General features: G+C 41.4%; 2 protein-coding genes and 1 long non-coding RNA gene across 7 annotated transcripts; 2 read left to right on the forward strand and 1 right to left on the reverse strand.

The window, feature by feature from the left end:
• Positions 1-1,735: 1,735 nt before the first annotated feature.
• LOC141739570 (uncharacterized) lies at positions 1,736-7,891 on the reverse strand. Its single transcript, XR_012585741.1, has 3 exons — positions 7,730-7,891; positions 3,603-3,719; positions 1,736-2,320 (listed from the first exon to the last, which is right to left on the reverse strand). It is a non-coding gene; the product is annotated as an uncharacterized LOC141739570 (long non-coding RNA).
• Positions 7,892-40,952: 33,061 nt separating this feature from the next.
• RAB2A (RAB2A, member RAS oncogene family) lies at positions 40,953-89,970 on the forward strand. The gene is made up of 9 exons (XM_074577088.1): positions 40,953-41,139; positions 41,239-41,344; positions 51,265-51,336; positions 55,171-55,238; positions 65,945-66,027; positions 67,395-67,487; positions 71,225-71,336; positions 86,448-86,516; positions 88,768-89,970. The coding sequence occupies exons 2-9, from the start codon at positions 41,299-41,301 to the stop codon at positions 88,861-88,863; spliced, it is 639 nt and encodes a 212-aa protein (XP_074433189.1). The 5' UTR covers positions 40,953-41,139; positions 41,239-41,298; the 3' UTR covers positions 88,864-89,970.
• A 20,298-nt stretch (positions 89,971-110,268) lies between these two features.
• On the forward strand, positions 110,269-243,591 carry CHD7 (chromodomain helicase DNA binding protein 7). Of its 5 annotated transcripts, none has more exons than XM_074577091.1 (39): positions 110,272-110,762; positions 147,484-147,624; positions 152,982-154,839; positions 184,743-185,164; positions 193,173-193,311; positions 196,633-196,770; positions 197,865-197,930; positions 202,942-202,997; positions 204,428-204,542; positions 206,268-206,351; positions 207,090-207,227; positions 207,324-207,445; positions 207,927-208,170; positions 214,124-214,300; positions 215,783-215,926; positions 218,255-218,510; positions 222,986-223,196; positions 223,725-223,920; positions 224,140-224,307; positions 224,966-225,145; positions 225,425-225,535; positions 225,621-225,826; positions 226,789-226,988; positions 227,578-227,737; positions 230,795-230,884; positions 231,471-231,574; positions 232,937-233,066; positions 233,332-233,404; positions 233,622-233,676; positions 234,399-234,627; positions 234,796-235,004; positions 235,152-235,829; positions 236,264-236,424; positions 238,097-238,324; positions 238,560-239,003; positions 239,586-239,807; positions 240,203-240,343; positions 240,801-240,905; positions 241,682-243,591. In XM_074577091.1, the coding sequence occupies exons 3-39, from the start codon at positions 153,157-153,159 to the stop codon at positions 242,636-242,638; spliced, it is 9,042 nt and encodes a 3,013-aa protein (XP_074433192.1). In that variant the 5' UTR covers positions 110,272-110,762; positions 147,484-147,624; positions 152,982-153,156; the 3' UTR covers positions 242,639-243,591. The 5 variants fall into 5 exon arrangements, with proteins under 5 accessions (XP_074433190.1, XP_074433193.1, XP_074433194.1 ...); XM_074577090.1 differs by having other exon boundaries at positions 110,282-110,762; positions 147,484-147,628; XM_074577089.1 differs by lacking the exon at positions 147,484-147,624 and having other exon boundaries at positions 110,269-110,762.
• The last annotated feature ends 34,516 nt before the right edge of the window (positions 243,592-278,107 follow it).

Raw genomic sequence — 278,107 nt, forward strand, 5'->3', positions numbered from 1 at the left:
TTTCAGTTCTTCCACAGATAGGCACTGAGGTACAGTGCTCTGAGTGTTCAGTAAGCAAAAAATGCTTATTTCTTCAGGTCAAATGTTTCTTTAGGAGTGGTGTTTGTTTTGATTGTACAAGTCATCTGAATAATTGGGGTTCTCTGATATTTCTATTCCTCACCAAGCTAAGAAATATGCAAACTGTAAAGGAAAAGGTATTACAGCCTTAATATTACTTACTTGCATTATTTATTTGTACCCTATTGCTGTTTGATTTTTTTTAACTTCAGCTTTATGCAAAAAGTACTTTTCAGATAGTATCCATGCAAGCAAAATCCCTCTGGCTCATCCAGGTTTTGCTTGAATAAAAGTAAAGGAACAAATCTTTCTCCTCTTATCCTGAACTGCTCCATCTTTGCTACATACCTTCAGAACCTGTATGACAAACAGTGCTATTATAAACAGAAAAAAAATACCTACTGATAGTAAAAAGGACACAAGCTTAGAGTATTGGATTTGTCACGCTGGAACTTAGCCCCGGTGTATTTCATCTACTCTCTGACAGAGGCCTCATCGAGATGTCTCTGCAGAAAGCAATATCATCACTCTCAGTGCCTACAAAAATTCTCTAAAGCACATCTGATCGGTGTTTATTCTCACAGAGTGCTTGTGATGAAGACACATGAATGACTCTAACCAGAAGCGTATGAACAACAAGAATATCATCAGCTAATTTTCCTTTCTCTTTATGTTGTTTTGTTTTCCCAAATCTCATAGCTGGAATCTGCTTAGTCAGATACAGTTGTTACAAATATACTGAAATGTCTAAACACTGTATGGCATCACTTAATCTATATCAATTCTCTCGACGTTACTCATAAAAGGGTAGAAGCTTAGCTTTACCTCAGCACTGAGGATGGCCTTCAGCTTTTGCAAGCCCTGTTTGAATGTCTGTGTCATACATGAGTCCCCAGAGAGCACTTTCTCTTCTTTCATCCCCTGATTTCCAGCTGGTATTCACTGCAATTTAGCTTCTAGGAATCCCATCTATAAGAGTAAACTGACTACACTGAGAGTAACTTGTTTTTCTACCTACATAACCCAGCTGACAAACCTCTGTGGTTTATGAAAGCACAAATGCATGAGACAAAGCGTGTTCAACGTTGACTTTGTTTATTTTCTGTGACTATGATTCACATGTAAATTTAGGACCTAAACACTCAGTTTGAATCCAAGCAGAGGCAAGTACTTAAACATTTTTTATTACTACAAAAATAATTTTCTTACACCTTGATCTGCTTACCAATCTTACAAACTTTCTATGAAAATATATATTTATTTTTAAGCTAAATTTTATCCCTTTAACATATAATGATTTATCATATACATTTTTTGATAAGTCTTACATAGTTTAAGATAACTGGCAAACAAAAACATACTGGTCTCCCTCTCAGCAGCATAAAAATAAATCAGCAACGTACGTTGGCCTGCATTAAATACAAGCAGTTCCATCATCCCTCACTGCCTAGTGCCTCTTCCTCAACAGGATCTTTTCCCTACCTCTGCTGCCTTCCAGTGGCTCCATTACCTTTCAGCTGTAACCTACTCTTAACTGCATTCGTTCTTTTCGTTCTTTCTTATAGTATCTTGGGTATTCCTTTAGCTATATTCATAACTCTTGCTTTACCTTCATTTGCCTGATTTAATTTATGGTGAACTTTGAGAGTGGAGGTTACACAAGCTTCTCCCAGCTTTCCCTTTCATTTCTTAATTTGAACTGTTTCTCTATAGAGGAAATGGAAAGGAGCTCAGTTTCTAGGAATACTTCCAAATGGTCAAACATCCCAAAAGTCCAGATATCTCAAATTCTTGATCCATCTGGTCATCCTCACTGCTATTTCTTTGCCATTCTTCTCTCTCAAAAAATAATAATAATAATAATAAAAAAAATCTACTACTTGCTGCAAAAAGCTTCCTCCTTGAGGGTCTCTCCAAGTATGGCATAATTCCTCATCTGATCCAACGGAAACATCACAGTACTATTTATCAAAATGTATATCACGGCTGGGAACTTCTTTCAATACCATTAGCAATCCCACAACTTTGTTCCATACTTCTGTTTCCTGTATCCACTTGGTAACAACCACCTGAACAAGAAAACCCACCTCTATAGATATGTCTCTTCTAGATACTTGTGTGAATGGCTGTCTTCTTTCAGACTGCAGATAAGATAAACTTCTCAGAGAACAAACGGGAAATTTTTTACTAACAGAAGTGTATGAACAGTGTAACTCTCCTGATGAAGCTCAGACAGGGTTCATTATGCAGACAATACAAGCTATTAAAGCAGAAAAACAAAATTAGCTCTTATATCATTCAACTGTGCCCGTGCCAAAACAAGAAGTAAATCACTGAAGCTGTGTATTATGCATGAGGTATACAGCATTGTTGAAAATTTATTTTTTTTTAAATGATGAAAGGGAATTTGCACAGGAGTGAGATGTGATTTTAAATTCTTAGCCTAATATCATTGCTAATTTTAATTGCTATTAGAAGAACCTTGTTTTCCTCTAAGGCATTATGTGAAGAATCGTTCTAGCCCAAATATGCATGGGAAATGTTTAAGGGCCATTACAGAACAAACAATGAATATGAAAGCAACAGCAGTAAACTAGCAAATATCCCTAGCTATGATGCCAGGACTTGGCTGTTTAGCTATCAGGCAGACGTTAACAGATGACAGATAAATAATTATTCAAGAAAGTTGGATGAAAAATGCTTAAATGAGTCCAAACAACAGTGCAAAATAAAATCTAAAATTTGATGAATGGGAAAAATTACATATAACATAACAACATAATTTCCGTGTAATATACTTAATTATGAAATATTAACATTTCCACATGCGAGGTTTTAGCAGCAGTTTGGCATCCCATTTATGAAACTGAATCCCACACATTTACATATAATTGGATCCGTGCAAAAGATTCCAGTCTGTGCTGAGAGCAGACTTTGGTGCGCAGTGCCTCGGCGGGAATACAGCACAAAGGCCATTGCATCCTACATCTTGCCTAGACACTTTTCTGCTCAGAAGCAGAGTTGTCCTGTATAACAATAGCAACAGCCAGAAGCTCTTATCACCTCACAGGAGGTGACCTTCTCAGGAAGGCAGAAAGGGTCTTTAAAGGCACACCCTTTTCCTCCCCTGACCTCAGGAAAGCCCTTCTTGTCGCTGAAGGGAGAGAAGTGACATTGGTGGAGTCCAATGCATGGGATCCCAAAAGTAGTGCCTCCAAGAGATACCGGCACATAGATAAAATGGAGTGCTTTGCAATGGATGGGCATTTTAACACATCCATTTAAAATATATGAAATTACAGAGAAAAAGGAAATGTTATATTTCAAGTAGCATGGGAGTGAGTGTTAATCAATGATGATAAAGCAAAACACAGCAAAACTAGACCTGGGTGAACACTCAACTAAAAACAGTGGAGGGATGCAATCAGAAAGATAGATATTTATTAATGTTGTTGAAGACATAAGCAGATGCTGTGTTCACTGAAACATAAAAAGACAAATAACAAAGAGCAAAAAAATTTTTAGCCAAGTTTTCTACGCACATGTAGCTTCTCATGAGGATGGGGATTGGAATAAACCAGTGCATGTAACCAAATCCAGCATCAAATTCGTGATCATTGTGATGGCATAGACTCAAATGCTTTCTTCATAAGTATCTCCTGTAAAGCATGTTACTAAATGAGGGAATAAGGAAGCAGGAGAAAAAGAATACAACACAGAGCCCAGCACAATAGCCAAAGCATTCTCTAATAAAGGACTACATTTGTGCTATTTTGCAATATAAACTCAGAGAACTATCCAAAGTAGACAGATTTTAGGGTAATTTGTAAATCAATCACTTACTGGTTAACACTGTTGTGAAGAACACTTTGGACATTACACAAACATTTGCCCAAAACAACAACCAATTTGGGTTTAATAGCAGAGAAGTGTCTGTAGCCAAACACACATGCAGGCCATATGTAGAACAATTTCACAAAACTAATAACTATATTGAGTCAATTTATAATCAGTTAATTTGAAGTAAAATGATAGTTTAAAATATCCCATGCGACATGTAGGTGCTAGAATTTTTGCTGTACTCTCTGTGTTCTAACTGGCAGGAACAATTTAGTCATAACAATTACATTTTAATTAGTAACAAAAAAGGAGGTAGTGTAAACGACATAATGGCACATAAGAACAACAAATTATGGCACTGCAGTCTAAAAAAGAACAAATAGAAACATAAAGTATTAGTCATAGTAGCCACAACACTTTATTTTTAAATATTTGGGGGAGTGAAAACAAAACTGAATATTGACATAAAGATTTTTTTCTGACCAAGCAACACAAATCTTTTTACGGATAAAAAATATTTAGACTGAGTTTAGACTAAGTTGGATTCAACACAATATTCTTAGGTCATAAAAGCATCTGATTTACCTTTTTTGTCATAAAATGTCATTTGTGTATAAAAACAGACTGATTGGTAATGGCTGGAAAAAAGTCTGTATGCTAACTCATTAATTGCTTATGAAGTATTAACTTGGAATTGTAGTTAACTATTTCAGATTTTTTCTAATGAAAGGTTACTTATATTGTTTGACATGCCTATGCATATTGCCTGCCATCCTTCCTTGCTCAGTGCCGTGCATATTTCATAGGAATATAAGATTGGAAGTCCCCGCCCTTTAGTCACTAAATACATTCCCTTCTGACAAAGACAACCATGTGAGTAGTTTGCTATCATTCAGTTATTATTAGATACATTAGACAGCTTCCTTTTTCTTTTTTTAATAATATTGTCCAGGGAAGCTCTGTAAGTCTCATTATGTTACGTTCACTGCCAATGCTCATGAACAAAGGGGAAAGACATACAATAAAAACAAAACCAGTTATCTTTTAACCACATGTGAATTCCTGGCACGACTGAAGTCAATGGGTGCCTTGCCATTTGTTTGGGATTTCACCCTGCAATTACAGAAAGGGGGTGTTCTCACTCTTTAGGGCTTTTTTCATTTAGCAATCAGAAGCATGAGAGCGAGAATGGGAATATAAAGCTAGATTCATAAAAAGATGAAGGTGCAGGATTTACATACTGAATCTAAACCTCACCTACCCGAAGCCTTCACTCAGCAGCTCCTTGCTCCAGAAAGGCCTGAAGTTTCCAAATACCTAAATGTTGCCAGTAAAATGTCTGGGGCACACCCAGAATTGCTTATGTCCTCAAAGAGAATTCCCAAATTATAGAAATACCATTGCCTTTCTCCCTTGTGAGGCCATATGTGACGGTGTTCTTAGACCCAAAAAAAAAAGCTGTGTCTTCTACAAAATTAAGAAAAAAAGTACTGCATCTTTTGTCCTTACCTTTTGATGTCCTCATCATTTATTAAAATTTTAGAGGTCAAATCATTTATCCAGGATTTATGACACTCAAAGTTAAATCTCGGGATGACTTGAACAACATCCCCCACTTTCCAAGGAAATATCACCATGTCTCAAATAAACCAGAGTGAAATTCTCTCAATTAGTCCTCTTAAACTGTCTCCACTTTGTACATAGCAATTGGAGAGGAGTTCAAAGGTCGAAAAGGTCTGAACAGTCTAAGTCCATTCAACTACTTCATACAGTATGCAAAAGTTGCATCAGAAGAAACTACAGAACCCACGCTCAACTCTCCCTGCGCTGCCACCTCCAAAGGCAGAAAACCAAGTTTGAATACAGCAGTGAATGTTTCACAGCAGTGAATAAAGTGTGTTGGATCTGCCTTTTGCCTGCTTTGGGGATTTCTGAGAAAGGGCACCTAACTTCAGGAGAGTTACTGAAGATGGAGAGCCTTAGCTTTTTCTGGAGTGAGGCTTATGCTCACTTGGGATTTCTTGTTATTGTTGCACAGTGGCTGCCATAGACCCCACTCGTGCACACCTACCTCTCCATATATATAGTATGATTGCTTAATTGTTGATTTCTCCACATGGAAAATATGATCCCTGAAAATTTTTTAACTGATGGAGGATACAGGCACAGAGAATAAAAGAAAACATAATTTCTTCCTGTCACTCTTTAGGTCTAAATTACTAATCTTACTGATCAAATGGGATAGAATAACGCCAGTGTGAAACTGGACTGTTAAAATATTTTCCTGGGGAAGTAATACTTCTGGGACTTGCATAAATGTTCTTGTATTCATGAAAACATGGAGTTGATGAAGTACTTCTGGACTGAAAATCAATATTTCCCTTACACAGAATAAGTCATGCAGACTCTCTTAACCGGTTGCAAAATAAGCCAAAAATGTCAGCTTGAAAACATGTTTGAACTGACAGATTAAGGTAAAAGATGCTTGCATCTGCTGTCTTCTGAACACAAAGGCTTTCTTTTTCCAGCAGATAGTTATTTTTCTTATACATTTCATTGTGCTGTGCAATGGTATTGTTGAGGTCACTTTTACACAGCTGCTGTGTGGCAAAAGGAAGGAGTTTACAACCTTCCTCCTTGTGAGTTGTCACCTGTTCTATAGATGTTGCACTTTAAAACAAAAATCTCCATCGTTACACCTAGACTTTGTGTCCCACGATTTTATCTCTGACTGTGGACATCTTGGCTCTTGATCTCTTGTTGCTACCTTAATTAAATGGAAAACAATTACTCAGACTGTCCAGCTATCTGGAATGTTTCCATACAGAGATCTGAAAAGAGGATGTTTTTTCCTCAGTCTGGCTCTCACTTCTGTTGCTTTGAAGCACAACAGAGATAAATAATTTTCTGTTCTCCGTCCATCACATGGTATTTGAGAGTACATCAACCTCCTATAGTGTTACCTGTACTGGCACACACAGACTGTTACAACGGTTACCAGAGCTAGCAGAGCAAAACTTACGGTGAAGAATAGTCAAGAATACTCTCACACGTGGAACATAGTGCTAGAAGATGGACCAAAAATTCTCAACATAGCAAAGACATTAATAAACCCTCCTTAACCATATTGAAATTAGAGGACCTTTGCTTTCCTGATCAATTAATCCTTTTTAAAGACCATGCCTTCAAAAATCAGATAATGAGGTGGAGGTGATTTGTAAGATATAAATACGATAGCACTCCTTATGCCTACCTTGTCAATTTGGTACACTGACATGTGCCTCATTTAAACACTTATGAACACTTTTAAGCACTTATGAAAACAAACAGGATATGTTTTCTCAGAAAGCAAGAAGGAAAAACTGAAAGACTGTGTTTCATTATCACCAAACCAGAAGGTGCAAAACTGGTACAATGCATAAGTCAGAAAAGTTTCTGTGATCTAGATTTCTGAGAAGCAGTCTGCATTTACCAGATCTTGGGATGGGTTGAACTAGACCTTTTCCTTGCAGTGATGAACCACCCACCACCCCACCGCTCCCTCCCCCACAAAAAAGACCAAAAAGACTTTTAAATTCAAAGAAGTCATTTTTCCTTAGAAAACTTAATCATTTGTTTTTTATACCCAGGAAACTCAAAGTGATTTAATCAGGCAAAATAGAAATTTTTAAAAGGTTATAAACAACTCTCTGTTTACCTTCTTTCTTTCTGGACACAAGAAGAGGGGCCTTCTTGTGTCCAGGCTTTGTGACAGCCAGCTCAGTGGCCTTCTGGACCAAAGAAAACTGCAGTGTCTCCTGTGGATCCCAAGAAATTTCTCTTTTCTTACCTACTGATGCTCCCTGCCCACCTTGGAAGGCTCTCAGCCTGAGCAGCAGCTCCCAGCTCATGCTGCAAACCTCTCTCTGCTCTTCTCCCACTGGCTTCAGTCACTGGAACATCTCTCCAGCTATGCCCAGGTATTCCCATGGAAGGAACCGTCTTCCTCCTTCTTCAGGAAGCCTCTCTGACTTGGTCACTCTTTTACCTTTTTTGCAATGCACAAGCTGAGAACAAACAAACCAGACAGATTCTGTCCATAATGGTCCATTGCTCTCAATACTTTTCAACTTGTAGAAGAAAATGACAGAAAAGAATTTCTGGAAATAAGATTAAAGACTAAAAAAAAAATCACTAAAGGCTGTTATAAGCTAAGAGTATTAAATGGCCGGAGATATCCATTCATTTGTCTGCCAAAGGACAGAGGTGTCTGCCTTCCTCAGTTTTTACAGTATCTTTTATGCTGTGAGCATTTCAAGTCAAGTGAAGAAAAGGCTGTCATACCATTGTACAGTATATGCATTAAGGTCTATGCTTGCACCCGTCCTGTTGATCTATGGTTTTGTTGGTTTCTACAGAGAAGCCTTTGGTCAGCAGCCTTTGCTGTGTGTGCACCATGACTGTCGATCCACCAGCGGGAGAGCTTTGACCACAAGCACAATTGGAGCAGATGGACTTTTTCTTCACCTTTCCTTATGTTCATTACTCTTTAGCACTGTTTGGCCTGCATCTCCTTTGGACCAAGTGTGCTGTTACTCAACACACGAGCATAATTCATAGAATCACAGAATCACTTCGGTTGGAAGGGACCTTGAAGATCATTGAGTCCAATCGTTAACATAGCACTGCCAAGTCCACCACTACACCATGTCCCTAAGCACCACATCTACACATCTTTTAAATACCTCCAGCAACAGGGACTCAGCCACTTCCCTCGGCAGCCTCTTCCAATGCTTGATGAACCTTTTGGTGAAGAAATTTTTCCTGATATCCAGTCTAAACCTCCCCTGGCATAACTTGAGGCCATTTCCTCTTGTCCTATCGCTTGTTACCTGGGAGAAGAGACGGACCCCCACCTCACTACAACCTCCTCTCAGGTAGTTGTAGAGAGCCGTAAGGACTCTCCTCAGCCTCCTTTTCTCTAGGCTCCTGTATTTGGGTTTTTTTCAGTTTGAAGTGTACTCACTCCCCACCAGTGTAATGCTAGTGCTATGCAGTGTGTCCTAGAGAGCAATACGATGGCATTTTGGGACACGAGCAGATGTTGGATACGTGTCCTGGCAGACAAAGTCAGATGGTGCAGCCCTCTGCTAAACTGTCTGGGAGTTACTCTAAAGCAAATTATCAACTGGGCCTGGGTTTACGTTGGGTGAAATAACTGCCGTCTTCCGAAGGGAGGCAGGCATGATGACTCATCAAGGAAAATGAGGCCCAGAAATGGAAAGAAGGATTAAGGGAGACAGACAGTGTGAGAATACCTTCACATTCCCCAGCCCTAATGCAGGCCTTCATCGTGCCCACGAGGCAAATTCATACGCTACAAGAAAACCTAAGTCTTAACTACCACTGTCACATGTCTTCTGCCTCACATCAGTTCTTACGGCACTCCTACAGGAAGACAAAATCCTGGGGCAGCGGGGCAGGGCCTGGCAGACCGTCCCATCCCATCTCGCCCCATCCAGGAGCAGCCGGGGGGCAGCGGGGCAGCCTCAGCCCTGGGCAGTGGCCACCTCCCTGGGGACAGGCCAAGTCCAGGCCGGGACATGAGCCTGTGGGTGGGCCCAGCTTGTCAGGGCCCATGGCTGGGCTGGGCAGGGCAGGGCCGTGGGGAGCTGGAGACCAGCCCTGCTACAGCATTGCTGGGGCAGGGGCTGGTGGCCCCAGGGGGCTGACATGGCATCCTGGGCCCTGGGCAATGTGAGCAGGGACAGACAGTGCTGGCAGTGCCTTCGGGCAGGGATGGAAAGGAGATTCCAAATCTAAGATTTAGCTTCATATAACCCTTACTTCAACCTCAACCCTGCATTCGTCTGTGGCCAGGGAATAAATTCTTACTGTAAAAGTGAACACAGGTACTATGAATAAAGACAAAGTGTACTCACCAGCACCTCTTTGACTACGTGGCGGCCCTGCAGCCCTCAGCAATCACCAGAGACAGGCAAGCTTCGATGCCCACACCCCAGCCTGAAAACAAGTCCTACCTTTAATGCTGGGTGGCTGACAAATTTGGGAAATGAAAAACACAATCGGCCACTGCTGACACTGGTGCCCTTCCTAAATTCAAAACATTAGAGAAAATCAGCCATAACTTGAGCTCTGGAGGGTTTCAGTTCCCAGACCCTAACCCCAGCCATACCCCTACCACTAATCATAATTATACCAATGAAACTGCCACTTACAATAACAGAGCTTCAATGCTTCTTCTAGTGCTCAGGGCAATATAAAGACCAGAAATAAACAGGGGTCTTAAGGCTGTCAAACCCTCACCCTGACTGTGAATTTAATTCCTGGCAGGGGCTCCCCCTCATCAGTGAAAAGAAAATAATGCGTTACCCCTAATGTTCAATTCCCCTTTATACCCTGGAGGGCCCCACAAAATGTCGTAACAAACTTGACTCTTCAAATATTGGTTTTCCAAATGATAACTCATAAATTCAATCTTAATTATGTTTAATTAGATATGGCCTCTAATTCCAGTAATATCTTTAAGAAATTGCCCTTTCCACACATGGGTAGACCTTACATAAGAGGAGAATATACTGTAGCATTGAAGCTTTAGATTTCTAAGCTCTAAATTTATTCCCAACCCTGAACCTAAACTTAATTATTAGCAGGAGTCCCTTTTAGTGTTCTCTCCTATATTATTTAATGCTTTTTGAAAGCTATTATTTTATAGTAATTATTACTATAAATAAATATTAATAAATTTTGTTTTGTCTTTGTAAACCATACAAAGTGCAAATCCTAATGTAAAATTTAATTATATGAGTGAATTGAAGGAAGACCAGAAGTAAATGAGAACATAAAGCACTGACCCATCCAACTGTTTTCTCTATTTGTAGTTATCTAGATCCTCTAGAATGCAAAAAATAAAGCGGTTCCTCTAAGCATTAAGGCCAAAATTTTAACTGTAACTCCAATCCTAACATTAATATCAACATCAGCAGTGAGCACAGCAATGAAAGCGAACGAAAAGCATATTCCCGTAGAGAAACACATCATCTTTGTATTCCCCTAGTCCCTGGAGAATCCACCCGTAAACTGGGAACAATAAACTTTAGATTCCCAGTTCCTAACACTAACCCTAGTGAGTACAGATGTATAATCTAGCTTCTACAAGATAACACAGAGAGTTGATCTCTTCCAAAACCTGCCTGCTTCCAACTCTTTAGCAATAAGACACAGCAATGATCTGGGCTCTTAGGAAGGAATGTGTCAACAAAAGAGAATGCCTCTTACCTGAAACCTAACCTCAGTCCTAAATTTAAAGCAAGTTAGAGCCATAACCTAACACATAGCCCACCACTAGCCCTAACCTTAGTTATAACTCAGTATGCATCCAAACAATAAAATACACAGCGTTTGTCTTTACTAGCACCTATTACTTTGTCTTCTGAACTCGGCAAGCCACAGAGAATAGATTATAAACTGGAGTCTTGAAAATCCAGTTCCAAACCCTATGTCTGACCTTAATTATTTGCAGGGTCAAGAGCATAATAAAAGAGTACAATCCAGCCTTCTACCCTGTCATCACCTGCCCTCTTCCTAACTCTGTCAGGCCACCAGAATAAAGACATGAATATCTTGAAGACTTGAATTCCGAAACCCCAGCTCTAACACTTGCATTAATTAAACATATGTAAATAGCAAAGAAGAACATACAGCATTTACCCCTTTCTGCTGTCTTCCTGATTCTTCACTCCCATGAGAAAACCAAAAAAATCCAATTCTCTTTTATTCTCCAAAACCCCAACTGAAAATGTACCTTGAAGCTTAACATTAGCTAGCACACCTAAATAAGCAATGGCCCTTTCTGAATTGTCTCCTTCTGGACATGTGGGTCCTAGAAGCTTTACACTCTGACTCTTACACAAACCTTATACAACTTTTTATTTATTTCCAGCAGGCAAATGTGCAGATTGCAAATTCCCAGATTAAGAAAAACTGGCCCCATTAGTCTTTATTCTCCTCCCATCTATATGGGACCTACAGAATACTGCAACGCACATGGCTCCTAAATATGCAGAAACTCCAAAGCTAAACCCAGTACTGATTCTACTTAATGGTTGGGACCTATATCCCACATAAAAAGACACATTGAAATATTCCCTTTTGTCAGCACTTGCCCTTTTCCTAGTTCTGAGGAACTCGATAACTTAACATTGGCCGGGCTGAGAGAACCAGGGAAAATAACAAAATATGACACTTCCTTAGTTTATTATTAACTAGGATTCAGTTAAATAGGATTTTTAAAAAATAAATATCTCTTTTTGGCAAGGATTTTTCACTGTTTCTTCCCCTAGAGAGTCTGCATTGTCAGCACCTCATTAGAATGAGCTGGATAGTAAAGAAAAATGTTTTACATTAATACATTTCACAGAAAAGTTGATAACTACTGAAATCAACTTCAGCTAATATATCAAAAAATATATGCTAATCCTTTCATTAATTTTTAAACATAAATTAATATAGTGCTTTACAATCTCATAGAATTTCTATGCTACAAATTTAAAAGTGCTCTTCACCAGAAATGATAAAAGAAGAGTATGATACAAAAACTATTCACTTATTAGGAGTTTAATTTTTGCAGCAGCAGCTATGATTTTAGTTAGCGGGAACATTTTTAGTTGCATACTTGATGCAAGTTCTCCACCTAGTGGAGTAATTTTTAATGCTCCAAAGGATCACGATTCCTTGCGAGTCATCATTTTTATTTCTGATTCATTTAAGGAGCAATAGCAACAGTTTCTTTATATAATATTTTATAAATACTTAAGCTATACAATAAGTTTTTCCAACATTAAAATTCATTTCGCGCAGTGACTGAAACATTTATAATAGCTTTGGAAAACATAAAGGCCAAGAGAACTATAAAATAAAACCCAGTCACAACAATCAAACTGTATCCACAAAATCATTTGAACAAAACAGATATTTTATTCATCTAGGTTTTGGTAGTTGAGCAAAATTCTGTTTTTAGAAAATCCTATATGCTTCACAAATATTAATGACAATCATATTTTAAAGAAAATTTTAGTGAAGGCAACATACCTGCTCATATAGCATCAACGAAAAAACTCATACAGGTGCCAGAGTAAAAAGGAGCAATTTGAACAACTTATGGGACACAGTAAATCATGGGACACAGTAAATTCCAAATCACTTGAAGTTCTTATTTTGACGCTGGCTGGGACCAGAATATGCATTCTGGTCTGACTGTGTATGTAGGTATGTACGTACATCATGCAGGAATCCCGGGGAAAGGAGGAGCATTGCCATGCAGCAAGTCAAAGCAGATGAACATAATCATCCACCCTGCTTAAAAGTATGAATCATGATAATATTCCTCCCTGTGCTTACGAAGAACAGCCTCTTGGAAAAAAAAAATACAAAGGCAAGAAGTGCTCAGACAAAATACACAGTTCACATCTCATACCTATCAAAACTTAAGGTGGCCCCCAGCTCCAGCACCTGTAATCACAACTGTAGCACACAGCACAGAGAAATAAATGTCCCTTCACGTAGGTTGGTCCAGAGCCACTTCAGGAGACAAAGGTCAAAACAGAGGACATGAATTTCACCTCCCTTCTTGCTGCCGACGAGTGCACTCCCAAAGCAATTGGTGTAATGCACTGTGCTCCTTGCGTGACACATTACTTAATAATTGCATGGCTGCATTTCAAGTCACCTTCAGTTCAGAGTAGTTTTTAGTTGCGACTTGACAGCAAGAGCGGGTTACAGTTTTCCTGCACTTGAGATAATGAAGGTATAGATTGTAGTAGAGAGCCCACATCAGACAAAAGAGGTCACACGTCCTGACTTGATACAGATCAACATTATAAACTTGATCTCATATAACATGAGCATCAGAAAGGTGCCTCGACTCGTTCAGTGCACTTACCAGAACTCAATTTGCCAGTATTGGAGATCGTATTCCCTCGAGCTGATGAAGTTCCAGTTTAATCTTTCTTACTGTACCAGCTGACTCTGCCACAGCACCAAGTCTTGCAGATGCAGGTAGACTTCCTTGGGTAACCTAGCTCTCAGCCAGCGCACCATCCCACGTGCACGCTACGCTGCTTTCACAGCGGCAGCAGGCAGATGTCCCTGCTGCACACAAGGGGAAACTGAGACAGCAGGAGGCTAAGACTTATCTGAACAAATCGCAAACAAGCAGCAGTGGAGGAAAGAGACTTAACTGAAATCTTTTCCTGTATGCTAATAACACATAGCCATCAAAAACACTGCATTATCATTCCAGGCAGGACAATAGTACTTAATCCAGCACAAAAGAGTCCTTAATGCTAGATTAGGCAACCTAAACACAGTATCCTGCAGGGTATGGCACAAAGCAAGAAAAGACAGGAGAGTTTCCTTGTGATCATGGGACATACACATAATACTGCCTTTTACAGTGCCTGAGTTTCAACTGTGGCATAAACCTTAACATGTGAATTTTTTTGTATTTACTCTTCCTTAGAGAAATACTAAAATACAGAGCTATGTAGCTTGTGGAGTTGTGCAGCTGCTTTTTTTTTTTTTTAAAGTTACTGAGATCCCTGAGATCCCACCAAATTTTGGCCACCATAAGCACGGAACATTCACAGCAACCTCAGTCCATTTTTTACTGTGATTCTACTTCATGATACATCACCAAGAGCAAATCATTCTTTCTCATCTCTGGAGATCAGGGTGCAGGCTTTAAAAGCCCAGCAGCTCTTGACTGGAAAGAAATGAGTTAAATTGCAGAACCCACCATCACCTCCCCAGCTGGAGCCTGTAAGTAATACAAGTGTATGCCAAAGGCTAGGAGTGGAGTTAACAGGCTCTAAATGACTGTGCTAAGGTCCTCACCTTCTCAGCAATCTTCACTGTAAACCTTTCACTTGGTTTTCAATGCACAAGGGATAATTTTGGTGGCCCCTCTTATTGCAGAGGGCAGCTCAGGGAGCTGGGGGTGCCCAACTGCACGCTCAGCCAGCGTGTGTACCCTAAGACTGCCTCCTGGCCTTTGGCATGTTCCAGTAGTCATTTGCATGGTTGACGTCAAAGAATATTGCTTAATAAGGGCTGCCAAATACCAGGGTGCAGATACCTCAAACACAATGACAAGACCGGACTTGGTAACTAAATCAGACCATATGAGCAATCTGGTTGAAGCGGGAGGGCAAAATTCATAACTCCTCTTCCCTGTTCTCCTGCCTGGGAACGTGGCTTCTGCTCTTCAGTTGTAGCTACACTGGCCTTTTACCAACATACAGCTTTTCAGTTTTTCTACTTCAGTGTCAGTAGTCTACTGATCTCATCTGATCTACTCCTGCTTATAAGTTCCCTTTATTTCTTCCTGAAAATCAATAAATATTACCGTCCTTCAGAGGGAGAAAGATAGACTGGGTAATGACATTCCCTGCTTGCCAGGTTCCTTCCACTGAGATTGTGGCAACAAGGTTTCTGGTAATGAGCTAGAAAACCTCTGCAATGTTCTTCCATCCTGCTGTCCACAAAGGAGGGATTTCACGTGCTATACATATATATTCAGCTAAGTCCTAAATTTTTGTAGTCTGTCTGAAATTAGGTTGTTATCTGAATGAAAACTGACCTTATATTCCTTTCTAAAATGCAAATAACCAGAAGGATAAAAAGATATCCCCAGACATTTGAAAAAATACCCTTAATCGAGGAGTATGCCTTGATTTTTATACTTGTTCACGCAAGCATTGCTGAGTAATCTCTTGATACTGAGAAGCCAGTCATTTATAAGGATGTAGCTACAAGGCACTGCTTCAAGAGTAGGAACTAATGCAAGTGCACAGCTCTGGGGGTTTTTTAAATTCCTGTATGGTATTGCCTGACATTTTCAATATGCCAGCAATGCAAACTGAAGGAATCAAAACGAAGTTTGGGAGCTCTTACCCTGCCAGATTTCATCTTGCTTACCACTTACTGCTTTGGTGCTAGGATTGCAACAAATTTTAAAATAAATTTCTATAGGAAGAAATATTTTTTATATTTTCTGTGAAATTTTGCAAAAAAAAACCTTTGTGAATCAGAAAATGTAATTGAGTCAAATGGAAGTTTCTAAAAGTGATTAATACATGGAAATATTTCTAACAAAGGATAAATTTAAGTACTGCTAGTCAGACTTGCAACTATTGCACCAGAGTATGCAAGCTTGCTATGTACTTCACTTTGGAATAAGGTCCCAACTATCTATAATTCACACTATTATCAATGCTGGTGCCCTTTTGGGTTTGTCTTTTTTTTTTTTTCCCCCAGTTAAATTAAGCTGGCATCTGGTTTTGACTTTGGGCTACTTGGTACTTTCTTAATCACAGTTCATGAGAGGATCCCTTAAAAAAACCTGTGCTGTTACAAGAACACAGCTCACTGCTAGAAAACATATATTCATATATCTACTGCTGAAGGCAATTTTCCGCAGATTGCTACTGTGCAGCTACAGGAAGAGAGGGAACATTTCTTCATTATATTATGATTATAATTAGGGTCATACTGGACGCAGAATAAGTATCCCTTGAGATTGGACAGTGATTTCAATTTTTTTTTCCTAAAGATGATAAATGTAAAACATCTTAAGTAGTTGTTGTTCCTTTTTTATCTACAGTACATGCACAAAATCTGTCACATTGTTCTTTTATGAATTGACCATTTACTGAGTACTTCAGAAATTCTAAAATGTCTTTCACAGACGGACGTTGTTTGCTGGCAAGGATTATATTCAGAGTTATGATTGTGGATATTGTGGGAGACATGTATTGTATTTATGTGTATATGACTTGTCCTTATCCTCTCATCTGTACCACAATCCCTGACTGGAGATTTACAAGAGAAGTTTTAGAAAATTGAAACTTTCAGCTTTTATTGGGTAGTACCACAGATTCATCACTTGCTTGTTACCTGCTAAAATAAAGCCCAGAACACAAAGAAGTTGATTCCATACCTCCCAAAAGAAAAAATCATGACTCTGTATATGGTTCATGGAGCCAGACAGGTCAAACTACTATCTGAAGGAGCTCTCCGAATTGCTTTCTGAAGGTGTCCGTCTTTCTCCATTGACTAGAGAGGGAACTTGGAAGGGCTGTTGGCTAAACCTAGATGTTTTGGGGAAGATTTTGATGTAAATTAAGATAGCCTCAAGGAAGTAACTATGTTACGCTCTGAGTTTGTTATTGGGGCAACAACAGCTAAATATTTCTATTTGCAAGGCTGAGATCATCTTCCTTATGAAAGCAGCAATGGAAGGCTTAGCTGGGCAAGGAGGTGGTTGCTATTGTCATGACATTAAGATTGGGATATGCAGATTTTTTGAATGTTCCTTCCGTTCACAGTTGCAGTCTTACAGTTAAGCAAAATGAATTGCCATCCTGCCCTTTGAATTGGCCCTTCAAATCCTTGTGTTTTCCTGCCTCCCTAAGATAGGAAGAGATTAAGGGTGACTGACAGCAGCAAAAAATTATGCAGCCACATGTATGTTAATCTTGCCATCTTTTCTGCAGGATTTGGAAGGAGAGGGATATTTATAACTGTTCCTTTGTGCTTCTTTTGGACTAGTCACTGATTTCCCAGCACCCTAGAAAACATTTCTAAAGGTCTGGGACAGAAAAATAATTCTTTCGAGACAACTAATCTCTCCATTCATGTCATTCATATGAAAGTAATTCTACATCCTTAATATTGGCCAGAGTATTTGGTCTTGAGTCCCAGGCCAGGAAAAGGCTGGGAGACTCTGATAAACATTTCCTTTATCAGTCTTAACTAAATGAATTTAATGTAATATTTGAAATGAAAGCAGTGTACTTTTGCACGTTGGAAAACTTGGGACAGCAATCTGTTTCTGGCCATAGGCTGCAAAGGGTTTTTTCGACCTCAAATACAACCAAGGTCTTATCTGGAAGACTTCTTAATTGAGAAGAGCTCCAAATCTTGATTTGTATGATTGGGCTATATAACTGTTATTAATTCGAAGATGTTAAACTGGTTTGTAGGAGCTGAGAACCAAGGTTTTTTTAATAATAAATTAAGACCTATACATTTCTCAAAAAAACCCACCTCCAAATCCCATCTAACATTTGTTCTACTTCATGTATTTTCAGCATTGTTAGGTCTCACTTTTCCAGAGTTCAGCCTCAGAATATTGTTACCTCTGCATCTGAAACAGACCCTTGTCTTTGCCCATTCAACCCCACATTAAATATCAAACTGGAGAAAAAATCTGCCACATATCCCTAACCATCATCATTTTTTATTACTACTTTTTTGAGTTGGCCATATTGGATACCATGACAACATATTCTGGGCAAGAATGACAGGACTTACAGGGAACGTCAATGAATGCACTTTGTTCACTTACAACTAAGTATGATCACTTCAATTTTTCACTTTATTAATATTTTACATACATAAAGATCCTTTTGTCCTAATGGATTCCAAAGCAAACCATTAAAAAAGGAATAGGAGTGATTTAGATATTACTCCCCATAATTGGATTATATGTTCCTTGCTTCTGTGTTGAATTACTGTAGCAGTTCAGCCTACAGATGACCAAAGTCTCTGATTTCTCAGCTGAGAAACAGTCTTTTCTTTGAGCAACAGACTTGTAATTGTAGCACAGAATTTGTCAAAAGATCCATTCTATCCTCTGCTGAATTAAACTCATAAAAGATGCAAGAACACATTTGTGCTGCTGATAGTGACAGTACTAGCTCTGCAGATGTCACTGTTGCTGTCACTTTGCCCCACATAACTCAGGCAATCTTGGGTATCTTTCCAGAAACTAACACAAAGCCTGATTCAGTCCTTCCCTTTTAAACGTGGCCTTTATAGTACATGGAATTATAGCAAGCAGGAAAAGGAGGATGCCATTTGGAGAGCAATTTCTAATTAATTTATACTTTCAATGTCTGAACTACAGTTTCAGCAAGATATTAGTCCTTAATGTGGCCCTTTGGGGTTAAGTCCCTCTAGATCTGTGGCTTTGGAACATGTTTCTAAGGCAGTGGGCTCAGTGTGAAGTGCTGACTGGTGCAGAACAAGGTTTTTTGAAAGACCAATATTCAATTATATTTTAGAAGTTCTATGTTGTAAGCAGCTAGTGAGATAGTCACAGGACTTTTAAGGGGAAGCCAAATTGTACTTATAAACATTCTCTTTCTTTTGGGATTGGAACTCAAAGAAGGAGGTAAAAGGGAGTAATCACAGGATTGTAGAGGTCATGTTTTGTTTGTTTTTCAGGACATTGACAGGCAAGACAGGTACCCATGCAAACTGTGGTATGAGGGTTTTTACATGCCTCAAGTTAATAGATTTCTAGTTTTAAAACTGCCTCTGGTGGCATTTAACTGGCCTGGCAGGAGAAGCTGAACTGTTAAGAGTCTCACTTACCCGATGCAGATTGCTATAGCAGAAGTTCCTGGGAAAGATTTAGTTATTCACAAGTTTAATCCAATGAATAGTTAGAAGATTTTTGCATTGGGATAGGAGGACTCGTACATCAGCTAAAGAAATAATATTTCAGAGAAGTCTTTGAGTATTATTTGGGGGGAAATGGCATGGAATTACAGCAAAAATCCATTCTCACAGAATCAAATATTAAAGTACTTACAGATGAAGAGCTAGAAAAATGGAAATGAACTTCAACAAGGGGAAAAAAAAGAAGGAAAAATTCAGAAACAATATAATGAAAACCTAAATTGACATACTGTTCCAAGAAAGCATAAAGGAAACTATGTGCCAGTGGAAAATCTGTTAACCATCAGCAACCAAAACAAGAACACTTAACACAAAACAGTTTAAAATCGTAACTCCCTGTAAATGGACAGATAAGTCAGCTTTAACCAGTTTGGTTTATCATAATGAAAGTGGGATTTGACCGGGGTATCCTGGATAATTTAAAAAAAAAGAAGTGTTAATTCTGCGAAAGGTAGTATTTGGGACCCGTGGCTGACATACAGGATTACAGAGTAGTATCCAAAATGCCATGCAGAAGAATAACAAGTGAACAGACACAAAGCAGACAACACTGGCACCTAAAATACTGTGAATAGATTAGAATTACTAATTTAGTTGGAAAGACAAGAGTAAAAGATGAGGTTTTGTGGGACATTGGAGCCTATGGGCAGATGATTTCCTATGGATATGCCCTAGAAAGTTTAGAGAGTAAGGAAACAGTATGCTTGACTGTCGGTGAACATAAATATATTAGAAAGTACAGAGGGAAATCTTATTTTAATTAAGCACAAAGGCCACTGAGTTAGTCATTAATTGTCCCCAACTGGACTGGGCACTTGATCAATAGCTACAACATTCATGAAATTATAAACATAGTGCACTACAGTATAGTAAGTACTATGGCTGCAGTTCACTAGTGTGGTATCAAAATTGGCCTTGCTAAGACTGTGGAATATGTTCTTCATCAGGTTGGCACTTGTGGAAATCATCACATTCCTATAATTTAGGCAGACTGAAAAGGAAAGAAAATTAACTGTCTCCCCAGAGAAAGTCCCTAATGTGGCATGTTGGACTTGCAGACCTGGTTATTGAACAGCAGTTCAATAACAGCAGTATTTTGGAGGAATGCTACTACTCAGTGACTCGAGAAAATAAAACATACTAACCTAATTATTTCAAAGAATTATATTGGTGTTATTTTTAAAAAGACAAGACTGTTGGTAAATTTACAGATATGAAATTGCAGTGGACACTCAGCATGTATAGGTGGAATCTATCTGGAAAAAGAAAGAATTTGTGTCTTGGATTAGCCAACACAGAATAGCTGCTTTGAATCAGCAGTAAGCCATTTACTGGAGATGTACAGGAAAATAGCTTACAAAATACTCAAAGAAGAGTGTTCAAACACCTTTGAAAGTTTAGACTGGATCCCTAGTTCGCATGTATATAATAAGAAATATGACCGGTCGCCTGTAGAGAAGACATACTAATGTCTTACCTAACATACCAAATGATAAAGGAAAACAAAAAAGAATGATAAAGTATACCACACTCAGGCTCTGAGAAACTGGAGAAAAACATACTGGTATACAACTGATCTCTCAAGTCCAGGCCGTTCAGCAGGTAAATCTTGCTACTCACTTTTAGAGCAAGAAAAACCCTACTGTTAATGGTTAACAGTTGAGCAAAATATATGCTGTAGGCACAAAAATCTTATTTGGTTGAGCAAATCTACATGAAGCTTGTAACAGTGGATAGAAATATCATGTATAACTTCAAGGTTAGATATGTATCCAAAATGTGGAATAGCCTTATTGTTGTCATATCACCACTGAAGACTATGTGCTGAGTGTAAGAAAAATGTTGCGGCTATCACAAGAAGATCGAATGCAGCTGGAAGCTGGTGAGCCTTCAAAGAAACCTCCTTGCTTGATTAAAATTAGCTGAAATCCATCCTCCTGTAAGGGATTTAAGGTTCATTGGCATAGTATTGATGCAGGTTGTTAAACCTCCTCATCTGCTTTCAGAAGTATATTTGAAATTTTTTCAAGCACCAATACATACAAAAACACTAAAGGAAGGAAGGGAGGGAAAGGATATATACTATCAAAATGGCTTTTAAAATTACCCTCTGCAATCGGTCAGCTCAAGACTTACTTTGCGCAGGTGTTATTTCTAGATAAAAGGCTGGCACAGTGCACTAAATTTCTTGGTGGAAATAAGTTTAATAACTCAAAATATTTAGGAATTACTTCTAAGTTGTTCAGAATTCATTACTTAGTACAAAAGTGATAAAATTTCAGAGAGGATAAACTAATCACTGTTTTAAGTGAAAGACTGAATTCAGTTCTGTTACAAAATTTCTGGTTACATTTGATAATAAATTCAGAAAAAAAGTTGCTAATATAGCTGTATCCCATATCTAGGGAATATTTATATAAACAATCGCAAACTCTGAGGATCTTTATATAAACTATATAAGCAACATAACATCCATCTGTCTCTGGGATAATATTCCACAACAGTACAGGAAGATGTCTTACTGAAGATCTAAATGATCTGGAGGGATCTAAGCATGGTCAAAACATCATTGCAAACCTGGCCCAATTATAAACAGACTTGGTCATTCCAGCTAGGGAATCACAGTAGATGATGGTGGCTTTATCCTTCTGCACACACTATTGGTTACAGAAGTGCACACTTTCTACTGAGTTATCTAGTTCCAGTTGGCTACATATCTAATATGCTTGCATCGCCCCCATTACTGTGATATCTGATCACTTCAGTCTTTCTTGATCCTGGTAATACTTGCGAAATGCAAGAAAGTGATAACCAGAATTTTCACCAAGACAATAGCGCATCTATGGTAGAGCGATAAACTCAAGTCCCTAGCTGATGTCCCAGTTCTTAAGCCATCTTTCCTTGATATGGTCTAAGTAAAATTAAAGTTTACATCCTGAAAATATTCTACTTCCACTTTTAAGTGAAGTTTTGCAGCCAGAGAAGCTGGCAGCAATAAGCTTCTTTGCTGTTTCTGCATTATTTAACCAGGAAGATGTGACTGCGGGGGATGGTAAAAGTGACCCTAAAACTTGTGTATAATAAAAGTAAATTTTGTAATGTAGGCCTCTCAATTAACATAGAATATTGCAAAAGAAACACTGACTTCAATAACCTATGCTAGCCTAAATTGTTTATTTTGACAGTCGCTCAAGAAAATGATGCTTCAGCCATGACTGCTGACCTTCCTCAAGGTTTCTTCCAAATGAGTCAGACTCTCCAAATACCTAGAAGAAACGCAATGTCAAAACAGTGTACTTCAGAATAACTGTCAACATGTATGACTAAATTAAATTAACCTGAACCAAAGATTAAATGTCGTTGTTCCGAAATGCATATCAATCTTTGTAGTTATTGGGGGAACTGCACCAAGATAACCTTGATTTCTGTGGGTTTGGGGAGGAGGACACAAACATACAGCTCCTTAAAATCAGTAGTGAGCAGTCAGTGTTGGCTCATGGAAACAAAGAAAAGCCAATATTCTTTTACATGAAACATCAATAGTTTCAGTTTTAAGATTTAATATCTGAGGTATTGAGGTATTGACAATGTTGGATACAATGGTTAACTGTAAATCATGGTTTGGTGAAAAAAGCTCTATGTTCTTAAGTATGGGATCACCATAGTTATTTAACTGTAGTAGTATTGTGGAGGGTTTTAACGGTTATCTCAGAATTTCTTTCTGCAGTTAGGAAGAGCATCCAAAGACTGAAATGGTAGCCTGTTGGAAACAACTGCAGTGCATTTAGATTTTAAAAGCCAATCATGTTATTCAGATCCCTTTCATTGGTAATAAAATAATTACAGCAAAGCAGGAATAAGCTCCACTGAAGACTAAACTACAGGGGTTGCTATAGCTGCTATTTACAGAAGCAAAGCCTGGAAAGATTTTATGTAGCTATTAGTCATACATACAATCATCTCAAACACTTAGGCTTCCTCAAGGGAGTTGGAGTTGCACTGCTTAGCCCTGAGTTAGTTATATAAATCTAAACCGTCTATTTCGCTTCTCTTTTAATTCAAATTCCTGGCAGTATAACTGTGAGAGTATATGTGCGCTTCCGTACACAAAATTTTTTAAATTATTTAACTGAAAACAGATAGAACTGAAAATAGAACAGGCTGTTAGTTGTGAGACAGATATCACTGTTTCGTATATCCAAAGCCAAGGCTGGGTTTTTTTCCCTTGACGTTCACAGATAGGTTTCTTGCAATTTAAACTCTCAATAATTCCTCTTTTAAAGATCCAGCGTCACTTAACATGCCAGGAAAAGTACAGAGCCAAAATGCATCTTCAGGGAGATGTTATGCTGCTCTGAACAGTTGACTGTTCCAACGTTTAGAATCTATGGTTCTGTCATTAGATTACGGACAATGTTCAAACCTTCAGGATCTGTGAGGTTTTGAGGGTAAATTCAATCCAGTCAAAACAGGAACTATTAGCAAATTTTAAGTGTTTTCTTTCCTTTGTTTCTAGGTGGAGGACACTATCATGTAAACTATTCCACAGCCTATTCTTAACCTTACTGGAGTAACTGCAGCTCTAGGAAATGTTTGTGTGCCACTGCAATCCATGCAGTTAAAGGAGCTAAATTATTCAGTGAAGCATCTTTTCCACACTTCAAATCTTGGCAAAACCTGCTGCTTAGAGGAAGACTCTTCTAGAGTGGACCATCGTACTCTGATTCAAGTAGGTCCTCTTGCCTGTGCTTACTAGCAACTCTCTAGAAAAAGCCTTCTTCTTAGGTTTGCAATTTCTTATGAACCTAAATGATTCTTAAGGTCTCTTTCCTTTCTTATTCTGCACTTTTCAACCATAACAAAGATACTGTGCCAAATTTCCATTGCTCTTCCACAACTCTGTCTTGAGGAAAAAAGGACTGAGAAATTCTGGTTGACCTTGTTCCACCATTGGAAGAGGGTTCTGGAGTGCTCATTTCCCATTCTCTCCAATGCTTCCACAAGGCAGACTGCTCTGATGAGGGATTATGTTTGCCCTTGTACTGCCTTCCTTTCAGCAATGTTCCCTGAGGAGAAATAACTGGACTCCAGATGATCCAATGTGAATCAACAGAAGCCGTTTATTAAGCACAGATCATCATCTTTTATACCCTGTGTTGTAGCCGTACATGCGACTCGCTTATTTCTGATTAGCTAGTTACACTGTCCACGCGCTGTCCATGTAGTTCATTCACACATCAGATTGGTTACAAGAATTCGCATAGTAAATTGCTTAGTCATTAGCACAACATGTTTTCTACCTTCTCAGTTCCCGTTTTTCCCATGTACTAATTCCATCTTCTACCACCTGTTTTGTTCTTAATCTAATCTCTCATAGTAGGGAGGCTGGCTCACGTGGCCATTTTCTCTCAGATACATTCCTACAGTTCCCTACTCATTGTCAGATGTAAAGACCATTACTGTTTGACAAAAAATCTAAACTCAAGTCTAAAATCTGGTATTGTTTCAGTGTCTAGCGAAATTTTTCAGGGGCTTACCTGATTTACCTTAATAGATTCAGGTTCTTAGTCAGTAGTCTAAGCTCAAGACATGCTAAATACACTCTGAGCCAAATTCATCGGCTGTAACTGAAATCTGAAGTCCTCAGGCTGATGCTCCTTGATAACTTTTTAAGGCTTTTCATTCACAATGTGCTTCTTGATTTCTGCAATGTACTCTCCATGATGTTAACTTTATCTTTATTGCATCATCTACTATTTCCTCCTTGAAGAGACAACAGTTTGTAAGAAGTATTAGTGTAATACTGAAAATGCTTGTTCTTAAATGGTACTGAAAATCAGAAATGGGATACAAAGAAATATCAGATACAATTAACTGGGTATTTTCAAACGAGCAGGATAAGGAATGTATATTTTTTCTGACAGAACAGATTTTCTCATAAATAACGAAGACAATGCACATGACAAAATTATGTCAGGGAGCCTTAACTGAAGACAGCTGTATTTATTTCTTGGAAAGCACAGTTGCTGTTTTAACAATAACATCTAGTGCTTCGTGCATATGATTTGAAGTAGGCTTGGGGAACGATGGCTATATCTCTCTTTGTGTCAATTTTAAAAATACTAAAATAATGAAATAATGTCATTATTCCCATCTATTCCCAATACACAACATGTATATTTCCAAAGTGGTTTAATGCCACAGAGTACATAATTTTGTTTCACATTTACCCTAAATATAAACCAGCATATACACTGTGTCACAGCTTTCTTTGGACTTACATAATTTCTGTTTATCAAATATGATACTAATCATATTAATTTGTTATAAATAAACAAATAATATGTAATGTATTTTTCCCCTCACAGAACCACATGAGAGTTAAATTTGTAATTTAATTTTTTCCCTTTCAATAGACAGCATTAACAGAACTCCAATTCTGATCAGGTAATTACTTTAAAATAAGGCTCAGCAAAGTACCATTTCTTACTGGTTGGTTTCTCAGTTCCAGTCTTCTTTTATCCAAAACTCAGCTAGATCACATGCATTACTAAGCATCAGTTAGACTTCTGTAATTCTCTTTGGCGTAAAAGGCAGTCTCTAACTTATATATGCAAAAACGCATGGAATTTACTCACCTTAGAACATAAAGTCAAACATCTGCTTACTGCAACTATGGTATTTAAACCTATTTGATCTTTATCTGAGGTGTAGGATAAAATGTTTGCATGTTTTAAGAGACACTTGTAAACCTAGCGTTTGTAAAGCTGAACTACTGAACTATTCCAAACAATGGGACAATCCCATGTTTCAAACTGACTTCCATAAAACAAAATAAATATGCCTGTTTTGATTACAGCAAAATTTTCATGTAAGAAAGTACAATTAAATCTTCAGTATTTTTTTTCATAATTTAAATGCAAATTACTGGCAGAAAATCTAACTTACTAAGATGAAACCTGAAAGAATGAGCCACAGGGTGCATCGAATGTCCAGCAAACCCATCCAGTTCATGCCCCCAAAAGTCCCAATTACAAATTTTCTTTCCAGTAAAAGTGGAAAGAGAAACAGGCTTAATTCAGACAAATTAGGGATGAATATACTGGGCAATGTTAACAAGCCTACGAATCTCTGTGTGGCCCCTTTGTTTTGGAAACGAGTCAATTCGTATAATTGATCTGTCCTTATCTCTTCCTTTCCTTTCTCTTCTCTTCTTCCCTTCAATGTCTACTGTAATCAACATATTTTTTTTTCCAAAACAGTTGTTTTTATTTTATACATGGCATTGTATTACTTAAACTGGATATTGTATTATTTCCTCTATTTTCATTGGACATAAATATAGTAATTGACATAAGCTTTTCTCTGTGTTTTCTCTTTGCTTCAACTGACATTGTACTAGAGGAACTACACATTTTCATTGCTTTCACTGTTTTAATACCTTGCTTTGAGTCATCAGGATACAAATATTTTGATCTCTACTTAGCCTAAATCACAAGAATTAGATTAGTGCTGCCATACCTTTCTGGGAAGGTTGGTTGTTTTGTTTCTTTCTGTGCCAAGCTGCATTCCCAATACATGGCAGAACTTCATTGCATACCTTCAGCATAGGAAGTCTGATGCACCATGGGAGCACCCCATTTACTGAGTAGGTAAAGACTGTGTATGTCACACAGAGTATATACTATGGAGAGGATGAGAGGATGGCTATGGCTTGACTGCTAATGCGAAAAGAACTTATCTAGTATGCTCCTGGTCACTCTTTTTGTCAGGGACAGCTCTGCTTTTCCCCATCATGTGGCTAGGTTCACGTGTATGGCAAGAACTATGGAAAATTTCCACATTACTGGTTGCTCATGGAAAAATTAATCCAGGCTCTTCCTTGTACACTCCTCCATTGCCTCTGTCAAAGAAAACTACTAGAAGTAGCACTAGGAGTAGGCTCCCAGTCCCTACAGAGCATAAGTTAGCATGCTGACTCTGTTCTTATATGGCCTCAGCCAGTTGTTATACAGCTCATGATTTCCTAAAAGGAGCAAGTTTGTTTTTTATTTCTAAAACACTAAATTACTTTTCATAGTTTGTGGAACACTCTGTGCTCGTACCAGGGAATACTATATCTGTGTATTTTTTTTCCTACAGCACCAAGGAGTTCTGCAAAGAGACTGATCATCTTACCTTTTGAAAACATGGGAAGAAAATACCATGACTGAAATTGTTACCCCCCATTTTGTCAATTTTAATTTATTTTTTGACCACATAAAATAAATGAAGGTCATTCTGAAGAAAATACAAATAGGACCATATTCAGGATACGTATCAGGAAAAAAATATGCTGAATAGGAATAGACCTTGGAGAAGTGGACTGTCAACATACCACAGGGCAAGCTCTATGGTGATGAGGGCTTGGCACTGCTATAAACTGCAAGCATTTTCTATGCTAAGTAATTATGGTGACATGAAGGTTGTGACAACGGAACAAGCTTCACTGTTAAAAAGGATGGGATTACAGTGGCTGGTGATATCATCTGAATTTAAGTCGTAGCAGACAAGAGCTTCCTTAAGTCAAGATGCGATACAAGCCTTCCATTTGTGGGCTAGAAATAAAGAATTGAAAAATCCCTTTTTTAAGCGGTATAGAAGTAAACTATAGAACGATAAAGGAAGAGACTCTCCATTACAGAGAAATCTTATGAAAAATAAACTAGACCTTGGAGCCAGTAGAATTACTTTCCTCTTACAGTTATTGCCGTGAAACATAAGACAGAATCCTTGACATCCAAAATTTTGTACTACTTGACATCTCATGAGCAACAAGATTTTCTGAATAAACATGTAGAAATTGAACACCTGATAATACCCAGTACATAGGGAGGTCTGCTGCCTCCCTGGGGCCCCAATCAAGGACGTGAAGAGGATGCTTCCTTCCCTGCTACGGCCCTCAGATTACTACCCACTTTTGCTCTTTCAGGTAGGCAGTGACGAGGTAACAAGAAGAAGTCCAAGGGCAATGAAGAAAGATTTCAAGACCCTTGGATGCCTGGTCAAGGGATCAGGAGCACAAGTTGTGTTCTCGTCTATCCCCCCCATTGCAGGGAATGATGAGGGGGCAAATAGGAGGAGCCAGCAGATCAATGCCTGGCTTTGAGCCTGGTGCTACCGGCAGAACTTTGGGTGCTTTGATCATGGCCTGATCTACAAAACGCCTGGCCTGCTGGTAACAGGCGGGAATACCTTGACTTCCAGGGGAAAAAGGGTTCTAGGACAAGAGTTATCAGGGCACATTGAGAGGGCTTTAAACTAGATTTGAAGGGGGGTAGGGACAGTACTGGGCTTGCTGGTGAGGTGCCAGGGCATAGTTGCTCAGCGCTCGTGGGCCCGTGTGCCAGTATTTCTGAAAGCCAGAAGGCACACCACATCTCAAGGGTCAAAACTACGCACTCAACTCCCTCTCTGAAATGCTTATACAACAATGCACGCAGCATGGGGAATAAGCAGGAAGAGCTGGAGATCTGTGTGCGGTTGCAGGGCCACGATCTCACTGCAATTACTGAGATGTGGTGGGACAGCTCACATGACTGGAATGCTGTCGTGGATGACTATGTCCTTTTCAGGAAAGACAGACCAGGGAGGTGTGGTTGTGGAATTGCACTCTATGTGAGAGACCATTTGGAATGCGTAGAGCTCTCACTAGGGGCAGATGAAGAGAGGGTCAAGCGCTTATGGGTAAGGATTAAGGGGCAGGCAAATATGAGGGACACTGTTGTGGGTGTTTATTACAGGCCACCTGATCAGGATGGGGAAGCTGATGAGGCTTTCTACAAACAGCTGAAGGTAGCCTCGCAATCACAGGCCTTGATTCTCATGGGGGACTTCAATCACCCATATATCTGCTGGGAAGACCACACAGCCAGGCATGCACAGTCCAGGAGGCTTCTCCAGTGCATTGATGATAACTTTTTGACACAGGTGGTACAGGAGCTAACAAGGAGAGGAGCACTCCTGGACCTGGTACCGACAAACACAGAGGGACTGGTGGAGGACATTAAGGTTGGGGGCACCCTAGGCTGTAGTGAAATCGCGAAATGATAGAGTTCAGGGTCATGGGTACCACGCATAAAACATCAAGAAGTAAAATTACAACCTTGGATTTCAGGAGGGCTAACTTTGACCTCTTCCAAGAAACTGCTTGGAGAGATCCTGTGGGCTAGGGCTCTGGAAGGCAAAGGGGCTCAAGAAAGCTGGTTGATATTCAAACACCACTTCCTCCAAGCTCAGGATCGGTGCATCCCTAAGAGCAAGAAATCAGCCAAGGGATGCAGGAGACCTGCATGGTTGAGCAGGGAGCTTCTGAAAAAGCTCAAGTGGAAGAAGAAAGTCTACAATAAGTGGAAGAAGGGACTGACCCCTTGGGAGGATTACAAGAATGCTGCCAGAGCATGCAGGGATGAAACAAGGAAAGCCAAGGCCACCTTGGAATTAAACCTCGCCAGGGATGTCAAGCTCAACAGGAAAGGCTTCTACAAGTACACTGGAAGCAAAAGGAAGACCAGAGAAGTTGTGGGCCCACTGTCAAATGAGACAGGAGCCATGGTGACGGAGGATGCAAAGAAGGCGGAGCTACTGAATGCCTTCTTTGCTTCAGTCTTTACTGCTTGGCCCAAGCCTCAGGAGTCCCAGGCATTGGGGCAAGTAATGGGGAAAGAAGAAAACTTCCCTTGGGATGAGAAGGATCGAGTGAGGGATCAATTAGATATTCACAAGTCCATGGTCCCCGATGGGATGCACCCGAGACTGCTGAGGGAGCTGGCGGAAGTCATTGCTGGGCCACTCTCCATCATCTTTGAAAGGTCCTGGAGAACAGGCGAGGTGCCTGAGGACTGGAGGAAAGCCAGTGTCACTCCAGTCTTCAAAAAAGGCAAGAAGGAGGATCCAGGGAACTACAGGCCGGTCAGCCTCACCTTCATCCCTGGAAAGATGATGGAACAGCTCATTCTGGGCATCATCTCAAGGCATGTGGCGGAAAAGAAAGCTATCAGAAGTACTCAACATGGCTTCACCAAGGGGAAATCATGTCTGACTAATCTGATAGCCTTCTATGATGGCATGACTGGATGGATAGATGAGGGGAGGGCAGTAGATGTGGTCTATCTTGACTTAAGCAAGGCGTTCGACACCGTCTCCCACAGCATCCTCATAGGGAAACTTAGGAAGAGTGGGCTTGATGAATGGACAGTAAGGTGGATAGATAACTGGTTGAACGACAGAGCTCAGAGGGTAGTGATTAGGGGCACAGAGTCTAGTTGGAGGTCAGTGACGAGTGGTGTTCCCCAGGGGTCAGTACTGGGCCCAGTCCTCTTCAACATATTCATCAATGACCTGGATGAGGGGATAGAGTGCACCCTCAGCAAGTTTGCTGATGACACAAAGCTGGGGGGGTGTGGCTGACACACCAGAAGGCTGTGCTGCCATACAGAGAGACCTGGACAGGTTGGAGAGTTGGGCAGAGAGGAACCTTATGAAATTCAATAAGGGCAAGCGTAGGGTGCTGCACCTGGGGAAGAATAACCCCATGCACCAGTACAGGTTGGGGGCTGACCTGCTGGAGAGCAGCTCTGTGGAAAGAGACCTGGGAGTTCTGGTGGACAACAGGATGACCATGAGCCAGCAATGTGCCCTTGTGGCCAAGAAGGCCAATGGCATCCTGGGCTTCATCAAGAAGAGTGTGGCCAGCAAGTCAAGGGAGGTCATCCTCCCCCTCTACTCTGCCTTGGTGAGGCCGCACCTGGAGTACTGTGTCCAGTTCTGGGCTCCCCAGTTCAAGAAGGACAGGAAACTGCTGGAAAGGGTGCAGCAGAGAGCTACCAAGATGATTAAGGGACTCAACACCTCTCTTATGAAGAAGGACTGAGGGATTTGGGTCTCTTCAGTCTGGAAAAAAGACGACTGAGGGGGGATCTTATCAACACTTACAAATACTTAAAGGGTGGGTGTCAGGAGGATGGGGCCAGGCTCTTTTCAGTGGTGCCCAGTGACAGGACAAGAGGTAACAAGCACGAACTTGAACATAGGAAGTTCCACCTAAACATGAGGAGGAACTTCTTTACCCCGAGGGTGGCAGAGCACTGGAACAGGTTGCCCAGAGAGGTGGTGGAGTCTCCAACTCTGGAGACATTCAAAACCCGCCTGGACACGTTCCTGTGCAACCTGCTGTAGGTGACCCTGCTCTGGCAGGGGGGTTGGACTAGATGATCTCCAGAGGTCCCTTCCAACCCTATGATTCCATGATTCTATAATTTGCCATCTGAAATTAATGCAAGTTGACATGGTGGGGGGGTGTTGCCCCATTATAATTCATTCCCTTGGGGTTTTTGCCTTTCTAGGATGTACTGTTTACCTTTCTGTGCTGTGTATGAATAGCTGACAGATAATGATACAGGAACCTTAACGAAGAGAAAAATATTAACACTTGCCCACCTTCTGATCTGTGGAATTAAAGACACCCTAGCTTACAATGTAAGGCTACAATGACACAGCCCATGTGGGCAATAACAGCTTTGGTGTGACCTTCACAGCCTGAAGACAAGTGAAGGAAACTGTGCTGAAATAACCTTTAAAAGGCTAGAGTTCTGAAAGAGACCCAATCAAATGGAGGAAAATACATGCAGAAGCACGTGCATTAACAATGCACCTCTGCATTAACAATGGCTGAATACAATACATACGTATTTGTTAAGGTGAAACATCTTTTAATTTAAAATACTTAAGATGGAGGCAATTCAATACAATGCACAATGAACAAGGACTTAAAGAGAAATAAACCTCTAGTTTCATGCTGTTTTGGTTTGTTAACATTTAAATAATTTCAATAGCAACTTAAAGCCTTTTAACATCATTTTAGCAACAAGCAAAAGACATCAATGGAGGTGTCTGAAAAAGAAAAATATCATTACTACTGGAAGCGAAAAAGACATTCTTTTTTTAAAAAAGCACCTTTTTTTAACCCTTTCATATCAAAACATTTTCAATTTGAAAAAAATCTGACCCAGCTTGCCTACTCCTATTGTCTTTTAAGCAAATAAATTCCCTTAAAATTGTCTGACTTCTCGCTATGAGTAAACAGGAAGTTTTCATTATTTTCACTTCCTGTGAGCCTGTGCAGTAAGTCTTTATTTACCTTCCACTTTCTCTTTATTAAACCATTGTCAAAAGAATTTTTAAGAGAGATCTAAAGAAAATTAAGAAAAATTCTGCCTCTAAAGTAAAAAAAAAATTGAAAATTTGCCTTTATGCCAGCTTAAGTAGACTTCTGTATTGATGTCTGACATGGTGTAGCACTAATACTCCATGCTCTTGTGATTCTTGTGACACAAACACACATTTTCAAATGCTTCCAAGAATTAAAAAAAAAAAAAAAAAATCAACGTATCTTTTCAGTTGGTTTGTTAGCCATTTCAAGGTTATTTCAAGGATCCTTTTGTTTTCCCAGTTTTTATGGGAAAAATGTATTAAAATTTATCACATGCTGTTTTATCAAACTGTTTATTTTTATATTAGGCCAGCAAAAAACAAGGTTATTTCCAAGGAAAGACAGTGTGCAATGATAACAGTGGCAAAAGGCCATTACGAAATAAACAGGGATAAAACAGAGGTCATGTAAATATTTCCACGGGTGCAAAACCCTAAAATATGAATAACGCTGAGAAACTGAAGAACTGTACTTTTACTTTTTGTTGCAATGCTTGAAAGTGTAGTCTCAAGATTGTACGTTGGAAACAAAAAATGCTATTAAAACTGATTTTTTCATTCCCCCAAAATTATTTGTCAACAGAGTTGATCTGGAATAAAACATTAAGTAACTATAGTGACTGGAGAAATATGGTGTCTTTCAGAATGCATAACTTTTATTTTTAGTGTTCAGCTAAAAGCATTTAACTAAGGCTATTAGTTAAATACTACACTATTCTAAACAAAGGCCTTAAAAAAGAAACCCATTTCCAAACTTTTTTTCACCAGAACAAGGAAACTAAGCTTAGGTCTTCTAAAAACAAAGTAAAATTGCTGTATTTCAGAAAGCAAAACAAAAGCTACAGAAATTGTGGGGAAACAGCTTCTGTGCCTAAGTTCCAGCTGTGATCTGAAATCCTAGCCAAAGCTGCCTGGAGTAGGACACTCAGAGCCCAGGTCACCTGTCCCTCACAGGCACATATTTCAGGTACTCTGCTCACTGGAGCCCAGTCTCCAGTTTCCCACTTCTCCACTCCAAAATTTTAATTTCTCAACTCTTTGCCACTAAACCTCCTGGTCTTCCAGTCCTCTTATCCAACTTTTCACTGGAGATATTTCTTTTCATGTTGACCCAAATCCTGTCTAGTTCCAATCCCCAACTTCTCCCAGCCCAGAGACCCTACTCTTCCTATTCCCTGCCTCACTCTCCTCCTACCTGAGTGGGAACCTCTAAGCATTTTAATTTCTTTGCTCCAGATCACTTGTCTCAGAGTCCAGCAGATACCTGCTGCTCGTCCCCCCCCTTGTCATGTTATTCTCTGTGTATATAGCCTCTGCTGCTTCCCACTCTGGGCCTAAATGGCGTACAAAATAATAGAGATTTTAATATGATTGCTATGTCATGAATTACATACCTAATAAAGTTTTACATCATTCAAACATTAAACCATACCCACTTTCTTGAATGCAAAGATTAAAAAAGCAGTGGAAGACAAGTCTATATTGCAGCTCCACAAGTCAGTATCCTATTATGAAGCCCAAGGGATGGAAGACTGGGAATTAAAAGACTACTCTGCTTCACTCCTCCTGTGCAAGCAAGCAATCTGCATGAAATCACCCATTAATGATGGCCAACAATCTGTCAGATTGACCTGAAGAGGGGAACACAGATTGCTATCTATGGGAGGTAAAGAGACCAAATGCATCTGAGCCCTTCCTGATGCTTCCAAAGCCCCTGTCACAAAATAACACAAACAATAAATTATAACCTTGCACAGACAAAATCAAGTATCCCAAGCCCTGCAACTGGAGGGCGAAAATGGAATTTCATCACTGGACTCAGCTATAAAGTCCAGGGTGTGGGTTGGAGCACTTCATATAAGACCCAGTTAGCAAAGAGAGGGTCAGAAAACAACAGGGAGTTTCCGAATTTCTTTCAGAAAGGTTGCACCAGCAAATTTCAACATTAAGGACAAAAGAATACAACAAGCAACTTCAGCAGCTCTCTGGCTGCAAGTGAGAACTGTTCCCATATCTCAAAGACATACCTAAGTATACAAGATGCTTGCATTAACAGACCTAACAAATGCTGTGCCAATTTTGCAAGAGAATGCTAAAAAAAAATTAAAATGTCATATAACTCATATTAAAGAAAAATAATAATAAAAAAATATCCAGTGTGGGTGGTGGTTGTGATAATCCACTATGAAAGTAAAATACCCATAATTTCACCACAGACATAAAAAGTCAGTAAATACCGCTGCTCGATGCTGCACATCAAAGACATTACATGGGCTTCTACCAGTACTTCAGTTTACAAGTCTGGGACAAGTAAAAGTGTTACGAACCTAAAAATAAAGCACTAAACTCTTAAAATCCTAGATTGGAAGGAGAAGGTACTACACTGGTCAGTTGACAAATCTTTCTTTATGCCATTAACATAATGATCACTTTTTAATTTCAAAGGATTTATCAATAGGCTGGATTGTCCCTATAGTCCATAATTTTAATAACATCTAAAAGAGATTCTGTGATGGAATTTATAAGACTTCAAGGAATCCTAGATCTTCTATAAATAAAGGAAAAAATAGGATGGCTAACAAAGGGCTGTTCACTTTTTATGCTTAACAGGGACCTAGAAATTCTCTTTCTAAAGGCAGACCTTCATTGAGATGTATATACATTTGATTGTCTTCCTGCAAGATCTGTTCTGCGTATTTACATATGAGGTGGGGTCCCATTCTCAACATTTATAATAAATAAAATATGCTATATATTGCCTTGTTACTTACATAAAATGCAAATGTAATCTAAAAATTACTAAATAAAATTCACAAATAAGATAACTTGTAGCATATAAATAAGGTTCAGAAAAAGTACATACAGACAGATTAAATGCCAGGCACTAGAAAATAACGTTTCCTACTCAGCACCTGTATAAATAAACAGCACAAAGGAATGATTTAAACATTGTAGGCTAAACAGAAGAGCGGGTAGAGATTGACTTCTAACAGTTAAATGATAATACAGTGCAAATTATAACTACAGTGTGGTTGTATTCAAATGTTGTGCTAGGTTTCTGCTTTCATGTTTTAGTTTTCATAAAAAATTTCTGTCTAATGCTTTGCTCTGCAGAGTATCTAGAACTTTGGATGTCTCCATGGCTCTTTCGTAAATAGTACTATTAGTGCTAAGGATCCTGCAAAACCTCAGGCTTTGCTATAAACCCCAAGTGAGTTTGCACAGTGATAAATCGCAGAAATTTAGGGAAAAACTGCATGATACAATAAAAAAAGCAAACCCTAGTTTTCTCAAGTGTATGAAATTTGCCAGAATATAATGCTGATACTGTCATCTTAGTGAAATATTTCATCATATTTCTAAAGAGCATGTTATATAAAATCACTAACATATAACACGTATTAAAAATAACATTAACAAAAAAAAACAAAAGCAAAGGAACCCTCTGCAAGCATTATGACTCAATATTGAATAACCACTGCTTCTTTTATATCTCCTGGCTAATAATTTTTTTAATAAGTGAGACTGAGTCTATGGCAGCCTTCTGTTAAAGTATTAATGCTTAAGAAAGGAAGTTATTCATTTGTCTGGAAAACAGAAATTTAGACAGGTGAGAGGTAAAAATAAAAAAAAAAATTACAATACCTATTTTCTTACATGCCTCTTAATAGCATTTAAACAAATGCATGTTAAAAAAAACTTGGAGGAAATCAATTTTGCATGAATCTCTAGTTGGAGGCATCTGAGATTTGCAGAACAGCTGATAACACTCAATAACTCAGGCATAAGGTCAGTCTCTTATCCAGCAGTAAATTAGCTTGCATTTACCATGGGATCGCATAAGCAACAAATTCTTGCCTGTTATCCTTGCAAGCCTCTACCAAACACTGATTCCATAAATATCCCAACAGCAGCACCACAAGTGACTGAAATACTCCACAGATGTGCATGTGTAAAACTTCTCCAGCCCCACCAGCTGCCTGGATGACCAGGAGAGGTCTGGCTCTCTCTTCCCTGTGCAGCTGCTGACCTAAGCCCAGCAGCCGCTGTGCCAGGCCGTGGGGCACAGCCCTGCCGCGTGGGTCACCTGCAAGGTGGTTACCTCTCTGTCTTACCAGGCTGCCAGAGCAGAAACAGGTAGGTCTGCCTTCTCTCTGAGCTCTCGGTCACATCAGCAGGCTGATAGCTGGCTAAGCAGCGATGCTAGAGATACTTCCCATTTCATTGGAGATTCTGTAGCGTCTGTGTTCTCCCCATCAGCAATCTGCACTCTTACAAAATGGAAATTCCCTTTTCTGATCATAGAATGGCTTAGGTTGGAAGGGATCTTAAAGATCATATAGTTCCAATGCCCCTGCCATGGGCAGGGACACTTCCCACACTTCCCACGTTGCTCAAAGCCCCATCCAGCCTGGTCTTGAACACTTCCAGTGATGGGGCATCCACAACCTCCCTGGGCAAACTGTTCCAACGCCTCACCACCCTCATAGTGAAAAATTTCTTCCTGATATCTAATCTAAATGTACCCTCTTCCAGTTTGAAGCCATTACCCTTGGTCCTGTCACTACATGCCTTTGTAAAAAGTCTCTCTCCAGCTTTCTTGTAGGCTCCCCTTCAGATACTGGAAAGCTGCTATAAGGTCTCCCTGGAGCCTTTTCTTCTTCAGGCTGAACAACTCTAACTCTCTAAGCCTGTCCTCATAGAAGTGCTTTAACCCTCTGATGATCTTCATGGCCCTCCTCTGGACCCGCTCCAAGAGATCCATGTCCTTCTTAAGCTGGGGGCTCGAGAGCTGGACGCAGTGCTGCAGGTGGGGTCTCACCACAGCAGAGTAGAGGGGCAGAGTCAGATTTAATTCAATCATGCCTGGCCAATTTTGCTTGTGTCAAACCTTAAGTCTAAACGATCACATAATTTTGAAACTAAGAGACCAAATCTCATCAGTGAGGCAAATACACTTGAGGCTTATTATTCTGGGATGTTGAGGAGAGATTGTCAAGCCTTGACCAGCCCTCAGAGTAGTACCCTTTGTGGTTCAACCATGTAGGAATCCCTGATACTACCAATGGAGACATGGAGCATGTCATGAGCGACTACAGAGCTCTGGAGGAGGCGAAGGACATAGAAGCCCACACAGTTCTCCTTCATATTCCCTAATGCAGTCCAGGGAGAGGCTCCTGCAGGAGAGGAGACTGAGTCAATACCTGTCTGCAGGAGTGCTGTAACAGAAAGGGCTTTAGCCTTCACAACCCCGGGATCCTCTTTGAGAAGCAAGAACTGCTGGGAAGAGGTGGGCTCCATCGGGCAAAATTGTCAAAAGCACACAAACACACAAAAGCATAGTTTGTGTAGCTGCGGGACAAGAATGGATTTGCCTGAAAGCTAATATGGAAAAATTAAAGCTTATCCACTCCAGCTCCCCAATTCAGCAGCTGACTCAGTGCCAGAACAAGGGAGCGTCCAAGAGCGGGTTCATGGGGGCTGGGCTCCCCCATCTCTGTCAGCAGCAACCTTTACTTACGCTGGATGAGATCTCATTTTCTTACCGACCAGTTTCCTGCAGCTTTGTTTCCTGTGGTTGAGGTCACATGAACCCATACCAACAGGGTGAACGCCAGCTGAAGTTCCTACCTGTAGAGAGAGCGCTTAGAAAAACTTGTTTCAGTGTGAATTCTTGATTGGGTTTGACAGCTGACCCCAACTGCACCTTTTCCTTCAGCCAAGGTACTCTACTCCATCCAGATTATAGTTTTCATGATCATTATTAGGATTGGGAACAGAGTGGCGGACCGCTACACACATGGATACATGAAAGCAGAAGCCTAACTTTAATAGGAAAAAAGGCAAAAACTTGTTTTTCTGCAAAAACTCACTCTGGATAGCAATTGTTAATGAATGAAAAAATAACTTAAAAATTAATTAACAAAACTTCATTTCTTGTACATATAATAATGGGAAAGTAGCTTTCTTCTGTGTGGTAAGTAGGGTCCTCCAAAAGAAGCTGAAATTTTACCACTGTGTTTTTGTTTGCTTCGTGTCTCCTGGTGGCGACAAAGCATCTGTATTCCCAAGATAGCCAGTGCTTTAGATTTGCTCAAATACTGGCTGAGGAAGGCTGAGTTACACAATACGATTGGCTTAAAAAATAAAAAAGTTTCAATGAACAAAGTTCATCAGTTTGCAAAAAATAAGTGGTAGACAAGATGGATTTCTCAAGAATAAATAATGGTCAAAAGAACCCTATTTCCTCCTCTGACAAAGCTGCATGGTATGAAAGAAAAAAGTGGGTGTGACATGTCTTGACTACAGGAAGGCATTTGACACTCTTTGCATCACATTCTTAAAAACTAGAAAAATGCAAAAAAAAAAAATCAGCATGGCTGAAAAAGAGCATCATTTTAAAGAGTTTTTAAACTAGGAGAGAATTTTCACATGCTGCTTTCCAATGCTGTGTCCTGTCCAGGCAAGACCTATTTTCATGAACAACTTAGATAACAAAATGGCTGGGACAGAATGAAAAGAAAAAATCAAATACGTTTGACAAATGTTATTTGAGTGGCCCTGATCAAAGTTACTGAAATTTAGCAAAGGGAAAAACAGTGCTTAATAAGGAGATACCAGATGTATGGATACATTTAGGTAGTAACCGTCTAGAAGAGGGATCAAGGATGAAAAAGAAAATTCACATGCTGTTAGAAAAGAAAAAAAAAAAAAACAACAAAAAAAATCACAGAGGAGCAAGATCGGAGATACTCTTACAACTTTATTTTGAGGTGACAAGGCTGGTTATGGACGTGTGAGAACTGCTATTTTGGACTCCACATTTTACAAATAAGGTTGAGAAGCTGGGAGAAGTACAGAGGAGAGAAAAATGAGGAGACAAATGACTGACAAAAGAACAGGGAAAACATTATTTTTTCATGTGGAAAAGGTAGACATAATTTTATAATATATAAAGGAGCTCCTTTCCCTTAGTATCGATCATTTCTTTTGGCTGTCCACAAGGAAGAGGAAAATAAAAAAAGAAAAAAAGCTTATTTTTGGGTTACAAGGAAATCTTTCTGATAGAAAAGTCATGAACTATGGGAACAGAATTTGGTATACTGTACAATCAGCTTTATTGAAGGTTTTTATAAGTTAGATGCACACTTGTTAGAAGCAGTCTAAGTCGATGGTGTTCAAGTTGTTGACCTGACACACCACAAATAAAAAATCTTTATACATTTAAAAGCTACCAGACTGGTACAGCCGGAAAGGTAGACCTGTCAGTTCATCTGAAGAACATGCCAATGGCTCTTCAACATTCCCACCAATTCATAGACAACAAAGACCTGAGCTGAAGGGCACCCCAAAGCATCATCAGCCCTAGCACCTGACTGGAGAGTCCTACCACATTCCCATCTGACGTAATCTCGGTGTGGAACCGACCCGTGAGCCAAGCTACCTTTGACTGCCCCAGGGCCAAAGGTCTGGGTACAGGTGACACTTCGTGAATCAGCTTAGGCTAAGGAAGACCTTGAAGTTTCTTCCAACTCACCAGTCCCATGTGAAGCCTAAGTAGAAAGTCCTAAACAGCAGCCGTGAACTTAGGCTACCATCGGGGCTCATTGCTTCCAGTCTGATGAGGAAAGACAGAAACGGAAAGATAAAAAAACCTTTTCCAAGCCAGAAATCAAGCTTGAGAAGTGACGAAAATAAACGTGTACAGAATTGCTTGCATGTGTTTATGCTTAAAGGCTTCTCTAGCTCAGAACTGGCTTTGCACATCAAGCTTTTTTTCCTGAAAACTCTCAGCCAGAAGCACCATAAATTGCTCCGAACAGCCGCATCGGGTTTTCGCCGCATTCTTGTATTTCAGCCCCCCCTGACCCTGCTGCAGACCCGGCGCCCAGCAGCGCCGAACACAGGCGCGGCTCCCGCCGTACTCCTTTCCCCGGCCTTCCCCCTCCAAGGCAACTTTCTCTTCCCCCCACTCCCCCGCGGAGCCGCTCGGGGGTCACAGCGGGGGAGACGCCAGCGGGCCCGCCGCCACGACGAGGCCCCGGGACGGAGCACCCTGTCGCTTATCCCCCCCCACCAAGGCGAAGCGAAAACAGTGGCCTCAAGGCCCAGCACCCGCCAGAACAGCCGGTGGGGGTGTGTGTACACGTCAGCCCGAACAACCCCCTCAGCGAAGCCCCAGAGGCTCCCGGCCACCGCCTCCTCCCCTCAGCCCCCACGGGCGGGGCGGGGCGGGCGGTGGAGCCCCGCCCCCGCGGGCCAGCCGCTACCTCAGCACTTCCGGGTCGGGGGGAGGAGCGGAACGAGGAGGTGGGTGCGTGACGTTGCCGGAGGGTCCGGGGCCGCTCAGGCGCCTGTTATTGTTCTTCGCCGCCCGCTCTTCCCGCTGCCGCCGTCATCGTCTGCCCTTCCCGGGAGCCTCGGGAGGGGGGGCAGCAGCCACCGAGCCAGCCCGCCGGGGCGGAGGTAGGGAGGGAAGCGAGCGGAGCGGTGGCCGCGGAGGGGCCCGGCGGAGCCGTTAACCGCCGCCCGGTGCAGCCGTTAACCGTTTCCACCTCTCCGCAGCGCGAGCCCTGACAGCGGGGCGCCAGGAAGGAGCGAGCGAGAAGAGGGGAGCGGGCGGCCATGGCCTACGCGTATCTCTTCAAGTACATCATCATCGGGGACACAGGTAAGCGGCGGGGGCGGGGAGGCCTGGCCAGGCCGCCCCGGCGGCGGGCGGGCGGAGCGGAGACAGCAAGGGCCCGGCTGCCCGCTCCCATTTCCGCAGTGCTGGCGTCGTCGACGTGGTGGCTCTTGCGCGAAGAGGCGGCTCCCTCCCCCGCCTCCGCGCTGGGCCCCGCCCGAGGCCTCGGCCTGCCTCTCGCCGGCTCCGCGCCCGGCGGCCTTGGGCCCCGCACAGGCCTAGGAGCCCGACGGCCGCCGCCGGGCCTGGCCGACAGGCCGTGGGGCACGTCGGGCTGTGTCACGCCCCTGGCTGCGGCATTTGAGCCGGAGAGGTGGGGGAAGAAGGCGCTGTCACTGCAAAACTTGTACTTGGGTAGTGCCACTTATTTGCAGCCCCGCAGCAGCGAGACTTGGGAGGTGCCAAATGCCATCCCGTATTTTTATGGCGAGGCAAAGGCTGCTGCTGTGAGGTGCCTTCATCTCAGGCTCCAAGGATGCCCTTTCCAGCCCTGGCTTGAGGTGCTGTAGCAAACTGTTAAAGTGTTGAGGCATGCTGTCAAATGAAAATTAAAAGCCCTTCCTCTTTCCTTCTAGTTTACAGGGACTGTTCTATTTTTTTGACTACTGCTTTCCCAGATGCTTCAAGTTGCTTCTTGACACTTTTTAAAAACTTGCTCCATTCCGTTTGTCGTTGGCTGCTGTGTAACAATTAATAGTGCTTGCAAATGCCGCAGGTATAACCATAAGCTGATAGAAATTGCTATTTGAAGGCCCTTTGCCAATATATTCTATGTTTCCTCAGCATAGTGTGGATGACAGTAGCATACTTTCATCAAATTTTTGTCAGGACAAGGTAACTAATATAGCTAAGTATTGTGCATCTTTCTTGCCGTTTTCCTCATACCTGAATAAATGCCTTCTTTAATAAGTTTGATGACACAGCTGTCATTTTACATGCTTTTGTAGGGATGCCAGCATAATTGTACTTCATACCTATGAACAAAATTATCTGTTGCTTGAGTGTAATTATACACTATAGTTGCATTACATGTAAGGTTGTTAAGTACACTGGATGTAACTACTATGTGATTTTTTTTTAATCTTTTTTAAACCTATATTTAAACTCTAGAAGAATTTTTTTTAGGCTACTGCAATAGCAGCTGAAGTACAAATGAATCTTAAGAAATATATCACAGCTATAATGACCGTGTTGGAAGCATTAGGCTGTAGATGGTACGTGAAAATTTTGATTTTTCTTGAGTATTTAGATTAGTGACAGCTCGTTAAACCAGAGGACAGGAGATTACCTGATCGGATTCAGGGGAAGTAAGAAGAGGTTCCTCTGCCCAGGGTAGCGCAGAATTCAGAATGATAGTGCTTCAGAACAGGTGGCCAATTCTGGTGCATCTCTAAAAACCATAATCGTTAAAGTGGTAGAGATGACAGCAAATAATTGGTTTGGTACCTTGATCATATAGTGACTAAATTTTTACAATTTTACACAGTCCTTAGTGTTGTGGTCTGCAGTGCACTTCTGCATTTCAGTTGCTTGAAATGTGAAATACAGAATGGATGTGTGTGTCGCTTCTGAAGTTATTTCAGCTGCTTAAGAGCCAAACATGGGAAGGGTGAGATAAAGAAGGGAAACAGGAAAACAGCTCACAAGTGTGTTTTTTTTTTTTAATTCCTGTGGCTTTTATTCAGAGTTGCTACAGGAAGCTAATTAAAACACTGCAGCTATCATTCTTGAAGTGAATTAAATATGCCAATAGTGGTAAGTTGGCTTTGCTTTTATTTAGATCTCCTATGAGCCTTTTGAGTATTCTAATATAGCTAGTACTGAAGAGCCAATTTATGTTCCACACAGTTGTTTGTTGCCAAAATGGCTGTGATGGTTTAGGTGTTACTACTGTTCCTCAGACGAAGGCAGCTGAACTCACAGCTCTGCTGATGGAAATTAAGAGTGGATCGGGACTGTCTCGTTCGGTTCCAGCGGTGGAATGCCACAGCATTCCAACCAGTGAAGATATTCCAGTGGCCTGGCAGGCCATGTAATTTTCATAGCCATCAGGAAATTTATCTCTGGGACTTGATTTAGAGTCTTTGGAAATGGATCAGCTGCCTGGTGACTCAGCAATTAGTTGTAAACAAACTGTAGGAGAAAAGTAAGACAGCATCAGCTGAGGACAGATGTTAACATTTAGCTCCTCTTCCTTTTCAGCACTACAAAATGAAGTGGGTTATGCAAGCCATAAACAAACCAACGAAAAACCCCTGCAGTTATACAAGACACCTGCATGTGTCTTCTCTGAGTTGTGATTCCACATGCTTTCATCTACTTAAACACAGGAATTCAGTATGATCACAGTCTCTTAAAATGACAGCCACAGAAACTGACTGTGCAAGACTGCTTTTTGCTCAGCAGCTCTTGTCCCCTTGCATTGCTTGCTTCACTGGTCATTGATATTCAGTGACTTTTTCTTTTGCTGGTACTTCAGGCATGGTAGCTCTATGAATTTAGGATTGATTGTGTTCTGGTTGTTACGTTTTACTTATTTATTTTTAATTAATTAATTTTATTTAATTAAAAAAAAAGTTTTTTTCTATGTAGTTGGAACTGTTCTAAGACCTAGTTAGTTTTCTGTTGTGGGAGAGACCTGAAATGGCATGGCTGTCTTTCAGATACTAAAAAAACATTGTCATAAAACTGTGTGGTTTTTACATAGTATCAGTGGGACAGTAGCTGTGGAATTTCATGGAGTTGGTATCTTTAACAGAAACATACAAGTATTATAGAATAGACAGCTGTGAGAGTTAACCAGGAAAAATTTTTTGATCTGGATATTTCCAAAACACTGTAGGAGTTTGCACATGCGTTTTGAAGCATAAGTGGTGCATTCTGCTTAGGGTTCTGAGACCTTTGCTGTAGTGGTTGATAGTGTGTTTCATTTTGATTGCCGGTAGGAGTTGATGTGTTCATCCACTCTTCCCTACGCATCTGCTTTTGGCCACCAGTGGAGATGGACTTTGATCTGAGTGAGGGTGAACACTCTTAGCACACAAGTACTGCATGGTTTTTCAGTTTGTGACTGAAAGTTTGACGCTTTTTTTCTGAAAAGTTTTACTGTATGATGGTGAAATCCTTTCTCCTTAAATGTTTTTGTTACCAGCCATGTACCACATGGAAATAAACTGGGCATAATACATAGATTTCAGCGAAGACTACAGCTGGATTTTTTTTCCCCAGAATATTTAATATGCATTAAACAAGATTTTCTTGTATTAGAGTATATTTACTAGATTCCACCAGAGAATGCTACTTAACTTTAGTATATTTGAAATACCAGTTTTGCAATGGTCAGATTTCTTGCCACTAGTATAACTTGTCAGTTGTATCCCATCTAAATGTCTCTCTATGATCAGTGTTGCTGCATCTTCCATAAGCAGGTCTGTCTTCCGCTTTTCTTGAACGTGTTAGTTCAGCAACCCTCAGAGCTTCTTGCATAATGAACTTGTCTTTCAATTTCAGCTGATAGTTGCTGGGTTATAAACCAACGATATCTCAAAGTTATTCTTTTTAGGGGAAGATGGTGAGAGTAAGTGTAACTGCTTGGTGATCTAATTCTCCTTGCTCTCTAGAGTAAAGTGAGCTGTCTAGTCAACCATTTCACTTGTCTAGGAGATTCTCAAATGTTGAAATTAAGCGACTGAATTAGCTTTATTTTTCAGTCCTCCCTATGAAATGTTTCTAGTGTCAGTGCACTTTGTTCTGGAACAGCAGCTGTTCTTAGCTAGCAATGTGCAATGACCAGAGGCTCTTGCCCTCATTTTCTAAGAGTATGTAACAATACTTCTTAACTAAACAGGTTTTGATCCCACTAGAGCTGGTGTTAACGCGTCATGATAGTCTGAGAAGTTGTTCATACTGAAAATCAGAGTACTGATCTGTACTACTTGTATCTTGCTTTGAGCCCCTTTTGATGATGCTTTGATTCCTAAAAGAGCAGATATTAAGCGTTGTACATCTTAGCCTCTTAGAAGAAGGTAACTAGAAATAACAAACTGTAAGTAGATGCCCTTACAAATCGTTTCATGAGACAGTTACTATCCATTCTTGTACTAATTCTAACCTCTAATTAAAAAAACCCAACAACCCTACCCCCAAAAAAACCCTAACTCACCCCCTTCCCCCTCAATCTTGACTAAAACCATTTTATTATCAATGGCTGTCAGTTTTCTAAGTCTTTTGTGATCACCCAGGACATGGAGAGGTTTTCTACAGTCTCATGTAGTGTAATTTTGTTTGGAAATAACTTTTATTTACTTATTTTTAAAACCTGCAGAGTTAGTAATTGGGTAGTGCCATACTAAATGAAATGTGATGAAGCTGAACAGCTCCTTTCAGTTTGTAAGTCTGCACTAATTTTTATGTAGAAAGGAAAACTTATATCATAGAATTCAGATGTGCTGTTGTAAATAATTCGCAGCAATGTTTATTTATTTAATATTAAGCTGAATTACCTTTAAAGCAGTTAAAAAGCCATTTTTATTACATTATTTTTCCAAAACTTACATAGCCATCATGAAGGATTTTTGGAGGTTGTTTTTCTTCTCTGCTTGTCCGTGCTATAATTGGTATGTGAAGTCCATTTGCTCTGTAACTGGCAGTTTGGAATTTCGTAGTTTGTCCTTCCTATTAATTTAAATAAAATTTTCCCATTTAATGACAGAGTTATGACTATCATAACTGGCTGAAAAGAGGTTAAGAAAAATCTTTGCTTTAGATTAATGGCTTATTATGCTTAGGTCTGTGAAAGGGTAATATTGCACTCTGCTGAGTTGCATAAAGATGCTGTGGTTGGAAAGGAAGGACATTGGGAATGAGCTGTGGCCTGTGATAAGAAAAGGGCTTATGAAGCTGTGCAGACTACTAGAAAGAACTAGAAGTAGCCCATAAGTCTGGTTAGAGGTATGCATCTTGTGACATTTTTACTGTTTAATTATCTGTTTTAAATCTGAGTTGGTTTTAAAATATATGTTGTTTGAGACTTCTGTTGTTTGAGACCATCCTTAGCCTATTTAAAGATCTATTTTTGTTTTCTAAAGGGAGGTAAGAGAAGCAGAAGACTTACTTCAGGTCAGTTGATATTGGGGCTTCCAAGCGACATAGTTGATTACTTGTGACTGGAAGTCTTGGTCCCCTTACCTCGTGGTGACTTAGTCTATCATGAGGTGAATCAAGCTGCTAACACAATAGAAACATACCTATTTTGGGGGTTAACTTACTATTGGTGTCTGAATCAGCTGAGTTGGCCTGGGGAAGTGCTTACCAAGGTCTGGAGTACTTTCAAGTGAGGAAACTGGACCTAGGAGGATGGGTGAGAGCAAGATATCAAAGGGGGAGTAGGTTTTCATCTCTGTGGGTAGTGAGCCAATTGATCACCCTGTCTTGTGAAGCAACAAGAGGAAAAATACAGTTCTGTGAGATGACTGAATTAAGCCAGTGTTTATCTGCTGCCAAAATGGGTGGACCTGGTTACCACTCCTTTCAGCTATGAACCTCTGCTTCTTAGCTGTCAGAGTCAGCACTTGCCTGATCCTTCAGAGACCCAGTTCAACTCACAAAGATGATTTAAAAAACAAAACCAAACGAATAGCAAAAACGGTCAGAAAAGTATAAGAGCCATTTTGAGTAAGGAGGTGGAACTGTGTGGGAAGGAGTGAGTCTACCCATCAGAGGCAGCTAGCGGATTAACTAAAGATACTTGTCTTCAGGATTCAGTTTTGATACCCAGGTTGGAATGACTACTACTCCAGTTCTTTTCCTCTGTCACCTTTATTGGGCTACAGTGGTGGTTATGTGAACAAGGCAATTATTTAGTCCCCTCTCCCCCTTTTTTTTAGGCATTTTTACTTTTGAGCCAGATCAGCTTTCTAAGACACTCAAACATACATCATTGGAAGGGACAGGACTGCAGCAGTTAGTTACGTTGGTTTAAATTTTTGTGAATCCTTTTCTTCTGGCTGTAATCTGGCAGTAGAAGAGTTTCATCTAGTGGTAAGAAAAGCCTGTAAGTTTTCCTCATGTTGACAGTAGTCATCTCTGACTTTGCAGCTGACAACTGAACTTTCCTTGCTGTATTCACAGGGAGTCACAGGAGCTGGAAGGGGAGGAGGAAGCAAGTCAGCTTTCTTAGCAAAAGCTGTGTAAGTGGCTCAGCTGTATCATTACGTGTGCTGTGATTCCAGAGCTGCCTTTTTAATTGCTATGAGTGCAGCCTGCTACTGAAAAGAACAACCCTTCCCTTTGCTATATATTTTGTAGCTCTTATCTCCTGCACATAGTAGTGTTTTGGGTGACTGTAGTTTTATGCTGGATGCATTTCTTGGTTTAGCTCACTGCATAACCTCATGAGGGAGAAGGGGAGAGGTCAGCTTTACCACTTAGCTGTTCTGGCTTGCTGAGCACTGAAATGAACACTAGTGTTGATGGGGAAGGGAGGTGTTGAAGGGTGACTGGGCCAAACACTTTGCCTAGGGAAATTGACTGCAGAGCAGCACCCAGATAAAGAGGAAGCTATTAAGGGGGGCCAAGGAATTTGGAGAACCAGCTCAGGCTGATAGTTTGTAATTCAGAGCTGGAGGGTAAAACTGTTGTAGCACAAATTCCACTTCCCATCGCTATTTGAGTGTTAAGATGTGATGAAGGGATCCTAGAACAGGCACTTCCAGGGAAGCACATTGCTCCCCTCTGAGCACATAATCCATTGTTTTAATTTGTTCCTAAGCAAGAGCTTTTGTTTACTGTGTTTGTTGGTGAAGTGTATCCAAGCTCTGCTCATTTCTTGTTTTAAGATACTAAGATTTTTTGTTTATCTGAAGCTATATTAAAGTAATTGTGTCAGTAAAATGGAAAATTAGTTAATAAATAACTGAATCTGTCCCTTTTGTGTTCTACAATTGACTTTCATAAGACATGCTCAACTACTTTTCCCAGAGTGTCTGCCTCCTTTCAGGTATGAGACTTAACAGTGCTAAGTGAATAACTGGTAAAAAAACACTTTGCTTTTAGAGTTAACCAGCGTAGTTACTTTAAACCATTTGTATGCCGTGGAATGAGCTGCCGTGCAACTGTTAATTGATCTTTACAGCATCTATTTATGTCACAAGGCGGTAAACTGCATGGGAGTTCATATACAGCTCCTGTTCCTTTGTCTGTGATACCACAGTCTGCTCAGGCTCTGTAAGTGCATGGGCCACAAGGTAGTCTCATAAGAACTTTCCTATTACAAACTTACAATGTGTTAAAACTATAAAATTAAAACACAATATTACTATTGGATGTAGACAATAAAATATTTATAAGTACTATCTAAAATGGATTCTAACCTAGATTTAAGAGGCACTACAGCTTCATTTGCAAGTTTTTGAACCTCTTTTTCAGTCAACGACAGTACAGAACTTTTGGGACTTGCAAACGTTTTTTGCTGGAAGGTTCCAAAGTAGCAAAAATGGCATTAAACAGAAACTAGTTATTTGTTCTGTTTCTGTGCGTGAACCCATCAGTCTGCTCCTAAAAGGCCTGCTACATAGAAGTAATGAGAGGTGCAGTCATCTTGTGCCAGTTTGAGACAGTGCTTGCATCAGAGGGGTTGTGCTTGTCTGTCATCTTTGCTGTGCTGAAGCCAGTGTTCAGATGTTCTCCTGAAGCAACAAGCTGGTCACCAGCCTTACAAGAACAAAAATATCAGATTTCCACTTGAGAGGTGGTGCTGGGACACTTAATTGAGTGTCACTTTGTCGATTAGATTTTTGAAATATTTTTCTAATGTCTGTAAGACTTGTGCAGGAATATTGATTAGTTTTGAGGTTCTGTCTTATCCAATGATACTGAAATAACTTTGTGATGTTAATGTCAAAAGCTATTCTACATTCTATTTCTGGTTTTATTTATAGGTTGTTTTTTGTAAGTGAGATGGTGATTATGTTCTGTGGTGGGGTAGCTGGATTTCATTTGTGGTGTAAAAGTTATCTGTATATGCAAACAGTGTTCTGTGAGTAGAAGAACTATTACTATTTTAAGGTTCCTTAGGGATTTGTGTTCTCTGTCCCTACAGCTGCAGGGTTCTGCCTGCTTTTCTCACTTTTTCTTAGTTCCAGTGTTCTCCCTCATTCCTTATCCACTTATCTTATGTCCACTAATTCTGTTGAAGAAAATCTATACCTGCTTCCAAGCTGCTTGTGTTCTGACAGCTTGCTATGATAGGCCAGCAGATCTAAGAAAAGAGATCTGTTGAGGCTGATGCTGCAAACTTTGCCTTGGGCTGTAGTTCCATGCCGGTGTAAGCTGTTGATCTGCTGGGTGCTGCATTTCTCTTCCCTCATTTGAACTAACTCTCATGCTTGTCTGACCCTGCAGGAAGCCATTTCTGTTTGCTTTGTCACTCTTCTTGACAGGGTGTAGTGTGCTACAACTGAAATGGCTCAGATGAGTTCTCAAGCAATACGGAGAAAGGGGCAGGAACATGCTGTAGGGAAGAGAGTAGGGATAGCAGCATCAACAGCTGGTTTAGGCTGCTGGAATTGCTGCATCGCTTGGGATATTAATTTCAGAGTGTCATCAGCCTGTTGATAACATTCATTTTGTGACAAAATTAAATGCAAGTCTCCTGTTCCAGCTAGATGTGATAGAAACTGGCCACTTAACTTTTAAGACCAAAATTACAGGTGGGCAGTGATTATGACTGTATAGGCTTTGTTTCCTCATGAAACCGTACTAAAAGACTTTGAGAATGATCTTTCTACTCCTAAATTCAGCAATGTCACTATATGCAAACTTTGGGTATGCCTACCTTGTGTCTTGCAGTATGGTTCTTTTCTTTAGCCCTTTGCAGTCTTTTATTACCAGATATGTCACTCCTGATCAGCTGTTGCTGACCTCTAGTATGTGGCTAAAATAGCCTTATCTTACTGGGCAGATAAAGCAAAGTACAGCAGGATCTTGGATGCTATGGTATTGTATGTTATATGATATAGTTCAGAGTTTAAATTTATGTAAACCAAATGTATGATAGTCAAGTTTTAAGAGGCTGAAAATATGAAATTTGATTGAGCAGAAAGGGAAGAATGACAACTCCAAGTAAAAGAACAAGGAAAATTTAACTGTAAAATATATTACATTTACAAACCTAGGTAGTTTGAGTACTCTTATTGACTGCATTAACTTTTGCTTTTCTGTGCTTTCACAAACAGAAGAAATTGCCCTTTTGATGACCAGTGTCCATGTAATATAAAGTAGTTAACCCATTTGGGTCTGAAATCTGGGATATCTGAGGGGGACAATGCTTGTGCTGTCTGTCTGTAATGTGAACTCGGTTGTTGCCAGTTCTGCTTGGACTGTTGTTTGGCCTATTGGGAACCAGTGGGCAGTAACACATAGTGGTGGTAAGAGCCCCATGTGTACTGCTGTTACATCAGCTGATAAATTGGGAGATAGGTGGGAGTAAGGTGCTATTGAGGATCAAATTACCTTGGAAGAAAGCTGAAAGTACTGAAGGGGAAGCAGGCATAGAGTTGTGAGGAACAGCAAGACCTGTAGTTACTGTGGAGAGAGGATGTGAAAATGATACTTAGAAGGTCTGTTAGGAAACTTTTTTCCTCATTAATTTTAAAGGCAGAACTACTTTTCTGAAAGAATAATTAATTTTTGTTCAATTTTTGAAAATAACTGCTTTGACTTTAATGTTTCTGGAACTTGAAAAGCTGTTACGTTATGAAAAAGTTGCATACACTTCAAAGTAGGTGAAATCTAGTATCTCAAGTTCTAGTAATAAATTTTAAGCAATATATACCATTCACTTAAATTAATTTCTATTGGTTCTTAACAGATCTTTTTTAATTTGCTTAAAACTTTTTTTTTTATAGGTGTTGGGAAATCATGTTTATTGTTACAGTTTACAGACAAGCGGTTTCAACCAGTCCACGATCTCACTATTGGTAAGTCTCTTTTGTCCCCCACAATGCTAATGATTAAGCAGCTAGGGTACCTCAGCATGCATTTTTGAGTTTGTGCTGTGATAATGTAGGATTTGTGCTGTATTAAGGTAGCAATGAATCTTTAGCTGATGAATATTTCTCAGCTGATAAAGCCAAGTGGATGCCATTTTTCTTATTGTAAGGTATAATCTGAAATGGTTAAAAAAATTCATAATGGTAGTATCCCAACTGTCTCTTCAGAAAAGCTAAAAACTGGGCATGGAAGCAGAATTGGCCAAGCTTGAAATACATTGATGGTGATGCAAATGGCAGTTTTTTCACTAGGGAGCAGAATATTAGCCTAGCTACGGAATCTTGAAGACAAGTTACAGATAAACTAAAGCAAAGCTAATCTTGAAGATGAATAAATAAATTTACTATTTGGGAAGACTGACTTCTGGATAGAGAGGGATTAAAGTGTGAAGGTATTCACTATTTGGAAGGGACAAGGGCTTTTTTTCCTGACCTCTCAATTGGAGGTGGACAGCTTGTGTTAGGTATGATTTGATATTGATACTAGGGAAAGGAATACACATTGACAGAACACATTGCCTCTGATCTAAGTGCAGCAAATGATGCAAACTCTTCTTTATCTCTCCACACAAAATATTGAGGAATAGTGTGGGAATAAATTCTTCTATTGGCAAGCTCGGTCTTCAGATCAGTTTCAGTGTTGACCATAACAGGTGCTAGCCTCTGGTAAGGTTGCAGAACCTTTGAACTTCTTGATGTTTTTTCAGGGAACCTGTATGAGCCAATACAAAATGTATTCCTACCTTCCTGTGCCTGGGAATAGGTAGGCTTCCTTTGTGTTTGGGAGTACTGAAATAGATGCTTGAAATATAAACAAATATTCTTTGTGTAACAGAATGTATCAGGTGGTTTGGTTATGGTTTCCCTTTCTTAACAGTCCTCCCACACCTTCTGTGTGGCTGTCTAATATAATTCAAATGCTTAGGCTAACATCAGTTTTCAAGTATTTCTGAGGTCTTGGCAGCAGATAGGCTGGCTGAATAAAGAGCCTGTGTTCTGTAGGAAGGCATGAGTTATTGTCGTCTTTTCTTCTTCAGGCCTGCAAAATATACGATGCCTTATATATATATCTATATATATATATCACGCCTTTGGCAGCCCTGTCATATCGGCAAACTGATAGGCTGTGGGAAACAACTTCACCTCATCAGGGTGTTTGTAGCGCCAGTTTTTTGCCTGGCGTATAGCTAGCTGAAATCTGGGAGCAAAAACAAGCTAGTAGGATGAGAAGGTGAACCTACATAGCAACATAATGAGGGACGTAGGAATGGAGCATGCGAAGCTGCTTGGAAAGGGGAAGGAGGGGCATAGGCTGGAAGCAGCTTCGTTTCACTCAACTGATAGGGCTTGTTTGTGTGTTTTGGCCGGGAGAGTGCTTCTTCCAAGCACGCAAACAGATTTAGAAGACACAGATAAATGAAGAACATGGGTTCAAAGTCACAGGAATGCCCATGCAGGGCAAGATGGGATGGGTTGATGTTATCTAATGCACCTCCAACTGATTATGTTAACTGCTGAGATAGCCTAGCTTTTTTCAATATAATACAATGATTTTAGCCTATGGGAGTGCAGATTCTATTCCTGGTGTGAGCAGCTCGGGGGAAGAGAAGGGAAACTGAAATTGGACGTAGTGGAAAAAAGACATTTTGTCTAGAGTTGTGCAAAATTCAGCCCCAAATTTTAGTGTAGCTAGTCTAAAATGTTATCTCTAAGATTTAAGAAATTCATGGAGAAACTTTACCTCTAATGAAAACTAGACAGGGGGAGAAGAAAGAATACATAGAAGCGGGTATTTTTCTGTCTTTGAGCTACATTCAGAACTGCGCATAACTGTACTAGCGTACTCTAGAAGAACTTACCATGTAACAACTACCTCTGGTTATTTTTCATTTGGGAATTGAAGCATCTGTTGTTAAATGAAGGAGGGAGGAAGAAGCTGCATTATGCAGCTGGGGCCGGGCGGGGGGAGGCGGGGGAACAAAAAAAAAAACCCAACCCCCCAAAACAACCCAAACATGCATACAAAAACCCAACTGGAAAAAAGCCCACAACATTTAGCACTGGAACAGGCTGCCCAGCACTGGAACAGGCTGCCCAGGGAGGTTGTGGAGTCCCCTTCTCTGGAGATTTTCAAGACCCGCCTGGATGCAGCCCTGAGGGATGTGCTTTAGGCAGTCCTGCTCTAGCAGGGGAGTTGGACTAGATGATCTCTAGAGGTCCCTTCCAACTCTGAAGATTCCGTGATTCCATGATCTGTGATTTGTAGGTAGATATGGGTAACAAAAAAACACTGTAGACATTGTTTGATTTGCCCATTGCCCTTAGGACATGTACTTACTGTAAACTTGAACAGCTCCTATCCCTTCTTTGAGAACAAACTTCCTGTGAAACTCTGTGTTGTTTGAAATTCAAAATTTTCTCTCAGCAGATATTTTGATGGAACAGGATAAATATCCTTTAAATTTTTCTATGGGGTTGCGTGTAGAAACTAACCATTCAGGACTATTGCTGGATTTAAATCAGCAGCTCTATATCTGCATTTTGAGATCAAGTAATACCTGCAGTGTTGACACTTGTAGTAGTCCAAGGACCTTCTCCTGGCTTTGCAATCAGCTTCAGAGAGAGAATTGGCATTCACCTGCTTCTGCCTTTCTGTCCTTCCCCCTTCATTCTTCCAACTTGTTTGCATACAGTTACTGCAGGTTTTTTGGATGCTAAAGAGAGCACAGTGTTCTCTGGCCCAAGGCTTTTATTTGGCTGCGATGTCGAGGGGCGTGTGTGTGTGGGGTGGTGGTTCTGCCCTGCCCCCACCCCAAAAGTCATCCTGCAGAAAGCAATGCCACCTCCCCCCCCCGCCCAATATTCTAAACAAGCTTTTGAAGAAACATTTGGAATACTTCAAATCAGGGCTGCTTCAGTCCAAATGTAGACAGTGACCAATTTTAAACAAAACTTAAGCTACCAGATCTTTATTTTTACTGAAGTAATGGATATATGAAGCATAAGTTAATAGAAACTTGATAGCCTTTAAATATGTTTACTATCTCTAGGCATTTGTCGGGTTTTTAACTACTGTAGTAATAGCCTCAATCTATGCTTAATTTACGGTTAACGATCTTAAAATTGCTTTAAAAAATGGTACAAAAAGCTGAATTTTTCTATTGAAGAAATTCCTTTTATTTATTTGAAACAATTTTTTTTCTCAGTTATTAAATTTGATCTTATATAGCTAGAATTCTGGGAGCACTTTTTTCATAAAGCAGATGATTTTTAATTAATAGAGTAATAAAATTGATTGTGTTGAAGGTGACGTTTATATGCTTACTTAATAGAATATTTTACTGATAAAGAATAGTAGGTTTAGTTTCTTCTAAACTGGTTTCAGCAATCTATCATTGCTGGAGTGTTACAATAACTGTGACTCTTCAATTTCCTGTTTGCCTTCAAATGGACATGTTTTTCTTCCTCTGATCTAGAGTTACTAAATCGTTTGGAAAACTTTGTAGGAAATAAGTCCTTGACGCTTGCTTTTTAATTAATGTGTATCTAAACCGCTTGGAAAGTAACAGCTTGCTTCCTTCTGGAAAACTTTCCAGCTCTTTCAAGCAGCTGGAAAATTAACTAAAAACAGACTGTGAAACAGATTCTTTCCTGCAAATACAATGTTGAGTTAACTTAAACTTACGTTCTTGCTTTCATAGTACTTGACATTCTTCTTTCTGATATATGCTAATAATGTAATCTTTTGTAAAATCTATCCAGGTGTAGAATTTGGGGCTCGAATGATAACTATTGATGGAAAACAGATAAAGCTTCAGATATGGGATACGGTAAGTAATAAATCATAGAAATTATTTAAACATATGGTTCCACTAGCTTTCCTTTTGTTTTGGTTAAGCTCTCTATCATCAGCACCCATGTGAGACTATGTACATTCTCTCGCAGCTTTGGTTTTCTATGAAGGTCAAAAACTTCCTAAAATTTCCTTTTTTGGTGTGATGTATTCTTAAAACAGTGCAAACTTCTGTTGTTTGCACTGTAACTTTACTTCCTCAGTAAAACTTCGACAGATTTGTAAGACTGGAATTTATGCTGCCTAACTTTTTTGTGAAAGTTAGGCATATATTATTAAGAATTCTATATTATTATATTATTATTTAATATTTTATATATATTATTAAGAAGTTCTTATATATATTATTAAGAACTTCTATTTCTCTAAATAGTCTTTCTCTGTGCATTCGTACAAGGTCTGGTTAATATAACATCCTGTGAGGAAATTGTGATGTGTCTGCTAGCTTTAATCAAGCATTCTCTAGAGGAAATGTTTGCATTTCCACTGTAGAAGAAAAGATATGGCTCACTGTTTTCATGAAGAAGACTTAAAAACTCAAGTTCGCCATAATCATGAAGATAGTAAATACTTCAGGCAGTCAAGAAGTGTCTAGTAAAAGCTTAAGTTTGAAAAAGCCTACTAAAAAGCGGACTTTGACTTTTGAGGGGGCTCAGGTTAAGAACATACGTTAGCAAAGTCAGCTGTTTTCTTCTTGTCAGTCACTTTACCATAGAGCAGTCAGCCCCAATGCCTATGCTTGTTATGATGCAGTGGCTTTAAGATGCTTATACTGATAGCTATGTCTTTCGAATGTACTTGGCTGTTTCCTAAGGCAGGGTTATCTGTTTCCTTCTCCAAAAGCATTTTAGGATACCTCTAGAAACTTATGGATACGTGAGCCATAGCCTCATGTATGTGCTCTTTTTGGTATAGCAAATCAATGAAGGGAGATACATTCATATATGCATGCCTACATATGTGCATGTGTACATAAAAATGTAAACAAATGCAATATTGCAGGTATAATATTTCAGTTATAACTGTGGATTGCTAACTACCAAAGCGGCTGATCACTTTTAAGTTCAATAGACAAGCAAATCTCTGCATAAACAGTAGCTTCAGAAGCAAACTTTTAGTATGTAGTGTGACTGTGTGAGAACATATCTACATTGGTCCTTGTTTCCTAAAATTGTGACAGATTCTCTGTAGACAAAATTACTAATTTTGCTACCAATACAGCCACTGTCTTTCATTGGCTTTCAAACTGATTTTGTTAATGTGCTATTATGTGCTCCTTATATCCAACAGACTTCAACTATTTTTGAGTAGGCTGTGTTTTTTTTCGGTGCCTCTAACTTAGTGACTCTTCACAGTCTTACTTCTTGAATGCATCCGAACATGTCTGATAGCCAAAATTTCAATGGAATTGATTTTGATTATAACTTACAAACTCTTTTTGAGCAGGGATTTAATCTGGCTAGCTTCTCAAGTATATCGTACATAAATTCAAAATACTCATTGAAAGCTTTCATACACTGAGTAGGTTGTACACTTGTGTTATAGTTAATAATTTATAAGTTGTAAGTAATGAGCGACTTAGTGTATTGGCCGTAGTTTAAATTTTAACTGTGTATGATCTGATTTTTAAAACACAGGATATTTCTATTCTAATCCAATCTTGGCTTGTAAGCACATCTAAATTCCAGTCTCTTAGTTCTGATCTTGGGTGCAAAGGTGTTGAAGGAACAGGAAAATAAGAAATATAATGAGGTAATTCTCAAGAGGTGTTTTACTTATGAATGTTAAGGTACACAAAGGTGTCCAGAATGGCCAAGGTTACCATGTCTGTATTGTGTATCTATGTTAAGCATTTCCTGAGTTTCTTTTTCTGTTAGCAAAAACTGCTAGCTCTTATTGGTGCTATCTCAGCATTTATTAAGCTGTAACAATTTCTGTTTGATAAGAGATAGTTCGTTTTACACCTATGGCTAAGGAAACACATGAAGTATATGTTTTCACTTGGTGCTTACTGAGTCACAGCACCAGCACTTCTCTGATTTAGCATTAGCCTTACATACCTGCTTTTAATCTATCACTGAACAGGAAGCATCTTGAGTAAAGACACAAGAAGTGCAGAACTGGATAAAATTTGCGTTGACTGGTTAATAATGAATAACGACAAACTTTCTTAAGAGAATCAAACACTTTAATTCAGATTTTTCTGGCCAGATATTTCTATGCAATGGTGCTCAGTATGTGTAGTCTTCAGCAAATCGCTGCAGCTCCAAGGAAAGGTGTATCTTAATAATGGGGCTATATGGAACCTGCAGCATACCTCACTGCAGGGTTATGTTGTAACTTACAGGGGCAGCTGAAGCTAACACTGTTGCATGTCTATGAGATCCATTTGTGTGCTCTTCTGGTATCATAATTCAGGAATATTTGACTTTTCGTTAGCATCTTAGTTTGGATCAGGAGTGTGTTAAAGAAGTTAGCTCTGCTTACTGTAGTCTGTTTTTCATGTGGGGGGATGCAAATGGAATTCCTTTCGTGTGAGGCCGAACTGGAATGACCATTAGAAATTGTAGTCCTGTGAGCTGGTAGTCTAGTAAAATAAGTCTAATGTAACAAAAAAAAAAACCAACCAAACAAAAAAAACCACCAAACCAAAACACCACATGCACACACAGCCCAAAGAAAACCCAACTTCAACAACCACCATGCCCCAAAACAACACCAGAAACCCTGAACTCCATGTTCCATGAAAGATATTCAGTGTGGCCCTTGCATACTTAGTGATAGGTTCTTGCAATCTCAACTCTACTGCTGATCGTATGTCTACACCAGCGAATAGTGTGTCCTGTTGTTGTCTCCCAGCTGCAGGGTGCTCCTGGTCTCCCTACTGCTAGGCTCTGCAACCTTGCTGCTATGTGTGCTGTGGCACCCCCAGGTTTTTAGGTCTGCGAGTCCTTGGATTTCACTTTTCCTTTCTGATACCTTTAGGTCAGTCAGGGGGAGTGCAGATATTGGACCAAATTGTTCATTTGTCTTGTCTCTCTGGAGTATCTAGATTATTTCCTTTCCTGTGTCTTTAGTCTTAGTAAAGGCTTTCAATAGTTGGATAAACTTAGAAATATTTTTGTCAGAACTGGTTAGTTGGTTATTGCCTACAATGAGAAGTTAAGCTATTCCTTTGTGGAAGTGTGGTATTTTAGCTGGTTAGTGTCAGTTGCAAAAATAACTTTTAAGGAACTAAAGTGGTCTACAAAAGCTGGTAAGGATCAAAATGACCGTTCTGGGAGGTTCAGAGCTTTGTGAGTTTAAACAAGCTGTGTAGATGAGGTTGTTTGTCTTGTGGGAGTGTAACACTGAGAAATATTAAAATTGTTTTTCCTCAGAAAAACCTCATTGTTGTAGAGAGATGCTGGGCTCGTTACCAGGCTGAGTCAGTAGCCTTCATTTTGTTGTTGAGGGGGATGTTCTGTATTGTATTGACTGTTACTAACAAGTCATTGTTGATGAGCAAAAATAAGCAGTAGTTGAAAGAGGGAATTCAAGTTTTCTCAGATGCTTGCAGGGAGAGAGATCAGTGATGATACTAACTAATACTACTTATGTTCTCTAAATTAAATTGATATGGATGAGAATTTTTCCTGCGCATTTAAATACAATATTTTTTAATTTCTACTTAATTTCATGGAAATCTGTGATAAATGTTTTATTCATTATTATGTTTCTATAACACCTTAGTCTTGCTTAGACTAAGACTAGTCTTGCTCAGACTAAGACTAAATATCTGAAATAATCTTTTCTTTTTCATAAGATAATTTCAAGTAACTTCTTGGTTTCCATACAAGTGAGCTTTCTAATTAAATTGACACGGCTTTCTAGTTGTTGAGAGCTTGTACAAAAAAAAGTGTTTGTGCAAGATGGAAGGCATAGTTGGTGCAGGCATGTCTCTTTTTTCCTTAAAACCACAGTGTGACTTGTTTGTCCGCTTTCAGTTATTCAGAATATACTAATCCTTGGAAATTCAGTTATTTTTCATGTATTTGCAAATGATTTGGGTCTAGTAGAACCAAATAAAGTTCTGTTAGTTCATTAAACGAATGTTCATTTCATCTTAGTGATATTGACAGTTGCTAGGATGTAGTGCTCACCCCCAAGAGTTTCTTTACTATTGGTCTACTTCATGATATTTTCTCCTTGCTTTGGCAGTCAGAGCATAGTTTTATGTTCATGGGCAGTTGGTGAATTCTTCTACTGTATTTTTACTAATTTGACTCTTTAACCCTTGTACCTGCAAGAGTGTGGCTACATCTTATAGCTCAAGTTATGATGACTCAGTGCTCATGGTCCTCTGTTTTCCTGCTGTGAAGTAACAAGAACTTGCAGAGGATCTGTTTTGGTTCCTGAAACTAGTTTGATCATCAGTTCACAGACTGTGTTTGCTGCTATGTGGGAGCACTAACTTATTTCTGGATTCATGGATCGGGGCAGGAATTTGTCCATTTAATAGTTATTCCTTTTGCAGTTTACATAATAGGACCATCATCTGAACTTCAGTGCCAGTATCTAAGTTATTGTTCACATCCATGGTGGCACTTTAGGAAGCTAAGTTCGCTTGATACACCTTCTAGCTTAGTGCCATGTGCTTAAATGTATTTGGTTATTGAAGTACTTTATTATTGGTATTTTATTTTCTGACCGGTTATAGATTTCTTGTCAGTTAATCTGTGGCTTTCTACAATAATAGAGTGAGCTCTTGCTTAGGTGGCTGGCTTTAGGTGGAAGGAGGGCAAATCACTTCTTTTTGTCCATAGTGGAACTCCTATTTTTAGCGAGGGTGGCTACTTAAAACCTGAAGTTGTCAAATATATTTAGAACCTGAAATAAATCATAAGGGTGCTTCTAATAATGGAGTACTAAAGCTTTCTGTTTCTGTGAGGTGTTGGGAATTGCTTTGGATGTCTAAATGGCATGCATTCATCACCAACATCAGAAGAAAAGGCATATATAGAAATGATCTGTATTTAGACATGTACAGTTTCACCCTTAGGGATCTTTAATCCTCTTGAAATTTCAGTTCTTATTAGGATGCTGACAGGGTTATTCTGAAGCAACAAGTAACTTGGCTGAATCTTCCACATCAATTCTGATGCTTTCTTAAATTTTTACGGATTCCTCTTCATAAGTGTCTTTAGTTCTGTTCCTGTTCAGGAATGTCTTTCCTGGAAAGCAGCAGGGTGTTTTTCTATTTTTCTATTACTTTTGTGCCTATTTTTTGTACTACATACTAGTAAATCACCTTAAAATTCCTCCTCTTGAGTAGAGGCATGATTGCAAGAAAGATTAAGGCATTTGTATAAACAAGATGCCATGTGACTAAAAGGGTGTTAATTTATTTATAACTTTCAAAACTATATTCAAAGGTATGTGTTGCTCCTCTCTTTCGGGAACATTTTGTTCCAGGGCTCAACTTTGTGGAGTAGTTCCCAGCTGGCAGTTGTCACAGGTAGTGTGACACTTATGTGAGTTGGTTGTTTCTTAGATGTCTTTTTAGTTTTCTATAAAGCTTATGAAAGTGTGAACAAGTTTACGTAAGTAATAATTCCTGATGTGAATGAGGTCATTGGGTTTGAACATACCACACATGCATGCCCCTTTTAAAAGTGAAGTAGTCTAGAGCTACTAGCAGTGGTACATTGTAGTTTCATATTTTTCATGTAGATGTATACTATAAAGTTTCCTCCTAGTTTAAAAACTATCGGTCAGCTTGAATGTTGAAGGCCTGCTGGAATGTACTCAGATAACTCTGTCCTTGAAGAAACTTTCTAAATTCTTTAGCATTAAGAACAGAGAATTCAGTAAAATTAATGGACTGTTTTCTAGGGAGATGTGCTGTTGCGGATCCTATTTCATTATCTACTTTCTTGTACAACATCGTAGCTCTTCTTTTTATATTTATTTTCCTTCGTTTGTAGTTTCAAAAACATGCAGTTAAGGAACTTGCAAGGAACCCTTTTTGATAACAAAGACTTTCCTGCACACTTTGCAACTGACACCTATGTGACTACACCACACACTTGGAAATGACACTGAGGTTTCCTGTAGGAATAGTAACACTTGGAATCTTTTCTCAGATGTGCCACAGATATGTGTCAATGATAACACAGTTATATAGCTTAAATGTTCCTGAAAACTTTAGTGCAGGCCTTAAATCTCTGATTATTTAGTGACCTAGTTATCTAAATGATTGATAATGCTTAATATTCTGCTTACATCATTATTTTGAAATTGTGTTTTGGTCTCTATACTGAGGTATATTTAGAGAAGGACATGGGATATATGTCCATGCAGTTCTACGGTTCAAGCAGGGATGAAGATTTTTGTACTGTTTTGAAGACTTGTAACTCCTAGAACTATGATTAAGTCTGTCATATCAGAAAGATTGTTTTTGTTAAACAATATGATACGAATTGTAAAAGCTTACAGTCCAGAAAACAGTCAAATAGGATGTTACTTAGCACTTAAAACATCACTTGTTTGTCAGAGGCCCACATTTTTTCATGATTAGTGGACTACTCACGTCAGAGCTAGCACCTTTTCCTCTGAAGAGAGAGGATGCATGTTCAGGCCTGTTCAGTAAGTGTTTATTCGCTCCTGGAGACAGCCTTGTCTGAGCCAGAGTTTCTACATGTGAAATAGCTGTCACAGTCTGTCTGTTACCAAAAGATCTTTCATCTTCCCACTTCCATTGCAGTGTAACTCAAAGTGGGTATAACCAGGGGTTGCCTCAGAGCAAAGGCTTGTGGTATCTGTACTAGATGTAATATGGCCTTGGGAAATACTCTGATTAACATTCATTTGGTGGGTACTGCCACTACTGTTCCCATGCCCCTCTCTCCCCACATGGAGCACCGTCACAGGTTGCCCCAAGAGGTTGTGGGGTCTGCATCCTTGGAGATCTTCTAAAGCCATCTGGACATGGCTTGGGCAACCTGCTCTAAAGGTGGCCCTGCTTGAGCCAGGGGGCTGGAACAGGTGATTTCCAGAGGTCCTTTCCCACCTCAATCATTCTGTGATTCTATGAAAAAAGCTTTATAACATGGCAGGGGGGTGTGGGGAGGAGGGGGAGGAAATGCTGGCTTTTGGGAGAACATAAAAGGGATGGTAAGAACAATATTAATTCCACTTAAGAGAAAGGGCTTTTGTCTGGTATCAAAGCTGGTTTTAATTTATACTGAGCTTCCATATTGCTACTTCTGTCTGTTACTCCTTGCAGCAAGTAGCTAAACTTGTGTGAGTCCTATGTTGCAAGACTGATAAAATACAATTACAACACACTTGTATTTTTAAAAAAAAAAAAGTCAGTTTTGACTAATAGCCTACACTTTTTTTGGTTTTGTCTTCTTTGGAGTAGCTTGTCCCCCTTGACGAAAACAAACAAAAAAAAGAGCAAATTGTCAGATGAAAAATGCTTAAACTAACAATGATACTAAAAAAAAGGTGTGGAGTATATTCTACATGCCTAACCCTGATATATTGACCTTCTAGATCTGTCATTCAGAATGACACTATTAAAATAAACAGTAAATCATATATTTAAAAGTTGTTTCTTATTATTTTATATATGATATGAAAATATATAAACATAAATATCATGGAGTTTCTTTACAGAAAATCGACTTTCTTCTGTTTAGAGTGAAAGGGAATTCAGTTTGTGTTGTCTGTAAGCACAAATTCATTATTGCTACATGGAAGACTATCTTCTTTGGTGATGAAGAGGTAATATTTTCCACCTTTTTTCCCCAGTCTTCAGGAAGCAATGATATTTAAATTTCATCATGAGCAAGGGAGAAAATTTAAAATGTTAACAGTATTTTCAGGATTTAGATACCGAATTTTTGTAAAAAAGCAATTATTGTAAGAACTCACAGTTCTTATGTTTTTGTAAGATCTGATAGGACCTCTGACAGTCTTAGTTGACCGTGATTAGTTTACTCAGGTAGACGAACAATTTGTGTCAGGGTGGAATTTATGAAGGTGAACAGGCAATCTTAATGTGGTAGGCTAAGTCTACCTCGTATGATTTTGGCAATACATGGAATACCCTGGTAATAATAACTTGTCTGTTGTCTAGTTAGGAAAATATTTTATGCATCTACTGTGCACTTGAGCTAGTCACCACACCAAGAAAAAGTTGTAGGCTTTAGCGTAGCTTCTGGGTAGGGAACAAAGTATCGCACTAAAAACTTGGTTTCAGTATTCCTTGGTGCATTCTAACAGATTGTCTGTATTCTATTACCTTAGTTTACTTAAAGATGCACTTGGACTCTTGGCCAAGCGCATATGCTAGTGTATGCAGTATATTGTCTGTCTCTTGTAGCTTTTTCCACTAGAATGGCTAAGACAAAGTGTTGTTTTTTTTTAAACTGAAGTAACTTGAGTAACCTGTCACAAGTGGGGTCCCCTAGGGATTGATACTGGCCCCAACACTGTTTACTATCTTCATAAGTGAATGGGATCAAGTGTACCCTGGTGAAGTTTGGTGACACCAAACCGAGTAGAGAAGTGGACACTTCGGAAGGGAGAGACACCCTGCAGGAAGACCTAGATAGGCTGGAAGAGTGGGCTAACAAGGACAAGTGTAAGGTCTTGCACCTGGGAAAATATAATTCAGGAGTGCAGCAGAGGCTGGGGTCTGCCTGGCTGGGGAGCAGCTCTGTGGAAAGGGACCTGGGGGTCCTGGTGGACAGCAAGCTCAATATGAGTGAACAGTGAGCTGCTGCAGCAATGAAAGCCAACAGGATGCTGGGTTGCATCAACAAGGGCATCACCAGCAGCAATGAAGAAGTCACTGACCACTCTACTCAGCACTTGTCAGGCCACACCTGGAATACTGTGTTCAGTTTTGGTCCCCGCTATACAAAAAAGATGTGGACAGGCTGAAAGAAGGTCCAGAGAAAGGCCACCAAGATGATGATAGGACTGGGGAGCCTGCCATTTGAGGAAAGGATGAGAGACCTGGGTTTGTCCAGCCTTGAGAAAAGAAGGCTTAGGGGAGACCTTATCACAGTGTTCCAGTATTTAAAGGGTGGCTACAAAGAAGACAGAGACTCCCTGTTTACAAGGAGTCACATGGGAAAAACAAGGGGTAATGGGTACAAGTTACTCCAGGGGAGATTCTGACTGGATGTAAGAGGACAGTTTTTCACAATGAGAACAATTAGCTGTGGGAATAATCTCCCCAGGGAAGTGATGGATTCCCTATCATTGGACACTCTTAAGATTCAGCTGGACAAGGTTTTGGGCCATCTTGTCTAGACTGTGCTTTTGCCAGGAAAGGTTGGACCAGGTGATCCTTGAGGTCCCTTTCAACCTGGTATTCTATGATTATTCTGGAAGATAAGTATGCTTTCTGAAGACTGAACACGTTGAAACTTGCACCACTGTTCTTGTTCAGTGACAGAATCTAGATCAAGTTCTCCTTGAATTCAAGAAGACCTTATATTAAGAAAAGTACAGTAACTGTGAGAAGAGAAAGTTCTCTGTACACTAATTTTGTAGGTAGAGATGAAGGATAGCTTTTATTTGAAAAAATAATGCTTTTCATGGGTTAAATCAAGGTCATTTCCTATAGTTCTGCAGATAACTATCTTGCTGCATATGGGTGTCTTTCAGCATTAATATTAGTATTTCTTAATTGTGTTCTGTGTTACCTTTGAATTATGCTAAAGCTTCTGTTATTACTAAATATTAGAAGTAAATGTTTTTTCTAACAACTGTTAAGTGCTAGATATTACTTCTGACAAACATGAGCATGGGGAGCTCAAGGTCTGCAACTATGAATATTTATTTTTCAGAACTGTGTTCTTTTGAGCAAGTGCTGAGATTTTTAGAGTACTTTTCTGTGAGAACTATCTAATTTATGTAGAATCTCTGAAGTTTTTCACCAGTGTATATGAAGATGACTGTTGCATCCTGTAGCTATTTGACAAGCCTTATTTATCAAGTACAGAGGAAATTGATTAACTGTGGAGCAGAATTGTGTAAAATTGAATTCAGAACCATTTTCTGTTTTCTCATAATAAAATGATTACTGAAAGAATTCCATCTGAAGACTGTTGAAAGCTGGCTGCAGTTTATGATATAACGGATAAAATCTGCATCCTTGGCCTTCCAACAACCTTTACACCAGCAGATGGTGGGCGTAAAGATGTCATTCATCATTTATTTACAATGGGCTTTATTTATTCTAGTGTCAACAGCTGCCCCAGGGAGCGGGTTATTGAATTCAAATGTGAAGCTCTGGGTTATTTGCTTCCTTTCAAATTTGTCTTCAGAGCTTAGTTGCTAGGAGTCCATTCTGTGCTCTAATAATGATTCATGTATTGTGAAGCCATTCAGTAAATTGGGTTGTCAGGGATTGCCAAAAAAGGTTTAGAGGTCTTGTTCCGATATTTTTTTTTTTTTAAACAGCACTGTGCTGTAGTTGGTATCTTCTCCTTATGTGCGTTCTCTTGCTGGCGTTAGAGACTTTCTCCCCAACTTTCCCCTCTCTGATTTCCCCTCCATACTCCTTCTTATCTCTGTCCTCTCAAAAGTGGAATTCTATAGTTCTGTGATTCTAAGTTTATGATTTTTCAGCACCAAAAAATAAATTTGAGATATGAAATAATGAAACTTTGTCTTCTACAGGCAGGGCAGGAGTCCTTCCGTTCCATTACACGGTCATACTACAGAGGGGCAGCAGGGGCTTTACTAGTGTATGACATTACAAGGTGAGAATACCGAGGTACAACTGGATTAAATTTATTTCTTTGTAGAATTGTGCTATGGTATATGGCAGTGTTAAAATGTCTAATTTAGTTTGGCTTTTTGTGTATCTACTTGTAATCTAATGTTTTGCCAACTTGCCTTAAGTGCTCAAAGTCAAGTATATTTAACCCATATACTTCCAGTTTTCTCTGTGTAGTGGTTGAGGAAAAAGTATACATAAAGTCTCAGGAAGAATGAAACAAAATATTTTAATAAACTATTTGACCTTGAACCTCTGTATTACCTGTATAGAGAAAGACATTAAAATATTTCATTAATTCCTTTCTAGTGTTTTTATTACCATGAGCTATAATTTTTCTTTAATTATAGCAGATTTTTTTACTGAAGTGCCATTGTGCAAAGGAGTGAAATAGTAAAACATCAAAGTTTGCTTACTTATAAATATCAGGAAACTTCTGCTATTGCTGTGTTTACGAGGTTGGGAAAATACATGTCTTAGTGTGATTTTTTTTTTTTTTTGTAGCAGCTGTTCAGAAGTGACTAAGGTTTTCCTGCTGTATTGAATAAAGTCTCTATACAACTTGTTATCTGCAAGGCTGTGGGTACTGTGGCTGATTTAGGAAAATGTTCAGGCTCCCAGATCCTGTTAGGGTGTGTGGCTCCCTTTGTGGATCTTGGGTCTCATTGCTGAATTAAGCAACAACTTTTACTAGAGATTTCCTAGATGTTTTTCCTTTTGTTCCCCATTTATTTTTTTTAATACAAGGAAGCAATGTATTCTTTCCATTGGATTTCCAACAGATGAATCCTTGATTCATAAATAGATGGTTTTACTCTTGTGAAATCTTTAACATGCTTTACAAGCATGTGATTTAATATTTACTATACACATTCTGCAAAATCTGTGACATGCTATATTCGTGTACCTTACTTTAAAAGACTGCTGCTAAATTCATTATTCAGTTTATAAACTCACAGAAAATTATCAACCATTTTCTGTCTTCAGTAGAGCAAATATTACTATATGAGTGTGTGATTGTTTGTACTGTTTGAATTGTTAGGGAGTTTTAAAATTCTGTTCAGCAGACTTTATGTATATAAAACTACAGATTATTACGGCTGTAAGAATCCTCTTTACTCTTTGTAGTAAACATGTTTTCAATTACTTTTTAGGCAGAGTTCATTAATGCTCCTTGTTTACTAAATTTTTGTTCGCCTGTTCACCCTCTCACAAAGGGATTACTAGCTTTTATCCCTGGAGCATGTGTACTAATAAATGAGTTGGTTACTCAAGTAGAGAAGCTGACAACAGAAGGGAAGGAGATTTCTTGAGATACTGCTTTTAATTTTCATTCTCTTCTGTACTTAGGAGGGACACTTTCAACCACTTGACAACTTGGTTAGAAGATGCTCGTCAGCATTCCAATTCCAACATGGTTATAATGCTTATTGGAAATAAAAGGTAAAATGTAACCAGTTACGATTTTAAGTGGTGAAGATTTATGTCTTCTCTGGATTTCAACTTTTGTGTTTTCTAATTTGTAGGCAGTCTGTTATCTTTAAATTACTTTCAGTCACTGGAGATAGTTCTATGGTAAATCTAAAACCTTTCCTTTTCTAATTAGACTAATACAATGTGCAGCATATGTGGATCAGCTACCCTATATTCTAAGTACTTTTTTTAGAAGTAATTTTATTTTAAAAGGATTGACTGTGAATGAATGAAGTCAGGGGTTATATGACTTATTTTTTTCATTACTTTTTTATGTCTGGAATCACCATTTAGAAGCACCTAGATCTCTCCCTTATAAAGAGAATATGACTCCAAATTTTAGGTGTTCTAAAGTGCTTTAGTTTTTGATTGAGATTCACAGATGAGAAAATGTCATTAAAAAAAAAAAAGCCCATACTACAGGATTCACTTAAAAAAATTTTCTCAAATGTAAAAGTGTATACCTCAATCATGAGATGTTTCTGAATTCTCAATCATGAGATGTTTCTGAATTCTCAATCATGAGATGTTTCTGAATTCTCAATCATGAGATGTTTCTGAATTCTCAATCATGAGATGTTTCTGAATTCTAAGCCTGTTTCATATTCTGTGTGTTTTAGCTGTGGTTGGGGACAACGAATGTTTTTCCACCATTTTCTGGTGAATTCAGGCTCTTCTTAGGCACTGGGTGATGAAGATACAACCGAAAGTTTTGGAAGTGTGTTACCCAGTTTGTAAACAATTATTTACTTGGTCTTCTCATCAGCTAGACTGTCCAGAGTTCTAAAATGGTTCCCTGTTGATGCTGAGACTTTGATCTGTATTGAAGGTCTTTATAAAAACATATCAGTGAATACATTAAGTTTATCTTTAATTTTTTCTAGTTCTTGATCCAGTGAACTATAGCATCATGTCTAGATCTTTTTGCTGGATGTTGAGTTTTTCCAAATATCAAAAGCATCATCCCAGAATTTAATAACCCATTAGTTATGGGCCTTTACCTAATTGACCTTAACTTGTCTCTGTGCCTCAGCAACTCTTGAAGGTAAAGATGCCAGTTGAAATAATCGTGTGTATGCTTGTCCCCTAAAATTTAATGAACAGCCAGATCATTTCTTAGATACTACTGAGAAACAGCTGTGTGGTGAAGAGACTAGTCTGCTTTAGCTACTCTGGCCTGGTCACCTCTGTTTTCTTCTTCCCCCTTCTCTGTTCTGTTTTCCTCCCTCTGCCCCAACCCTCTGCCTCCCTCTGAAAAACATGTTTAGCATTAAGTAATTATGAACTTGTCCGCATTTTTATACATAATCTGCAAAATGACTAATGATGTTCTTTTTAATTGAGAATGTGATAAGCATAGTCTTCACAAATTAATATAAAAATGCAATCTCTGTTATTAAATGAAGCTTTGCTAAGCCCGTGATGTCTTTCACCAATTGTTTTTATGCTTATGTGAGTAAAAATATAGCATTGAGAGAAACAGTAAAGCGTACTGTTTACTTGAGATTATTATGTAAGTTTGCATACTTAGACATCTGTAACTATTCCTGATTATTCTTAGCTGTTAAACTAAATTTGTGTCTTGCATCCTGCTGAAGCAAACTGTACCACATGATTGTATGTTATAATACGCTACTTGCAGCTAGCTCAGTAATTCCCAGTTACAACTAGGTTTTATTCAAACAATAAATATACTTAAATTATGTATTTTAAGTTACAGATTAAGGTGCCACATGAAGTGAAAGTTCTTAAAGAAGCTTTTTAAAGGGAATTATTTTCAAGCCTCAAAAGAGGCAGATGGGAAGAAAACTCCTTCAATTATATTGCATTGTTCTGAAAATGTGTTACAGGAGTTCTTATGGTAGGGCATACTAGTAGAGATGGATGGAAGGAAGAACGTGTATACTAGCATAATACTTTTGAAGGAATAAATTTTGGTTTTATGAGTCCCCAAAGTGCACTTTGTATACATTTGTAGTACTGGCTTATTGCTGGATTTGAAGAGTGTTGAGAATTTAATCTGAAATATAATAGCTGTTTTTTGAAAGCATTACAAATATTAGTGTTAAAACATGACAAATACTGTACTTAATCTTCTTTCCAGAACAAAAACGTAGCTATATTGATCTAGTAAGACCAAATGCTTCAACTTATTGGAATGGAGAGAGGAAGACAACTGTGGTTAGTAGAAGCAGTTAAAACCCTTTAAGAATATGTTTAGATATCTGTAGTGAGTTTTGACTGGGTTATCACTGCAGTTTTCGATGCAGCTGCACTCTTTTAGGTCAAGAGTTGTTTATTTCTGTTCTGTCATGGAGATAACACTGTACTGAATCAAGGTTTTAGACAAGATGTTTTTGAGGGTAGCACGGTAATAGCAAACAAAGGCATTGTTCAAGTTCAGAAATACAGTCTCAGATAGCTACTTCAGGGACATGAGAATGAACACCTTGTTAAGATATCTTAAGCCTGAGGCTAAGATACTGGGAATGCTTACATATAATGAATATCAACTTTAAAATTGTTTTGAGAAGACATTTCTTGTATCCTTATCTTCAAATGCTCCATGTTTAAATGATGTGCTGAATTGTAGTTGTAAAAAATAACAAAAACCTGCTTTGCTGAAAAAATAGATGCCACAGTGAGTATCGTTTATTTTTAATATACGTATAATTACAAGGATGGCAGCACTGAAGCCCAGTATGATACTTTTTACTGGTATTCTGAGTGCAAATTAAACCTCTAGACTTGCATGCTGTTTAGTTTAAAAACGTGTCTCTGAGAAGATACTTTTATGTGCACAACTTAAATTAAACTTTATTTAAATATATATGTTATGTTTATTATTTATAAATGTAGCATTGTTATTGCTCAAGATGTAATATACTTACAAAGGACAAACTCCCGTACTCCTTGTTCTGAAAGAAGCTTTAAAAAGTAAGAGTGAAATACTTATGTGTCTATATGACTTACTGAAGCGGATTTGGTTTTAGTAGTCCAGTCCAAGAGGGGTTGTTGGTTTTTTTGATCTTTTGTGTAATTTTTAACTTTAATCTAAATCGCTTGGAAAGCGGGAAACAAGAAATTGTGTAGCAGTCACTTCAAATTCTTCTGATGTTAGAGGGCCAGGCCTGGAGTACAAAACCTAAATGCAAGCTTGTTGGGAGAGAACAGATTATGTAGTTCAAAATAACTTATTTTTACTTTTAAGTCTTTTTATCAGAACAGAAACTGACTGTATGAAGCTTTGTTACTGGATAGGAAAAATGAAATTTGTTTTTAAAATTATTTTTAAAATTATTTTTAAAATCATTAAGAAATCATTTATAGAACTCCCTAATCAGTTCAGCTTTACAGTGTTGCTTGGTAGATAACATACTAAAAAGAGTGATATTTACCTGAAATGACGTCTAAAACTAGATAAATAAATATACACACCTCCTGTTGAAAGCCATTTCATGAAGTCTTTGATAAGATCTATATCAGCTAGGATTGATAGCTCAAGCAAGTGTGATGTCTGTGGCTATTCCATGCGCTGTAAGTGCGAGGCTTGCAATAATTCTACTCTGTGTAAGGGCTTGAATAGATATTCGTATGTACATAAGTTCTAATGGGGGCTCTTGGCTTCTAAGCATGTCTCTTAGAATAATGTTTATGTGGACAGGTTAGACCGTGCAACTAGCTTATTTTTTTTTTCCCCATCTTAGTGATTTAGAATCTAGACGAGAAGTCAAGAAAGAGGAAGGTGAAGCATTTGCACGAGAGCATGGACTTATCTTTATGGAGACCTCTGCCAAAACCGCTTCCAATGTAGAGGAGGTAACTTTACTGTTTTAGTGAAACAATTGTTTTGAATTGCAGTTTGTTATTTGTACAGATGCTATTCCTCTATGTTTTGGATTCCTTAACTTGAATTAACTACTCTTTAATTTATATTGAAAGACCATGTGTATGTTGTATCTGGTTGCATAGCACTAATTATATTGTTGAGACTTTAGTAATTAATGTACTTATTGTTGGGGTTTTTTTAATATTTGATCAGAAAAATAGATACTTTTGCCTGCGCTGAAATCTAAAAAGTAAGATTAGAATAGATTTGCTAGTCCAAAGCAAGCCAAGCTGTTGATATCCTTGGCAAATGTCAATGTAACCTGTTCTAAATTCCTCTAATATTTCACAGGCTCTTCAGAGCAATCTGTTGCAGTGCTTTGGTATTGGTGTTGTCATCTTTCCCCTTGACTACCTAGCAGGAATTTTCTTTGCTGCAATATGTTTTTCAGTCTTCTCTGCTTTAAGGAACTTTTAAGTCTTTTGAAGTTTTGCTTATAGTTCCTATTTCTGGACATAAGTGAGTTCTTACATATCTCACTTCTACTGCGTGCTGTTTTTGAAGGGTGGTTGTGGTGGGTTGACCACAGCCAGCAGCTAAGTGACGATTCAGTTGCTCCCTCGCTCTCCCTGTCCAGTGGGATGGGGAAAGAACCAGAAGAGCCAAAGCAAGAAAAACTCAGGGGTTGAGATAGAGTTTAATAAATGAAGGAAAGAGGTGTGGGGCAGGAGTGGTGGAAAGGCAGTCACTCACAACTTCCTGCCAACAGATTGATTCCCAGCCAATCTCTGAGCAACAGCTACTTTGGAAAGACTATGCTTTCGTTTTTATTGTTGAGCATGATGTCGTATAATATGAAATATCCCTTAAGCCAATTCTGATCACTGTCCTGGCTGTGTCGCCACACCCCCTGCCCTGCCTGCCAGATTTTGCCTACCCTAAGTGTAATCATTGCAGGGGGCAGAGTAAGAAACAGAAAACCTTGACACTGTGTAAGCACTGCTCAGCAGTAGCTAAAACATTGGTGTGTTATCAACACTGTTTTAGACAGAAATCCAAAACACAGCACCCATACAGGCTGCTGTAAAGAAAGCTAACTCCGTCCTAGCCAGACACAGTGCAGTGGTGGACAAAGAGCTCCAGCTGAGCTGTTAGTGCTGTGTAAAGCAGAAAGATTGCTTCACGTGTCTTTCAGGCTAATACTCTGTTCATATATCCCCACTGATTAACCTTTTTTTATAATAGCATGATGTAGTTCAGCTTCTCATGCTACATAATCGGCCCTTACTCTTTTCCAAAGTTGCCCTAAATGCAAAATGGTGGACAACCAATGAGGTATTCTTTTAGTGGTAAAGCCTTCTAGTTTTGAAATATTCAGTATTTTTTGAAAAGTTATAGTAAGAGTAACAAACAGCTTTCACTGACTTCATTCTGGTTTTACTACCTGATTCTAACATTAGCACTTCTCTCCATGTCAAAAAATACATACTAGTGAATGAGTTGTCCAGTATCTAATGCATCTCTGATTACCAGGAGGAAAATGAGCATAAGTTTCTTTGTCAAAAATTTCAAATAGAATCCTCTCCTTCTGATGGTAAGAGTGACGGTGTGCATGTAGTACCTTTGTGATTCTGATAGAAAAGTGTTAGGAAATAATCCTTTTTAGTGACAATCAAATGTATTCCTTAAGTGGTATTCTCAGTCAATACTAAAAGAGGTGGCAGGATCCAGAATAGTTACAGCTGAAGGAGCAAAATCTTAATTTTTGAGCCAGTAAAAATAAGTGAGGAGAAATAGTAGGCATGATAGGTAAAAGATACCACTTTGTGGACAAAAGAAGAGACCACTTTTGTTTTAATGCTCGTTCTGGACTGTTAAGTGTCAAAAAAGTAGAAGGTAACAAGGAAAGAAATTGTGTGGAACAGGCAACATTTGAGGGAAGAACAAGAAGTATGCAAAACAGAGGCAAATGTAGCAAGCCTTCAGTACTTGACTTCAGGACTGGGAAGAAATTACAGTTTTGTGACTGCCTGAGGATGTAGAAACTAAACAGGAACAACAACAATGAGGTAATGCGGCTAAAATTATATTAATTTTTAAGCAGAAGAAATCTGTGGCCCTGTATCCACAAATGTTATCTTATGTGGTGGCAATGGGGATTGTTTTTACTGGCTTCTTTGGGAAACTGAGGGCTAAGAAAATAATACTGTTGAATTTTTGCGTTTATGGAAATATGCTGGATCTAAAGAGCTGGACATTGTGAGTCCCTGAATTTGCATCTGGATTAAAATATCAGATGTTTTCAAATGCATTTGTGTTAAAAGTTGTTGAAGCAAACACTTTCTTCTACTTGCTTAGGTTTCAGATAAATTGTCAAAGTACTTACGCATTTCTGTGATTTAATTTGAGTCTCAGAATTATCATCTTTTGTAGAAGTACTAGGCTTTTTAGATAGACCTACTGGGGTCAAAGGGTCTCTCTTGGAGGTTATTGGGGAGATGAGGGAAAAAAAACCCTGCGGTGCTGGTGGGGGGAGGAATATCCCCTTAATTACTCAACAGCATTTTCAATCCATGCTGATAAATCACTGGTGACTATAGTGTATCATGCATGGATTATATAGTTAACCATTACAGTGTCAGGATACCTGTAGAAATCTTTGAAGTCAAATGTGTCTGTAGAAGATACAGCATCAACAGTGTTGAAAGAGCAGGTGATTTAACTTGAGAGAAGGATATAGCTCCAGAGCAAGATATAGATGTAGATTCTGAGTAAGTAGCAGCAAAGACTTAGGCAAACAAAAGTTTACATGAATAGAGCTTTAGAAATATTTAGGAATTATGTGCACCGATTAGGCCTCTGTTCTTTTCTTTACTTTGTATTTAACAAAGTCTTATAGAATGATAAAACTAACATTTAAGATTCACTTTTAATTCAGTTATCAGCTTTCATCCTTCTTACTCATCAATAGGAAATATTGCTCAAAAAGGGTGCTTTGGAGAAAGACACTTACTGTAAGGCACATGCATGTGTACATACAGAAATGCATAGATATAACAGGCTAGAACACTCACAGATAACAAGTAATGTCTTGTTTCCTCTTTCCCAAAAGAGGGATTTTACCATACTGAGATAATGTAGTTGACTAACAAAGCCTTGGCCTGCTGCATTTCCACCTGTGTTGTGTTGCTTAGTGGTTGCTATACAAAACAAAGTAGTAATGGAAGTGTATTTCTGAGTATTGAAGGAAGTAATGTAAGTGTGATTTCCAGGAAAAGTGATGACAAAGAAGCTATACAGTGTCCAGTACAGTAATAGGACTCAAACTATCCTTCCACCCATTTAAGAGAAATAGTTAGATCCAACTTTGAGGTACCTGTCCGAAGTAGAATGAGGAAGAATATCCTAAGAATATCAGGGGTCTGTACTGGGACCAGTACTGGTCAGTATCTTCATCAAGTGGGATCAAGTGCACCCTCAGAAGGTTTGCAGATGATGCCAAGCTGAGTGATGCAGTTGACATGCCTGAGGGACAGAATGCCATCCAAAAGGACCTGGACAATCTTGAGAACTGGGCCCATGTGAACCTCATCAAGTTCAACAAAGCTAAGTCCAGGGTCCTGCACCTGTCAGGGCAATCCCCAGTATCAAGATGGGCTGGGAGATGAAGGGATTGAGAGCAGCCCTGAGGAGAAGGACTTGAGAGTACTGGTGGATGAAAAGCTGGACTTGAGCCAGCAATGTGTGCTTTCGCAGCCCAGAAAGCCAACCATATCCTGGGCTGCAGCAAAAGCAGCGTGGCCAGCAGGTCCAGGGAGGTGATTCTGCCCCTCTACTCTGCTCTGGTGAGACCCCACCTGGAGTACTGTGTCCAGCTCTGGAGTCCTCAGCACAGGAAAGACATAGACCTGTCGGAGCAAGTCCAGAGGAGGGCCACAAAAATGATCAGAGGGCTGGAGAACCTCTGCTGTGAGGACAGGCTGAGATGAGAGAGTTGGGGTTGTTCAGCCTGGAGAAGAGAAGGCTCCAGGAAGACCTTACTGCAGCCTTTCAGTACTTAAAGGGGTCTTATAAGAATGATGGGGACAAACTTGTTATCAGGACCGGTTGCGGTAGGAGAAGGGGTAATGGTTTTAAACTAAAAGAGGGAAGATTTAGACAAGATACAAGGAAGAAATTTTTTACAATGAGGGTGGTGAAACAATGGACCAGGTTGCCCAGAGAGGTGGTAGATGCCCCATCCCTGGAAACATTTGAGGTCAGGTTGGATGGTGCTCTAGGCAACCTGATGTAGTTGAAGATGACCCTGCTTATTGCAGGGGTGTTTGGACCAGATGACCTTTAAAGGTCCCTTCCAACCCAAACCATTCTGTGACCCATTTTTCCTGGGCAAACATGTTTTGCAGTTTAAATGTTTTTTGTTTTTTTCTCATTACAGAGCTGGCTTTCAGACTTTGCTTTCTGAATCTGAGGTAGAAGTACTCATGGCAAAAGAATCAAGACCATTAAGGGTTTAGAAATAATCATCTTGGATTGTTCACGGGAGCCATTCATCAAATTGCTTGAATCCTGCTGACCTCTGTAGCCTACCTCAGTATGTAGAAGCAGTCATCTCCTAATCATACATGGCTGCTCAAAATACTAGTTGCCAGAATTTTTTTATTTGTTTATTTTAACAGAAATGTTTTAATGCATGTTTTCAGAGTAGAAAATGGGGTAAAATTGTCATCTTTAGTTCTTTAGGATGGGTACTTATATCAGTAATTTCCGAGGCAGTAAGGGAAGTTTCTCAGGGAGTTCTAAAAGTCTTCCGAGGTACTTCTTCATGAAAAATAATTAAATTTCAGAAGTGTTCTGAATTAAATGACTCTGCTTTGTAAAAGAGCATGGCTTACAGCAGTCTTAAGGTTTTTTTTTTTCCTGAACTGCTTACACAGCATTTTCAAGTCTTTTTAGTTTATAGAAGATGGATTAATTCTTACATATCTTCTGGTTGACATCAGTAAATCTCACCACTGTACAGCTTGTGTCCTACAGGTGTAAAGAAACTCCATAGCAAGAGCTTTTTACGCATTTTAATTATTCTTGAGACACTGTTAGCTGTACAGGTTACTGTATTGTTCTCAGTGCCACACAGTTAGTGGGTTATCTAGCCACATTCCACAGTTTCTGAACAGCTACTTTGGTAGGGACGTTGCTTTGTCTACTGTCAAGTTTGTCCTGTTACCTTGGGAAGCTTAGGCTGCTTACCACATGAGCATTTCTACAGCATCTGTTTCAAGATCTGGTATGTGTTTCTTAACTTCATGTTGTGTCTAGTCTATGTTGAGACTAATACCTGGCCCTGCAGCAACAAGGCTAGTAACTGCATGGCTCTTGCATGCTGAATGCCAAGTTCTTATCACTTATTCAGGAGGGGCAATGTGGAAGTACAAACAGATCTGTATGGCAAAGCACAAGTAGATAGCTGTAAAAGTCTTGCAGTCCTAGTAGTAGCCATTCAGTGTACAGACTACTTGCATTTCACGCAGAGATAACACTGAAACAACAGCACATGGATGTGTGTCTCCTGTGTTGTACCAGAAAAAGTTAAACAGCCAGAGGAGGTGCTTTTTCACTAAAGGATTTTTTTTTCTCTTGAAAATACATGTTTCTCTGTGTCAAGAGTGACAAGACAAGCCAGTAGACTTTGTTTTCACAGAATCTTCATGGTTGGAAAGGACCTTTGAGATCATTGAGTCCAACCAAACAACCTACAATCTCTGCCACTAGAGCATGCCCTGAAGTGCCAGATCTAGACGTTTCTTAAACACCTCTAGGGATGGTGACTCAACCACCTCCCTGGGCAGGCTGTTCCAGTGCCTGACCACTCTTTCAGTAAAGTCATTCTTCCTAATATCTAATCCAAACCTCCCCTGCCGCAACTTCAGACCATTTCCTCTGGTCCTGTCATTATTCACCTGGGAGAAGAGGCCAACACCCACCTCTCTCCAACCTCCTTTCAGGTAGTTGTAGAGGGCAATGAGGTCTCCCCTCAGCCTCCTCTTCTCCAAGCTAAACATGCCCAGCTCCCTCAGCCTCTCCTCATATGCCCTGGTCTCCAGACCCTTCACCAGCCTGGTAGCTCTCCTCTGGACATGCTCCAGCACTTCAATGTCCCTCTTGTACAGAGGGGCCCAGAACTGAACACAGTACTCGAGGTGAGGCCTCACCAGTGCTGAGTACAGAGGCAACATCACTTCCCTGCTCCTGCTGGTCACACTATTCCTGATACAAGCCAGAATGGCCCTCTTGGCCACCTGGGCACACTGCTGGCTCATGTTAAGCTGGCCGTCCACCAGCACCCCCAGGTCCTTTTCTGCTGGGCAGCTTTCCAGCCACTCTGCCCCAAGCCTGTAGCGCTGCTTGGGGTTGTTGTGACCGAAATGCAGGACCTGGCACTTGGCCTTATTAAACCTCATACAGTTGGCCTTGGCCCGTCGATCCAGCCTGTCCAGGTCCCTCTGTAGAGCCTTCCTACCCTCAAGCAGATCAACACTCCCACCTGGTTTGGTGTCTTCTGCAAACTTACTGAGGGTGCACTCAGTCCCCTCATTCAGATCATTTATAAAGATATTAAACAAAACTGGCCCCAAATCTGAGCCCTGAGGGACACCACTGGTGACCAGCCGCCAAGAGGAGTTCACCCCATTAATCACAACTCTGTGGGCACGGCCATCCAGCCAGTTTTTAACCCAGTGAAGAGTACACTTGCCTATGCCGTGATTCGCCAGCTTCTCCAGGAGAACGCTGTGGGGGACGGTGTCAAAGGCCTTACCAAAGTCCAGACAGACAACGTCCACAGCCTTCCCCGCATCCAGAAGGCGGGTCACATGGTCATAGAAAGAGATCAGGTTGGTTAAGGAGGACCTCCCTTTCCTAAACCCATGCTGGCTGGCCCTGATCCCTTGGCTGCCCTGCACTTGCCGTGAGAGCTCACTCAGGATGATCCTCTCCATGATCTTTCCTGGTACCGAGGTCAGGCTGACAGGCCTGTAGTTCCCCGGATCCTCCTTCCCACCCTTCTTGTAGATGCGTGTCACATTAGCCACCCTCCAGTCATCTGGCACCTGCACTGTTGAACCAGGATTGTTGATAAATGATGGAGAGAGGCTTGGTGAGCTCTCCCGCCAGCTCCCCAAGTACTCTTGGGTGAGTCCCATCCGGCCCCATAGATTTATGTGCGTCTAGGTGCAGAAGCAGATCATTGACTACTTCCTCCTGGATTATGGGTGGGTTGTTCTGTTCTCCATCCTTATCTTCCAGCTCAGGTGGCTGAGCACCCTGGGGATAGCTGGTCTGACTATTGAAGACGGAGGCAAAGAAGGCATTAAGTATCTCAGCCTTCTCCTCGTCACTGGTTGCAACTTTTCCTCCCTGCATCCGGTAAGGGATGGAGATTCTCCCTGGCTTTCTTTTTGTTGATGTATTTATAAAAGCTTTTTTTGTTGTCCTTAGTGGCGAAGTTGAGCTCCAGCTGGGCTTTTGCTTTCCTAATTTTCTCTCTGTATAACCTAACGAGATCTCTGTACTCCTCCTGAGTTGCCTGTCCCTTCTTCCAAAGGTGGTAAACCCTCCTTTTATTCCTAAGTCCCATCAGAAGTTCCTTATTCATCCAGACTGGCCATTTTCCCCACCCTTTAGACTTGCGACACTTGGGGACAGCCTGCCCTTGGGCCTTTAAGATTTCCTTCTTGAAGAGCGTCCAGCCTTCCTGGACCCCTTTGCCCTTCAGGACTGTCTCCCAAGGGTTTTGATCAGTTTGACATTGTTTCTGACCCAACTTTACCTCACCTTGTGTCATAAATGGCTGTTGGAGATGTTTGCAAGCTAATGGTGGAGTCTTTACTGGCTCCTTTATATGAACAAATCAACTTCTGTCATTAATGTTACTTAAGCTGTTACCCTTGCTTGAACCTGATTTCCAACACTGTGTAATGCCTTAGTCAGTCTGTAGCTGTAGCAGTACATTGACCTGTTCAGTGCTTGGGTCTTAAGACAGTTTAAAAATGTGAATTGCGTTCTTCAGGATTATGTCTCGTAACGTACATCTTGGCTAGAAACATTTAGCAGTGGAGAATATCCTGTTAGCTGTTTATCTCGCACAAGGCTGTTAGAGGGTGTTTATACCCTGTTTGCACAATAGGTAATTGATACCTGGAAGTGGGAAGTAGATGTAGTCTCTTCCTTGCTAGTGTCTGTGGAAGCTTCTAAGTGGTCACAGACTTAAGTTGTTGTGTTTGATATGGAATGGGATTGTGTGAGAGGAGTTTATGAATCATTGGGAGGATAGAAGGATCGTTGGGGGACAGGTTAAGCACAGGGGATGTAATCTGACTGCAGTGCAAGGCCAGTTATACTACACTCTTCAGCAGTATCATATTTATTTAAATGGGGGTGTAGAGGGTGGTGGTGTTGATTTCCTTTTAGCCTCTGTCTAAAGCTGTCAAGGTAGCTAGCTATCAAAACATAATGGAATTTTTGTGCTTTTCTTCCTCAGTGATTTCTAAGCTGTATCACTAGTGCATTTCTTTCCTTACAATTCTGTTTTAAAAAAAATTTTAGTATGTTTTGGAGATGTTCAGTAATGTACACTCTAAGCACGGCTTTCAGCTTTCTCCCAGTAGACTGCATAGTTAAATTTGACCTGAAACATTGAACTTGTTTTTAATTCACGGTGAAAGGAATCTAGTGTTAACTTTTAGAATCTTCGTTATCATATCTGTTCTACTTTCTTGAATTGTGGATGGGGATGTACGCTCTGAAGTACTGTTTGCAGAATTCAGTGTCGCCTATGTTGATTTTCTTTTTTTCCTAAGAAAGCACAGTGGTGCCTATCAGTAGGCTTTTTACTTGTATGCTCCTAAGTCATGTTTGCACTTGTTTTAATCACATCAGTTACTTTCCCACTTTGCATTAAGACTACATGTAATACTTAAAAAATTTTTTTCTCATTTGCAAGAGGCATTAGGAATTTTATCACATTTCATTTTTCATCAGTAGCTCAACAACTGTATATGAGTTAATTGTAGTCTTACCCGACACGTGCAGTTCAGAGCGTGCTGAGTGCTTTCTGCTTGGGCAGTGCCTAATGCTTTTAGAGGCAGAATAGAATCACTTGCATAAACTCAGGGTGACTGTGCAGTCTCCTACAGCACACAGCACTTATCTTTGTGTCCCCGGAATATCATTCGTTTGAATCCATTTACATGCACTGATCTCAAGAAGTAGAGATACCTAGCTGTATTTGAGAAGCTGGAATAACTTCATGCATTCTTCTTGCACTCGGGACTGCCACTTTTAGTAACGATTCATGTGATAAACTTTAAGTGAGAGAATTTTCTGGATGCTGGTCATACCAGTACTAGGCACCATCACTGTTCAGAAGCTGATCTCAGTTGAGTTGTACTGGTATGGGAGTTAGTTTTAGTAAGTTGTTTCCCATATGGAGGGGATTACATAGCCCTATGGCAAGCATTCATCCTAAGAGTATTGTCTTTGTTATTCCAAGTTGTCTGCACATAAATAGAATGCAATAATGGAATCATTATTTAGGATTAAATCTGAATAGACTAATGGTTTTGACTGAGCAATGGAGCACTTCTGCTACATATAGCTGGATGGCCATTCAGTGGGTTTGTTTCAGCTGTAACTTAATTTTCTCTTCAGGCAGCTTCTTTCATACTTTTGCTTAAATGGATGATGAATATTCAAAACCCCTGTAGCTTCAGTAGTGGACTACTTGGTCACAGATAAGGGAAGGAAGATGGCCTTTGTAATATTCTGAAGTGATACACAAGATGTAATCTGACTGGAACTTGTGAAAGAGCAGGGTTTCTAGTAAAAGAAAATAAACAAACAAAAAAACAAACAAAAAAACCCACAAAGCCAAAACGCATTGAGTTTATCTTAACTTGTATTAAAACCAGTATTCCTTCAAATTCCTTGAAATCTTAGTTCTGTGACCTCTCAGCTGTATGAAGCTGGCACTTTAGCCAGTTTCCCCTATGAATAAATAGAGAGGTGAAGCTCATGTCTGCTCAGCTGTGCAAGAGAGAAGGGGTAGAACACCTGGTGCCAGTGAAGATTCACCGCTCTTACCTCGTGGCAAACCCTTGGACTGTGCCCCAGCTGTGCAGTAAGGAGCACGGGCTCTGCCACAGTTCTTGACTTCTGGGCATCCCAAGGCATAATCAGATAAAAAGTTAGTTAAACAAGGATTTCAGGCTTCATAGAAGAGCATGAAAAGTATGATATGGCTGCCTGCTGAGCTGTAGATCCTGCTGGAGAGAGGGATTCTTACTTCTGGGGTTTTATCTTTTTTTTTCCCCTCAGGTGCTCTGTCCTTTGTAACTGTTCAGCAGCAACTACAGCACTTCTCAAGACACTTGGAGCTCTACCAATGTGCATCTTCCCACTAAGTTTGTCAGAAAGATTGCACTTCAGTTGGTGTACATGTCAACAAATTGCTGTCAAGTTCTGTTTTGTGCCTGTGCACTTTTACTTCACATATAAGGCTACAGATGTGTTGGGGTGCTTTTGGGGGTACAGATTCATTATATCACATCTTCCTACTGCTTGATAATTGACCCCTCTGTAGCCTGTTCAGTGTCCTAGGCTTCTTTTCTGAAGGATCATTTAGTTGTGGAAAGTGTTGTCTTACTGTGCATAAAACAGCTGCTCAGAACTTCGGGATCTCGCTCTATTAAGTGGCCATCTAGCACTGCTTATACACTAGGATGGTGAATGCTCTAGGGGTAAATCCATTTCTGGTCCATGTTGTTACTGTTTGCAAAGACATTCTTTAGTACTAGAGAAATCTAACTATATTGTATCTTAGTGCTTAAAGATAAGATAGGAAATTGGGAAGGAGGAGGAAATTCTAGGTGTTGGCTCACCAGAGAGGTGAGCATCGTGCTTTAGAATTTGTAAGATTTTTAACCTTTAAGCATTCCTCATATAACTGTATGAAAGCATCCAGAAATAATGACTGCCTGATTTGTATTTTAAAGTACTAAATTTAGGTTTAATATTGCCACCAGAGGGCAGCATGTTACACGAGCTGGCTGCGCAGAACCTGATACATTGTGATTTTAAGCAAAGGTGAACTTGTAAAATCTGAGTTTTGAAAAGTATCAGTGATTCATTTACAAGTTTTTCCTGTTACGTTCAGCTTGTAGCTAAGTCCTGAGGTACTTGTCATAGTATTAGCTTTCTGAGAAGAAGTGAGGTTATTGACATCTGCCAAGTGAAAATTAAATGTAGCTGTTCTATAGCTTGCTGTTCTTGTGCCCTTAGTTTATTATTACTCCTATATGCGATTTCCATAAGAGAGGTATCAGGAACTTATTGCCTTACTTTCTGCATTGTTTTTACCAGTTATAGAATTCATTCTTCCTTTTTTTTTGTCCCAAAGGTAGTAAATCTACATTACTTGTTTACTTTGTGTGATAAAATGGACGTCGAAGTTGATTTAATTCTATGTGCAGTTTTTTTTAGGATTAATTTATCCTAAATGCAGCATCTGTACTGTTTGGTAGTTGGGTTTTTGGGTTATTTGGGTTTTGGGTTTTTTTGAGGTGAGCGCTGTGAGACTTGACTTCTTGATTCCCACGTAGCAATATGATCTAGGAAACTCCTTACACAAATCATCTAAAGTGATATTATGCTGGTATATTGTGACTCAGACCTCCTTTGTTAGCTTTGTGGTAGGTGCAAGTGTGACACAATAGGCAGATCACATCTTACAAGACTCGCTTTTCCACTTGTACAGTAATGTAGTTTTCCTCAGCAGGGTATTACTATTATTTGAGAACCTAGTTATAATGGGAACACAATTGAAAAACATTTTACATTAAAACAAATCACTGAAAAACTTGTATACAACCTTTTTTTTTTTAATGCTGTGGTACTGATGCATTCAGTAGTCTCATGCATAAAGCAACAGTAATTTCTGATTTAGAGATATTAAAACCAAAAGTTAAACATTAAATGTAGATATTTAATTTTCCTGAAATCTAGTCTACAACTTCTATATTTGGAAGTCCAACATACTGTTTTCGTAAAAGTCTTTCTCTTTCTCCCTTTTAGGAGTAATGGAGGTCCTGTGTACTAGGGCCTTGCCATATTTCAGGTGACTGCATATAAATCCAGATCAAATCTGTTACTGCTGCTTCTGGGCTGGCAAAAATAAACCTGGACCTGAGCTGATTTGGGGTGGAGGTGCCTCCAGTATCTTTGTGTGGTGCTTTAGTAACGGCAGCGTTATGGGAATGTACAGTGCAACCGCAGTAGGCTTGGTCGGCAGCCAGCAGAGTCCATGTGGGCTTACTGGTCAAGGTCTTGTGTGGAAGTGGCTAAACTGCACCTGGATCCAAGTTGGCGTGTGAAGTGCTACAGCTGTGTTCTTGCAGGCCCCTGCACATGGTCTAATAAATCCAAAATTCAAACTGGATTTGAGGGGAAACCGTTCTTGTCTGTCTGCATCCATGGCTCAGTTAATCTGCAAATAGGATAAACTGCCCATAAATAATTGAGAGTTTATAGTATACTGCATGTTCCAGATAAGAGTTAGAATATGTAGTATAAAAGGAGATTTTTAGAAGTCATCAATTATACCGAATTCACCTTCTTGTCCTTGCTAATTGGGGCACTAGCATGCCATGCCAAAATCTGATATGATGTTCTTAAAGTGAGTAGGCTGCTGTTTTCAGTGAAGTTCTCAGGTGGTTATTTTGAGTCTACTTATGCTTCAAAGCATAAGCTAACTTGAAATACATGGATGCAAGAAACAAATGGAAGTCTCAAGGGATGCAAGTCTCTTTTCATGGCTGATTAGTAGTAATTTTTCAGAATCCATACCAAGTGAAGAAAACATGAGGTGGATCTATTATGTGCTATATTCTTGTCAAACCATTGTTTTCAAATAGGAATTACATACATACATATATAGAGGACCCAGTGCAGCCTGGCATTTTGCCATACAAAATAACAGTACATGCTGTTTTAACGCTAATACGTGGTGCACCAGAATCACTGACGTGAATGTGGTAGTGAGAGTATGTCTTTTTCAATACAACTGAAATGATAGAACTGAGATGAATGGAGTTTTTGGATTTTTCAGCTCAACGGTTTCTTAGGCAATGTGTTTAATATTAAAGTAGACTGTACTGAACTCAGTATGCGCCTTTGCTTTCTACAGTACATGTGTAATAACTGTGTTGAAGGGGGGGGCTGAGTGTTGTCAAATGACACTCTATTTTCCAGAGCATTCTACTTTTCTTTTTTTTTTTGTGAGGATAGATGCGTTCCTGTGATCTGTTCTTGAGTGTAACATCCAGAAGATATTTTATACTCAGTTGTGTTAGTTTGGAGTTTGTAGTCTGTTAAAATGCTAGTTTTGTTGGTCTAAGTAATTCTTAGATATCTAATGCAATTCTCATGAAACTAATCCTAAGAGCCTAGGCGTACTTGGCCAACATCTTCTAGAATTGTTAGAAGTGCCAATTGTTAAGTGCTTGTTTACATGGAGTTATCATAACACATTTTTAAGACTTCAAGTTCTGTTTAATGTCCCACTGAAATAGAAGCAAGGAAGTATCCTTACAGATTCCAGCTGTGTGAATTTCCAAAGTTTTTGACTTACAGCTTTCAGTAGGCCCATGTATGAGGCCATTACAATAATTAGTGTGTTATCAGAAACCGAGGTAAGTTTAAATTATATTTTTTTTTAACATTGAAAACTCGAATTTCTGAGGAATTTGAATCAATTTGTAGTTGGCCAAAGCCAATTTTTCTCCTCAACTCTAACGTGTGTTTGAAAAACGAACTCACTTCCTAAGTGCCTTGTGAATCTGCAATGATTAATTCTTCTCATTATTTTGCTGCAAATTCTCATGACCCTCTGTGATGATTCGATCACCCACTTAGAGTTTATGCATATTCATATCTTTCCGCTCCTGCCGCAGTCGTTCAAGTCTCCTTCACTGGCTGCGGTGTGTGCTTGGTGCAGTAATTGAGCTGCAGTAGATTGATTACTCTGGGGAGCTGTAAGGCCTTTAAAGGTGAAAACATATCAGTCCTGTTAATTAGGAAACAAAGCTCTGGTGGCAAGTTCAGCAGTCAAATGCTTCCAGTGTAGAAATGAGGAAAGGTATGATTTGTTCCTCTCCATGAACCCTGTTTACTTTTTTATATTTGAATTAGATCTGTATTTGCTGTAATAGGCTTGTGCAGAAGATAGCATATCCTGTGTGATTGCGTGGTGTTAGTATTTTGAAACAAAAAGAACTGTATGTTTGATACTGACTGTAATCATTAGCTGTTGTTAATCACCTCTTAAGTTACACATTATTTTAGGCATTGCTTAACCTATAAAGTTAAATGAGATGAAAAATGTGATCATTGATTGTGAACTTTAAGCAAAAACATTTATATCGTTCACTTTTTCAGACCTGCATGTCAAAGTCTTTTCTTTGAATTAAAACAATAGATTTTCAGAAATCATAATAAAACCTGGGGCCTCTCCTTTCTGCTATTAAGACGTCTGTTGTCTATCGTGTGCAAGATTAATTAAAGAGAATACGTTCTTAAAATTAGGTGAATATTAAATGATAGCATAAGGTTTCATCCAGCAGACAGCATCCTTACATCATCATTGTAAGTACCCTGTGGTTTTATGTTGCTAAGCACTCTAATCTAGAGTGGCCTATTACAAAGATATTAAGGGTAGGGGAAACCATCTGCCACACAATCTATCCATAAGGGTCAGAAATAAATAATTTAAAAGTAATTTATATATCTTAAAAACCACTTTTTCCCTGTAATTACTGGACAACAGATTGTAGAATACAGATGTTATGAAAATGCCACTGTTTTTGTAAACAGCATGTGATCCATTGCTACTTCAGGGAAGGTTATAGGATGCTGTTGTCATACCTGTTCCTGCTGAGGTCAGGAAGAAAAGTCTCACTGAAACAATTGCACATGAGATTGGACTCCAATTAGTGCATCTTACACAAAAGGATGTCGCATTCATTGTGTTTTTTTTCCTTCTGTTTTAGGCATTTATTAACACTGCAAAGTCGATCTACGAGAAAATCCAGGAAGGAGTTTTTGACATTAATAATGAGGTAACTTTTAGTATTCCGAACACTTTTTGTTTGGTTTGTTTTTTAAATGTACAAAATTCACCTTCCCTAGAAGGCTGGACAGTAAAATATTTCTGTTCCATTTGGATATAGAATTGTCTGCCATTGTGATAAAAATGGATTAAAATAAGTGACCCTATCCATCCATGAAGCATCACAAAATAATATAAATCCCCAAAAGAGAAGAAAATCCACTTTCATCCACTTCTCCATATGGTGTCATCTGTTTTCAAAGATAATTTTCCACTATGTAAATGGGGGACCATGTTGATATGCCAGATGCACTCCATGAGCTGTCCAGTGTAGGGGAGGGATTGCTTTGAGAGTTACATAAAAGACTTTTGAAATGTTCCTGGTTTAGGTGGCTGGATTCTGTAGGGAATAAAAGATTAGCCATTTTGCCTGTGCACATTACTGAAATTACAGATTATCAGGGCCTGTCTCTTTGCTTGTTTGGGGTGGGGGTGGGGAGGTGGAGCGGGGAGCACTTTTGTAATGCAACAGCCTAGAAAGACCTACAATGTCTGTCTGCAATTTTGAAATGATTGTGCTGTTGAAAATCTTGGGCAGTTAGGAGAGAGGGTCATGGCCATGAAAAAGCAGATTCAAATTCAATGGTAGCAAATAGAAATATTATGATCATATAGAAATGTTAGGATCTCATAAACTCTTGGTTAACAGTTGTGTGGTGTGACTTTTTATGTAAAAAAAGTTTAAATTTGATAGTGTGAATTGATCGGTCCTTTCTGGTGCCCAAGTTTTTTATCCTGCAAGTCCCTAAACATCACTGCTGAGGTGCTTAGTGAAACCACATGTGAAAATCTGCACTGCCACTCTCTGCTCTGTATCTGTTCTGTGAATAGGTGCATCCTCTGTCTGGGACTGTCAGCCTGAGGCTTCTCTTAAAGCGTGATGGTCCTCACAGAATTGTTCAAAGAGCCATGAGGGAATTGGCAGGACTCAATTAAATAGCTTCACCATTTCAACTTGAGAAAATTTAGACTATTAAAAATGTTATGACTTTAGAGAGGAAATAATGAGAAACTTCAATAGTATGCAAAGTATTTGCATTAGGAAGCCTGTAGCTAAATAGGACTTGAATAGAAATCCTTCAAAGACACTAATTCTGACTGGAAAGTCTGTGTGTACAGTGTTTTGGTGAAACACTTTTAAAATTCAGTTTAGTGATGGAAAAACTTAATTTTCTTTAATGTTTTTGCTAGAGAAGATGCACGCAGTAGTGCAATATAAATTGGACAGTAATCAGCGTGTCTGAAAAAAGCATGCTCATTGTATCTGTCGAGTTTCATATAGTAGCTGACTGCTTTACTGTGCCTTATGGAGCTTTGATTGCAATATGCTGTCAAGAGCCAACAGTCCGTGCTATTTATTTGGCTTTATGCCAAGTCTGGCTCCTTGATTCCTCAAGAAGTTGCTATCAGCCCAGAGGGGGCAAAACCAATGAGCCATAGGGCATGCTTTTTATTAAAGAGGAGTCAAAGAGCGAAAAGAAACCACATCAGCTGCTGTCAATACTGAGCTAGTGCCAGAAACCCCAAGGCTACTACTGTTGCAGAACAACTGCCAAGCACTATAAATCTGAGATTTACTGTGACGCAAAGTTTCCTTAAGAGCTTAATTTCTGAAGCTACTGTATTACTTTTCTCAAAGTGCTGTATTTTTAGGTAAAATCCACTTGAGGGAGTGAGGGTTAAGATATAAGTGTGATTTTGATGAATGAAAGAGCTACGCTGTGTGTGGGTTCTTGGCAAGTAGCCATGTCTTTCGGGATCATAGAAATTATTGATGACACAGAACACTCGTATGCCCTTAGCCTCTACAGCTGATTCAACACAGAAAGAAATGCTGTCTAGAGAGGAAAAGTTTTATATTAAACTATTAAACTAATGGATGTTTTGGTGAGAGGGGAGAGGTTATACGTTCCTAGCAAATGCTATGTATTTTTAAAGCCAAGTAGTACTCATACAATTCTTGCTCTGTGTTTTTGTGTTAGGAGTTCAAGGTACGGAGTTTAACATGGAGATAAATTTAAATTCCTTTAAATTATATTTACTTGCTAAGGGTGTGTTACTAAAAATATATGTGTGTATATATAAACTTTGCTTTATTTATTGCCTACATTAGAACTTGCTGTATGATATTTTTAAAACAAAGCTTTTCAAGTGTATTGGTGGTGTAAAGTAATTGTGCTGTGTTTTCAACTTCATTTCAGGCAAACGGCATAAAAATTGGCCCTCAACATGCTGCTACTAATGCAACGCTTGCAGGCAATCAGGGAGGACAACAAGCTGGAGGAGGCTGCTGTTGAGCCTGTTTTTACTTTCTAGCTGCCTGGCTGGGGCTTACTAACTTGTTTGTTCACCCCTCCCTCCCTCCCCCTGCCCCGCTCGCCTCCACTTCAATTCAACCGAGACATGAAACTTGTAAGTCGGTTTCCTGTTGCAGAAGAAGACTTTATCCTTCAAATTCTTGTATAACTTTGAATAAATGGTTAATGTTCACTTAAAGACAGATTTTGGAGATTGTATTCATATCTATTTACATTTGATTTCTAGGTCAATTGATGTGATTATTTTTGTTAAATGTTGTCTTGTGCCCTTGACTACGAACTGAATTGTATTAAACACTACAAAGTCATCTGAGTATTTTAATCAGTTTGTGTAGTTAGGTTTCCCAGCTCCTGCGGTTACCTAATGTTTAATATTGTAGAGCTGTCCTCAAGTTTTTTGTCAATTTTCAAGGCTAAAAAGAGAAGCGGAAGGACTCTTTTAATTCTGTATTTATCACTTTCTGTATATATAGTTTAATAACCTGCTTGGGTGTACTTGCCAAGCTAGAATTCTTTAATGCATTTGCATAAATTCTATACTACTTAGAGCTTGAGAACTACAGAAGCATTAATAGAAATTGCTTGGACGCTAAATTTTAAGCCTTTTTGACATTGTTAGCATGTTCATCCTCCCCTGTCATTATACTGAAGTCCAAGAGAAACGCTTAATGTATATTACTAGAGGCTACATATGTGCTATCTATTTTAATGCCAAATGTTTGCTGTTTGTCCACAATTTCCACAGCACCTCTTCAGAAATGGATTAGCTGTTTGCCTTAATGAATACTATAGGTAAAAACAGAGTATGAATGAAAAGTAGAGGAGGAGTTGATAAATTTAAAATGGCACATTATAAAAACGTTAATCTTTTCTTAATGTTTTTTTTCTTGTTTACCACTTGATTTCTAGGTATATTTTTCATGCAAGGACAGTTTTTTCAACCTAAATGTACAGTGGTTGTGTAAAGTTTTCTTTTAGTGACAACTTGTAATCCTAAATATATGGTAAGCATCTTGTCTATTGTGAAGAGGGTGTGAAAATAAAATCTGCCAGTTTGGAAATCTTGATGAAAATCAAAACTAGAAATGCTTTGGTACTTATTACGGTGGTGGTCGCGAGGGGAGGGAGGATGTTTTGCCTCAAGTTGAAAGAGTTGCAACAGTGCAAACCAAAATCCTGTGTTTATTTGTTAAAGTACAGAATATTCATGTCACTCTTCCTACGAGTGAGGAAACAACTGAGTTTCCACCTCATCCTATTTATATAAATTGCAGATAAAAGGGTGACTCTGCTAGGCCATGCTTCATGTATCTTAAAAAAAAAAAAAAAAAAAAAAAAAAAAAGGGGGGGAGGAGGGGGCGGGGAGAGGGGAATGACTGCAAAACTTTCATCTTACTGGACCAATACTGACTGCAACACAGCACTGGGGGACATGGATCCTCATGTCATCCATTCTTATTGTCAGAACTTTAACATCGGAAGTGAATAAACTTCAGCCTGACAGGTGTAACATAGCAGTGGTTCTGAGATTAAATAAAGTTTAAAAAATGTGTGGAACTTTCTGTTTGTGTCTGGGGGAAGGGACAACTGATAAGGATTTATGTTAGTTGCTGACTTCAAATCTGCCTTACAAATTCAGAAGTATTATAAACAATGTAATGTAATTATTTTCAACAATTTAAATTCATAAGAGGGTACTCCATTTACATACTCTCAACTGTTAACTGTTTATTACATAATATTTAAATTTATAAAACACAAACACTTGTTGCTTCAGTTGAAGTTTGGAAGTTGTGTTGCATGACAGTAAAACCACAGGACTGAATTGCATTGATGCTGAGGGAAAACTGGCTTGCAGAAGCTCACGAGAAAGAATGAAGGGAGTACTTGCTTGAATTAACTGCTTGAGGATCTTTTTCAGACTGGCAGCATTGCAGTACTCAGGTGCCTGAGACAAGATAGGAGAAAAGCACGATCTTCTCTAGCAGCCTCAGCTACCCTACAAATGGGAGTACGTTTGTCTTATCCATAAAAATTGCCCCTGTTTAAGGGAGCAGAGGAAAGGAATTTGCACCCTATCCTGAATAGGACAAAAATGCGTGCTTTAAGTTGTGATAATTTACAAGGCTAAATTTTCTGACAGCCACTAATTTTCTGAAAGCATGGAAGATATATAGAATTGACCAGGAATCTAGGGCTGTTAATAGTGAAGAGCTACCGGTGCTTTTGTACGGGTGAGGGACAGGGGGAATGTGCTATGGCTTACTATAGTCATGTGTACATACTGATTTTTTTTTTTTAGTTATTTATTTTTCATCCTGCTGGTTGTTCCTGGCTTACATGTCAGTCTTACACTGTGCATTACGTTAAGAATCTGGTACTTTCAGAGAGAAGCCTAGGGCAAAACTGATGTTTCCTTGCATTCTGCCTGGCTTTTTGTCACAAGCTTTGTGCATATGTAATCTTTTTGTTGCGAATTAGAAATCTCTGTATTTGTGTTGTTTTTTGAGAAGCCCCTGATCCTATTTTATCCTATTAGAACTTGAAAAGTACATAGCACAGAACCTAGCAGCAGGGTTTACTTCTAGAGTGTGTGCTTTACAAGGTTATTCTTTCACGGGTTTCAGTTTTACTCACATGTGAGTGACTGATAACTTGCCGAGCTTTCACTTTGAACTGCAGTTGCTTTTATTGGTTGCATTTTCATAACCAAAGAATTAAAATATGTAATTGTTCTCCAGCAGCTTGTACAGCTGTTATGTGTAAGGTAAGACTACTATCGATACTGAAAAATCATACCGCGGTGCAGTTTCCCTGTACTCCCAGGTTAGCGTGTGATAAAAAGTGTAGTTAACTTACAAAAGAGTAAATTTGGAGTGACAGATCCTCTAAGCATGATTTTAAGACTTGTTTCTCTTATTTCTACTTAAAATGAGATGCTCTGGGAATTTTGGTGGTCATTTAAGAAAGATTAACACTCCCTCTCAATCTTACACCTGTGTATTTCTGTTGACTTCAGTCTGATTTATTCTTGTGCAAGATCAGACTCAGCAGTGACTTAAGGCAAATGACTGCCAAAACACTTAACTGATAAGCTAAAATAACGAGCTGTGTCTGAAGCCCCTAGCAGGCAGTGAGTGCTCCATTCCATGCTCCAGAGATGTCTCTCTTCTGCTGTGTAACGCTTTTTGTGACACTAAGTTCATTGTGGTGTTGACTAGTTGCAGAGGCTTCAACTGCAATATTTATATATTGGTGAGGTTAGAAGGGCACAGATTAGTTTTAGGCTAAGTGGTATACATTTTAAGGTTTTTTTCTGCCTTAAGAGTCTACCTGTGAGTGTTAGAGCACTAAATCTGTTCTTGGGAAGGAAGAAAGAAAAAGCTCTTGTCAGGCTCTAAGTTACAGTTAAACTGAATCTGAGTGGAAAAAAGTGTTTATTAAAAAAAACCTTAGAAATATCAGAATAATATTTTTTGCATTAAAGGATTTTTTTTAAAGTAATAATTCTAAACGAGGGCACCTCAAGATGCCTGCATTTTTTTCAGAGTTGTTACCAGTGGGGTGGTGCTTTTGTAAATGCTAATGCTTGAGTTAGCGATTCCTCTTGATGGGCTATTCTTTTGATGCTAACTGATTGTCCTGCAGCTTTCTTCTTAGTTGGGGTTTGTCTGTGGCGTTTTTTTTCCTCCTAAATCAAGTTTCTCGTGTGTGTTATCACTTTTTTGTCTTGTCTGTTCTGGTATTATTTCATTCAAACTGAATCTGGTGAGCGAAGTGCTGCTCTCCATCTTCACCATGCCACATCTGTTACACCTACACTTACGGGAACTTGCCCCATGTAGGGCATTTGCTTTGGAGATGGGAGGGGGAAGTGGGATATACTATGTTGCTGCATGATATAAATAATAAGGGAAGTATTGCGTGGGTTCTGTTACTTGTTACACATACTATGTGTACTGGTTTGCATGTGTGTGGGGGGGTATAATTTGCCTAGTCCTCTTCCAGTATTGGATGGGAGAAGGTAGCAGAGAAGGAGGAAGACTAACAGGTTTTATTTGGGTGTCTTAATAATTTGGTTTGCTGTTATCATACTTACAATTTGTATGTACTTCATCTTCCTCCCCCTGGAGTCTCTGGGTTTTCTTCTGCCATATTCCTGCAGTGCAACTTTAACAGTATGCAGTGGTGATTTATTTTAATATGGTACTGAAATCTCCATTTGTAAATAATCCAGGCTGCTGCTGTGTAAGTAGCTGATGAAATGTCTTTACTGGGTCTGCTGCGTATGAAAGAAACCACAACATTAGGCAATAAAAACTACTAACAGAATGTTACAAAACCAAGACCATGACAAAAAAGCAGCATGTTGTGGATCTATCATTTTTATTCTTGGGACAGATTTTATTATTTTTGGAACTATTACAAGATTTATGTTAATATTGTGGATGATAAGAGGAAACAGACTCTTGGCAAACATGGAAAACCAATTACAGCACATTACCCTATTCCCCTTCCAATAAAGGAGGGGCTAAGCAAAAAGTTTGTTCTTTGCTTAGCAGCTGGAGGAGGGGGGGGGGCGGGGGGGAATAAGTGTTCCTGGTTTAGGATTGGCTTGACGAAAGAGATTGCTGCTGTAGCAATCTTACCGCAGGCAATCCAAACCGGGGAAAGCAAAACCAGTGTGCTCCGGTCAGTTTTACCCTGGTCTAAAGAAGTATGCTATTGTCACAGGAGCACTGATTAAAGAAATCACTGTTCTGTATGATCAGGCATACTGTTCACTTTAAAATAGATTTTAAAAAGTTGTGTTTGGTTGCAGCCTTCAATACAGCAAATCTCCCTGTCATGGTGATGAGCACTTTCAAAAACTTGTTTTAACAAATAAACTGGAATGTGTATCTGATACTTTGACACAGTATTTAACTGCTCCACCCCATGGCTCTACGTGATGTAGGGAAGAACCTATTCAGAAGTCTATTTAGAGGCAAATCAACTACGGTGTCTGTACATCCATTCGAACTCCTATCCCAAATTACAATTCTTGTAAAATCGTCCATGGCAGCATGAATGTAGATGAATCAATGCATCAGCATGGTTTAGTGGGTTCCCCCCCCAGCATAGTTATGATTTTTAAAATTCCTTCTTTAAAGAGTTGGAGATACAAATGTTTATATTGGGCAGAATCTTGTTGATGGTTGGGACTAGAGTACATTTGGTGTAAATCATAGCAGGATCTAATTAGCCTTTCTTACTTAAGCAAAGCCCAGTACCATGTATCAGACTAACTGGAAACTGATTGTTTATGTTTCCTAGATTTAGACAAAACAGTGGGAGGCAAGAAAATCCCAGTGAGAGAACAGCTCAAAAGAGACCAAGGTACAATTGTCAATTTAACTTTGTCCAAGTTAAAGTAGTCAAGTAAACAATACATTTTCTGATTATGGCTTGGGAAAATTTTTCAGATGCAGTAAATGCCTGAAATAATGTGACTTATAAGACAGTTAAACAACAAAGGTACTCAGGAAGACAAAAACCCATGGGGTTGCTCGCTGTATCCCGTGAAGATGATGCGGGAGAGGCCGTGGGTTCAGCAGTCGTTACCCAGCGGCTGAATACTGCCACCTACGTCTGGGAAGGTGTTGCTGCTCGAGAACCGCAGCAGTGGGCTGGCCGTGACGGAGGAACTTCTAAATTTGGACACCCAGCTGCACATTGGCAATGTTAAGACCAAAGCAGAGGCAGTGTCCAGAATTTGAAGACACGTACATGTGGTTTAAGGAGGAGAGATGGGAGCAGAAACAGCGGCAGAAGGTGTGGGGTAAATTAACTTGTCAAGTGCTGGCTCAAAAGAACCCTGAATCCACATACAACACCTGTCTTGGATGTAGCTGGAAGCCAATTTTTTTCCATCACATTTTAATTTGTGAGGATGACTGGACCTTACTCGTGGGTTGCTGGTTGGGTTCATGTCAAATGTACTTAAAATGGAGAATATCAGAACAAAAAAGAATTTGTTTCTGGTGTCCTTGAGAGGACTTCTAACCAAAGCATGACTGACTGACCTAAACTAACTGGTCACTATGGAAGGTCTGTCAGCCATCAGTGGTGTACAGAAGTCCAGCGGACAGGCTGTGCTGCTTCTCCTTGGCTTGTGTTGTTCAACTCCGATCTCACAAGTAAAACACTGCCACACAGAAACTAAAACAGTTGCGGTGTTTCCCATAGCTGTTGCATGAAGCAGAAATGAAGTTTGTGAAGTAAAATACGTGCGATATTGAAATCCTGTCTCAGATATCTTTCTATAAAGCCACATAACTTCAGAGAAAGTTATGTGTGTTATGTCACAGCACTGGCCTGCAGGACTGACCAGTGTGCATCATAAATTAATACTTGCACATTTTCTCTGGATTCATATCCAGGTCGGAGTTCAGTTTCCAAAGCTTGTCTTGTTTCTTGTATGTTTCTTTGTATCTTCCCTTCCTTGTTACTTCTCGCACTTTTTCCTTTCCTAGTTGGAGTTTGGGAGTGTCTCTTTACAGGGACTGATTCAAGAAAAGGAGCAATATATTTACAGTTCTGTAGTTTTCTGGAAGACCTTTATTTACTGTCACTAAAGTAAAAAAACTTTAGTTTGTCTACTTTGGATGAAGTGATGTTTGCTTATAACAATGCCACTATACAAACTTCCATAGTTCGTCATAGACCCACCTATTTAACTCTGTTGAGGGCACACAGGCAAGTTTTCTGAACTGTGCCTGATGTAGACATGCAGCAAAAAGCTGGACAGCCGTAGCTGGCAGTATGAACCCTGGGCACGGAGCACTAGTGAAGGTCTGCCTTACTGACAGGCCTGCACAGAGGCCACTAAATCCTCTCTCCTAGGTCATCCTACCAGCAGAAGGCTTCAGTACAATCACAGAAGAAAAACGTAGTTGCCTGTTAGCAATCATTTTGGCCAAGCGTAGTACCAAGTGGTAGTTTTTTGTTTGTTTTGGGCTTTATATTGAAGGTGTACATAACTTCATTTTGTCCTACTGGCTTTCCAGTTTAATTCAATTGCTATGCAAGGTGAAAAGCAGTTTTCCTTCAATGTCAGATGAACTCTGAAGTTTTAAAGTTGTTATGTTGCTCACCGAATGTAAAGAGGATCTGCTTCGGGTTGCAGTAGAGGAAAAGCTGCTACTGAAACTACTGCTTTGTGAGCCAAGGAATGAGTTTGCTTGCTGCAGGAAGGAGGAGACGTCTCTCATTATCTGGGTGCTGGGAGACAGTCTATTGGAATTGTCTCCTCTTCCTGCTCCACAAGGACTGAGGCGTCTCCTTGAGGTACGCAAAGCAGCAATGTGATACTCCCCAGGCTTATCAACCACTATCAGCGGGATCTGCTGTTTGCTCCAGACTCCACCTTTGCTTGGAAAGTGCTTGCGATCCCATGAGGTAATTCTTCCTCCCAGCGCTGTGGCTTGTTGCGACGACCATGTGCTCCTGCCATAAGCCAGGACAGAAAATGAAAAAAACCTGCCCCAACATCCATGTGCCATGACTTCCTCTTTCTCCATCCTGCTGGGGAAGGCTGTTGTGCCTCACAGCCCTTCGCTCTCGCCACTGTGACAGCGGTCAGTCTGGGGCGCGAGGACGAGACACCACGGCCCAAGTTGAGCCATCGTCCTCCTGCCAGCGCAGGGGCCTGACCAGCCGCCCCGCCCGGGGCTGCCCGCTGCCCGCCACCGCCGGCTTATCCACCGGTGTGAGGTAAAAACCTGCCCGGTTGGCAGCGAGGGCCCCGCCGCCGCTCTGGGGCCGATATAAATCTGCGTAATTTCGATTGAGCTCGGATTGATTAGGAACAGGTCCGGACTAACGTACCATAAACACCTATTAAACCGAAATAAATACGTCTACAGGGGGCTTAAGTTAAACGGGTGCAGCTTTGCCTACGCGGGGGGGACCGCAGCGGCGCCGGGCCCCGCACACGGCGGCCCCGCCGGAACCCGGCCCTACCGGGGCGCCCCGCCGGCTCTCCGCGGTCGGTCGGGCCGGGGCGGTCGGTCGGGCCGGGGCGCTCCTGCTGCACGGAGCGGGAGGGGGAGGTGGGGGCGGATCGGGTCAGTCCCCGTTGGGCTCCGCTCTGCTCGGCGGCGGGGCGGGGGCGGGACGAGGAGTGAGGGGGCGGCGCTCCCCATTGGCCGGCGGCCTCGCCCAATCAGCGCTGCCAGGGGAAGGAAAGCCCGGGCGGCGTGACGCGGGGCGGGGCGGGGCGGGGGTTCCCCGGGGGGGCTGCGCCGGTGGCTCCCTCACGGCCCGGCCCGGCCCGGCCCGGCCCGGCCCGGCAGCCTGGGCCACCGGCTGAGCGCCGCCCGTCGCGACGGCAACCTTGGTCCCGCGGGGAGGGGCTTACCCTGCTATGCCCCCCCGGCCCCCCCGGGTCGCCACCTCCCCCCGGGAAGCGCCTGTCAGCCGTTACTGGCCCTTCCCCGCCGCCTCCTCGCCCCGCGGCCCCCGGGGGCCTCTGCGGGCGGTGCCGTGAGGGGTCAAGCCGAGGCGGGCGGCCGGCCGTGGCCCTCGGCTGTGGTGGGGGGAACCGAGGAGAGCCGAGCGCTTCGGGCCGCGGTCGCCATCGTCTCCTGAGGAGCTGCTCCCCCGGCCCGTGTGCGCCGTGTCCAACACAAACCCGGCCGGGATTCCCCGGGGGTTTCTGTCACGATACGTGTTTTGAGGAACCTGGTCTAGTGGGAGGTGTCCCTGCCCGCGGCAGGGGTGTTGGAACTAGGTGATCTTTAAGGTCCCTTCCAACCCAACCATTCTGTGGTTCTGTGAAAGGGCTGAGAGCAGCCCTGCAGAGAAGGATTTGGGGGTGTTGGTAAATGAGAAGCTCAACATGAGACAGCGCTGTGCACTCACAGCCCAGAAAGCCAACCATATCCTGGGCTGCAGCAAAAGCAGGGTGTCCAGCAGGTCGAGGGAGGTTATTCTGCCCCTCTACTCTGCTCTGGTGAGACCCCACCTGGAGTACCGTGTCCAGCTCTGGAGCCCTCAGCACAGGAAAGACATGGAGCCGTTGGAGCGAGTCCAGAGGAGGGCCACAAAGATGATCAGATGGCTGGAGAACCTCTGCTGTGAGGACAGGCTGAGATGAGAGAGTTGGGGTTGTTCAGCCTGGAGAAGAGAAGGCTCCAAGGAGACCTTACTGTGGCCTTTTGATAATTAAAGGGGGCTTATAAGAATGATGGAGACAGACTTTTTAGTAGGCCCTGTTGTGATAAGACAAGATGTAATGTCTTAACATTAAAAGAAGGTAGATTTGGACTAGATATAAGCAAGCAATTTTTTTCAATGAGCGTGGTGAAACACTGGCACAGGTTGCCCAGAGAGGTGGTAGATGCCCCATCCCTGGAAACACTCAAGGTCAGGTTGGATGGGACTCTGAGCAACCTGATCTAGTGGAAGATGTCCCTGTTCATTGCAGGGGAGATTGCACTAGATGACCTTTAAACCTCCTTCCAATGCAAACTATTCTATGATTCTGTTCTATATAATGGTGGCTTGAGGGAATGTGTCCAGTGTTTCAGGCCTTGTGAAGGGAGGCAGTGAGCTGTTGCTTGCCCTTGAGGGTGGAATGGCACTGCAAAGCAGCCCAGGGCCCAGCCCAGCAAAGAAGGTCAAACTTAAGAAGGTGAGTTTTATTCCCTCCTAGAGCAGGAGCACTGGCAAGCGTGAGGAGCCCTCCCTGAACCGAGAGGAAGCGGCACAAATTCAGATCAGCATTTTGTAGGTGGAATCCGCATCCCTGGTGTCACAATAACCATGGCAGCCATTAGCGTTTTTAAGCCAGGCCACTTCTTCAGACCATCCAAGTGACTTCCCTTAAGGTTGTATTTGCCTGTTTAACAAATTCTTTTTGCCCGCAGCCTGGCTGGCGGTGAGCGTTCCCCCTTTCCTACACCAGCACGGAGCTGCACTGTTATGTGAGTGCACAGAAATACGTGGCAGCAGCAGTAAAACTATTCCCTGAAACCTGGGACTGGGTTTCTTGTGGTTGCTGCAAGGGCAGCCCAGCCTGTCACCTTCCCCTTCCCCCTGCCCCTGCAGAACCCACCCGGAGCCCGTCCCAGACCCCTCTTCTGACCCTGCTCCAGCTGAAGCGTTGCTGACCCGTATGTTGTGGTGCCGAGCCAGCTCTGTGGCTGGCTATTTACAGGCAAGACACAATATAGCTATTTTGCTTAGAAAAATAATAGGAAATTTGAGGGTTTTAACTTCTTTCACTGTATTTTATTATTTATAATACTATCTTGAAAATAATTTAAACTTCTCAGGTTAAAAAATTACTGCAGTGAAGGAGAATCACTTTCACTTTATTTCTGTACTTGGCAAAATGAAGGTCAGAAAATAAGTAACGAAGGTAAATATTGTGATCTTTAAGTGGTTAGACAATTGAACTTTTCTGTCTGTAAATTTTTTCACAACGTTAACAACAGGGAAACATTTTTACTGTCACCTGTTTTACTTGTGAATGCAGCAAGAATCTCCCTGGGTTGTACACCCCTGCACATGCCTTCTGTACTGATACTGGCTTTAATTTTAGCATAAACTAGACTGGCCTCATCTAGAGAGAAAACGATGTGAGGAAAATGCAAATTCCCCATAAAGTCAACTTTTCATTAATTAAAGTCTTCTGTGGATGATTCCATACTCAATGTGAAGTTTAGACGGTAGAGTTTCATCTTACAAAGAAAAAATAACATTTTCTTTTTGCTTTAAACCTTAAAACTCAATGAAGTGCTTAAAAGTGGACAGTGGGCATAGTCAGTATTTGCCTGGACAACTCCTTCAATTTTAATTTGCTTTTTGGACATGACTGGACATTTGGCCTTTCTGAGCACTTTGTCATTGAGGAGGCAGATATCTAAACTGTAAACTCAAAGTGAAACCATTTCAGTGCTCACAGATGAGCACCTCTTCTTCTTTTTTTACTTCCTGGTGTCCCTAGTTTAGGTGGGCTTAAATAAAAGGAGAAATGTATAGTATGCAATGCGTACTTTGAGGTACACACTAATAGTAGGTATACATTGAAATACTGTTTAATAGAAAGACAAGCAGCATCTGAAAAGCCATAAGCCTAATTGATTCCAGACGCAACTGGCCTGGATTTTGTTTCCTCTTATTCCAACTTTCTGACCTTGTAAAAATTATCTTGATTGTGTTATACTAAAACAAGGCCGTGATCTTGCAAAAACTACCATGTGTGCTAGTGCTGAGGAGTGCCGAGCAGAGCACTGTGTACGGAACAAAAGTCGACAACATTAGGCCCCAAGTTCGTTTGTTTGTTTTCCTTTGCTTATATCTCATCATGATGAAGCAATAGTCTCACTTCTGCTAAAAGCTGAATCTGGGTTTTCATTTTTAAAGGAGGTGAAAAATGTATAGTAAAACTTATGATTTGTGGTGAATGATAGATTTTAAATTCTTACAGCAATTTAAGCTACTGGGATTTTATGGCATTTGGACTAGGGGAAAGAACAGCGAGGGTTTAAAAATATGTATCACCTGTAATTTTTTCACTACTTTCTTTTCTTGTGTGTGTGTGTAGTGGTATCTTTGTTTTTCAGAAGATTGTTTCTAGGAATTGTTAGGAAAGTTTAAGGTCTTAGTGGCTTTGATGATAGCTCTTATGATACCATTGTGCCTTTGTACAAACGTGTAAAAAAGACATAGGACAGCATAAGGTGTTAGATGCGCAGCTGTCTTGGCGCTGAAGAACTTCTGAGTGTAATTATATTTTCTGCTTGACAAAAATCCAAGGCCCGGGTACACTGATCCTTTCATTGCAATAACTGCTGCTGCTCCTGTATTTGGAAATCTGCGGCTTGCTGGCCTTAAACCTCTGTGAAGAGTTGTGACAGAAGAATGTACTTCCAGCACGTTGAGCTGAACAGATGATCCCTCTCTTTATTTCTCTGAAGGCTCTCCTTTTGTTTCTTTCAAGATCAAGAATAAACTACGTATTTGTGCCTTTGTCAGCAAGGCTCCCACGGCGCAATCCTTGTAAGCACTGGGATTGCCTGTTTGGTAGCAAGGAGGCTTATAAAAAACAACTCCAGGTGGAAGTAGGCCTTCTCCTGCTTCTCACTCCATCCTGCTGCAATTCCCTCTCATCCAGGCCCTGAGACCTCCCTCCCTTTCAGACTAAGCTGCAGATGTAAGAGAGTTGTGGGCACTTGACCAAGATACTAGAGTATCTACCTTTACTTATGTTGATTCATTGGCGTTCTGGGGAGTTTCCTTGTGTATAACGCAGCACATCAACTTAGGGCGGCCACACAACATCAAATATAACTTATAAAATTAAGCCTACCTCTAAAGAAAACAAGCAGCTTTTATGCGTCCTTAAAGTTGGTTTCTAAGAAGTTGGCATGAATAAGGCTGCCACCATGTTTGGGCTTTTTAGCTCCCTTGTCAACATTTCTGATTTCCCTACAGAATGCAAGGTGGAAATGGTGTGGGGTAGGTTATTTATTAAGTACAAAAAACTGCAGTGTTCTGACCCAAAAGTGATGCTGGTAACCTCCTACACGGAAGATCAAACAGTAAATATCAGTGTTACTGTATCTGTTGTCTTTATCTTCTGGCAACTGTTTGACATCTTCTTTTCTGTTACATTGCAGAAGGGCTTCAAGTAGAATCCTGCCGCTTTAGAAGCAGTGATATAATCTGTGCTCTCAGTGCAAAAAAAAAACAAAAAAACAAAAAACCAAAAAAACCCGGCATGTTCTGTCTTGCATTTTTAAAGAGAGAAAACAATTGGTCCATTGCTGAAAAGTTGTGCCATTCAGCGCAGCCCTACTCAGCGTGTGGCCTGCGACGTGCGACCTGTGGCGTTACGGATGCAGTGCACATCCCCTCCCTCCTCTGCAACCACAGGACGAAGACACCACGTCTTTCTGCCCTCACCGAAATAAGCAAGTTCTGTTCATCGGCCAAGAATGTACAAGTAAATACAATGATTGTGTAAGTTGCTTGTAATGCCCAAAGTATAAACAAACTTGTGCCTAGGAAAGATGAGTTTCTGGCGGGTTTCCAGGGGAGTTCCCTCAGCGCTGCAGAGCTGAGGCGTTCCTCTTGAAGGAAAAGACAAATTTTAGGTATTTACGCAAGGCAGAAACAAAAAAGGTGCAGCACAGAGGGATACAAAATGAGGTGTCTGCTGCTGGTGATGCTTTTAGCAGTGACCTGTGGCTCCAGATTTATTTCTGCACTCAGCGGTATTGAGCACCTCTACTTTCAAACCGTGTCAACACAAATGACAAGTACATGGCATCTCGTGAAATCAGATCTAAAGTTTCTCCTATAAAACTTACGGATGAAGTGAGGTGTTCCTTTATCTGTAAGTTGGTATTATCAGAGTACATTTTGTGAAATTCAGTTTACATTAATATTTGTAAGGTTCAATTAACAGTGGTTTGTTTTAAATACTTTGGTGACCAAACTCTGCTTAGCCAGGCAGTTGTTTCTTTTCTTGTAGTGAAGTGCTGCACAAGGGATACACCTTTGGCTGGATTGTGAGAAACTGTGAAGATCATACAAGTAAGTTTAAGTCCTTCCATGTTTGCTGAATGTCTCTCTCACTCTTTGAACATCCCAGTACCCGCAATAATTAATGCAGGCTGTGGTGTGAGCGTGTTATCCTTTTCCTCCACATTATGCTGCTTCCATAGAGTATTGATTCATGATCAGTTTTAGCCCTTCTCTTCAAGCGTTTTGTGACAATGAAATGAAGACTACAGCTGACAACTTTGCTACTCTGTCATGGCAGAATTCTAATAAGCTTTAAACTTAACTATGTATGAGACTGTTTTTTCAGGGGTGGGTCTGAAATAGTGAAAAGAACAATCTATTTTACTTTTCCTCCTCTATATAAAGGTACAGTGGTTTTATGCATATCCCTATATCCTTCTGAAACTAAATTTTTCTTGCTCGCCCTTCTGGAAAGTGGAAGGACAAGATAGAGAGGGAGAGAGGCAGAAGAGATGCTGACAATTACTCTGCTGTAAGGCACCAAGACACTACTGTGGTAAATGTGGTGTAAGGAAACACAAAGAATAATATAGATTGATGTAATTCAGAGCACATTTATGAAATGGCTCAATTACACCAAGCTGGGATGATGGTGACCACTATGGATGATCAGCTCAGAAATCAAAATGAGCTTAATAAATGCAAAAGGGAAATTAAATTAAAACAATCGCCAATTTCTTGCACAAATCGAGGTAGATGGTTATAGGGTGTTTGTAGAGAATCGCTAACAAAACAGCAACGGACAATGTGATGCTTTTGCAAAATGCAATGCTCTCTTAGGATTTATCAATAGGTGGCATATGTAAGTCATAGAGAAAGATGTAAAGATGACTCCACAAAGTGCCGGTAAGGCCTCAACTGCTGTATTGCCTTCAGTTTCATGTGCTCTGATGAAAAATAAAGTACAGGACAGGGCAAGAAAAAATAAGAGATATAAAATGTAAAGTGAAATGGCAAAGGAAGGGAGGCTGTTGAGCCTGAAAAATATTTTTTAGAGGGAATCGGATAAATTTTCCAATGTGTAAAAGGTTAGAAGAGGTATGATCAACTGTTTTTGAATGCTGGGGGAAAGAAGAGATAAATCGGATCTGCACAGAGGGAAGATGTCTCGGACTGGATATTAGGATGATTTAAATTGGATATTAGGAGAGTGGGGGGAGATGCAACAACAACTTTAAAATCGTCACAGTGAAATACCAGAACAAGCTACTTAGGAAGTTGGGGTATCTGCTTCACGGAGGGTTTCTAAGAACAGGTTAGACAAACATCTGTTGGGGATTGTCTGGGGCCACTTTATCCTGTCTTTGTGCAGCCAGGGAGGACCAGATGGTCTCTTCAGATCCTTCTCAGTCCTCTTCCTAGAAGTTTACTAAGCAGGGAGGGGAGTGGACCTGAGTTTAATGAGAAAATGGTATCATCCTATTAGTTCATCCTCTTTCAGAACAGAAAAAGAATCAGAGAGAAACCACCTCTAAGTTAACTATGTAAGTAAATGGATTTTTTTAAATTGTTGTTGACTTGCAATTTTACGATGCATGTACAAAGAACAAATTAGTGGAAAAGTTATAAACCTGAATACATGTAAGGTGTCCCTTACTGCATTTGTAGTGTGACAGTTTCAAGAAACAATTTTAAATGCATCTTTTTCTTGAAGAACCTAAGTAGCAAAAATAACATGTTTATAGGTATTTTTCAAGGATGATATAAATGTGTGTTTGGCTGTGGGTTTTAAATTGCCTCCCATTTTAAAACAAGTAACGACTACATGTGTAGGTATTTCTGACCATATCGGAGAATGTCGCACTTGGGTGCTCCTTGCATGTGTGGGCCCAGGAAATAATCCTGGCAGGTCACTCCTGCTCCCCAGTCCACAGAAGGAACAAGTTGTTCTGTACCTGCCCTACAAAATCCGTCTGGAAGGAAAGCTGAATGGAAACGTGAAAGTCAGCGCCTCGCTTCCTCAGCAGGTGAACTCTGTGACTGCAGCGGCGTTTCCCTCCCTCCCTCCCTCCCTCCCTGCCTCCCCCGGGCTGCTCGTTGGGAAGTTCCAGTGAAATATAGCCGCTGTGGAAAGTCCTGCTCACAGCAAGGAGACGTGACCTCTCGGCGAGTCAGATCCAATTTTACGGGCGGCTCTGAGTCAGGGTGGAGCCCGCGAACTGAACTTTGCCTGTAAGAAGGAAGTGAAGTTGGTAGCAGCTTGTGTTACTAAGCAGATGAGTTGCCATATTTTTGTGTCAGCTGATAGTTCTGTCGGGCGTGTGACTTCATTCTTAGATACGACGCCTTCCATTTATTAAGGACAAAGGTCAGAAATTGTCAGCGCCGCGATAGCTGTGTCGCTCCATATAAGAAGAGGCATGTTCTACTAAGCCGTCAAAGATGGAAATGGGAGTCCTTTAATGCTGCTTCTGCACGGTGAAAACAAAACCGACCGTGAAACTGTCAGTTCACGTCACAGTCCAAGAGCAAACACCCTCACGAGCAGGGATGCTGTGGAATAGGTCAGTTCCATGGAATCACTCCATTTTTGTAAGAACTCATACTACTGTTCCCGATTAAAGGGGTGGCCTGTTGAACCCAGTGTCTTCTCTCCAGTAGTAAATGGGAACCAGAGGGCTGAGGTGAGCAGTCGGCCACTGGCCTGTTAAATCAGAATTTAGATGGAAAGCTAAGCAATCCAGCCCCGTTAGTAAACTAAGCGCTGAGTCTATTTGGGACGGAGGACGAGTTGTTTGTCACCTCTGCGCCGCTGGCAGCCCGGTGGGTGCTGCCTTCCAGCTGTCCAGACCGTCACGGGTAAGTGGCAGTACCCAGGCAGCGTTTCTGGGAAGCTTGAGGGGGGAGAGAGTGCAGGCAGGTTGGGGGCAGCTGCCCGCAACTGCATCTGCACCCAGGCAACCCGCAGTGACCAGTCACGGTGTGCTGTCTGCGATGGCTTCTCCACCTATTCCCCCCTTGAAGTCTTAAGTTAGCTTTGAGAGCGCTGCATTTTTGTTTTCTTTGTTCTGAGAGATATTGCTGAATCGGGAAACTTCCACAGAAAAGAATGAATTCTGAGAACAGCATTAATTCTTGTTGTTCTTGTTGGGTTCCCGAGGGTGAGGCAGTGGGGAAGGCTGACGTCCCTCAGGGAGCTTTGCCCCTCTAAGGCCTGGCAGGTGAGCGGTGTGTGGGGACGAGCTGCCGGGGCTTGCTGCCCCTCTGCTTTTATGGTTCAGCTCCTCAGTTAAGGAGTTCCCTGCCACAGAAGTGGCTGTTTGGGCCAGTTCCAGCTTTTCTCACTCCGGCTGGCTTGAGTTTAAAAAAAAAAAAACAAAACCAAAACCACACCAACCCACACAACTGCCTACCCTGGCTTGCCCTCTGTTCCCTTAGCTTGCTGGTGCCACAGGGTGGCTCCTTGTAGCACTTGTGTTTCTAATGCTTTTAGCTTTTCAGCTGAAATCGTTCAGGTTGTTCTTTCTGATACTGCAGTCTACTGCTTCCTGGTACTAACCAAAATCCACGTGGCTCTCAGTATTTCAGCGTGCTGTACGTTGGTGAACAATTTCTTCTAAAAAAGGAATATTGTTTTCCTTCAGCATATGGCACGTCATTACCGTCCCTGCCCTTTTGGCTGCTTCACCCTCTCAGTCCCACATGCTTCCATGGCTGCCTAATTTTTGAGAAACTTTGAGTAAAACTTTCACTTGTGAAAGAAAAAGAAACCATTGGTCTTTTTTCACTTCACTTGGCTGAAACAACGTTCAGAGATGAATAAAACATGCGTGTGTGTCAGGGTCGTGTGATTTCGGAGCCGCGTCCCACCAATCGTGGGACAAAACATGATGCCCTTAGCTCCTCTGAGGCCATGGACTGACATCCCGAACACCGAGCCTGAAGTGCCTGCAAGGCAGCTACTCCAATCACAAGCTTGGGCTCCTGGTGCAGTTTCACGTCCCTCCTTGCGCAAACAGAAGTAGAAGAAAGAGATGTGAGATGAGAAGTTGTTGAGCTGTGGGTACATCTGCACAGAATTTCCTTGGGAGCTGCAAGTTCCTTCACAAAAGCAAAAAAAAAAAAAAGAAAAAAAAAAAAAGCCTTTTGGAAGAAGCCAGCTGGAGGGTATGGCATAAAAACACAAGTACTTTCTGTCGGAGCCGATACACGGCGTGGACCATCGTGGTGCTGAGCGGGTGAGGAAGCAGATGAACTTAACAGAGCTTTTGTCAGGGGGGTGGCTTGCTCTGGGCTCTCTGAGCACAGCCCTTGGCGTGAGCAGTTCTCCAACAAGCCACATGCCTGGGCCGGGTTGTCAGACACCAGGCACGTGCTGGGGCCTTGTGGCCCACAGGCCTCACCTTGGGCAGGGCTCGTTCGGGGACTCGGCATCAGGTGTCATCCGCCACCTTCGGAAGTGACAGCGTCTAGACCTGAAGATCACATTTTGCTTTAAAACGCCTTTTAAACCAGATGCTGGTTCTTCAAAGTCTGATGAATAAGTAACCTTCCTCAGTATTTTCATGTGATACTGCATCATTTGCATTTTGTAATACTGGTGTTTTAAAACGGATGTAAATGCCGCTGGGTGATATCTGCGCTGTACTTCTTACGGAGTACATTAACTTATCTCTGCCTAATTATGCCTGTCATACCCAGTGACTTGCTCAGCTTTGTACAAACTATCCCCACCTCAAAAGTTTACCTAGCTGGGTAAAGTGTAGCAATTCAGTGAGATTTTGTTGGTACACATACCCTTGCTCTGCAACTGCTATTGAAATTCTCAGCCATTAATGCAAATTCTTCCTAATCTGCCAGCCAAATGGCTGCCTGCATCAGATGGATTACTTCGTCCCAACAGCATACAAAGGGTTGGGTGGCTACAAGTGAATTTCCATCCCTGTCATCTCTTGGATATTTTAATAAGCTGTTACCCATCAGGGTAATCACGAAGACTGCCATGTCGCTGTTCCCTCACCCTCCTACCGAGCTGTAAAGAGCTTCTCGATGACTTGGGGAGTTATGACTTTCTCTTTGGGGATGGGCTGAAGCATGAGTTAAGGTTTCAAAACTTTTTCCTCCGTGGCAGCTATGCAGTGATGTATTTCATCCATGTCTGGTTCTATTGTCCATACACGTGTGCGCGAACACGTGCCACAACAGGACAGTGTCCCACCTCGGAGTGGTGAAAAGCCCCCGTGGCACCTCTCCCAGCTCGCCGGTTCCTCTTGTTGCTGAGGCGTCAGAGAGCAGCCGTAATTCTCCCCATACGGTGAAAGTGCCATTTGCTGATTCTGTCTCTTCTAATGTTGGGAAACGCTGGGAGAATCCCTTTGCGTTTTTATCACACGAGTAGTAAGACAGCTGATTTCATAGGTCGCGGCCTGAGGATGATTTATGGGATGTGGGGAGCTGGTTCTGTGCCTTCAGCAAGACGCAACCACTGGAGACTGTGGCTTTTTTTTTTTGCCTGGGAACAAACATTTAACCAAGTACCTACACGTATGGCCCCCTCGTTGCTGGTGCCATGCTAAAATACTCCTTTTCTAAAGAAACGCTGCATTTCTTTGATTGCCTTATGCTGTCACCACGATATTCTTTAAACACTTTTCATGCTTGGAAGCTTCGCAGCTCTGATTTCTGCTCAACAAGAAACTGAAACAAGTTTCTAGGGGGAGCAGTGAGGCTGCTGGCAGTTGGTCTCAGAATGAGTTTCTCCTGCCCCTAAATCTTGGAGAACTTAAATCTTTGAAAGCAAGGGGAGTTCCAGGCAAGTTTACGTGACACCAGGGTGCTCGGCTGCCAGATTAGGGGCACAGTTAAGTGACACAGGCAGAAAAACAGGCTTGCAGGTAAGTGTTTCTAGGCTGTTTACTCTCTGGTCTGTCAACATAGTGCAAGGGAAAACTGAAACTGATTACATGTAGTTACTTGGGAGGGTACCTCTGTGTAGTTCTTCGTTGGTTGTTGGGGTTTTTTTTCACAAAGTAGAGAAATGCATGTTAAAAATAGAACGATCGTAAACCAAGCAAATTTGGTGAAGGTATACTCGGGGCACGTGCTGCTTCAAAGTTTGGGGTTTTTTTTTTTAAACACTTATTTCCACTTGCTATTTTTAACTTTATGGAAGACCACGGTGAAGAACAGGGAACGTATTATACCGCACCGTCACGTGCTATCAGCTTTTCAACACATTTTTTTTTTTTTTTTGGTTGAAAGCATGGGATGGCGTCACCTCCCCGGCTGCTGGCCCCTCTCTGCGTGACTGCGCGGGCTCGGCCGCGCGAGAGGTGGTGACGCCTCTCCATCCGCAAACCGTCCCTTCTCCTGAAAAGGTGATTTCCCCCGAACCCAAGAAAGATCGAGTAGGCCTGACACGAATGACATGATGTGGAAGAGTTTCAGGCTTCCTCCGAAGAGGCCGGAAAAATTTTCAGGGCTGTAGCGGCCCACATGGCCACCTGGATTGATGGAGCCAATGACCCAAGAAGCCAGAGGAGCTTTTGACGTCCACGTTGGCCGGGTCCAGCTTCCAGTTAACTAACTGTGTGTTAAGAGAGTGTAGCGGAAAAGCTGTGCGAGATCCAACGAAGACACCTTCTCTCTTTCCCACGGAAGAGGTGGGCGGGTGGATCCAGCAAACAGCCCCCGAAAAGGAGGGACAAGGGAGGGGGGTGCCCCTGCTCGGCAGCACCCAACTCTTGTTTTTCCTTCTCCATCCTGCTATGAAGAAGGATGGTAAAAAGCTACCTCGGCAAATGACTCACTGAAAATTCTTGTAATGCGGAGTGTCTTTACACTGGGTTTACATTTTAATCTCGTTATACTTTTTAAGACGCTTATTTAGTTTCCAGAGTGATGCAGGGAAGACCATTAAGCGTGCTATGGGTAATCACTTTTTGGTGGGATTTGTCTAATTTACTTACGGAATGAGTTTGTTTTGGTTCGTATCACCAATTTGAATGTACGGCTTACAAACAGGACAGCAGCGGGGCTCAGCAGCCCTCCCGGTCCCGGTCCCCGTGTGGGGGGGAAGCGGCCGGCCGGGACGGGCAGCGCTTAATGGCCGCTTCCCTGTAAAAACCCGACCCGCTCGGGACAAAGTCCACCCGAGATCGCGGACTGCGGCGCTCCTGCCCCCGCTCCGGCCCCGCCTTGGCCCCGGCGGCGGGGAAGCGAGCGGCGGGCCGGGGGCGCCGTGCCCGCTGCCCGGCAGGGGGCCGGGGGCCGGGGCCGGTGCGGAGGGGGGGCCGGGCCGCCTCCCCGGGGCCGCCTCTCGGTTTCACTTCGCCGCCGCGTTCGGGACGTTTGAAGCGCGGCGGCGGCGACACAGGGACAACCCCGGGCTTCACCGGGAGTTTCCCGCGACGGGACGCGCCGCGGCGGCCGGGGCCGGGGCCGGGCGCTGACCCCGCGGTGCGGGGCTGACCCCCCCCATCCTCCCGGCGCGGTGACCGGCGGGGCGGAGCGGAGCGGGGGGGGCGGACGGGAGGAAGCCGCCGTGCCCCGCCGTGCCCCGCGGCAGCGCTCCCTCGCCCGGCGGCAGCGGCGGGAGCCCCGGCGGGGCGCTGGCGGGCCGGGCGGCGGGGAGGTTAGTGACCCCCGCCCCTCCCCCGCACGGAGCCGGTTGTGGTTGTCTTTTTTTTTTTTGTCCCCCTCTTTTTTTTTCTTTTCCCTTTTTTTTTTTTCTTTCCTTCTCCCCTCGTTGCATAAATTATGCCGGGCGGGGCGGTGACGTCGCGGGGGGGGCGGGGCGCTCGGCGGCGCTCGCCCCCGGGGAGGGGGCGGTGTCGGGGGCGCGCCTTGTGGCGGCGGAGGGAGGGGGGAGGCGGCGGCGGGGGCGGGCGGCGCAGGGGGCGGCAGCCGCGGCAGCCGCCTGGCTGGTGTCGCGCTCGGCTCGGCTCCGGCGGGCGCGCTCGCTCGCTCGCTCGGGAACTATCGGATTAAACTTGAATCGAGTGAAATTACACAAAGGAGCGAAGCGGAGCCGGGACCCGGCGGAGACCCCCCGAAACTACCCGAGACCCGCGCTGACCCTTCCTCTCCCTCCCCTCCCTCCTACCCCTCCTTCGCCCGCCCGCCCCGGTCAGGGATCCCCCTCCTCCCCTCTTAGCCCAGCCCCGGTGCGAGCGAGCAACTCCGTGTGTGTGTGTGTGAGAGAGACCCGCTCCCCGCCTCGCCCCCCCCCCCTCCTCCCACCCCCCCGGCCGGCGGCACCAACTCCGGAGCGTGTCCCCTCCTCCTCCCCGGCCCCTCGGCGGAGGGCAGCGAGGGAGCGAGCGGGGGACACCGGTCCCCGACGGCCACGCACCGGCCCGGTGAGTGACCCCGCACCTCGCTGGGCGCGGAGGGAGGAAGGGAGGGAAGGAGGGCGCCGGCCATGGAGCTGGGCACCCGCGGCAGGTCTCCGTCCCCGGCGGAGCGGAGCGGGGGGTGCTGGCTGCCGGCGGCGGCCCGGCGGGTGGGGTGGGGGATGCTGGTCCCCGCCGCGGCTGCGGGCGAGGCGGGGCGGGGGGGGGGGTGTCTCAGCGGGGCACTTCCCCGGGTGTAAATGGCTTTTTGTTGTGCTGCGGCCGGCCGGCCGCCTGCCTCGCCTCGGGGGAGGGGAGGGCACCGGGGAGCCGGAGCGGCGGCGCCCCTTCCCTTCTTCCCTTCTTCGCCCTTCCCCCCCCCCCCCCCCCCCAGCTCCTCTCCGCAAGTTTAGAGGGTGACTAAAAATCCGGGAAAAGTTGAGCGAAACTGCGGGGCGGGGGCGGCGGGGCCCAGCGCCGGCCGGGATGGCCGCGGGAGCGCTTCCCCCCGCTGACCACGCTGACGGCCGCCGGCGGCACAACAAGCGCTTTAACAAAGTGAGGGCGCTTCCCCCGCCGCGCACGGCCCGGCCCGGCCCGGCACCGCCCGCCCCGCTCCCCCCCGCTCCGCGCCGGCACATGTGGGTCGGCGGGGCCGGCGGCCGGGCCGCGGCGGCGGGGGCACCCCCGGCGGAGGCCGGGCGGTGGGTGGCGGCGGGCGGCAGGAAGGCGGGCGGGGAGGGAGGAGGAGGAGGAGGGAGGCGGGAGCACGAGGTGCCGCTCCGGCCGCCGGTGCGCACGGCGGGGAGATCGTCCTGCCCCGGCGGCACCGGGAGGGGGCCGGGGGCGGCCGGGGCTCTCCGGCGGCCGGAGAAGAAAGGGGAGCGGCGGGGGGGGAGGGAGGGGACGGGAAGACGCTACCGAAAGGCAGCCGGAGCGGTGCCGGTGGACACCGCATAATAGGGGGGGTCTTCACCCCGCCGGGCACCGCGCTCCGCCGGTGCGGGGCCGGGGCGGGCGGCGCCGCCACCGCGCACATGGGGTGGGTACCGGGGCGCTCCCTACTCCCCCCCCCGATCTCCCCCCCCGATCTCCCCCCCCCCGCTTCGCCCCGGGCCATTTTGAGGGTGAGCGGAAAAAGGTGGTTGGAGGCCAAGCGGTCAGGGCCGGGGGAGGGGACGGGGCCGGGGGGGGTGGGCAGCGGGGCGGGGGTGGAGGGGGGGCCGTCGGCGGGCGCTGCCTGCGGGGAGCGGGCAGCGCGTGTGCGCGCGTGAGTGTGTGCGTGTGTGTGTGCGGTGGCGGGGGGAGGGGGGCAGGGTTGTTAGTGAGTCTCAGGGAGAAGGCGCTGCAGGCAATGAGCAGCCATCATTACGTTGCATTCATTTATCCCGGTAGCGTTACATCGGGGGGTGTGTGTGTCGGGGGGGGGAAGCTCCTCCGGCCACGCCGGACCGGCCGTCGCGGGTGGGTGTCGCGGGGGGTGGGTGAGGGGGCGTTGGGGGAGCCCGGGAAGGGGGTGGCGGTGGGGCAGGGAGGGGGTGTGTGGGAATGGAGCCGGCTTCCTCGGCTGGCTCCTCGCAGCCCCGCTCACGCCCGGGCTTAAAGTAGTTGTTTTTTAAACAGACAATGGACAAAAGGAAAGTCGCGGTGCCCGGGAGTCCCCCCCCATCGCCGGGGCCGCTCGGCCGCCGCGCAACTCTCCGGCACTTTACCCACTTTCCGCCTTTGTTTTCGTTTGGGAAGGGACCGAGCGTGTCTCCCAACTACGGAGCTGGGCGGTTTTCTCCTTTGCCAGAAGGTTTTGTGTGTGTTTTGTTTTTGTTTGTTTGGTTTTTTTTTAAATATTTAATTTTTTTTTCTCTCCTTCTTCCTCTCCCCCCCCCCCTCCCCCCCCCCCAAGCCGCCTGGTCTTCGGTGGATTTTTGGCTCGGGGAATATCAGAATAACCTCGATGCGATAAGTTTGTTTCTGTGTCGATGTGCGCCTCGATTTTTACTTTTATCAAAGCAGATTGCGAGCTGTGTTTATCCTAGAAGATGGCTTTCAGGAGAGCGTGTGTGTCTTCCTTCTTTTTTTTTTTTTTTAATTCTTTTTTCTTTTTTTTTCTTTTCTGGTGGTATATGGGACTAGCGGAGATACAAACAAGCAAGTTGAACAAAAAATGTTTCTGTTCGTTTCCTCACAGATCATCCATTCTAACGACGGCAAAAAAAAAAAAAATCTTAATGACTATGACCTTAGCAGCATGGGTAGCTGGTTTATCCCAATTATAAATCCCGTTAGTTTGCTGTAATGTGTGAGTATCGATATATAATTCATCTTAAAAAGCATGATCGGTAATTATTATTAGTATTTTTTTCTAAAAGTTGAAATCTGTCGTTTTCCAAGGAGAGTGCTGCATCTGTCGCTTGGAGTGTTTTTGTCTCGCTGTTGCACAACAGAGGCTCTCTAGTCTTTAACCTAAAATGGCAGCTTTAATTTGACTGGGGCCCATTCATTGACAATGATAATAAAAAGGCTGAAAGCTAAATGTAGCTGGATGCTTGGGGCACGTTTGCAGAACTCTCTCCTTTCCATTGCTGGGCGCTGCTAAGAGAGGAACTTCGAAGCTCTCTAGTTTGTATCCTGAAAGTTTCCAACGTGTTTGTTTTGTTTTTTTTTTTTAATTTAAAAAAAAAAAGGAAAAGAAAAAAGAAAAAAAAAATCAGTTACTCTGCATAAACCACATTCTAGACGGCGGGGTTGCTGACAAACTTAACGGTGAGGAGATAGTTGGAGAGGGCTTCTTCCGAGAGGTCTGCCTTTTTAACAGCAGCAGAAAAATTCTAGTGATGCCTTTTGAAATAAGATGCAGTCTGGGGGAAAATTAACCATTTGTTTCTGAGGTTTGTAACAGGTGACTAGAACAATTACATTCTTTACATTTTCCTATCTCCAGCTACTAAAAGTGGGAACGTTGCTTGTTTCCTCTTGTTTGGTGTTGTAAACGTGCTCGGGGTTTCGCAGAGATCCTTTTGATAGGGTGCTATTTTCCTCTAGGATAAAACCGCAACTGCTTGGAAAAAGTAATTATTTTTCGTGTGAGACATCATTTGAAGTCTGAAACAGTTTTACAAAACAAAATTTCCCCTACTATGGCACTGGAAAATGCCACGGTTTCACGCATCCCCTGTCCTGCTTTTCTGTTAACCTAAACCGCTTATTTTCAGTCTGTTTTGAGCTTTTTTGTTTTAAATAAGAAATATATAAAGATTATTATGAAAGCTGTAGAACACGCTCTTAGAGGAGCATTAAATGCTTGTGATTGCAAGTTTAACTGAATTAGTGATTCACTAATTGGATAATCGTATGTGACCAAATATCTTACTGAATATTTAACAGCGTAATGATATTTCTGTTATTACCTGTAAATCCTGGTTAGGTTATTTACACAGTGGAAAAAAAAAAACTTGCTCAGATTTGAAACCCAAAACTATTTCATTCCCTCTTTGGTAATTAAGGAAACTTTTGCTCATAGGTGACGATCACACAGTCCTTTTAGGAAAATAACAATTTCGAAGGATGTTGCGTTGTTAAAAGAAGTATCAGTCTCAATGAGGTACAGTGGAATGCTGCCTGTTGCGACCCAAACTCTGCACAGTGGCGGGAGGTTTGACTTGTAACCATTTTCTTTTGAATTTGGTTAATGCGGAAACCTGAAGAGTTAGGTCAAAGGAGCGCTGTAAAGACTTCCCAGTCCGTGTAGAGGGGTCAGTTAACCAGAGCGTCATTTTTTTTCACGCGTGTCACTTGCTGTTTTTGCGCTGAAGAAGCTTTTGCTGAAGGTCCATGATATTTTCCTTTAACGCGCAAATAATATCAGGGCTTTATAAGACGTAAACCGAGTTATTTGTGAGTAAAGGCGAAAGAAGCCGATGGCGAAGCTGGGGAAAAAAAGTATGTGGAAGGCGGTGACGTGCTGCTGGGTGTCCCGGTGTCCCCTCCTGCTGGGGCGCGGAGGGCGGTTGAGCGCAGGGTCTGTGCCCGGCTGCCGATGGTGGCTGCCCGGGCAGGACGTGGCCTGGGCCCTCGGCCGGAGGAGAGTCCGCAGCGTTAAGAACACAACAGCGCTTTTAAAACCTTAACGAACCAACCTACCCAACCCTGGGCGTGATTTTCTGTAAAGGCGGGAGGCCCGAGTAATAGGAACTTCGCAGGTTTTCGAAAAACTGCTGAAATCTCGCAGTGAGACTCTGTGGTTTGCCATATCCACGGCATCCGATTGCAGCCGGCTCTTTGGGTTTTTTGTTTTGTTTTTTTGCGTATGGCGTGATACGTAAGGGTTAGTAAGGTGCGAGGAGGAGGAAAAAAGTAACCAGAAAGGAAGAGGGTGGAAATAAACACACGCATTGCCTAGAATCCCGTGCCTTAACTCCGTCCCTTATTTACTGTTCACCTTCTTTTTGCATTAATTTTCAGAGGGAGAGCTTTTAGAATCTGCTGGTTGGTATTTGCTCTTGTGAATCTAGCGATACCCAAATAAATTTGTGTGGCTAGCGAGGATACGGGCAACTGTGTGACAAGTGGTGTGTGCCTGGACAGCCCCGTTCCCCCAGTTCCCTTAAATCCCGACTTCCGAACCCTTTTGTATTTCTCTGCTAGGAACAGATCACTCACTGCTCAGATTTATGAGCTGGCTAACCGATGCCCGTAAGTAACACGGGTGATACTTTTATGTTACTCTTATGTTCCCCGCATACATGAGAAAACGGCAAATTCTAGTAAATAATTAAACTTGTCTTTTTTTACAAATAAGTCTTTTGCGTGTAGGTGAGGCTTTAGATTTCACTTTTCCAACAGAAAAGTTACTGTATTAATTTACTGCATCTATTTAGCTTCGTTATTAAGGCAGATGTTAACTTCATCGCTTCTCCCCATTTATGTTTCTGTGGATAGCTTGTTTGCACTGTTATTTTTTTTATGGAAGAAAGTCTCAGATATTGTCTATATTTTGTCAGCGATAGAAAGGCAAAGGGAAGCTCCCAGTATAATTTATTTTTAGAACTCTTTCAGAGGAAGGAGTGAGGTACAATATGCAGAAACATCCCATATTTTTATTAGGGCTCTGACAAGATACTGAAACCTGATGGAAGAGTGTTCCTCTTGATTTCTTTCAGTCTGCAGAATCTAACTGCAACTTTTAGTGGTTCGTATCTTAGCTGAGACCGGTCGTTGTGGAAATACCACGTCGTAGCTGCACACTAAAATTCTTACTTGGAAAATGAGGTTGGAAGGCACGATACAAAAAAAAAAAAAAAAAATAAAAAGGAGGCTGTGACCTAAAGGACACATTCCAAGCGCCTGAATATGACAACAAAGCTCTTAAGGATATTCTTAAGTATACAAAAGCTGATTAGCTCTTAGCTTCCAACATTGTGACTTTTCAAAGATGTAAACACGCACCTAGAAGAAGCCAAGTCAAAACCAAGGATCTTTGTCGTCCTCTTGGGTTCTCTCCTCTCATGAATGCCACTCGGTAGCGCTTTCTAAACATCCTGATTATTTTGTTGCTAAATACATTCTCATTTAAAAAAAAAAAAAAGAGATAGTACTTAATTTCTTAAATTAACCATTTTCATTTAAAAGTTGAAATTCAGTAAAAGACTGCTAATTATCAAATAAGCTACTGTATTAGTAGAGCATTGTAACGCACGACTTTGAAAGCTTATTGGCATATAGGAACTAAGCAGAAGCCCTTGCTGGCATGATGTAGGGCTGGCTTTGCTTTGTAGTGACCTATATAGCTATTTTGGGTGTGGTTTTGCTTGGCTTTCATGGGAGCTGCGTCCAACCTTCCTCTGACATAGACAATTGCTGTGACGAGAGGGCCTTGAGGGGAATGGTGGGGAATAAATAACTTCGAGAATCAATTGTCTGGAAAAAGTCATTGCAGCCAAAATGTCTGCCTCCTTCCTAATGGTTCTGAGAGGAAAATTAAATTTCACGTATAGGGTCCTGATCCTAGAGGTTATTCTGTTCAGGCTTCATTTAAATACGGGCTGGTGATCGTAGCGAGCAGCGCAGCGACTCACCTGCCTGGGAGCAGCCAGTGTATGGAGAATCCAACGCTGAATAGTTTTGGAAGCGCTTCAGTTTTAGTGACCTTGAGCCACTTTTTAAGGCATTTAGTTGAGCTTTCTGTTTATTGCTAGAACTCCAACAGGTAGCTGGCTTTAAAATTTCTTCATAGCAATTTTTTTTTTTTTTAAAAAGAAATTGGCCTACACTACAGTTTATTTTGGTTTCTAGCTACAAAATAGCTAACTTTTTAAAGCATTTCATGGAGGTGTACATCAGGTGTACAAAATATGATTCCTTTTACGCAGCAAAACCTGTCCTGCCCTGAAATCTAAACCTTTTATTTATTTTATTTCTATTTCCTGCCTGGCCCCTCCCCCCCGAGCTTTCCCGTGGATTTTTTTTCTTCCTCTTCAGATTGTACCTTTCCTATTGGGAAGCAGAGTTGCATTGGCGCCTATTGGCGGAGTTGCATTTTCTTGCCAGTCTTGGATAATTAGGATATTTTGCAAAACAAACATGTGTTTCAACTCCTAATAATACCGCTTTCTACCCAAAGCGCGGAGGATGCTTGTGGCGGTGTGGGAAGAGCTGGCTGCCTGCACCAAAGCCCCACGAAGTCTCCCGTTGGACCCCGGGTGCTGCCTGGCACAGGGATGTCAGCAGCGGAGAGACAGAGTGGGGGGAATCCTTGGGTGCTGCATCCTGCCGGCAACTTTCCGATGGTTCTTCACGACCCTTTGAATAGAAACGGCCTCTCGTCATTTCAAACCTTGTTTTCATGGAAATTATGTCCCCCCCCATCATTTAATAGTTAAGAAATACAGCTGTAGTGGTTTCTCTCGCTCTATGCATGGAGTAGTTGCGAGTGGGGACAGTCTAGTCCCATCACGCTTCGCGTGAAATGGAGATAGCTGTTGTGGGGTAGCCCTTGCCAAAGAGAGAAATTTGGGGTATGTGGAGGAGCTCCTGTGGGGGAGTGTGATGTTTGTGAAAGGAGATGGGAAGGTTTGGAGACTGAGGACTATGTGACCAGTGGTAAAGCAGATCAGAACCTGGAGCGAGTCCAGGGAAGACTTTATTTAATAAAGGCACTTTTGTCCTGGATCTTAAAATAGGAAGCCTGTGGATTTATTTACAGGGTTAAGCAGGATTTTGTTAAATGGGTAGCCTCTAGGTGTGAAGGAATACTGGTCATTCTTTGAGAGAGGATTCAGGGGAAAACTAAATAAAACTGAACAGAAAGCTGGAATTTTGGAATTTAAGAGATCAGCAATAGGACAAAACAAGGAGAAAAACATTGGGGTGGTGCTGTCCTGGGAGAAATGCAAAACGAGCCCTTACGTGAGAGGAACAGAGGAATTCAGTTAAAGTCTTCAGTATTAACGGCTTGGGTGAGCTAGTAAATAGGAAGTCTGAGTTGATGATAACTTATTATAAGAAAATATTCTTTGCTTCAGACAGGATTCATCGATGTAGCTGTTGAGAGTGAAATCCAAAGCTGAAATGTAAAACATCTTACAGGAAAGTGTGTGTGTATATTGGTCTGGACTGTAGAGAATAGCAGTTTGGTATTTCTTTGAGTTGAAAATAATGACCAAAAGGGAGATATGACTGACTTTGTTTTTAATGCTCGATGGAAGGAGGGTTAAAGGAAGGAAGGTAATGATGAGGCTAACAGATGTTCAAATACTGCTCTGATAAGGCTGAGATAAAATTGTACGTAGGTAAGAGACTGGTAAATTTCAAGGATGCATCTTAATTAGTCGTTTAGGGTATGGCAAGCGTTTTCATAATCTTACCTATTCCTGGGTAAGAGACCATATCTGAAGTCCAGAAATCTGGCATCCCGGGTGAATTGCTGCTTTTAGTTCTACATCTGAGTGTGTGTTGTTTGTTCGTGTGGGATCAGAAACACCTAGACAACCATAGCTGTAGTTATTAGCTTGAATTAAGATCTAAGAATATGATTATTATTTTTTTTTTTTCATCTCAACTGTCTGGCATATATCTAGGCAAGTCCTGTGGCTTATTGAGGATGTGCTCTGGTTTGCCCTGCTGTTGGACTGGAGCAGCTGCTTGTTGGATTTGGTGGTTCATTGCAAGGCAAAAAGCAGGCAGGTTGGCATCTCTGGTAGTTGGTTCGTGAGGTACTTAGACTACGTTGGTAGTTCCTGGGAGGATCTTGAAGACTTCGCAGGGTGGTACGGTCATGTCAGGATGGCTTAAGCGAAGGCCCTGTGTCACTGTAGCCATTGCTTATGTGAGTTCAGAGATTCCTTTAAACCCTGATGAGGGGGGCTCTTGCTAAGAGTATAATTCTTGCCTCAAGTTGTTTTAACCGTGAAGAATTAAACTGAGAGCTTATAGTGAGCAATTTAATCTCTCCCTTGATTTAGGAAGGAATCATTCAGAAAGTGAGTTAAATAGGGGTTTCTTGACTGCCTCGGGAGGTAAGGCTGGGAGAGACCCGCTAAGTAATTCACTTTATTTATCAGTACTGTTACGAGGAGTCTGCTGTGCTTTGCATTCAGTTGGCTCTGTGAATGGGGTACAGCCTTATTCATCCTTGCTTTAATCATCATTCTTTCATCAGTGGGGAAGTGAATAAGCAGGCTTCAGCTTCACTTCCCCCCTCTTTCTCTCTTGATTTCTGCAAAGGTACGTTGTCGTTTTGTTGTGTTTCTTTTTCGTGCAGAAGTGAGCGAAGGCAGTTATGCGATTCTTTAATTCCACTGTAACCTTATCAGAGGTTACTGAAAAAACTGCATCAGTTCCACCTGCGTTTCTCCTTCACTACAGTTCTGCAGTAATCTCCAGCCCACGCTGCCTTCCCTCGCAGAAGTGACTCTTGGTCAGTGTACTTTTGTATTTTAAACAGGATTTGAACTTTGTGGCAGCCATGGAGGAGGAAGGGGCTGTTTTGGAGAAATGACATGGCTATTGGGAGAATCGTCTTGTCAAAGGCAGCGCTAGAACAAAAAAGAAACAGGCTTTCCAACTTGGGTCCCATAATTGTTGTAGTAGGTAGTCTTAGAAGTCAAGCGTGTTAGAAGTTGCGCTGAAACTTTAAAAAAAAAAAAGAAAAGAAAAAAAGGAAAGAGAAAAATGGAAGGGTGGGTGTTTTTGTGTGGCTTTTCACATACCGTGGTTAGATTTAGAGAAATGCTATGGTTAAGGTGACTGAGTTCTTGAATGGCTAGTTCTCATGGAAATAAGCTAATGCCTCGCACCCTTGCTCCCCCCTACCCAAACCAATGATTACTTAGTTTCGAGGTGTTAAAAAAGAAAATCTTGGCTACAAAAAAGATGGCAGGTGAAAGGAATTGCTTTCGTTGCAGTTATTTAAAAGATTAATCTCCTTGATCTATTATTCTCCTTCCACCACCAGTCCCCTTTCCCTGCTCCCTCCCCCAAAAGAGGGGAAACCAGAATGCCCACCTTTCTATCTGCCTCTCTAGATGAAGGATGGTCAACCTCCGGCTTGTCAGCGGTTCAGGTGCGATTCCCCCGCTGAAATTGTCGCATGACTCATGGCACAACTGGACCGTGCAGTACGGGGATGGTTGGGCAATGCGAATTTTTGCTGTGGGAGGAACTGGACTCGTAGCGGCTCTTGGAGGTAGATATTACACAGCCAGCTGGGATGCAGGCTGCATGCCCCATCTTATCCCCTGGTGGGGTTTCTGGGATCTGCTGTTGTCTTCCTATGTGGCTCTGTCTCTGCGGCACTTGGAGATTCGTGGTGTGCTCTGTGGCTGCCCAACGTTAAGATTTTTGGTAAGCAGCTGGTAGGGTCAGGAAGGCTGTGACGGTGGTGGTGTTCTGGGGCAGGGCGCTTTTTTCTTTTCAGCGCGTAATGAAACGAGTTGTTTCTGTTTTGAGGTGCCTCCAGGTAGGCAATGAACTTTGAATAGCAAGATAAGGACTCCAGCAGCCGAGCTGTCCCGTTTGCTGCTGTCATCGATTCCGTTTGGCTGTGGGAGTGATATATTTGATACGTGTTCACTTCTTGCTTCTCAAGTGAAATGGCACGTCCACGGTAGGCAGTCCATCACAGAACGAGGCAGATCGATCCATGGAGAGAAATCACGGGGTACAGGAAGCCTGGAGACAAGGCATCTAGAATACGTTGTCACTCGCCTGCGGTACAGCACCTCGCAACGCATTGGCTCGACTGCCTCCCTCCAGGTTCTTTCTCTTGGAGCTTGTGGAAACAGGCACGTCAGCCTTCCTGTCATTGGTTTACTTGGATACTGGTGGCGATGTCAGGAGAAAATGCAAAGTTCTTGCCGTTTTCTCCTTATTGGAATACTTGTAGCTTTTCTCCATCATAACACTGAGATTAATGGTCACTTTCCAAGGGTTTTTTTTGTGGGTTTTCTTTTTTTTTAAAGTAGGATGAAATCTACAAAGCTTTCCTTACCTTCCTCTTCTGATTAAGTTATCCTTATCTTGGTATTATATTTGTAAGATTTTTATTTTTTTTCCTCTGCTGGAGTATTATAGTTTAATTATTTCAGTTTTTGTACAATAATTTTTTTGTAGCTCTGAAGATAGCTGAAAGCTGTTGAATGTCATCTTGTGGTCCACCTAATCATTTTGAAGTCAGGGTATGGTTTGAGAAATGCAGTGAGCTAATTTAACCGGACATTGTTCTGAAAGGAGAAGTTTCCTCTTTGCCTTTGTCCCCCTGCACCCTTCCTTCCAACCGCATGGCTCTGTTACTTTGTTATAGCGGCAGCGCTTGTCAGGTCCTTCTGTGAACCACTTTAGTTCACTAAAATGGCAGAAAAATAACTCGGTAAAATGGAGAGCATTTTGCTGTTGTAATGAATCAAACCGGCTCATAAAAGGATCTGATGAACACCAGAGCTGGTACTAAGGATGAGGGGGGTCGGTGGCTTGGAGAGCAGCAAGCCCTTTTCATCTTTTCATTTTGGTGGCAGTGAGCAAGTGGATTGGATCAGTTGCCTGGGAACCTTCAGGGGAGAAAGAGAAATAGAGTAATCATCTGTGAAGCAAAGGACACCAAAAGAAAAATTTGCTGGCCTGAGTTCAAATTGATATTAAAATTTGTTTATTCTAGTGATGGTATGGATTGCATGCTATAAACAGTTCGTTAGAATTAATAATCTGCTGCCCAGAAATCAGTTTTCCTTTTGAGCTAGAGGAACAAATGCCTTAAAGATTTACCAATGTATAAATTACTTGTCTGGTATTTCAAATTTAAAGTATTTAATCTTTAAAACAATTTATTCACAAGAAAGTACATTGCTCTGGGGGGAGTGTGTGTGATTCTCCTTTTTTTTTTTTTCTTTTTTTTTTTAGCAAGCTTGAAGTTCTCCATTAGTTTCATCAACCTTCTGAGCCAATTTGTACGTCTCAAATTTTATGAAATCAATGTTTGATTCAGTTATTCGGAGTTTAATCTCGAGTATCTACATTATTCCTGTTAGTTTGAGATGGTATGAGAGTCACAGTAGATGGCTAAGACTGTTACTTCCTATCCAAAGCTTTCTCATAACGAAATGAACACACTCTTATTTGTTTAAAATTGGTGAAAAAATTACATTGCAAGTAAAATAACATGCTGCTTAGTTACTCTTGTAATATTATATTTTTGCTGTTCTCCAGGGAGAGAAATGGGCAGTTTGCACGGGGTAGCTCAGCAGAGGAATGAACACCTCACAGAAAACCAGGGATTCTGACTGTAGCTCCTGCTCGGGCCACCTGCCAGCCTGAGGTGACTCTTTCAGCGTAGCAGGAACGGGGCATGAGAAACTGCTGGCTTTCTGAAGAGCCCTGGTTATTTTGTAAAGTTATTTGTGTAAAGCGCCTGCAGTGTGACAGAACGGAGCTTCTTAGCAGGTGGAAGAGTGGAATCTCACGCTTTCCTTCCTGTTTTTCTCAAGATTTGAGCAAATTGTACGTGCCTTAATGGAAGGTACACACCTGCCATAGTTATCCAAAAACCCCCCATGTGGTGCATCATCTAGATTCCGCGGGTTTTGCATCTAAAAAATTCTCTTTGGGGAGTTCCAGGAGATGGCGGGAGGAGCAGGAGAGGGGACTTAGAAATTCTAGCTCAAGGCACCGAGGATATTGCAAGCTGCTTTTGGTGAAAACTGTGTGAGGAGTGGTGGCCCTGACTAGCGTTGTGTGTGTGTGTGTGTGTGTGTTCAGAGTGAATATTGTAGTTACTAAAAGCAGCTTGTTTACATTAGGAATTGTATGTGCTAGCTCTAATGGGCTTTAGGAAGCCCAAAGCACAGCTGTAAAACATCTGTCTCTGGGACCAGATCTTGTCTGTCTGATGAATTTTTGTCCTGCATTTCATGTTCAGATTTAAAAAAGAAATAAAACTTTTTTTTTTTAAATAGAAAAGTTCTTAGCTGTCCTGCTTGAAGACTGGTTTACACTTGAAAGGCTATCATGCTGTTGTCTTGAACGCAGAACTTAAAATAGTGACTCAGTATTAACTTCAACTCCACTTCCTCTTTAATCCGATCATCTTGCTTGCTATATGACCTTATAACACCTTAATTTAAAGGCTGCTTATTCCAGTGGATTAAATTTGGAGGTGTCTGGAGTGGTGGGCATTGCTACAGGAAGGGCTTAAGAGGAACTGAGAAACAGTGTTGCCTAAAAAAACGGAGGGGGAATGGGAGCAGCCGGGGGTATTTTCCCACTTGCTGATGCTGACTGCTGCTGATGCTGCTGAAAGGTCAGGAGGAGTTTTGAGCGCGTAGTTCTGCTGTGCCGTAAGAAAAAAAAAAAACAAACATATATTTCCAGTGAGTGAATTTGATGCTCTTTGTCTCAGTTACGCGTGGAAGCGATAGAAGGCAAAATATCCGTTTAGTGTGTGCACCTCCGCGCGTTTGGATGCATTTTCTTCTTTTCAAGGTTAGCGGCCTGAGCAGATGGTCGGAAGTCTTGAACCTGTGGAGTGCTACTCCAAACTGGTATGCCAGGTTCATAATGATGTATTTTGAGGTCTGCCATATTGGGATTTGTAATAGTTGCTGTTTACCCAGCAGCTCTCGTCAGATGATCTTGGTTCTTTACCAAGTGTTAATTTGGCCTTGCTACTGCCCTTGTGAAGTAGATAAATACTATCCTTAAAAACAGAGTTGGTCTGATATTTAGCAGTTTAAAAAAAAAATCCGGTTTAAGTGTTTAGGGTCTATGTCTGAATAGCCTGCTAGTTTTCTGAATTTGTGACTTCTTCCTTTAAATAGTTTTCTCAGGAGTAAATTCTAAACAATTTTATGTTGTGTATTGAGTTTCGGGATTATAAGCTTCCCCCTTGTCCTACACGGTTTCCTGAATAAGCTCTGCCAAATAGTCTGTGAGTATTAGATGTTGAGCTTAGGTTTAGGAGTAGAAAGAGTTTAGATAGTATACTTTCTGTTCTGTGCTATTATTAACCATTTTGACTCACATTTTCTGTGAGGTTTTTCTTCTATCTCAAGTCCAGTATTTAACTTAACTAAACTACAACCAATCAATCTCTTTGAAGAGCTGCGTGTCTCCAAGCGAGGGTATGTAATTTGTTGGGTGTGATCTGGGAGTTAAGGTGAGTTTTACTGTACCTGTGGAAACTTTGATCATTACGAGTCCTTGAAAATAAACCATTGGCTCGTGCTGCCTTTTGTCTGACGGAGGTTTAGCGGAAGGTCTGTTCTGCACTGGGCATACGCTGCTGTCTCCAGGCTTGGGCTGTGCTCAGCACAGAGTGGCAGCAGAACCTTTCTTGTCTTGGAGGAAGCAGGAGTAGGCTGGAAGGTGGAAAGAGGCAGAGTCCTTCCATTGCTTACAACAGCAACTGCCGTGTCTTCTGTATCTGTCAAAGGAAAAATTTGTACCTCTGATTTTGGAGATGAGCATGGTCCCCACGTTATAGGTAATAGAGAGGGTTTGTTTTCAGTAGCTAAGATGTTGCACAATGACTTGTGGATTGGAGCTGAGGATTGAATTCAGTCTTCCGGTAATTCCTTTAAGTGCTTAACCTAAATATGTTGTAGTTATTTTAAGTACCTTTTTATAACAGTAGTAAAACTTCAGGCCAGTGCGTTCCGTTGATACTATCTCTTACAACTGCTGTTTAAATCAGAAAAAGTATGACTATTTTAATTTTTTCAACACTTAGCATTCTTTTTAATTCTTTCTCCTTCAAACATGAAAAAATATTTTTAATACAAGGTCAGTATTCCTAAAGTTCCAATGTATAACACGACTTGTTTTTGAATTATTCCCAAAGCGAACTTAAGAACCACTGTAGGTACTGAGTAGCATCCAGAGAAGTACTGCTTGTGCTGCAGTGTGGAGTATTGTCAGTGTTTCTGTTACAACCCTGATCCACTTTTCTTTTTTTTCCTCCCTCAAGGGGTTAAAACCAGGTCATAAACTCTCTTTGAATTTTTTGCTGTTGGAATAGGGTAGTCTTTTATTTCTGAATGGTAGAATTTCAACAGAGTCGGATACTCACTGTTTGGGGTGTCCTTGTCTCATTCATGCTTTGGTCCTCTCAAACGTTGTAATCTCACTTGCATTCGTGAAGTACTGATTTGTGAAGTACACGGACTGAAGAAACACAAGTTTCTCCATGAAAGGAAGGTGAAACGATATACTGGAAATTACACGTTTTGAGGTAGCATATTTATCAAGAGCAATTAAAACTATGTTACGAATACGATCTTGCTTTTTTAGTACCAGAGAATAGCTCTGCCCGTTGAGACCAAAGATCTGTCCCATCCGGAATCCTATTTCACGGTGACCACGGTGGAGGCTATCCGGAAACAGAGCAAGCCCCTTTAGCCTCCACGGTTCTGCAGCTCAGAATTACCTTGGAAAACGTGATAGGTAACACTTAATGAATTTTTCTTGCATGAATTAATCTAGTCTTTTCTTGGTCTGTGTAAACTCTTGGCTTCCATTGGGACCGTGGCAATGAGTTCTGCAGCTTAAGTACACATTGTATGAAGAACTGCTTCCTTTTATTTGTTTTATTTTGAACCTGCCACCTGCTAGTTTTGTTTGATGTTCTCTAGTTTCCTTGTTAAAAGAAAAAGAGAACAATGGTTCGCTACTTACCTGCCCCATCTACTGATTTTGTAGACTCTCTTACGCTCACCCTGGTTGTCCCTTCTCGAGGCTGGAGATTCTGAAGGGTGTTCAAATGCCTGTCACCCCCTTTTGGTCCTTCAGTAATCTTACTCTTGAAGTGGAGGTGGGCAGAGCAAACAGTGGCCCTGCAGCAAGATGCGGGTATCTCATAGACTTGTGCATCTCATCTCTTCTACAATTCTGAGGTTTTGGTTTGGTTTTTTTTCTCTTTTTCTTAAACACGCTTAGCATTCTGTTTACCCTTCTGACAAATCTTGTCTTCCTAGATCTATTTATTCTAGCTCCCAAATCTCTTTCTTGACAATGAGGTTATCGGGTCAGAGCTCAGTAAAATGTATGCAAAACAGTCCGGTTGTATTTTCTCAGGTGCATTGCCTTCTGTTTACCTACACTGAATCTCATTTGCATTTTATTACACCTTCACTGGGTAGGATGAAGGTCTGCTGCTTCCTGCATAGTTGATTTTCATTTTTAGCAAAATGAACTTGTTAATGTTATCAGCAAACTCACTTCAAGGCTCACCACCTGTTTCTAGATCTTTTATGTGCATGCTAAACAGGTCTGGAAAAGTTGGGGGATGTTTCCTAATGTTTTTTTCCTGTTTTGAAGTGGTTACTTTTCCATGTGAAGACCTTCCCTCTTTTCTGTTGTAGCTTGGTTTCTTTAGGAACCGTTGGTAGAGGACCTTTGTTCAGCAGATGGCATGTGTTCTGGTCATCCAAGTTAGCTCAGACTTTGACTACTTATCAATTGCTTCAAACAATTCTCGTGCATTAGTAAGACAGGACTTTTCTATGGGAAAGCATCAATGTCACTTTCATAGTCTACTTAGCTACGCGCCCATGAACAATGTTTCTTATATCTTCTACCTGTTTGCCCTGGTGAGTCGTCGGACTTGCTGGTCAGTAGTTCTTGACAGTCTAAAGGTGTGACCACCTTTCAAAACTGATGCACCATTGACATGAAAGCAGTGTTTGACACCAAGATGCTATGTGTTAGAGCAGATAGATAGGCTGTTCTATCCTTCAGCTTTTCAGAACTCTTGGGTGAATGCCATCTTGCTTTGGTAACTTGCTGCCATTTGCTTTGGTTTGACCAAAGCTACATCTGAGGTCTTACGCAGTGGAAAAGATGAAAACCTCCTCTAGCTTCTCCAATGACAGCAGATGCAAAAAAACCTTTCATTTCTGTTTATTTTCTTGGAGTATTTCTTTCATATCTTGGTTATACGTTAGCCCAGTTAGCCTTTAGCAGGCTTCATTTGTGAAAGGACCTTTTATTACTTTGCCCCTTTATGAACAGCTTTTGTTTGCAATTTTACTTGCTAATTCTTTTTTTCTTATTTATTCCCTTCTTCATGAAAAACGTTCTTACTGAGAGCCCCCCAGCTTGTGGTTTAACTGATGAATTTTTTTTTTTCTCGGGTCTCTGCACTTTCATGGTATTTTTTGTCTGTTGTCTGCAAATATTTTGTCCGACTGTCTCATTTCGTTTCTCTCACCAAGCTTCCTCATTTTCATGTGTTTTTTCTCTTCGAAAGCAAGAACTCCAATAATGTATTTTTGTTGCTGTTGGTTTTTTTAGGAATGCTGAGCTTAAATATATTTTATGAATTTCATTAGCAGTAGCTGTGAGTCATGGTATAGTCAAGTCAAATATGATATGGACAAATCTGAATGTAATATAATTTGTTGGATGTTGAAATAGTCCATAATCTAGTTAAAATGCAGCAGTGTTACCCTGTGTGCTTCACCGTAACTTCAGAGAAGTTGTTTGATAAATAGGGTTTGTATGCTTTTATAGCCTATTTTCTTCTTGCCAGCAAACCAGTCACCTTACCAAGTTGTACAAGTGGCATGGAAATTTATTTTGAATGCCACTGATCTATTTAAGAGTGAGACAAAGTATGTGACTGTGTCCTTCAGTTATAATTCCCCATCAATTGTAAATTGATGCATTTGTTCAAATATACAGTATAAAAGAGTATCACAATCAAGCTGTAGTTATCATGGGAACCATAACTTTGACTTTTCTTTTTCTTGGCTTCCTATGTGAAAAACGGTACTGTAGTATATTATTTAATTGTTTAGTACTGAGGTCTCTCTGTTTTATCATAGTATGTGACATGCTACAGTACCACTCTGTATAAAAACCTTTGGTGCTTGAAGCGCTGGTGGAACAGTAAGAGTTTATTCATGTCTTCATGTATAGATATGTGAGTACCATATTTAGAAAAACATTTGCACAAATAATAACCACTTCGTACTGAGGTTTTTTTGAGAATTATGGTGCTTTGCTTAGCTGAGAAGTACTTGGAATATAGTAAGTCTGTAGCTCTGAAGTTGTGGGCGTCAGCTGTTACTTCTGTGTTTCATTTGATAATTTCTGCTATCCTGAAAGTTACTTAGACTTTCAAAGTAGTCTGTAATATGCACTTGTGCAGTGTTTCAGCGTTAGCCAACTGAATTTTGGGGAGTTCTACACTTCAGTAATGGAAAAAACGTTTGCTGTATAAAGATCATTAAATATTTGAGACCCCATAGTATCGAAGTAGGCAAACTGATTTTATAAAGAAGGAGCAGTTGCGTTTTCAAAATGGATGCTCTGAGAGGTGGCAAGTATGAGTTCATAACACTTTGAAATAAACAGAATTTTAAGAAGGATTTTACGAACTTTTTTTTTTTTCTATGAAGAATGCAGGTCCCATGAAAGGCTTGTGCCCATTCTGATTGTTGAGGAGTCACTGTTGTGCTTTGAGAAGTTAATTTTTAAACTTTCACATGAAACTTACTTCAGTTTCCATATAGCATGCCATATGTACAGGATAAGCTCATCAGTTGTTTTGTTTTCTTCTTAAAGTAAGTTAAATTGCAATCAGTGTGCTTACAAGTAAATTTGTTGAGGGTAACAGGGAAAGAAACTATATAGAAGTATAGTTTTTGGTTTAGGAAAGAGCTTAAAGGAATGTAAGGATGGGGTCGTTTCTTAGTTCAAATAATACTAACAAAGCACTTAGAAGAAAGCGGAGGAATGGTTTTCTGTCTGCAAAGTAAAGGTTGGTAACAAAATTTGAAGTAACAAGGGTTGAAATTGATTCAGCCTAGACAAATTCAAAAGCAGTGTGTTGTGAGATGGTAAATTCTCTTAGGTGGTCTTTAATTGTGGCATTTTTTGTATCTCTTCTTAAAGTAACACATTTTTAACTCGTCCTCCAAAGTAACTTTCATGAAGAAGAGAGGGGAAATCTGGAATTTCTTGGTTTAAAAGCTGCATAGTTGTTGTGCATTAGTACAAAGTATCTCTCCTCTTGGAAGATCACAAGCTATCAGTCATTTAGTGACCAGGTTTAAATGGAATAGGGGCTTTTATACACTGATTTATTAGAATACATTGCTTATAGGCTTGTTTAAAAGTGTCCCTAGCAAATCTGATATGAAAAAATGGCATGAAGACAGTTGGAGAAGATTTCGTCATGGTCTATGAATAGCTGATAAACAAAACGAGATGCTGTAATGCTGTCGTTTCCTCCCTTAACCTCCTTGTCCCCCATCCCCCCACGCACATGGGATTCTGAAAGTGGCACTGGGAGGGGGAAGTAGGTCTTAATCCAGTAGCATGAACAAAGCTATGGATTATAGGTATCTGCTCCTGTTTCTGTGATCTTTGTCAAAGGCATATATCACTTTGGTTACTCCTGTCTCCCAGCAATGAGGCAATATCTTTTGGGGCTGGCAACAGGCTTTTAAAAAGCTGTGCTCTATCAAGGCGATTCTTAACAAAAGCCTAAGTAGTTGGGTACTGCACCACAGATGACAATTAACTCATTAAATTGTAACTTTGAATTGCTGAAAACCGAGACAACTGTATATTAGGTTTCTTTATTTTAAACTATGTTAGAAGCTCAGTGTTTTAAGTCTGAAATACGCAAAAGGTATCAAACTAAAAGGCAGGACAGCCTTTCTGCAGGCCAGATAAGTCTTTCAGATAAGTTTGATGTTGATGATTTAATGAGCTTGTTAGTATTATCTTATTTTTATTTGAAAAAGCATATGTGTTGATGAGTGGTATGAAATTAAATCATGTGCTTTGGGTTCCACCTCCCTGTTTTACAGGATTTATGGAGTAGTTAAGCATTAGCTGAATAGGGTCCCAACGTAGGGTTGTTAGTAGTATAAAATCAAAACTGACTCCTTGACAGTAAGTTGTCAGTTTTCCTTGCTTTTTCAAAGGCTTGGATATGTATTTGTTCCTTCTGGTCTACCCTGAAGTTTAACAGGGCAGTAGGGCTCGTTCTGATTTAACTACAACAGCAACCTCTTGGAAATTTTATGTGGAAAGTACTAAAAAAATGTTCATAAAGACTATCCTACTGTGGCACTGATGCCTCCTTTTCCCCTTGTATAATTATTTACCTGAATCAGGTGATTGGAGCATGAGTTGATTTACATTTGCCCATCACTCAACCATATTTTCTTATTAATAAGATAGATAAGGGTAAGTCGAAGGAAATAAATTATTGTTTCTGTTTAAGCACAATTTTTGCATGGTTAAGAATGATTCTTTTTCTTTCCTCTCTTCTTCCCCTTATACCTTTCTTGTAGACAAAAGAAACAGTTAAACTAACTGTTTTTAGCCGGAGGAGTGGAAGAATAACCCAGCCATCTAATGTATTAGGTATAAAAGGAACATGCTCATCTGAATATTCAGGTAGATACTACTGTAATACAAAGATGATGTACATTTGGAGTAACTTCTGAAAAGCGTGCAACTGCAAGGAAAAAAAACCCAAATCAGTATGGCAAATTCTTGCTTTTTTGAGAGGGCAAGCAAGTTGGGGCCTTAAGGTGAAGGGTCAGGATAGTTTCAGAATATGGGGATGCAATTGAAGACAGTGGTGTTAGTCACCTGGCTTGGAAGGAAAAAGACAACTTCTATGTTTAAATGGATGCATATTTAGAATTGGTAACACTGCCGACACCAATGTTACACTTTGCATTTTCGTAGACTGAAATCCCATCCATCATCCCTGTCCTTTCCCAAAAATCAAGAGATCTGAATTCTGTTAGCATATTTTGTCTTGCGATAAGCCTGATTGTATCTCGCTATTCTTCTGGTCATGGGCCACCGTTTATCCTACGTGATTACAAAGCTGTTGTGCGTTAACTGGTGGATCTGTAATACATTTAAATACATGCACAACTGGCATTTCCTGTGTTAACTCCAGACTTTATATTAGGTTTCCTTACATCTTGTAATTTCTCTTTAAAATTTTTATGAAATTAGTAGCTTGTATCGTCTGTTTAATTAACAGCATCCATAAAAGTGATCTGTGAAGGAAAGATCATTGCGGGGCTGTTTGTTTTTTTCTTTTTTTGGAGATGAACAAAATTTAAAGTCACATGTATTGTATTGTGCATCTTAGTCCAAGTCAAGGTTTCTAGAACATGAAATGTCATTCACTGGAATTGAACTGATTTCATACTGCGGCTTCTGTTTTAAGATACAGGTATTTTCAACAGTGGAAGGTTAAAAATGGTATCATGAAATATGTTCCTGTTATCTTGAAATATGTCTTGAGTCAGCAGCTAAGTCAAGTTCTGGTTTTGAAACTTGATAGATTCCAGCCTCTGGTATTCCTTCAAATAAAACTGTCTTTTGCTCGGAGATGGAACATTTGGAGTTAGTCATAGATGTGAGCTTTGTGAAGTTGCGAAAATGAGGCTCAGGTTATAGAGCCAGAAATCACTCTTTTAGAAGTTTAATTTGTTCATTCAAGAGATTTGGCATAGTGAAGGGTAGAAACCTGTTCTCCAGAATGGCATTTGCTTTCCCTATATCCATGTATATATTTCATTTTTTGTTGGCTAGCTAACTGACCGCAGCGAAGTGATTATGCGAGAGACAGCAGAAAAATTACAAAAGAAAAATTGTCCTCTTGCACTGATTTTTGTGTATTAATCACATGTTATTCTTCATTTATGACCCTGAAAATCCACGTTTTCTGCTAGAGAACTAATAACTCTAGCAGATAAAATTTCTCTCTGGTCTGTAATAAATATAGCCTATGATGTAGGTATTTGCTGTAAGTTTTAGGTTCAGATCTTTGTCAGTGTGCAAATTTTCATTTTCTTCTTATACTATTTGTTGAATATAATTACGATGCAGTTGCTGGTCACTGCATGGTTGCACTTGATAGACTGAGTGGATCCACTGTATGTAACTTTAGGTAAAAGATCATCTATATAATGATGCCGAATGATGAAGCCACTAATAACTTAGTTTCTTTCAGCAATAGTATTGCAATTCTGTGAGATTACAGTTGCTATGCCTTTAAAAACACTTCTAAATTGTTGGAGAAGCATCCTGTGTGATAGGTCTTGTATTCAGTGAGTTCTTAGATGTTCCTGAAAGATTTATAGTGAAATCCAAAGCATTTCAAGGCCAAGTACAGCAGTCTTGTCAGATACAGCTTTACAGCCTAGTGACTTATAATGAGAGTAGAATGTAATTAGAAATTGTCCATGTCTTTACTGAGTACTGATGAAAACTGTGGCTCAAAGGTTAATTCAAATAATAATTAATATCGGTTTCTGTCAGAACAGGGTGGTAATGAAATCTTTGTCGTACGAAGACTCTGATTTTTAAGAAGTGGGTGCATAAGAAATAGAGGCTACAGTTTACCTTTTCTGATTATATTCAGTTATCTTACAATCAGCATGGTAGCTTGATAAAGCATAATTTGAGGGCAATTTAAACATACTCAGAAATATTACAACCTACAGTGAAAATATCTAACATGTTGCGTCTGTTTAAGAAGACATATTCATGGCTAAATTGCTGAAGTAGATGGATTTACTACAAATGATCCTCAAGGACTGCGTAAGAATTTTTTTTTTTTTGGTTGTTAATAACTGAGCAATACCATGTGTTTGTGGAAAGTATTCTTAATAAGATTTGCTAGCATGAGAAATGTGGGATGTTACATTGATGTTTGTTTAAATTGGACTAGTTTCAACGAAAGCGATAGACCAGGTTTTGCTGGCAACCAAAACAAATTCTGTTCAGTTTCTTTTCCCGAGTTGAAATTTTCTATTGGAAAAAAAATAAATGCTGTTAGCTTTTGCTTAAGCTAAAACCGTATTTTTTCAGTTGCAAGTAGTCAGTGAGCTGTTAGACCTGTTCTTTCGAGAGGCTTTTCATGAATGCTTTGCTGTCTTCTGGTTTTTCTGGGTCTGCTCTGATTGTGTTCTTAAAATCAGCCTACTGAAAAGCTTCTCCAGAAAGTTACAGCTATAGCTTGGTTTTGTGGGTCCAAATAGTTTGCATAACATGCCTTTCTCAAACCTCTCCTTTCTATTCAATTTGCTTGTCTTAAATGTTAGTGGACTGCCTCCCACAATTTTAAAGTTGCTGTAATTTTAAGGCCATTTCCTCTATTGACAAAAAGGAAACTTCAGTGCCTCTAAATTAGATCTGACAAAGATCAGGTATTTTCATTCTTATGCTTGTGAAAGTGATCACAGGACTGATTCCGCCCCTCCTCGCCGCCCCCCCCACCCCGATCTGGATAATGCTTTCCATGCAAAGTGCTTCAATTCTTGGGAAGCAAAGAGAGTCTGCAGCTGAGCTCAGACCTCTTGGGGGTCAGAGCACGTAATGGGACATGAGTTACATGGGAGCAAGCTGAGAATGGGGCTGTGTCTGTTTGAGGGGTGTTTTAAAGCTGTTGAGATGAGAGAGATGAAGCGTTATGTTGATTTCTCAGAGCTATTTCTGCTGTTCTTGCTTCGTTCTTCATACATTTTTTCAATAGCCTGGATGAGAGAGTCTGTGCTATGCTGAAATTTCCACTAGGTGAGATGGAAAAAAAAAAAAAAGCACAAATTTTAATGGTAGCACTGGGAAGAAGCTCACTGTGCAAATTAGATGCTTAAATTTTCTCTCCCTTATTTTATTGTAAGCAAAGAAATACCGGCTTGGGAACTGAGCTGCACTTAGTCTTACAGAGATGTCTGAAGCTGCGGGGTTTCAAAAGCCTAGTGAAGAAGCCTGATCAGGAAGTAGAGACTTTTTATCTAAAATTAAATCTGCATACAAATTTTGAAAAGCTAACAAAAGAAAAATGTAAAGGACGGCTGAAATATTTTTTTCTTAGTGACTTAAGGTTGCATGTTTATTCCTAATAATTTAGTTCTTTAAGAGAATCCATTGCCTGTAGAGTTGATCCAGCTTCTGTAGTAGGTCTGCTGTAGTGGTAGTTGGTAAAAAAAATAAATCTTTCTCAATCTGAAATGGTGAGATTTACTAAAACGTACAATCCTAATACAAAAATGCTCCAGTTGTAGCAAGACCTAAATGTGCCAAAACTTGTGCTAGTACTCAAAGGTGTCACAGTACAAATGTGACCAGATATAAATTTAAAGGGAGGTGCCTTGTTGAACATCCTAAAACCATTTTTTGTTTCCATTTATTCCTCCAAATGGCAAATTGACCCATAGTTCTCCCATAGTTCTCTCTCTTTTTGTTACTGGTCCGCATATTGATACAAAGGTATGAGCTAGGACTACTTCTGTTTAACTAGAGACGCATGCACTGGTGTAAATACGCCATCTCCAAATAGCAATGAGACTTCGTGGTGGGGAGGGGGAAAGGGGAAGGGAGGATGGTCATTTCAGTTCATCTTTTTTAACAGTATAAGTGTCAAAGTTGCTCAGGTTAGGGCTGCTTGAAATGTGTCGTAGACTGTCCCGTAGCTTCCTTTCTCCAACCACTTGAAATTCTTTGGGAAGGGAATCTTCCAGAGGGTTGTATCTGTGCTGCGGAATAAACAGTTGTCGTGTGAAACTGATGTGAGCCTTAGTTTTACTCTGCCTCCACTAAAATACACTTTTACGGTAGTTTGTGCAGGATCAGCACAGAGGAGTACAAAGAGGGAGCTTTTCAGTACAAAGGCTGCCTGTTTGGCCTGCCCAAACCACCGTGAATGTGTTTAAAGGGGACTTTTATTACCATGGAAACTCTCAGACAGGAAGGAATTTGTCCTGCCATATCTAGAAAATAGTCTGTAATGGTCAGCTCTTGGAACAAAAGTGTTTCAAATAGCGGGATATATTTAAAAATTCTTGTGGTGAATATGTTTTTTAAAAAAAGAATATGTAAAACCCAATCTTATGCTAATAGACTTTTAGGATGGGGATTTAGGGAGGACTGCCGACAACTACAATGTGAGCAGGGGAAGTGTTACGAGAAATCTAAGAAAGTTTTACCTCTCTGTGTCCAGAAGGCTTCCTAGGTATTGAACGGACGTAGATGAAATATTCTCCCTTTAAGTAGCGTGTTGTTTGTCTGTCACAGCCCTTCATTGAGGGACTGTGTGCCTGCTTGGCTTGAACTGCTGAAGGCAGTCCTCTGAGCACCATGGATTGATTGCTTTTGGAATGTCTTAACTAAAACCTGTTCTTTGACTCTCTTGACAAATATCCTTAGTATTCACAAATGGCCTTTATTTTCCTAAATCACACTGAGATATAGCATATCTTGTCTAATACAAATTCTAATGCCAGATATTTGCACATCCTTCACTCAAGTTGTGCACTGGTATGGAGTAAGTCCAAGTCAGCAATCTTCCCTTCCAGCCAGCAGGAATAGCTGATGGTAATGGCAAGATTTGCCATGCTTTGTGTAGTCTTTGGTGTTGATTTGATTGCGTGTTTGATCAGTTTGATGCAAAATACTTTTTTCACATATTTGATCAAATTCCTTTTTTTTTTTTTTTCCTCTCTGGAAGTGATACCAGCAGATACTGGTTTCTTATGTTCTTTCTATACGGCAAAGGCCTGGCTTGTTTTAATGCTGTGCTTTTCAGGTTAAGTTGTTGAACCACCTGGCCGTGGCCTGAAGGCAATTTGAATGAGTGGTACAGTAATAAGCCGATCCAGTGGGTTGTGCTGCTGGAAATCAGCCGTACCACTCTTGCTTCTTCCCTTGTGCTGTCACTGCTGTTCAGCTGCCCCTGTGGTGACGATCTTCTGATGGCAACTAATGGTTAGATCAGCTTATCTCTAGTGTCAGACTGCACCCGAACATTTTCTTGAGATGTTTGGGGTAAGCACTAGAACGAAAGCATCTTGTTTGTGGTTAGGAACAGGAATAACTTAGAAGGAAAAATTGTCATGAAAACTTTCTGTTGCCCTGTCAAATTTTGCGCTTGCTCACAGCTGCTGAAAATCAATGTTCAAAGTCTAATTCTACATGGCAGGCCAGGTAAAGAACAGTTATATATAATGGAGTATTTCTGTGTGCCTTTTTCAAGCATTGAATGACCTTGTTTGCATTATCTGGGTTAACACTGTAATCTGCTGCTCTCATATCAGGACTTCCGTCTTACACATTGATCAGTTTAGTTTCTTGTCCTCCTGACTGAGGAGCCAAAAGGATTGCAGAAGGTAGTTACAACCAGGATTAAAAGAAACAAACAAGAAAAAAAACCCTACCTGCCTCTTCTTGTTTATAAAACTATTTCTGCTTAATTGCTCTATTTCCCTCATCTGGGGACTGGGGGTAGGCTGCCATCCAAACTGTGCCGGGGTGGGCATCTTAATCAGGGAGAGTCACTTGTCTTTCCAGAAGTGTGGAAACCCCTGTTAGATGTATTTCCCGAATAGTTAACTAAGTTGAGAAAGGAAATACTGGTGACATCATGTATGACTTAATACATATTAACAGCGCAGGTGTTGTAAAGCTGTGAATCTAAACTGTAGTGGAATAATTGTACCATATGCCATTTTTTCCTTCAATTTTTGTTCTTCCTCATTTACCATGTTTGGTTTTTTTTCCTCTTTAAAATATATTTCTGTGCTGCTTTGGTTCTGTAGTACCTTTTATTTAAAAAAAGAAGGGGGAGGGGAAAGAAAGGCATCCCTCAAACCTGTATTGGTTTTGATCTTGATTCATCCACTGTTTCCTCACTCATTTCTCCAGTATGCATGTGTAGTTTTTGTCTCCTTCCTCACCCTTCCAGTTCTAGGCTTTCTCGAGCCAGCAGTTCTTCATCTTGCCGTGCTTTTCATGAAGAAGGCAAATGCCCAGCTTGCACTTTTCCGCTGCCTCCTGCTCCCCTGAGGAGCTCGCACCCAGTGCTTGCAGGTCCATGCTGTGTGGCTCAGTGTTGCTCTCCTGATGGGAAGTCTGGGAAGCACTAAATCATCTGGCCACGTACCACTTCCTTCAACTTTTTCCCCAGCAGACCCGTGGGCTGAGTGTGCAGTTTGGCGTGATGGCTGCGTGCAGCTTTAAAGCTCGGGAGCGGGGATGGGCTTTGCTTTCTGCCCCCACCCCACCCCCTCGCCCCACGCCCGCACAGACATTTCCCTGCTCTCCAGCTGCTCTGGTTTCCATCTGTTACAGGGCCTTCTGGTGCGACTGTTTCCTCATCTGCTGAGCCGAGGAAAATGTTGAAGGACCAGACACTGCGCTGACCCTGGAATTAGGGGGTTGTGGTTTTGGAGAAAACGGCTTGCATGATTATTTTCCTTTCCTCTTGGAGACTTGGCATGCAACACATGCACATCTAATATCTTGAGAAACTTCGTTAGGTGTGCTTTCACTTCTTTGTAGCAAACATGTTAACTCAGTTGTGTATGCGATGGTGTAGGCCTATTCTACATGGCAGCTGCCCCCCGCCCTGGGAGGAGCACTGTGCTTCAGTCTGTGATGGGCGCAGAAATGTATGGTGATGCTAAACGTTAATTTGCAGCAGACAGTCAGAGAAACAGCTGAAGTCTTATTTGTGAAAATAAAAATATGCAACTGGTGAGAAGTAGCAAAGAGCTCAGGGAGGCGTTAGGAAACCCTGGAGCGGCTGTTACTCTCTTGGCCCACGGAGCTGGAGAACTGTACCCTGTGAGGTGTCTTCTCTTTTGGCAGGCAGACGCCTGCTGCCCATCTTCAGACTGCTATTTTAGGCTGCTCTTGTCTTTAGCACTTCTTCCATCCTGCAGTTGCTTAGATTATCCCTTTCACAGACGCTGGGCTGTTGCTCTCCCTTGAGTGACACTGGTCAGTTACCCACAGCAGCAGAGATGGTGGCAATGCAGGCGTGCAACCGAGGAATACTCCTGTAAAGCAAAATAGGTGAACAATAACACGCCTATTTTTATATGTGGAGAATTGTAACCGCTTCTGACTTGCTGGTATGCAGAAGCCCTGCAAAACTTTGTTAATTATCCCTGACAACATATATAAAATTGTGAGAGTGCAGTCCCTTGCTAGTCAAGTTGTCCTAGTAAGTGAGTAGCTTCCCTTTTTCTGACTATTGCGTGTTCTTCCTTTTGGAAGTAGTTGTTCTTGGCTTTTAAAATCTGTTTAGACACTGTCAAATTGGTTTGGATTTCAAAATTATATGTGTAAATGAGAAATGTACCTAGCACCCACTTTTGTAATAGAACAAAGCTTTTATTTCCAGAACCTGACTGCTACTCAGCGTGTGGGAGAAGCGTGCTCTGACAGCTTGGGCTGTTTTTTGAGGACTTCTGTGATCTCACTGAAGGGTTTTAATATTAATTCATCACTAGTGTTATGGTTGTGTTTTGATGATAGTCACTTAGGAGATGGGTGTTAGGCAACCAGTTGAAAATTACTGTAAAGTGATTTTTTTTTTTTAAGTGGTTCATACGTTCAACTTGAAATCCCAGAGCACATTAAAAGTGCTAATGCTCATTCTCCTGAAAGCAAGGTTTCTATGTATTTCTCAAATTAGCCCCCCTCTGCCCCCAGATACCACCTAATATGGTATATGTAACTTAACCACTGATTTCTAACTGGGGATCATGCATTTAGTAGCTTGATGTTGGCAGAAATTGATAATGGAGAAATAAAACATTATGGAGTTGCTGCTAAGAGGAATTGTTTGCCTTTTGGGAGGATAGATGTATTGCATTATCAGAGGTGTAATATACTTCTGGATGGTTTTCTATGCAAATGCACGACTGTCAGTGCAGCTGCCACATGTTCTGTGCAAAGAAGAGAAGCTCTATGCCTGTGAGATGTGTTGCCTTCTTGAAAAATAAACAGTGAATGAAACTGACTGAGAAGGAGAGGACTCTGAAACAGGAATGTTTGTATTGATGGATAACACTTGTGTGACGCAGCATCTCAATTGTGTGCTCAGTTGTGAGCAACTACCGTGTGGTAAATAGTTTAGCAGTTTAACTGAGCAATGAGAATGGGTACAGAGATGTCAGGTAAGGGGGTCTGCAAGGTTTTAGAAAGAAGCTTCCCCACCCCGTCCTCTGCACTTGGAAAATTACTAGGGAAGATACAAAATCAGGATCAAGGGGGGAAGCCAACTCGGTGATTTCTGAAGTTCAGGGATAAACAACAGTGGAGTGAGTGTCTACTGATGGTTTAAGCAGTTATTTGGTACGGTAGTCTGTCTAGCTACAAGACTCTCAGGTTAAGTAGCTACTGTATGGTGCAGCAGAAATAGGAAAACAATTTAAATTGACCAAATTAGTGGTTATCTGGGTTTGAATTCAGCCAAAGTTGCAGATGCCTAGGTCAAAAAGTAGTAGGGGAAACTGGCTGGACAGTCTCCTGGCTCCAGTGAAATGTGAAGTTTGTGGTAAACACTGAAATTTTGTCTAGTTCTCAAAACTGTAAGAAGATTTCAGAGTGTGTTCTGTAGCCTTGTTTCATTTGTATCAGTTACATAAAAGGTGGTATGTCTTTTGTGAAATAACAGATGGACGCTGCTTTTCTAACAAAGTATAAATGATTGGACTATATTGCCGTCATAGGCTTGAAATAGAGGCGCTACACAGATTTCTATCTTGTAGATGTTCCTTGCATCACTGCTTTGATGTATACTTCCTCCTTGCTTCTCAAATGAAACTCTTGTCTTTAAACTTGTTTTAGTTGGCTTCAGCTCTGGAAAGAAAGGCTTTTATGGTACTGCTCTGGACCTTACCTGTAAATTCACCCCAGCTTTAATGCTGTTACTTCATTCAGTGTGTTAGAAGGTGTGAGAGGAAGCTCAGTTTCGTCCTTGCTGTGAAGAAGCCATACGGAATGGGTGTGAGACATGAAAAATTAACTGTTCATCCTCAGGTAAAGTAATCTGTCATGGCCATATCAATAATCTCAAATTCTGAGATTATCAACAAAGGCTATTTGCGGTCCAGGCTGATAGCATTGGAGCTGACTCTCCTGGTTTAAATGAACTGAATTGAATTGCATGTTTATTGTAGACAGAAAAAGTGATTTAGCCTGTTTCGTAGTAGAGCATCTTGATGTTGTGGAAAAATGTAATAATCCCTCTTGTATGTGATGCTGCTAGGGATCCTGAGATCCCTAAAGAATAGGGGAATTTTTCCTTTTAAGCAGACAAATGATGTAGTGCTTTTTGGGGGGGTTTCTTGGTGCTTTCATTTTGGTTTGTTGTTTTTTTGGTTTTTTTTTTTACCTAATGCTTCAATTACTGTTTACTAAAAAAAAAATAGATACATAGAAATTGTTTCATAGCATCTTCCATCCTTTCTAAAGAAAATCCATTTTATATGGAGGTGTCAGGAAGAGTTACTAAAGTACATACACCATTTAGCATTAGTAGCACCTAACCACTGCTTCTGTAAATGCAGGTACTTAAAACCAAAGGTATTGAATAATCAGAAAAATAAGTCTGTCACTTATGGTTTTGGATAAGTATAGATATTCTCTTTTTTGATAAGAGACTGTCGGTATTGTCAAGTCTGAGGCTTAGAATTTGTTCAATGAAACCTTTACTTAGCCTGCCCCTAGAAAGCTTCTTTATAAGTAGCCACAAATCAAACATGAATGCAATCTTCCCCAGAGGAAAAAAGACACACACAAAAAGGTCTTAATTTTAGATAAATACTTCTAGTTTTTGGTAGTAACAGCTTTTGAATATGTTGAGAATGCAGCCTGTGCTGTAACTCAAGCTTGCTGCGAGAGGCATGGCTGACTAGCGAGGAGTGCCTTTGAAAGGGAAGGTGGCAGCTGGCTTACCTGGATGCTCAGAAGCAGGCTAGGACTCCTGACAATCCCAGTGAACAAATCCGGTTGACAGCTGTTGCTATTGCTACTGCGTTGCAGACATCTCTTGATTAAGTTGGTTCCAATATCTCTTGCTTAATTCGTCTCCTTCTAATTTGCAGAGCTGTACAGAATGTGTTGGGTGCTATGGAGATACGATAGGTGCAGTTGGTGTTAGGTCCTTCTTTTAAGCATCCATTTACACTGAGAAGTGAGACCTGGGTTTGAGGAAAATCTGAACAAAAGAGCCTCCTTAACGGTTTTTTATAAAGACCAGGTGGTAGAAGATCAGTCTATCAAGTCAAGTCTTTGTGTGTTTTAGAGTGGTAAGACACTGAAGTTTCTCAAATAGAATTTTTTCCCTCAACAACTTGTTTTTGTCCAAGCTTGGCACACTGATACACAGTGTCTGACGGGATCTGATTCTGATGACTGGCTGTTACTGACATGAGAAGTTCCACTACATGCTTTGCTTTGAAGCTGGAGTCTCTGTTGAAGACATAACATATACTTTCTTGAGGTGATCTCTCTTGCTTTTATTTCAAAACTAGGTTCAGAGGTCACCATTGTCTGAAAACACAGGGGTAAGTGGATTTCAGGTGCTGAGCAGGGTAGGAAAGGAAGAATCACAATCTTACCTGTTTCATATTTCTGGATGATGCTTTGTGATTGGATATAGTAATTTAAAAGGTGCTGTAAAAAGTTGTTCAGGAAAGCTCATTGTGGAGGTTTCATTAGTGGCAGCAGGCAGTTCCTCATCACTTTCAAATACTTCTAAGTGGGGGGGACACAAGGAGCTACATTTTATTGCTTTTCAAGCATCACTAATGAAACAGTTACCCTAGTCTCAGCTGTAGGTCCAAATAATATTTTATTATAGAGCATAAGCATTTCATCTGCCACTAATTTCTGTGACTCCTAAATCAATTGATCTGTAGCAGAACCTCATCTGTGCTTTTTCCTCAGCTGTGCACTGTATTATCTGGTTCAGGTGATGTAAGTATTTGCATGCTAACTTAGAAAGACAGGCCATCAGGACAGTTCTTGATGTACTAAGGATGCTGTAATAATGCCGTTTACTGTTTGCTTAAGTAAAACACGGTGTAGGCGTTCATGCTTTTAGTCTTTTGTTGGCTATTGTATTCTGAATGAAGTTTTTTGTAGAGATAAAATAATTTTAGAAATGTTTAGCACTGGAACTTCAAAGTTCTTTGTACCTATTCTGATTTCTTTCTCTACATAGATCATAAGCAAAAGAATACGATTTTAGCTGTTTGAGTTTTTTCACCTTTTGAGTAGCAGGTTTTTGACCCTTGATAGAGTGAAGATTTTCCTAGTAGCGTTTCTGCAATGTCCTTTAGCATAGCTAGTACACTACTGTTGTAGGTCTTGTTCTGACAATCAGACCGTGAATAGGAAATAAAATAGCTCTAAACTTGGCTGGTTACACAAATCTGTATGGTAGTAGTCTTCATACAGTACTTGACGAAGAGACCTGAAGTCTTTTGTTCTGGGGTCTTTGCTGCTTAAGTGTTTTTGCTTATTTGTTTTTTGTTTGTGTTGTTGGCTGAGCCATTTTACTGGTCAGACTTCTACTTTTCCAGGTATTTACAAACACAAAGAAATTGCTAGTCCAGCAAAGTCTGCAGTCTAAACTCTGGAAGAGTTATTAAAATAAATCTTCCTATTTCTCACACTCGTAAAATAGTATTCTAATCTTTTAGTCCGTCTGTCCCCCTCCTTTAATTTGCTTGTTTTTCATACTTAAAAAAACAACCAAACAAAAAACCCCAAAGTATCAAAAACCTCTACACTAAATTTTAACCTCACAGAAGTCTTCTAGTGAGTAGAAATACATTTTTAGTTTTTTTGAGGGGAGGGCAATATGAGAATGTATTTTTTTGGTTGGTTTTGGTTTTGTTCGTTTGTTTAAAAGGACTTGGAAACTTCTAGTCCACTGTAGATGGTGAAGCAAGATTGATAAGCTTGAAAGGTAAATTTAAATGGAATGTGAATCATTAGGAACATAGTGCTTTCTGTTACAAAAATCAAGAGATTCTGCTTTAATTAATTCTCTCTGCTTTTTGAGAGAAAGTGGAGCTACCTACTGTGAAATGGAACCAGTTTCCAAGTTTGTTTTCAGATGAGTAAAAACTTCCTTTCACATCTTATCCATGAATGCAGCAGTGTTCTTGTATGTTCATCATCAATCTCTGTAAAGTTTGTGGAGAATTGAAGGTAGCTCAAGAACTTTCCCGTTGGGCGTAGAAGATTTTGTGGTGGGTGAATGTCAGCTGCTTCTACTACTTGCATAGCTTGAATGACTATGGCTCTGGGCGCTGGGTCAGTGATTATCTTTGACTTGCAGACTGCTTCCAAGTTCTTCACAATCTTGATGAAGAGGGGAGTGAGACTGCATAGTTCTAAAACTTTAGATGACAAACTTTTCCCTGGAAGGCTTTTTTTTGTTTGTTTGTTTGAACATAACTACATTGGAGTCATTTTAGAAGTGTGTATCAATTAAGCAACACGCTTAAAAATACCCTAGTTAGTTTTCTTCTTTGTGAAGAAGAAACTGGGGACCCATTAAAGTTTTCCATGAGAAAATTTGGTTCTCTTCCTTTTGAATCTTCCCTGTGTTTACAGAGGAAAAGCGTTCTAGGTCAATCCTGCCTGGAAAGAAAAGCCACACTGCACACGATGCCTGATGAGGGTGGCACTCATCTGACAGTCCCCATTGTGACTTATAATTTCTGGCACTGCTGCTTAATTGTATAGGCCCCCTTTTTCCACATCTAAGTGAACTTGAACACAGCAGTTTGTTTACTCTTAAATGTCTTAGTCTTATACACTAGGAGCTGTTGAGAGCTCCAAACTCTCCTTCCTTTGGCATTCTCCATTGCATAGAACAGCTTTGTATAGTCATTTATGTTGTGGTCTGAATAAGCACTCATGCTCGCTGTGAGACAGGCATCATGTTAAAAAAAACCAACAAACAAAAACACTCAAACTTCAGTTGTACATGCAAGAGCCTGCTTCCATTCCACAGGCCAAGAATAAACCACCTTTTATGGCATATCCTTCTTCTTCAAAAAAAAAAAGGATGTTCAAGATGTGTATCTTAATTTTGTTAAAACAAACAAACAAAAAACTCAAATAAGTAGTCCAACAAACAATAGTTGTGGAAGGTCTTTTTGGCCCTGCATCTCGGCTCTCCCCCATATTCTGTGGGACATTATTTGAGTTACTTAGTCCAGGCAGTAAATGAAGGTTCCTGAGATCTATTCACTCCATTTGCTGCATTGTGTCCTGCAGTGTGCTGTCTTTCTCCACACCCATCCCTCCCCAACCCCTTTTTTTTTTTTTTTTACAGTGGACTTTGTTAGCGAAACAATTTAACATTTTTTTTTTTAAATAATCTATTGCATATGATAAAACACATCATCAGCCTGGTATTACACGCCTTTTTTTTTCTTACAGAAAGTTAACATTTGTAAAATCCAGTGGGATCATGTGTGATTTCATTTAAAATACTTTATAAAACATTGATTTTTATTTTTTTTCTAAAAAAGATAATTTGTAATCCTTTTCCAATGTAATATGTAATATTTTTTTCATTGCTGAAAGTATGCTTAAGTGTACTGGGCAAAAATTATCAATACTGGAAGTTGAGTGAGGGCTTAAGCTCAGATGTAGGATGATTCATCTTGCCACATGTAAAGAGCGTAAGGGAGAACTACCATTTTGTTCCCCAATCCTGAAATATGTTCTCTTTAGTTCTGTGAAAACTCTGGCTTTTCACTTTGGATGTATAAGGTGTATTTATCTTCACAGAAATGAGTGTGGATATGTGGTTCCTGTACAAGCGCAGACTGTGATCTACCAGTATTTATGAAGAACACATGTACAGGAAAATGACTCTTAAGTACAAGTCATAAATTGAAATGATTATAGAATATACGTGGACAAATATACCATGTGTGGTATCGGTAGACTGTAATTTCATCAAGTGGTTTTTCAGACTTCATAAACTATGAATGAAACATGATTGTATTGGCCTTATAGCAGGTAAAGTAAAATATAGGGTCTGGCTACTTTAAAGCGCTCATAATTCTAGAGCTGGAAATAGCCTTTTGGGATACGATTAAGTCTTAAAACCTGCCCGTGATTAAAAAAATACATTTCAGTGAAAAATCACATGTTCGGAAACCCTGGGAACCATTTGAGTATCCACCTCATGAATTTTTACAGTTCCCAGCTTTCTGGGTGTAAACACTGCGAGCTACTTCCAGCGAAAGGAAGAGGAAAAGGCCGCATTTCACTTCGAGCTTCTTCGCCTCTCCGATTATTTTGTTGTTTACAACGGTTTTGTTGGGTTTTGGTTGGTGGTTTGCGGTGGGTTTTTTTTTGTGGTTTTTTTTTTTTTTTTTCAGAGTTGGGCCAGGGTGAGGGCTTTGTTTACTCCGGGGGATGTGACAAACTGGAAGGGCTGCGGCCTGAGGCGGCCATGCGGGCCCGGCCAGGCCCGACCCTCCCGCTCGCCGTGGCGACCTCTGCCCTTCTGTATCCTGTGACACTCGGCCTGTCTTTGTGCTCAAGTTTATTCATGATGGATACGTTTCCCTCCCAATCGCATGTGCCGGGAGCCCGGCAGAGTGAAGAGATAAATTATTTTCAGCTGCAGGCCTGGCAGGCCCAGGGCTGGGGGAGGAGGGCAGCAGGAGCGGGGGCCCCTCCGGACGGGGCGCAGCCTCCCCCCCCCCCGACCCCGGAATATGAAAAGGGGATGACTCTCGGCCTCTCAGATCCTTTTTAAATGCAAAAGAATGTAGGAAATTGCCAGATCAGTTGGTTAATCAGTGACAACTGCAGTAGGTGCACAAAAAGCACGGCCCTTAACAAGAGTAATCACTTGCGCGGGGTGTTTTTTCAGTGCCTCAGCGGGTCGCCGCTGGCCCCACCTCTTGAATCCCCAGGCCGGTTTAGTGTCAGCTTTATAAGAGAATGTAATTGCTGCGAGATTTCTTCGGGACTGATGGCAACAATATAAGTCTTCTCCCTGCCACCACATTCCCCTCTCCCCTTGGCCCTACCCGGGGGCGTTTTGTTCGCCGGGCCAGCAGTGGGACCGGCGACATGGGCCGCGCTTGTCACCTTCAAACCTCGTTTAGGCTTGTGTTGAATGTGTTACCCTTTCTAGAGCCGTTTGCAAGATAACACCACTATCAAATATTTTAAAAAGGTATTCCTGAAATATTTTTGTGGCTGCAGTTGTTTCTCTTGCTTATCTAGGGCTATTTTTAGATAAACCGCCTTCTCCTCACATCTGTATTTTGAACTGATGTTGGGAGAGGAGGGTGGTCGTATGACCAAAAAAGGCCTCTTAAAATTCCAGGCTATGTAACACTAAAACTGAAGTGTTTCTGGCTTAGGCTTGTCTCCTCTCCTCCCACCTTATGTTTGTAATGTATTTAAATGTAAAAAACATTTCTTTATTCCTCTGGTTACCTCATTAAAAACGTCTGAGTATGTACTCCTAATGAACGGCTATAAACTTTCCTCTTTTCCTTCTGGACTGGAAAGGAAAGACATACTGAAGCTTCTTACTTAGTGTTGTAGGTGCTGACTTAAAATTAGCAGTGCCCCACGTTAGGAGAAGAGTTTGCAGCCCAGGTGGTGCTGCAAATGCTGGAGTCATTTGCAACGAGGACTGTATGATGTAACAATGAGTCTGGGTGGGTTTGCATCAGAGTACTCCTACGTGGTGCTGTTGTGGTCTCCTGTCGGAGCTCCTGTGAACTTGAGTGACGTAGGATATTGTTTCCAAATGTGTGGCACAGGCTGAACTCTAGCTGGTCATTCCTGCATCAGCTGCTTGACAGCAGCAAGCTGCCAAATATTCGAAGGCTCTTGTGCCCTCAGCTGCCTCTGTAAATGCCTGTTCTTTGCCAAAGTATACGATGCATTAAGGAAATCAAATGCAATCTGGTTTCTACTTAAGTATTGTATGGGAAACTCACAATTTCATTAAATTCTTGCCCCAAAGTTGTTACTGACTAGCATTCATGGTGTTTAGCTGACTGCACACAAGCAAAAACTGACTTTAGAGAAAGTGTTTCTCTAAAGAACTAACTGAATTTTACTATGATAGATGTGAAATTAAACTTTTCAGAAATGCTTGTACCATATTTGCTGACTCTTCCTACTGAAGGCAGAAATACATGAGGTCATTCTTTTCATCCTTGCACGTCCCATCTCCCTTTCCTGGGGCGGGGGGGAACGAGATTCCTGCCATCCTTTGATCTGATACAAACTATACGGACTTAATTTTTAACACAGCTGTCTGTACTGTGTGAAGTGCATACTAGGAAACCATTCTGTATGAAGGGGGGGGAAAATATGTCTTTAGGCATTCAGATAACCAAGTTTCTTTTGGAAGTTACAGTCAGGAATCATGTTGCAATCGCTTTACAGATCTGCTCTTCTGTTTTGACTAATCTGTATGCAGGAGGAATGTACCAGGCATGAAGAGTTGTCTGTGACAGCCATGAGAACTAAGTGTTAAACACGCAGGAGTCCAGGCGTGCTTCCCACGGACACGGTCAGGCACTTGCATAACTGTCCTGGCATCAGCAGCGCTATTAGCTCAGTAGGTAAATGAGCTGAAAGGTGGAAGTCTCATTAGCCGTTTTCCCCAGTTTGAATGTCTTGGCATGGCTTTTGCTATGTTGTCAGGGTGTTACATGTGTTTATGAAGTTTTTGGTGAATGTTTTCCCCCAACTTTGTTCATAAAATAAGAATGTGACTTTAATTGCTGTCATTTGTGTCATCTACTTCCATACAGCAAACGCTTAAATTACTACCCCTAACAGCCAGCAGGAGCTTAGCAGTTTTGAAAAGCAGTTTAAATATGCAATGTTTAAATACAGATTTAGTAGCCTAATGTTTAATCCTACATTTTGAGGCTCCAGTCTCAAAATGACCTTTGGCATGGCTTTGGTTTTTATCATGAGAGGTCTTTTTAGCCTAGTTCTTCAAAATAGCATGGTATTTGCAGTGTTTATTGTTTTGTGTTGTAGGTGCATAGTTCCATTATATGAATAACTGTTTTGTCTGTCAAATACTGAAGAGTTTTGTCTGATATATCAACCGATAGCTGTAAAAATATCAACTCTGCATGACACATCTCACTTCAAAGCTTGAAGCAGTCAGTATTAGCTGCCTTCTCAGGTTCAAGAAATGCTGCTAAATTTCTTGTATAGAGGGTTTGATAGCTGAATTGAGGAACCTGTTTATTTACAAAAAGTTCTTCTGAATGGCAGAATGTGAGGATGGCTTTGCGAAGGGCATGTGCATCTGTGTGCTGACCTTGCTGCTTCGTGGTCTTGACTGCCTGGATCTGCTGCTCTGGGACCAAGACTAATGAAGTTCAGGTTTTAGTGTTTGCAGCCCTAGATTGGGTTATGCGTATGCAGCAGCCAGTTTTGTTGCACTCATAAAAGTGGGAAGCTGCCCAAGGCTACTGAGTCCATGTGGCTCTGAAATATTAAGTTGAGCAATGGTTAACTACTGCTTAAATTTGAGATCTAGCTGTTCAGGATTGGAATGTGGCAGACTGGAGTAAATGTAAGCTTTGTCTGTTGAGACAACAGGGTTGTTAAGCAATTGACTGTGTCCTGGTAGTTGGGATCATACCATTGCTTTGAACAGAGATAGGTTGTCTAGGCAGTCTTAAGGAAATATATTCATTGATTCTTTAGTTCAGTCTTGGTGCAGTCTTTCATGTTCAGGAACACAAAAGCTATAGAATTTTATAGTAGAATCTGTATAGTTTGTTTAAGTTTTTTTTTTTTTTTTAAAGTTCACTGTCTCTTCATACGTTCACACTTATTCAGCAATCCACCTTTCTAAGGGTTCAGGTACTCTGTCCTTTGTGCCCGGAAAATAGTCACTGCTTCATGGATGTCTGTTAGTTTTGACTTAGGGGATGGTAGAGAAGATGATGTACAATGCTTTTAAACTATTTAGTCCAAAAAAAGACTGTAACCACAGTTTATCATGGTCAGTCTTGCTGTTAGTGTGTCTTCTTTCATGGGGAAGTGAACAGTGGCACTTAGTGAATATTTTAGCTAGAATTGTTGCTTGATGCAGGTCCTACCTTTGTGTGTGGACTTTTTTTTGTTTTTACTTTTTTTGGACCAGCCTTGAGGATTTAAGCAGAGGAAAAAATGCATTGCTTGTAGTGAAAGAAGCAAAGAAATGATTGCAACTTAAAATAAAGCTGTGACTCTCATGAATTGCTTAACTGTCTAGAAGACACCTATCCTGTTAGTGTAGAAGGTTGAAAGCTTATGAGGTAATTCCAGTATTGACTGTTTTCTTATCAAAACGTTGGTTAATTTATTTTGATCAGGCTGTAGCTGCTGCTGTCTTTCATTCTTCAACATGTGCTGTTAGCCAGGTATCACATCAGAGGTGTGACTTTTATTTGGGGAAGTAGAAGAAGGTTTGGCAAGAGCACAACTGACTGTAAAGGGCTGTGGTCGTTAAATTTAAGGCCAAACTTAAATCTGAAGAAATATTACTACAATTTTGAGACATCTTCTTAAACACATTCTCATGCTGTGTTTCAAACTAATATAGCTTTAGCATCAACAGCTCAAACATTAAATCAATTCATACTTCAGATAAAAATGCAGAACTAAAATAACAAATAGTGGCACACGGTGGTTTTGCTCTTAATTTAGGTGATGGATTTGTTTGCATACAAACTGCATCATAAACTTAGTGGGTACTTTTCTTTTGAAAGACCACGTGCTCAGGAAGCTGGGTGAGTGCTAGGTTCCATAGCATGTCTCCTTCATTGTAAAGTACAATCCTTAGCCCGAACCTGCAAATTGGGATGTAGTCATCTGGGCAGAAATAAAGTGTGTTTAATTAAACAAAACCCTTACCCAGAAAACCAAGTTAAAATAGGGTATAGTAGCAGGTCATAACTACTGTTAGCTGACATTATCAGTGGCTGATTCTGGCCTGAATTTTAATAGAAGCCTATCAGTTGAAAAGCAGTAAACAAAGCGGTACGATTCAAATGCACGCTTGCTGCTTATAACCTTGTTTCTGGGAGTGCTCTGTTAGCTTGTCTATAACTGATAGCAAAGAGAGTTCTTCTATGTAGATTTCAGTTATTTTTATTGCAAAGTTTCATTAGTGCTTCAGGAGAGTAGAGCATGCTTATCTTCAAAAATTGTTCTTTCAGTAGGCATGACAGAAGGAGTGAAAATTCTTACCTGTTCGTAGTTCTGTGGTTGTGAATGGGTTAGCTGATGGTGAGACACTCTACTTAGTTCAAGTTTGATATTGCCCAGATTACATCCGTGACTGGGAGGTAACAGTATCTGTGCTCCATGCTTTTTAGCATTTCCAAGCAAAGAGACTGTTCCGTTAGATGGAGACTCTCAGTACACACTGATATCCAGCTTTGCCAGCTCCTGATGGCCGTGAGCATCAGCAGAGGTAGCAGTGTCAGAACTCCTCGAGCAATTTTAAATCACTGGAGGGTTCTTTATCCCGTGTTGTGGTTGAACCCCAGTTGGCAACTTAGTACCATGCAGCTGCTCCCTCACTCCCCTCACTGTGGGATGGGGGAGAGAATCAGAGGAGTAAAAGTGAGAAAACTCGTGGGTTGAGGTAAAGACAATTTAATAAGTAAGGTAACGCAAGCAAAGCAAAACAAGAACTTCATTCACTGCTTTCCATTGGCAGGCAGGTGTTCAGCCATCTCCAGGAAAGCAGGGCTCCATCACACGTAACGGTTACTTAGGAAGACAAACACCATCACTCCGAATGTCCCCCCCCTTCCTCCTTCTTCCCCCAGCTTTATATACTGAGCACAATGTCACATGGTATGGAACATCCCTTTAGTCAGTTGGGGTCAGCTGTCCCAGCCATGTCTCCTCCCGATTTTTTGTGCACTCCCAGCCTACTTGCTGGTGGGGTGGTGGAAGGAGCAGAAAAGGCCTTGACTGCTTAGCAACAACCAAAACCACCAGTATGCTGTCAACACCATTCTCATCCCAAATCCAAAACATAGCACTATACCAGCTGCTAGTAAGAAAGTGAACTCTATCCCAGATGAAACTATGACACCATGACAGAGCAGTCTTAATACCAAAAGCTCGTTTTGGTGAAGGAGGCTCATTCTCACCTTGGTTTTGGAACTTCCTTATGTTGTGCTTTAATAAACTGGTCGAGGTCATAAATATTACAGATGGTTTCTGCTTAATAAAGAAAATAAAATCAGAAGAAATAGATAGTAGAGATATGAAGATGGCTCATAGGAATTTTCCCCCAAGTGATTTAGAAATATAAGTGTTAATATCCCAGCTGAGCACTAAAGAGATTTAAGAGTGTGGTTTTAAAGGTGACATTCAAATGCTATTTTAAGAGGAGTGATAAATGCTTGTGCTTTTCCTCTTGCCCTCTGCTTTATGCTGTAGAAGGTCCTCTTGACAATGGGCACAAGAAGTGTAATAAATGTGCTGATACTTTCTCCCTAAAACTTGTCTGGGACAAATTGCCTTCAGTTAAAATAGTCTGGCCTGGCATTTTGCATCCAAAGTGACTGGAGGCATCCCTCCTCTGCAACAAAATGCAAGATGTGAAAATACAAACTTGTAAATCTTCTTTTCTTTGATCACTGATTAAGGACAAGTTGTTATCTGCAAGTACAGTTGATACTAAATTATGGCGAAGATGCAAAAATAGTTGTTTTTATTTGCTATGTGGGTGGGCTTCCTTGACTATTGTCTTAAAGTTTATTTTGACATATAAGACATAGCATTTAAAATTCTGATCTTAAGAAAGAAAGATAGCATTAGGCTAGTTTTGTTCATAATTAGGAGATCCAATCAAAATCTTTTGAGTTGTTCCAGAAAGAGGACAGGGGACGCATTTCAGAACATGCCAGTCTTCCCTGTGAAACACCTAAATGGGAAACTTTCTGAATATGCTTTGTTACTGTGTGTTGCTTTTTTCTTTTTTCCAAAGTACAAGTGTGTACCCTGTTAGGTTAGCATTTTGTTATTTAAATTCTTTTACCATTACTAATGTTCCTGAGTGAGTTTTCAAGATTATAATTCTAGAGAGAATAAAACTTCAGTGTGGTCTTCTAAAGTGCTGTAGTTGCAGTTAGTACCATGATTGCCTGAAGATGAATAATGAACTACAATGATAGTGTTCCCTGCTATCATCATGAGAGAAATTAGGGTATGGATTGAGAAATCTAGCCTATCATAGAATGAAGCTTTTGAATTTGATTTTCTTACACATATTGAGCATGTAGTTTTGCTTAAATGGGAAGAAGTGCTGTGTCTTTCAGTTTACAGCTTCATTAAATTAAGATAAATTGTGTGCTTAAAAATATATATATATTTTTTTTCCTTCCTAAATGCTAAGTCTTGGCATTGGGTGTGTTTTAGAGGGTCATCCCTGTGCACGTTTGAAAAATCTGTTGTCCGTGTAACTAACTTTAGTCCATCGTAGGACTTGGTGCTTCTGCTTGCTCATCTGATTACGCAGCTCAGGGGAATAAGGTTAAGGACACGCTGTTGGTAACTAGAGCGTTTTCAGGGCTTTAGTTCAGCAGATGGGCTGCTTGGCTATATTCATACATCTGCCTACCTGCTGTGGCAGCTGCTGCTGCTGCATGTTGTGTTCTTTTGTTCTATTCCACCCAAGAAAGGAGCACTAGGAAGTGTAGTGAATGGATTAATTTAAGGTTAAGGCTAGTATTTTGCTTGCTTCCTAACTCTCTATCGTAATAAAGCTTCTGATAAAGCTAATGAATCCTTCATAAATTGAAATAGATTTTTAAGATGTATTTCAAGGGCTGAAACTAGCTAGCATTGTCTAAAAAAACCAGTCAAGTATGTTTTCTTTTATATTGCCTGACTTGATTTCAATATCTTCCTCTCTCTCTCCCCCGCTTCTTCTGCTTTTTCTAGGAGCAGTAACCAGACTTTGCCTGACACTGCGTGGTCCAAAAGAATTAAGGAAATATGGAATGACATGAAGGAGATTAGTTGAGGATTAAAGGCTTTGAGGACAAAACACCTCGCCGAGGTGAAGCACAGACTAGCGTTCTAGTTGTAGCTCCGAGGAGCTGTGTGCTGAAAAAAGATGGCAGATCCAGGAATGATGAGTCTGTTTGGAGAAGATGGGAATATTTTCAGTGAAGGGTTGGAAGGTCTTGGAGAATGTGGATATCCTGAAAATACAGTAAATCCTATGGGGCAGCAAATGCCCATGGATCAAGGATTTCCCTCTTTACAGTCATCTCTTCATCATCCCCCTGCAAATCAAAATCAAGCCAAGTTGACCCATTTTGATCACTATAATCAATACGAACAGCAGAAAATGCACCTGATGGATCAGCCGAACAGGATGATAAGCAATGCCCCTGGGAATGGTATAGCGTCTCCTCATTCACAGTATCACAACCCTCCAGTTCCTCAGGTTCCTCACGGCAGTGGTGCTGGTGGTCAGATGGGAGTCTATCCCAGCATGCAGAACGAAAGGCACGGGCAGCCCTTTGTAGACAGTGGCTCCATGTGGGGACCACGGGCAGTTCAAGTGCCAGACCAGATAAGAGCACCGTACCAGCAGCAACAGCAGCAGCAACCGCAACCGACACAGCCGCCACAGGCACCCTCCGGACCCCCTGGGCAGGGCCATCCTCAGCACATGCAGCAGATGGGAAACTACATGGCTCGTGGTGATTTTTCAATGCAGCAGCATGGTCAGCCGCAACAGCAGAGGATGAACCAGTTTTCTCAAGGCCAAGAAGGCCTCAATCAGGGAAACCCTTTCATTGCCACCTCAGGACCTGGCCACTTGTCTCATGTGCCCCAGCAGAATCCCAGTATGGCACCTTCTTTGCGACACTCAGTCCAGCAATTTCACCACCATCCCCCCACTGCTCTCCATGGAGAATCAGTAGCCCACAGTCCCAGATTCTCCCCTAATCCTCCCCAGCAGGGTGCTGTTAGGCCGCAAACACTTAATTTTAGTTCTCGGAGCCAGACGGTACCCTCACCTACTATAAACAACTCAGGGCAGTATTCTCGATATCCTTACAGTAACCTTAATCAGGGATTAGTTAATAATACAGGGATGAATCAGAATTTAGGCCTTACAAATAACACTCCAATGAATCAATCTGTACCAAGATACCCAAATGCTGTCGGATTTCCATCAAACAGTGGTCAAGGACTAATGCACCAGCAGCCCATCCACCCTAGTGGCTCACTTAACCAAATGAACACACAAACTATGCACCCTTCACAGCCTCAGGGAACTTATGCCTCTCCACCTCCCATGTCACCTATGAAAGCAATGAGTAATCCAGCAGGTACACCTCCTCCACAGGTTAGACCTGGTAGTGCTGGAATACCAATGGAAGTTGGCAGTTATCCAAATATACCCCATCCTCAGCCGTCACACCAGCCCCCTGGTGCCATGGGAATTGGACAAAGGAATATGGGCCCCCGAAACATGCAACAGAATCGTCCATTTATGGGTATGTCTTCAACACCACGGGAGATGGGTGGGCACATGAGACCAAATGGTTGTCCAGGTGTTGGCCTTGCAGATCCACAAGCAATACAAGAGCGACTAATATCTGGCCAGCAGCTTCCTAGTCAACAGCAGTCTTTTCAACAGCAAATGCCAACCTGTCCTCCCATGCAGCCTCATCCAGGGATACATCATCAGTCTTCACCACCCCCACATCCTCATCATCAGTCTTGGGCACAGCTTCACCAGTCACCACAAAACACACCACAAAAAGTGCCTGTCCTTCAGGTAAGCTACTTCCAACGAGTAGAAACTGTTTTAATTTACTGTAAATGCATTTCAGGATACATAAGAACTATGGTTTGAAAATAGTTGCTCCTGTTTGATTCTGGTGTTTGTTACTGGTTGTGTGGCTTTCTTCGTGCACAGAGGCTGAAGGTAAAATGAGGTTCGGCTAGCTTGCTAATGTCCTTACAGTAATTTTTACAGGATAACATTATGGATAGACTGAAATGTGAAGCAGCAACAGGACAAGCTGAATACCTGCACTTTTTTGGTGTTGATTCCTTTGTGGGGAAAATGGAAAGCATGTGTGAGAGTTGTCATTTAAACTATGAACTTTTGTATTTGCAACTTGGAGAAAGAAGTGTGTGTTGTACTGTGTTTGTTTTGGGCAAACTGAGGGTTTTCTTTAAATCCTAAGGGAATGTTTTGCGGTTTAAAGTTAAAGCTGAAATTTTTACATGTGAACAAATATCCAGGATGAACTTCTTCAACACTAAGTAATGCAACTGAGAAGTGGTGGGGCAACAGTTTATGCAAGGAGAAGACAGCAGTTGTGACTCATAGTCTGGAATCAAATTTTCTGAGGCTTAAATGAAATCTCAAATAGGATAGAAGGTTTATTTTATTGAGTCTCTGATCTGCTGGGTTTTGATGAAAATGTATTGCTTCCACATTATTTTTCAATTAAAAGCTAAAAACGGTAAAACATCTTGATCCTCTGTAGCTTGGCAGGTTTACATCCAGGCTAGTATGTTAAGTTTCAGCTGAAAAAGTGCCTTTTGGGGTCTTTGTGTTTGCCATTGCTTGCCTCTGGCTCTATCAGTCATCATTCAAGAGGTTTTGGTACTGAATGAATAGGTGGTCAAGATATCAGAGATTTAATTATTTTTTTTAAAACCAGTTGGTAACTAATGCCAAGCAAGTAGCTCTGCCCATAAATATTTGGAGACAATTGTTGGAATGCAGTCATAATGATACGATGCTACAATAAGCTTAATAAATCATAAAAACAGCTGTCCTAGCCCGTGTCCCAGGCCTTTGCGGAAAGCAGCTGCTCAGCAGTCCCCTCCGCTGCTGCCTGCCGGCTGCTTCTGTTAGCCGCTCTGCACAGCGTGAGGTGGGTCTGGGAATCAGATGTATGGGCTACAGAGAGGCAGCTGACAAGGAGTGGTAGATGGAACAGCTCAGCAGCTGGGAGAGGCTTCCACATTCCCTGTGGAAGAGAGGAGGGGGGAGCGCTGGAGGTGCCATAGGGTGGGGAAGCCCTGGGAGGGAGGTTGGGGACTAAGCTGGGCAAGGGGAAGGAGATTGTCTTTCTGGGGGGGAGGAGGAATCTCTCGTCCTGAAGAGGCAAAAAAATATCTTCAAGACTGTCTTTCTCTCCCCTGTCCTCCTCAAAATTGCTGTGAAATTTTATACCCGTGTTGGCCTTTCCTGTCCCCCCACCTCCATGCACAGGCTTTGTTTGGGGAACCTAAATTACAGTTTCTGCACACACGCGGAGTTGTGTGTTCCTTCTCGAGAGAGCAGCTCTTGACCGTACCTTTTGTGTTACCGACTGTGTGGGTAAGCAGAATGAAAAAGCAGAGAACTCAAGACTTTGTGAAAAACCCCAAGCAAATGAGCAGGTATTTGGAAAGGGGGTAACGACAGCACGGAGAAATCAGTACAGAAATCAGGGGAGATCAGAAAAAGAAGTAGAAGGTGTGGTTTTTAACTTGAAGATAAGGGCTGATACATCTAGCGTAAAAAACCTGAAAGAAAATCACAGGAATGGTAACGTAAGATTCTAAGATGGTAAAGGAACAAAAACCAGCACCACTGGGATCTTTCACAACTAGTGATGGTGGGGGTGTGGGAAGGGAAGACTTGAGATCAACTGTGCCCTAAAGCTGTGGTGTTCTTTGCTGGCATTAATTCCCTGTTTTTATCCAGTAAACTTTTTTTGGCAACAAGAGATGGTTCTGGAGTAAAAGGTTTACTTGTAGAAGGGATAGGTGTGTTAAATGTTCTTGGGACGTTCATTTCCTCTAATCAGTGAGAAGGTAAAACACAGGCAGTTCAATCCTTAAATAAGTTATACAACCTGTTACAACGTTCTGAACTGCAGATGAATAGCATGAACAAAGGTAAGTGCTTGAAACTAAATAGAGGAAAACCACATGATAACTCAAGTTATTTGATTAAAATCAGTAATTCAAACAGTTGTAGCTAGCCAAGTAACTTCTCTGTTAGTCTACTTCTGTTAAATTTTTATTTGGTAAAAGTTATTGTTAACATACCTTCCCATTAAGTAATTAGTTTGAGACCTGACTGTAGTAATGAAACTCTTGACAGGCAGGCATTTCCCCCTTGAAAACTGTTTGGCTGAAATAAATATTCTTCAAGTCAATGAAAACTCAGCTCCTCCTCACCCCCTGGGGAAACATGCAGATGTGCGAAACCCCTGCTCTTAAGATGACTACAGAACTTGTAGCTCTCCTGTCTGTGTCGTGGTTTTCCCTTCATGTCAGTTGGCAGAAAACTCTTGACTGAAGAACGGTTATTTAAATGACTGGTTTGTTTTTATTTGTATAAAATGAATCAACAAAATGAATATAGTCAGTGAAATGGAAATCACTATGTACTTTTAAATCAACAGAAGCCATCTTAGTAATTATTTTTCAGTGATTTGAAGCTAGCCTTATCATGGGAAGGCTGTAATACTTGTGGTTAACCAAATTACTGTTTTGTTTCTAGATATGTTGGAAGGAAAGTGAAGTTCTTTTGCTTTTAACTTGAAAGAAATCGCCATGTCAATTCTGGGGCTTGTTATTTCATTTTTGTGTGCAAAACTGCAAATTATTTTGGCTGGGAGAGAGAGCCGGTGATTGACAATTCAGCTGGTTTAAATTAATAGCTGAAAACTAGACATGGTTATTAGGACCTTGTTATCAGTGAGTTGCTGGCTTCAACAGAGTTTGATGGACTCATGAGAAACACCATAGTGTTGGGACATTCCGTCCGTGTGCTTAGTTTTTCAAGCCCTCTTTTGACATGTTCTTCACCAAAGGCTTTTGGAAGAGCTTCGTGGCTGTGTGGTGGGGAGGTGGGCTCTGCTGTGGCTGGGTAATTGGCCAAGGTGCAAAGCAGAGGGTAGGAGCAGCTTGCTTGTTTTCACAGTGGAGGCATCTGTGTTGGGTTTGTGGGCTTGTGCTCTTCAAAATACTCAAAAGGATCTGGAAAAGAGTGAAAAGTCAGGTGGCAAAGTTTGTTGCTGCTGTGGACGTACTCAAAGCTGAGAGCCAAGTGCAGACATGGTGAAGAGACTAACAATAATGAAAACTAAATAATTAGAAATACAACAGGAACGTCAGTCGCTTGGCTGTAGGCTCTGTGAGTCAAGTCATGGCAATGAAATGGCAGGCAAAAACCCTCTCCTTAAGACCACTGTCTTAGTGTTAGATGGCTATCTGAAAATGCGCTATGACATTCAAAGAAATGAAACGGTAGGAATTGTTATGGAAGTCGTAGAGAGCAAAACAAAGATTGTTATCATGTTGCTACATGTATGCATGGTATGCCGATGTAGCAAGTGCTGTGCAGCTCTGGGTCCTTTCCTCAGGCCTCAGAAAACAGTAACACTTGAAAAAAGCACAAAGGTGAGTGATTTAGGAGGGAAGGGAAAGTGAGAGATGGTGAAAGCCTCTAAAATTCTGAGTGATAACGGGCTCATGAAGAATGTGAATGTGAAATAAGGGTTGTTTGTCCCTTGGTTTTGTCTCCTTGAATTATTTTAGAGTATTCAGCAAATTATCAGGTGGTGAGCTCAGAACTGCACATGAAGATGCTGATCTCTGAGATATTATGCAGAAAAATGCATCATCATTTGATAAACATGGAGGCACCACATTTAGCTCAGCAGATCTGTGCCATAAATAAGAAGTGGCTGGGTGTTTGTTATTGAGGTGCATCTACTGTGTGTCCAGTTCTTTTGCTCTTCCATAGACTTTACAAGAGACAGGATGTCGGGTTAGACAGGCCTCTGGGGGTCTGATGCTATGCAGTTGCTCTTACGTATTGTTATTTTCAGAGAATTTGCTTAGTGATAGGGCAAGTGTAGGAGTTTTCTCTGCCAAGAATAGGCTATCCTGGGTGTGTTGTTACACAAAACTTCTTATTTACCCACAGCTACTGTGTGGGCTGAAGTTTTGAGTCCTGTTGATTAATCATGTTCCACGAATGTGATCTGCATTATTTATAGTCAAACATCGGAATATTTAAATGGCAAAAGGTTATAGTGTAACCTCCATGCTTCACTAAAGTGGTAGAGCTCAATGGTGGGCACTGACAGTGTCAAAGGATGCTGGGTTGTGGTGTCCGGCTTCTTGTGGGGAAGGAATTCATTTTACATGTGATATTGGTTCACTGCCAGGTTTACTCTGCTACCCTTACTATCTCTGGGCATGTGACTTGTCTTTAAATCATAACTCATAGCTGTGTTTGGTATGAACACATTCTTTTGACGTTTCCTGCCCCCCCCCCCCGCCCCTTGCAGGGAAAGAGGCAGGGAAAGTCCTGCTGAGTCAGCAGCTGGGTCACCCCTGTCACAGGCCCTTCCTGCATTTTCAAACCCTGTGTTGCTGCCTCAGTTTAATTTATACTTGGATATACCTGAATGGAGAGACACATTAATGAAAACTGCTGTCAGCTGGAGTGGTTTGACACCATATTCTAGCCCAGCAGAGAGTGCATGTTAAGTCAGTTACTGCTGGACCACTAAAATGGAGTTGACTTTCTCCTGGGTATTTAATGGTTTTAATGCCCAAGAGTAGTAAGAAGAGACTGACTTCTTACTTATCTCCATTCTGTCATCGCGTAACCAGTTATCTTTCAATGTGTGTCCTACAACTTTATCTGGTAAGAAATTACATAATTTCAGATGGTTAGGATTTTCCCCATAAACTAATATTCATAAGCAATATGTCCCACAGCTCCAGAGAGAATGGCTAGCTTTTTCATCCCTTGAGTATTTAGCTTTTTGTTTCTCTTCCTGTCAATAAGTAGAACAACTCCAAATTTTTTAAAAGTTATAAACACCATTGGGTATTCTTTGTTACAGATGCTATTTCACGTGACTGCTAGCTGGTCTTTTGGGGTACTGTATGTATTGCATGTTCAGCAAAATATCATGGCTGCCCCTGGAAATTGTAATTTCCCTCTTCGAGTGTTCACAGACCAGAAAACTAGTGAATGTTGGCAAGATTGTTGAAGGTGCTAGACTAAATGGAATTAAAAAAACCACTAATGCTGAATCTTGATTACAATGTTATATTAATTTTATAGATTTGCCTATGTGTGCATGTATTTATGTAAAATATATGTAAAAAACCTAGGCTGTATCAGAAATTGTGCAGAATGATGAAAGAAAAGATGAGAAGAGACTCTATAGTATTCATCTGAAAGTTGAAGCTGTAAGTAAACTTTTTTCTTAAAAGTTTACAGGCTTCTGCTGTATTTTGTTGAGGCTCTGGAGAACTCTTGGGTTTGAGCAATGTCTGCAATGTAATTAACTATATTTTTTCCAAATAAAAGAAAAGTAGACTGTTAAAGCTACCTTTGGTTAAAAGTATTGAAGTCATTTCACTTCTGTGGAGTAGAATAGTCCGTTATGCTGATAACCTGATCCATCTGCAAGCTAATTCATATGCAGGCCTCTCAAAGGATATAATGATTAATATGAAATATTTTGTCCAACAAAAAATCATATTCTAAAACTCCTCAGATATATTCTAGTCTAACAATTAACATTTAACGTATCCAGAGGCTTATTTCTTCCTTACCCTCGAGAAGGCTATATGTACTTTTGTAAATAAGGGTGTGCAGTGATTCTGCAGTGAATTGGCCTTTGGGCCAAAGATTTGTAGTTTTGAGGTGGTTTTGCTATGGGTTTTTTGGTCTTTTTTACTGTTCAGGAGGTACAGGCAACTTCAAGCATACTTCTTCCCTCAGGTGCCATGATTTGACTGTGATGAAGATAATTTGTGCCATTAAATTATCTGTTCTGGAGTTCTAGGTAAAGCCAGCTTGCAGCACTAGCGTAAAAACACAAGTCTGTATCAGTATATTGATTTTGTAGACTGCAGAGTTGCAAGACTTGTTCTTCAGCATGAACATGTTGAAAGTTCCTATGTTACGTTGGTGACCTGAATGTGTTTTTTCTTGAAACCATTAGCATTATCTGAGGAATCACCTAACTAGAAATATTTTTAAATTTATGTTGTTGTTCAGTACTTCATGCAGTATCCTTATCTGCTGATGGTCACTTCCAGTGGGATTTGGCAATCATCTTATTTTTCCATGACTGAACACATTCTCCTATTTTATATTTATTTGAACAGATTTAAGTCTGTTGTTCCAGAGAAGCTTTTTTTTTCATGACTGAAAGCTGATAGTCTAATACCAACTCTCATGTCTGTGTCATCATCAGCCTGCATAACTAACAAGGATGGAAAATTGGGGCAAATGAAAGGAGAAATGCTTGATTATTTGTTTTACATTTATTTTTTTATTTCTTTAAACAATCTTAATAAGGAATAAGTTGCAGGCGAAGTAATAATCCATAATAAAAAGGCAGGAAATTATTATTCTGGTTTCCCATCCTGCTCTTTCATGTGGAATTTGAGGCATCCATTTGTTTTAAACTAATCTGCCTTTGCTTGTATCTCAAATGCAAGTGTCACAAACTTTGCGTAAGCGTCCTCCCTTTTTTCCACTGGGGAGAATAAATATCTTCAGTTCCCACTGAAGGGAATGGGACACCATTGCATTGAAGTTCAGTTTTTACCTTTGGTCTGTAGAGGTTGTTTTTTCCCTCAGTTCAGTGAGCTAGTGGTTTTGAATTTTCACATTTGAGTTACAATGAGAGAACTGATAGCCAAACAATTATGAAGCTACCACTGGAATGGTATTTCTAAAAAGGGACAGTCTCACCTGAACAATGTATCAGAATGTACCCTTCCCATTCCTTTTTTTATTCTCTTTGAGACCTTTCTGTTCTAGGATCAGTGTTCTTTTACTTGTATGGATATATATTATACAGGGATATATGTGGCAATGTGGTCTGGGTTTTGGGAACAAATCGCTTGGTGTTTTCTTTAGAGATGTCACTTAAATACTTGGTACCTTCTTTTTGTCAACAGAGTTGTAAAGTTTGGTAGCTAAGGAGATATTAACACCCTTGAATTTTTCATGGTGATTAAAATGTCTGTTTGTACAGATCTCTCTTTTGAAAAATTCCCAAGTTTGCAGGTTTGGCTTAAAGATGGTGAAGCAGTGTCTCAGGAGCTGGTGGGAGCAGAGTAGGGAGCGTGGGCAGGAAGCGGTGATCTGGGAAGGGGCAGCCAAAGGCTGAGCTGAGCTGGTGGAGCAGTGCTGAGCAGTGGGAACGGAGAGGGAAATGGCCAATGTCTGTGTTAAAATGGAGACAGAGACTCCAGGAAGACCCCCCACCTTTCCTGCACCAGCTGCTTGAGTCATCTAATGGGCCCTTGCCAGAGGCAGCCATTTGGCACTGTGGTGCCCGTTACTGCTCCACAGGCTGCTTCAGGGTGCACCTTTGTCACACCATGCTGTCTCTTGCCCTTCCCTGGGCGGAGAGTCCACTGACAGCTTCCCAGCATAGTTGTGTGAACTCAGTAACTCAATATCTAATATGCTTAAAAAAAAATAATCCCTGCAAATAAAGGTGGCTGAGGTCTGGGATACCAAACCTTAACTCCTTCCTTGCATCAGCACACGTGATCATTTGGTGAACTGGCTTATCTGGCCAGCTCGCTTCTGGCCAGGTCACGTTTCCAGCGTCACTTTGCTGTGTGACCACAAGATCACACAAGCTGGTGGTGTGGGAGTGGGAATGCTTGGTGAGGGAAGATGGGGACTGCCTCTTCCTCTGGCAGTGAGCTTTCAGGCCCTTTAATAATACCCTTACACAGCTCAAGTTTCTATAGCACTTGCCCTCAGTAACCAGCCCTTGAGTCCTCCCTCAAATTTTGATAAATTAAAACTTAGATTAGAAGTCAAAGCTTTGTCTTGTTTTATTGAATTAGTGGCAAACAGGTCATGCTTCAGCTTCTCACAATTTTTTTTTAACTCTCACGTTTTGTTCCTTTTTTTTCACACAAATATAAATGACTGATTTGATTTCAGAGGTGTGTATTCTTTTTTAGAAAAGAAGGACTTTTTTCCTCTTCCAACTGTGAAGTATTTGCAGCTGTTTTGTTATTGAAGAGATGAAAGAACATCCCCTTTCTAGCAAAGAGAGCTTGGCACAATTTCATTAGATGTGAATCATGTGCATTGAAATGAGGGAAGATACCTCCAGTGTCTGTCAATAAATTGTTTTCTTTGGGCACTGAATGGGATTTTTTTTCTTCAACATAGAGAATTGTTTAAGAGCATGAAAAGTTAGAAATAAAACTCAAATTAATTTGTTAGTATTCTTTATGAGGAAACAACTGAGAAATACGATGGCTTAGTGATCTGAGTGTGGGTTTGATTTATGAAGCCTGTAATCATCATTCGTTATGATTTTACTGACCTTGATATATCACCTATTTAGTTAGAATTTTCTCAGTTACTGGCCAAGGTTGGTAATAGTGTTGCCCCTGTTTATGAAGAGGAACATATATATGATGGGCATAAAGACTGTTATTTATTCAAAACCCAGATTCATAAACCCCCTTATCACAACTCTTACTCGGATATCGGTTACTCTAAAACATGCCATCTCCCCACTCTCTCCTTGTCACTCGTTCCAGTATTGCCTTTGCTTAAGAGTGCAGCTCAAGAAGACGGAGACAACCAGTCTAACAGTTCAGAGCACGAAATCCCACTTCTTGCAGGAAAGCCCACTTCTTGCATAGGAGTTTGTGAATTGTAGAGATTCACCTGAGAGTTGTGCAGTTATACAATATGTGGAAGAAAACAAGTGGATTTCTCTCTCATCTTCCCCTGTTGGGCTGGGAGGAATCTTTGTTCCTTTGCTTCTGTTTTTCCATCACCTGTTCATCTGTGAATTGCTACCGAGCATCTGGATGCAGCCCTTTGCTCAATGGTTTTATTGTGTTAGTCAAGCTTAGAAGACAGCAGTTTGTGTATGTTATGCTGAAATTAAGAACTTCTGGGAGGGAGTTTATACTGCATGGGTTGCTGCTGTAGAAATGAAATGTCAAGAAATCTTAACTTCTGGAGAATATTATTAACCTTTTAATTTTGGAAAGTTGCAAGTATTTGTCTTCAAGAGCGCAACACTTATTTTTCAGTATACAGTGCCAAATATATCTTTGCTATATTGATATAACATGTTGTAGGAGAGTGCTGAAGTTTCATCTTTCACTTTCTTATATTTTGTTGAATGTAAACTCTTGTTATTTTGATCAGAGAGGAAGTTTTCATTTGTAATACAAGAGTTTCCAAAAGGAATATATAACCACCTACAATAGACTTATTTCTTGAAACAGACTGAATGACTTAATCAGTTGAATCAAAAAACATTAGTCAGTTTTAACTGTGCTGATTAAATTGTGTTTTATTATGTCTATATAACTCCCACAACCAAAAAGAACATAATAACCACAGTAACTAAGATGTTAATACTTCTATAGATTTTTTGGATTTAGTGTTCCTGTAAGAAAAGAGAGAGAGGACTCATAACGAGCTTCATAACAGACTTCCTAATATCTAGTAGTCAACATGAACTCTTGTTTTTTCCGCTCTCATTTTACATCTCCTTTCTTTCCAGATGGCCCTCCATCCACTTGCATTCTGGTACTTCCTATCTTTTTTGGCCCTGCAAGACTGTGATAACTGTGATAATACCGTAATTTTCCTTACACGTGAGCACTGAATGATATGAAGTGCTTTATTTTATTTTTGGAAGAAATCTTTCTGTACCAGCCAATTGTTGCTAAATATAGTGGGAGGCTTATAATATACAGTGTACGTTTGAATTTAAAGTGACACCTTACCATAAAAAGTTGACCTCACAGTTTATTTGTACAAGTGTATATGAAATATATAGTCATTAAAACTAGTCTAAAATTTTGGGCTTTACAGTTGTTATTCGTATCTCAGTTTGTTAATGGGATATTGCAGATGTTTACTGGGGCAAGCATCGTCAGTTGTGGAAATAGGGATACATGCCTACAATATTGGAAAACTACTTGGTTCATAACTCTTTCTCTCCGCTAGACTCCTTTGAAATATTTCAGGAAAGCTTGTTGAAAACCATATGATTCTGTAACTAAGGCATTGGACAGGGATTCAGGTTGTTAACCATTTGTTTCGTGTTTGTGTTGCTGCCAGGTGTTCTTGAGAGGTGCTCTACAGCAATGGTGAGCAGGGGATGGCAGAGCAGTTCCTGAAGGTCCCTGCTGCGCTGTACAACACCTGGAAATGTAACTCAGAAACTGTTACTGGTGGTGAGGGGTTAGTTACTTACAAAGGGTTGCTTTAGACACAGCTTTCTGGTTATAATATACTATTACAATATTATGCAAAATTTAGACCTGATATTGCAGTAGGCATGTCTGATTTAAAACCTGTGTGTAGGGATTTTAACGTTTTACTATGAATTGTGCGAAGAACAGCTGGAGCTAGGATACTAAAGGTTTCTGCACTAAAGGTATTCAATGTTTCATAGAACAATGTTAATCAAACTGGTTGGAGAACTGAAGTATGATTTAAACATTATAATTAAGAGTTATCTCAATTGGTACTGCTAAATGAGGTGCTGGGTCATAGAAAAGGAAGTGTGGGGTTTGGGGCTGGTTCCCCTCCCCTTTTTTTTTTTCTTTTTTTTTTCTTCCTCCCCTCCAGTTTTATGACCTGTTCTGATTTAATTCTTAGTTTAGTTCAGTTACTAGAGGAGCTGGGAAAAGGCCTACCTGTTACCTGTCACAAATACATATTATATAACATTCAGAGGCTCTATTCGTTTGTTGCTGTGACTAAAGAACTACAGCTTAAGAAGTATCTTGGGCTCGTTGACATAAATGGATCTTTGGCAGCATATATAACATCAAAGGATTTTTAACAACTCCGTGATTTCAAGCCCACTTTGTCATGCTGAAGTTAATAAAATACTGCAATGGAAAGGCCATTTGGAGAACTGCTGTCTTTCCACCCCAAGAGAAAAATAGACTTGATACTGATGATATCTTTTGGTTTTCTGTGTCGCGTGTATCCATTAAGATTTCTTGGGGTGGGTGGTTTCAACCTGTGGTCTGTATAACTCTGAAGTCCCTGCGGACTGCTTTTAAGTGGCCTGGGAAAGGTGATTAAGGAGAGCAGGTTTATATGTTAAGCAACAATATGCAGATGGGAAGTTTTTAAAGAGAATTACATCTCCACTATTAGAGGCTTACAGATTAAAAGATGGGAAAAAAATTGACAGAACGGAGTTCTGTGTTACAACGTAAATCTTGCTTCAGGCGGGATCTGCTCAGGCTGGTGTCTGAAATGTGTAAAGCACAGTGCAGGGACCTCCTGTCCCAGCAAAGTGTATTGGGACCAGTACTGTTTAATTAATCTTCATCAACGATGGTAGGATTGAGTGCACCCTCAGCAAGTTTGTGGATTACACCAAGCCAAGTGATGCAGTTGACACGCCTAAGGGACAGGTTGCCATCTCATAGGGACCTGGACAAGCTAAAGAAGTGGGCCCTTGTGAACCTCATGAGGTTCAACAAGGCCAAGTGTGAGGTCCTGCACCTGGGTCAGGGAAACCCTGGGTATCAATATAGGCTGGGGGATGAAGGGATTGAGAGCAGCCTTGAGGAGAAGGACTTTGGGGTGTTCGTTGATGAGAAGCTCAACATGAGCTGGCACCCAGAAAGCCAACCGCGTCCTGGGCTGCATCAAAAGCAGGGTGCCCAGCAGGTCGAGGGAGGCAATTCTGCCCCTCTACTCTGCTCTGGTGAGACCCCACCTGGAGTACTGTGTCCAGCTCTGGAGCCCTCAGCACAGGAAAGACATGGACCTGTTGGAGTGAGTCCAGAGGAGGGCCACAAAGATGATCCAAGGGCTGGAGCACCTCTCCTATGAAGACAGGCTGAGAGAGTTGTGGTTGTTCAGCCTGGAGAAGAGAAGGCTCCAAGGAGACGTTATTGCAGCCTTTCAGTAATTAAAGGAAGCTTATAAGAAAGATGGAGACAAACTTTTTAGTAGGGCTTGTTGCAGTAGGACACGGGGTAAATGGCTTTAAACTAAAAGAGGGTAGATTTAGACTAGATATAAGGAAGAAATTGTTTGTGATGAGGGTGGTGAAGCACTGTCACAGGTTGCCTAGAGAGGTGGTAGATGCCCTGTGCCTGGAAACATTCGAGGTCAGGTCGGATGGGGCTCTGAGGAAGCTGATGTAGTTGAAGATGTCCCTGCTCATTGCAGAGGGGTTGGATGAGATGACCTTTAATGTCCCTTCTGACCCAAACCATTCTATGATCTCTTCAGGGGGGAGTCCCAGCAGTGAATTCTGTGTTGGCTGATCAAGATGGTGTATCCTCACTCAGCTGGAAGTTGTTAGCTTCCTTTGTTGGAAAAGACATGGAAAGACTGAAGAGAATGTACGCTAAAAATGTTACATTTGCCTTTGGATTTGAAATGAAGTAGGCATAACTGAGCCTTTCTGTGGAGCTGCAAATCTGGTAGTGGAAAGTGACAGCATGAAACCACAGTTACCTGAGTTGTTTGACAGGTTAGTATTAGTAAGCCAGCTAGAAAAAGATGGCTTTAGCCTGTGGTACGTACCTTCCATGTCTGTTAACTTCTTCCACCAGAGAACCTTTGAGTAATGTGAGTCAGTGGGAATACGCTGGTACGGAAGGCAAACGTGATCACTGTTTTCCATTTCAGAGGGTGGAAACGTGCAGCCGGGTAATGCGCTGGGGCTTACGCAGGCAGCCACAAACCTCCTCCCCCTTCCGCCCCGCCGCCCTAGGCAGGCTCCTGCTTGGCTGCCTGGTGCTCTGAGGGGTGCCCGCCTCAGGAGCCCTCCCTTGAGAAGGGTTAACACCCTTTGTTCCTCAACTCCTGCATGCTTTCTCGAATGCCAGCTTGACTTCTCCTGTGCATTTGTATATCCTCAAAAAGGCAAAAAGCCTTTGGGTGTAGTCTTCTGTTCTGCTTTGTCTTCTAGTACATCCAAAATATAACCACTGCAGCTTCAGAAAGTAACTTTCTACATTTAAAAGGCTTTTACTAACTGTGTCTAATTGGATAATCAGAAGTTCTCGTGCAGAACTGTGGGAACTAATACATAAAAGGAACATTAGCAGCGCACATGGCAATATCTACCTTACTTTAATCCTAGAAAACTACCAATTTATTTCTTGCAAGTTATAAACACAGATTTACTGAAATCTTGATCACCATATTTACCTTTTAACTCAGGAACACATTTTGTGAGTTGTAGATGCTGAAGAGGTAGATGCTTGTATTCATAAGTAAAGCAAAGAAAACATTGATGGTGGGAGGCGGAACATGAATATGTTATACAAGAAAACCTGGTCTGGAAGTAGTTGAAGTGTGATCTGCAAGTTGTCTTGCTCTTTCAGTGATTAATTGCTTAAGTCTGATATACTTACCAGTAGGTATACAAGATAAAAACTCGTGCTCTTCTCTGTCTCTTCTAAGTGTCTCTACGCTAACTTGTACAAACTTACTCCAAAACAAAGCACTCCTGTAAACCACCTAATTGCCTCAGTTGGTAGGGATGGGAGAAGGGGTTTACATTGTTAACTAACTGGTCTGGAGAGCCTTCAAAGCAGGTCGGGGCCTTCTGGTCTGTGAGCTCTGGGGTAATTTATATGGAAAAAGATTCTTTTTTTTTTTGAGGGAAGAACTTATTCTGTCTTCATTTATCCTCACTGGTTCAGATCTCTGGTGTTAGGGATGTTGTGTGTGGGAAGCTCCTGAGGAAGAACAAGTTTTCCAACACAATGTTAGAAAGAAGTAAAATTTTCTCAGGAGCCTTTCTAGTTGCAGTATTCCTGTTGCAAGTTAAGACACATGCCCAGCAATTGGATACCAACATCTCCTGCCTTAACCCACTCCTTACAAGTATATCACTCATATTTAAATAATGTAACTGTGTAAATGAACAACTGATGACCAATAATTTCATAAACGGCTTACTTCTACTTTTCTCAGATCTCTATCATCTAGAGTACCTAAAAATAAAAATTACTTTTGCATTGTTTCCGGAAAATTGTCCAAACCAGGGAATAGAAAAGCTATTGCAAAAGAGCACTGAAACTGTGGCGTCTTTATTTAAAAAGTAACCGTTTCTGTTTTAAACAGCATTGTTACATTTTGTATGACAATCATGGTAGTAACGAAGACAATTTCTAGTCAAAGAAAGGTGTTATAAATGCAAACGTTTGAAATCACAGAGGCTTTCGGTAGGGTATCTGAGTAGTCACGTGCGTAGCTGTGATAATTTGAGGATGTGAGCAAAGTAAGGCTGACAAAAGACGTAATACTTAAGGATTTTTTTCTGTATTGGCCAGTGTAAGTATAAAAGCTTTTTGGGTAACCAAACCCTTTTTTCAGATTTGAAGGTAAAGCTTCTATGACCAGAAGCTTGTCTTACCAGCCCTGTTAGTCTGCTTAATAGAGATTTCCTTCCCGTAGAAAATGAAACATAAATGGTTGTTCTAAGCGTATTTAACTCATTTTTGAACTAATACATTCAGTGATTGTCATATTCCAAATTACATTTGTGAAAATGCATTTATTTTTTAATCTAAATAAGATTTTGCTGTAGCTCTTTATTGTCACCAGTTGTTAGGAGTAAAGCACATAAATAGCAATCTGTCTAAATAAGTAAAATTCCCTTTAGCCTTCTCTGGGGCCCACAACATAAGAAGGGCATGGACCCGTCGGAGTGAGTCCAGAGGGGGGCCACGAAGATGATCAGAGGACTGGAGCACCTCTCCTATGAGGACAGGCTGAGAGAGTTGGGATTGTTCAGCCTGGAGAAGAGAAGGCTCCGGTGAGACCTTATAGCGGCCTTCCAGTACCTGAAGGGAGCCTACTGGAGAGATGGGGAGGGACTCTTCATCAGAGAGTGTAGTGACAGGATGAGGGGTAGCGGTTTTAAACTGAAAGAGGGGAGATTTAGATTAGGTATTAGGAAGAAGCTCTTTACTGTGAGGGTGGTGAGGCACTGCAACAAGTTGCCCAGGGAAGTTGTGGATGCCCCATCCCTGGAAGTGTTCAAGGCCAGGCTGGATGGGGCTTTGAGCAACCTGATCTAGTGGGAGGTGTCCCTGCCCATGGCAGGGGGGTTGGAACTAGATGATCTTTCAGGTCCCTTCCAACTCTAACCATTCTATGATTCTCCTTCAAGATAATCTGTACCTGTGCCTGAGGCCTAATTGTTGTTGGTGTGGACAATCAGATTGTGTTACAATATTGTACTATGGCACAAATGCTTCACTGGGTTTACTGGGAGCCATCTTGAGAGGCACTTTAACATTTTAATTTTCTTTTCCTCATTGTACATCACACCAGTTGTTTATAGCCATCCTGTGGTTAAGTACAAACTACTTTAGTCTTCAACTACACAGTCGTACCTTGTTTTATGTAAACATAAATGAATACCAAAAATTGGGGGTAATAACAGCGCAAAAATTACAAGTACTGAAGTATTTCAAGTTTGGAAATGCATGTGAAATGCTAGTTAAATTTGTGAGGGCTTTACACTGATAGCTTTACACTTTTTTTTGATAGCGTGTTGAAGGTGTGAGGTGTCCACAAATTTCTGAGCATCTCATTTAAAACTAGGATTCTGAGTAAGCGCAAGCTGCTCTACTGCTGATAGAGTCTCAACTGCATAATGCTTAAAGGACACCTTCCTTTGCAATAACATTTAAAAATACTAATTCCTCTTACTCATCTGCAGTCCTCTTCCCACAGCTTGAGCTCAGGGCTATAATGGAACCTATTATAGGCAAAAGGTCTATGACTCAGTGATTGAGCCATGCAAACTCTTGGCTTCTTTAATTGGCACCATTAAATCTTTAGTAGTTTTTCGTTCATAAAGTAGGTATCGTTGGTGTAAAGTGCATCACTGTGATGATATATTGTAGCTTTTGCCCTCTGATTTGCATGAGTTGATCAACTATAGGTGTTTAAAGGCTGGTTAGTCAGAGAGACTTTTCTAGAATTATTGCTTTTCCTTAACTGTTCAGGAGTGTTCAGGACTGTATCTAAAACAAAATGCAAGAAAACCATCTCACAAGTTGTTATGTTTTCAGGTCATTTTCCTTTTCTATTTCGAGCAGGAGAGAGAAAAGGAAAAACCTGCCCTTCCATCATGTTTTGGTTTATCTTCATAGCGCTTATTTAACCTAAGAACTGTGTATCTTCTACGTGACGGTATGGAAAATGTTAATTCCTGAGTATCAGGGAAGAAACCACATGATTTAGCTGATTCTGCCCCCCCCCCCCTTGCAGGGTTTTGGGGTTGGGTTGTGGTTTGTTGTTTGTTTGTTTTGTTTTGTTTTGTTTTTTTTAAATATATATTGGAAAGTGAACATGGAAACAGCTGTAGTTTGGGAAGGGGGTCATATCAGCAGAGGAAATTTAAAGAACACTATGGAAGTTAAATGTTTGAATATATACGTATATATTTGTAAATATATATATATGTAAGAAAAAAAAGGTAGCTTTTAACTCTTCTTTTGTTGTCCCCATCACACTTAATATGTGACACCAAAGAGCTTTTGAGTATTTACATTGCTGTAAGCATCAGTGCCTCTGAAAGAGGAGTGTGATGAGGACATCCAGAACACTTTAATTTTTCGTTACCATCTGCAGTCTGCCTTGTTTGTATGTACAGTTGGCAGGTTGTTATGTTTGTGTATACTTTGTCTGTTAAAACTAAGTATCAAGACACAAGGAAGTAAGTTATAGAAAATGTTATGCTAAGTAATTTAATATACTTATTTTAAGTTGGTCATGTTTACAGAATGATAGCAAGATGCAAAGCTGGAACTTAAGAAAGACCTGAAGTAGGACTGTTGCTACAGGTTGCTTGTGCCTATGAAATAGGATGTGATCCGTGTATGCAACCATGTTTTCTTTGCTCCCTTTCTTCTACCCACAGAAGATACTCTGTGATATAAGTAGCTGTTTAATTATTTTTTTTTTACTTTTTTTATTTTTTTTTATTTTTATTACTTGAGGTATGGCGTGATTATTTATTGTGTATTATCCAGTAAACCCGATCTTGAATATCACTGAATCTCATGAAACAGACCCCTACAAACACTGCCTCTCTTCATATCTTGGTAAAGAATTAATAGCTAAATGAGCTTTTTTTAAATGGTAATTTTAATCATAACATAGAAAAACCTCAACCACCCCTAATTCGTTCATCTTCTAAAGTCTCCAGCCATGTGTATCCTCCATTTTATGCACGAGGAAACCAAGGGAAGAGGGACAGGGAGTTGCCTGAGGCCAGAGTGACAGACATGGGATTTAAGGCTTCTTAGTGTGCATTATGCTGGGCTGTGTCTCCCTAATTTTGAAGCCAGTAGTTATCCAAGTAGGTACTCTCTTGCAGTCATGGCTGGGCACTTCTCAAGAAGAGGGTCCATGGCAAGGCCTTTGCTGGAGATCCATGTTAGAAAGAAATGATGATGTAATTTAAAAGAAAAAAGAACAAACATACTTTTTGGAAAAAAATAGAAAAGATTCACGGAGAGTGGAAGCTGGTGGAAAAGAGGACAGTAAATTACCTTGCTTGACGTTCACTGCTTCCATCACGGACCATCTCCTTGCAGTCTTTCCCTTTTCTGTACTTAACATTTCAAGGTAACATGACTTCAGGGTAATATCTTAGTCATTCAGATCTGGTTTAATCTAGGAGTCTTGTTCATCCGGTATGTTGAATGAGGTAGCAATGCTGGAGGTAACTAGGGAGGAGTCAGCCTGTATGTTAGAGATATTAATGTAAAAAGTTAAGTACTAAGAAGTAGAATTTGTTTCATAAGTGACACTAATGACACTTATTCTTTGTTTTCAAGTATTTGAAATACTAAATAATTTAGACTGCCATTTAAAAAAGAAAAATATGTGTATAACTTCTAATAGTTTTTCTTAGGGTTACAGGGAACTTTAAATACTCTTTTCCCAAGACAACAGTGTGTGTTTACTATTTCAGTTGAAAGGTGACTCATTTGGTCAATGTCTGGAGAAAGCTTTTGAATTTCTGTTGGACAAGAACAGTTTAACAGTGGATAAAAATGGATTAGGGACTTATTAGGGACAGCTAATATAAATAAAAGTGGTAGTGGGGTTTTGGAGTTTCTTTTTCTCTTCTGATGTGGAACTTCTTTGTAACTAAGGTTATGGCATTTAGAATGTCAAAACAAAATCTTAACTTCAAGATAATTTTAAATTGTGAATCTTCTAGTACTAAATATGCTCACCTGGCCTGTGAGGACAGCAGCACATAAAACGCTTTGGGATTTGGAGTAGACATAAACAGTAGAGACAGGATGATTGAGCTACTATGGATATCATCTTATGATGCTGGAAAGCATTTACCAAATATGGCTTTTTGTGGGAAGTTCTGAAATTAGACCCTTTTCATCAGAGTAAGTCAGCAAACTTTAAGATTGAAAGACATAAAAATAATTCTAAAAGTTGATTTACACCAGGTTTAACTTTCATTGCCTTGCGTGGTGCCTTACATTTTTTTACAGTGGTAGAAGTCCATGGGATTGGGGAATTATGTGTGGTTTTATAAATCTATAGTAGAAAAGTCCTGAGTACAAGTTGTAGCTAAAAAAAAAAAGGCACTAGCTCAAGTAACAAATCAAAAAGATTGCATTTTTTGACTGTGGATACAGTGCAACTTCACCTTGAAGAGGGGGGAGATGGCAAGGTAAGAGAGAGAGTATTGTATTATTTGTCTAGTGGGGTCTGTTACAAGTCATCCAAATAAAAACATTGATGAACTAAAAGTTTGTCAGCTCCAAACTGAAACCGAAGTGTAGTATCTGTGCTGGTACTGTTTCTTCTAATGCTTTAAACTCATTTTTTTTATGCTAGTACACTCTATCTGCAGGATATGCTGGTGAAATTGAAAAAATCTTGCTACAAACTGTGGAAGAATTTAGACTGTGTTATTATTTAATTAAAATACTTATGGATGGTATTGTCAAAGTATCGCGGGAGTTCAGTGGGACTTCCTTCCTAGGTATGGGAGTAAAAACCCAGGAGTTCGAGTCCTGTGTTGCAGCTGTTGAACTCTTAAACATCTAAGGCCATTGCCCTTTTCTTGAGCTATTAGAACGTGATATATATTTATACCTTTGGGGAAAACTTCCTCCTTTTTCATGAGGACTTGTGGATAGGAGAAGTGATAAAGTTCTTGGTAAAGCTCCCTGTGAATTGCATCCTCTTCATCAGCCTCGTAATCTGATACATGTTTGTCATTAAACTGTTGATTGATACATTTTTGATATGTACAGGCTTCTTAAACATGCATGTTTAGCAAGTCTAGAATCTGATGGGGGAGAACTTTGAAAACAAAAATGCTGGGCTTCTGTTTTCCTAGGTATATAGGGAGAGGGTTAACTAATGTATTGGAAGAAACACTGTATGCTAACAAACTGTAATTGTCTAGAAATACTTTTGAAACCATTTTTCTGGTGATTGCTATATTTTATATTTTTAAGAATGTATGAAGTAAAGCCCTTCAGTTGCTGCCTTCATTCGTTTCTATGAGAGAGGTCTTGGTGGGCAGCTGAGGTCCCCAGCGTGCCTCCCAAGAACTGTCTTTCCCCGGAGGTGGGCTGAACCCGTTGCAGACCCTTCCATTGGAATGACCTCAGAAGAGGGGTGAGAGGCTGCCCCAGGACAGGGCAAAGCAGAGTGTGGCTTACCACAAGAAAGCCAAAAGAACTGGCCATGACTGAAGTCTTTTGAAGGCTTCCTGAGGCTGGTATGGAGCGACTGGAAGATATCCAAATGCAGAAGAAAGAATGTGCTGGTGTGTGTACACAAGTGTGGCACATAGTCGTGGACATAAGGTGTATAAAGCTGAGTTGGAGGACTTTCTGGCACAGGTATGCTGTAAGAAAACCCAACATATGCACACAGTGGTGCCAGGTAAATAGACTGGGGCAATGCACGCTTACATCCGTGCTGCTCCCGTCTGCGCTCATCTCTGTTCCTGGTGTACTTCCTTGCAGTCTTTATTGCAGTGTGGTCCGTTTGATTCATTGCTGAAGTCGTAAGGCATTTCGTACTGCCCTTACAAGCAATGGACTAGGGCTCGCAGGATGTCCATCAAACAGGTGGTATTTCTGAAGCTTGTATTTATTTGATCCTTAGGTGCTGCAGAGCAGGCAGAAGAAATAAAAATAACCTGGCCTGATAGCCTTTGGCTTCATCTGGTAAAAAAACCCCAACAAAACATGCTGCTTTTCTTTGTACTGTTGGTCTCCCTTCCTCAGATTAAAGTACACTTTATTTGATGTGAAATATAAGATACAGTGTACTTTATCTGAATTAAAATAAAGCATACTTTATTAGAAATTTTGTAAATTAAAAAGGAAGTATCACTTATGAATTTACACATAAACTTACATTTTTGTTTTTTAATAGTATGTATCTGTTATGTAAACATATAACATACATATATGCCTTATTACCTCACACCTTATGTATTTACATTTATAGCCTGTTAAATAAGTTTTTCCTGTTAACTCTTTTGGGGGTTAGAGGGGGTGGTGGGGGGAAAAAAGTACCAGAACAGAAATGCTTTTGCTGTTGTGGCATGTAATGCTTTTGCTTTACTGCTGCTTGCAGCAGTGAAAGCATGGGCAGAACTTTTTTGATTGTCTATGGCAGAAGCAGCATTTGCACCAAGTGTGCTGGTCTGATTTTTTTCCTTGGTCATAAACCTGATGCTGTTTGCTCTGCGTTACTGTAGTTTAGGTTTGGTAACAGTAGAGAAACATATTGAAAGAAGTAGATATGAGCTAATTAAGATTCCCCTGAAAATGGTTCTCTGAGCGACTTTAAGTCTTCTGTAGAAAAACAAAATTTTAGGGGAAATTTATCACTTTAATTACTATGGGGAGGCTGACACCAAGTCAGCCAGGACTGTTTGGTTGGGTTTTCTTTTTCTGGGTAGGGGACAGGGTGTTAAGTGGAAATTGTGGTTGATACCGGAGAGTCATAGCCTATGGTGATGGCAGTACAGTGTGATGCAGGAATGGGTTACCCTTCAGAGAGGATGGTTATCTACGTATTTGACATTTAGTAACTGAGTGGAGGGAATTCTGCTGGCGGAGAGAGGCGGCTGTGAGTGCAGGGCAGTACACTTCCCCTCTTCACTCAGAACCTTGCCTTGGATTTCAAAGCATGGCTGTGAAATGGTCCCCAGAGTGGAAGGATGTTTGCATTTTACTATTTCAGAGGAACTGCTTTGCTTTCACAGTGCAGCTGAAGGTGGTGGGAAACGTGGAGGCAAGCCCAAGAGCAACAATTCAGCCTGTATATATGCTAAAGTTAGGTTACTCTTTATAAGGGTTATGTATTTAATAATAGCAGTTTCAGTATTACTGTTTTGGCTGACTGTGTGAAGGTGTTTCCTCTCCTATACCCGCTTTGCTGGAGAAGTTGAAGTGTTGTACTAGGTCCTCTGGAAACTGTTTCATCCTGAAATGTTCTTATTCCACTGCGTGACTTCCCTGTCTTGCCTGGACATGTGCAGCCACCACCTTGTTTTAGAGGGATTGTAAAGGACTGGTGGTAGACCTCCTGGATATCCTCTAATCCAAGGAGTTCTCTAGCAAGCACTAGGTATCTTGATATCTGTGTTTAGGTGTAACTTCACAGACATAACTTCACAAAGAAAACATCCACATTTTTAAATACAGGTCCTACGTGGCAGAAGTGAGGTGTTAAGAAGATGATGCTTGTGGGCCATTTTACAGTAGGACTCTTGCTGGTCTGCCTGTCTTTTTCCAATCTGTGGTATAGACTGCATAGCATAAACTCTGCAAAACTGTTGTGATAAAACTCATGTTGGTGTGTTTCTGGCATGTCTACTGCTTGATAAAGGAAACCTCACTTCTGTGTACACTCCATTGACCGTGGCTGTGCGGGGAAGGTGGGCTTGAGGTAGACAAGCTCTCAACATGAGTAATATGGCTTTTGTTGGCAGAATTTGTTACCTAATTGTCCTACCCTTTCTGTGTGTCTCTACAGCTAGAGCTAGTAAAAAATCACCAAAATCGTGAGTTCTTGACCGGTTTACATGGTGGTGATGAGGAGAGGAGAGTTTGCCTACTATTGTGTAATATTTAGGACCTGCTCTGCTTGCATTAGGAAAAATCTTATACTGCTATCTAAGCCAGTATATGTTACAAAGTAATCTGAAGCAAAAAAAGTATTAATAAAATATTTGTCTTGTGGATCACCGCATCAGCAGATATATACAATCCATGTAATAGCTATTGCAGTTTCTTACGTGGAAGGCTAATTTGGAATATACACACTTCATTATCGTAGGGGTGGCAGTTGTCTGAGATTGTCTGATCAACACTGATGTTGATTCTGATCGATGGGCAATAACATAGAGCTCTCTTACAGCACAAGTTAGTTGTTTTTGAGCTGTGAACAAACCATCAGTGCTCCTTGGGCTGGCTGATACTCTGTAGGGTTAGTAATATCTCTCACTTAATGTGAGCATGAAACAGTGTTGCTACAAATGATTACTGTAAAATATAAAGGGGTGTTTGGTTTTTGGATGGCCGCATTGGTATCATTCATGTTTTGTAGTCTGTGTTACTCCACAGAGTACGTGACCAGAAAAAAAAATAAAATTCTAATACTCTAGCTGTGCTGAGACTCAATTAAGAAACTCTGTATTTTGTATAGCATGTTTTTATTCTTCCACATACAGTAATTGGGTGATACTTTCAGCTCCACCAGATCAGCAGTGAGTGTACTTTTGCAGTGGTGGCTGAGGACATTAAGATTGGTTTTAATCACTTCCACTCCACTGTTAGGATGCTGCTTGCATCAAAATTCTAGTTGTTTTGATTCAGAGTTTTTCCGAAAACTTTGGATCAGCAAGTTTTAACTTTTTAATAGTTGTGCCTGTTTTTTAAATATGGTCTCCATTAGTAGTAACAGAGCAAAAGACTTAGGATAGTCTTAGAATGTTCTGTTCTATTCTATTGGCTTGCTTAAAATATAAAATGGTATTGCAGCAGCACTTTACTAAAACATGAACTTTTTTCATTCAAAGTGATTTTTAATTGTCAAGTTATGTCTTGCTAAGAAGGTATTAATAGAACTTCTGTTTTCCATACATTTTCATCTGTAGTTTTTAGAAGTATGGCAAGAGATTCAGTAAAATACAAGATTCCTGTCAAGCCTATTTGCAAAATAGACTTCTTTCATTCTCATCTGGTGTGATACCTTTCCCTTTATTGCAGAGAAAATCACTGACGACGGTTGTTGGTTTATAAGCAAGTTGTCACTTTGGAACTAGAATTTTTTTAGAGGAGTTTCTGAAATACTGAGATACCAGTTATTTCTAAACAGCATCATATTGGCCAAAATATTTTAAGGTAATACTAAGTATTTTCATATAGGAAAGTAAAAAGACACACACATCTTCAATTCAAGGCAGTAGTTTCACAGAAGAGGGAAGGGATCATCATTCACAATAAAGGAGAAGAAACTGACTGGTAAAACAGATTTTGAAAAGAATTATGGGTGTGAGTGTAGTCTTTGAGAAGTTTCTGGACTTAAGCTACTATAGGAAGAAATACTCTGCAGCTGTACTGTTGGTGCATGTAGGTACTGGTATTTGGTTGCGATTTTAGTCATGATTTTGATTGCTATTTACTCTGGAGTTTTTACTGATATGTGAGATTTGCAGATGGACAATGTCTGAGAGGTATTTATGTTAGTCTAGAAAAACTGAAGTGTCCTTCAGATGAAGGGAGCGCCAAGGCAGGCCTAATTCTGAAAGTGTTGGTGAGACAAGTTGAGAATTGCAGGGACAGAGCAATGTATAGAGACATGACGCGGAAACTGTCCAAATGATTCGTTTGGAGGAGAGTCAAGATGAGTAGTTCGTTCAAAATAATACAGAGGGATGATGAATCCTTTCATTAACCTTTGAAAGGAAGAATCATGGAGCAATTTCTACATGTGATGGCTTTTAACACCTTGGGGAATGTGCTATCGGGAAGGATACAAATTCAAAAGGGGTGATTTCTGTGGCACTAGGTAGAGCTGCTTCCAGAAGCGATGCTGTAGTCCATCTTCTGTTTTAAAAGAACTTTCTTTCATCGCAGGTTGCTGTTTTAACTTTTCCAAAGTGAAGGTGATAATTTAACAGAACTGCAATTGTTGCAAATGAGAATATTCAGTAATGATTTACCTAATGTGAAATTATCCATTGTATAGATATCATATCGGAGAAGTTTGTATTTTGGAGCCAGTGGGAACTGGCAGAGCACTTGCTCTACTGTTGCACAACCTAGTTAATAAACTGAAGTTCAAGAGAATTTAAATAAAGTGCGGTTACAGTAGATCTTTTTCAAAATATGGAAAAGACCAGGGAGTCTGGAAATACCAGCGAGGGAAATGAAAGTAGTCCTGCTAAAAAGTCGCTTTTTTTGGTTGGTGCTGATGTTTAAATTTCACAAAGTTAGCTGAGTCATGGCACATACTTTGCTGCTCTTGCTTCATACTTGTTAAAGCTCAATATCGGCTCAAGTTGCTGCTCTGCTAGGGAAGCGACACTCAGCTACTTTCAGTGCTTAAGTACAGTTGATTGTGGTTCAATCCTTGTTCAAGCCACAGAGAGATTCTCCTCCTTAACCTCCCTCCCTGCCACTAACCCTCACTGGATTAATCCTACATCCTGTCCATCTTGCTACTTTACGTAACAGGCCGGGTTTGAGACATCTATCTGTGCTTTGGGCTGTGGAGAATGAGCTTAGCTCTAAATGTGTAAGCAGCTGTGAAAGGCAGGCAAGCTTCAGTTTTAATTTTACAGATCTTGGTGATACACGTTTGGAAGTTTAAAAATAAGTTTGAATTCCAGAAAAAGTGAGATTTTGGCATTCCAGAAGCAATTTCTCAAATAGTGTTTTCATTCATTATTTACTCGTATATTGTTGGCTTTTACTGATAATGCAAAATCATTTTACCGTCCTGGGTAACCTGTTGAGCTGCAAATTATTTTAACTCCTCAGAGTTCCTGAAGATTTTCTAGTTTGCTCTATTAAGCTGCGATCTTTAGGAGTGTCCTGCGTTACGATATTGCATGTTAATAGCATTGATTAACTGTCAAGCAGTGGGAATTGAAGAGGAATTGTCCATTGTAAAATTAAATGGTATTACTGAAGACTGTACCATGCTGCTGGTTAGGGAGGTGACTAGCCCCAGTAGTCAGTGGTAGGAGTATTAATGTGAGCTCCAGGTTTTTTCGCATGATTAAAACAGGCCATCTGTTCTTTGTTAAATGTTTACTAAAACAGCTTTTCTCTAAAAGATTTAAAGAGATGTGCATCTAGTAAACACACCAATATTCTTGAGCACCTTTTTCACCTTATTTCAAATAATAGCAAAAATAATTCTGCTGCAATATCAAATAGGATTAATACCTATTTGTGTTTAATCTTCACTGGTTTCCTTCCTGTGGAAGATTAAATTCTGTACCAACATACTAAATTATGGCTTTGTTATTACTAAGAGCAGCAGGAGAAGTGATTTCTCTGAAGTATGCAGATACATTTTTCGATCTTTTGGTAAAAAATTGTAATATACATATTTTTTTAATAAATGGCAACCTGATCTAGTTGAAGATGTCCCTGCTCATTTCAGGGGGGTTGGACTAGATGACCTTTAAAGGTCCCTTCCAACCCAAACTATTCTATGATTCTAAGTGTATCTTTTGGTAAAAACTTGTAATACACATTTTCTTAATTTTGTAAATGGAAAATGGGGTTCTTTCATTAGAAATTGTGACCCTGTAACTCGAATTAATCCTTTGTAGATTTAAACAAGTAGAACTATTTGAAATAATTCCCTGTGGTAGGCTTAAAGTAATATTTGCTAGTGAAAGCCTGTTCTTCTTTCTTTTTTTCCCTCTTAAGAAAGAGCAGACAACTGGTTTGGGGTAAGAAAATGTATCTTTCAAGCTGCTTCCAATCTCTTCTTGCTAGATTTGTGCTGCTTCTACACAGCTTCACACTAGGGAGCAATGTGGGGTTGTCAGTTAGGGATAAACTGTTTTAGCATATTGCAAAAGTGTAGGCACAGACTTCCTAGAAAAACAAAGTTAATCGCACCCATTTCTTTGAAAGAGTACTACAATTTAAAAGATCATGTATAAGTGAATTACAAAATGTGCCAAACTGCAAAGGGAGTGGCATGTGGCAAAAGTAATGTATTTTCAAGTAATAGGAAATAAAACCAAAGCCTGATTAAGGCAGAGTTGGCTTTTTGTATCTTAATGTTTTGGGGATCGTGAATGATGTGAGACAAAACCACAGTATTTTAATTTGCGCGCTAGGTAATGCACATAACTTGGTACTGTAAATAAAAGGCACTAAGGTTGTGGGTTTTTTAAAAAATTTGTTTCATGCATAACACTTAATGTATAGTCTCAGTTGTTTTAGAGGGTGAGATTGAGTCTTATGGTTAAGCTTTTTGAGGTAGTAAGAATCTGAATTTTCATAGGATGCCATCTTCCAGAGCGAGTTCCGGAGTATTACAGTGTGGAATCACTGCCATTCTCAGTGCTTTACCTTCTGGCCAGACCTTACATTAAAGCTACGAATGTCAAATCATGAATGGCTGACATCGCTGTTGTGGAGACTTGGAAAGCTGTCTGCCTTATGTTCGCATTTGCTGTGCTGAAAGTTGTTGTTCAGACTTCTAAAACAAGCAAGCAAACAAACAAAAAAAAGAATCTGCAAGTCTTAGAAAGGAGACAAGGATTAATTTTTTTTAAGTTGATTAAAAAGGTAGTAAGAATACTCAAGCATGTATAAAACTTCACATTGATTTCAATGACATGGTCATATCACTAATGAAGGTGCAATCTTGAAAATTTTATAGCCTTAAATTTACATGGCATTACTGGATTTCTTGTGGTTTTTAATATTTGTTGGCTTGGCTGTTTCATGTGCTTAAGAGGAAGAAAAAGAAATTAAACCACCAATTCTGCTTTGTTCTAGAAAGTTCTGCTTTATGCACGAGCCTTTAGATAGCTGTAAAAGTCTCTCTCAATATGGCAAACATAGTGAAGTGCTAAACACAAGGTAGTTGGTCAATACAAATTTTACAAATAATGGAAAGAAAAACTTGGATTTCTTGTACGTTAGCGAACAGTAAGTGAACAGTATTTAAAAAGAGGACTGAGTATTGTGGTGGACGGCTCGGTGAAGATGTTGATGAAGTTTGCACTTGAGGTCTCTGAAAAACTTAGTATGCATGAGATAAGAAATGGCAGATAATATAGAAATATATTGACTGCCTTGGGAAAATGTGGGTTAAAAGTACTGCTCTGAAAACCTACGGATAAGAAGTACTTCCAGGTGATCCATGTAATATCCTTGTCTTTTCCTACCTAAAAATAAATGTTAGACAGTACAAGTACAAGTAATAGTCTGAGGTATACAGAAGATATTTTTGTTCTGTGTCACAGAACAAATCTGAGGAGACATTCAATTCAGTCAACCAAATTCAAAACCAATTAGAAGATTTTAAAAAATCTCTATTTTATGTAATGCATAATTGGATTGCAAAACTCATTGGCACCACTAACTTTCTGGGATCAGCATTTTCTATACACGTATTCAGTCTTTGTGAACTTCCCAGCAAAAAGATATGTAAGTGTTATGGTGATTACAGATTTCTAGAAGAGGTATTGGTTCATACTTCAGGATGGCCTAACATGAGATTGCCTTGAGGTGGGGCTGATTGATGTGGTACTAGTGCAGTGTGCGCATCAGGTTTGCATTAGAGATGAGTTTCCACTGCAACTAAGACTCCGTTGCACTAAAAAGTATCTTAATAAACAGGTGAAGGACAGAAATAGGCAGAAGTCATCCTGGAAGGTCTTGGTTTAAGAACTTGTGTAGACCCAGATCTTCGGTCTGGCATTCAGGCCTTCCCTCTTGTCCTGGAGTATCTTCCATGAAGAACTGCAGTGTCTAGCTTGTACCATTCAAACCACTCCCAAACAGCAATAAAGAGCTGTCGTCAATTCTTGACAGCCTTGCTCCTTCTGATGCTTGGGTAGCTTCTGAGTGTGTGAGTGTTTTCAGGGCGCTGTGGGTTATTTTGCTACTGTGAAGAAATGCTGAAAATAGTTAGGATTGCACTGGTTCAGTTTTTTTACATTCAGAAGACTATATTAATATATTTGGAAAAATACATGTGCATTCACTTGCTCATGTAATGATATTAAGAATTTTATTTCCTCAATCTTAAATGCATTGTTTTCTTAGATCCAAGAAGCTAAAGTCTACGTCTGTGTATGCCCATCAGTTCTCTTTATGCTCAGGGGCTGGGTTTGTAGTCGTTCCATTGCACGCTTGCCACTCTTAAGAAAGTGCAGTTTGAATAAATAGCGAAGAAAAGGAAACGTGAATAACATTACAGGCAGTTACACAGGCACTGCCGTTCCGGGAAGTAAAATTATGATTTGCTGTAAACCTTCCTTCTCCCCAGTTCAATGAATCAAACATCTCATATGGCTAAACTTCATGACCATGGCTAACTCTTCCACCTAGAATCATCCCGATTTAATTTTTAGGGAAGAGAAAAGGAGGAGAAACAGCGAGAGAGAGAGAGAGAGGATGGGAAAATGATCTGACTCTATATGCAGTTGCAAGGAAGGCATCAGTACGGTATCATGGTACTACTTTTCTTTTTGAAAAGCACTGTCGTCCTGCGTTTATAACCACAGGCAGGTAGTGAGGAGAAGCAGGTTAGAACTTTGATATGCTGCAAAGTCATGGTAGAGTTTAGACATTTTTTTCATTGCAGACTCACAGATCTTTGTGTGGAACAGAACCATTCAGAAGAAAAGAGTTGCAAATATATCCAACATGTTTAGTTCAGGCACTTGACGTGTCTGTAATTATACATAGGTTTTCATGTACTTCATGAGTCTAGTGTAAACCTTATATGCTATACAGACTTTGAAATGGGATGTTTTTGCAGGTTTACAAACACTTAAAGTAGTTCTCTGTCCAATCTGTAGCAAGAACAAATCTGTTTCAATTACAAGTAGGGAGCTGTGGATGTTTGACATAAAATGTAACATTATATTACCTTTTAAAGTGGCTTAATCCTTCACGTGCTGATCAAAATACCTCTTGTCACAGCTGAACTAATGTAAATTGCCTTGATTAATTTTTTTATAAATACAGCCTGTGAATATACTTTATTTTCCTTTGCATGTCTAGAAATAAACTCTAACAGTTTTTTTTCCCGGAGGACAAAATTCCAGTGCAACTGAATAATTTGTAACAAGTTACTCATTCTACTAACAACTATTTTGAAATATCTGAAATAACAGTTGCTTTTCTTCTGCATCTAAACATTGAAGACTGTAAATATTTTATATACAAGCTTTAGAATAATTTTACCCTTGCTGTATGAAAAATTGCTGGTCGCTTTGCTACTGTTTAACTGCAGAAAGTCTTGTTTTTTACTGTTTTATTGTACAATGTTTCAGATATGCTACTAGGTTAACCTTCTGCGTAGTGTTTTCTGCCTCTGTAACGTGTTGCTCCAAAAAAGCAAAGTTTTCGAAATCAAAGTTGCAAATCTACAATTTTATTTCTATTTGTCTCTCTCAGCATTCTCCGTCGGAACCCTATTTAGAGAAACCAGTGCCGGATATGACTCAGGTTAGTGGACCGAATACCCAGCTAGTGAAAAGCGATGATTATCTGCCATCAATTGAGCCGCAGCCACAGCAAAAGAAAAAGAAAAAGAAAAACAATCACATTGCTGCAGAAGGTCCCAGTAAAGGTTTTGGTAAGGAAGATTTTCCTGGGGGACTTGACAGCCAGAATCTAAGCAGAAACTCGGTGGATTGCTCCCAAGAAGAGAAGAAGAAAAAGAAAAAGCCCAAGGCAAAAAAAGAACCGAAGGATCCTAAAGAACCCAAGGAAAAGAAGGAACCCAAGACCCCCAAAGTCCCTAAGACCCCTAAAGAGCCAAAGGAAAAGAAAGCAAAAAATACCACGCCAAAACCCAAGACCAGCAAAAAGGCTAGGTAAGTCAGGAAACTTCTATATGTGATCAGAGAAAAACAGTGTGTTTGTGGGATTTCTAGAGCATCTGTGCTAAATGGCGTGGGTGGAGAGGAAATCTTGTTTTGTCGTTTGCCTTCTACCATCTACAACGTGTTTTTGAGGAACTTGGGCACATTTCTCTTGTTTGGCTTTCCTGTTTATGGGGCTATAGTTATTTTAAACAAGCTGGAAAGGCAGAAGTTTTAACTTTTCTTTTCAAGGCATAAAAATTTCTGGATGTGTTACATTTCAAAACTAACTCTTTCTCTTCTACTGCTCACCTGTCCTGCTGTGTGGTTTGTGTATTAAGAAATTAAATTGCTTCAGTATTAGTGTAGGTTTGATCAAATCCAGAGGTGAAGGCTTAGAGTAAAAAGATTTGATGACATTTTTCTCTATTTAGAGAAGTTAGGTACTGTACCATTGTTACAAGTAGTACAGCCCTTACAGACACTATTTTATACTGACACAACCAAAGGGCTATAAGCTCTGCTGTTAAAAAGGCATTTTTATATGAGTATTGATGTGTCTTCACTGTAGGGATTATATTCATTTTGATGTTTCATGTAAAGATAATTTTCCTAGCAGAAAATCTTTGTGGATAGACCAGATGCTTCAATCCTGTTCCTTAACTGTTTTCACTCAGCATCGTGTCCCTTTATCAGGACAGGCTTAAAATGCTACGGAGTAGTATGAGAAAGAACAAACTGCCGTTACACATGAGTAAATACGTCATAGATAATAACAGAGACTCTTTCCTTACCCCTCAACTCCCTAAACACCATGATTATAAATGCCTACTTGAAAGAAAACTGAGAGGAAAAAGACATTAAAGCTCAATTTTTTTTTCATTTGTACCTAGAATTTCTTACAACTGTTCTGAATTTGTTCCAAACATCTGAATCTGTTTTTCGAGATGTGGCTAGTGTTATAAAATATAACTTCCAGATGGAAGCACAGCCAGACTTGGTTAATCCAAATCAGTTTGCAAAATCCATTTGTATTAGGGTTTAAAAATTACAGTTAATGAATCAGCTTTGCATACATTCTACAAGACTGACTATTGGTTAGGTTTGATACAGCTGTATGGCTAAATGAGGCACAGACAGTAAGATGTTACTTGTTCCTTTAGCAAGGAAAAGAAGTGTCTATATTAGCAAAGATGATGTTTCCTGAAGAATTTATAAACACTGGCTTGTAAAATCAAATATTGTCCTGAACAGGTTATTTTTACTGTTCAGTAAATTACTGTTGATCAGCCTATCCCTATTGCAGAAGTTACTTTGGCTGTGTTCCAGACTGTCCTAAGGATGGGGTTTACATACACAGCCATTTGCAGCTGAGAAAAACTCTTCAAGTTGTATATCTCTCAGTATCTGTTTTTGAAACCAAAATACTCTATCAGCTAAAATAACCTTTTTGTTCCATTTCCCTATAGTCATAGGTTTAAAGGCTGACCAGGCCATATTGTCTGGTATTGAGCAGTTTTTGCCGCCAAGAAGTAAGAAAGTTTTTACTGCAGGACTTCTCAATTGCTGCGGTTTTACAAGGTTTTGACTACAGTGAAGCTTTGTGTTATAAGCAATGGTTAGAAGGAGTCTGCCTCAAAAACATGCATGGGTTCCTGTGGCTGTGCTGGACATCAGACCTCAGAGCTGGTCTGTCCTGTCCACTCAATCCAAGTATCTCTTTGCACGTCTTCTCTCAAGCTTGGGACGTGCCATGCTGATTAAAGGAGTAGTGTTTCCTTTGAAGGAACAAATCACAGCTTTCTTAGTTGTATTTGTAGGAGAGTCTTTATCTTCTTTCTCATGGGACTCTTGTCCCTGCTAGGTGACTTACAATATTCTAGTAAGTACTAAGCCCTGATGTTTTACCTGTGAGAGAAACGTGTTTGGAGCAGCATTAAGAGCATTTGCTGTTCCTTATGCTTACTCAGGGATGTGTAGAAAATTCTACTTTTCCCATAATGGCCTTGTGTCTCTCTTAGCAAATGCTTTCTTGAAAACAAGGTTGTTCCCATTTTGTGGTCTTGTCAGCTTCAGTATCAAACTTCTTTGAAGAACTGTGAGACTGTGTTGGGATGCTGTGCCGCCAAGGAATTTTAAATCGGTGAAAGAAATTTGCTTGCTTTGGCAATATCACAGACTGGGGAACCTGTCCAGTGACAGATCACTGAATCAAGGTTTTAAATAAATCAACAGTCCAAACGTTTAATCATCTGAGCCACAGTATTTCAGCAGCACTAACTCCGGAAAGGAAATATTACAGTAGCTGAGATGATTAGAGATTAATGCAAGTTAATATAGATTATGGATGATTATGTAGAAGTAAAATATTTTGATAAAGTTAGTATCTGGCATGTCTTGAACTACTACTGCTTATATTGCTCAATATTTTCCCTCTAAGCATTGAAAGGATTAGTGTGATTTTTAGATTTCTAAAACTTTCTAAAAACTAACAGTTTTCATTCCTGAATAAGCTGATCATTTTTAATAGTAGAGTTTTGCACTCATGTAAAATTCAGGGAAATAAAGTAATGAGACATAGGAAATGTATTTATTGAAGAACAGGTTTTTTGGATACAGCATAATAAGTCCTTGATAGTTAATTTTGACACAGGCTGTATTAGAGTATATGCATATTTAAATACCAGATTTTTTAATGTCTTAACCATTTTGTAATTTAATATAGCTGGTGATTTAACCCTGTTATTACAGTTCCAATTTTGACTAACAGTATAATCCTTTTATTAAACAAACAAAAACAAAAAAACCCAGAAACTTTATCCTTCACATCTCTTCTATATTTGGTGTAAGTTTTGACAAAAATGAACAGCCTGCCTCACCAAAATGCACCTTCATGTGAGGGACAACAGTCATATAGGAGAATGGAAGAAACTGATTGATTTCATGCTTGTTTGAATTGTATGTCCAGTGGCATCTTAATAAGAAAGAAAACACACAAATGGGCTGCTAGTATGTTACACAGCATACTTGGTGATTTTGAAAGAAAGACCACACATTAATATTGTACTATTACACTTGTAATGGATATTAGCCCAATCCTGCCAATACAGAAAGACAAATATAATGGTGGCTGGAAAAAAACGTTTGCAAAACAAATCTGTTGTGGATCAAACTAGTGGGGTCTGAAAGCAAAATGAAGGTATACCTAGGATCACAAAGGAAGGGTTTTCATTAAATATGTGTGCAGGTGCTGAGTATTTTGTGGGCTCTTAATGTTGCAGAGCCAGCTTCAAGCACAAGCAAAGCAGGCAGTTTTTTCCAAAAGTAGATGGACAGGGAAAGGCAAGTAGTCCTACTGAATTGCAAAGTCATGGCTCAGATGTCTGTTCCTCCTGTGCCCGTCCCTGGAGGAGATGAGGACCACCTGTTTGAGAAGATCACGCTGCAGCGCAGCTGATATCTCTCCCGCTGCTTCCTATGAAACCCTAGAGAGTGGCCACTGATTATGGTGGGAGAAGCAGTAACTATTTGTGAGGGCCAAATGGCAGCTCTTTTTAGGAGCTTGTCCCTCCTCCTGTCTCCTCAAAGCAGCATGCTGTGCCTTGTAGGGCTGCTCTTACCTGCTTCCTGCCCTCCCTGTGGCAGGGGAAACTCTTCGTCCTGCCCATGCATACGGCAGCAGGCTGGGATGCAGGGTTGGGCAAGTGGGTTGCTGCTCGCAAGCGGAGTGCTAAGCCTGAGTGTAATTACCTCTTGTCGAGGGAGGTGGAGACAGGCTTTTTTGGCGCAGATTCACTATTTGTTGTATCGGAAAGGGGATGGCTCCTGGCTGCGGAAGTGGGAAGAGGCTGCTGCACAGGGGAGCAGTGCAGACTTCAGGACGCAGCACCCTGGGGAGCTGAGGGGCAGGAAGAGAGGTCCCGAGGTGGTGGTGGTAGTTTCCACTCCCAAGCTCGGATCATCCTGAGCAAGGCAGGAAGGGGGGTGCCTGTGGGAGAGAACAGGAAATCGTGCGAGATTTCCATGCACGCGTCCACCGAGGCTGTTCCTGTTCACACCTGTCCTCATCTCGCTTTTGAACCAGCCCAGCTGCCAGATATTTACCTTTGCCTTTGCTGCAGGCAGGCTTTGTGGGCTTTGCTCTTACCAAAGTGTACTTTTTAGTAATTTGGCTGAGGTTTCAGTCTGGAAAAAAACCTTGTTGTCCTATTGTTTTTCCTAATTTTTTGACATATAAAAATTGATAAAAAAAAAAGTTTTAATTACACTAGGAGCTTTAAAAATAATTGTTTTTTTCAGGTAAGGCTGTACAGAAAGTCTGAGAGCTCTAACATTTTGAGAGGGTGGGATTATTCCTTTTATGATTTTGATGCTCCACAGTGGATGTGTAACACTGTTTTTTTTAAGCCAGGTTCCAATCACGAATTTGTCACAGGACAGTGTTCCCCAATAGTAAAATAGGGATCAATAGACTATCTGACTTATTTTAAATGTTTAAATTACAAAGAAAAGCATCATCCAAATCCTGATTGCCATCATAAATGAATCTGTCATTTACCCAGATCAGATGCAGTAGTTGCACAGTGTAAACATAGGGGCTAATTACTTCCTCTCTTAATCCTGCTAAGCATGCCATGCTTTTTGGGGGTATTTTTGAGTCAGATGGTTTGGCCCTGGTAAATTCCTGGAGTTTGACCCAGCTCTGTAGGTGGCTGCTTGACTAACTGACACAAAACACTTTTGACAAAGTTTGGATACTTGTTCTCAAATTGTAATTCAAGCTTTCTTTTCAGTTGTCCTATGTGCTGCTTTCCTCTTCAGCCCCTGTTTTCCTTCGTGTTGTTTGCTTGTCTGACCTTCTGCAGGTTGTCTTCTTACTGATCCCCTTTAGTCACTATGCTATGCAGTCCTTGGGGATAAGAGGATGAAACCAGAAAGTGTTATTGGACAGCGAGATTGTAAGACATCTAATCTGAAATGTCTGTGTTTGTATCCCTTGAATACAAGGACTGCTTTTAACTGACAGTTTAAAAATATTTTTGTGTTTTGTGTGTGGCAAATACTGCTTTAGTGTCTCCCAGATTTCTAGTTCTTGTTTTGGGACTGGATGCTATCTTGTCTCCAGTGGGCTTTGGATAAATTTGGTATTCATGCATGTGTAAAAACAAATATGAGAGATAACTGTCTAAATGTGTATATTACAGTTTGTGTTCCTTGTTGCCAGATCCGTAAAGCACTATCAGATGTGCATCCAGAGTTAAGCATTGACGCACAGACCCTAGTGGTAATGGCAAAGTGTCTAAGAACAGGATTTTACCTGCCTGTACTTACATGTGGAAAGGTGATTCTGGTCCAGCCTAACACCATTCCTGAATGGCATGAGTATGATCTGCTGGAAAGTGGAAAGCCTGAGTCAAACGTGGGTACATTAAATTGTCAGGAACAGATCACACTGGCTCTGTGGGAAGATGGAGAGGAACAACAGCTGCTGACAGTTCAGGGACGCTGATGCTCCCACCGGCCAGGTGAAGCTCCTGGATGTGGGATGCGCTGGGAAGCAGTTCCTCGCCTCACTCAAGGGGACAGTGCAGTCCTTCTCTGGTTTAGTTGTACTTCACCTTATTTTCTTGAAAGAAACTGTAGCTGCGCATTTAAAAAGAGCAATTCTGCTGAATTTAGAACTTAGAACTCCCGGTGAAGCTGCACACGGGCTTTGTTCTCCCCAGGTTGGTGGCTCTTTCACGTGGCAGTTCTTAACTGGCCTGGCAAAGGGGGAGATGGTGAAACTGTGTCCGAATTGCTTCGGCCTTGTCTCCCTTGCCCAGAGTGACTGCGTACGCTGAGGCATGGCTCGGGGGGGTGTATATAGGTCATGAAATACTCTTAGCTCGGAGTCCCTGCCGCTGTGAGCGGGGAAGGGCCTGACGGAGGCTGGAAAGGAACCTTTGTCGGGGCAGAGCGGCCGCTGGGGTCTTTGTCTGGGCCTCTGCCCGGGGCAGGCCAGGCCCTCGTTAGCACTTCCTGGCCTTTCAGCAAATTGATATTTTATCGAACCTAGGGCCGTGCTATTTTTCTCGACTTTAAGCCTGTTATTCATAGGCGGCGGTGCGCCCAGTAACGATGGTGAAACTTAATTGCGCTCCTCGCTCTGATTTACAGGGGGTCAGGGGCTGAAAGCGCCGTCCGGCCTTGCCAGGCTGCTTCACCTGGCAGCCGCTCCCGCTCCCCTGAGCGGGCTTACCTTTCGATTTAAACAAATTCGAGCAATATGGAAAGCGTGGGCTGTTTTTCGGGGGTGTTTTTTGTTGTTGTGTGTTTTGGTTTTTTTTTTTTTTTTTTCTTTTTGGAAGCGGTTTGGCGGTGATTTGATAAAAGGCGGTGTGTGGGGAGCCGGGGGGGGTGGGGGGTGCGCGCAGGCCGCGGCCGCGCAGGTGGCGGGAGCGGCCGGGCGCTGATTGAGGGAAGCAGATGGCTGCAGTCGGTGGCCGCCCGCCAGCCGAGCAGGTGCGGGTCACGTGGGCCGCGGGTTGCCCGGGCGACGCCAGCGCTCTCGGCGCGCGGATGAAAGGCGATGAGGGGGCCCCCGCCTCGGCGGCGGCTTTTGTCCCATTGGTGGCAGCTAGAGCGGAAACAAACGGGCGGGCGGGGGAGCCGCCGCCCCCGCCCGCCGCCTCTCCTCAGGGCTCGGGCTCATCATGTCCGGCGGTGGCGAAAGCGGCCCGTCCCCGCTCCCCGACGCCTCCTCCACCCCGTCGGGGGGGATTCTTACAACGCTCCCTCGGCGGGCCCGATGCGCCGGTGGCGCTTAAAAGCTGATGGCGCTTCAAAGCTGGGGTTCGTTTGAGGCGCTGCAAGGGTTGTGAGGGGAAAACAAACCCCAAGCAGCACCCCCAGAACGAAATTAAAACATCGAGGGTGCAAAAGCCGTGTAAAAGTGGTGGGCGTCACATTTGGTGACCTGTACTCGCCGTTTGTCGGGTACCAGCATGTAACTCTGTGCTGCTCTTCGATGTCTCAGCAACTGTCCACAGCCAGCCTGTCAAATCGGTAACAGGCCTGGGGGGAAGTTGGCCACAGAGGGGGGGAAAAACACTAGCAAAAACCCATGCGATACTCAAAGGCTAAATGTGCTTAAAGTTACCACTCAAAGGCTAAATAAGCTTAAAGTTACTAACTTTTACCACCAATTCTTCTTTGTTGCCATTTAAATATTTCACCCACATGATGCTAAAGATGGTCTCAGTGCGTGATTTGGTGCCGATGCATTTAAAGCTGGATTTTGATATGTGTGTCCTCACCCATTTCCAGGCCTCTGAGTGCTGTTGGGGAGATGTGATCCCAGCTCCTCAGGTGGTGAGCGTTTTCATGCGAGAGGAAACAATCCCCAAAACCTTTCTCTACCATCACTGGATATAGCTTTCTATTGTCTAAATGCTGAGATACCAGCTGAGTAGGTTTTCCCCCCATACAAGCTGCGGTTGCAGGCGTTGAGGCTGTATGGCTGCCCTCAGAGCTGACACAAAAGTGCCTTTCCTGCTTGGAAATAGCAGGGCTGGTAGAAGAAAATTAAATTTCTCATTCGGTCCTTTGTTTTGGTAACGCTTCCTCTGGTTCTGCTTACCTGGTCCACACAGTTAATATCAAGACAAGTGTACGTGTAATCCTGTTTCTCTTCACATGTGTCAGATTGCCCAAACACAGCTTTCAGAAAGTGCAGATTTTGAAGAAAGCAGCTCTTCCTTTCCAATCTCATTTTTAGTTCCCTGTAGAATGCACGTTCAGTGTCACTGTCTAAGATTTTGAAGGAAAGAAGCAAGGTGTTTGTTGTTAAGGAAAGGGAAATGTGTAGCGGTGGCCCGTGCATCATTGATTTTACAGTTAAGTTTAAATACTTTGATAAGGAAGGCAGTTGAAAATAATGAAATCACTGAAAATAAACATCTCACAGATTAACTATTTTGTCAAGCACTTTTTGCTTACATTTTTGTACAAATATTGATTAAAAATACCTCTGTTTCAGTAACAAGAAAACAGATTCAGAAAATAGTGCTGCGAAGAAAAAGGTTAACAAGGGAAAGGAAGGTTCTGAAAATTCCGATTTGGAAAAAACTCCGCCACCATCACCTCATCCTGAAGATGAAGATGACCCAGGGGTTCAGGTAATGCTATCTTTCAAGTTCAGTGTAGCCTTTGGCAATTTAGATGCGTAACACAGTAGTTCTCACAGTCTTTCTTATAGACACACAGGTATTTGAGTATTTTCTGTGTTGTTTAGAATGACATACCAAGAAGGTAAGAACTGGAAATCGCCATGGTGAACACTTTACTAAAGCAAGTATTCCTCATCATAATTTTGTTTTACAGTCTTGTTACCTGCAGACGTGTACGGTGCTGCTGAGTTTTCACCTGTTCTTTTCCATCACTGTTGCAGTTATGGTGCTGAATTTTCTGCTCTGTGTACTTAATGTACTATTATGAGGTCTTGCTTACAAGCCTTGTGTTTCTACTTGCATTGGCTTTCAAACCTTCTGAAATCAAGAATAAGACGTGACAAAGCAGGATGTCAGAAATGTGCATGGCAGGGACTTGTAACCACGCTGCTTTAATGGATGAAGGGCCTTTTTGTAGGGCTGCCAGTCATCGACTAACATTAGTAATTTCTCTTGACCACTGTGCACCTATCTCTTTCTGTCCAAACTTTATTTCATGTAAAAAAAATCTGAAAATAGAAATAGTGTGCATGACAACTTTTGTGTGCTCTGTCATTAGTCATGTTAAGAAGAGGTCAGCTCCTGGCTTGCTTCTGCTGGCAGTGGTCAGAGTGGGCATTAAAAATAAGAATTCCCTCCTGAAGAGGTAGAGGCAAATTTCAATGGAGAAAGTGTGAAACTCCTAAATAGTCATGCTGGTATTACTGAAATCCATTGCATTGGTCTGTTGTGTATCCGGTTGTGGATGTGTTGCTTCTAGTTATGAGAGATGTTGGGAGTAGTGATCACTTGAGAATGGTCAGATTGGCCTGGTGAGAAGTTTGGCCAACAGCAGTGTCCTAACACAAACTGGATTATGCCTTTTGTCTTACTATTTTCCAGAAAGATGTAAAGTATAAGGCAATGTGAGCAATCTAGTATATTCTAGTTAAAAACAAAAGCATCAACAAAAAAGAGTGTTATTTCTGATCTGTGCAAGCCATGTATTCTGAATTAGAAAAGTTTAGATACACCATGCAAATGTTAAAATGTTTGAAGAACAAGTTTTCTGTCCTGTGCCACAAGTCTTTCTCCACCTGATCAATGGCGCTGACAAAAGATGTAGCAGAAGCTTATGGAGCTGATAGGTTTTTTTGGAGTTAACTTGCAGATGATTATATACTGTTTACAATTCAATATATGTGCGTGTTTTGCTTTTTTCAGTGTAGTGGGACAAAACTTTCTCTGTGAAACTCAATTGGGTGATAAACTTTACATTTGAAATACTTTTTGTAAACACAAGTGTTAGGGTATTTGCATCACTTCTTAATTAAATGTAATATAGTATTTCAGGTAATTTTTGTTTTCTTAATACTTTCTCGCACTGTGCGTGTTATACTGTACCTGCACTTCTTTGCGTAAACTTAGGGAAGGGTTACAACCGTATACTCTAGGACAGATAGAATTTAATAAACTTGTTATGCATTTCCCAACTGAGATTGATATTATGCAGTTGTCTAAACCACTGTTGCATTCTTTGTGTTAAATACTGAGTCTTCTGTAACAATATTATCTAGTAACGCACAAAGTGACGCATTGTTGTCTTTAAAGAGGAGAAATGCTTATTTCTGTGTGTTATCATACAGATTTTTTATATTCCATTATCAAGCCTAGTCAGTTAATGAGTAAAAGATAATCTGATGCAGGTAAACGTATACGCAGTTTCTGACAACAATGCATAACAATTGCAAAGCTTCGTGTGGCCGTTAGAGGAAACAGGAAGCTAACCAAGTCAATAAAAATCAAATAGAGGATTACCATTACATTTTAGGCGTCTTTTCTATTAGGGAAATCAAAGAAGAGGTTTTTGGCACCAAAAATAATGGTAAGACTTAACTATTGAGGCAAAAGAAAATTTATACTCTCCCATCAGTGATTATGGAAATGAGGGTGCAAATTTGCCAAGTGATACCTATTTTCAAATATAAAAATATTACAGTTTTGTGGGGACTCCCATAAGTTACTATGTTAAAGGTAGATGCTACATCACCATTGTTTATAAGGGTGATGTAAACTTAACCTTTGCTCAAAAATTTAATTTTCAGTTAAAGAATTTGTAATTTTGTGAAGTGTGTCAGATATTTGTGCTTTCAAAAGTATGATTAACTATCTAAATGTAAATATTTGACTTCTCTATGTACATTGAGAGACCTGGGTGCATAGATCTGTTAAACAAGCTACAAAAGTATTTGCATGTACTGATGAAGACGTGTATTAAACTGAGGAAGATGTAAAAATAAGTATATCAATTCATAAATATGTTTTTTTTTTTAACAGTTGATATTCAACAACCTTTTCTTTCCTTCATGTATACATCAGTCCAGTGAGATACTTAATGCTCAGTTGACAGTTTCCTTCAACAGCATGTGCTTTCAGCTTTTCAAAATATATAACCTGATGCAGATTATCTGGGAATTTGAATTTTGTTGGTGCAGAAAATGGTGTCTGGCTCTGAGCATCAGGTTTCAAATTCTGTCAAATGCATGCTTGTGTATTTTACAGATTGCTTTCTGCAGCTTCTCTGAAGCTCTCTCTCATCCTGGAGATGAGGGTATGGGGATGCAGAAACCATGTTTTCAATTTGGGGTGGTTCAAGTTTTTCATACTCCTCTATTAGTTTGGAGTCTTTCCCCATGCTGTGCTGCAGGATGTCCTTCTGAACAGTGCTGGGTCAGTGGAGTGAGGAAATCGTATTTCACTGTATTTTCCCTACAAGATAATCTGGGTACGACTGGGCGGATGGGGAGCGCAAGAAAGTGTGTTGTCACTGCTTAGCAACACTGTAGGCCATGCTGTGGAAAGGTGGTGTTTGGTTCCTGCGTTGGCCATCTGTCAAAGTTTGTCAAAGTGAATTGAGAGGTGCAACTTTTTGGTTTTTAATTGCTTTCTGAGAGACGCTTTCTAATTTTCTAACGAGGTTTTAGTAATGCTAAAAAATTAAAAAATAAAACACCACTTTCCAACTCAGAACAAGCATGGAATGAATATTTTTAATTTTTTTTTAAATTTTATTTATTTATTTCCTTATTTTTGTTACAAAATCCACGAGCAGCTAACAGGCAAGAATTTAGATTAGTAGTGTCTTGATTCCACTATTTATGCCAGGGTGCTGTAAAAATAACAGCATTCACTACACACTAGTGTATTTGAGAAACACAAAGAAGTTTTCTCAGTTATTCTGCTGCTTACCGGTTTTGTTTCTTATGAAAAATATCAATTCTTTCTATTTAGAAGCGACGCTCCAGCAGGCAGGTGAAGAGGAAGCGTTATACAGAAGACCTGGAGTTCAAGATTTCAGATGAGGAGGCTGATGATGCTGATGCTGCTGGAAGAGACTCTCCTTCAAATACTTCTCAGTCAGAGCAACAGGTCAGATGTGAACAGACTGGAAAAGTGGCTGTAACTGCAACATTCAAAGTTCAAATATGGGCCCTTTTTCTGAATTATATTCATCCATGGTTGGCACAAGGCATTAGCTTTTTACCTTCTTTTATATATGTATATACACATATAAAAAAAAATATTAATTCATGAGTTTGTTTACAAGCTGATGGTATGCAATTTGACACAGTTCTTTGAAATTAATGGTCTCTACCTGAAAGGAAACCTCAACTGGACTGCTAGGAGTCTTGAATTTACTTCTGTGAATTCAGTGGTCTGGCTTCTGTGACTTTAATAAACCACTCAAGCTTGTCCCCTGCTGCTAGGCACCATAAGAACCCCTTTATGAAATTACTGCCTTGTAGTACCCAGCAGGGTACGCTTTATTCTCTGCGCAATGTAAATGATGGATAAAATAGTTTGAATAAGATGAGGGGTAATAATGTAGGAATGACTGTTGTAACAATCTCATTGTTTTGTAGTGCTTTTTCAAAGAACTACTTCACTTAACTAACTGATGACCTACTGGAGAATATATACATGTTCTTTGGTATTTCATTTGGCAATTTGTTAAGCCCTGTGAAATATTGTATGTGATCTCCATTGTTAATTGTGTCTTATCAGAAGGAGAATTTGGTAGGTTTGCCTGCAGTTGTAACAGTGAATTAATGTAATAGAGAATCGCAGGCAATTTTGATAGCTAGCATGTGGACATTTACACAGCCAACTAGAGTTTTTGAACATCTTCTGATATTTAGACTGTACGATCCTGAAAGCATGTGTTGTTTTAGGAGAGGTGAACTTCCTGTGTGGTTATATCTGTGTATCTGTGCATGTCAGCCTTACTGAGAGAGCTAGAGTTGCATTAGCTCTTAAAAATGTTTTTAAACAAGTATCCTTCAGTCCTTTATTGTGGTATTAAATCTGTCTAAATCCTCTCAGTTCTCATGCTAGGGGGAAAAAGTCCTCCTATGTATTAAACTCCTGTTGCAAAAAAAATTATTTGAAGTTTTTCTAATGAAGGAAGTCTTTAAGAAACAAAGGTGCACTCCCGTAACTCTTGTATGGTATTTATGATGTAGGAATCTGCTGATGCTGAAGGTCCTGTTGTGGAGAAAATCATGAGTAGCCGTTCAGTCAAGAAAAAGGTAAAATGAAACAAAACCCCTTCCCCCCGCTAATTTTAAACAGGCTAAGCATATTTCTGCTGACGCCCGTATTAAGTTCTTAAAATACCTCAGATATTCTAATTTCAAAAACTGTTCTATTGAATAGAGGATGTTCCCTGGAAGTGTCTTTAGATGGTATTTAACATGCTTTTGGATATACATACACAAAACAGATAAGTTGTTTAGTCTTCTACTCTTCTCTTGCATTTTTTCAGATGAGAATTTTGATTTTTGCAAATATATATACCTGGGTGAAATCTGTGATGCGCTTCTTCAGAGGGTGTTTCTTGGGAGCTAGAGGAATGAGAGAACTCTCCTGTATCTTAAGTTTTTGCCTTTTCTAGTAAAGAAAAATCCTTGCCCGTAATTTTTGCATCTTTTGATAGTGGTTGTGCTTAGCAGCTAAACAACTTTACATGCCATCAAGAATGTTACATACGCAGGTGGCTATTATCTTCCTTGTCACTAAGATGGTGAAAAAACACTCTCTTTAGTTAAGTGTGGTTCTCTTAATGCTGCCCTGGCTGCTAGTTACGTTCTTACTTTGTTTACAGATTCTTCTAATCTACTTCACAACTTGATTGGCCTCTGCACTTCCAAACTATTAAACTCTGAGTAGGAAGTAGAAAAGAACTTGTTCCAGAAAGGGGATTATTATATTTTATAAGCTCTTTTGCGTAGGTAATTCTCTGACTTGTACTGCGGTTGGGCAGAAAACTGACTGATTAATATAGATATGGGAGTCACATTGATCGTAGTTAACCAGAAATACTACTTTTCCTCAAAGTGTTAATTTTCAAATTGGAGGAGGGAAAGTTGCCTTTATTCATGGATTTATTTTTTATGTTGTGGCTTTTGTTTGGGGGTAGGAGGATATTTTCATTTTTATTTTTTAATTTTATTACTACTGCCGTAACATCATTAACAGCTTTGTAAACCTAAATTCATGCAAGGTAGTGACTAGCTGTGACTGAATTTGACCTGTTTCTGCAGCTTTCATAGCAGCAAACCTCTAAGGCTTTTTTTGAAGTCTAAAGCTATATTATGTATTTTAAACCATAGGTTTATTTTTCAAATAAACTTCATGTAATATAAACTCAGTAATTAGTTGTCCTGATGGTCTGCTAGGCAGGAGAGGAGCATGTGGGCTTTTCATAAATGTCTTTACATTGGAAGCTGTTTTTCACCAATTATTCTTCTCTTCTTCCTCCCCCCTGCAAACAAAGGTGTGATTACTCATGGGGAGTGTGTATTTTGCTGCAGTTTGTGGGAAGTGGTTGGTCTGCTGCCTACATGTCTTTGATTGCGAGCTCTGCTGGAGGCAAGCTCTATTTTGAGCTCTTTCTTTAATGTTTTTTATGGATTGTATTTGCAGGTTTGAGGGGTGTCTCTTCTTTCCCTGCTCTTCTCCCCAACCGTCCTCTCCAAAATCCAAAAAAAAAAATGGATTTCAGGATGTTAATATTTAACATCTAAAGTATCCAACTGTGCTTTTATTAAAGGTCTTTTACACTCTCACTAACGTCATCAAAACCCTGGTTGTTAGATTACTAATCAAAGTAAAATCGCTGCGATCAGGACCACTGCATAAAATAAACATGAGGAAAGGCTTCACTAGGAAACCTTTCAGTGGATTAGGTTGTAACAGAGGTGTTGCGTTCAAGTAAAGGACATTAGATAATGAATACGCTTTTGGAACAGTGTTCTTATAAAGTTATGCTGGTTTTCTCAAAAATAACCTTAGTCTAGTTTTGGAGCTACCAGATATGGTGCAGCACTGTACTTGTAAGCATTTTTGAAATGTACAGAATAAAAGGTAGAAATTACTTTAGTTCATGCTTGAAGTATAAAAGACACTGTTTTTCCCTGTTGTTCTTAACACGTAATTTTAAATTCTGTTGAATACTCTTCCGTCTTACAGAAAGTGTTAAGTACATGTATCAGTCTCTTTTCAAACCATCACAGTCCTGACGTCTTCAGTTTGCACATGGAAAACTTAAATTTTTCTAATTATTTTCTTGGCCAGCTTCAGTCCCTTTGAATTCCTGCTCCTTAACTTTGAAAAGGAATGACTAGAACTAAATATGCTATTCAGCACAAATAGCGGATAATATGGAAAGATGTGTAGTCTGTAAAACATTATACCTGCATGTTATACGTATGAATTTCTTTTTCTGCCTACTAGTACATAGTGAGAATTAGATCTGATTGAACTGTGTACGAATGTCTATACCTGTTCCACAAACTGATTAGTTTACAATCTGGTGCTATCAGTTGAGGTGATTGTTTTTTATGTGTTGCTTTGCATCTGTTATTAATGTGCTCTGCTCTTTCTCTAGCAGTTTATGGTTTTTGTTACGGTTTCAGGGGTTTTTTGTTTGTTTTTTAAGCTCTTGTCTCTACACCCGAGTAGCTTGCTCAAATAACTTTTGCATTAGCAGGTATTACTGTATCACTTCTGTGGCAATGGCAGTGCAAGATTGTGTTCTCTTAAGTATTTGCTTGAAGGAAGGGATCATTTATTTCTTCAATTATCTGCAGAGACTGTGGATCAGATTGTCAATTATGGGTGCACCTGGGCAATGATAATTTGAAGTGTCCTGCGTTGCCCAAGTCTGCCATGTGCTATTTTAAGATGTCTGCATAATCATTTTTGGGAGAATTTTGCATAAATGTTCTATCTCACCTTTTTACCTGGTTAATGAAAATGTACATGTAGTGGGGGATCAGTGACGTCAAAGGCATAAGCTTCTGTCTCATATATCCTAAACTAATGTGGTGTTAAACCCTACTTGAGTGCTGGTGATTGTAACTTGATGAGAAATATTTTTTTTGGCTATAAGCATGAATGCTGGAGAGTAAGACTTTTAAAAGATTGCCTGCCCCCCCCCCCCCCCCCCCCCCCCCCCCCCAAAAAAAAAGTTTATTTATTTAGGTGAATCTCTGATGCATGCTCATAAGACATATAGTAACATAGACCAGTTAGTACGTATTAGACAATACAAAAGGACATTTTACTCAAGAGAGTTACAGGATTTATCAAGTTTTACATTGTAAATTATTGTTATTAAGTTGGCAGTTGACAGAAAATATACTTGCCTGAAATGCTGTTGAGGGATGTTAAATTGGCTAATATGAAACCTTTATATAAAGGTGTTTAACCATATTGTCGTTGTAAGATTGATGTGTCTCTCAGGATTTGGAACTAATAAAAAAGACTTGGCTGTAGCACGTTTCAGAAAATAAAAAAAAAGTTTTAAAATTAGGGATGACTTCTTAAAGACCTATTTTTGCCTCAGGGTAGCGAACAGATTCAGATAATGGGATCTAAATTTTTCAATACTTTTTTTAATACAGTATTGACCTCTAAATATGAATATCTTCTTGAGAAATACTCCCTTTTAAACTTTTTGTTTAAAATAGAAGATCTTGATGGTGTTAAAATTCCTTCCTTTGACAATGTCTTTGTAAGTGATGGAGAAGCTTCTTCCCCGAGTTTAGTGTTAGGGGATAGTTTATCTTCAACAGAGGATTCAAGAAGATCACGAAGTAGCACCAGGAATACTTTATCTTCTTCCATTTCTTTAGGGAGAACTAAGTGGAAGCTGGTGTTGCTGCGTGTTGCAGCTTGCTGGTGTTGCAGGAACACAAGCAGACTGTACTGGAGTGATACGAATGCTAAAATGATAAAATCCCTTGCTAGTCTGGAAAAGAAGGAATAATATGGAAATCAGGGATTAGGAATGCATTGATATTTTCTTTACTGTGGTAGAACAGTGTTTAATGCAGCTGATACTGTTATTCTTTAATTGCACTGCTATGGAAGCAATGTCGAGCCAGCAACTTTTCTTTTGAGAGAGAATTTGGAAGATGACCATTCACCCTCTAACTTTAGAGTAGTCTCTCCTTTATATTTTTTCCTCTCTTTTTATTTATATATATATATATGTGTGTGTGTGTGTGTTTGTGTGTGTATGTAAAAATGATGGAGGATGTTGATTTATACAGGAGTCAACAGTTTTGTCTGTTTAGTGCTACATACAATATTTATTACAAATGTTGCTGTCCCTGATGAAGTATGTAGAACAGAAAATCCTCTTCTATTCAAAATTGTTCCAAAGTTCATTAGTAAACACAAACTGTTAATGTTGTGACATAAACTGAATTCTAAGCGTGTGCCTGGTGCACTGTCCTTAGTTTGTCCTATGGTTGGGTTCAGGAGTAATTCAACAAAGTATTACATGCCATATGTTATGCAATACTTTGGCACTAGGGATGAGTTAAGGGTAGTCTCAACCTTTAGCACTGAATGCCCTTGGTTTTGCTCGTTTATATCACTACTTTAACCTTGCTTTAAATGTAGTTTTTGGGTGTTAATTTAATTTGGCTGCTCTGTATGTGAGACATCTTGCCTGAGTGAATTTAATTGCACCATTGAGTAAAACTAAAGCCATGAACACTGATGCACTAAAATTCTAGCAGAGGTATAAGGTTTAGTTTTATATGGCTCCTTGTTTGGAGTTATTAACTATATGGAGGAATAAACCCCCTTTAAAACTCTTTTTTAAAACATTACAAAACCCACAATGTAAAGTTGCCATGAGCCAGCCAAAAATAATACATATGGCATTCAGGAGTGCAGTTGCTAATTGGCTGCTGCCTGAGAAAATGGTACACTTGGCTTCTACTTAACACTGTGGGTTTGGCAGAAAGCCAGATTTGGGGTGAGGTTGTGAATGAAGCTGCATGTGGTTAGGGAGGAGTTCAAATGATTCATGTCTTGGAAATTGTAGTAAGCAGTGGAGTATGTACTTGGGTAATCTGCTGGAGGAAACTCCTCACCCATGTCCTCCCCCCACTAACGCTTTCCTACACCTTCACTTGTCTGTCCTACGTGGGGACCGTATTCTGTATTTCAGTTAGTTTTAATCATTAACTAAATTGGGCTGTTAGTGGTTTAATTCACATTTCAACAATTCTTTTCTTATAGATGGAGAATGGAGAGGAAGTAGAAATAGAGGAATTCTATGTAAAGTACAAAAACTTGTAAGTAAAATTAGAGGTTTGATTACTACCTTTAAGTTCATGTAATTTCCAAATAGTTTTTAAAAGCTGGTTTTGTGAATGATATAACTGTTACTATACAACCTTAAACATTTCTAATGTTCAATCCAAAACAATGGCAAATAAATGGGGAAGTACCTTGCATTGATGGTTGTGGGTTTGATAGTGTCATCTTAATTTGTGTTCTCTCCAAAATGAAATTTGTAGGTTAAATTGCTCTGCTATTAAAAACTTTAAGGCTCATTATGCATGCAGATTCATGAGCACATACCTATGTAGCTGTGTAGATCTAACTGCAACCGCAGAGTAACATGCCTGCAAACTACTAAAAAATAACCTTGTTTCAGAAACAAGATTTGTGTTCAAAAACATGTTTAAGATAACAAACAAGATGGCTTCCAATATTCCAGTAGATAGCTCTCTCTCTATGAGAGATCTAATAGTGGTGAGAGCAGCATGTTGTTTCACTTCTGGCTCTGAAACTGCAGTGCAATCAGTATTTAAAAAAAGATACCTCACAGCTGGATAAGCTCATGTTTCTTTTAGAAAAATAGCATATCTTATTTAATTTTAGCAAATTTCCCATCTGAGAGAGAAATTCACTTAGAGTGAGTTTCTTGGCAGCTAACTGCAGGTAGTTGACTTCACTCAGTCTGCTGCTACCTTTGTAGCTTTTGCACTGTATTGATTATTGCATGATGTGTAATAGCTTAATTATGCTTTGTTTAGTTTTATTACATTGGCATGTAGTTTTTGTATTAACCATTCATGTCTTAGACTTCTTAGTAATCTTAACTTTCAATAGACTCTAAATTTATAAAGTGGGACTAGTCATTTTGGCAGAGATGCTGTTCCTTAGTTTGTGTTTTCTTAAAGATGAATTATTACTGTGGAACTGCATTTACAAGGGTTTTTATTTTCTTTCTATCAGTGTTAAAACTTCAGTTGATTTATGCGACTTTTAATTAGAATGCTGTTCTTGCAAAAAACAGCATGTAGCATGTTAGTATTTGAAATGTTTGCATGTTTTATTAACTTCTAAAAACCATACTGTTTGCTAGAATGTGGTGTTAGATAGTGACATCTATGCTAGATGTCTTGTATAGTAATTATGTTTTAAGTCTGCCCAATAAAAATCATCTTAGCTTCATGCCAAACACTAAATTTATGGGGTATGTATTTAAATTTTGAGTGAGAGTTCTTTTTATTTACTGACAAGTGTTTCCAGTAGTAAGTGAAATTACTTCTAATAAAGATGATTTGTTAATAACTTGTATGATGAAGAAGATCGTGTCCACTTTTACAAGCATGTCACTACAATGTGCTGAAAGGATCTAGCTATACTAGTGGGATACATAGGAGTATGTAATGGAAGCATATTTTTGGGTGAAATTTTCTGTTTCATCTTCTAGTTCTTACCTTCATTGTCAGTGGGCATCTGTGGAAGAGCTGGACAAAGACAAGAGAATTCAGCAGAAGATTAAGCGGTTTAAGGCAAAACAGGGCCAGAACAAATTCCTTTCAGAAGTACGGTCTATTTGTTTCTTTCTCTTAGGTATTTGAGGAATATTCTTAGGAATTCTTGTTCTGTATACAAGCAGAAGATTCTGAACAACTGTGTGATATATCAGTAGCATGTATTGTATTATAAAAGTATAACCATGCTTGATCCAAGTCTTGCAAGTTTATGAAACCCAAGTCATCTATCTTGACTTTACACTTCTTACTGTAGTTTTGTTTTTTTTTTTCTTAAAGTTAGTTTTTGCATTGTAAGCATGACTCTTAGTGAATCGGTACTAGGTTTCTTTTCTCAGGAGCTGATTATGCCAGAAAAATGCATCACATTTTTCTGTGTTATGGACTGCTGCTCACTAGGGATTCTAAGCTTTTTATCATCAATTTAATTTCACTTAGAGCCATACGCAGTAGTGTGGCAGGGGTCCTGTCAATAAAAGACCAGATCTGCTGATTTGTGTCTCTGAAAGCTTACCTTTCAGTGAAGTGCTGTCTTTTGAGGAAAAAAACCCAAACAAACGGATTCGTGTGCTGCTCTATTTATTTATTTTTATTTATTTTTACTATATAGTTCAAGTTAAACAAAACCTGTTGCAAATTAAGAACTTCCATAAAGTCAGTATGGGTTTCTCATTAAGTGTATCTGATTGACATATTTTGTTAAAATTTACAGGAACTGGGGGGGGAGGAGGACTCGATGTATTGTGCTTCTAGGAGCGTGTAGAACATCTATGAGCATGGTGTCAGAACATCCAAAATGCTTTGAGATGTTTATAAAATAGAGTGGCACCTATAAAGAATTAGCTGCATCATATAATACTAACACCTAAAGAACTAGATTAAATTAACTTTCAAGACTCATGATATTTGATTTTTTTAAAGAAGCTAATAAATACATAATTTGGAATAACAGTCAGTACAGCGTATCGTGTCATTAAGGAGCAGCATTGTAAAATTTAACATCTGTTCTAAGTGAAGATGGCTGCAATTGCTGCTTTTTTAAATTATTTTTTTAAAAATCTGTTTCCAAGTGGGTCACAAGTTATTGTAAACACTTGGAATTTGTTCTTGTTTTAGAAAAAGCTATCAAAATGTACATAGTCTGTAGTGCTTTTGTCTGCCTTTTCTATTGGAGAGGATCTTAAAAGTATAAAATGAAACACAACACTTAAGTACGCAAGAGACTCCTGTAAGCTGTTGAAGGCATAAAAAAGAACACAATAGATTGTGATTTTTGGTGAAACTGTGTATGCATGCAGTGTTTTTTCTCTGTTTTTGAAATAATAATCTTTGAATCTTGCTTATAAAGCAGGTAGACAATTCCTGTCGTTAAAATAATCCAAAGGCACTTAGTGTACAAGGTTCTAATTTCTTTATTGCAAGCTGTAGTTTTCAAGAATGCTAAATGCATTGCATGCCATAAGCCTTTTCGATTGCTCATTAGTGAATTGTAATTTCACACTTCATTTAAAATATTCTTAAACATTCTCTCACAGTAAAAGGTTTCACACAGTAATTAAGAGGCCCAGTTAACAAAGTCTGAGAAGTCTGATTCCCTCACGGGGAATGATCTTGCTGAATTGTAGCATTTCAATTAACATGGTGAAGTTTGCCAAATATAAATTCTGTGTCACCGTGACCCAAAATATTATTCAATGGTGAAATATATAATAATTTTTCCTCTCAGGAGGGGCTAATAGAGATGTCTTTTATATTTTTGCCTCTCTCCTTGAACAGATTGATGATGAGCTTTTTAATCCAGATTATGTGGAAGTTGATCGAATCATGGATTTTTCACGTAGCACAGATGATAATGGAGAGGTAAACAAAACTTTTAGTGCATTTGTAGTCATATAGACATTATTTGAAATGTGAATGTATTAAACACTTCAGAAGCTACTGGTGTATTAATAATATTGTAGAAATATGATGCCCATGCAGGTAATATGGAATTTAAATGAAAATTGAAAGAATCTTGGCTAAATGTCATAATGGTTTAGACATTATTTAGACTATCTGCTGCAGAAGAGGTCCTGAATTCACTGTCTCTTACTCTTTAATGACTTGTTCTGCAGAACGAGATCACTTTGTCTTCCAGGAGACTCCTTTTGGTCCTGGGAGAACTGAGAACTGCACTGACAGTGTCAGTGTTTCCATAAAGTTCTGTCAGTGAATGGTGGTGTTTGGGTTGCCTTCTGGGAAGTTTTTGATGACACTGGCAAGAAAAAACAGTTGACTGTTTAAATATGTGGTAAAGCATAGAAATTACAACAGTTGAAAAACAAATACAGTTTTACCTCACTAATGTTAAATTAAAATTTAGATTTCGGATGTAGTGTTGTGCTCATTTTGGTAGTAAGCCTGCATTCCCCGCCTTCTAATCTTACTTGGTTAGGTTGTCAAGGTGTCAGACTGCTTATCCTTTTGGCTGATTCAGACATTCAGGTTTGGTAAAGCTTTTTGAATTGTATCTGTCTAGCCTGCAGATCTCCTCTTAGAAAAGGTTACACTTTTATTCTCTTTAAATTGTGATGTAACCCTATTTTTGTCTTAACAAAGCCTGTAACGCATTATCTGGTGAAATGGTGTTCGCTTCCTTATGAAGACAGCACTTGGGAGCTCAAGCAAGACATCGACCAAGCTAAGATCGAAGAATTTGAGAAACTGATGTCTAGGGAGCCAGAAATGGAGCGTGTGGTAAGAATTGGCTCCATATAGAGGATTTTATTTGAAAATAGTAAAGTAATGTGGTCTTTCAGAAACCACTAATGGGATTTGCTGTATTTGAAACAGGAGCGACCTCCTGCCGATGACTGGAAGAAATCGGAGAGTTCCAGGGAGTATAAAAACAATAACAAACTCAGGGAATACCAGTTGGAGGGAGTAAACTGGCTTCTTTTCAATTGGTACAACACGTACGTAAAATATTGCTTACTGCTACATCCTACTTTGGAAAGGCTTTTATAGTTTATTTGAAACAATAACCTTTTAAAGTAACCTTCTAAAGCAAGGTTTTGGAATTATTTACGTGTCTCATTTTTTGCTGCAGGAGTCATATACAAACTAATTTTGAGTGGATAACGTGATGGTACCTAAAACATGCATATTTCAGCTAGACTCTTGTGGCAAATGCTTTTGTATTGTATGTGTGTTCATGCACACCCCTGCTACCCCTTCCTCCTCCATGTAAACTTGAGAGGTACATAAAATGGCTATATCCATGCTTATTGCATCACAAATCATAACATTATTTAAAATGCAAAAAGATTATGATGTCTTTTCAGTATAAACTTGCCATTCTAGAAATTTCTGTTTTGTTCAGTTCAGTTCCTTACTGATTTTCTGCATTTTAAATTAGGAACAAACCATTCAGACTGTTTTTATTATTGTTTTCAGGCGAAACTGCATTTTAGCAGATGAAATGGGGTTGGGAAAGACTATCCAGTCCATTACGTTTCTCTATGAGATATATTTGAAAGGAATCCATGGTCCTTTCTTGGTTATTGCACCGTTGTCTACAATTCCCAACTGGGAAAGGGAGTTCCGCACCTGGACAGAGTTGAATGTGGTTGTGTATCATGGGAGTCAAGCAAGCCGGCGGACCATTCAGTTGTATGAAATGTATTTCAAAGATCCACAGGTAAAAGCTATTCATGACTTGTTTTCCTCTTTTTTTGTATATGCTTTACTGTTGTTGATTAATCTGAGCATTGATTGGGTTTTTAGTACTGATATAGTAGGTTTTAGCTAATAGTGAAGGCATATGTATTAATAAAGAGAGAGCTTTTCAGTAGTAGCCAAGAGATCAGCTGGAAATAGAGAGGGACCAAGAGTTACTTAGATGGTGCAACTCTCAGCAACTCTTACCATAGAATGGTTAGAGTTGGAAGGGACATGAAAGACCATCTAGTTCCAACGCCCCTGCCATGAGCAGGGACACCTCCCACTAGACCAGGTTGCTCAAAGCCCCATCCAGCCTGGCCTTGAACACTTCCAGGGATGGGGCATCCATAACTTCTCTGGGCAACCTGTTCCAGTACCTCACCACCCTCAGAGTAAAGAATTTCTTTCCAGTTGTTTCCTACAAGGTTTTCATTATTTTGTGTTCCTGAGGAGAGCTGGCAGAAAAGATTCTTAATGGAGAAGAAGCTACTTTAATTGGAACTAAGCTTAAAAAATCAATCTTTGCCTACCATTCCAGGAAAAGACCAGCTTGCAGGAATTAAACTTGTCGGTGCTTCTTTATCAAATTTTATAAGTCAGATATGTTTTGAATCCCTGTTACTGCACTCACGTTGAATAGTTCTTACAAGAGAATGAGATCAGGTACGGAAAAGATTGGGGGCAAAACCAGAAAATTATTTGGAAAGCTGAAGCTATAAAGAGCAACAGATCTCTACACTTAAATGCATGGCTTTGGTCAGAGTAAGTAAACAGGATTGGGGAAAAATAATGTGCATACATTGGATGTTATTGCAAAACAGCATAATCTTCCTCACTTAAGAGGAAAAAAAGAGCAGAAGTTCAACCTGATTTGATGTATTGTGGAGTATTATTTCCAGCCGAGCTTAAATAAGTGATAGTGGTGAATTCATATATTTAGATTTTCTGTAAAGCATTTGATTTTATGCCACTGGATATTTTGATTAATAAACTAGAATGATATAAAATCAATATGGCACACATTAAGTGGATTTAAAACCAGCTAACTGATATTTCTCGATGTAATTGTAAATGAGAAATGATTTGCATTTCCAGCGTAGTTCTTCAGGGATTGGTTCGTTTACACGAGCTATATAACACTTTTATCAATGACCTGAAAGAAAACATAAAATCATTACTGAGGAAGTTTTCAAATGACACAACGATGGGGAGAGTGGTAAATAATTAAGACAGTTCATGGATACAGAGTAAGCTGTGTTACTTAATAAATTGGATCCAAGATAACAATACTCGAAATAGTTAAATATAGGGCTATCTGTGGACAAGGAAGGGAGATGATTCTTACGGTAGGGAGAGTTTGGTTCTGGGAAGGCTGTAAGACAAACGCAGATCCCTTTTTTGTCATTACACACAACGAGTTAAACATGAGTTCATACTGTGAGACTGTGGTTAAAAGGACTAGTGTAGTTCAAGTGTGTAGGAGGAAAGAAATCTTTATTAAAGAGCAGAAAAGTTACAGCATTCTCCTCTTTGTCAGTAGTTTAGGGGTAGTCCAGTTCTGCCTAGTTCTCGCTTTCTGTCCTCAAAGACTGTTGAAAAACCATAGTCCTTAGAGCAAAGCTATGAGGGTGGTTGTGAGATAGAAAATATGGTTTTACAGGGAAAGAACTGAGTAAAAACTGTTTTGGAGGTGATGACTGTGGCTCAACTTGACATGCCATAAGGGCAAACAGAAATAGGACCATGTACATAAATATAGTAGAAAAGCACATACTAATTTATAGTAGTTAGAAGTTGCATCTGTTTGGCCTAGGAAATAACCATTTTCTCAGCAATTTATCAAAGAAACTTTCAAATCAAAATCATATATGCTGTTGTTAAAGAATATTGATTTGAACAGTGGTTGCTATACTGAGGTCTAATGGTGTATAATCCCTACAATAATAATTACATTTAGCTGCTTAGCTAGATGCAAATGAACTGGAATTGATTTGTACTTTTTCTGGTTTTAAAATTATTTCTTATCAGAGATAGATATTTTGTATCAAATTTTAAAATGTGGGTTTATACAAATACTGTCTCTACTGAAGTATTTCCTGTGTTAAAAATCATGTATGTTTGTTTGTTATTTAAGTGGTGCTTGTTCTCAGCATGTTTTTCCCCTTAGGATGCAGCAATTATGTTGCATGAAACCTGAAGGAATGTCATCAGAAAAATCCCCACTTACTGTACAGATTCTTAGCATTATTTTGGCAATATCGTTTTACTGATCTAAAAGCAAGTAAAAGGATCTAAACTAAACTAAAAGGATGCAGGTGCAGAAAGTTTTGTTCCCTCTGTTGCCATATTCTTTAACTTGCTTCTTGTAATGACCATGGGAGTCATTTGACCCCATAGTGAGTAATGACAAAACACTCATGGCACAGAAAAATGAATTATTTTCTGCTAGCTTTGCTCCCTGAACTGGCTTAAGAGCAGCATCATACAATTGCCATGGTTGGGGATAAAAGAGAAATGGAGTGAACTTGTCCTTTCGGTGGCAGCTAGTTAGATGTGTCATGAAATCACCTTCTGTGTTCCATTCTGTGTAAGATTGTGTCAGCTGTGAAATGCATGGTAGAAAGTGAATTACAGGAAAAAAATCTGTTCATGTTCTGACAAAAAGGATCTCCATATAGTATTCAGTCTGGCATCCTCTAAAGTACCATCGGTGGGCACACGATGGGGGGTGAGAAGGGAAAGAAAGAAGGCAGGCTTTGGCAGTGTCATTTCTAGTCGCCTTACCAAACACATCAACCCAGACATTGGCATCTTTGGCTTTTTAGGTCTTAACATGAAAAGAGGCCTCTCAAGCTGAGCTGTTTCTCAAAAAGACAATTGAACGTTGAGAAGGTCTGAGCAGCTTTGAAGGGCAATAATAGGGGAAAACATGCATAAGAAGCACCTACCCCATGTATAGTAGCGTGATTTTCAGAGTCAACAGCAGTAACCGGAGTCAAGTTGTTGTGAAAAAACCTAGAGAGTAGTAAATAAAAAACTACATTTCTGCAGTAGTGTGACTTCAACACTAAGGACACCATGCTACCAGAGACTTTCCCCTAAAATCCCTTCCTGCTTTAGTGCTTGTGAGGGTCACATAGGGAAGCCTGTTACGAAGTTCTTGAGCAATATAACTGAAAGGTCCTTCTGGAGGTCTTCCCTGCTTGGAATATCAAATAAAGCAGTTTATTTTCTGTAGTACTCTACCTTTGAGTTTTGTTGTAAGATCAGGTAAACTGTATATGCCAAATAAAATTCATGACAGAGCCCTGCAGAAGAGTTGACTTGTTTGTGATGGAAATTTACTTTGCAGTGTAATGAGGACTAAAAAGAGAAGCTACCTGGCTCACCTGCAGAACAGAATGCCTTGTTCTTGGTTGATTTTTAACTCAAAATAATGCTGTTGATATTTAGTACGTTTTCTGGCTTATCTGGTTCATTCCTTTGGGGCTCAGTGGGTGTTGGCTTGAGAGTGTTTTCTTGTCTGCGTGGTTTTCTTCCCTGCTGAGAAGCTACTGAGCTACAAACATGTCATCAGCGTAGCATTACCTCAGATTTCTGCAAAGAATGTTTAGCGTGCAGCATTTTAAGGCAGTATTTCACCAATAGGGACTCTTTCACTGAAGATGACATCAAATTCCATTTTATAAAGCGGCTGCGACTTAGTTTTCCAGATGCCTTCTGGCTATAATTAGTTAACATGCACGTTTCTTGCATCTGTTCTCTTGTTGCTCTAAGTGGAGTCTGAGGTTGGTGGGAAGAGATCATAATAATCTTTCGTGGTTCCCATTGGTGGAATGTGTATCTTTTTAGAAGTCTGCTTCTTGTACACATCTAATTGATCTTCTCAGTTTGTATCTGCTAAGAGGTAATACCCCAAAACATAACCAAACTTTTATATTCATATCTAATTGTTGTACTCAACCTCTGTTGCTTGAGCTACTTCCAGAAGAATTTCCCAAACAGAACAGGAAACTGCTACCTGTTAGGAAGATTGATGGAGCATCAAATCGAAGAACTTGTCTGAGTAAACGGATATGAAATTCCTGTGGTTCCAACATCAGAGAATTTCATTTGGATGCCACGCTGCAACAGGATAAATTGATTCCTTGTTGCCTAAGAATTCACCTGTGACAATGCTATAGGTCACTTTTCTGATATTTTTTACATTTAAATTTCTCAAATGTGACATTAATAGGATTACTTAGGATTTTTTCCCATACTTCCCCAAGCGTTGGAGGCCTGAAACTGTTGAACAACAACATCATTCACCTTTAAAACTCTTGGAGAGCTCTTGGAACTTTCTGTTTGATTTACTCCGGTGTTCTTCAGTACAGCATTTGACTGTCTTTCAAATAATGTGAGCTCTTGTGGCAAGACCGCTATGCATATTTTAATGTGAGATTTAGACAGTTGTAAATATGTAATCAAGGATCGGTCTTATGATTTTTGCTTCACCTGGATGTGCTGCTTTATTTAGTGATAATTTTTGAAGAGCACTGCTTGCCATATAGTTGTGAGGTTGCTTGTGAAAGTGTTTTCCACCACTTTGAAAGAATCTCCTGGACTGCATTCTCGTATTTTCACAGTTATATCTGGCTCATTAAAAAGTTACAGCATTTCAATTTGCTGGCTAAGTTGCCCACTTGGTGTATTTTCATCTGCTGTTTGTTAGGTAACAACTCTTTTCCTCCCTAAGAAGATAAATGTTTCTGGACTATGCTGTGAGAAAGCACTGTTGAGCAGGTCATTACTTCCTCTGAAATACTCCTGATGTGCATAGGCAGATTTAATGCTAAGTTCAGGATATCAGGTTTCCACTCGTTTTATTGAGTCAGTAGCCATTTCTGATTTCCACAGTTTGGAGAGGATTATATACAGGTCGCTTATGAAAGGATTCAGACTTGCACATGTTTGAAGGAAGAAATCATCACCTTAATGTAAAATATATGTTTCTCTTGAAATGTATTCAATATGCAACCTATGACATAGCCCTGCTTTGAGAACGTAGAGTGGTCTTAAATTTGTGTGAGGCCCATCCTTACAGACACAGTGTTTCCTGTGCAGACCCAGTGCCACTGGAGATAACAAGTTAAATTTTTCTTTGAACAGCATTGGGAAGAAATATAGCATAATGTTAGAAAGATGTTAATTTCATGATCTTGAGTAAAGTTTGAAACAGAGTCTTAGTATCAGCTCTGAAAATAAGACCGTCAACTAACCAAATAAGTAGTGAATATGGTGCCAGACATGTTGAACTTTCCTTGACGCAAATTTACAAAAATATATATTTATATGCATATGTATGTGGGGATATACATTCTCCGTTTAAGAGTTCAGAAATTTGCTTCCTTTCAAAGCTGTGTACTAGAATTGTAGGTGTTTTGGGATACTTGATGTCCACCAGGAAAAATTTACAGTTTATTGGGAGCAAAATATTCTAATAGTCATAAAAATGAAGCCTTAATGTATTTCTGGCTTATTTGGATTTGGGAGGACCATCACATAACTTTGATTTAAAAGGAAAAAGAAAATTCTCTTGATAAAGTCTGAAAACCTTATTTGAATATTGCAGCAATACATTAATGCTTCAAGGCATTAGTATAATCCATATGAATTCTGACTGAAATACTTGTATAACAGCTTCGTAATGAATATGCAGTGATTCTGTGGGCCTTTTCACAGGATTAAAAACATACCTAGCATGAAGCCAGTAGTAAACTTGCATGTTTGTATTCCCTCATTGAGTCAGCAATAATGACTTCATTTACTTAAAATATCTTGCCTATTGTACTGTTCTGTATTTATAAAGGATGGATTTTGAAGATGAAACAAATATACTTCCTTTCTTTGCTAGGGAGTTTACTTTTAACTTTTGTTGTTCTTTCTAGGGTCGTGTGATAAAGGGGTCCTACAAGTTCCACGCCATTATCACAACATTTGAAATGATCTTGACTGACTGCCCGGAGCTGCGTAACATTCCATGGCGTTGCGTGGTCATTGATGAGGCCCACAGGCTGAAAAACAGGAACTGTAAGCTTTTGGAAGGACTCAAGATGATGGACCTGGTCAGTGTGTGCATCTTTCACATTTATGTCTTCTGTATTTCTATTATGGTTTCATCAAAAAGTAAAATGAAAGGTTTTTTTCTCAAGTAAAAGCATCAAGTGCTCAGAAGAATGAGGGAATGCAGCTAAGAAGGTTTTTAAAATACCTGGAAGCATATGCGTACCTTGAATTTTGGAGTGCTGATGTTTCATAAGTCTCTTCATGAATTTAGACCAAGAATTATGTGGATTCTATTAAAAGAACCAAGATGTTGTTCGCTTTCTCTCCTTTCATGTGACTTACTCTATAGTCACTTCTTCACATAGACCTTTATTTAAAGGTATATTATGATTAGGTGGCCAGATATGGGTGTGAGAGTTAAACTGCTCTGCACTAACGTCAGTTCTAATGTTAATTTGTTGTTTGGCCATAAGGAGCTTCTTTCAGACTGGCTAACGAAAGGAAAAGTGAGTTGATTTCTGATCCTTACATAAATATCTATTACACTAATACACACATAAGCACACAGAGAAAAATAAGATGATGGTTTTTAAAGATATTTACCATTTAAAAGGCAAAATTTTGGCTTTTTCTTTTGGCCTGAAGATTCTTTAAAAATGTGAGAGGAATGCAGTCATGCTAAGTTAATACCTGGAACTCAAAACCTCTTATTTCTGATAAGAATGAAGAGACATAAACATTAGCTTACACAAGCACTGGTGACCTGTAGGTCACTTGTAGTTTCTTTTTCACCTGTTTGTTAAACAGTACTTGTCTTGAAGGACTCTTGAGGCTTAACGAATGAAATTTTGTAAAAATGCTCTATACAACTTATTTTCCTTATTATGGCTGATATCAGAGAAAAGACAGGCTTATAGGCATGGCTATAGATGGAGATATGGGCCTTCTCACTTCAGTTCTTGTTCTACTACAAAATTCTTCTTTGACCTTGGACTAGTGCTTAACCGCTCTGGGCTCCTCCTCTAAAGCAGTATGCAACTTTTCCTCTTGTCTCTGCCAGTCTCATGTGCTCTGTTGTGTGTAGATGGAAAGCAGGACTCTGCTTCAGGTTTCCTATGTTAGAAGCTTACACCTACCCGGAAGAGATTCAAGTACTCAGATCTATTGGAGCTGTAGTAAATCGATGGATTTATACTGGAAGTGATGGGATAAGTTCAGCTGTTATTTTGCCATTGTATTGTATTTGTGCCATTGTTCATTGTATTTGTGAAAGAGCTGGAACGTTGTGGGTCAGTAAAATCTCTTCTTGTGTCTGGAGGACTTTTGAAGGTGCTTAATTACTGATGTATTTTTCTGGGCTATCGCTGAAGGAAGGTCAGAATACTACTTAGAAATGTTTTGATAAGACCGATATGTTGGGGGAGGGGAGAAGAAGCAAAGATGAGAGATACATACGGGGGAAAGAAGAGAGAATGTTGTTGATTTCTCCATTGAAAATGAATTTAGATGGATTCCTAGGCAATTATTTCTTAACCTTTCAGGAACATAAAGTGCTGCTTACTGGAACGCCTTTGCAAAATACAGTAGAAGAGCTATTTAGCTTGCTTCACTTCTTGGAACCAGGTCGCTTCCCATCAGAAACCACATTCATGCAAGAATTTGGTGATCTGAAGACTGAAGAACAGGTAAACTTCTCCTGCACACTCACTTTTCTATTTAGATATTGTGAATTTATCTATTGTATTATATCTGAACTTCATTACTTGCTTTTACAAGTAGTACCTGTTTACTTTTTGAAAGACCACAGTAGTTGTATCTCTGTGTTTTTGTTTGTTTTCATTTTGTTGAAGTTTTTTTGCCTCTGACCAGAAGTCATTTTGCCTTATCATTGTTTTTTTTTATCCGTTGTCCAGTGGTCAAACAGAAATGGCAAAAGTTTCCGCTCATTAAAATGTGGTGTTTAAAAATGGGGGTGGGGTGTCTTGTGATAGTTGTTGGATGAAAATACTTCTAGAATTGCTTGTTTGCTCAAAGAGAATTAGCTCGTCAGTTGACATTCTTCCTTAAGTGTCAGTATCAGTGAGGGGACTGTCCTCATAACTTCTGTGGAGTTAACATCTGGGAGTTTTATCAGTGACTTCTGTGCAAACAGGAACATGTTTGAAACCTAGTTTAGCAAGAGGCAAGCAAATGGAGGGAGGTTTTTTTGACTGACTCAGGAACAGATTTCTCCAGCTGTCCAATAGAAGAAATGATAAATCAATGTAAAATGAAAGACTCTGTGCGGCATGTTTTAGATCTAAAATGTGAAAGCTGCTGATGATATATAAAATCACAATTTCTGCTTGTATGTATGAAGATGTTTTAAAAAGTCAATAGGTAACAGTCCAATCACTGTTACATTAGGAGTTAACTGAAGCATGGCATCTTAATTTATGCATTTTAATTTGGCCCTATGATAATCTAATGTCTCGATTGCATGCGTTTTTGTGTGCAACTTTGTTGATTTTGTCTGAAAATTCAATTTCTTATATTTCTCACTTTTGAGTGCTTGAATTTGTTAACTTTCTTTGAGAGCGACTCTCTCATAGGTAATAGCCTAACTTACAAAGCAGCTCTCCCACCAGCCCCTTACCTCGTAGAAAAATCATAGCGTATTCTGGGGAAATCCTAGGATATATTTCCACAGATTGTGCAGGCAGTTGTATGCCAGTTAGGCTGGACTCTGACCTGATTGGAAGTGAGCCAGCTCTGATCCAGGAGCCATGTAGTCCTGTTAATATAGTGTTTGAGCTGACATATCCTAACTCTCAACATAGCTTTTGTCAGGCCAGCTCAAAATGTCAGCAGGGTAGAACTGGAAATTTTTGAAGCCCATACATGGAAATATTATTAAAAAAATGCCATCATCCATGAGCAGAATTGGAACCTGGATTGATTGGGCCAACAAGTTTTGGAAGAAGTGCCTTCTCTGCCAACACACCATTAGATGTTTTGGAATTTGATTTATCTTTGAAGTGATGGGAGAGATTACATGTTAGTGAATTAGGTTTTCTCCTCCATTCCCTGCAATCCTATTCAGTGTATTTATTTTGTTCATCCCTCCATACTAATTTATCTTCTTTCTCGTAAAGTTGCTTTGTTACTAAGGGAATGATGTGAGTTCAGGAGAAAGTATCTTTTTTTCATATTTCTCCTATGCAGCTCTGCATCAGGAGATGATGACTGACTGCAGGGTAAATTTATCAGCTCTTCAACACTGAGCTGATTTGTACTTTGAGAGGCAACCTAAATGCCCGTCTTTTTCTATATGGAATATTCTTGAGCTTCTTGTGTAAGGGGAGTTTAGAGAAACTTAACAAAATTTAGCTAATTTTTTTGAGGAAAATAGACTTCCTTCCCCACTATCTAGGATGTGTCTTAAAGTGTATGCTACAAAACCTGGAGACACTAAAAATGATCAGTGTGTTAAAAATTTACAGAAATAAAATGTTTTCATTTTGAGACCAGGCCTAAATGGTTTTCTACTTCAGTGCATGTCAAAACTAAGGAAATAAGAAAATAATTAGAAGCAGATCTATGAAGGGAAAAAACAGCGTTAAACACTCTGTTTAGTGGTTAGAAGTTAACTGCAAAGCTTGATCTTAAAAGTCATATTTGCTTATATAGCTGTGCTTACTTAGCATTAGCTTTGCATGACTGCTGTGCAGTACTGTCCTTGTCTACAAGAATAGTTCTAAGTTGAAGTCTGTTTAACAACATTCACTAAACAGAAGTGTTGCACACTAAAAATTTACTTTAGAAATGTATATCTCGCTGTTTTAACAAGGAGAACTCAGTCTCGAGGTCACTGAGGAAAGATTTTTTTTTTAATTTTTTTTTTTTTTTACAAATGCTCTCTACTTGCGATCTGAGGTAGGAAACAAGGGGTTTAGAATTAAAGAAATGGAAAAATAAATATTTGAATCCGTACAGTTTTTAATTTAGTTATTTATTCAACCTGTGTTTCTTAGGTGCAAAAACTCCAAGCTATTCTGAAACCGATGATGCTGAGACGTCTCAAGGAGGATGTAGAAAAGAACCTGGCCCCCAAAGAGGAAACCATCATTGAAGTTGAGCTGACAAATATTCAGAAGAAATACTATCGTGCTATTCTTGAAAAGAATTTCACATTTCTTTCCAAGGGTGGAGGTCAGGCAAATGTACCTAATCTTTTAAACACTATGATGGAACTAAGAAAATGCTGCAATCATCCGTACCTTATTAATGGTAGGCCTCCTATTTTTCTCATTCAAAAAATTATTGTAAGGAAGTTCAGTAAATTAGAAATTGTATTCTAGTATGTCTTTCTGTTTATTCATTTATTTTATGTAGGAAAGTGAGATAACTTTTTGGGTTCTCTTAGATATGGGTGTATGCTAGTCAGGACAGCATTGCTTTTGAAGACATCTGTGCTGCTTTTTTCGAAGGCTTCCTAGCCAGACAGAGTTAGTGTTTGGATTATCAAGGTTTCCTTTCTGTTATTTCTGACAAATAAGACAGTGGTTATCATGCAGGTTGTTGAATGCTGTCATGAATATGGCAATCTTTTCTTCAGAGTTACAGTTAATGCTCTATGGAAAGAAAATAAGTAGCAGCTACGAGATAGTAACCTAAAATTTCTGAGTAAAAGTTGTGGGTAAGAAATGATTATCAAGAATGCTTTTGTGGCCACATGTTGTCAGTTCATTTTTTTCATTTAACTAGTCAGATTTGTTTAGATGTCATATTAGACTTAACGATGAATACTCTCTTTCAGTGTGATGCTGTTGGTTTTAGATCAGGATTATCTATGGCAGGTACTATATGATCAGCCAGCTACCTGTAGCTGCCTGAAGTATGCTAAACTGTATGGCTTGGTCGGTAACAGAAGCCTCTATAAAGGGCTGTATTCTACTAATTTCTTGTTTCCCAACTCTTATGTGTATATATATACTGTATATGATTTATGCTGTAGTTGGCTTAATGCTGTTTATAAGCTTCATGGTGAAAGACAGTTTAGTTCAAGAGCCATATGTGACTTCAGTTTTTTACTGTATGACTTCCATATTGCAGTGGCTTATGTTTTTTTCTTGACATTTTTTGTTTAACTGGGGGGAAAAATGCTTAAACTGATTCACAAAATGACATTTAATTATATTTCATGTACAAGTAATTATTCCAAAGACTTGATATAGGATTACTCCAAAGTACTTCAGCCCAACCATGCTGGTGAACTGCTCAGTTTCTAAACTTGGATAAGCATACAGTAAAGTAGTTTTGTGGTTCTGGTAGGATTTTTTTGTTTGTTGGTTGGTTCTTTGTTTTAAGTTAACCTATTTTATAAATGAGTTTCACAGAAAATAGTTCAGGCTGTTCAGGTTATGAGCTTCAGAACTCGATGCTTTTTATATTTTTTGCTTTTCAGCTAGTTTTAACCTTGCCATTGTATTTCCTTATTTCGTGTTTGCTAGAAGAAATAAGTGATTGTTTTGCTGCTACTTTGTTTTGTCAAATAGAGTTCATGAGTAGTACCTGCAGTGTTGCCTACAGCAGTGATTTTTTTTTTTTTTTTTTTTTTTTTCCTCACAAGTGTTGTGTCATTTGGTGTCTGTTAGAGACTGTTGAAGTCCAGGTGGCTATATAGAGAATTTTGAGTGTTTTTTTGATGACTCTATCTTAACCCTAATAAAGGGAGATGGGGTTGTCTCTTGAGTGCTTTTGCCTTTATAACATTTTTTGTGACTTTTGAATATTTGGACTTGCTTAGTGTCATGCAGCAACATGGCAGATGGGTCAAGCCTTCAGATTTGAGGGAAAAATAAATAAATCCTGACTATTATTAGTGTGGCGGATGGAACTAAACAAATATCTTCTTTGTAGTTCTAGGACTGAAAATACTCTTACATTCTGTAGTTGTCTGAGCCTGGGGTTTTATTTTGTTGGTCAGTAATTAACATCTTTGTACTTAGAGTGATGGCACAAGTTTATTGTCATTTTACCAAAAGGTCTTGCAGTGCTAGTACATAATGTTGCATAGTGTTCTCTTGATGAATGATTTCTTGCAGAGCAAGTTCTTGAGACTTAACTGTTTTTATAAAGGTGTCTCTGAATCCTTCTCATTTTCTTCCAAGTTTACGGGTTTTGGGAGCAAGCACTACTGCATGTGTATTTGAATATGCAAGTAGAACACTGTATGTTTTGTTCTGCATAAAAGCTGCAAGCAAGTCTTCTAGATAATCTTCAGTTAAGAGCCGTAGAAGGTTATATGATGGAAGTGGTATGGTAAGAGTTGAATATGGAGTGTTTTTTTAATTTGTTTCTTGATTGGTAGATCTGTTCTGAGGAGGAGAAAATGGTGGTCTGCTGAGGCTGTCTTTGAGTAGAGTTATAGAGGGAGTGACTGCCTTTTGGGTATTCTCCAACAAAGTTGGGGAAAGCATTGTCTGTCATTTTTCTTGGAGCTGGCCTCCTTGTTTTCCCCCTAGCAACCATTCTCAAGTGCTTATACATCATTCCTCTTTCTCTGTCCGAGAGCCAGCAGCGAGGAGTGCCTCTGTACTTACACATCCTACAGTGTTGACCATTAGAAAGGTTTCTTACTCTGTTTCATTTACCCTCTTGACCCCTGAAAGCCTCTCTCAATTATGAGCGGAAGTGGGGGTTTCCCTGATGGACCGAGTACACATTCACATCCTTTCCTTTTATCCCCTTCTAAAAATCAGCTAGGGTAGGAACTGGTGTTACAGACCTGCAGGTACTACATCAAGTAGCCTTAGGGTAACAGGCTACTCAGTCTACATCACTTAATTGCAGTTGAAGTAGAAATTAAAAAGACAGGTGAGTCTTTCACAGGGTTTATCTAGGATAGGTTTATTGGAAGAGCATATTTTTGGAGGTCATGATCTGTAATGGAAGTGGGTCTTGCTGAGGCCAAACTCTGATACTGAAAATTCACCCGTTTGTGGGCTTGTTGTGGTGTGCTTGACTTGGGTGGTTAGCTTTTGCAGATGCTGAGTTTGCATATTGGTTTGCTTCATAGTAGTGAAACTTAAATTTGTATATCACAGTTGAGTAAGAAATAAATGATATAACCAGGAAAGATCACTGAAGTTACTGCATGTGAACTACTTGACAGCCTACTATATACTGAAACTGCCTAAGCTCAGCTGAGATTTACTACCCAAAATTCTGCCCATTTTACAAGATGGGAAGTGATATGATTGAAGGGAAATTGAGGAAGTGTCTGATTTTATTATTTTCACATGGCTTTATTTTTTTTATGTGCAAACCATTAGGATCAGTAATGCTTGGAGTAGGGAATCCAGATAATGAAAATTCAGGGAGGTAAAACTACCTTTAAGTGTGGTCCCATCTTGAGTCCATTAAGTTCTGTAAAAACTAGAAGTGCAAGTGTATTGAGTAACACAAAGCTGTCAGACAGCCTGCTTAGGGTAGTATCTAGTTAAGACACCACATTACAGTAGGCACTGAACCAGCGATCACACAGGGAGGGTGCGTTTGCCTGTTTGTTTACAGGCATCTACTTAGAACTGGGATATGAGAGAGATGCTCAGCAGAAGCCTGGCAATAAGCTCTTCTTCCCCCCTCCCCCAACCCTTCCATCTTTCCTCCTGTTATTCAAAAGCAGTATTGAAGCTGAGTATTATACAAACCAGAAATACTTTGTAAACTACATTTTGTTTAAAAAAAACAACAGCAAAAACAACAGAAGAAAACTACAAAAACCAAACCAAACAAAAAAAACCCAAACAAAAAACCCCCAAGCAAACAGAGACTGAAAAAGCTCCAAATAAGAGTTTATTTGGATGTGAAATAGGTTTAGGATGGAGATTTCTAACCTCTTACATAGCCAAGAATAGTAATCTGATAATTCTTGAAATAGCCCACTCTGTGACATAAAAAATGGAACAAAAGCATAGAAGAGGTTGAAGAGACAACTTGATCTTGGCCTATAGTTTTCAGATAATCAGCAGTAGAAGAAAATATTTGCTGCTCTGCATATCATTCATAGGCGAAGGGGTGGCAAGAAAGAACTTTTGACCAATTCTGGAAAGAATATACATGGTGGATAGCTTCACTAAACTGAACAAAAAAAAAATGCATTCAGTGAGAAAAGAAAGCTGAATAGAAGGTAAAATAATCATTTCACAGCTGCTTATTCCTCCTACCCCCTGAAATTAGCTTTTTCATTGTTTGGATTTTGATTCTATAATTAATAATGGAAGGAGCAGGTCAAGGTCATGCGTGTGTTTAAGCCTGGTTTTGGTTTTTGAGGCACAGACGTCAAATGTGACTTGTATTCCATGTATTTTCCTGTGGAAATTACATACTTTTTCTTATATGTTGCATTTAAGAAAGGACAGAAAAACCATTCTATTAGTTGGAAATGGTTTACTTTTTCATCTTTTTTTTTAATTTTTCATTTATTTGTGTGCATTAAATAGTTGTATGAATTTATTTAGGAAAGGGTTTACTTCCATTTAAAAGAGGAAAAAAAAAAAAAGAATGTTCAAAGTTACTTTTTATTTATGCTGTATTTGTGTATATGTTTGCTTTAAATTTAAGGTTAATATTTTTTATAAATGTTTATTCACATAATGCTTAAAACATTCCTGCAGTTTCTATAGGGTATTGGAGGCAAGCTCATTGTTTATTAATAAACCCCTTTGCAGCATTCATGTATTGCTGTCCAATCTTTGCAGGTGCTGAAGAGAAAATTTTGGAAGAGTTTAAAGAAACACACAATGCCGACTCTCCAGATTTTCAGCTCCAGGCAATGATCCAGGCTGCTGGCAAGCTAGTACTGATTGACAAGCTGCTGCCAAAACTGAAGGCTGGTGGCCACAGGGTGCTTATCTTTTCCCAGATGGTGCGCTGCTTGGACATACTGGAAGACTACCTCATTCAAAGACGGTGAGAGCAACAATATAATACAATTCTAAATAAACTGTGCTTTCGTCAGTGGCCACAGTATTTAACCTGTGAGTAATCCATATTGAAAAGGGATGAAATGCAAACACTTTACAGTATTTTCTGTAGTGATCTGACTAAAGGGAAAAGTATACCTGTAAGTTGCAAGTAATGAGATTTTTCTTTTGGGTGAGTACAAAATGATCTCATATGGAGAGCTTTAAACCTCTTAGTTTACTATGTAGTTAAATGTTTTGGTGGCTCTAGAGTCTTTTAGCTTAAGCCTGAATGTTCATTTCATTCCTTAGAGTGAAACTCTGTTCTTTACCAAAAGGTGTAAAGCAGGAGACAAAGTAGTGTGTCTTCCACTGATTGAAGTTAGTGGATACAGGAACAGTTGCTCAGTTTGTTGTAATTACTTTGACCCTATAGTAGCATATTTTCCTTTTTTTTATTTTTTTAATTGCATATTCTTACAAAGAAACAATACCATTATAGTAAAGTTCTCCTTATAATTTGTCTTTATTTCAGGTACCCGTATGAACGAATTGATGGCCGAGTAAGAGGCAACTTACGTCAGGCAGCTATTGACAGGTTTTCAAGACCTGATTCTGATAGGTTTGTTTTCCTGCTGTGTACAAGGGCAGGAGGTTTGGGCATTAATCTTACTGCTGCTGATACCTGCATCATTTTTGATTCAGACTGGAACCCCCAAAATGACCTCCAGGTAACATTACAAGAGATGATTTTACTGACGTTTTTTCTTTGCCTTTTTGCTGTGAAAGTTTCTTCACCTACAAGACAAATTATCTGTTGTCCCTCTTAAAAGCATAAAGATTATTATTTATATTGAAAGCAATAACTTGAAGTTGTCTGTATTGATTATTTTAAATTTTTTTTCTTCCTTTTGTGACCTGTAACTGAGTATCTGTCTTTGTTTCATCAGGCTCAAGCACGATGTCACAGAATAGGACAGAGCAAATCAGTGAAAATTTACAGGTTGATAACAAGGAATTCTTATGAAAGGGAAATGTTTGACAAAGCTAGCTTGAAGCTTGGCCTTGATAAGGCTGTGCTACAATCTATGAGCGGAAGAGAAAACGCTACGAATGGGGTGAGAATTAATATACTAAGGTGCATGATCAACAAATGCTATGAATGTGTAGCACTTTCCCTGCTTGTTTGCGTTTTAGCTGGAGAACAGTGGTTTTCAGATGGAGTACGGCATGTATTTTAAAGTAGGGTTAATTAAGGGCAAGGCTACATGAACTGGCTCAGCCTATCTAATGGCTCACTTATTGCCAAAAGGGGGCAGGTGCAGTCATGTTCCCTCAATCTTCATCCATTCTCATAATTCCACCCTTTACATTATGTTGATCCTGGTACTTTTTGGAGTTCTTCTAGTCAGCTTTTTCTGGTGTAGCCTTTTTGCTTTGGACTTTTTTTTGCTTTAGGTTTTTGTCAGGCTAGTAAGTTAAATCTGCACCCAGGAGGAGTTTAGCAGTCATCAGAGCCAAAGTAAAGGGATTCAGTGACAATGAATTATTAAATAGTTTAAACCACTCATATAACTTCATTTTAAGAATTTTGTTGTTCATGTTTTTCTTTTAAAGGTGACTTCAGCATGAATATTTAATTGACCGACACCACATTGTCTTAGTTTCAGTTCTTAAAATGCTAAGTAAGAGGACAAATAGTATGATTATGCTGTTAGATGTACACATTGGCTGATGTCAAAAAAACACCTCAAAACCCTCTCTTACATGTTACAGGTGCAACAGCTTTCTAAGAAAGAAATAGAAGATCTTCTTCGAAAGGGTGCATATGGTGCTCTGATGGATGAGGAAGATGAAGGGTCTAAGTTTTGTGAAGAGGATATTGATCAGATTCTTTTAAGGCGAACACACACAATTACTATTGAATCTGAAGGAAAAGGCTCAACATTTGCAAAGGTGTGCATTGACATTCAGAGGAAAATTAATAAAATGTGAACAGGATAGATGGTAGTAGTAGTAAATTGCCTTCTGTGTCAGTGTAGTTTTTCAATGTACTTGTCTCAAGATATTTTCCTCACAAATGTTGGGATATCTGTATTTCCAGTCATGATAGTTTCCAGGCTTACCTTTTTTCTTTCTTGAAACTACCACTTTATAATGTATTTACCAGTGAAAATAGATATTCTTTGTAGCATGCAGTTAAGAAACCAATGCATATGTTTTCACATTTACTAGGCTAGTTTTGTTGCATCTGGGAACAGGACAGACATTTCCTTGGATGACCCTAATTTTTGGCAGAAGTGGGCAAAGAAAGCTGAGCTGGATATTGATGCTTTAAATGGAAGGGTAAGAGCTTTATGATAGTTCCTAGTACAATTAAATGGAAGATATTCCCCCCTCCTAAATTTCTACATTTTCATTTTCATTTTAGAATAACCTAGTTATTGATACACCAAGAGTAAGAAAGCAAACCAGACTCTACAGTGCAGTCAAAGAGGATGAACTGATGGAGTTTTCAGACCTGGAAAGTGATTCTGAAGAAAAGCCTAGCACAAAGCCCCGTAGGCCTCAGGACAAATCACAGGGATATGCAAGAAGTGAATGTTTCAGGGTGGAGAAGAACTTACTGGTTTATGGGTAAGGATATTAAGAAGATTAAATATACTGATTGTGGCTAAAGAACTGAAAATATGGAAATGATGTATAATAAATAATTCATCCTTTTCTTGGACACGTTCACATAATCTCTTCCTGTGTAACCGTTATCTCATTATGCTGTATACACGCCAGTGAGATTTTAAGTCGCTATATATATAAAGTTGCTTGTATAAGTGTTACTTAGGTTAAAGTATCTGAGTGTCTTACAGATGGCTATGAGCTCACTGGTAAGATATGTAGTTTTGTGATGGCCGAATACTTGTTTCTGGTTTCTCTTCGTGTAAAGAATTCCTGAGTTACCGAGGCTTAATCTCTTTTATAAATGTTGTGGAGAATAACAAAGTGTATTTGTAAAGGACAATGCGGCTGTGAAATCAACAGTCGGTCTAGAGGTTTTCAACATAGATTCTGGTATTTTAGCACCAGTTGAATTCAGCTATTTGATACTTTATATTTTTCCCCATTGGATTTACCAATTTGAATTTTATCTCTTAGCAAGCCAGTAGCTATCTATGTTTGGCTGCTAACACAGTGGGCTTTGGAATGACTGTCTGTATTTTAGGAAGTTGTGTACAACAATTGCTAATGATGGATTTCAGGATCAAAATAAGAATGATTCCCCAAACCCCATGATTGTAGGAGTTGGTTGAGTTTCCTATTCGTAGCTTACTGGGACCGTTAGTTAAACATATGTACTTTATTATTTTGAGTGTAGTTCAATTGCAGCTTTACGAGCAGTGAACTTATTGCCTGTTCCGTAAAATAAACATTCTTAACTCTTTGGTGCTGGAGGTTGGATTCCCTGACATAACCTGCAAATGCAAAATGCATTAGCAGTGACACAGGAGGTCCCAACTTGCTTGGTACCAGGACTTAAATTGCAAGTCACAAATTAAAGTACCAGTGCCCTGGCTGTTGTATTGAATGTATTTTTCTTATAGCTGGGGTCGGTGGACTGACATCCTCTCACATGGGCGCTATAAACGTCAGCTAACAGAACAAGATGTGGAAACCATCTGCCGGACTATCCTGGTATATTGTCTTAATCATTACAAAGGGGATGAAAATATCAAAAGTTTCATCTGGGATCTGATCACTCCAACTGCAGATGGGCAAACTCGAGCTTTGGTTAATCATTCCGGTATGTCTACCACAATCAAATAATGATGCTAGTAAACAGGAAAGAATTGCTTCAGTCATGCTATGTATTTAGTTTAAACTATAGCCATTCTGACATGTCGTAGGATCTTGTCAGATTTTATGAGTAAGGTGGGCTTTGACTTGGTCCATACTTAAAGGGAAAGTCTCCCTTAGACACTCTGTAGGATACAGTGTTCTTTCCCTTAAATCATTTTTGAACAAATATTCTAGCATAATTTTTAAGTGGCACCTACTGCCGGAGTTAATCTGTTTCAAATTGCCATAAACCAGAAAGCTTGTTTCCTTATGGCTGCTCAGATTCATGAGAATTTTTACAAGAAATATTTATATAACACCATTTTCTGGCTAGCGCTCTGCATTTTTGAAATGTTCACACTTAAATTTGCATGAAAGTTTTGGTTGATTTTGTTATTTGCAATTCTCTGTACTGAATTATGTTGCTGTTCAGTTTTTGGTGGTTGTGTTGCCCACAAAGGAATTAATATAGCTTTAAATGTATGTTTGTAATGTAGTTTGGGTTGAGAGCTTTTCTATTCAGATTGTGTAAGAAGTATTGGGGTTTTACATAGGTCTGTCTGCACCAGTGCCCAGAGGGAGGAAAGGCAAGAAAGTAAAAGCCCAGAGTTCACAGCCAATGCTGCAAGATGCGGATTGGCTCACAACCTGTAATCCAGATGTATTATTTCAAGAAGACAGCTATAGGAAACATCTCAAACATCACTGTAATAAGTAAGTATTAATAAATAGTTCATTTAGAGGTTTTTTTACGACATGCTTTTGAAAAGTCCACAACTTCTTTTGGATATTTTTAATAGAACACAGGGCCATTTAATAGGATGTAAAGGCCATTATTACTTTTTAATTTGGGAATAATAATTTTAAGAGATATATGGATAGTTCTGTAAGCTCTTTATGACTGATCAGCGCTTAAAACACAGTTCTGAAGAAAACTGTTTTCTACTTACTAAATAAGAATGGAATCAGATGAGGTTATTTTTTTTACCATATAAAGGAAAGACTGTATCCCTACACTGTCTATTTTTCTTGACAATTGGCTGTCTTTACACAAAAGCTGTTTGTTTCTTACCCTTCTTGTGGGGTCTCTCAAGCTGATGTCCTTAAGAGTTCTGTTCCTTAGGCATTAAACTCAAATGTCCAGTTATTCATTTTCAGTTTCATGTAGTAGTTCACCTATACGTGTGTGTATCTCTTCTCTTCGTTCTTTTTCTCCCTTCCTTTTTTGCTCTCCACATTATACAGAATATTTCTTCTTTCCTCTTTTGTTTGAGATAAAATTCCTCACCAGGTTTTCTTACCTGAATCAGTGCCTTGATTTGATTTTTGCAATTTTAAACACATTACTGAACTGAAAGCCTTTGGGGACAAAGATCGTTTTATTTCGATTTGGGATATCGTTGTGTGAATGTCTCTTAAGAGCCTCTCTTACATGCTTTTAGCTTTTGTTTTGTAATATTTTAGTTATTTTTGTGTCAGCTTCTGTCCACAGTGTCCTGGTTCTCTATCTCAGTTTTGCTTGCTATAGTCTCTGTTTACAGACACTGAACCTAACTCTTGTCCCAGAAATGTCTTAGTTTGGGTTTGTGGGGGAGGTTGTGTGCTTTTTGGGCTTTGGGGTTTTGTTTTTTTTCTGTTTTTAAATTTATACTCTTCATTGTATAAATACGCCATACAGATGTAATGTGGTGTTACTGAAAGGTCGTCAGTACTTTGCGTTTTGAATATATATTGTGTTTCACTAATACTGTTTATTGGAAAGAAATTATTGATTTGAAAAGTACCTGTGGCCTGTCAATAGGGGGTGTGATGTGAAGGAGGAAAGGCATATAAGGGGTTTATTAGCTCATTTCTAGATGCTAACCAAACTTAATTCTCAGCTGATGAAAACACATACTTACAGAATTATGTTAGCAAGTGCACATCCAAATAAACTACGTTCTGATTTTTTCTGAGCTGTTACTCTGATCTGTTATTACATTTCACTTGCTCTTAAAGTAATTAAATTCTTTCCTGTACCACTATTTTAATCTCTCAGGTAACATGTCCTCATTACTTGTTATATCAGTTTGCAGATCAGACTTAAACTCATTTTTAAAATATTGCTCCTGTAATAAAGCAGTAGAACAATTACAAGGATAGGCAAGATTGATAAATCACTGTGCAAGAATGTTTTCAGTTGCTATCTTTTTCCTTCGCTTCCACCAGGACTAAGTGAATCATAGAAGCAACGTGTTTAGCCCAGGTAAAATCGAACAGAGGTGGAAGCCAATTAATAGTCTGAGTAATTTCCATCAGAAGGCAGCAGTAGCAAAGCTTTGTAAGAACTGATGTCCTCTCCTTACGTAACATATATGCTGTTTTAACAGATAGGACTCTGGTGCAAAGATCCTCTCGTGTTCAGTTGGTGTTGGGTTTTTTTTTTTCCTGCTCCTCTTCTTTGGCTTGATGTAACAGCTGTTATTGCTTAATACTAAGATGATAGAAACACTCAACAGCTTATTTACATAGCCACAGAGGGAGCAGGGACACCTTACTGGTCCCAGTTATCATGCATACAAAAAGAAGCATGTCTGACATGTTTTGAATTGCAGACATGACCTTCATTCAAATCCCTGCTCCTCCAAGGTTTGCTGGAATAACACGTGTAAAACCGGGTATTGCTCTGGTTGCATCAGATCTCTAATGAGGAGCTCTCAAAACTGGTGGTGGTCTAAATTTTTCATGCAAGTGGGTGATCAGATTACTGCCTCCCAGGTCACCCTAGCTGTTCAGAAGCAGCAGCAATTCAACAGTTTCCGTGATGGATTTGGGTACAGTGAGAGGGCAGGCTGAATAATCTCTGTTTTAGCTGGTACTGATTTTACTTCATGAACTAGGCAGCAGGGGGTGCCCTGAATTGGGTAAACATAGGAGAGTAGGATTATTTTCAGGTAGATACTTTTTCTACAGAGATGACCTCTTTTCTAGTCTCCTTGAAAAGCCAGTGTCTGCCATTCTCTCTCCTGCCAGCTTCAAGTATGACCACAACACCTGACAGCCCTTCCAAAAACCACTGTAGTATGACAGAGATAGGGAAAAATAAACATGGGCAACGAAGATTTTTCACTTCTTGTAACACTTAGGTTGTGCACAGGTAAAATTAAATAGCAGTTTTAACTATAAAGAGTAAAAATAGTTAATATCTCCCAAGGGAAATGAGGGATTATTCCCTCCCCCCCCCCCAATTCTCGGAAGCCAAAAGTTGTATAATCTGAAAAACCTGACATTCCATATTGAGGGTTTATTGTAAGGTAGTAAAACCAGATTTTATATCTCGTTTATTCCTACAACTTCTGATGTGCTTCCAAAAATGGTATTAAGGCAGCAGCTGAGGAAATTTTATGAGATAATGAAGCAGAACAGTTACTGAAAGCCATCTGCTCAGTTGTTTACAAACTTGCTTCAATACTTCAGAGGCAGTGGTAGAGTACGTGTCTAAACTTCACAAGCTGCACTAGGTAGAACTAAATGAAATGCGCCGGGGCTGGGCTGAGCTGGGTCCCTCTCTGTGCAGTGTAAGCGGTTGCCAGGCAGGCCTGTTGGAAGCCAGCAGAAAGCACCACACAGAGGTGATTATGTGCCACCATCTGTCACGCTTCAAGCCTACCATACAGCATGGCTAATCAGCCTTGGCAGGATGATGGATGAACAGCAGCAGCTGCCAAAAGCCACTGTTGGCAAACAGTCCTGAAGTTAAGAACTTTTTCCCCCCTCTGCCTTCCTCTCCAGGGTCCTGCTGCGTGTCCGCATGCTCTACTATCTACGACAAGAAGTTATAGGGGACCAAGCAGACAAGATCTTAGAGGGTGCTGACTCAAGGTTAGTGCAAGTGCAGGCTTATTTTTTGCTTTATGACGCTGGCTTTTATTAAGTACATGTACTGTAATAATGCAGCATTTAAAGGTTGTCACACTTTATCTCTTAAATGTCTGTTCTCAAGCAGCCTTATTATTTTACCAAGTGCAGTGGGTAATTTTCTTGGGGGAGGAAATGATGTGGGAAATGAGAGGCGGATTTTCACTTCTGCTAATAATGAAGGACTATTCTATCTCAACTTTAAAAAAATGAAAAAAATATACTAAGACCTTAAAAGAATCATATTTGGATAATCATTGTCGTGCCACTCCCAAAAGAGCCTGATGATTTTTGGTTTTTTGTTGGTGTTTGTTTGGGTGCTTTTTTAACCATCCTAGTTATTTTTCAATGTATTTCAATTTCTGTGCTGGGTTTTGGGGTTCCCCCTGCCGGCGCCCAACCTCCCCCTTCCCCCAAATTCTTTATTCAATTTAACAGTGTTTTGCTTAAAAAAAGCATTTTTTTTAAGCATTTGTTTAAAAAAACCCAAAAAAACCCCCAATTTTGCCCAGTAATAACTTTGAGAATGTATATAATGCTGTCTTCACAGTGAAGTAGATGTATGGATACCTGAGCCATTCCATGCAGAAGTTCCTGCAGACTGGTGGGATAAGGAGGCGGATAAATCCCTTTTAATTGGAGTATTCAAACACGGTAAGTGATGTCTCACTCTGAACAAAACTCAGTTGTAAAGCTTTCTGTGTGTAGGACTGTTCAGTCATAATATTAACAAGTATTGTTCCAAAGAACTGTTGGCTTGTATCTCCCTTTTTTTCTTGCCTGCATTAAAAACCTAATAGGAGCTGTAAATATCAGATGCTGTTTTTAAATGTTTGCAGAACATTTGAGAAGAAAACATTACTTTCTTGGCTGTAAATAAAACAAAACCATATTTGTTTAAATAATAGCCAAATAGTAAGATAGATCTCCATAAACTTTGCTTCCAGCACTGCTTCACTTGCTAACTCTGCCAACCAGTGTCAAAGTGGACGGTGGGCTTAACCTCTGCTATTAATCTGTACAAGTGCCTCCTGGGCTTTGTTCCAAGCAATATTTCACAAATGTCAGTGTTGAGAACTCCCGGCTCCCTTGAGTGGGATGCAGCCTTGTTAACTTTGAAAGGCTGGGGATGCAGAGCTGGCATGATATATACAGTGAGCGATTCCTGATTATAATCCCAATTCTCTGGAGGTCGCAGAGGTATTCTCAGCAGCCCAGCCTGACTAAAGGGGAGAATGATGGCTTATAAAACCTTTCATGATTACAGTTTGGCTTGAGGCTCTACAGCAGTTAGGAGCAGTGTGTTGTAGTACAAATCCTAATTGAATTGTGCTGTTCTGCCTATGTACAGCAGCTCTGTTTTGTGGGCTCAGCTGAGGCAAGTCTAGTCTAAAAATCATTTTCCTGCAGTGCACTGTTGGGATCTGCCATTTTCCATCTAGTCAACTTGGGCAGTAAAAAAGCAAACAGCAGTTTGAAAACCATAGAGGGAACAGTGTCATCTTACTGACATGCATCATCCTAAACCTAATAAGACAGGTTCGTTGGCCTTACGTATAACCCATGCATACAGCATTTTTGCAGCCTACATTGAGGGTTCCAGCAGGGCTGGAGCTATAGAAAATGCATGTGTGTGTGTGTTTCCGTTTGCATCTGCATGTTTCCAGTATGGAGTATTGAATGTGGAGAACCACTGACAAAGTCATATAGGAAACTTCTTTAAGTTTTTCACTTTGTGAAAGATTTTTACTGTACCTTATAAAGACATTAAATTGAATACTTTCTTCAGTATCAACTATTTGTTCATGTTATTGATGTGAAAATGTTTCTGTGCTGATGGAATTTACCAGTATGAAAAATGAATGAAATGGTTGTTTCCAGCATGGTGACAGCTCCTTTGTTTTATTTAAAAATAAATAGATGAATTCGGAAAATTGTGCTTCTATTGCCTAAACCTGTTCTATTCACAGTTGGTCATAGCTTTTAAAAAAAAATTGTCTCCTGCTCTGCATGCAGGTTATGAGAAGTACAATTCTATGAGAGCTGATCCAGCACTGTGCTTTCTGGAACGGGTTGGCATGCCTGATGCGAAGGCCATAGCTGCCGAACAGAGAGGGACAGACATGTTAGCAGATGGTGGTGATGGGTAAGGAGGACATGAAAAAATTAATAAACTTTATCAGCATTGTATATGTTGGCATGAGTTCATATGTCATATTTTGCTTACATCTCGCCTGAGGATCTGAAGTGATCATATGATGTAAAAAGTACATAGAATTGTTCACACAGTTGAGCATGAAATATAAATGGGTAACTTGGTACACAATACTGATGGCTTTTGTAGCTTTTTTGCTTTTGTCCAGAAAATCAGCCCCCTCCCAAAACCAATATTTCTCTTAAATATTTTATAGCGGTGAGTTTGACAGAGAGGATGAAGATCCAGAATACAAGCCAACCAGAACTCCTTTCAAGGATGAAATTGATGTAAGAACTTCAACTTTATGTAATTACAAATATATATAACTATAACTGATTCTCTGTGTTTATCTTAATGTGCAGTTCTTAAGTTTGAGAGCTACCAGATAAACACACCTTACGAAGATTGTTTGCTGCTGTGTTTGAGAGATGACATATTTTTCTCCTGAAATGATAACATATGGTCAAAACTGAAAACTAAAATAACTTCTGTCTTCTCCCCAAGGAATTTGCAAACTCACCTCCAGAAGACAAAGAGGAATCCATAGAAATACACCCAAGTAAGACTATAGCAAAGAAATTAAAAAGGCAAAAATGGACCATTTAGTGAAAGGTGGACTGTTTATTTGCCACGTGAGGGGATAGGTTGTGTTTTGGGAGGACATCACTGTAAACTTCTACTGCCAATTCTCTTCATGCTTCACATCTTACAAAACAATTATTTACTGTCTTTGAATAATCCACATTGTGGCTTTCTGGGTTTCTAATTACATAGTAGAAATTGTGATGATAAAGACCGGATGTTTCATAATGCAGCCGTTGATGTTTTTGCCGAGATAATCTTGGAAGTTACAGATACATTGTTTCCTCAGTATGGGGGAAAATTGCCAAGCTTAAGTGAGAATAGTAAAGTGGGAAATCGTAAGCATAGGTGTTTCCTCAGAGGCAGAATGATGATCTTAGTAATATATTTAAAGATACATTGCATTAATTTAAATACTTACAGTATTCATAATATGTTTGTATTCATAACATTGAATAATAATGCTTGATGCTTATCTCTAAATGTTTCACAAACATTTCTGAGTTCTTAGAGTTGGGTGGTTTGGTTTCTATTTTTTATTTCCTACCAATGTAGTTATCCTGTTTTTAATTTGTTATGCACCAATATTAATGAGGCATATGTTCTTATCAGATAAAACAGGAATCCAGTTCTAGCCGTAGAAACTTTGAAATCTTTAGTGGTGGTTTTGCAGTGCACAAATACTTCTCTATTCTCTAGACAAGCACAGTGAAAGCAATGCTGAGTTAGGCCAACTCTACTGGCCCAACACTTCAACCCTGACTACCCGTCTGCGTCGCCTCATTACTGCCTATCAGCGCAGCTATAAAAGGCAACAAATGAGGCAAGAGGCACTAATGAAGACTGACCGCAGGAGACGTCGGCCTCGGGAAGAAGTGAGGGCACTAGAAGCAGAAAGGGAAGCTATAATAACAGAAAAACGACAAAAGTGAGTTTCTCAGTGATATCTGTCTTTAAATCTCATTTGAGCTTGTGTGTCACCAGTACTGCCGTTCTGCTTTGAAAGAATAAACTAAGGGGGTTTGGTGTCATCCACACTGTCTTTGGACTCTGGTTTATTCAGTGGCCTCACTTCTCTTGCTTCTTCCTTAACTAGGTGGACAAGAAGAGAAGAAGCTGATTTTTATCGTGTGGTGTCTACTTTTGGAATTATTTTCGATCCTGTAAAACATCAATTCGACTGGAATCAATTCAGAGCATTTGCCAGGCTTGATAAAAAGTCCGATGAAAGCTTGGAAAAGTATTTTAATGGCTTTGTGAATATGTGTAGACGAGTGTGCCGAATGCCAGTCAAACCGGATGATGGTAAGTTTTAACTGACTGTAGGAATCAATGTGACTGTTATGAGACAGTGGTACTGTTGAAACTTCACGTGCAGGTGTAAGGGTACAGGATTTCAAAATGGGTGTACATTCAATCGATGTTAAACAATACAAATCACTGTCATTTCAGAACCACCTGATCTTTCCACTATGATTGAGCCGATCACAGAAGAGCGTGCTTCTAGAACTTTATATCGTATAGAACTGTTGCGGAAAATCCGTGAGCAGGTTCTCCATCACCCACAGTTGGGAGAGAGGCTAAAACTTTGCCAGCCAAGCTTGGACCTGCCGGAGTGGTGGGAGTGTGGTAAACATGACAAAGACTTACTGATTGGTGCTGCTAAACATGGAGTCAGTAGGACAGATTATCACATTCTGAATGATCCTGAACTCTCTTTTCTTGAGGCTCACAAAAACTTTGCTCAAAACAGAGGGACGGGTAATGTAAATACTGTCTCTTCTGTAAACCCTCTGGGTGCTGGCTGCAGTCAAACACCACCTGTTGTCCCATCCACACCAGTACAAGAAGAAAAGACTACAGAACAAACAGAGTCTAAAGTTGAAGGGTCTGAAAATCCAGCAGCCAAAGAAAAGCCTGATATCAAAGAGGAGACAGATACTGCAGATAAAGACACTAAACCAGACTGTGATGCTGAGGCTGAGCCTGGCTCTGTTAAATGTGAATTGAAAGACATAGAAATGAGTACAGACGTAGACCCAAAATCTATTTCTGAGAAAGGTTCGGAAGAAGATGAAGAGGAGAAACTGGATGATGATGATAAATCAGAAGAATCCTCCCAACCTGAAGGTAACACGTTGGTCAGATCAATTCTGTGTGCTTAGCATGAGCCCCACAGCTGTTGCAGCTTGTGCCAGCTGGTAAGTGGCACACATGGAGCCATTATGGAGCTTGGGATGGGCTACATGTAGCAGTTCCTCTGCCCTTCCGCACATCAGGTGGTGAGATAAGCTTTCATAAAAACCGTGCAGCATCAGCGGGGTATTCCCCCACAAGGCTTTCCAAGATAGCTTACTGAGCCAATAAGCACGGTCTCTGTGCCAAATGTAGAAGACTAAGGCTCTGGTGTAGTCATTACTGAATAAAAGCCTATGTTAGAAAAGTTGTGTCAAGCCTGGTTGTCTTAACCTGTCTAGTTGGGTTGACAGTGGGTGGTTGAGTTGGGTTGACATTTGGTGGTTGGAAACTTTTGTAGTTAATGTCTGGTTGTGGTTGTTATTCAGCAGGAACAGTTTCTCAGGGTAAGAATTTTGATGAAGAAAGCAATGCTTCTATGAGTACCGCAAGGGATGAAACACGTGACGGATTCTACATGGAAGATGGGGATCCCTCTGTGGTGCAGCTGCTTCATGAGAGAACATTTGCCTTCTCTTTCTGGCCTAAGGTTGGTTAGGGGTAGAATGGCATGTGTCTTTTTCAGTATAGATAAAATACGGGAAACGTGTTTGCAAAATAACGGTGAGCTCTGTGTGATTCTGCATTTCCAGTGGCGAAGGGACTTTTTTCTGTGAATGATTTGTGGAATAGCATTTTATTCTTCATTTTCATACAAATTAGCAGAGGAAATGAAAGGAATTGCTTTACTGTAAATAGTGTCATTCAGTAAAACAACAAACTACTGACAGACGTGGATTCTCGTAGGCTCCGTGACTGTATGTCAGCAGAGTCACACCTCTTGCACCTCTGTTGATGGAAGCAGACTTACGATTTTGAATTATGGATTTCATCTGCAGAGCAGTCTGCGGTGTTAAGAGCAGAGATTTTGTAAGATCACCTTTTTATTTTGGGGTGAGGAGATTGTAGAGAAGAGTATTGGTGACCTACATGATCTAAGCCATTATGTAATGTTGACAGATGTAATTGTATTAAGGTATCCTGCAAACGTAAGCAGCAGTTTTAGATAGGATAAAGCTATATCTTGTTTTAGTAACCAGGCAGAAAATTATCTAATATAAAATGTTTTTAAAAATATGAAACCATGACCTTGTAATAAATCCATACATAATTTAGTACTCCCCTTTGCAGTAAGGGGGGAGAGAGAGAAATAAAGTAGTAATAGTCTTAAGCTTACTAATCACCATAACAGGGCCATCTGGTTTGGGACGGGGTGGAGCGGGGGGGGGGGGCAGGGCAGCGGGACCTTGTTCTTAATAGGCTTATTCCTGGGGAAAGCAAGCAGTCTGTTGCAGCTGCTGAGATTTGCTAGTGGCTTTTGCACTGTTTTGCTGTTCAGGAAGCTAACTGATGCTCGTATTCCCTAACCAGCAGTATTTCTCATTGTTCTGAAGTTTCTGCTACTTGAGGCAGGCTAGCATAGAATGTGCTTGAATACTGAAATGGAAGAAATTAAATTATACTGTCTTCTTTGCTTTAGCATATATTTTGGAAACATGGACTAAAATCTTATTCCAGTTGTAGTGTAAAAGTAAAACAAAAAATCCTTCATCTGTATAGGTTCAGCATAAGTAGACTAATAAACATAATTAGAGATTTTTTAGTGTACACGCTTCAGTGAAATTTGAAGTGATAATGGGCGTGGAATGAAAATTGACATTCATTAGATGTCCCTAGGTTGGTGCCCGTTTCATAATGTTGAACTTTATTAATAGTGACGTTAATGAGGATCCACTTCCTAGGACTGAATTACAGATCCAGCCTCTTGGTTCTTCAGAACTGTAGCTTTAAGATGCTGATTGCAGATGTTTTGATTTTCCTTTCCTAACTGTTGATTTTGCTAACTACTGAAGTTTTGCAGTGTAAAACAATAGTAACTTTCTGTTAAATTTGTCAGTTAGTACATTGTCGTACAGAAAACTCTGTCTTCCTCCTTCCCCCCAGTTATAAATGCAGCTTTTAAATTCTAGTAATGTTCTATTCTTCAAAATTCTCTGTATATTAGCTTCTTGTAAGGCAATCAGTTTATCCTCACATGCAAGAATAGTTGTTTTTGAATGTATTTCTTAAGCTTTGGAAGCTGGACTGTGTCATTATACTCATTTGAGTTTATATGGCAACCTTCACACTGAAGGTTCATTACGTACTTTTCCTTTATGCAGGACCGAGTAATGATCAACCGATTAGACAACATCTGTGAAGCAGTGCTGAAAGGGAAGTGGCCAGTAAATAGGCGCCAGATGTTTGATTTCCAGGGGCTCATACCTGGGTATACTCCAACAGCTGTGGACAGCCCTCTACAAAAAAGGAGCTTTGCAGAGCTCTCCATGGTTGGTCAAGCCAGCGTCAGTGGCAGTGAAGATATCACTGCTTCTCCTCAGTTATCAAAGGCAAGGCTGCATCTTTCTCTTTCTTATGTAAAACATTTTATCCTGCATGCGCTTCTTTGCACAAGAGAAAAAATAAAAAATACCATTTCTTAAAATAAAATAGGAAAAATAAAAAAGTGCTTCTTTGAATAAAATGAAGGCTTTGTTTTCAGAATTACATGTTCAGGCTTTTATTTTAAATTCAGAATAGCAAATAGAGCTTTGCTAATATTTGGAAATGCTCATTTTTCATTAGGAAGATGCACTCAATTTATCGGTTCCACGTCAGAGGAGGAGGAGACGAAGAAAGATTGAAATTGAGGCTGAAAGAGCTGCCAAGAGGAGAAATCTTATGGAAATGGTTGCCCAGTTACGTGAGTCTCAGGTGGTCTCAGAAAATGGACAAGAAAAGGTTGTAGATTTATCAAAGGCCTCACGAGAGGCAACAAGTTCTACCTCAAATTTTTCACCTGTTACTTCAAAGTTTATCTTGCCTAATGTCTCCACACCCGTGTCTGATGCCTTTAAAACTCAAATGGAGCTGCTGCAAGCAGGTCTTTCACGCACACCCACAAGGCATCTACTAAATGGCTCTTTAATAGATGGAGAACCACCCATGAAGAGGAGGAGAGGAAGGAGGAAAAATGTAGAAGGGCTTGATCTGTTATTTATGAGCAACAAACGGACATCATTGACTGTAGTAAGACAGCAACCTTTTTGTCTCATATTTGTTCTTCTGTGTTTAGTACTTTCTGAATGTGAGTTTAAAGTAGTGTTGTACTCTCTGTAATAGTAATGTACAGTTTTTACCCAACCAGCTTTTTCTTTGTGTTTAGAGCTGCTATTTCTTTTTGAACCAAACAGAATGTTGTTTACATCAAGTTTTTACTCTAGCAAATTGTAGGCTGAGTTTTAAGTGTCTTGTACTTTCAAAAATACTTTTTTTTTTTTAACAAAACATACATTTATAACAACATATGTTTTGAGGCTTAAGTATGTCTTTCTTACCGTGTAGAAAAAGGAAGGTCTTGTGGGCCATTAACTGTAAATGCACAAAAACTTGCTCGGTCTTTAGTTGTATATTCTTTAATGTTCAAGGATGCTAAATTTACAAAATTCCCTAATGTAATGGTATTGCTTTACATAGTATGAATATTTAAACCCCGTTAACTCTTGTGTATGCAAAATCTCACTGAGCATTTAGCTTCAGTCCCTGAAATTATTTCTCCCAGGTAACTGTTCCCTTGAAGTGAGAATTAATACAGATGTTAAATGTTTTCAGGAGGATGCAGAAGTGACCAAAGCTTTTGAAGAAGATATGGAAGCCCTACCAGCAAGGAACATTCCATCTCCTGGTCAACTGGACCCAGACACTCGCATCCCTGTAATCAATCTAGAGGATGGGACCAGGCTGGTGGGAGAGGATGCTCCTAAAAACAAGGATTTAGTGGAATGGCTTAAATTACATCCTACTTACACTGTAGATATGCCAAGTTATGTACCAGTAAGTATGTGATTCTAAGAGTGTTGTTGTATTATATTAATAGAGAAGTTAGTTTTACAGATGTTAAAATTAATTTCCTCACGTTGGGCGTAGTCATTGGATTTTGTAACTTGGTTTGCAGTAGAGGTCCTCTCTTCAGCCACACTTATAGGCTGGTAGGGAGGATATATGGGTTGCTTTTCCTTTCTTAATATTTGTATATAACAATGTTAAAGCAGTGTTTGTTTCAAGTTCTGTAGAATTTCTTCATCTGATAAGAAAAAAGATTTTTCTGGGATAATCTGAGGCTAACGTAGTTGGCCCCTTCTTAAAATCGTTGTGAGAAGGCGTTCCATGATTGGCAATTTTTGTCAAGAAAATGAAAAACTAAAAAGCAATACATCTCTTCTTTCCAGAAGAGTGCAGATGTGCTGTTTTCCCCATTTCAGAAGCCGAAACAAAAACGACACAGATGTCGAAACCCTAATAAACTGGATATAAACACCTTGACAGGAGAAGAAAGGGTACCTGTTGTAAATAAGCGAAATGGAAAGAAGGTAAAAATAAGTTAGTTCAGTGGCAGTCTTTAATAGTGTCTTTGCACGTGGAAAGTCAGTTTTCTACTCCAAGCTTTCTTTTAAAAAGTTTAATAATGTGTCACCAGCAGTTATTCTTACTAGAATGTACTACCTAGTTCCTTTAATTCCTTTTTTGTTCTTCTGATATGTTAATATTAATCATTTGAGTAAATAACTGTTACTTTTTGAAACGATATAGCACATTTTTTCATATGCAAATTTCATTACTAGCCCTGCCTAAGATGCAGCATTTTACTGTATTTTTTTAAAAAACATGATCTTCTCAATTCTAGTATCATTAGCTGGTTTCCATGTAGTTTTCCACAGTCTGTCCTGAAAGTCTTTACTGCCATCCTTCAGAGATGAAAGAGCACAGATAGAAAATACCCATATAAATAGTTTTTGTTTTAAGTATTAACCTCATCTTTTGCATTAGATGGGTGGAGCTATGGCCCCTCCAATGAAGGACTTGCCAAGATGGCTGGAAGAAAATCCTGAATTTGCTGTTGCTCCAGATTGGACTGACATCGTTAAACAGTCTGTAAGTGAAACTCTCGTTCCATGCTTCACTGTAGATTATAGCACGGAAAAGTTGAAGGCTGTGTAAATTGATTATTAAGTCTTTATCTCATAGCTAGTTTTGAGCTGAGGAAAATTGTAGTCTCTGGGTGGGAGTTGCCAAGTTCGGGGGGGATGGTGATAGGAGGCTGCTGCAGAATGGGATTGAAGTACACTTGAAAAATCAGCTGCGTTAAGGCAGCCTTCAGCATTTTTTTTGCATTATTTTTTTTCTTGTAAGCAACAAACCTTAACAAATACACATATTCATACATTAGGAACTATTAAGAAAATATTTGTCATATTCATAACAGAAATAGAATTCATCATCTTGGCAATAGGCAGCATCAAAAGATTAGGTTTTTCTGCCTTTTATTTTACAACAGTTATTTGAAAATAAAGGGTACAATTCTGCAAATACTAATTTTAATAAAATATTGCTATACTGAAGTTCAGTGTGAAGTACAAAGGTATAGACTCGTAACTGCAGTGTATCAGGGTTTGGATTTTTTTAATGAATGTTTTGTTTTACTGCTGTGTTTAAATGTACAAAATCTCTGACTTTGCTTTCTTCAGTTTTTCTTACATGTTCTACTGCAATTCAGTTTAGTAGCTAGCTCATCGCGATTTGCCAGGGTTGAAAACCACTTTTGGAGTATGCTGGAATCCCTTCTGTTTCTTCCATCGTCATCAGTTAACTGGCGAAAGCTATAAAAGCTAATCGAGAGTAAAGCTTGTTTTTCTGTATCTTCGTTTCAGGGTTTTGTTCCAGAGTCCATGTTTGACCGTCTTCTCACTGGACCTGTTGTGAGGGAGGAAGGAGCAAGCAGAAGAGGAAGAAGGCCAAAAAGTGAAATTGCCAAAGCAGCTGCAGCAGCTGCTGCTGTAGCATCAACTTCGGGAATCAACCCACTACTAATGAACAGTCTGTTTGCTGGAATGGACCTCACAAGCCTCCAGAACCTACAGAACCTGCAGTCTCTCCAGCTCGCAGGCCTCATGGGCTTCCCGCCAGGACTAGCAACAGCTGCTGCTGCTGGGGGGGATGCTAAAAATCCAGCTGCCATGTTGCCTCTGATGTTGCCAGGGATGGCAGGATTGCCCAATATGTTTGGACTAAGCGGATTGTTGAATAACCCAATAACGGCTACTACTGGAAATGCCACTACTGCTTCCGGTCAAGGAGAGACTGAGGATGGCGCTTCAAAAGCTGAAGAGAAGAAAAATGAGAACGAAGAGGAGAACAAAGACTCTGAGAAAAGCACAGACACTGTTTCTGCTACTGACTCTGCGAATGGATCTGTCAGTGCTGCTACTGCGGCGACTACCGCCACTGCCACCACTACCACCACCACCACCAACACTGGATTGCCCACAAACCCTCTGGCCTTCAATCCTTTCCTGCTGTCTACCATGGCTCCTGGCCTCTTCTATCCATCTATGTTTCTACCTCCAGGACTGGGAGGATTGACTCTGCCCGGTTTCCCAGCACTAGCAGGACTTCAGAACGCAGTGGGCTCCAACGAAGAGAAGGCTGCTGACAAAACTGAAGGAACTGCCTTTAAAGATGAAGAAAATCTCGAAGGCAGTGATGCAGAGGAGAGCCTTGATAAAACTGCAGATTCCTCCGTTTTAGAAGATGAAATAGCACAGGGTGAAGAATTAGACTCACTTGATGGGGGGGAAGAAATAGAAAACAATGAAAATGATGAATAACCAGTACCAGTTACAGTTAAAGTGTTTTAAACTTTTGACAAGTGGTAGTCCTACTGTTTACACTCACAGTTAATGTCCATACTTAGTTTTTATAAGCTGTTCTGTAACATAGTGTAGCAAAAAAAAGTTCAAGTCATGTTATACAGATGTGTCAAAAGGTATCTTGGTCATTAAGTATTGTGCAGTGCATTATTTATTATCCCTAGGAGAGATGAAATTTGAGAGGTGATCATGTCTTTTTAAGGAAATTGACATAATGCTCTGCTTTTTTTTTTTTTCTTTTGGTACCATTGGTATTATGAATTAAGCAGCAATTTGTAATCAAGTGGCACTAATAGAAGGAAGTGCTGCTTAAAGGAAGGATGAAGTTATATATTTAATTTTTTTATTTTAATTTTTTTTTTGCTGTGAAGGTCAAGATGAAATTTACCATACATATCGTACTCGCGCTTCATTTTGACTGTATGGGAGTTCACCCGCTCACATGCGCGCACACACCCACACACACACTCTCTCTCTGACAATCTTCATGATAGTGTGAATGTCTCTGTCTTGAGACGCAGCAATAATAAGGCAGCTGTTGAATGTGAAGAGTACCTTTTGGAAATTAACCCACGGAGAAGGTTCTTACAGGATAAAGCTACAGTTTAATCGTCTCGTGATCTTGTAATGCACTGGTATAAACAAAAAGAAAAAAATCAGGTACCTTTTTTAAATTAAAGGACTTTGTTACTTTAGCCACAAAGCTAAACAGCATTACCTCAACTCTAAACTAGCCTTGAAGTTTACAGACATGACTTTGTAAATGTATTGTTTTTCTTTGTTGTGATGTCTTTTTATTTTTTTTCTTTGGAAACTGCTATCATGTAAGATAAGATGTAAATTGCTGCCAACTGTAGTAATGATGCTTTTAATAAAAGTGACCCATGATATGCAGAGATGTAATTATAGAATGTAGTGTTTAGGGACATCACAACTGGTGTTCGCTTTCGTATTTGCATTGTGGCTTTCTTACAGCATTTTTCTGCTATATTCTTTGTAGATTAGTGGCTGTAAATGCTGAACTGATTGTCTTCAAGGGACTAGGCAGGAAGAGAAACCTTGAATTACCTTCATATTTTCCACTCTTAAGTAACTCTACAGAAACGCACACTAAAAACCCCACTTTACTCCTTCAAAGGGTCATGAGAGACTGAGAATACTTTAAAATGTGTTCAGCATGTGATAATGTGGTACACTAAAGAACAAAAGGGCAAAAGAAAAATGAGGCTTTAATAGGCACAATATCTAGGTCATTTATCCTTGGTTAATGGGTAGAAAAACACAATGCTGTAGTGACAGCAAGGGATACAAAGGCTCTGTGGTATCCTGTAGACCAGAGCTTGTGATGCCAGAAACCACTGTGTCAAACAACCTACATGAAACTAAAACTGACCCACTTTTCATAAAAACCGGGGTCTCTTCTGGAGAGCTACCGATTTGTACCCTTTTGTGACCTTTTGATATTCGAGATAATGTACCATTTGAGAACTTCTGTTTCCACAGTGTTGTCACCTTGACACACACGTACACAATCATCTCGAGAGTGAGGATAAAAGGTTAGATTTTCAGTGGAGTACATGAAAAATTAGCTATTTGAGAGCCAGCTGTGGGTGGACCCTCGTCTTAGGACTAATATTGTCTGTGCTTTTGGAATGCTGGAGAGCTGCAAACCTCGCTCTCCTGTCCACTGCAAATTTATATGAGAGCTCAAATGGACAAGTACTGCAAGGCCAAAATGCAGTCTTGAGGGGGATATATGAAAAGGCGTGAATTTGGCCTGAAAAGAACATTTCATGAACGATGAAAGTAGAGAAATTAAGGCTTAGGAAGTGAATTTTGTGTGAATGAATCACAGGCACGCACTGTTGAAATGAATGGGTGTCAGGATGTCTTGTAGTGCCACTTAAATAGATCATACAGAGTTAACGAAGGTCAGCAAGGATTCCCCCCACCATGTACATCACTGAGCGGTTGATGAGGTGTGTTATTCCTGCCTTTTTCTAAAACATCACACTTAGACCATGACAAAAAGAGGCTGAAAGCCAAGGTACATTAATTTGATCAGGTGTGTTACATACTCTGTTCTATTTGTTTGAGCTGTTATTTAAGCTGTTTAAACGCCTCATGTCTTGTTTTTTTCTCCTACCTATAGAATTCCTGCTGTAAAAGTTGGGAGGTGCTTCCCGTTGTGTGTATTCCACATACTGGTACCAAATAGCTCTTTAATTTTTTTTTAGATTCAGCTTTATAATTCCCAGCAAAGATTTACACAGACTAATGATATCTCTTGGGAGGGCTCTTTTTAATTGGCAAGACTAGAAATTATATTGTTAAATGCCACAATAACCCTCTTTCTTCTCCTCACCCCCTTCCTCTGTTGAAATGAGGGGGAAATTCTGGTAACTGCCTATTTCTGCCTATAGGTTTTTGGCGTGGAAACATCCAAGTGGTGGCATAGGGTGTCCAAGGGACAAATAAGTGACTCTTACCCCTATTGCAAGCCTTCCTCCGTAATGGTATTGCTCATCTCTCTTTTCTAATGAAAGAAAAAATGAAACTGGAGAATGGTTGCAACAGAACGAATGCCGTGGTAATGGGGGAGCCTCTGTACTTGGAATGTGCTTTCCAAGCAGCCTCGCTTCCTACAGGCCAAACGGAGTGCTCACCTGTCGAAAGAAGGTGACATTTGATTTTTGGAAGGGATATGGGCCCCTGGTATGAAAAATGAAGTGGGGGGATTGCCATCTAATGTCCAAGAAATGTATTACATGAAAATATGAAGGTTTTTCTTGGATTTGACGCAGAGTTTCCTTACGTGTTAATTATTGCAAAGATTCTTATGGAGTTTTAAAGTGTGTCTAAATGAATAAAAGCTTACGCGAGTAAGATGCTTAGATGAGATACTACTCTGCACTTGATTCACATCTGGAGCACCCTTTTTGTCTGTCTCTGTGAGAAGCCGCCTTTTGCCACCAACCATTTTTTTGTTGGGCCTCCTAATGGTCGCAGAAATGTTACTGGGGGTATTGAGAAGTAAAAGTGACTTTGTTGTTGCTTTTAAGAAGAGAGTATCTGTGTCAAGATACACCGAGGGTCCAACACAGCCTTTTCTGTGTGCGGGGCGTGCAGTCCTGCCAAGGGAAACAACAGAACGACAACAAACCTGCTCAGGCTATTAAAAGAGCTATTTTTTTAAGAACTTGCAAAAGGAGTCTTACAGACTTGCTTTGCAAAGCTGGACTGTAAAGGAGAGCTGGTTCCAGTTGAAAACTGTCACCGATGGAATAGCGGACAAAACCCTAAACCAGGCCCAAGTATCTTCTGTCAGCTTCCATCTCTTGTTTCATACCAATGTCAAATGTCAAAGCGTGCTGCTCATTGGAATAACGCGCGCCTCTTCCGTTGAGGACCTTTGCCATTTAGTGCAGCAAAATAAGCGCTTTTTCATTTGAGGGAGGCTTAAGATTTGGAGAGGGGGATGGTAATTGCATTTGGAGTATTAGGCTTCCCATTGAATTTGTTATTGCATACAAAGCTGTTTGGGATGTTTGGGACTCCTGTTGTTCTGCACCATGTGTTCCTGCTGCCTCTGAATCCTTAATGTCGGGTCTGGAGGTCCGGAAGTGTCAGGGCATCCGAGGGTTCAGTCCTGCTGCCTCCAGACTCTCCCCTGGAGACCTGAAAGGTGCCGTCCCGTGAACGTTTTCTGATTCCGCTCGATGGGGGACAGCGCTGGTGGCAGGGTTTGCTGCACAGGCAGCGTAAATAACCTGTTGTACCCCTCTTTGGCTTCAGGCGATGATGCCTTGGAAAGACCTTGAGTTGGCTTCTTGCATGGGTGGTGTTTCAGGCATCCATTCTAACCGTTAGCTTGAGCAGGCAGAGGAAAATACGTGAGGGCAACTAATTTTTAAGGATTGACAGTTGCTGTGGTCAAAGTTTGATGGGAGTTTTGGAAGCAATGGAAAACATCTTTCTGAGTGTAAGGTGAATGTGCCAGCTCAGCCTGCAGGCAGCTTTAGGTAATAGATTTGATAGAAAATAGCAATTATTTAGGATAATGTGAACTGCAGTGCAAAAATATATTTTCTAAAGGGGAGGTAGATCTGTGTCACTGAATGGTTTTGTTTTTCCAGTTTTTGTAGATTGCTGTCAGCACTGGTAAAACCATCAAATCTTCATGATTTGAGCTATTCGTGCTGCAGTAGCTCAGTGCCGGTAGTTTCCAGCCTGATACTTGTACTCCCACAGCTTTGCTTAAAAAATTTAGCTATTGGTGATAGCTGAAAGTCAGAGACTTCATTAAATCCTGGTAATTGTAGCCTACGTTAAGAACCCAACCCACCCATTTAGAAAGTTTGCTCGGAGTCTGTAGATAGATGCAAGCGTTGTTAATTGGGGTCTCGCCGCCGAAGCTCCTATCTTCTTTTAGTTCCAACTTTTTATACTTCAGCTTAATTAACCTAAAGGGCAATATAGAGATGCTGCACCATGGATTCATCAATGGTTTGGGCAGTTGCATCCGTAAACTGAACGGCAGGCAAACTGCAAGCTTTAAAATGTCTATTATCAGTAGTAACGATGAGCTCTGCGGGCGACGAGGGCTCAGCTCTGATACTGGAGCTTTTGCAGCTCCCCTCTTCTCGGAGGAAGCTTTGACCTTCCAGTTTTTGGGAAGTCCCAGGAACCGATGGGCTTTGCTGGCGGAGGAGTTGGGAGCAGCAGCCGCCAGGTCCATGCTATGGGTCTCCTCCCACAGGGGCTTCTGCCATTGTTGGGCCCCGGGAAGGATTTGCATATCTGTGAGCGCAGAGCTAATGTTTGCTCCCTCCGCTCAGAGGCCCTGCAAGGAAACTCCATGATCCTTCCCTTTTTTTTTTTTTTTTTTTTTTTTTTTTTTTTTTTTTTTTTTTTTCCCTTTCTAAGGGCTAGTAGAAAATAAGAGACGGCCATTGTATCTCACTGCGGCGGCATTGTTCTGCACCAGACAAAGATGGCATATTTCTCCGATCCATAGTTTCTGCTCCTTCAGCCATGGCTGGCTACTGATGAGCAGCTGTGCAGGCTCTGAATAGCCTAAGGCATTTCCTAAAACCATTAAAAATATGAATTTTCCCCAAACATGTGCCAAACCCCTCCCAAAAATATGTGGCAGGAGGAGGGAAGCATAGCCATTGCTCTTTGTCCAGAATATGTTTTCCTAAAATCCAACTTTCAAGGCATGCCCGCTTTCAGGGAAAGTGTGTAAGTTCTCTCAAATGCATCAGTCGATTCCTTAATGACTTACGTAAGTCCTGTTTAGAAGAATATTTTAAAAGAAGAAATGTTTTCCTTAAGGATTTTGGTGAAGGAAAGAGGTGAAAGTGAAAGGTTTAAACTAAGCTGTATAATTTTACTTTATGAGCCAGACAGGTGCTCGTAATAAATAGCGGAAGAAAATGTTAAAAATCAGCCCTGTTCCTCATCTGCTGTGCATCTGACATTTCCAAAATATCATTTTGGGCTGTCACTGTAAGGACGTGCTTTTTTTTTTTTTCTTCTTCCCTGTCGTCTTCAAGTTCTTCTCAACCAGACTGGCCATCTTCTGCTGTCTCAGTCTGCAGCAGGCTTGCCATCTGCTATATGGCTAATCAATTCACAAAGGTGCTGCTGGGCAGTGCAGACTCCCCGTCCTCTGCCAATATTTTCTGGAAGTTGTCAAACATAGACGAATTTGTTCTCAGCTGTCACAATCATCGCATTGATTCCAGCTTGTAGCACTCTAGTGACCAGTGGGGTACACGCTTTGTTTTGCAAGCAGCGCTTGCTCTTTTGTGCCTGTTTTGATGAGGCTGGAGCTCTCGCTGGAGTCTTGGGGAGCACGTCCCTTGGGGCAGCAGGTAAAAGGTGCCCTTTGGCTGGTTTAAGTTGCCCACTCACAAGTTTGAAGGGTGAGCCCGTGGGCGAATCAGCAGAGCGGGACTCCAGATTCAATTTCTCATTCTGGACGCTTCCCCGAGGCGGTTGCTTTAATTGCGGTTTCCAGTCCTTGGAATGGAGAATGAGACTTGCCTCCTTCACAGAGATGTTGTGAGGCTAATGTTAGCAACAATCATGCGGTACTCAAACCATCCTGATTAGGATGGCCTGGGTGAGAGGCTTCAGCTCATCCTCAAACATGACAATCTTCATTACATCTCGGGCTGGCGTAATGCAGCCCCCCCTCGATCAATCGCTGCCACCGTACCATGGTGAACCCGCTACCCTGCTGTGACATCCCAAATCTGGCAGCTTCTCTCTCCTGTCTCCTGCTTCCACGGAAAACCACATGCCAAGCTTTGGGTCTCACTTCTTGTCCCGTTGAGTCCCATTTTGAGGGCAGGGCTACGGCTGCTGCTTCCAACGTGCAACTTGCTACCGTTCGACCTTGGGGCCGCTTTCTGTTTTGACTGCGTTAGTACATCATAAAAATGAGAACATAAATCAGGACACAGACTTCTTTAGGAGGAGGGTTTCCTGTCGTTCGTGTTTCTTTAATACGCCTTTGGCTGTACCTGGATCTGATGGTGGAGCCGCTTCACCTGTATCGTGGTTTTGGCCAAATTGGCCAATGGCCAGCAACAGATGCTCCTCCCCAGCCTCTCGTGCATGGAGAGGAGGAGAGATAAAGAGATTTACGAGTTTAGAAGAAACTAAACTACTTTAATGAAATATTAATAAGATAAAAAGGAAAATAATGAAATAGATACAGTATATACAAAACAGTATTAAGCTCCCAGGATGATGTCACCGGCAGGCACTGGGGAAGTCCCAGGTTGGACTCAGCAATGGGTGGGAACCGGGTTCCAGAGTTGGAGTCAGGAACACACGGGTCGGGATCAAAGGCAGATGAACAGACAGGGTCCTCCTTGGACGTCAGCCATTGAAGGAAGAGCGCTGACCCTTTGATCCCTCAGCTTTTATACTGAGCATGGAGCAGACGGGATGGAATCGATGGGCCAAGGCCAATTGTATGAGGTTTAATAAGGCCAAGTGCCAGGTCCTGCATTTCGGTCACAACAACCCCAAGCAGCGCTACAGGCTTGGGGCAGAGTGGCTGGAAAGCTGCCCAGCAGAAAAGGACCTGGGGGTGCTGGTGGACGGCCAGCTTAACATGAGCCAGCAGTGTGCCCAGGTGGCCAAGAAGGCCAACAGCATTCTGGCTTGTATCAGGAATAGTGTGGCCAGCAGGAGCAGGGAAGCGATGGTGCCTCTGTACTCGGCACTGGTGAGGCCTCACCTCGAGTACTGTGTTCAGTTCTGGGCCCCTCTGTACAAGAGGGACATTGAAGTGCTGGAGCGTGTCCAGAGGAGAGCTACCAGGCTGGTGAGGGGTCTGGAGACCAGGTCATATGAGGAGAGGCTGAGGGAGCTGGGCATGTTTAGCTTGGAGAAGAGGAGGCTGAGGGGAGACCTCATTGCCCTCTACAACTACCTGAAAGGAGGTTGGAGAGAGGTGGGTGTTGGCCTCTTCTCCCAGGTGAATAATGACAGGACCAGAGGAAATGGTCTGAAGTTGTGGCAGGGGAGGTTTGGATTAGATATTAGGAAGAATGACTTTACTGAAAGAGTGGTCAGGCACTGGAACAGCCTGGCCAGGGAGGTGGTTGAGTCACCATCCCTAGAGGTGTTTAAGAAACATCTAGATGTGGCACTTCAGGGCATGCTCTAGTGGCAGAGATTGTGGGGGTTTTTTTTGTGTGTGTATGGTTGGACTTGATGATCTCAAAGGTCCTTTCCAACCATGAAGATTCTATGATTCTATACAATACCCTGTTTGTCAATTTTGGGTCACCTGTCCTGTCCACTCCTCCCTGCAGGTGGGACCCCTCTATGCTTCTCCGCTTCGCTTCTGACTCTCCAACAGGGCAAATAACGAAATCAGCCAACCTTGGTTGTTACAGCAATAAGTAGAAGCAAGAGCCTCTCTGCATACCATTCCTTGGCACAAACTGTTTTATCACTCTGAATGAAGAGTTAGACACAACAAGCTGTTAATTTCAGAAAGTTAGAAGAGGCCTAGCTAAGAAGTAAAATTACTGAACAGAAAGTATGTTCTGTTTTACCTCAAACCAGGAAAACCTGACTAATGCAGTTACCAAAATTGCATGTTCAGACACTGGTTTTAAGTGGCAGGATTCGCATCATTACAGCTTCATGTTTTCCTAAAAAGGCTTCTGCTGTACACATTGCTCTGCTGATGGGGCAAATCTGAAATTAGGATGGTGGATTGATGAAACTTTAGTATACTCCAAGCCCTCTCTTAGTTCTTCCTTGGCTTTATTTACAGCTGCCTCAACAAGGGAGCTTGTGGCTACATTGGGGATGGGCAGAGAGAAGAGAATATTCCTGGTTTTTTCCAGCATTGTCTGCTTTCTGTCAGATAGCGAGAAGTCGTTAGCTGGTGTTTCCAGTGTCCGCTGGTCTTTTAGCAGCAACTGGTAGTTTTAAAAAGGCCTTAAGTCCAGCTTTCCAAGTACCAGTTCCTACCAAGGAGCACCTTCTGTCATTGGCGCTGCACAACTGCACTAAAAAGGAGCATTCAGGAAAAGAAAAAGGCATCTGCTGGCTTTAAACACTCAGTGTTTCACTTGAGCAAGCTTTCTCATTGCCCTATTAGTTTCCCTTGCCACATGAAGAGCTGCCGTCATTTCTTACCTACTGTATATTTATATTTAATCCAAAGGAAAAAAAGCAATTTTCTAGAAGCCACAAGAGGCAAGCTCCAAAAGATCTTTCAGCCTGTTTTCAGTACGTGCTGCTAAATACCTCATGTTTGTCAGCTCTTCTTGGCACCCTTTCCGTGTAACAGCCCCTAATGAATTTGGATCAGCTTCTCTGCTGATGGCTAGTGGGGATCACGCCATGCAGTGACAGCGCTTGAATATGCGTAGCGTTTGACTACAACGGTTTCAGAGGTGGATGTTTTTTCACCTGGATTTGGAATGGGATTTGCAAAACTCTTTTCATCAGTAGATATCACTGCGTACAAGCCAAAGGATGAGTGAGCTTTCTTGCACACTATTTAATGAAGTCTTCCTAAAGCAGTTGCAAGTTGGTATGCCAAGAGGATCTTAACTAAATTGGAAAAAATTACGCTTCTCTGCCATGCGCTTCATTTATTACTCATGGAGAGGGAGCTTTTTAGATCTCCTCTTTGACCTCATGCCTGTGGTGACCCAAGCAACGTTTGCGTGCAGTGCAGCTTTTCTTGCTGAGAGTTTACTGTTTGCACTACAGAAATAATCTGCAAGCGATTGTGGAGCTGGTTTTTATGTTTGTCTTCACTCTTTCTGATAGGTAAGGGAGAATATGACGTGAGCAGGCAAAAGCAAATTAAATCTGCACTGATCTCTCTGATGACCAATGTGCAATAGGGTTGCACGCAAGTGTCTGTGTGTCTGCTGCTTGCAGCAAACAGAAATTGTCATGGGTAAAAACAGAACAAGGAGTTCTGGGAGGAATGTGGAGTGCAAATACAGGCTGGGCAAAGAATGGATTGAGAGCAGCCCTGAGGAGATGGACTTCGAGGTGTTCATTGATGAGAAGCTCAACATGACCCGGCAACGTGCACTCGCAGCCCAGAAAGCCAACTGCATCCTGGGCTGCAGCAAAAGCAGCGTGGCCATCAGGACGAGGGAGGGTGATTCTGCCCCTCTACTCTGCTCTGGTGAGACCCCACCTGGAGTACTGTGTCCAGCTCTGGGGTCCCCAACATAAGAAAGGACATGGACCTGTTGGAGCAAGTCCAGATGAGAGCCTCAAAAAACGTTCAGAGGGCTGGAGCACCTCTGCTATGAGGACAGGCTGAGAGAGTTGGGGTTGTTCAGCCTGGAGAAGTCTTCGGGGAGACGTTATAGCAGCCTTCCAGTACCTCATGGGGGCCTACAGGAAAGATGGGGAGGGACTCTTCATCAGGGAGTGTAGTGATAGGACGAAGGGTAATGGTTTTAAACTGAAAGTGGGGAGATTTAGATTAGATATTAGGAATAAATTCTTTACTGTGAGGGTGGTGAGACACTGGAACAGTTTGCCCAGAGAAGTTGTGGGTGCCCCATCCCTGGAAGGTTTCAAGGCCAGGCTGGATGGGGCTTTGAGCAACCTGGTCTAGTGGGAGGTGTCCCTGCCCATGGCAGGGGGGTTGGAACTAGGTGATCTTTCAGGTCCCTTCCAACTCTAACCATTACATGTTTTCTGTGGGAATACTGTGATTTGCTTTCCTGGTTCAAGGTAGCAGTGATGCCCCTCCAGTGCAAGGTGACTGAAGGTGTACATGGCTGATGCAGTAAAGGAGTCCTTGATGAAGTCCTCCTTGTATTGGTGCGTTTTGTTAATGGAGAGTACAGCAAGGGCAGGGAGAGCTTCCCTCATTGACTCAGTTATCCTAGGGAAAATGCATGGACAGGGCTGGCACAAGAAGGCTCTCTCACATCCCATCCTAGGCAGAGTGTCTGACAGAGGAGCCTCAGGAGGGAGGGGAGCCGGAGGTGACAAACGCCTTTCAGAAAAGAATGGTTTCATCTGCAAGATGATAAATTGCTGGTATGAATCAGTAGCAAAATGCAGGGCCTTTCCCTCATTATTCCCTTCACCTGCCAACAACCACTCAACCTTGGAGATGAGCAGTTAGAGCCTCCCTGCAAAATGTCTGTGGGATGGGAACATGTGGCACGGGCTTCTCAGTGCTCACTAGATTGGTGCTGGGTAGCTTTAAATCATAGAGCACGATTTTAGCTGGCGCAGGCTGTATAGATGTACTTGGCTGTTGGGAGGACGGAAAAGACAAGGACGCCGTCCTGAAGACCAAAATGCCACCAGGCGACCTGCTCCCTCTGGACTAACGCTCCACGTTCCTCGAGGTCCTGTCCAGCAGAGTTTACACTAGTGGTTTTTACAAGCTCATTTTCAAGTTCTGGTTTTATGTTCTGTTTTATGGTATGTTTATTCCCTTTGCTTTTATTGCTGGTTTACAGTTGCACAATTCTTGTGTTTGCTGGCACCGAACCTCATGTGAATCTACAGCTATCATCCCCACAGCTAAAATGCTAATGGCAGCTACGGAAATCCCAGTAGCGATGGACGTAACACCAAGTGTTGCAGAGGAGATCTCCAACTGGGAAAAATCCATAATCCTTTCGGTATTTTTTGCAAGTTTGAGTCCTGGACCCCACAGAAATGAAGGCATAAAGCTAAAAATGAAAAATTCACCCTGAGGTACAAGCAAACTGACCACTCCGAATTTGTTTAGGAATCACATTTGACTCTAAGAATCGGCCAAGCTACGCACAAGTAATTCAGGAAGATATAAATGACTACATTATAATGAGCAGACACCTCTTTTAAGCATGATCTATGTTTTTAAGAAAATTCATTACAATAAGTCTTACAATACCAAGCTCTTCAATGAATTTTTCATGTCTGCATACCAAGATATATATAAAATGATCGTAATCATACACCTTTGGGGCAATGCTGAGCACCAGCTGTTTCACTGATGATTTATAGGTTGCCATGTTCAAGGTTAATAATCAGGAGAAACAGGTTACACTATGCAATGTATTTATGTCAGGTTAGAAGTTCAGTAGTGAGGATATGATGTTAAGATGATATGTGCGCTTTTAATTAGCTACATCCCAGCTTTCTGGAAAATCAAATGCAATCGCTTTCCAAAGGTAAAATCTGTGAAAAGTTACCAGTGCTAATTTTTATTTTCGACTCCGTTGGAATTAAACCAGCAAAATATCCTTTTCATCTCATCTGAAATCTGCATGCGAACTGCCTAAGCGGTCACTTCATAATAAAAATTCAGTGCTAGGGTGGCTGGAGATTTTCCCAGGACAGAGAGCAGGATAGTCTAAACTACAAATGCAGTTGCTCTCCATGCTTTGTGAGCTGCAGGGCTTTGCAGCCCAGCCCATTAAGGCAAACCATTACAGTCTGTCAGCGTACCAGCCTCGAAGCAGCAGTGGAGATGGTGGCCATGGTGCATCGGCCCACGCAGCCGCCCCAGCCGCTGGTATGAACATTCCTCGTGGCCATGGTTGTTCCTGGTTCCAGCTACATCCCCATGTCCTCCTGCAAGAGGACCGTTGTAACTGCGTGGTTGCCAGGATCTGCTCTTCTGTGCATGACGTTTGCTTTAAACAGCAAAAGAGAAAGGCTAGGAGTCAACAGTTGATGCCACAGGCCTTTTTTAAGTTTTGGAATAGTTACCCCTTGGTTTGACTAGAGAACCACCTGCAAACTGACAAGCCTAGAGCCCAGCAACGTGGAAAAAGCCTTTGCTTCCACCTCAATAGGGAAATTTTCAGCACTGGAGTTTTCTGACAGAACCAAAAGGCGCAAACTTTTCTGCTAAGGCCTGGGGAGCTTTAGCTGCTTGTAAACGCCAGGGTCCCCGAGCAGGGCCTCGGAGCATTGTCATCGCATTGCATTCTTTGCAAAAACCTTTGCTTCTTCCGATCAGCTTTCCTGAGCTCCCTCAAAGCTGAATGCTTGTTCCCAGAAGTCGGCAGCTTTCTCCACACACTGCTGTGATTATATTCACAACAGGGAACTCCAAATAAGATGAGGAAAGGGGCTAATTCATTTCTGAAGGATGGCTTTAAGTCTCAGCAGACTCAGCAATAGCACACTCTTCTTTGGATAAAAATGCTTGAATCATCCCGTCTTTGTGTTTTCAGCTGCGTTGCCCACCAGACTGGAGTAATGGGAGGTGTGCTGGTGCTGGGGTATCAACACATTTTTACGTCCAGCTTCTCCCCCCTGGAATGATCTGTGCCTTAGTGGGATTCGAGTCTTGGACCACCATGAGCCCTGGTTAAGGATTTCCTTGGTGTTGAGATGCTACGTGCAGCAACATCCCTCACCCACAGACCCCAACTGCAAGCTTTGACTGTTGGACGTCATGAATTCCAGGCCTATCTCCCGTTCCTGCTGTGTGTTGATGTATGCTAAGCAACCTGTTGAACTTAGGATAACGAATGCAGCCTGCCCTCTAAACAAATGGGAAGAGGCACCCTGGCATAATAAAATCACCAGAGAGAGGGCAAGGAATAGGACACAGATGAGATTTCATTCTCATAAATTGCCTCTCTATTACACTTGGAGTGTATTCACAATAGAGAACTCCAAATAAGATGAGAAAAGTGACTAATTCATTTCACGAGGATGGCTTTAAATCTCAGCCTATACCCATGCTAGAAAATTAATTATGGCTATGATGAATGAAAGGAGAAGTTATACCAATAATGAACATCACCGTATCCTGCTTTCTTAGACCAATAAAATTTTCTTTAACTGAGCAGTGGCATTCATAAATGTCATCAAAGCAAAACACGAAGATAATAGGACACATTGACCTGGGTGCAGGCAGTGGTGCCTACGGGTACGGGAAAAGCTGTTGGAGCCCTTACATGTTTGTGTGCAATTTTAAAAGGCCAGGCTGTCTTAGGCATTTCACAGAACAAGTGATCGGGCCAGTGGAGAAATAAAAATAGATGATGTAAACCTTATTACTGAGAGTTGTGGTTCATGGCGGATGGAGCTGGAATCCCAGAGTGAAAAGTTGGCCGTATGAAAGTAGGAGCAAAACTCATCCCAAATCTGGATTCTGGTCTTACGGCATCCAGTCCTAAACAAAATAACCTAAATTGTCTTATTAAGGTATTAGGTTGTATACCCTGAGTTACTGCTGAAGGGCTAGTGTTGAAGCATTTTATTTCACTAGTATGTCAGTGCGCATTTGCCTCTCATTGGCCTGGCAGGGGCCTTAGGAGGTCTAACAAATCTATTGCCTTAAAAGAGGGTTAACCACCCTTCAGGCTCTTCCGGTCATACTGGCTTAACCTGTTCTTAAAGGCCTTGAGAAATGGAGATCCCACAAACCATGTTGTGCTTCGCTCACATTTTGACTTACTTTCCTTGCCATAGTTTTTGCCTGTGACTGTCACTCCCATTCTCCGCGAACAAGGGGAACTAAAGGATCCCTTTTCCTTGGCAGCAGTGTTTTCTACCTTGTAAATCAGTTATTGTGTCCCCCTCAATCTTTTTGTCTTCAGACTGACCCACGGTTGGCCCCATCTTTCCCTGAACGTTGTACCTTCCAGACCACTCCCTTTGGTTGGTCTTAAAGCAGGTCCCAGCACTGTCTGCCCTGTTTGGGCCAGGACAGTCCATGCGACCCGCTTGCTTCACCTTCAGCTCTTCCCCTTCCCACATCCTGGTACTCAGCTTCCCTCTTCTGTCACAGCTTGATGTTAGTTCATGTTTCGTTTGTGATCCTCTGTTCCCCCAGAGGTCTCCTGGCTGGCCATCCCTCCGTGTGTTATTTCTCCGTAACTGCAGTACTGCGCTGCTTCTCATCTGACCGTACGAACAATTCTCCACTTTGTCATGGTGAATGAAGACCTATTTTAAGCGTGAGTGTTGCCATTCAAAATATTTCAAGACTCTCCGTGAAGGCGTGATCTTTGTTCCCTACTAAACACTGCTTGCACCGGGTCCTGGGAGGCCTCGCAGAGTCTGCTTTTAACCATGAGCTCAATCCTTCCGTACTGTTTCCAGTTTGATTTTCAATTGCGTTGCAGGAGTTCGAGCTAGAGCGTGCGTCCCCAATTTACTTAGGAGGATGTTTGGAAGACCGTGTCAAAAGCCTTGCTAGCCTCAAGTATATCCACGAAGCCTATTACTTTACCACACAAGGAAATTAATTTGATTTGATGCAATATGTTCTTGACAAACCCGACTTGACTGAATCTCATCTCCTTGTTCTCATCCGTGTGCCTACAAATAGTTATTTTTTTATTTTCCTGGGAAATAAAATTAAGCTGACAGCGGCTTATAATCCCCAGCCCTCCTTCCCCCTAGCCACCCCCCCGTGCATCCTCTTCCTTTTTCCAGCCACGCTACAGCCTCTGTGTGTTGATTGCTGTGGCAGTCTTGGGCCTTCTGCTGAAATTTCCGTCCATGCTTTCCTGTCCTGGTTTGTTATTTTTTTTTTGTTCGGTTTGGTTTGGTTTGTTTTTTGTATTCCTCCGGTGCGGTAACCCTCCCTCCCCATCTAAACCCCTTGCTCCTGGGCTCCCACAGGGGATGGAAAGCTGCTGTTTTCCCTCACGTGTTGTGACATTTGACCACTTCACCCTAGACAAACAGCGAGCGGCTCGCTACTTAATTTCAGGATCCAAAATACAATTGCTTTTTAAACTCCCTGCGGACTCTTTCCAGGCTACTGCACAAATTAAGCCTGTTCCTACTCCTTTCCCCACCACTTCCTTTCCCTACAAAGCGCCGGCCTCTTCCTTCTTTTTAAACTTTTATATAGTGCTATAAATTTCCGTGGAGATTTACAGAGGCTAGATAAGACCTCCCTGGCTGCCCAGAAGAGTTTGGAGGCTGCTCCTTGGCTGCGGTGAGAGAGGGTGTCCTCTGCAGCCTCTGCCCTCCCTCTTCCCGCAGCAGCGCAGACACCAAACGGGAGTGAAGCATCTCCCTCCTGCCGAGGTGTCGTCGGCGAATGGGGCCACCCCATCAAAAATCGTTGCAGCCTCCTGCTTCTCCGCGAGGGCCTGAGACACACGGGGATCTGCGTGGCTTCTGCGTGGCTCTATGGTCTCACGGTTTGCACCCAGAACAGACGGGAGCTGTAGTTTGGTTTTCTTTATGTGCTAATGGGCTCGGCTGTTCTGGCAGCAGCAGCAAAGCCGGGCAGGGGGGGTCAACTGTGGGCTGTGCATGACCCCAAAAACACTGGGAACGGCACCTCCAAAAGGGCAGGGAGAAGCTCCACGATGGAAACCAGCCCTTCCTCGTTCAGCCTCCGAGAGCTGTACCCCACCTCCGTGGTGGCACAGGTGATGCTGCCCTGCCAGCGTGGTTCCTGGTGGGCTGAGGGCATCAGATGAACATCATCCTGTCCTTTCCCCTCTGCCGACTGAGGAGGCTTCATGGACCAGTGGCCCTGGGAACCACTGCCACCATGGCATAGGACGGAGGGCAGGGGTTTGAAACTTGGCCCCGGGTCATAAGGATGAATTGGGTTCCCGTCTATGTTTTGTTTTGAAGTCTACATAAACCATTTTTATCTCTGAGTCTAAATACGCCTGCTAACCAAGAGGAGTTTCGTGTGGTTTTGTCCTTTATGCCCACAGCCGTTGCTCCACCATCTTGCTCAGTATCTAGTGACGTTGGTTTCTGCAATAAAAAAGAACCCGTGAAGACCCTCCGGTCAATGAATATTAAAAGCCCTCTGTAAATATTGTTCACTAATAACATTACAGCAAAAATGACCCCCCACAATTACATATAAGCAGCATATAATTGACTGCTTATATGCTCCTGCTTTGGCGCTCAATATCACCTGCCTAAATGTTTATAGAAATATCAGCACTGAAGATGCACAGTAATATAGACTTTGTGTTTTACAGTGGTCTGGTTAGCTCATCAAACCTAAAAGCTAAAGTAGCTGGACTGTAAAACTTGCCCAGTGACTTAACAAATCCTCAGCAAGCAGAAGTCACAGGGGACATCCGCTATTTTGATTTTTAATCATTTTTGGCTTTGGAAAAAATACTCCACTTCTCCAGCGTACCATAAAACCATCTTTGTGTAGATACTTTGTATGCTGTGCCATTCATACCACCAGCTCAGCTCCACAGCCCCATTACTAGGTGTTACAGGCTGATTTAAAGAAAAAAAACCCCACCAAACAGCTGGGGGAGCGGGGCTAGAGCTGCAAAACCCCCGGGGGGGGGGTGCAGCCATGTCGCGGGTCCCGCAGCCAGGCGTGGGGTGCCGTACCTGCGCCGTGCGTGGGGCAGCCGCCCCGGCCGCGCTGTGTGAACCTGAACTTCTGTGTGAACCTGAACTTCTGCATTTCCTGCCTTTGTGGTGTTTGGTTTTGCTCCATTGTTGGCCTGCCCGCCCCCCCCCGCCTCCCCTCGCCAGCGGATGCGCCCTGCATTCGGCGTCTTCCTATTCTCAGAATCCCTCCCTTATTTTCTCCTCTTCAGCCTGCGAACAAACTTTTGTGCCTTTTCCATGTTTTGCTTGATTTTCTCCAGCAGCTGAGTCAGCATCTCCCTTTCTCTGCGAGACAGCAGCCCTTTAAAGCCCCTGTTATCTTGCGAGCGTGCCATTTGCTACAGCCACCACCTAGAGCGGCTGAGATAAGCAAAGCAGTTGAGGGAGTAACCATCTCCTCGCAGCCCATGAATGCTTCCAGTCAGGCTGGGAAATAATAGAAATATTTATTCTCTGGAAAAGCTTCCCACAGCTGCCCTCCCTCCCTCTTTGTTTCACCCGGTGCTGCCTCTCTCTCTCGGTGGCAAACAGAGATGGAGCTGGGAAAGGCCTGAGCACGGTGCAAAGTCCAGCTCTTCTCCTCATCAGCCGGATTTTTTGTGAGCGTCAGACTGAGCAGAGCCCGCCTTTGTCCCCCTCTCCTCCACGATATCCTCAGCCCCTGGTGCTGCCAGAGGCACCCAGCAAAGAGCCTCCCACAGGCCCCCGTTAACTCCTGCAGTGCTTGTCCCCCACTTTTTTGTTTTTTCACAAGAAATTATAAGGGTTTAATCCTTTTTTTCAAATGTCTTCCGGTTTGGTTGGAAATGGGGCGGTGATACCAAAATCTCCTTGGCAAAAGTCTTGTGTGATGAGGCCGGGGTTTTGGGGAGCAGCGGAGCTGGGGCTGGGGGCGACCCTCACTCTCCTTGCCCCGATGGCCACCTTTTTTCCGGAAAGATATAATGGAGAAGAGGCCGTGGCACAGGCTTGGGGGAACAGTTTGCAGTGGTGAAAGGTTTCAAGCTGAAAAGGACAGTGCTGGCTGAGCCGAGCCGTGCCAAGAGCAGGAGGAAACACCCAGAGCTATACGCGCCCACCCAGAAAGGGGGTGAGAGCAGGGGCAGACAAGCTTATATTCAGTATTTGTAAACTTTTCAGCATCCCATTTAACTTCTCGGGGTGTAACCCTCAGGGTAGAAGCTCGAATGGCAGGTTAGCTGGAAAAATCATGCAGCGTCTGTTACAAACACCTGCTAGACCTGCGAGCCCATTTTGTGGCCCCTTCCTTGGTAGCCCCAACGAGCCCGTGCCCAGGTTAGATGGAAAACTACTTTAATACACTCTTCTTTCTGGAAATAACCTGTCGTGCAGCCAGATCCTGCAGCAGGGAGGCAGTTGCTTTCTGGTGAAGGCTCCTGCTCCGGGAGGTGGGTGGTTACAGGGAGATCTCCCATTTTTGTCTCAGACCAACAACTTCTACATCAGCTGTTTGTCATTAACTTTGTTCTTCTTTCTCTCTTCACAAACCATCTGAAGATCAAAGGCTCAAAGCCGGAGCACCAGGTTTACCTCAGTATATTGTGCCTGAGCTGTGGTTTTTGACAGCCTGGAAGTGGCTGTAGGAGACCTGGGCAACAGTTCCTCCCCGTCCTGGTTTTGCACCCCTTTCTGTAAGGGATAACTCCGGAGAAGCCAGCGGTGTGTCAGGTACTGGGTTTGTCAGCGATGTTTGTGGGGGTTAAATGTGATACTCCGTATTTCTCAGCCATAGCAGACTACAAGTCCTATCAGAGAAAGGTCTCATGCTGATGTCTCTGTATAAATACATATTTATTGTTGTACTGAAAAGTACAGGGAGTTACTATAAGACAGAGCTGGCCTTCCCAGGGGCTGTATCAAGTTAAGGAAATCATCCCCAAGACTTTTTCCTGTGTCCCACCGTGGCACAGACCCCGATGTGCATTTTTTGGGGGGTTCATTCCCACCCTGCAGGCTGCTGGAAGAGACAGGCTCCGGTAAGTCTGAGCTGTGCGCAGCCTCCATGGGGCTCTGGCTCCTGGCACTGGGGGTGCGGGGTCTGCAAGCCGCCGGCTGCGCCTCGGGACCCCTCTGTCCCTCTCATCCAGACACTTTTGCCCAACGTATCAGGTGGAAGCAGCTGGACCTTGACCAATTTTTAATTACCAGCGCACTGATTGAAACGGTGGCAGCGGCGGCTACCTGGAGTCAGTAGGAATTGACTCCTGTCATACGGTGGGTATAATCTGCTCTCGCTGTGATCCTGCCGTGGGACCGATGCCAGGAGATGGAGAGCAGAAACCCGATTTTCAGGGGTGGCAAAAGCCTGCAGCTTCTGCCAGTGGAGCAGGGACACCTCCTCCATGCCACTGCCAATATTGGGCTGTGGTCCCCGGCCGGCCCTTGTGTGTGGGACCGCTATTCGATAGCATCGTGGCATGGCATACCATGTTCTCAAATAAAGAGAGGAAGGAAAAGGGCTTTAAGTAAACAAGAATGGAGCAGTTCAGAGCGCCTGCCGCCGCCGCCAGGCAGCCTCGTCAATAACTTGCATAGTTGCCTCGGACTGCAGATTATTTCAATGTCAGCACAGATGCCATTTCTGGAAACTCCCTGCAGACCAAGGACATCAGAGGAGCCATTTTATTGTACTTGATGGGTGAGTGCAGGAGGCAGAGGTTAATAAGACCGGTATCATGCACAGAGTATGCAGAATAAAAGAGGCAGCGTGAAAAGTTCCTGTGAAAACCGTCTCGTTTTCTCTATCACGCGCTGAAGAAAAGAACATCATTTCCTCCAATTCCTGTTTTTAAATGCACAGTAACGCAGTGCTGTAACGCTCTCCTGAGCATAAGACTTCTCACCTAATATGCACATACTTAACTGCCTCTGAAACTCATTTATCTACACCAGCTACTTCCAGACTCCCTGGCATAAAATAGTTTTGCACCAAAGCTGTGTTTGTATTCTCATATGTGACAACACCACATGAGGTGTTTTGGTGTTATTTTGTAAAGTCTCTCTGTTCCTACATACGAGCCACATTTATCTGTGGATGTAAGGAAGCCCTCCCACCTGCTTTGGCTTTAGAGAGAGGTTTGAGAAAAGCAATAGTTGCATTTTGAATAAGTTTAGAAAAAGAGAATATTTTTCTGTGTACGCTAACAAATACTTGAGAGGGTAGAAAGGTTTGAGATCATTTTTTCAGATACTCTCACCAGAAGTCACAGTGAGCTTTATGGCTGTGGAAGCTTTCCAAAACCCCATGTGTGCCCAGCCCGGGCAGCGTGCCGCTTCCAGGGCACCGTGCGAGTGCCAGCGACACCCAAATGCCCAAAACCACCGTGAGCACAAACAGCAGTGAACGCGCCAGAGGGCTGCCGGCATAACCCCTGTTCCTAAAGGTGACCTTTTTGTCACAGGGAAACCTCTTTGTGCACTGTGGCATGAAGAGAGTGTGCCTGGCATTCCTAAATAATTCTTGAATAAGTCTTCCCAAGCCTTTCAGGGAGCAGCGCAGACAGGAGAAAGAGAAAAGGGTTTGCTGTTGCTAACCTGGGCGTCTTTGCAACACCGCAAAGGCAAAGCTTAGGGAGAGACTGGGAAGGGAAGGGTCTCAGGTCACTCATTAGCACGTGGTTCGGCAGGGATGAGCAGGGACCCCGGCACAGCAAAGGTGAAGGTGTGAGCCCCAGGGGATCACCTGGGGATTGGATGGAATGGGATGGGGTAGGATGGGAAGGGAAGGGATGGGATGGGGTAGGATGGTAAGGGAAGGGATGGGATGGATTAGGATGGGAAGGGCTAGGGATGGGATGGGATGGGATGGGAAGGGATGGGATGGGATGGGATGGGACGGGATGGGATGGCATGGGTAGGGAAGGGATGGGATAGGATAGGAGGGGATGTGAGGGGAGGGGATGGGATGGGGTGGGATGGAATGGAATGGAATGGAATGGGATGCCCCCATGGGGAAGTAGGTGGCCGGCTGAGGGCAGCTCAAAGTGGCAGTTTGTCCACGCTGAGGGAGAAGGGAAGAGGGTGCTGTGATGTCCCAGGCCTAATGACTCTTGACCACATCCATAGCAGCCACGAGAGCTTACGAAGACAACATACTAATGCGTCGGCTGGCTGAATGCTCGGGCTCAGTGAATGCTGAGAAAGCAAAAGGGGCTTCAGCTATTTTGAAGACAACAAATCCAGACAAAAGATGCAGCAAAGCTGACTGTAACAGCATATGCCACAAAAAAGTTAGCTCCTCATCCTTTGTAGCCAGGATGGGCTGCAGCTGCAAGGCAGGGGGAGCGAGGGGGGCAGAGCAGGAGTGCAGCTGCTCCCCGTCACGTGGGGAGAGCCCACACCGCACCTCCTGGGAACGGCTGGGAACAGGGGAGGGAGGAGGGGGCTGGCCCTGGGATCCGCTGCGATGCTGCTGCTGACGGGAAGGAGAGATGTCGGATGAGGGATGGCGAGCGCTAAGGCTGCGCATCAAGGTGTTCCTGTGGCAAACGGCCACCCGAGTGAAAAAAAGCAATCAGGAGGGTTGGAGTCGACACTGGCTGCACAGAGCTGTAGAAAGACACTTGTGCTGTCCTCCAGGAGTCCTGAAGTGGGTTTTGTTCATTTGGAAAATGCAACGCTTTATTAGGGTTGTTGATTTACCACCAGTTGAGCTGGAAGAATAACGGATGGATAAACTGGGCTTTTTTTTATCCCCCAGATGCTTAATAAATGTATTCCCGAACAGGCAAGCGTGTACATTACAAATTCAGATGGGACAGTTGGGAACCAGCGAGTAAATCTGGGTGGAGAATCCTCAGTATTACATCCGACAAGCTATTTTGCAGATTTCATAGATTATCCATTGGGGTTCAACACAGAGCAGTGCTATAGGCCAGCAGTGATGTTTTTGAGGAATTTAAGCACGTAAAGTTAATGATGTGAGAACAGGTGTTCACTGCTGTAGTTGATGGGGAGGAGTTTGGTACGGCATCTATATAAGGGCAATATGAGCAGTGAGAGATTAAAACGAGTATGGGTAGCAACAGCGAGAGCGAATACCAAATAGCAGAGGTGTCGCGTGTGAGCCATGGGGTGATTCTGAAAAGGGTTAAAAAAGATGCTGCTGCAAAGGTTAAAGCCAAAGGCAGATAATAATAAAAAAAAAGAGTTTAAAATCAGGAGGTGGATGCTGTCAGGTACCTGGATGCTCGTATATCACCAGCATGAAGGAAAACGTACACCCTCCTGAGACAGCTACAGGGCAAAGCGGATGGTGTTGAGGCGATGGCACGGCAGACCTGGCACCATCCAGCCCAAACACTCACTAGCACAACTGTCCCCTTGCTGGGAGCGACCCCCCCGACCCATCAGTGGGTATTGCTGAGAGCACCGTAGCACCAAATGGTGGCTTCTTAACACTGGGATTGCAATAATAGTGGATTTGAGCACTCAAGTTAATGCAATTTCCATTACCAGACCTTTTTCTCGTTCTCTGTAACTTTCTCAATTTAATTCTAGGTTTCCTGGCTCAGGCTTCCCTCATGAGTGACTTCTTGTTGTTGTTTGAAGGGTGGGGGAGGGAGAAAGGCAGCAATGCAACCAGAAATCCAGTCTTGTTTTTGATTCTTATGGAGCGTTTTAACCAAATGCAACCATCCAACAAAACAAAATTCCCAAAGCCATATTCCAAACAAAACCAAACAGATTGAGCACAACCTCACAGATCTCAGTGGAACAATCCAAATTCTAAGGAAACTGAAGTAATTCTTTTTGTACAGACCTGGTAAGACCAGATTGATAGGCTGGGGAGTAGCTAGCATACACCTATGCACATATTCAGCTCCTGAGGACCTTTCTAATATTTTTTTCCCCATTGTCTTCTCCTGGAGCGTCTCTGAGCATGACGAACTCCACCGAAACACATAAGCATAAACTCCATTGAAATGTCCAGGGCAAGTGGACTGGAAGATGCAAAACTCTTAATAGCACGGTAGAAGACACTTGCTGTGAATATAGCCAAAGAAACTAAAGAGAGGATAAGGAGCGCAGGCTGCTGGAGTCTTAGGAACTTCTCTGTCACTGTTGGGTCTCAATAATTGGTGTTTATCAAATGTTGCTTTGTCGTATTATTAGTTGAATTTGCTGATAGGGATACTACTGCTTATAACCTGCCTTACCAGCATGGGGCTGGGGTAAGAATGTCAATGTGAGATTGCCTTAAAAAAAAGCAAGTAAAACCAATGGGGAAAAACATAGGGTGGAAGGGGAACCGATGCTGTTGAGAAGTTGAGACCAGAGACACAGGGAGAAAAGGAGCTGGAAGCCGCTGCCTAACAGGGCTGCAGCATCTCAGAAAAGCGTTCTTCTCCTTAAGGAATACCAAGTATTTTTAATGTATTGGAGCCTACCTATAGCTCCTGCCTGCGCAGCAAAGCCTAGAAAAAAGTACACATTGCCTGAAGCACAACCGGATGCGGTGGTAGGTTGAGAATTTGCAGAAAACACAAAAGATCAAGCCAAATTCTGCAACTTGCTGTTCATTTTAGCCGAGAGATTAAAATACTAGTGAAAAGAAAAAGATGGAGCAGATGCAGCATCTCCATGGGGCTTCTTCTCGCAGCTGCCTTCCTGTTCCTGCCTTGTGCTTTCTCGTCCTCTGGAGTGTCACGGCAGTCCCAGTTACTAAAAAGGCACCCGGCGGCACTGGGGTAGGTGCCCGCAGGGGGCAGAGGGAGGATGGATGCGACCCGAGGCAATTGAGAGAGGCACTTGTGTCTTCCTTGGAGGACATGGGACTGCCCCACTTCGGAGCAAGGAGCCATCTGCTCTTGGATGCAGCAACTCCCAGCTTTCTGGTGCAAGACAACCTCCTGGAGAGACAGAGGGGGGAGACCCACGCGGGCTGGGCCCCCCAGGCTGGGGGGTACGGAGCGGAGGAAGAGGGAGAGGTTTGGTGGCCCTCATCCCTCTCCCGGCCAGCACCGCACTCATCCCACTTCCATGGCACCTGACCTGCGGTTTTGCAGGGATCCCTGACCGCATCCCGATGAACAGAGACTTATTGTCACTGCGTGGGCAACTACCTTCCCCAGCAATTACCCCTCCTTCTGCGCCAAGGGAGAGCGCCAGGCAGGCCGGGGACACCCAGCTCTCTCTTTTACATAAATGCAACAACAACAACAACAACAAACAGAAAGGTTTCAATCAACTGCAAAAAAATGCTCAGCAACACAAGAAATAATTAAAGATGAATTTCACTCCAAAGAAGACCATTTAATTTTGTTTTACCTTTTGAAGTCCTTAAACATAAATAATTTCCAAAGTGGAACATCATTTTAAAATACAAAATTAAGTATTTTCCTTTGGAATATTGTAGATATTCTCATTTGAAAACCCTTAATGAAACGTTGGGTTATTAACTGTCAAAACTGTTCACCAAAAGCATACTGAACTTGGCAAAGAGTTTCAACTGACCTAAGTTGCAGTTTTTTTCCCAAATCAATTACTCCCTTGGAAAAAAAAATGTCCCACCACTAACCAAGAGCACAGCCTTGACCCGTCAGCATGCAGAAAGCCTTTATTTCCATTTATCGCTCCCTAATGTGCATTAAAAATTGCACATAAGATATAATTATTGAGCTGTGTAAACTGTGCATAGTGGGAAAGAGAAGAATGATGAGGTGTATCCGCCGGGCTCGGTCCACATCAGTCACCGGCTTCCTGGGCAAATTCCTTACCCAGCTGAAGTCAACAGCAAAACTTTCAGCAGCAAGAGTTTTATTTTAGTTTTTTTTTCCTTGTCCCCAAATCTGCTTTAAAGCACCGCTTTTTAACCTGAAAATGTGGACCCACTGTGGAAAACAGACCCAAACCAACACCCTGACGCTCCCCGGTTAGCAAATGTATTTTGGAGGCTCCTGCTGCCACGGTGCATGCGGGGACTTCCAGTCCACAGGTACCAGCTGCTGCGGTGCCGGGCAGCTGACAGCGCCGTGACGGCTCCAGCACACGCACACACGTGTGTCCACACACACACAGGCACGTACACACCCCCTCACACACACATCCCCCCCCAGCCTCTCCCAGCAAACACACAACAAAGAAACCCCGTGCCCTCTCTGGCCCCTCCGCAGAATCACTCCCACGTGAAACTCCGATATATCTTAAAATAATTCTGCTATGGCCTTTTGTATTCCAGATCAATTATTTGCTTTTCTGTCTATACAATGGCTATTCTCTTTATCAGTGTTGTTTTTCTCTCTCACCCATTCCCCCTCTTTTTCCTTCCTTTTTTTTTTTGTTGGGGGGGGGGCGGGGGGCAGGGTTGGAAGCTGCTAATTAACCCTTCATAAAACAGAGTCCCTGGCAGGCATCACCACCCAGCGAAGGTGGGGCTGGGAGGAGGAGGAGGAGGAGGAGGAGGAGGAGTGGGGGGGGGGGGGGGAGAGGAGAGGAAGATGACACAACAAACACGAGGCCGCAGCAGCAGCCGGTTCCAGACACAACATCTGCAGAATGAGGCCATTTTTCTGTAACTCTAATCTCATAATTCATTGTTTGTGCGGTGTTGGTTACAGTAGCTGAAAGGGGGGATAACAGCAGGTCAATTTGGCACAGAAGCGCGTTTGAATCTGCAATGAGGGACTAGCCCACCTTCTGACGAGCTGCTGAACTGTGGCCAGAAACTGAGAAAATAAGCAGGAAAGTGGCTTAAAAGGAAAAAACGAACCCCCTCACAATCAAATAAACCCGATAAAAAGACTTATTCCTTTGAATCCGTGGGGGTGGTGTGTGTTTGGCGAGCACCGGGGTGATGCTACAGCCTTTTCCTCGCCGCTGCTGCTGTTCATTTACTTTTTGGGCTCCCGTGCCGGCTTGGCTCCTGCGGCTGCCGCAGCCGGCCACCGCGGCATTATCTGGCTCCTCGGTGCTGCCGAGCCTTTTGCCTTGATTGTTTTTTTTCCCTTTTTTCCTGCAACAGAAAAAAAACCACCAAAAAACAAAGTCTTTTTTTTCTTTTTTCCTGACCCATAACATCGAAGGGTGCCCAAGCCCGGTGCAGGCCGTTGTGTGCGAGGTGTGTTGTTGGTTAATGTTCGCGGCTGATGGCTAAACTTCTCGTTTTTGAACCGCAAAAACCTAGCGTGTCAGCCTAAATTAGCTAACAGCAAGGGAGTGTCCTTCTCGGTTTGCAGGCCACGGCACATCTGCTCTTTGAAGAAAGAGAATGAGCAAAAGAGGGCTGGGTGGTTGGTGGTGGGGTGGTTGGTTGTTGTTGTTGTTGTTGTTGTTGTGTGTTTTTTTGCCTCCCCTCAGCCTCCCATTTGCGCGTGTGTTCATAAATATCCTGATGAGAGGCTGCCTCTGTGGTGTCGGCGTGTGGGAAGGGGGGAAGGAGGGTGGATAAAGGCCGATTCTCCGCCCGCGTGGGGGACACCCTTCCTCCCCTCCCCGCCACCTCCTCTTCCTCCCCCTCCCCTCGCCGTTTGACCTTGAGTTCGTTCCCTGCTCCCGCTCCCCTCCTCCCCCTGCCCGCCTGCATCTGGCATCCGAGGCAGCCTGGTGCAGCTGGGGGGGACGAAAATCCCCCTCCCAAAGAGCCTTAACCCCTGCTCCTCCAGGCGGGCTGTACCCCGGGGTGCTCCCCCTTCGCCCCCAGCGCAGCCCCGGGGGACCTGGGGTGGGGGGCCGGTGGCCAGGAGCAGCCCCCCTCGGCTGCCGGGTGTCCTGTGCTGCCGCTCAACATCCCTAATCCGGTTGTCTTTTCCAGCAGCCCTATTGGGGAACAATGGGCGGCCTTGTGCTGGCCGAGGCTGCCCGTCCCCGTCCTTGCAGCTGGCGCGGCCGCCGGTGCTAAGCTCCAGTGAGCAGGATCGGCTGAAACACGCCCCCACCACCCCCATGCACCCCCCCATTCCCCTTCACCCCTCGTCAAGGGCTTGCCTATCCACTGGGGCCGCTATCGGTTACACGAAACATTTGGTTCGCAATGGGCTGTTTGTGCTGGAAGGCAGAGGGCTCTCCCGGCAGCGAGCAGTGATCCTCGGCAGAAAGAGCTTTGCCCTGTGTTAGTTTACAACAGTTTCACCCACACAGAAAAAGTACAATGGAGACAGATCATGCACAATGACAGGCTGCCGGCGGCTCCAGGGGATCCATAATTTATGATGTTTTTCTTACCGATCCGGTTTTGAGTTTCACAAGCAGGCCCGTTTCCTTCCCATTTGTTGCTTCCTTCCGTCCTCGTTTCGAGAAATCGAACGCCGGGCTCAAAACGAGCGAGAGCGGCCATGGCCACCCGGCTGTCCTGCGGTGGCTGTGCTTGCACGGGGCGGGCTGGGGGTTCCCCGGCCTCACTGGGCCGGCCTGAATTTATTACAGAGAAAGGAGAATGCCCTGACACACAGCTCTCGCCATAGCTCAGCTTCCTGACGAGCGGCGGTGGCAGCCCACGCGCTGCTGCCCTGAACTGCTTTCAGGTTCACCAGGTCACCCGGTAAAAGCAGGGCTACCAGGACGCCCAGCAATTGGCTGATTAAAGGTAAGGAGGTTAATAATGGCTTTTAAGGATTGCTCTTACTCAAATAAATAAGAATCAAAACTTAATCTGCTCTGATGTCCGTAATCTAGCCATCACTCCCTTACCAGAAATAGATGTACCAGGGCAAGATGCAGGCGGCCAGATGCCACCTCCGCAGTGAGCGTGGGTGCCATCAGTCACATCCAGACACGGAGGTGTGGAGCTATGTGGGTTTGTCCAATGGGCCAAGCCTGAACCGTGCATCTGGGGAACCCCCCAATTTCAGATCAGGAGCTGCATTTTTGGCTGAAGTCCGACCCTGCCACCAGCCACTGGTCCTGCCTGCTCTGTGGCCATGCTTCCAACCTCCCCGCACCCGTTCGGGAGGCCGCCCGCACAAGAGGCAAGGAAAGGACCTGCTCTGATGTCCCATCACCCCCCACCCCATCCATGGGCTGGTCAGTGAGAGGTATAGGGCTGCACACCCCCGGCCCTGCGCTGTGGCCGCCCACCCTGCTGCAGATGGCTGGGTCATCCGGGTGGTTTGCAAATGACCAAGTAAGGTTAAAACCACAGTCACTGTGGTTACCGGCGGCTGTGATTAGTCACACAGTAAGTGATCCAATTATAGCAACCCACCACCCCACCCCCCCTCACCCACCCCCCCCGCAACACCCCCGACTTCATCTGTTTAAAAGGACAAGCCCAGGCCTCCCTTAACTCGATTTCAGCAGGGAAGAAAAAGGAGCCCGAAGTTGGAAAAGGAGAGGTGGGGGACCAGGGGGAGCACCAGCGAGGTTTTGGTTTCAAAACCTGCCATGGCTCACTGTGCCAGGAAGCCCCGCTTGACCCCACTCTGGGCATCAGCTGAAGTGATGCAGTTTTCGGGGAGGTGGGAGCCCTGTGGCTGCTGGGGCGGGTGGCAGAGGGTATGAACTGCTGTGGTGGTGTCTACCCCGCAGTCTTGGCAGGTCGGTCCATCTCCTGCCACCACGGTTTACTGACCGCGAGGCTGCTCTCCTGCTGTTTTCCACCTGGACTGCTGTGCAGCTCGCTCTCTTTTTGTTTTGTTTTTTTTTTTTTTAAAAAAAGAGATTTCAAGCAATTTCAAGGACTCCGCCTGGTTCGCCTTGCAAGCGGCTGTGGTTTTTGGTAATGTGTTTCCCCTTTGGCTGGGCCCAGGCCCTCCCACAGGCAGGCAGGGGATGGGGATGATGGGGATGCGGTCGCTCGCCCCATCCATCCTCCTATCCCCCAGCTGGTGCTGGGAGCAGGTGACGGGCACCTGCGTCCCCTGCACCACCGGGTGTGCCCCTCGGGCCCCCTCCCTGGCGGCCACCGAGGTGGTGCGAGGGGCGGGTGGGATGCAGGGAGGGAGGCGAGGCATTAATTTTCCGCCATGGCAGGGCGCCTGCACAGTGTTGAGCTGGGCACCATCCGGGCACCCCAGCCACCATCCTGCCTGCAGGAGCCTGTGCCCTGTGAATCCCACTGGCATCCTCCATCGGAGCCCTCAGCGGCAGGGCACGCTGCTACCGCCATCAGTCACTGTTATTTATTGTCTTCTTTCAGTGCGGAGCAATCCCCAGGGCACACGATGGCTCGGTAACGCTGATCCTGTACCGGATTCTTCTCCATCTCTCCTTGCGTGCGTGGGTTTTTTGGCCATGTGGTGCTCCAACGTAATCACCCCAGCTGAGAGCATGCCGTGCTCTTCTTTCGCAGGGTGTGGGTTGAGAAACAGCAAATCTGCAGGTGAAAAATAACGCCACAGCTTTGATCCCACGCTGCTGTCTTTCGCCCCACCGCACAGTTTTATGGCTGAGCTGTAAATCCTTGGGAAACCACCTAATGGAGACCCCGATCTTTGGTGTGGTGTTTGCTGTGGTGTTCGTGGGGTAAGCTGTTACAGCCCCGGCCCTCCCACTTCTCGTGGATGCAGCCGCTTTGCTCCCAGCGACGGGCTTCACAGCTCCATCTCATGAGTGCCTCGGGTTTTACCTGGTCAGGGCTGAAGAAACACCCACAGAAGCTGAGGACTCTGTCCCAAAGGAGAGCAAATGAGGGATGGGAGGCTGCGGACTGACCCCCTGCTGGGGAAAATCTCCCCTCTTTAATTAGGGGGGAGTCCGTGGCTCCTGTTACGGCCATTCACTGTCCGGACGCTGATAAATCACTCTTGGATGAGGGCACTGCCTTCCTGGGGCTCGTACAGCAATTTGCAGTGAGTTTCTTGGCCTTTCAGGGCAATTGCTGTGAGACACTATCCAAAGTATTTCTGAAGACAAGATAGATGCGGGCACCTCCCTCTCTGCCACCAGATATATTTGCTAATACGCCTCGACTCAACACATTCTTGACTCCCTGAATAACCGGGAACTTTCCTGGAGCTCTTCCAACAGGTGCCCTCCGCTCCGTTACTTGCCTGCTGATGTTACCTTCCTGCTTGAACTTTCCTGCTTTTCCTATCTTCTCCCTTCTCTGCCTACCTCCCTGCCTGTTGTAGGGTTTCTTCCTGCTCCTGCTTCCAACTGTCCGCAGCCAAGCCAAGGAAAACTTCCTTTCCCTCCTCCATAGCAATGTGTTCCCTTTATGCAGCCACTTGTCAAGTGCAAGCAAAGTCCCCTTCTCCTTGGAGACTGGGGCTTCGGTTGCAACAACCCGCTGGGGTGAGAGCCCCCCTGCACCACAGAGATGTGGAGGACCAGGTTTACCTACCTCTTCCCTGCTCGCCCATCCTCCTGGCCTCCGGGCAGGGCTCAGCAGAACAGCACCAGCACAATAAAATATTGTAGTCCCTTCTTGAACCGGTGCCAGCTCTGACACCAGCATCGCCGCCTGGGTAAGCAGCAGCAGATGTCCAGGGCCTCATTTCCCAGCGGAGGAGAAATGAATGACATAAAGTCTAGGTGAAGGCAGCCCAGCCCCAGCCGCCGCAGTGCCCCGAGATTGGGCTGAGCAACAACCTCCCTGCCTCTGCCAGCGCAAGGGTGAAAGGGCCAACAGGGGGCTGGGGGGGTCCACCTGCCTCTTGCAGGTCCCCTTAGCCTGGGGAACTTCTCCTGCAGGGAGAGAGTGATGTTCTCATAAGGGTTTGGAGCATCCATGGGCAGACCCCAGAACTGACACCCAAGCAGGTTAAAACACGCTGGGTTAAACAAATCCTGAGCGTTAGTTATTTTCTAGTTGCCAACACGTGCCAGGCCACCAGCGAGGCTAACCGGGCTGCATGAGCCCTTTTTCCCAGCAAGGCTGGCCCCTGCCCCAGGACCTGCTTGTGACTGGGACAGGGTGCAGTCGAAAAACCCCTCTGTTCCTTTGCAGAGTGTCCTCTTCAAGTTGTGCCGCCTCTGTACGGAGCAGCACTCAGAAAAAATGCCTGGTGCATCTGCCCAAGACCGAGTGTTTGTAATCTGCACATGAAGCAACATGACTGGGATGGCAACGTGTAACAGGCACCTGGCATAAGTCCTGCCCACGGGGCTACAAGGACTGTCAGACACATCACTGTTAGTGTTGTTTATTGCTTGCGCACCAATGAGGTATAGAAGTAATTCCCAAGAATAAGGATTACCTTTTCTCCACGTCTTGGCAGAGCTGGTTCCTGCCAGTAAGTGGTGCAAATCTTGATCCAACAAAGTCCTGCAAACCTTGACAGGCTGTGGTTCAAGTTCTTCGTGAGTAAAGAAGTGGAAAGAGAAACAAAATAATTTTCTTTAATGAATGGAAGAAAGGAAAGAAATTTCCAAATAATTATAAGCATGTTTACAGTGACTCCCGCTGTTTTATGCCTGTGACCCTGGGTCAGATGTGGGGTTTTGTATAGATCCATCTGTAAGTACATAATACATTTGTCATAGATGAGATCGGCTCTGATGTATTTTTCTGGCAGCTTCGGAGCCGTCATATTTTCAATGTTTTGTCCAGTCAATCACATCTCAAATGGTGGGGTTTCCATCACGTCCCTCCACCGTCTCGTAGGAGCTCTTTGTTAGGACAGTTTTTTGGTGTTTGCAGTAACTCTCCGGGTAGAGAAAGATGAGCCTTGTTTGCGATATGCCTGAAGATGACCTGCTTTATTTGTATTAGCTGGATGCAAAAGGTAATCCCTCGCAGTTCTCCCTGGCTCCTATCAATCCGACTTGCACGGATCAGGGAGCACATAGCTACGTGGCTGAGGACGATGCTGTGCAGAGCCTGAGCAGCCATCCTCGCTGACTGGAGGCCATAAACCCCTGCTTGCTCACCAGCGCTGCTGGGAGCATCAGCCTGGGATAAGCAAGACACCTGTGCTACATCCAGCACCAGATGTAGCTCCCTGGGAGCCAGCCAGCGTGTCTTTGCCATGGGTGCAGACACCCCCTTGATGGCACTGCGAAGGTGGTGTCGAGATCAGTCACGGTCCCCTGAAGCGCAGAGGGACAGGTGGCACAGCTGTGAGAAGCGTGTAGCCCCGAGGTCTCGCTCATGGGCAGCTTACAGGCTTGCTAGTAGTTGCTTTCCTTCCTTGCAGAAAATCCACAGGGGTATGTTCAGGCTTGGAAACCAAGCTGCTTTTAACGTGTCTTTGCAGGTGTCAGCAGATGCCAGCTATGGGTCAGCAGCCCATCTCCTCCTTCCTGCACCTTCTCCCTCATCACAAGACCCTATTACAAAGTGTGCACCCACTGTAGGGTCCTGTCCCTGTGGCAATTCACCTAGAGGGGTGTAGACACTTTGCTGATGAGTTTATACTGTGGGACACCAGACCCTAGATGTGGATCTTGGGGCCTGAGCCCTACCTGAGGGGCTGCTTAGGTTAATGCTTGCGTGCTACCCTACTAAACATCTTCACCCATTTTGAGGGCACTAGCCTACGCTTACGTAGGATCATCACAGCAAAGTAGGTAACTTCTGCAATATCATACACATTTAAATATTTTTCACGCCGGTGCCGTTCCCACTACCTTTGTGTGTCCATCTGTCCGTCCATCCCTGCCTCAAGCAACCAGACTCGTCCCTACTCCCGTTCTCTGTTGGCTGCGACTGCAGTAGCTGGGGGTCAGTTACCTCCCCAGGCACCCACGATGGCGCAGGACTGCCGGGAAAGTGATGTTGTCCCCTGGCCGCGCCGAGGCCCGGTGTAATTTTGTCACTGGGCTCGGGGAAGGCGTGTGTGACATATGGCGAGTGGGGAGGAGGTTTACGAGAGAGCAGAGGGCGACCCGGCAGAGCAGGCGGTGGGGATGCTGGCCTTCCCATGCTTGCTCCCTGGCAGCAGCCCTCCTCCATTTATTCTTTTCCCTCCCCCTGCCAGATTGCGTGAACTTGAAATATTTTGGTGCTTCAGCACGTGGCTTCAGGGTGTGCACGACCGCTGCATTTTGAAGAGAGGCGTGCGTGTGTGTCTCCCCACACCTTTCCTCAAGACCCCACGTTTCGTAAAGCAACTGTAGTGGAGAGGGGACCCTGCAGCTCCTTCCTTCCCTCCCCATCCGTTTCCCTCCCCACCCCAGAGTCACCACACCAGGCAAGGCAGGGCTGGGGGAGGCAACGGTTTTGACAAGGAGACATGGTACTGCTCCCCGCTTGCGCCAGCCCTGCCTGTGTTCTCACATGTATTTCCTCTCACACGCACAATCCCACCATGTCCCTGGCAGCTGCCTTCATTTATTCCCTGTGTTTTAGGCTCCTCTGTGGTCCCCATCATGGCTGTGTCTGTGGGGGAGGCTTACAGAGGTGCTTCCCCACGCAGGGATGCAGGCGGGTGCTGAGTAGGGCTTTCAAAAGCGTCTTATCCCTCACAACTTAAAGAGGAGCGAGGCACGCTGGCACTTTTTCTACCCTGATCTGCATCTTTTGTGCTGAACGCTGCATTTAGCTGGGATTATTTTGGTGTCCTCACCCTGCTTGCCTTCTGAATCACTGATGTGCCAGCCAGCTCCTATCTGCGGTAAAGCCACAGAGTGGTGTTAGCAGTTAACACCAAGCCTGGGTAAATAGGCCCTGCCCCTGAGTTTGGGCTGCCTTGCTTGGTTTGGCTCCGGGCTGACCATGACTTCTTGGTCTCCAGTGAGGTGGGAGCGTAAGCAGGGCAGGCTCATATCTGCTGTTAATGCCTTACTGGAACTCGGGCAATTTGTATTAGCCTAAGATAGGCCGTCGTTGGCGTGCAATGTACAGAGCAAACGTTTGTTCTGTGATTCGTGATTTGGGAAAGCGCGAAGGGTATGCTCGAAAAAGAGCCCCTCCCCCCCACTGCCCAGTTAGTTTCCCTGTCATATTATTTTTCATTTCTTTATTATTATTTCAGTGGTTTCAAGTTTATTAAAAGTCTTATAATATCTGGGGTTATTATTTAAAGCCTCAGGTCCTGGAGTCTTGTGAATGCACAGGAACCGCTGCTTTCAGTGCAAGAATAAACAAAGCAAGAATGAGTTTCAGCTTTCTATGGCCACAAAGACATGCCAGAGCACTAAACGCCTCTGTCACCCAAAATGTCAGCCAAGAGAAAGCTAGTCTGTTACACTGAGGTGGATTTAAAAATGCATGTCCTCCTTTTCACTTCACTTGGGGGAGTCTGAGGACTCACAGTTTCTGCATGGTGACCCTGCATTTGCCCCATTTTTGGAGTGGGTTGAGGAAATGGCCATGAGCAGCAGGATAGTGGCCATGGAGGAGTGAGGAGGTGGCCCTGGAGCAGGGAGGAGATGTCCTTGGAGCAGGAAGGAGGTGGCCATGGAGCTGCGAGATGTCCCTGGAGCACTGCAGAGGCAGGAGCTGCTCCCTGAAGCATGGAGGAAGGAAAAGACACCCCCCCTCTAATGGATTCCTTCAGATAAAAGAGCCCCAGCTACCTTTCTTCCCTGTAATGGCCCCTGAGGCTAATGTCTTAAAGAGGAAACAAAAGGATTGCTTTACATCACACAAGTGGGGCAGGAGCTCAGTGGGGAAAGAAGCACTTGAGTGATGCAGCACTGCCAGGGCTCCTGCAGCAGGATGGAGGCCGGGGGAGGGGTGCAGCTGGCCCTAACTTGGGCTTTGCTGTGTGGCCTCTTGGTATTAAATCCTTTATTAACCCCTTCTTTGCTGCTCTGGTGTCCATGTGCTCCCGGAGGGCTCTTCTTCCCTGGGACATTCAAACAAGTCGGGGCATTAAGGCAGGCCATGTTAAGTGTTTGCGTTTCATGGGCATAGCCAGCAACGGAGATATGCGGTCTGCGGCGGCTAAACCAGCCAGAAGCAGTGATAATACTACTAAAAAAACCAAAGGAATTCTGCAGTAATGCCTTAAAAATGATGGCAAGCGATAAAACTCAAGGGAGCTTGAGGAGCCGAACTCGCAGGGCGGCAGGAAAGGCCCTTCCTACGGAAGAGGGGTGTTGGGCTAGCGCAAATCCAGTCCTGGCTAGCGTGCGGCTTCCAGCGGCTCCAGCTGCGCTGCTCGTCCTTTGTCTGCTCTCTCCACCGGCAGCTTTCCGAGGGGAGGGCAGAGCAGGTGTGACAGCCACGGAGGGAGCCCCAGCAGCGGCAAAGCCAGGCAGTGGGTGCGTCATCAGCTGGGGCTGCAGGCAGAAGCTGGGTGCAGCAGGTCCGCTCCTCTCAGGGGGATGCTGCTGCCCGTCGTGACCGGCTCCGTCACGAGAGCCATTGTGTCCCTCTGGCTTTACGTGGCTGTTGGCTTTATAAACCGCCCGCTCTGGCAATGGAAATTTTCCAGGCTCGGTCCCTGCGCAAGCACCTTCCGCCTGTCTGTTTTTGGCAGGGGGTTGTGTGGGAGAGATTGCTGTAGGGAGAATAAACTGGCAAACAAAGTAAAATAGACACCTTTGATTAGCAGCTAATAGAAGAAAATCGACTCTTTTTGGACCATCATCGTCCTTGCCACATTGGATCAGAATGACGCTCTGTCAGTGCCCTGGTTTTGACCCTGTCCTACACCAGTTTCTTCACAGGAAGATACAGAGGACCGGGTTAATCAGCATCCCCTCCAAGAGCATCCTTCTCACCCCTAGCATCCCTGCTTTGTCACATCCCTGAAGCATGACCTCCTTTATGCCTGTCCTAAACTCGTTTTGCAAGGCATGTGGGTCTCTTGTACTTGA

The sequence above is a fragment of the Larus michahellis genome, chromosome 2 (genome assembly GCF_964199755.1).
Source record: "Larus michahellis chromosome 2, bLarMic1.1, whole genome shotgun sequence".
In the NCBI taxonomy this organism is placed as follows: Eukaryota; Metazoa; Chordata; class Aves; order Charadriiformes; family Laridae; genus Larus; species Larus michahellis.

Bases quoted from the DNA above. Each gene is read 5' to 3' on its own strand.
- RAB2A (XM_074577088.1), top strand. From the start codon at position 41,299: ATGGCCTACGCGTATCTCTTCAAGTACATCATCATCGGGGACACAG. The intron at 66,028-67,394 runs GTGAGAATACCG...TTCTGTACTTAG, and splicing joins CTAGTGTATGACATTACAAG to GAGGGACACTTTCAACCACT. The intron at 86,517-88,767 runs GTAACTTTTAGT...ACTTCATTTCAG, and splicing joins TTTTTGACATTAATAATGAG to GCAAACGGCATAAAAATTGG.
- CHD7 (XM_074577089.1), top strand. From the start codon at position 153,157: ATGGCAGATCCAGGAATGATGAGTCTGTTTGGAGAAGATGGGAATATT. The intron at 154,840-184,742 runs GTAAGCTACTTC...TGTCTCTCTCAG, and splicing joins AAAAAGTGCCTGTCCTTCAG to CATTCTCCGTCGGAACCCTA. The intron at 239,808-240,202 runs GTAAGTATGTGA...TCTTCTTTCCAG, and splicing joins ATATGCCAAGTTATGTACCA to AAGAGTGCAGATGTGCTGTT.